This window comes from Bombus flavifrons, chromosome 6, assembly GCF_040668555.2.
Source record: "Bombus flavifrons isolate JBK064 chromosome 6, iyBomFlav1_principal, whole genome shotgun sequence".
Lineage (NCBI taxonomy): Eukaryota > Metazoa > Arthropoda > Insecta > Hymenoptera > Apidae > Bombus > Bombus flavifrons.
In genome coordinates, this window is record NC_138447.1 from 3,778,899 (window position 1) to 4,067,256 (window position 288,358).

At 30.9% G+C, this 288,358-nt stretch overlaps 27 protein-coding genes and 4 long non-coding RNA genes across 59 annotated transcripts; 18 read left to right on the forward strand and 13 right to left on the reverse strand.

The window, feature by feature from the left end:
• Window positions 1–268: 268 nt before the first annotated feature.
• LOC138180621 (RNA-binding protein 25) lies at window positions 269–9,681 on the reverse strand. 3 transcript variants are annotated; one of them, XM_069114666.1, is made up of 12 exons: window positions 9,490–9,681; window positions 8,828–8,970; window positions 7,663–7,987; window positions 7,387–7,581; window positions 7,191–7,306; window positions 3,095–3,306; window positions 2,385–3,003; window positions 1,830–2,247; window positions 1,535–1,756; window positions 884–1,059; window positions 671–817; window positions 269–591 (listed from the first exon to the last, which is right to left on the reverse strand). In XM_069114666.1, exons 2-12 carry the CDS (start codon window positions 8,933–8,935, stop codon window positions 499–501), a joined length of 2,631 nt encoding a protein of 876 aa, XP_068970767.1. In that variant the 5' UTR covers window positions 8,936–8,970; window positions 9,490–9,681; the 3' UTR covers window positions 269–498. The 3 variants fall into 3 exon arrangements, with proteins under 3 accessions (XP_068970767.1, XP_068970766.1, XP_068970765.1); XM_069114665.1 differs by having other exon boundaries at window positions 7,387–7,578; window positions 7,663–8,017; XM_069114664.1 differs by having other exon boundaries at window positions 7,663–8,017.
• A 966-nt stretch (window positions 9,682–10,647) lies between these two features.
• LOC138180733 (serine/threonine-protein kinase VRK1) lies at window positions 10,648–14,523 on the forward strand. The gene is made up of 10 exons (XM_069114847.1): window positions 10,648–10,847; window positions 11,901–12,071; window positions 12,230–12,355; window positions 12,427–12,623; window positions 12,701–12,944; window positions 13,029–13,229; window positions 13,414–13,637; window positions 13,709–13,959; window positions 14,017–14,150; window positions 14,248–14,523. The coding sequence occupies exons 2-10, from the start codon at window positions 11,906–11,908 to the stop codon at window positions 14,313–14,315; spliced, it is 1,611 nt and encodes a 536-aa protein (XP_068970948.1). The 5' UTR covers window positions 10,648–10,847; window positions 11,901–11,905; the 3' UTR covers window positions 14,316–14,523.
• A 2,045-nt stretch (window positions 14,524–16,568) lies between these two features.
• On the forward strand, window positions 16,569–19,392 carry LOC138180818 (putative inactive tyrosine-protein kinase Wsck). 2 transcript variants are annotated; one of them, XM_069115046.1, is made up of 4 exons: window positions 16,569–16,867; window positions 17,216–17,362; window positions 17,434–19,172; window positions 19,261–19,392. In XM_069115046.1, the coding sequence occupies exons 2-4, from the start codon at window positions 17,221–17,223 to the stop codon at window positions 19,327–19,329; spliced, it is 1,950 nt and encodes a 649-aa protein (XP_068971147.1). In that variant the 5' UTR covers window positions 16,569–16,867; window positions 17,216–17,220; the 3' UTR covers window positions 19,330–19,392. The 2 variants fall into 2 exon arrangements, with proteins under 2 accessions (XP_068971147.1, XP_068971146.1); XM_069115045.1 differs by having other exon boundaries at window positions 16,570–17,105; window positions 17,208–17,362.
• Window positions 19,393–20,498: 1,106 nt separating this feature from the next.
• On the forward strand, window positions 20,499–38,441 carry LOC138181177 (small ribosomal subunit protein uS9m-like). Of its 8 annotated transcripts, none has more exons than XM_069115828.1 (11): window positions 20,501–20,824; window positions 20,948–21,074; window positions 21,158–21,261; window positions 21,492–21,665; window positions 21,747–21,832; window positions 21,927–22,002; window positions 22,075–22,200; window positions 22,276–22,318; window positions 22,469–22,584; window positions 36,952–37,114; window positions 37,942–38,126. In XM_069115828.1, exons 1-11 carry the CDS (start codon window positions 20,723–20,725, stop codon window positions 37,986–37,988), a joined length of 1,164 nt encoding a protein of 387 aa, XP_068971929.1. In that variant the 5' UTR covers window positions 20,501–20,722; the 3' UTR covers window positions 37,989–38,126. The 8 variants fall into 8 exon arrangements, with proteins under 8 accessions (XP_068971930.1, XP_068971929.1, XP_068971928.1 ...); XM_069115827.1 differs by lacking the exon at window positions 37,942–38,126 and adding an exon at window positions 38,185–38,441 and having other exon boundaries at window positions 20,505–20,824; XM_069115829.1 differs by lacking the exons at window positions 36,952–37,114; window positions 37,942–38,126 and adding an exon at window positions 25,747–25,910 and having other exon boundaries at window positions 20,499–20,824.
• Window positions 24,665–25,706, reverse strand: LOC138181182 (uncharacterized). Its single transcript, XR_011173463.1, has 3 exons — window positions 25,588–25,706; window positions 25,137–25,192; window positions 24,665–24,793 (listed from the first exon to the last, which is right to left on the reverse strand). It is a non-coding gene; the product is annotated as an uncharacterized LOC138181182 (long non-coding RNA).
• Window positions 38,442–38,494: 53 nt separating the features above from the next.
• ArgRS-m (arginyl-tRNA synthetase, mitochondrial) lies at window positions 38,495–41,223 on the reverse strand. The gene is made up of 5 exons (XM_069115832.1): window positions 40,717–41,223; window positions 39,356–40,511; window positions 39,144–39,271; window positions 38,825–39,048; window positions 38,495–38,725 (listed from the first exon to the last, which is right to left on the reverse strand). Exons 1-5 carry the CDS (start codon window positions 40,750–40,752, stop codon window positions 38,575–38,577), a joined length of 1,695 nt encoding a protein of 564 aa, XP_068971933.1. The 5' UTR covers window positions 40,753–41,223; the 3' UTR covers window positions 38,495–38,574.
• LOC138181181 (DNA-binding protein RFXANK) lies at window positions 40,664–42,696 on the forward strand. The gene is made up of 6 exons (XM_069115834.1): window positions 40,664–40,695; window positions 41,411–41,692; window positions 41,781–41,913; window positions 41,985–42,205; window positions 42,281–42,428; window positions 42,509–42,696. Exons 2-6 carry the CDS (start codon window positions 41,417–41,419, stop codon window positions 42,574–42,576), a joined length of 846 nt encoding a protein of 281 aa, XP_068971935.1. The 5' UTR covers window positions 40,664–40,695; window positions 41,411–41,416; the 3' UTR covers window positions 42,577–42,696.
• A 523-nt stretch (window positions 42,697–43,219) lies between these two features.
• On the reverse strand, window positions 43,220–46,394 carry deltaCOP (coatomer subunit delta). Its single transcript, XM_069115833.1, has 8 exons — window positions 46,243–46,394; window positions 46,022–46,061; window positions 45,329–45,552; window positions 44,820–45,208; window positions 44,571–44,741; window positions 44,179–44,492; window positions 43,761–44,077; window positions 43,220–43,655 (listed from the first exon to the last, which is right to left on the reverse strand). The coding sequence occupies exons 1-8, from the start codon at window positions 46,243–46,245 to the stop codon at window positions 43,566–43,568; spliced, it is 1,548 nt and encodes a 515-aa protein (XP_068971934.1). The 5' UTR covers window positions 46,246–46,394; the 3' UTR covers window positions 43,220–43,565.
• Window positions 46,395–46,831: 437 nt separating this feature from the next.
• On the forward strand, window positions 46,832–49,762 carry mh (DNA-dependent metalloprotease SPRTN). The gene is made up of 5 exons (XM_069115831.1): window positions 46,832–47,427; window positions 47,525–47,685; window positions 47,768–47,876; window positions 47,963–48,082; window positions 48,156–49,762. Exons 1-5 carry the CDS (start codon window positions 47,326–47,328, stop codon window positions 49,626–49,628), a joined length of 1,965 nt encoding a protein of 654 aa, XP_068971932.1. The 5' UTR covers window positions 46,832–47,325; the 3' UTR covers window positions 49,629–49,762.
• Window positions 49,763–50,032: 270 nt separating this feature from the next.
• On the reverse strand, window positions 50,033–56,666 carry LOC138180766 (vitellogenin-3). 2 transcript variants are annotated; one of them, XM_069114907.1, is made up of 22 exons: window positions 56,465–56,663; window positions 55,941–56,176; window positions 55,550–55,795; window positions 55,327–55,485; window positions 55,102–55,244; window positions 54,868–55,015; window positions 54,613–54,797; window positions 54,206–54,525; window positions 53,946–54,121; window positions 53,658–53,875; window positions 53,356–53,572; window positions 53,074–53,275; window positions 52,768–52,984; window positions 52,540–52,697; window positions 52,328–52,470; window positions 52,120–52,253; window positions 51,898–52,024; window positions 51,641–51,823; window positions 51,242–51,571; window positions 50,899–51,154; window positions 50,506–50,785; window positions 50,033–50,395 (listed from the first exon to the last, which is right to left on the reverse strand). In XM_069114907.1, the coding sequence occupies exons 1-22, from the start codon at window positions 56,475–56,477 to the stop codon at window positions 50,224–50,226; spliced, it is 4,263 nt and encodes a 1,420-aa protein (XP_068971008.1). In that variant the 5' UTR covers window positions 56,478–56,663; the 3' UTR covers window positions 50,033–50,223. The 2 variants fall into 2 exon arrangements, with proteins under 2 accessions (XP_068971008.1, XP_068971010.1); XM_069114909.1 differs by lacking the exon at window positions 50,033–50,395 and having other exon boundaries at window positions 50,645–50,818; window positions 56,465–56,666.
• Window positions 56,667–57,177: 511 nt separating this feature from the next.
• On the reverse strand, window positions 57,178–63,497 carry LOC138181104 (PAX3- and PAX7-binding protein 1). 3 transcript variants are annotated; one of them, XM_069115675.1, is made up of 17 exons: window positions 63,356–63,497; window positions 62,841–63,044; window positions 62,367–62,545; window positions 61,654–61,813; window positions 61,434–61,533; window positions 61,161–61,318; window positions 61,004–61,086; window positions 60,733–60,932; window positions 60,400–60,589; window positions 59,327–59,450; window positions 59,030–59,218; window positions 58,687–58,886; window positions 58,439–58,589; window positions 58,165–58,360; window positions 57,882–58,080; window positions 57,656–57,774; window positions 57,178–57,427 (listed from the first exon to the last, which is right to left on the reverse strand). In XM_069115675.1, exons 2-17 carry the CDS (start codon window positions 63,025–63,027, stop codon window positions 57,376–57,378), a joined length of 2,487 nt encoding a protein of 828 aa, XP_068971776.1. In that variant the 5' UTR covers window positions 63,028–63,044; window positions 63,356–63,497; the 3' UTR covers window positions 57,178–57,375. The 3 variants fall into 3 exon arrangements, with proteins under 3 accessions (XP_068971776.1, XP_068971775.1, XP_068971773.1); XM_069115674.1 differs by lacking the exon at window positions 63,356–63,497 and adding an exon at window positions 63,227–63,304; XM_069115672.1 differs by lacking the exon at window positions 63,356–63,497 and having other exon boundaries at window positions 62,841–63,220.
• Window positions 63,498–63,506: 9 nt separating this feature from the next.
• Window positions 63,507–65,583, forward strand: LOC138181106 (GPN-loop GTPase 2). 2 transcript variants are annotated; one of them, XM_069115678.1, is made up of 8 exons: window positions 63,507–63,647; window positions 63,729–63,807; window positions 63,933–64,040; window positions 64,117–64,409; window positions 64,494–64,699; window positions 64,773–64,887; window positions 64,967–65,162; window positions 65,250–65,583. In XM_069115678.1, exons 4-8 carry the CDS (start codon window positions 64,289–64,291, stop codon window positions 65,485–65,487), a joined length of 876 nt encoding a protein of 291 aa, XP_068971779.1. In that variant the 5' UTR covers window positions 63,507–63,647; window positions 63,729–63,807; window positions 63,933–64,040; window positions 64,117–64,288; the 3' UTR covers window positions 65,488–65,583. The 2 variants fall into 2 exon arrangements, with proteins under 2 accessions (XP_068971779.1, XP_068971780.1); XM_069115679.1 differs by having other exon boundaries at window positions 63,933–64,024.
• On the forward strand, window positions 63,743–64,279 carry LOC138181248 (proteasome assembly chaperone 3-like). Its single transcript, XM_069115960.1, has 3 exons — window positions 63,743–63,807; window positions 63,933–64,040; window positions 64,117–64,279. Exons 1-3 carry the CDS (start codon window positions 63,743–63,745, stop codon window positions 64,277–64,279), a joined length of 336 nt encoding a protein of 111 aa, XP_068972061.1.
• LOC138181105 (trafficking protein particle complex subunit 13) lies at window positions 65,478–68,883 on the reverse strand. 2 transcript variants are annotated; one of them, XM_069115676.1, is made up of 10 exons: window positions 68,435–68,883; window positions 68,119–68,287; window positions 67,835–67,919; window positions 67,605–67,732; window positions 67,413–67,536; window positions 67,241–67,337; window positions 66,942–67,168; window positions 66,779–66,879; window positions 66,530–66,677; window positions 65,478–65,721 (listed from the first exon to the last, which is right to left on the reverse strand). In XM_069115676.1, the coding sequence occupies exons 1-10, from the start codon at window positions 68,475–68,477 to the stop codon at window positions 65,629–65,631; spliced, it is 1,215 nt and encodes a 404-aa protein (XP_068971777.1). In that variant the 5' UTR covers window positions 68,478–68,883; the 3' UTR covers window positions 65,478–65,628. The 2 variants fall into 2 exon arrangements, with proteins under 2 accessions (XP_068971777.1, XP_068971778.1); XM_069115677.1 differs by having other exon boundaries at window positions 65,478–66,444.
• Window positions 68,884–69,054: 171 nt separating this feature from the next.
• Window positions 69,055–72,853, forward strand: LOC138181249 (tectonic-1). Its single transcript, XM_069115961.1, has 8 exons — window positions 69,055–69,465; window positions 69,542–69,802; window positions 69,879–70,051; window positions 70,142–70,495; window positions 70,586–70,819; window positions 70,897–71,056; window positions 71,149–71,345; window positions 71,427–72,853. The coding sequence occupies exons 1-8, from the start codon at window positions 69,378–69,380 to the stop codon at window positions 72,510–72,512; spliced, it is 2,553 nt and encodes an 850-aa protein (XP_068972062.1). The 5' UTR covers window positions 69,055–69,377; the 3' UTR covers window positions 72,513–72,853.
• A 5,880-nt stretch (window positions 72,854–78,733) lies between these two features.
• On the forward strand, window positions 78,734–108,398 carry RhoGEF2 (Rho guanine nucleotide exchange factor 2). 5 transcript variants are annotated; one of them, XM_069115667.1, is made up of 26 exons: window positions 78,734–78,905; window positions 80,056–80,105; window positions 80,328–80,385; window positions 84,826–85,064; window positions 85,175–85,396; window positions 86,024–86,272; window positions 86,941–87,222; window positions 87,296–87,385; window positions 87,482–87,595; window positions 87,684–87,782; window positions 87,862–87,954; window positions 88,027–88,220; window positions 88,310–88,599; window positions 88,714–88,890; window positions 89,060–89,113; window positions 95,540–95,675; window positions 96,090–96,171; window positions 96,397–96,449; window positions 104,168–104,439; window positions 104,816–106,111; window positions 106,232–106,342; window positions 106,451–106,627; window positions 106,764–106,984; window positions 107,275–107,425; window positions 107,682–107,728; window positions 107,825–108,398. In XM_069115667.1, exons 1-26 carry the CDS (start codon window positions 78,734–78,736, stop codon window positions 107,921–107,923), a joined length of 5,028 nt encoding a protein of 1,675 aa, XP_068971768.1. In that variant the 3' UTR covers window positions 107,924–108,398. The 5 variants fall into 5 exon arrangements, with proteins under 5 accessions (XP_068971768.1, XP_068971769.1, XP_068971770.1 ...); XM_069115668.1 differs by having other exon boundaries at window positions 104,180–104,439; XM_069115669.1 differs by lacking the exon at window positions 107,682–107,728.
• LOC138181107 (uncharacterized) lies at window positions 78,755–83,795 on the reverse strand. Its single transcript, XR_011173442.1, has 3 exons — window positions 83,733–83,795; window positions 83,355–83,655; window positions 78,755–78,893 (listed from the first exon to the last, which is right to left on the reverse strand). It is a non-coding gene; the product is annotated as an uncharacterized LOC138181107 (long non-coding RNA).
• A 3,290-nt stretch (window positions 108,399–111,688) lies between the features above and the next one.
• mRpL13 (mitochondrial ribosomal protein L13) lies at window positions 111,689–112,850 on the forward strand. The gene is made up of 4 exons (XM_069115290.1): window positions 111,689–111,852; window positions 112,027–112,150; window positions 112,241–112,395; window positions 112,486–112,850. Exons 1-4 carry the CDS (start codon window positions 111,829–111,831, stop codon window positions 112,717–112,719), a joined length of 537 nt encoding a protein of 178 aa, XP_068971391.1. The 5' UTR covers window positions 111,689–111,828; the 3' UTR covers window positions 112,720–112,850.
• Window positions 112,838–113,723, reverse strand: mRpL52 (mitochondrial ribosomal protein L52). The gene is made up of 4 exons (XM_069115292.1): window positions 113,570–113,723; window positions 113,332–113,401; window positions 113,118–113,250; window positions 112,838–113,042 (listed from the first exon to the last, which is right to left on the reverse strand). Exons 1-4 carry the CDS (start codon window positions 113,616–113,618, stop codon window positions 112,899–112,901), a joined length of 396 nt encoding a protein of 131 aa, XP_068971393.1. The 5' UTR covers window positions 113,619–113,723; the 3' UTR covers window positions 112,838–112,898.
• Window positions 113,724–114,241: 518 nt separating this feature from the next.
• LOC138180932 (ankyrin repeat domain-containing protein 54) lies at window positions 114,242–116,905 on the forward strand. The gene is made up of 4 exons (XM_069115294.1): window positions 114,242–115,026; window positions 115,324–115,423; window positions 115,606–115,825; window positions 115,908–116,905. Exons 1-4 carry the CDS (start codon window positions 114,748–114,750, stop codon window positions 116,338–116,340), a joined length of 1,032 nt encoding a protein of 343 aa, XP_068971395.1. The 5' UTR covers window positions 114,242–114,747; the 3' UTR covers window positions 116,341–116,905.
• Window positions 116,906–118,902: 1,997 nt separating this feature from the next.
• Sk2 (Sphingosine kinase 2) lies at window positions 118,903–142,431 on the reverse strand. 2 transcript variants are annotated; one of them, XM_069115288.1, is made up of 7 exons: window positions 141,340–142,431; window positions 129,070–129,421; window positions 125,137–125,505; window positions 124,041–124,291; window positions 123,667–123,759; window positions 122,907–123,046; window positions 118,903–122,124 (listed from the first exon to the last, which is right to left on the reverse strand). In XM_069115288.1, the coding sequence occupies exons 1-7, from the start codon at window positions 141,893–141,895 to the stop codon at window positions 121,936–121,938; spliced, it is 1,950 nt and encodes a 649-aa protein (XP_068971389.1). In that variant the 5' UTR covers window positions 141,896–142,431; the 3' UTR covers window positions 118,903–121,935. The 2 variants fall into 2 exon arrangements, with proteins under 2 accessions (XP_068971389.1, XP_068971390.1); XM_069115289.1 differs by lacking the exon at window positions 125,137–125,505.
• Window positions 142,432–144,019: 1,588 nt separating this feature from the next.
• On the forward strand, window positions 144,020–145,415 carry RpL18 (ribosomal protein L18). The gene is made up of 3 exons (XM_069115291.1): window positions 144,020–144,167; window positions 144,691–144,897; window positions 145,011–145,415. The coding sequence occupies exons 2-3, from the start codon at window positions 144,757–144,759 to the stop codon at window positions 145,278–145,280; spliced, it is 411 nt and encodes a 136-aa protein (XP_068971392.1). The 5' UTR covers window positions 144,020–144,167; window positions 144,691–144,756; the 3' UTR covers window positions 145,281–145,415.
• LOC138180931 (uncharacterized) lies at window positions 145,093–150,753 on the reverse strand. Its single transcript, XM_069115293.1, has 13 exons — window positions 150,511–150,753; window positions 149,999–150,398; window positions 148,037–148,275; window positions 147,763–147,875; window positions 147,574–147,679; window positions 147,434–147,505; window positions 147,274–147,374; window positions 147,077–147,180; window positions 146,579–146,820; window positions 146,332–146,507; window positions 146,065–146,203; window positions 145,802–146,001; window positions 145,093–145,739 (listed from the first exon to the last, which is right to left on the reverse strand). Exons 3-13 carry the CDS (start codon window positions 148,052–148,054, stop codon window positions 145,517–145,519), a joined length of 1,494 nt encoding a protein of 497 aa, XP_068971394.1. The 5' UTR covers window positions 148,055–148,275; window positions 149,999–150,398; window positions 150,511–150,753; the 3' UTR covers window positions 145,093–145,516.
• A 26-nt stretch (window positions 150,754–150,779) lies between these two features.
• Window positions 150,780–159,960, forward strand: LOC138180925 (microtubule-associated protein futsch). Of its 2 annotated transcripts, none has more exons than XM_069115286.1 (11): window positions 150,780–151,117; window positions 152,189–152,340; window positions 152,408–152,566; window positions 153,139–153,551; window positions 153,631–154,108; window positions 154,195–154,535; window positions 154,601–154,809; window positions 154,895–155,180; window positions 155,261–155,400; window positions 155,520–155,669; window positions 156,799–159,960. In XM_069115286.1, exons 2-11 carry the CDS (start codon window positions 152,218–152,220, stop codon window positions 159,912–159,914), a joined length of 5,415 nt encoding a protein of 1,804 aa, XP_068971387.1. In that variant the 5' UTR covers window positions 150,780–151,117; window positions 152,189–152,217; the 3' UTR covers window positions 159,915–159,960. The 2 variants fall into 2 exon arrangements, with proteins under 2 accessions (XP_068971387.1, XP_068971388.1); XM_069115287.1 differs by having other exon boundaries at window positions 154,604–154,809.
• A 27,862-nt stretch (window positions 159,961–187,822) lies between these two features.
• ort (glycine receptor ora transientless) lies at window positions 187,823–196,591 on the forward strand. 2 transcript variants are annotated; one of them, XM_069115951.1, is made up of 9 exons: window positions 187,823–188,242; window positions 189,579–189,723; window positions 190,004–190,086; window positions 190,240–190,383; window positions 190,562–190,644; window positions 191,225–191,359; window positions 191,616–191,716; window positions 192,030–192,344; window positions 193,312–196,591. In XM_069115951.1, the coding sequence occupies exons 1-9, from the start codon at window positions 188,148–188,150 to the stop codon at window positions 193,495–193,497; spliced, it is 1,287 nt and encodes a 428-aa protein (XP_068972052.1). In that variant the 5' UTR covers window positions 187,823–188,147; the 3' UTR covers window positions 193,498–196,591. The 2 variants fall into 2 exon arrangements, with proteins under 2 accessions (XP_068972052.1, XP_068972053.1); XM_069115952.1 differs by having other exon boundaries at window positions 193,345–196,591.
• A 1,677-nt stretch (window positions 196,592–198,268) lies between these two features.
• On the forward strand, window positions 198,269–199,439 carry LOC138181242 (uncharacterized). Its single transcript, XM_069115953.1, has 3 exons — window positions 198,269–198,446; window positions 198,807–199,040; window positions 199,115–199,439. The coding sequence occupies exons 1-3, from the start codon at window positions 198,288–198,290 to the stop codon at window positions 199,289–199,291; spliced, it is 570 nt and encodes a 189-aa protein (XP_068972054.1). The 5' UTR covers window positions 198,269–198,287; the 3' UTR covers window positions 199,292–199,439.
• Window positions 199,042–199,866, reverse strand: LOC138181245 (uncharacterized). Its single transcript, XR_011173474.1, has 2 exons — window positions 199,648–199,866; window positions 199,042–199,081 (listed from the first exon to the last, which is right to left on the reverse strand). It is a non-coding gene; the product is annotated as an uncharacterized LOC138181245 (long non-coding RNA).
• A 188-nt stretch (window positions 199,867–200,054) lies between these two features.
• LanB1 (laminin subunit beta-1) lies at window positions 200,055–213,873 on the forward strand. Of its 3 annotated transcripts, XM_069115948.1 has the most exons (15): window positions 200,055–200,281; window positions 200,379–200,629; window positions 201,173–201,497; window positions 203,029–203,155; window positions 204,417–204,464; window positions 204,804–204,890; window positions 205,471–205,696; window positions 205,889–206,188; window positions 207,154–207,716; window positions 207,903–208,082; window positions 208,229–208,554; window positions 208,681–209,734; window positions 210,748–211,255; window positions 211,356–212,439; window positions 212,540–213,873. In XM_069115948.1, the coding sequence occupies exons 4-15, from the start codon at window positions 203,092–203,094 to the stop codon at window positions 213,509–213,511; spliced, it is 5,412 nt and encodes a 1,803-aa protein (XP_068972049.1). In that variant the 5' UTR covers window positions 200,055–200,281; window positions 200,379–200,629; window positions 201,173–201,497; window positions 203,029–203,091; the 3' UTR covers window positions 213,512–213,873. The 3 variants fall into 3 exon arrangements, with proteins under 3 accessions (XP_068972049.1, XP_068972050.1, XP_068972051.1); XM_069115949.1 differs by lacking the exon at window positions 204,804–204,890 and having other exon boundaries at window positions 200,262–200,629; XM_069115950.1 differs by lacking the exons at window positions 200,055–200,281; window positions 200,379–200,629; window positions 201,173–201,497; ... (3 more) ...; window positions 205,471–205,696; window positions 205,889–206,188 and adding an exon at window positions 206,907–207,049.
• Window positions 213,874–214,246: 373 nt separating this feature from the next.
• On the reverse strand, window positions 214,247–219,706 carry LOC138181243 (uncharacterized). Of its 5 annotated transcripts, XR_011173470.1 has the most exons (5): window positions 219,568–219,677; window positions 217,009–217,222; window positions 215,770–215,963; window positions 215,473–215,692; window positions 214,247–215,257 (listed from the first exon to the last, which is right to left on the reverse strand). It is a non-coding gene; the product is annotated as an uncharacterized LOC138181243 (long non-coding RNA). The 5 variants fall into 5 exon arrangements; XR_011173471.1 differs by lacking the exon at window positions 217,009–217,222 and having other exon boundaries at window positions 219,568–219,706; XR_011173472.1 differs by lacking the exons at window positions 217,009–217,222; window positions 219,568–219,677 and adding an exon at window positions 218,527–218,643.
• A 4,601-nt stretch (window positions 219,707–224,307) lies between these two features.
• On the forward strand, window positions 224,308–228,083 carry Tre1 (Trapped in endoderm 1). The gene is made up of 4 exons (XM_069114910.1): window positions 224,308–224,431; window positions 224,585–224,790; window positions 225,552–225,798; window positions 226,567–228,083. Exons 2-4 carry the CDS (start codon window positions 224,658–224,660, stop codon window positions 227,213–227,215), a joined length of 1,029 nt encoding a protein of 342 aa, XP_068971011.1. The 5' UTR covers window positions 224,308–224,431; window positions 224,585–224,657; the 3' UTR covers window positions 227,216–228,083.
• Window positions 228,084–230,906: 2,823 nt separating this feature from the next.
• On the forward strand, window positions 230,907–233,248 carry LOC138181250 (odorant receptor 13a). The gene is made up of 6 exons (XM_069115962.1): window positions 230,907–231,203; window positions 231,504–231,910; window positions 232,220–232,319; window positions 232,390–232,491; window positions 232,559–232,717; window positions 232,782–233,248. Exons 1-6 carry the CDS (start codon window positions 230,907–230,909, stop codon window positions 232,848–232,850), a joined length of 1,134 nt encoding a protein of 377 aa, XP_068972063.1. The 3' UTR covers window positions 232,851–233,248.
• Window positions 233,249–288,358: the final 55,110 nt, after the last annotated feature.

Here is a 288,358-nt window from a genome sequence, read left to right on the forward strand (position 1 = left end):
ATGATGATGATGATAATAATAATAATAGTAATAATAATAATATATAATAATATATATTATATATGTACACATATGATAACATCAGTTGTTTTTACTGTATCTATGTACAAATTTTGAAAAAATTATTTGTAAATGATGAAATTATATAATCATTAAAATTAAATCCGTTAAGCTTCTTGAAAAATGTAAAAAATCTATCATTTATAAACATGTTAGAACTCTCTTTAAAACTACGAATAAACAAATTTGGAAAGACACAACTCAAATATTATAAATCGTAATTACAATTTGTATTTAACATTTCAATTGCTACACATTTAGTTTACCTATCAATCGAGCAACATTGTGTTTTTCGTCTAGTGAAAGATCCTACAAATTATATATAAGTAATCATGTATTAAGGTACATAACCTAAATAGTACAATTTTTAACCAAAGGAATTTGATGTGTAGTATAAATTTTTAAGTCGATTAGTACTTTTTTGAATTGGTATTTCATTTATTTAACTAAGCCCATTTTTTTAGCTTCCACTTCGTAAATTAATAACCTCCACATTTTGACTACAAAAACTTCTGCTTCTTCATCCAATACCTACAACGTATGATATTATAAAATCAATAACAGAAATATTATATAAATAATAAACAATAATAAAATAACAATTATTTACCATCTGTACATCATCAAGTATGCCCTGAGGCGAGCTGCCGGCCATTACTTTGCTACAAATAAAATCTACCAATGTAGGTTCAGGCTCTCCAATGTATTCAATAATCTTTTTATTAATCCACGGCCTTATCCTCTTTTCCATTAATGTCTATAAAAATAACAAAAATTGATGAAAAATTAATTCATAAATATTCATTCATAATATATATCTTACATTATCTATTACTGCCCAATCAAGTTGATAGCCAAACAAAGCATTTTTATCTGTAGGTATTTTGTCAATAAGGGATTTTATGTGCTTTCTTTTCTCTTCTTGACTTTTTGTACTTTCTTCTTTTCCAGCTTTAGGAGCTTCTTCATTAGATTTTTTCTTTTTCTCCTCACCATAGTCTAGAATAGAATTCATATAAAAATCGTATATTATTGTAATATCGCGGACGAGAAGCCTAAGAGATATCTGGCGAACCATAAACAATGTCGCGAGAAAGCCTAAGTGCCGACAGGCCAATGTATCGTCGGTCCTTCAATCGAACAGTTACGCGGAAAAGGCCTGCGTGACCCTAGCCACGAGCTGTCAGTGTTAGTTGAGAAGTCATAGAATGTGAATCGAGAAGTCAGAGAGTGCAAATTGCGTTGTCGAGAGAATGTGGTCCGCGTGAGAGAGAGCGTTGGAACCGTGGTGACGACGAGAGTTACAAATTAACTATTTAGTTGTCTTAATTATAGCACGTTATTGTATTTAGTTCACGTTAAACAACCATCGTTTCCTGTTTAACCAACACCTGTTTAATCCATTTTAAATAAACTAATTGTAGTAAGATCCTACATTATCTAAACGAAAAATATATTTATACTTTTTAATTACCTAAAGGAACTAGTTTACGCTTCTTTGCGTTATTAGCACCATCGTCATCATCGTCATTATTAAATACGTCTTTAACATCGATCCGACCTTTCTTTTTATTCTGATTCGTTTGTTGCGTACTAACATTAATAGCCGTGCTTGGACTAGCAGGAGTTTTATTACCGATACCATGATCACCTCCACGATTGCCTCCGCTTCCCATGGCGAATGGCACAAAGTTACCTGTAATAAAAGTAAAATGTGGCACACAAATAGAGTGTTTGTATAAGTTAAATAAATCACATCGTTTACTCACTACTACCAGTTTTTTCTGGTTCGCTAACGAGAGACATACGAGAATCTTCATCTAATGTGGGTGGAATGGACTGGACTGGTGTTGTTACTGTTTGATTAGAAGGTGACGATCTTGTACCCTTTACACTTTCTCTATCTGTTTCTATAACTTCTTCAGTTTCTTCGCCATCACGATGATGATTCTGATGATGACGATGATGTCTTCGATGATGGTGGTGATGCCGCGGTGGTGTTCTAGATGGTGCCTCTGACTGAGAAACATCATCAAATTGCACACATTCGTCACTATCACTTTCAATTGGTTCAGTTTCTATGGGCGGCATAACTTCTTTTTCCTTTTTCACCACTTTTTCATCCTCTTCATCTATTATCGTGATAACTGGTTTAGGCTTATACTGTTCCTCCCGTTCAGCTTTTAACTGAAATAAGCAATATCTTCATGTAGAAGGAATAGTCTACATACAACGAAAGATAAATACATATTACATATCTTAATAAAAATCAATATTGTAATTAGTCACAAACCAAAATATCACATTATTTAGGAACATTTTACCCTTTCAAACTCAGCCGCTGGATCTGGATGAGAAGCGTCAGCATAAAGTTTATCGCGAAGGCGTTGAAGCTCTTGACGCTCGGCACAACGATCCCGCGAATCAGCTTCTGCTTCCAGTGCTCTCTCTTCTAGACGACGTGAAAGTTCTTTACCTTTGTAATATTTAGCGTCGTCTCTTTCATCATCATAGTCTTCGAGAAATTCTTTCAAGCGTTTTGCTTCCCTTTCTCTCGCTTCCCGTTTTGCTCTGCGTTTCTCCGCTTCTTTCTCATATTCCTTTTGTTTGCGACGTTCCCGCGTCTCCCATGCTCTCAAACGCTCTTGATAAGCTGCTTCTTTTTCTCTCGCTCTTCTTTCGTTCTTTTTCCTCTCCTTCGCCTCTTCCTCTTCCTCCCTTTCACGCATAATTTCTCTTTCAGTTTTCCTTGCTTCTTCTCTTTCACGTTCTCTTTCTCGTTCCCTGTCCCTTTCCCTTTCTCTATCTCTTTCACGTTCTCTTTCACGCTCTCTTTCGCGGTCACGGTCTCTTTCTCTTTCTCTTTCTCTATCTCTTTCTCGATCTCTATCTCTATCACGATCTCTGTCGCTTCTCTGACGATCCCTCTCTCGTTCCTTAGATCTTAAGAAAAATAGAAAATACTTACAATAAATTTTATATTGTAAATTAATGAATTTTTAAACACTTTCGGGAAATTGTTAAATGTTAATACCTAGATTTAGACCGCCTTTTGTCTCTTCTACTACTTCCGGTACTACTACTGCGACCTTTATGAGACGTGGGACTACCAAGATCGCCGTCTTGATCGTCTTTAGTGTTACTGCCATCACGCCTGTCTCGTCGCTCTTTTTCACGTTTCTCCCGTTCTTCTTTCTCAACAGCTTCTTTCTTCCGTTTAACTTGAGCCTTCTCCTCCTCCTGCTTCTATAAAAAACAAAAATAAAAAAATAGGTGAGACCAAATACTCAAAGCAAACTTATCAGGCTGTGATAATAAAACGCAAAAACTAGCAATCGTATATCCTCCTCAGTTATAAAAATTAAAGGGTAGAAAAAGGTTACTGTAAGTGTAAAGTTAGTTAATGAATATAAAAGTGGTAAAATATCACTACACTATAACAGTGCAGTATTATCATTTCTTTTTTTGAATTCAAAATATAGATGCCCTGATACATACAAAATATTTGCACAAACAATCGATATTATTTAAAAAGTAATATTATACGAATCTTTGTATCAACAAAATGATTACTTGAAATAAATACTTCAAAAAGAAGTCTTAATTCGTTATGAAAATTCTTTTAAAAAATATTTTTAACATTTTGTATATTTTTTAAACATTTACATTTTGTATACAAATTTTACTTTAATTTTAGTATCTCTAACATTACAAAGATTGCAATGTTGAACGATTACTAGTTGTACAAAAATTAATCACATATCAAGTATCATAATTCTGTTCATCTCAATATAGTATACTCACTCCTCTGGAGTATGCTCGCTCAGCAGCATCTTACACGAAATCTTGTTTACATATCAATTACCTAAGTGCAGGTATAAATTTTGGAAACAAGCATAAGAAATTTCTTAAGCTCTACTTAAATTAAGAATACCTTAATGCTAACAGACGCATTGTAGAGGCCACCCAATGTACTTACAACATTGCAAATGTGCCTGTAAATCAATAGTGTCTAAAGCTATATAAGTCTAAGAGTCGAAAGGGGTGATATTTAGATTTCTTGTCAATATTCAATAATTATTAGAAAGTATTATACCAATCAGAAGCGGAGTCATCACGAAGAAGGGAATCCACCAAAACACCTTTCATTTTTGCCAAGAAACTGTCACACGTCTGTCAACTTTGTTTTCTTCTGGCTATGCAGTTGATGCAGCAAACTGTTGGATATCAAATGCACAATAGTTTGCCCACCCTTATCGTCCCGTATTATCAACGTAACGTCTTAGAAATAAATTAATATGGTTCATCCTTACTTGATATAATAATAACAATAATGGGTTACTGCTTGGAGAGTCCTAAATCATAGACTCTAATGAATATTACTTTCTAGTGACAAAAAATTATGAAACCTAACACTGCTTATTCCTTCCTGCTTATGACATTGTTAATAAACCCTATATAAAGCTATCAGTGGACTATGCTATATAAGAAAAAACATATTCAAAATTATGAACTGCTTTCTCTTAGTTTTCAAAATTAAATATCCATACAATAACCCATAGTATTTTAATCTAATAAGGATAGAGTAACTGAGTGCATAAAAGTAGATGCACATATGAGGAAAAAAACAGACTGTTGAAACATGAAATATCAGTGGTCATAGGTATTCAGATGGGCAGTTCACTAACAAAACTACAAGAACCGAATGGTTGTGTTGGCTCATGGTTGTGGAGTTTACTCACGGTGTGAAGTTGACTTGGTCAGTCAGTGTGGTGGTACCGGAGAATGGAGGACGCACCTAGGTACTACATGTCTGATCGAGACGCTGACAGAAGCTGTTTACACAAAATAAAGACAACAACTGAACAGTCGCCATTGTGAAGACAAAATCATTTCATTGTGTGTAGGATTCAGAAAGTCTCGATCCTATTAATAATCTATCTAAGAATATATTATAAAATATGTCAGCGTCAAATTTCTTTGTTCAATGTATAACATTTTTTACCGATCCTAAACAATGTGTAAAAACAAATGGAATGGCACTTTGCTGATCTTCTATATATCTGTACTAAACTGCTAGACATTAATACAAATATAAAAATAAATTGTAATTATCTTTCATAAAAAACAAATAATACAACAATCTTAATTAATTTTATAGTCTCACTCAATGAAAAATTGAATAATCAAATTTTTTAGGAATATAGTAATCTATAATTATTAATTTAGTATTATTTTTTAAACTTATTCATGTCAACCTCATATAAAGTAATTCTTTTGCTAATTGACTCAAAGAATATATAATCCTCATAGTGATTGACAGCACTTCCATTGAATCAATTAATGAGAAAATCATCTGTGTTATAGAAAACCTTTTTATTACAATTTCAACTATATAATAATAATGTTGCATTTACTTTAAAATATTATTACTAAAGCCTTCCAACTCTTTATCCTTTATTATCTTGCATTCTATGATACCATTACACAAGTTCTTCATTTTTTAGAACTATAAGAATTGATTTTGTAATGTCATTTCTTTAAAACTAAACATCATATTATATAAAAATACATTGCATTTTTATAACAATATTGGTGTCAGCAGTTTAGCACAATAACTATAGAAACAGGTAAAGAAATTTGATTATATGGAATAACTTGTATTCAAAATACAATAGCATTAATGCTATTAATATAATGCAGAATTATATGCGATGAATTAAGAAAATGGAGTTTCAATAGAAACAGATTTATTGGCTACATGATGTCAGCATGTTGTAGAGTTACGAGATTCTCCCGTCTTAATATTGCACATTTCTTGTTTTTTCATGTTTTGTTGGTTGGATATACTCTGACTTACCGACGAGGCTGCAGCTGCCTGCGAAAATACGAGGGATGTGCTGTGATTGACTCCCTTCAGAGCCAATGAGTGAGTGAAAGAGTGGTCCCCACACACAGCATTCCTAGGCGTGTGCGTTTGCTGTGTGCGACGCACGCTGCCTGTTATTATAATTATAGCAACGAGTCACGGCTCCAATTTTTTAGAGCTAACATAGCACACACGCACTTTATCACAATATACTTAAAAGCTAAAGTTTACAACTATACACTTGTAATCCTCTTTTGCCTGCCCAAATGCATTTAATTTTCTATATAAATATGTTGCGAGTTCGATCAATAGTTGTCTAACATGAAACATAGATATAATCAAATGCATAAAACGTGTATAAACGTTTATAATACATATTTACAATGCATTTCATTATAGTATTTAAAGCATAAAAACATCTAAATATTTGTCACATACAAATTGTAACTTAGTAACAATACAACCATTTAAAAATGAATTAAACACAATTCATGAATTGACTAGTCATTGATATAATCAAAAAGTATTATAAACTTGTTAAACTTAGTACAAACTCTTCACAACTATAATTTAAAAACACATTTTTTTTTATTAAATATATAGTTTTTAAAGAAGTTAGTATATTTCATTTTTTCCTATTTGTAAAGTGATTCATTTTATTTTTTTATTTGAAAAACGAAAAAGAATATTCATATTTTTTAAAGATAATAGAATAAACACTACAAAGTATTACAAACATATTCTTAATCATTTGCACAAAACAGAAACAGATAAATATTATCTTTATAACACTTACATATTAAATGCAGAAAAAAATAAAAGCTCTATAGTAATATAATATATTGCAGTTAAAATTTTACTTTAAACATATGATTCTTTCTAGCAAAAAATTTAAGAAATTAAATATGCTGCCTATCAGATACAGAGAAGAATGTGTAACAAACACTATTGTCCATTAAAATAATTTAAATTAGTTAATATAGTCTTTCGCATAAAATAATTCTTTTTAGAGAAGATTACAATATATTATAGAATAATGTTTATAATGCTTCGTAAAAAATTCACATAATCGACACTAACAATTTTACAATAATTGTTAGCATTCTTATACCTAAACTTTTGCAAAGTTTTTACCCAATCCTATTAGACCACAATTCATAATACCTTCTAATATCTTGGTATATCATATCCGACCAAAAAGAAGAGCAGAAAAGTAGGAATGACATAACAAGATTTCTAAAATAATTATGAAAATAATTACCTTCATAACCTCCCTGAATTTTCCAATTTCTCGTGTAATCAAGTCTCTTTTACTTTCTTCTATTTCTGCATCATCCAGGTTCAAAGATTTAGCAACCATTTTTATTTGATGTTCTTCTATAACATATAATTAAAGAATATTTGTTAGTTCTCCAATTTAATTCAATACATTACTATGAATAGAATTAGTACACTACCAGGAGCAGCTTGAGCCATTTCTAAATCAGCGGCATGTTCAGCTATAATTTGATTAATACGTGCTAGTGCATCTGCATCCACTACTCTCATACCCTCATCCATGTAATCTTCACCTTCTTCTCCTTCTGCTCCTTCAATTGATGTTTCATCTTGTAGAGGCGATTGGCCTCCTCTTAATTTTTTCCTTCTTTCTGCTATTATACACAAAGAAGTAACAAATCAAAATAAATGATTAATATGTATGTATGTAAATACTGCAAGTATTTTAAATTTACCTTTGAACTGATCCAAAACAACTTTAGCTTTTGCATCAACTTTGACAACAAGCTTCTTTGTACCTATTTCCATGTCATGAAGTAATCTAACTGCTCTAAGACCTGCATCAGGACCTGCATATTCGCAAAATCCAAATGCTTGAACTCTCTTCCATGAAAGCACATGACCACATGCACCCAAAATATGTCGAATCATCACATCAGGTGCTCTTTCCATAATGTTACCAATAAATACGGTAACTGGCGGACCAGATTCTCTTTCACGACGACGATTATTGTCATGACGATTTTGGTTACGTGCATACCGAACAGCTGGAGCTGAGGTCTGCATCGCAGATACGGGTGTTGGAATCATCTATGTTTTATAAATGGTAGTATTCTTAATAATGCACATCTCTACTCATGCAGTCCAGAATCTCCCCTCCCCCTAATAGTATGTTAACCTTTTTCCTTGTATTATATTTTATTATAAAGGTAAGACATGCATATATCAAATAAAAAGAACTTAAGATGAAAATTTGTGCCAGAAAACATAACTTTTAGAAGACGTCTCATACAATAATCCTATAGCATAAATAGTTAAGTAATATGCATTCCATTCATAGTGTAATTTAAATACAGGATGTTAATACATTATACAAAACAACTGCATTAACATATAGAAAAATGTTTAATTATGATATAATTAGTGATGTTTAAATTAATAAAGTCAAACATTACATGCTTTTGATTTTTCTTTTACAATAACTAAAGATGCTTATTATTTTTCTTTTAACATTTCTGGCACTTGAATATATTACTTTTTATCTTTTATTTAAAAAACAAATAGGTCATATAAAGTAATTACATTATTACAAATTAAATAATATATCAATTTTTAATTATTATTTTAATTATTTAATATATAATCGTTATCATTTAAAATAAATAAGAAAAATGACACATTAAAATATTAGGAGATTAATCTAACAAAGAAATTATATTAAGTTACATTACTTTGTATTAGAGTTTTAGTTAATAAAATAATTAGTTTCTTTATTGAAACCATTGAAAATTTTATTGACAGCAAGTGCAAACGACTGGTAACAGGAGATCATAAATTTAACAACAGCATACAAAACAAACATGCCCAAATTTTAGAATATTTAATTTTATATTTACTTACATGTGCCATAGGCATTACACCACCAATAATTGGTGGAGGTGCACCAACCATGTAAGGCATTGGTGGCATGCCTGGTATTCCCATTGGGGGCTGACCAGGGTAAGACATTTCTTATTTTAAATAATACTATGGCAGTGTTCTCACTAAAATATGTAATACAGTTATTTAGTGGAAGTAATATATAAAAGATATAGTTTTATTTCAACATAGAACTTTTATTAATACTGATATATATATATATTATTATAATCCATACTTACAATTATTAGATTTTAAAAATAAAAATTTAATGATTGCAAATAAATAAAATCTAATGTCTATAAATTGTATTATGTAGTTACAAAAACATATTTTAATCATATTGTACTTGAAATATTTAAAAAATTGACATTAAATAACCTTTGATACATAACAATCTTCTTAAGCACACTTTCTTGAGATATAATAAAATATAAGTATGAATTTAATACTCTAGTAATCAATATTACAAAACAAATATTTGAACTATGCATAGACATATAAACATTACTCAACATGTAAGTTTGCTGTGTGAAAACATGTTTTTCATAGTAACAGTTATAGATATCAGAGAAGACTCTAATGGATGCTTTGGTATTCTAACCATTAAAATGATCTTAACAAAGAACCAATACTGTACTTACATAATATATTTGAAAATAGAAATAAAGCATCAACCATCATTTAACAAATATTTACGTCATTTTAATAGGACTCTAAAGCTAAAGGAATATTACAATAAACACACGAACTGAAACTTCCACTTTCACAATCCGTCAGCTAGTAATTACTTCTTTTCGTCCATTACGGCTTCATGCGCTGATTGCTTCTAGAAGGCTATGGTTGATGTTACATTTCCCATGGGTTCGAAGACTCATCGTAAAAGAACCAAGCTACATATGCAGCAACTTACGACTTCTACTCTGTAATTTATTGAATTTTTGATAGAACATATTAAAACAAAATAAATTAATATTAAATATTTTAAATTGTATACAATTATATCATTTCCTCAGTAGAGCAGCATTTAGTTTTAATTTTAATTTCAATTTTCATTTTCATTATCATATTTTGTTGTACGAGAGACACCATTAAAATGGTATGAAACAAATCTATGTTTAAATAAATTAATGCCAGAAAAACCGGTTTGCTTACACATTAAATTGTATTATAATTATATAATTTTTACATATAATTCTTTACAATATTGTTTTACAGATTTATAAAATATTTAGAATTGTGTTGTAATTCTTTTTTTTTATCGTACTTTTCATTATTTACTTAATAACCTTTATACTAAAAATGTAAAAAATAATTACGAAAACATTGAACAGCATTACTAGATATTTAAATAAACATTTTTATACAAAATTAATTAAGGAAATTAATTAAAATACATTTGACATTTTTCATTTATATAGATAAAATTTATATAAATTTGTAATATTCAATGGTCATCTAAGCTTGTAGATGCTACCAGATGCTACCAATGATAATATTATTACATTAGAAGAAAATACATTTAAAAATATATGTATGTAAGAAAATTCATTAATTCTCTTTTCTCTAGGCATTACATTTTTAAAAGTGAACTATCTATAACATAGTAAATCAATTATTAAAACGGATGCTATTAATAAAAATGAATATATTATGTAACAATCATAACTCATCATGTTAGATTAAAATATTGGAAATATAATAGACAATGTAGTGGACAGTAAAATAATATAGCGGGTTTTTTATTGTCAACATTAGCGTTATTTAAATGCTTAGTCAAGAAGATATAAATTTAAGGACGCCCTCTTCAGTTGATCGGTTTCCGTTAAACTCCTTAGTTCATGGAATGGCAGTGTGGTGTATTCTTACGCTAGGTGAAATCTTTTTGGAGGATAGTCAGAGTTTCAAAACACAAAAAAGAAATACTTTAAATTATTAAAGATTCCGATGTGCCAAACAATTAAAGAGATTTTGTGCGATGTCCTTTAATCCGTCTTCTAAGGTATACAAGCTAAAATGAAAGAGTATTTCATGCTTTTTATTAGTTAATTATTTTAGTTGACAGTTGAACATGGAATCCTTAAAATTATATTTTCTTGTTTAATTTACACAAATAGGAAGTAGTATTTTGAAAACCAAGGTAGCGAGTTATATATGAACTCTTGGGAAAGTACTAGAAAAAGCGAAGACAATTTTTATGATAATATTTACGTAATTTGTATTTATTAGAAACCTTATTAGGTAGTATTTAAATAATGCATTTTCTACTGCATCAGTGACGACTGTTGTACAAAAATATAGAAAACACATTTCTACTTTTTTCATCACTCCTATTGTACTGTAGTATTGAATTATAAAATTAATTATTATATAGTAATGCATATCTATCTATCAAATTATTATTTCATTTAATTAAAGGAATAAATAAGATAAATTTAATTACATTTATAATACAAAATGGAATTGTTTACAGTATAGGTTATACATATTCAAATATTAATTTGAATAAAATGTATTATTATTTTGGTGTAAAAGTTTAAAGATTTTCATGTTGTAATTTCATAACATATATTAAAATCTTCTATCCAGTTTAAATATATATAAAAATAATATTTTTATATGTTTCTGTACATAAATATATAACTTTTCTTTTGTATAGTTAACAATGTGTATACATAATCAAAAAATAATCAAAAGGATTATGTATTTATATATAAACTCATTGAATTCAACCAGATTATACTTATTCTTTATATCTTATTTATATTGAACATTTCTACTAGTGTATTCATAGCACATAATATAAAATTTAAATATAGGTTAAAATATAATTTATTTTATATAATGTTTTAATTCATATAAAAAGCAATTATTTGCAGCTATATGATCATTTTATAATTTTATGTATAGAAGAATTTTCTTGTGAAATTATATAGAATTTATAATAAACTATAATATTGTCCAATCTTTTATTCTTAATAAATAGTTAATATTTCCATCATAGTATAGTGTACAAGTTAATAGAATGTTGAATTTTATATAAATAACTATATAGCGATAATGGCACCAAGACGAGGTGAAGAAATATCTGTTAAAAGAGTAGCAGCATTAGGTTGCAAATTACCTGATCAATTGCCAGCTGGGGAGATATTAACAGATATTACTCAAAACAAATGGAAACTAGGACATGCAATAGGATACGGTGGATTTGGTGATATATACTTAGGTAGTATTCCTTACTCAAATACCGTTTGATTGAAATAAAATTAGTGCCAACCGCGATCAAACAAACAGAAACATATTTTAATAAATTATTTAAATGTTGTATTCACTATTTCATTATCTGTTGCTATTAATATTAAATTTAAAAATTTTGCATTACAGCATCAAATGACATTAATGCTCCAATTGGACAAGATGCAAAGTATGTGATAAAAATTGAACCACATAATAACGGTCCACTATTTGTTGAAATGAATTTTTATATAAGAGCAGCTCGTAAACATATGAGTAAGTAACTTAGTTGTATATAACATATATAATCTATGTTTCATATATATCTCCATTATTATGAATTTTAGTTGATACCTGGTGCAAATCACAAGGAAAAAGACGAATAGGTGTTCCAACATATGAGGGATCTGGTTCTCACATATATCGAGGGCAAAAGTATAGATTTTTAGTAATTCCAAGATATGGCATTGATATTGGAAAATTGTTTATATCAAATGGGAGAAAATTACCAATTAAACTTGTTAACAGGCTAGCTGTTCAAATGGTACTTTACTATAAAAATAGAAAATTTAGAAATTAGTTAATAATTTTGTAATTTTATTATTTTTCACATTTTTATAGTTAGATGCACTTGAATATATTCACAGTCAAGGATATGCTCATGCAGATGTTAAAGGATCAAATATTTTGTTGTCTTTAAGTGCAGAAGATATAACAACAAAAAAATTTCAAGCTTATTTGGTTGATTATGGTTTGGCTTATCGTTTCCGTACAAGCGCAGGTGTACATAAGCCATTTGTTCATGATGAAAGAAGAGCTCATGAAGGAACATTAGAATTCACATCAAGAGATGCACATCATGGAAGTGAGTTTTATAAATTTGTTATGTGTATTTCATTTTTTACAACATAATTACACTTTAGTTTATTACAAATTGATATTACTGTAGCACACTCAAGAAGAGGAGATTTAGAAACATTAGGGTACAATATACTACAATGGTTGTGTGGTAAATTACCTTGGGAAAAGGAAGATAATAGTGTAACATCAGCAATGGATCCAGAAGAAGTCCATGCACAAAAAGAAATTTTACTTTCAAATTTATCATTATTTATGCATAAATGTTTTCCTTATAAAAAAGAACCACCTGGTAAGTTATTGTATTTTGTATATCAATATTTCAAATATTTTTAAATTTAATTTTACTCAAATATGAAAAATAATGTAAACCCATTCTACTTTGATTAGAGAAATTGCTACTTTAAAAATATTCATGACTGATATATTTAACAGATTTTTAAAATTAAATATTAATAATTAATATTTTTTACCAGCTGCCATTATGGAGTATATGAAATATATTACTGAATTGGGATTTGAAACTAAACCTAACTATTCCTATCTACGTAGTTTATTTCAGTCTGGTTCTAGGCAAAAAAATGATGTTCCTACATGTTTGCACCCTTTAAGAGAATCTAATGAAAATATTTCTTATCCCATGTCTTTCAAACGACCGTACTTACGAGAAAGGAAACCTTGTAGACCTGTAAATGGCGAGGTATACTTTTACATTCTTTATTAGTATTAAATCTTATTTCATAATAAAACAATATGCATTATTATTTTTAGATACGCATAACTCGAAATACACAACCTAAATATCCAGTTGAACGAAAAGAATTTTGTTGGGAAGCAGTGCTAGCGCTTCATCCTGATAAGCTCGCAAAAATTAGTCTACAAACTCCACCTTCGCCACTTACACCACCTCCATCTCCACCTCCTCCATCCTTACCTACATATGCCATGTTAAGCGTAATTCAGAGAATGAAAGAGAAACAATCAGGCGCATTTCGACATAAATCTTTACCAAAAACATTAGAGTGAGTATATTTAAATTATATACAATAACAGTGTAAAATAATTCTTTTTTTAAACAGAGATCTTAAAACAAAGTGGATGACACCAGCTATGGAACAAATAGTTCAATTAAAAAAGAAAAATTCCTTGACAACACTTTCTTTAGCGAAGGTTTCGCCACGTGTGACACGGTCCCGAGGGGCTCAATTAAAACGTAAGATATTTCTCAAATTTTTCTTATTTATATAACTCTACTTTTATCTATATTTTATATATCTACGTTTTTTAATTCATTATATATGATCTATTAGGACTTGGAAATAAAAAATCTTACAAACAAATACAAAGCAGCAAAAGAAAAAAAGGTCCCTCAACATGAGTATGACAAACTTTGCTAAATATTATACGTTTTCATTCCTTGAACAATGGAATCACAAACGAGTTATCTAAATAATGAATGAATTAAGTATTATTTCCTATTAATTCATTTAGATTTTGTAAGAATATACTCTTGATTAAACTCCTGTTTAAAGGACAAAATTTCATTTATTAGGAATGTCTCAGGTGTATTTAGAGCACCAACTTTTGTAAGACTGCTTATATATCATGATTTATTGTTTAACAAACTGTATATTAATATAAGATTTTTTTTTTTAGTAACTGTATCTCGAACAAATGATTATAAATAATTCAGTGGACACTTAAAAAAGATTACATTGCTTCCTTTAAGAACATAATTTCAATACAATTCAAAGAAGACTTGAAAACAGGCACAATAATAAGAAATCGTTACTTTTGCATATAAAAAATATGCAATTTAATGTCATAATAAACAAGTGATCTGAATGTTGCATCGAAAACACGTTTCATCAACTTTTAAGAATTATTTGTTTATTTTATAAAATGAGTCAATAGCATGATATGCTGAATAGATAATGTCAATATTTCATTAAGTTGCTTAAAATAAAGTATAGTTTTAGTGTTTAAATTATATTTAATCTTTTTTTCTTTTTTATTACTATAATTATTTTGTAAGTTATAAGTGACTGTGAGTAAACTATTTTATTATATTCGGACATTGCTAAAGTAATCTAATACTTTGATTTTGTGAGCCAGTCCTAAATGAATTACTCCTAATTCTCATAAAAATATAGAGGTTAATTTATTAGCAAAAATTACGTAAAAGATTTCTTCGAAGTATCACGATATATATTCAAGCATAGAGTCCCTAAATATTGTCTATAATATAAACGAAGTTGTAGTATACTTTGAAATAATACAATTGAAAGTAGTGAAATGTAGGTAAAAATAATACAACTGTAAACTGTTATTAATTCTCAGTATTAAGCCATTAAATGCTTACATATGATTAAAATATAACAGTTTATATTTGTTATTATAGTTATACAATATATCAACAGGAATGCGTGTGTAGTATAAATAATACAATTAATATTTTTATTTGGTTCTAGATTTTATATATGTACAACATGTAACTAGAAAATACACAGTTATGCTTCTAATATGTTGCAATATCTCATGTAATATTATTTTATGTCATTTTTTAGTAGAACTTAATCAAACTTGTATTGATTCAGATCTAATATTTACATAACATTGTTACATGAAATACAATTGATACTTGTATATATTTATATCATAAGAGCCATGTATAGATGGAACCGTCGATTTATTTACAGTAAATTTGTGATAACTAATTTGTATTTTTTTAAGTTACATGTACCTGTGCCAGAAAAGCAGTGTTGTTAAAGACTTAAAAATGTATTGTAATTAAATAAATACATGTGCATTTGTAATCTTTTTTATAATGCTAGTATTTCATCATATTCTGATTTATTATATTTCACTAATGTAAGATACCTGACATGAGCTTTTTTATTTTCATGAATATTATTCTAATTTAATTATAGAATATGTGATTAAACATTTACTATATTAAGCAAACATTACATATATATTTATTAACAGCACTGCACAAGATTCTTAAAGTATTGTCAACAAGATTATTATAAAAAGAATATAATAAAGTTTACTTGCTAATTTGTATTGCATTCTAATCAGGACGATTACTAATAGTATGAATGAATAATAAATAAATAGCAAAAATAATGCATATAAACCAGGTATAGAATTTAATTATATGTGTATGTTATCATACATTTTATATATTATTGTATATTGTATTTGAAAAAATATAAAATGTAGTATATAAAATATATTGTTTAAATAAATTTATTTAATTATCTTTTATTTATAGTTACATATTTATTAGTTAATGATTAATATTATTATTAGTAAGATAAGATATTAAAATTATTTTTTGATGTGATATGATTACATTAAATGGAAGGAAATTTATTGTACTTTGTTACTATATAAAATTTATGAATATTTTAATGAAATTATACTCAACTTTTTACTTCAAAAGATCAAAGTATAAAATTATTATAAGTATCGAAATGAAATAAAGAAAAGGTGTCCAAAGATTTTGTGAAGAATAAATATTAAATACAAAAATGACACGATATTTAAAACTAATATCTAATATGTATGCTATTACAATATCATTTTAAATTTTAAATATTACCAGCGCCACAAGTGAATGAACATTAATCATAATTATAGTAATGGGTATAGGTAGTAAATAAGTGTACGTACTTAGATGCTACCACACCCGTGAAATATTTTGTGACTTTTAATATCTTACTCAGTATAAAGATTCTTAAAAGTTGTCACTAATAATAAAAATGATAAAAAGCCAAAGACTATATTATTTTATCTTAATAATTACGAAGAATAAAGATCAGTGCACAGTTAACCTTATTTCTTCGTTTTAAATATAATGTCACCATTCGTTTAGTGATTCAGATTTAAACTATTCTGAAAGAACGTCACACTAATATCTGCAATGTACTTGCAATTAGTATTATAAATAAAAATTGAATTATAGGAATTGTATTTATAGAACATTACAATATATAATGATAATATTATTTCTACTTTTCTATTTCTGTGATCATATACTTAGCCAAAAATATGAGGGTTGTTTTCGAAGTTCCGCGTTGGATCCTGATTTACCAACCTTAATATTAAATCATGCTAATGCACCTACAGAATGTATCAAAGAATGTCGTTCACGTTATTATATGTAAGTTATTGTTGTAATATTACTATAACGTTTGTTACAAATGTTATAATATTCAATATTTTTAAAGTAAAATTTAATATTAATTCACATTAAAATTAATAGGTTTGCAGGATTAATGAATGGTCAACAATGCTTTTGTGGTAGTAGGTACGGTAGGAAAGGTATATCTACTTCTTGTACTTTTCTTTGTATTGCTGATCAGAACAATTATTGTGGTAGTCAAGATGCAATGAGTATTTATTCAACTGGACAAACAGGTATATTTTTTAAAAATACTATGTACTTTCATTCTATTTTGATATTTATAAACTTAAAAACATATATTGAGGTCCTAGTCCACCAAGAAGTGCACAAATAATTCACAGTGGATTTAATAATTTGCAAATTACATGGGAACCGCCTAATATCAGAAATGGAAATATTACATCTTATACTTTAAAGGCAGTGGTTGTTGAAACATTTGCTTCAAATTTAGTACCAGCCGTAGAAAGTCAGATTCAAGGAGGAGCTTCAAATAGTACCATTTTACAAGGCTTACAACCAGGCACAAAGTATAATGTATCAATCACTGCTGCAAACACCCAAACAGATAGTGAACCTACATATATTTTGGGATGGACTTTAATAGGACCACCTAATAAGCCAATAATGCCAAAAGTAATAGAACAAACAAGTACCACAATAACTGTTTTATTATCAGAGGGAAGTAGTGAATATGGTCCTGTTAGTACCTACCAAGTATTTGTTTGTCAACCTGGTACAATACCTCCATCAGGTCCTAATGTAACTTATTACAATTATGAAACATCAATACAGCAAAGTCTAGGATATTATACTACTGGAGAATTTGAATCTTCAGAATTTTACAAATATACAAAATTTATAGTAGGAGATGGAAAAATGATTGGCGCATATTATAATGCACCATTAAATACTCAAGTAATGCCACAAATAGGCTTAACAGTAGTTTCTAAATTTCAAAGACAAGTGCAGTATGCTTATTCAGATCTAATTAACAAGCTGACAAATTATAATGAAAGTGGAAATAACAGTGTAAATTTGACAACTATCATACTATGTGTTGCAATTGCTCTTTTGGGAACGTTACTTATAGCTTCAATAATACTTTATTTAATATTGCAAGAACGCCATGAAAAGTTTCGGATAAGGAAACTTCCAGAACAACAAGAACTTACATTGCAAGGTCCATTGTATGAAGTTGACAATTTAGCATATATTCCAGAGGATGTACCTGAAAGGGTAAATCATTATCAAGAACTGAAAAAGAAGGTATGGATTATACCACAAAACTTATTGACAATTAATGACACTACGATACGTAGAGGGCGATTTGGGACAGTACATACAGGTGTTATTCAAAAAAATGACAAATCTTGTAGTGTAGCTGTGCATAGTATAGCTGACAAATTATTGAAAGTATCTGACAAAAGACATATGTTACGAGAACTAGATGTTTGTATTAAAGCATCTCCTATGAAATATCTTGCAGATCTTATAGGAACATGTGAAACTCATGATACATTACACGTTGTACTTGAATTACCACCTCAGACATTAAAAAATTGTCTATTAGCTGCCAGATCTGGGAACACATTTCCTGTTGAACATATTCTACCTATAGGATCTATGATAGCATCTGCTTTGCAACATCTTGAAAATTATAAAATTATACATGAATATCTTTGTGCACGTAGTGTAGGTCTCTCAAATGAATGGATACCTAAACTAATGGGACATGGAATATCCAAATATGCTTTAGAAGATATAAAATATACTCGATGGATGTCTGTTGAGTGCCTTGGTAATAGAAAAAAACATCAACCAGCAGTAGTCTGGGCTTTTGGTGTACTTTTGTGGGAAATGCTTAGTATGGGTGGTACACCATATTCTAATTTTTCACTTGATAGTGAAGTGGAAGAAGCAATTGAGCGAGGAGTTAGATTACCACAACTACCAGATACTCCTGATCCACTTCACGAAGTTATGTTATCTTGCTGGAATATGGAAAGTCAGGAAAGACCAACATTTGCAGAATTAATAAGATTGGTAGGAATTATGTTTCATTTTATTTTAAATGCATAGAAATAAAATATTTTCTATTTCTTGGTCTGACTATCCCATTTTGCATTTTCAGGAAACCTTAAGCATTTGTCCAGTCACTGCAATTACTGAACCATATATCCCAGAATTAGAATTAAATTAATATCATTAATAAATAAGTGTTCATATTCATGCATTTACGTGACATTATGTATTGTATATAACACTTTTGTTAAATATCTTTAAAAATCTATTTTTACGTATTCTAAAGTTACCGTTGCATGTAATTTGTGTATACTAGATTTTATATTTTTTTTATAACTTTTTTATACTATAGATTTTTATTTTATACTTCCGTATTTTTTTCTTATAAAACAAAGTATTATAGAAGTATTATTAATACCTTTCCGTCCACTGAAGTGAAATCGAAAAAACTTACGATTTTCATAAAATATAAATTTCTTCTTAAAATATAATATAACACAAAGTATTCCTACTTTAAACTTTAAACACTCATAGGTAATGATGATTCGTTTTATGTTAAATTTCATAATAATTGAAAAAAAACTTCTTAGCATAATACTTTAAATTTTATATTATTGTAAAACACTCGTAGTTTTATTGAAGAAAAAATTTTCATATTTTCAATTGTAAAAACCTTTCTTATATATATATTGATAATTGATAATTTTCTCGCTGAATACAAATTTTACACATTAATAATTTGATTTACCTATATCTAAAAAATTATAAAATATCTATAAATAATAAAACACTGATCCTAACTTTTATACCTGTAAACAATGTACTTACTATTAATGTTCATTGTAAGACTTTATTAGTAGACATTAACTTAAATAAGCATAAACTCTATTGCTTTGTATTTAAATATAAGAACATATGTATATTTTAAATTGTGTAATGTCTCAATTTTTATTTAATGTCACAGAGAAACTGTTACAGTTAATGTTAAAATTAAAACTTTTTAAATTACTTTTTAATCCAAAATATTTTTATAAATGATTTTATAATTATTTGTTTCATTATATATTATCTTTCACGAGTATATTTGATAAATAATGTTAACATAATTTTTTACAATGTATTATTAATATATTATAATTTCTCTATTCCTCCATTGAATTACAATAATAAAAATAAAAATTTATAATATTTTACTATTTCTTCTTTAAAATACATTTTTTAATAAAAATATATATGTTACAATTATAAACTTTTATCCTTAAACTAAAAAGTTATTTGGGGAAAGATATAATTTTAAACATGATGTGTGTGAAATATACATATACATATATATGTGTTGCATCAGGTGGTATTGATACATATTTAGTTACTAATATTTACTTTTAATATCGGCCTGATATCACCAAAAATACAGAACGTTTATTCAGCAAGAGTGTATGGCAAAATCGTACATGATAATACATAAAATGTAAAATAAAAAGACATACGATATTATCATTAGATTCATATCTTCCTGGAGCACATGATAATTATTTATTTCCGAAATCCATTTTGGTTATTAATCGATAAAAATGGCTATGTTGATGTTTACACGTTTCATAAATTTGCGAAACGTAATAAATATTAATAATTTTGGTGCTATTGGAAGTATATTAAATATTACACAATGCTCGGTAAATTAAAAATATTAAAGTGTTAATTAATTCTTTCAATAAGTATTCTTTAATTACCAAATAATTTTTATAACCTTAAAAGTAATAGTAAACTAGACAGTAATACAGATTTTATGATTTTAGGATGTTATCTCTAAACCATATTGTATAAACATTAATGATGAGATTATTCCCCATAAATCTGCAAAATTAACTGGAAAAAAAATTAGTAGTGCTATGAAAGCATACTTAAAACGATCTGAAGATTATAGTAAGTTATAAACATATCATGGTACAAGTAATTCGGAAATTTTAAAACAAATCTATTAAATGATAATTATTTATTGCTTTTAGAGAAATTTATGGAAAAAGAAATAGCTGAGTATGATATTGGAAAACGATATTTAGCTAATATAATGGGCGAAGACCCTGAGAACTTTACAGAAAAAGATATTAATGTAAATTATATTTCTTATTATTATAGTTAATACTCTCTTGATTAATTATTAATATTATTAAAATTCAGTATTTATATATCTTCAACTAATAAGAATCTAATATATTAGATTCTATTACATTATATATTGCAAATAACAAAAGAATAATACAAGGAATTGATATCTTTTTAAATTTAATTACTTTTATATGCTAAAATTTGAATTTGTATAAGAATTATTACTTTTAACAGAGTGCAATAAAGTACTTATTTCCATCTGGTTTATATGAGCCAGAAGCTCGACCTATGATGCTTCACCCTACAGATATGTATGGGAATAGGAAGGAAGCAGAATTTGATGAAACTGGTAGACCACATCATTTTCTGTTTTACACTACTAAACCTAATTATTATGAAGTACTTCATGTAAGCTTTTTTTAAATCTCCTTCTCTGTACATTTTATATGAACACATTATTCTTTATTAAACAAATATCTTTACATGCAGAACATTGCAAAATCAATGATTCATTTAAACAAAATAGAGGACCAGATATTGGAAAGAAATATCCAACCAGCACCAGAGAATAAAATGTAAATGTGCAATTACTTGGTCTATATTTATATTTCTAACTCATTCTAAATTGTAGATAAAGTAATATTTTTTTTTTTATTACTATTGTTTCAGAGATGTGAGTGATTCAGAATGGCTACAGAAGAAGAACTTAGAAAAGATATTGCTTGAAAAACTTTTAGACAAAGAAGTAATAAATGATATATAAGTCTATAGCTTTATTTTTTAAACGTAATACCTTAAATTCATTAATTTGTTTTAGTATGATTACTTTATAAAAAGTATGCAGAGATTAGCTGATCATCCTGTATCAAAGCATGCAGAATCTTTTATCATGGAATATAGAAGTAAATTACCAAGTAATACTCAGAATATAGAAATTCCACAAGTATGTATATTTTTTGTTGTATCAACTATCTTTCTTTTCTCATTAAAAATGAACATACATTTTATTTTTTTATAGTTTGAATATGATAGTGATAACAGGCCTTTTGTACTTGTCGACAGTAAGTATAAAATAAACTATCAATATTATTCCCATAATATTGTAATTGTATGGTTTAGGAACATTAAAATATTATTTTCGGAATTCGAAAAATTATTTGCAAGGAAATTGTTTATTAATATCAAAATTCAAAATCATGACTTTTTTATAGGATGTGCAAGAAAAAATGCAAAAGGTGAGGTTAAAGTGATAGGCAATGGATCTGGAAAAATTACCATTAATGGAAAGGATCTCACGTACTTTGATGATATGCAATGTCGTGAACAGGTACGTATGAAAACAGTTTGAATAATTTCATTTTGCAAAATGTGATAATAGTTCGCTGTTAAAATAATTTAAGTAACTATTTATAGTATTCGTATGTGTTCTACATATGAATAATTACGACTTCATTGAAAAGTCATTTTACGATACACAAAAAACAAATATTGATAAGAAAATTACAATACACAAGAAACGAATATTGATAAAAAAATTACAATACATATTTTTTATATGAAAATAGGTAAGTATTCTAAATAATTAATATAAGTTGATACTGTTATACAACATAATTGAGGTAAGTACATATTATGTTGCAGAGTATTAGTCAAACTTACTAATTTCAATTTATTACATATCAATTTCTAATGCACATGTAAACAATTTTGTCTAAAATAATTATAATTATGCATAGTAGTTCATACTATTTTATACTGTACATATAGAGATATATAAAAGTTAGTTATATTAAAATTAGTTTGTTTGATCTCAAAGTTATATTAAAAGTTATACTAAAACTTATAATATATAAATGAAGAATGTGTGTGTGGTTCATACAATGGAATTTGATCAAACAGTTATTTCAAGGACAAATAACTTTCCAATAATGATGTTGAAACAATATATGTTTCTCCTATTTGTTTTTAAGATTTTAACTAAATTTGGGCTAAAAAAGTTATTAATGATAATTATCGTTTATTTGAGATTTCTTAATTTACTTCTTAATCTTCATATTTGATTCCTTTCATTATAAAGAACAATTTAAAAGACTTACTGAAAAATAAGAAAAGATAAGCAGAATTCTCTTTTTTAATCTTCTTGCTGAGATTAGAAAAGAGAAGTACATTTTACATGTAAAAAGATCTAAGAATATATATAACGTACCTACAGATAAACTTAAAATTAACATTTCAAATTTTCAATTTCCCGCAATGTTAAGTGTCTTTTCCTTTTCTTCAATCGCAACGAAAAAGATATGTGCAAGGTATCGCGAAAACTAGTAAATATAAATACCAGTCGATCAAGTTTTATGGTATATTCATTATTAAAATTTATGAATACAGGATAAACATAAGATACAAAGATGGGAAAGTCCCCATAAATGGAAACGAAACCAAGCCTCGCGAATTGCTATTTCTGATGTATGCGATTTATCGTGGTCTCCGCGATCTCAGAACAGACAATGCGTCTAAGAAGCTCGATTCGAGTTCAGTATCAATCGAGTCGTCAGATAGAACGACAGGCTTATGATGTTGTAACAATAACACCGTCACATTGAGTAGTACGGTCGTTCGTTCGATGAAATTGATCGTATTCACACATGAATACGATCGAGAAGTGAAGAACGGAGAGAAGAACAGTGATCGATTTTCTTTTCGATATTATTAAGCTATCGGTAAAGAGACAAAATTGTTAAAAGTTTGCACCATGCATCGAATATCGAAACGCGTTTGTGATGGAAAGTCAGTGAAAACTCTTTTTTCGAATTTAAAGAGCCATCCTATGAATTTTGAAATAATTGTATCTGATAATACGAAAAAGGACTTTAAATATTATCTGTTAAAAATATACAAATTCAATCTCGAACGATGAAAGTTGATAATGAAAAGTGTAAATGTTTAAAGCTTGTGTATGTATAAGCAGAATTTGATTTTGGACATATAATAAATGTAATGTGACGAAATAAAGTTACATCCGGTTATTGCAATTTTGTTTTTAATAACATTTTTCAAGTGTTTTCTGTTTTTGTGATATTGAATCATCAACGTGTTTCAGAGTAACAAAAAAAATATCGTTGAGTTAAAAGAAATGTTTAACTATGACTCGAAAATTTTAGTTCAACTTAATTTAGAATACTTTACGAAAATTAATATTTTCAGGAAACTTGCAGAATTTTTATTAGCAGAAACTTTTGATAAAATTAACTTATATTTTAATTAGTTACGTATCACTTAATATTTAAAAAATGAGTTTTCTTTGTTCGCTATCGTTAGATGTATTTAATTTACGTAATTCGTACATTCCTTCTTCGTTGCGTAGTTCCGTTAAATGTATATATTTTCTACTTTAGTTAAAAGCTTACATCCTGGATTCTAATCATTTAAGAACGCGAAATACATATGTGTAAACGTCATTCCGTATAGTTTTGTCATGCTTTGAAAATTGAATCGGTATGTCGAGAATGTTTTTGTCTTCGATACTTGAAGGACTCGATCTGTAAATAAATAATATCAGTTTAAAGGTAACGGCACAGCACTTCGCAGTCATCAGTCTATGTGCCCGATTTTCCAATTGTCATTCGCGCCTCGCGTGATACACAGTCGGACGTCATCAAAAAGATCATCTTATACTTTATTGATGGTAAAATTGAAATAAAACTTTGAAAAATGTTTAAAAACTAAGTAAATTTCACCACGATGATTGTGATCAATTGTAAAATTAATGATTTTTCCACTTAGTTTGTTTGCATTTGTAAGATTTTTGAGCGACTTTAAATGCTATAAGTGTCTTAATAACATAATTGAAACAAATTGTATTCGAAATCATGATATTATTACCTTTTAACTTTTGCTGCATAACACCATAGTTACTAAATTGAGTCCACAATGCATATCTAGGAATATTATTAAATACATTTTTATAGGATAATAAGATAGAGATTTATAGAATTTGTAGAATAATAAAATATAGATCGCAAAAATTTATATAATGTTATTCGCGGGGGGTACAGAAATTTATTATAAACAAAATAGAACGATTTCTTTTTACTTTAAATTGAAAAATACTTTAATAAAATGCTGACTATTAGTAAAATCAAAGGATGACTCTTAAACAATAATAAGAAACTGTCAAACTGTCTATGAAAAGTATAGAGTTTAATAATAATTTTAACGATAAAAAAACGTATCACGAACGCTCCAATCGAAGTTCACATTTATTAAAAAAATCTAGCTTTTGTTAAAGGATCCTTGGACGATCCGAAGTATAAATGATAATTTTTCAACATACAAATGCGTCTGATGAATAAGATTCAACAGGATCGATCGATTAAGCAAAGCGACGTCACATAATTTTCTACTCAATGCACGTTCACGAATCCCCATCGACTTCATTCATGAATTAATACCTCGCGAGCCCTTTTACTACTCATGACAATGCTCTTTGTAGATCGATGATGTAATCGCGTAAAGCGCTAACCGAGAAGGATGGAGATGAACCATTCGCAGGCCTTGAACTCGCCACCGGCGAAAAAGAAAGTACAAATGGAGAGGATCATCGATATGGAGGACGTAACGGTATCGATTCCGAATAGTTCAAAGCGTACGACCATGACTTCTCTGCTCTTAACACGATGGTTGGCGTCGAAGAGCCCGCATCATACAGAAGTAGAGACAAATTGGTCTTCCGATGACCAAAGTTTGGAATACGGAACTCCGCCTCCTATCGAAGAGCCACATTGTTATTCTATGTGTGCCAGTGAGAGCTCTTGTACAGAGGAAATAAATTGCACCTTGCAGGTAAACAAAGATATAATCAAGAATCTATTAGTGGAGCATATGAGGCACATCGGTGGTCGATTGCAACTCCTTGACGATCTGGAGGAGAATAAAATGGATCTAAAGAATCCTGAGCATTTCGTAAAATACTATAAACAACAAGAAGTAAACGCTTTGCTACTTCACGCCAGTTTCCTTGGTCGGATAGACGCGATTGCTGGATTGCACAAGTGCGGAGCGGATTTAAACCACTCGGAACAAGGACAAGGACTAACTCCGTTACACTTATCCGCGTTCAGTAACTCTTTAGAGAGTGTACAATATTTGCTCACTAACGGTGCCAACATTCATCTGGGACGAACTCATACACCCTTTCATTACGCTGCTTTTGGAAATGCTTTTAAAGTAGCTCAATATTTTCTTCATCTAGGCGTCAGTCAGGAATCTCCTTGCGGAGAGGAGACCGTGTTACACACTGCGGCCAGATCAAACGCTTATAACGTATTAAAGCTACTGGCATCTAATAATCATACCTTGAATAATTTAGACTGTAATGGGTACGCTGCTATACATCACGTAGCGGACAGAGGAGATCCAGCTGGCTTGTTGGTACTACTAGACGCAGGTTGCGAGCTAGATCTGATGACTAAAAAGGGTGACACTGCTCTACATCTCGCAGCGGAGTCTAGTTGTGTGGAAAATGTCGATCTGTTGGTAGAAAAAGGTGCAAATGTTCACTTGAAGAATCATAGAGATCAGACAGCTTTACATATAGCTTCTCGATCTCATTCCTTGGAATGCGTGGAAATATTGCTAAAGAAAGGTGGCTGTGATCCTAATATCGAAGATAACGACGGAAGAACGCCTTTACATCTCGCATTAGGTAGATCGTTGCTGGCTTATGACGTGACGGAATTGTTAATAATGTGGAAGGCAAATATCAATAAAACCGATAAATACGGTTATACACCGCTTCATATCGCTGCTCTGAACGAATTGTCTCAGTGTGTGGATATCCTGATACAGCATGGAGCGGATCTTAGCGCTAGAACGAAAGGCGGGACTAGCGCATTATCCATTATCTTACGTAAAACGCCGACTTCTTTGAACGTCTTTAAACAAAGATTAGATGCCTCGATAACGCTTCATCAGCATGGTTCAGCCACCGGAGAGGCGGAGCTTCGTCTCGACTTTCATCCTCTGCTGATGCACCAGCAACAAGGCGAAATAAGATATCTCGGGACATTCGTGAAAGAAGGATACAAAGAGATTCTAGAACATCCGCTCTGTCAGGCGTTTCTCCATTTAAAATGGCAAAAGATCCGAAAGTATTACGTGGGCAGGCTAGTCTTCTATCTATTTTACGTTCTCATACTTACAGGATGGGTAATGACTGCTTTAGCGCATAACTGTTACAATGAGTCGCACGGTCAATTAGACAACACTCAGCCACCATTATGTGCAAATACGACTGGTATCAACGGGTTTCTTTACAGGCACCCAGCTTTACTCGAAATGGAATGGTATGCATTAATGGTGCTCACGATTCTCGAAGCATTTCGCAAATTGACCAGCATTCCAACGTATCCCTCCGTCCGCCAGTTCTTCACGCAGGCCGAAAACATGGTCGAATGGTGCGTGATCCTGAGCGTATTTGCCACTTCTTTTATCTATACGGGCAGAACGTATGCGTGGCAAAGCCACGTAGGTGCATTCGCCGTGCTTTGCGGCTGGAGCAATCTTATGCTAATGATAGGACAATTGCCAATATTCGGAGCGTACGTCGCGATGTTTACCAGTGTTCAAGCACAAGTATTCAAGCTTTTGTTAGCGTATGCTTGTCTCTTAGTAGGCTTCACCGCAAGCTTCTGCGTGATTTTTCCACGCTCGAAATCGTTTAGCAGCCCTCACATTGGTCTGATCAAAGTTTTGGTCATGATGACCGGAGAGTTAAATTTCGAGGACCTGTTCTTTCCTCGGGAAGAAGATGGGAAATCGATCGATTCAGGCGGTACCTCTTGGATTCTACTCCAAGTTTCCGCACAGTTGTCATTCGTATTGTTTCTTCTGTTCGTTACTATCGTGTTGATGAATCTACTGGTAGGCATCGCAGTTCACGATATAAAAGGACTACAGAAAACGGCGGGACTTGCAAAACTCGTTCGCCAGACGAAGCTTATTTGCGACGTCGAAACGGCGCTTTTTCTCGGACTGATACCAAAACGACTAACGAAACTTTTACGATGGACAGCTCTGCTGCTACCTTCACCCTTGAGAGCAGTTTTAACCGTTCGTCCCCTGAACCCGAGAGAGAGTAGATTGCCTCGTGATTTGTTATCTGCTGCGCACAAGGTCGTGAAGGATAGGAAAAATATGTCTGGAACATTGTGCAGCAGGAAGAGCAACGCTACTGCATATACGTATTTAAAAAGCGAGCCATATTCGACATTTCGTCGACGTTCTCCGGAAGAAGACGTATCCGTCGATGATTACTCGGTCAAGGGAGATTTGGCAGAATTGAAAAAGATCTGCGATAAAAACCACCAACTTCTTCAGGATGTCGTGATGGCATTAATGAATGACAAGCGCATCGTTAACAAAGAAAAGGATGAGAATAATTAAGTTTTTACTCTGAGAATTCTTAGAATCTGAATAGCAAAGATATATCGTGTGAATAATCTGAGGAAGCTTAAATCACCCAGTCGACCTTAGAAATGCAGGAATTGCGCATACGTACGTTTAAAATTTTAAGAGTAATCCTCAGGCCATTTTATAATACCATGTTTTTCACAATTTTGAAAATTCGCTTATAGAAGATGACAATTACGTGCTTTTAATATTCGGATCAATGTGTATCGACTATCGAGTCCTCTCTAAAATTTTATAAAACGCAACATAATCTTCTGGCAATGAGAGAGAATATAAAGTGGAAAATACAAATGATTAAAACGAACGTGTGTAATCAACATTGAGGATCGTTGATTAAACATATGTTTTGCATATTTTTAAAGCAAAATTCATAAAGAGTCATATATGGAGTGGAAACATTATAATTTAACTACTAAATTTGTTCCCTTCCTTTCTTTTCTGAATTTTTATAATTCTCATGGTTGGTGATTTTAAATCCTTTGCGTGTCAAGAATGTCACGAATTTGTGATAAAAGTTGAAAAAGAAGCTTGAGATGAAATATTTAAATAATAATATAACGATTATATTTTGATGTATGGGTTTGTACCCAATATTTGTAAAATATTGTATTACAACGCATTAAAGTCCGTCCATATTATGAACAAAACTATAAAAATACCTAGAAATCAGATAGAGAACTAACAGAATAAGCTGAACACAACAAAGTATTTTAATACTATTTAATTTTATACTTATAAAAATATCTTAATTGTATAAAAAGTTGTGTAAATAAGACTATATAATATATATTTTAGCTTTTTTTTTTAAATCTTAATTTATTACTTATTATACGAAAACATGCAAATAAAGTGATTCTGAAATATATACCTTTTTTAAACAGAAAAATATTTTTTTGACAACAATATTAAGAAAATAGAGTTTCATCAAAGTAATTAGTGCGATAGGTGTTTGGAAATTACTCATGTCTAGATATATAAGAAAGAAAATATAAATATTTATATAATGAAATCTTTCAAAAGGTACAATTTATGCAACGACACAAGCATCGAAGCTTCAAAAACTTATTATATCGTATCTTTTGTAAAATCTTTTAAAGTTAATTGTACGTCGAGTTTAGAGTAGCTTCATTTAAATATCACCTTCGATATTTGAAAGACTTCGCTAACAATATTAACTTTAATTTTTTTTCATATATATAATAATAATCACAGTGTAATGATTGTATAAACATTATGACAACGATAATTATAATTGTAAGTTGAAGTTTAGTTTTTTCGGTATATGAATCATACTGTTCTGTATGTATGTATTCGACCTATATATGTACCTGTTTACAACTTTAACCGTAAATATAATTACATGACAGTGATTGGAATTCGCGATAGCATTCATTCGTGGTAATGATTCATTATCCTAGAAAGTAACAATTAATTATTGAACACTGCAATTTTTAGCTTTATTCAATCTATGTGTATGTATTTAATAAGTGTTTTAAACATATCTTTATTATGCCAAAAAATATTTATACTATATTTCATAAAATATAATTATTACATATCATAAAATATTATATTATATCTTCTCCTAAAAATAAATAAATAAATATTTTCGTCCTTGAAGACAAAATATTATGATCCAGTTTTGTCCACTCTGCAATTTCAAGAAACGCGTTATTGCCCAACACACTTGCGGATACGTTAGAGAAACGATATTCCTATACGCTTAAATACGTTTCGAAAGGTGTGTAAGCATCAGACATCAAGAAACATTTTCAAACGGAAAATACAAATCGATATATTAATTAACGTGCATTTACAGTTTGCATCATGTATTCTATAAGAAGACGATTTTTGTGATCCTTTAATCGTGTCATACTTCGCATAATGACTTTTTTTAAATGGAATTTTTTATCTAGTAAACATTCGCCATGCTTTCTAATATATTCTACCGATGTTTCTTAAAATATCGATGTTTTCAACGTAACAGTGACAGTCAATTCAGGTTCTCATATTAAGTGTTTTAATTTACCTGACAATATCACTGGAAACAATACCTCTATCCTAACAGTGACTTTCAACTTGTAGTTTCCATGTCGAAACAAAAAAAGAAAACATTATATTGTAACAAAAAACGGTGTTCGTTTAACCAATAGTCCGAAAGAAGTGCTTTTCTGAAATGACCATTAACATCTTCACCTATAAAAACATTTAACCGTTTCTAGGAATCTGACTGGTAATTAATCTTTCAGCGATTCAATTGTTACTTCTTACAAAGCTTTTTTAATTGTTTCTCTCGATATCTATCCCTTTGATCTGATATAATCCCTAATAAATTTTAAATGTGATCTAGAATTTTCACACCAATTAAAGAAAGAATCTATTTCTATAGCACGAAGCACGATTCTGAAGTACCCCCATTTATCGCTAATTGAATCGATATGTTTCAATACGGCAAAATTTACATATAAAAGTATATAGTAACGCAAAAAAGTTACCTAACTGGTACCGACTGCTCTAACAGCTTTAGTTATTCGAGTTTCATTGGTTTTCCACTTGATCGATTGATTTGTAACGAGAGAGCAGCAAGTTCCATTATGCCTTTCGTTCTTCCCACAAGATAATTCACGTATTAAATTATATATACTTTTCTTTTTAAATCGCCGCAGGTTATAAATCTACTTTGACTTGTCTTTTTTTGGACGCATTCAAATTTAGTCATTGGTATTCACGGGATATTCAAGAACTACTTGGAGGAACCGGTTCCAATTCGTAGAAAATCAGAATCTGAACAACTGGTATACATATATACAGCCTATATAATGATAGAATATAATTACTGACCACGGTGGAATTGAACAAGGACACTAAGTTTCACGTCCACGAGTGTATCTAGATTTTACGGGAACATCTTAAAGAGCGGCGAATTTGTGAAAAGACTCACATGCGCGCGATCTCTTGCAGCGTCTGGTGTTTCGGCTTTAGAGAGCGGTACCCAATGTTGCGTGACACTGGCTTTCTCCACATTAATTGCCAAAGTATTCAAATAAATCATCGGTGAATTTTAATTTTTTGCTGATCGTAAATGAAATCGTAGAGTTATCGTCTAATAAATTATTGTCACAGAGTGTTACAGTGAATTTTTTTGTATATGATCTTGTATAGCAAATGCAAATGGAAAAACTGAAAGTTGTAAAATTGGATGAAAAAGCATCGAAGTTTGAAAATTTTGTAAAATAGACAGTGAGATAACAGAGGATTTATAATAGGAAATATAAGTGATTTTTTGTTTGATCGTTGCGTGTTAATGTTGAATTCTTATGTTGAAATAAAGACAACAATGGAGAGAAGAAAAAACCATAAAAAGTATTCGAATAGTACGAGGAATATACTCAAACAGAGTCATGAAAAAAGATACAAAATTAAACCCAATGATTTTCATAATTGAAGTGCAAAGAAGGATTAAAATAATATTTTCTTTTTTTAAATTTCCTGCAAATTTGTTGAGATATACGTTGCATTAAATTTAAAAAAATAATTGATAAAACCAGGAAATATCAAATTAGCACTAACATATTTCAACGAAACATTTTTTCATAATACTTGAACTTTAAAACACATTTTCTTGTTATCATTGCCACTTGTTCTATTGCGAGATGATAGCCTTAATACAATGTAAATACAGACTTCATCGTTAAAACGTCGAAAAAAATTAATCAGCATATGACGCAAATAATGGTCATCGTTGTTACATAAGTTTCATCCTTTGTTTTTATGTAAAAACGATGATTATAAATTCTAAATTTAAAACTACGATAAATAATTATCATAATGAAATAAAATAAAATTCTAATATGCATATGTAAACATTACTTGGGCTTTAAATGAAGAAGAAGAATTTTCTCGAAGAAATTTTTATTCTACCAAGGATTATAGAGTGATTAACTTACAGTATGAAGAAGAAATCAGAAGAATTCACGTGTACGATAAATAAATAAGAAAAGAATATTTACTAAAAATTGTTTACCGCAACGTTAGTTTAAGTTGATGTGACCTCTATCTCGTTTAGTTTTTAAGTTCAAGGTCCCTATTCGAAGGAGTACTGGCTCCTCCAACGGAAGCGTATCTTTTCCTTTGAACTTATATATAGAATGAATCCATACGAGTCGACTAATATAAGTCACTCGGGCGAGTGACTCCGGTAGTCGCGTGTGCTGCAATGACGAGAGCATTCTCTTAAAGTGATCTAAATGACTTTGGGACGTGACGTGATAAACGAAGAAAAGAGTGAGGCCGAGGTATGACGATTGGAACGTTCTTTCGAGGTGATCCACGATAGTAGAGTGTGCCTTGTGTTACGTCGCAGTTTCTTCATCATCCTGGTTAGAGACGAAAAAAAATTCCTTTCCGACGGATAATGGACGATAAACAGATGTACGAGAACTCCAGCGACATACCGAAGATTAACGTGCAGCGTGCAACGATTAAGGTTAGCGAGGAAAGGCTGCGGCGATACTCGTTAACCAGTTTAAAAGATTGTCGTCTCTCGGTTGACGAAAACGATTACTGGAGAACGGTAGAAGGAGACGCTGGAGCACACGAAAATGTTGAAAAAACGAGTCAGTCAAAAATGAAGCCGCTGGCTAATCACAAAAAGAGGACCAGGCATTATTCTTTGACCAGATTAAGAAATCGCCGTTCTTGTCTCAATTTCGATGATGACAAAAACATCTTGACAAAGACAGGTGTTAACGAGACTGCTAAAGACAAAACGACACAAACTTTGAGGCTACCATTACCTGGTGAAGGAAAAACGATACATTGTTCTTTGTCGAATTTGAACGATCCATCAAACGATCTCCTATCCACTAGATTGGCTTCCTTTAGATCCGTCAGATATCGACAGTCGAGTAGCTCGGAGAAAATCGTGATCGATGATATTCCTTTGATCGAAACCACGAACGATCACGTGGAAATTGATGCCGGTACACCTCCGCCAGTTGACGAATCTCTCTTCTACGATAATCTCGACGTATTTAAACAAGCGCAGATCAACAGTAACGATCTTAGATCGATCATGTGGTCGATCTTTACGACTGCAGAAATGAAGATACTGCTCGAGCTAGAAAAATGCAATACTTTGCCGGCGATGCCGCCGGGAGAACGAATGAGGAATATAGCGTACATGTGGTCTTGTTACCGTGGTTTAGTGCATCTGTTACCGAAATTGGAACAATCAGGCGCGAGACTCGATTACGTGGAGCCTTGTACGGGCATGAACGCCATCCTAGCTGCTTCGTTAAGCGGTAACGTAGCTTGCATCGAGCATTTGATAAAAAGGGGCGTTGATATCAATTACAGGAATCCAATCAATCATTATACGCCTCTTCACTTCTCTGTCCTCGGAAATTCGCCGGATGTAGCGCGAATACTTCTTGATAACGGCGCAAAACCGAGCACGTATCTTTATCAGGAGACGGTCGAACCAGTTTTACATTGCGCTATCAGAGCAGGAGCTGTAAAAATAGTGAAGTTATTGTTGGAACAAGGAGCAAGCGTTGTCGAAAAGAATCACATGGGCGAGACACCGCTTCATGTAGCTTGTTTCATTCAGTCGATAAAATGCGTTGAATTACTTCTAGATTCGCCAGGTACCAACATCAACGCGGTTGACCGAGCTCATAGAACTCCTCTACATTTCGCTGTGATGACTACTTATTCTTCTGCGAAGCTCGTAGAACTTCTATTAAAACACGGTGCCCTAGTAAATGCCGCAGACAAAACTGGCTTCACTCCTCTTCATGTGGCGGCCCTGAACGAACAATCTCACTGTGTCGATGTACTGATTTGGGCCGGTGCAGACGTTAGTGCGACCACCAGTGCCGGACTTTCCGCCTTGAACATTATACTTAGGAAGATACCAGAATCTCTTCAGGTGTTCCGACAGAGATTAGATGCCTCGATAACACTCAGAAGACCCGTTCCTCATAACAGAGAGTTCGAAATGAGGCTGCACTTCGATCTACTCTTCCCCAGTGGCAATCAATGCGAGACCAGCTTCATAAACACGTTTGTCCAGGAACGTCGTAAAGATTTACTATCGCACCCATTGGTAATGGCTTTCTTGCATCTAAAATGGGAAAAGATAAGAAAATTTTATTTACTCAGGATCCTAGTTTACGCCATGACCGTGATCTGTATGACGACTTACGTGCTCACGGCGCTAGCTTACAAATGTTACAACTACGACGAGGCAAATAGCTCTAAGATTTGCAGCAGCAAACGTATTTCTGGATTTCTGTTCAGACGACCAGTGATTGAGATTCAATGGTATCTCTTATTAATCTTCACTTGCATCTCCATTCCTAGGAAGATATTCGGTTTCATGGTGTACACGTCCGCGAAACAGTACTTTTCCAATATTGACAACGTGCTAGATGGCATCGTTATAATTAGCGTTTTTGTTACGTCATTCGTGTACACAGGACGTACATACGATTGGCAAAATTACGTCGGAGCATTCGCGATACTGTGCGCCTGGACAAACTTAATGTTGATGGTTGGCCAACTTCCAGCCTTTGGCACGTATGTAGCGATGTTTACCCACATACAGTTCGAATTTGCCAAGCTGTTGCTCGCTTACTCTGGATTACTGATAGGGTTCACTATTAGCTTTTGCGTAATTTTCGTCGGTGAACCATCTTTTGGCAACCCTTTCACAGGACTCATTAAAGTGCTGGCGATGATGGCCGGAGAGTTGGACTTCGAGGGACTGATCACGCAAATCGATGAAGGTTTAGAAGGAAGCTCCGAGGGACCTTTCGTTATTTACCATCCATTGTCGGTATGCTCTCAGATCCTCTTCACGCTATTCATCGTATTTGTCACAGTGATCTTAATGAACTTGTTGGTTGGGATCGCTGTTCACGATATTCAAGGATTAAGGAATCATGCTGGTCTCACGAAGCTTGTACGCCAGACAAAATTGATCCTGTTTACGGAGATGGTGTTACATAATAGTTCGATTCCATATGCTTTTCGAAAGTGGATGTCCGATCACAAGATTAACGTGGAAAACAGAAAAAGGGTTTTGGTAGTGAAACCGTTGAATCCTTTGGAGAAAAGGCTTCCGAAGGACATTCTAAAGGCTGCTTATGAAATCGCACAGAAAAACATACCGTTTATGAACGATGATAACATTAATCTGAGCGACCATGTAATGAGGATGAGACAGCAGAGCGAGGACTGCTTTGACTCAAATTTACAACTTGTTATCGAGAATCTGGCCAACAAACTACAGTCCTACGAGGACACGATCATGTTGCTAAAGGAGCAATTATTAGATACTAATAAAATGCTGGAGAGTGTTGTGAAAAATCTGACAAAGGAAAAGAATAATTGAGATCAGCTAGGTACTGATTGAATTGAAATTACCAAAATGTAGTTTGATCTTTGGGAACCGTGGACACACCTTAACTGTAGTTAGTTAGTAATGTGCATGTGAACGATTGCAAATGATCAAAAACATATTTTGATGTTTAATGCGTCGATCGAAATCCGACAAAATCGATCGACTTAACTTTCTTTGTAAATATCATAAGTTTAAGTATTATAACGAGTGACATATGGGGGCACAGAACCGAAAGTGAAAGTGAAAGTAGAAAGAGAAATATATTTAATAACAATGAGACATTAAGATTAATGGTATTAACTTCTATTCTTCTTTTTGTACCTTTTAGATAAACTCTTTTATATTCCATATTTATAATACTTATCAAATATAGACATTAAACTTACAGCAATAGTAATTATAAAAATATAGATAAGTATTTGATAATGAGAAAATGTAGCAACGTTATTCAAAGTACGTTATTCAAAGTACGGTGTTTGTTAAACGTATAAAGTACATTACGTTCGCAACATTTTAAAGGGAGAGGAAACTTGCCAAGAATCAATAACTTTTGCTAACGGACACATTTCACTGTAAGAAATTTTGAATTGACTAGGTAATTGAATTGACTAGTGCATTTTTTAATGTCCAAAACTTTTACAAAACAGAAATTTTTTATGTAGGTATAAAAAATCTTCAATTTATGCACGTTATATAGTAAAGTAACCACGATACGCCCTGAGGTACATAAATTTTAATGATTCTCAAACGAACGCTTAAGTTTTGCTAATTTTAGAAACAATAGAAATTATTCTTAACTGAACCTATTTTGAATTACAGATCATATTTCCATTAATTTTTACGGAAATGATTGACAAAGTTGATATTGAAGCAACTATTTCTGGAGGGGGTCCTAGTGGACAAGCTGGCGCTGTTCGACTTGGTATTGCAAGGGGGCTTCAAAGCTTTGTCGATAGTCAAATGAAAGAAAGAATGAGACTTGGTAAGGAGAACCCAATTTTCTAACTACTTATTTATCACGGTAATTGTTCAATTTCTAGATATAAATTATATTATATAGGAATAGTACTAATTGATTTCATGGAAAATGTGAATTTTTTAAGCTTTCTGAATGTATTTTAATAGTGCATATATTCAATAATGCATTGATTTTCTAAAATATGTATGAAAATATTTCAGAAAAATTGGATTATAAAAAATTTAATTAATATTGATTGATTTTCTAATTGCAAATTAAATTACTTATATTCTTTCTGATAGCATAAAATTTTATTTGAAAACACCCTGAAATTAAACTATTAAAAAGGAATTAAAGCGAGTCACTTAGCAAGAATTAATTTTCAGCTTGAACCTAATTATTTTAAGCTATTGAAAAGAAAAAAAATTGTAATTTATTTTTCAGAAATATAAGTTGTACTTTACAATGAAAAATCTTACTACTGTGCAATTAACTGCACGTCCTCTATTAGAACAATGATTTTTACATACAATTTATAATTATAATGAAGTCAGTCACTAAATTCATTCAGCTATGATTATTTAATCGAATCCAAAAATATATAGTCAAATTATCGTTTTGTAAAATTCCTAGATAGTTATGTGCTATAATGAAATGTAATATTTATTATAATTGAAAAATTTCTTCTGTACTATTGTACATTTCAAGAAGCATATCAGACAACCCTTAGAATTACAATGTTATAAAGCACACTAACAAAATTTTATATACCTATTACAATATACGCTTTTTATATCCTCTATAAATGACACGTAATAAAATATTCTTGAATTAAAATTAGATTTTTGCAGATAATACACTCACTACAATTTACTGTGTACTCAAAGGATATAACTGAAAATTAATCGAATTTATAACTTGAATTTTTTGTTATTTGATGTTTCGATAATAATGGAATCGATTAATAAGTGAAATGTCATTTGAATTTATCCTCAAGACTTTTAATTGTTTCAAAGTTTAATAAAATTTTGTTTAGTTTTACAAATTATCAATTTATTTATACAAGAGAATTATTAAAAAATTACTTCTGTTAGCTGGCCTTCTAACATATGACTGGAGGAGGCGTGAAAGGAAGAAGTGGGGTCAGGAAGGAGCTCGCAGAAAATTTACGTGGAAAAAGCGTTAATTTTCCTTTTAATTTTCCGCACATTGAAATTTATGTATTAAATTTAAATGAATTTTTATAAAATACCCATTAAACATTTCGAGATAAAATGCATGTTAATATAAAGTGGATGTTCTGTAGAAAGTGGGACAAAAAATAATTCATCAATAAAATTATTAAGTAAAATTCTTTTAAAGATGTTATCCTTAACCTTTGAAAAACATTATATAATACACATGCATGACCATGACGTTTAAATTTATTAAATTAATTGTATTATATAACATTTTCATTTTGTATAAAAGTTTTATTTTTCCATTTACATTTTTTCAAGAGGTGTTAAGCCGAGTAATTTCATACCTTGGGCAAGAGTAATTCTTGCTATATGAAATAATAATAATCTTTGGTTTCCTAAGTCATTTGATTGGTGTTTTACACTCAATTTGCGCCAAGCTATATTGATAGCTTTACTAGAGAAGAAAAATATAAAAAATAAATGTATAGAAAAGACTATATAAAATTAATGTATTAAAATTTTTAATATACCTATTTCATATATTTATACTAACCATAAATGGAAAAGATAAATTGTTAATACACATGGTTCTAATTCTTCATAAGATTTAAGTACAACTTCATCAAATTGACTAATTAGTAAAATTAATTGATCAACTTCTGCTTCTTTTAAAAGACTTGAATCACACTCTATTACTAATGTAGCACCAGATAACTCTTCCAAACTGCATAAACGGCAATGAGCATATTGCAATTTTATTCCAGAATTACCTTTCATCTGATATTAAAATATATATTTCACTAAACAACAATATATCACTAAATAGCTTTGAAATATTCTTTAAAAGATTTTAACTTATCTAAATAACTTACATCAAGCATTAAATTCCAATCAAACTTATAACTGTTCATTCTACTTTGTTTTAAATCTTGAATAATTACACCAGAAACACCCAAAATATCAGAAGTCTCATCTATTTTATCCAACGGAATTTTAGTTGCTAAAATAATTGAATAATATGGATATATTTCATTACCACTCCTCAATTATATTTTATGTATGACTATAGATAATATAAACTTACTCTTTGCATCCAATTGTTTTTGTTTCATAATTTCCTTTGCTTTGTTCAAAATGTCTTCTAAAAATACCACTGTACCTTGTCGTGTGCTCATACCATGTACTCTTCCAAACTTAACATGTTTTAATCTATCTACCCAAGGTAAATTCATTTTATTTAAAATTTGGATTAAATTAGTAAAATGGTCAGTTTGACCATTTTCTACGATGTAATACATAGCATCAAATTTGTTTCTCTCAAATCTATCAATAGCAGCAGCAATATCTCTACTTATATATAAACTTGTACCATCACTTTTTATAATAGGAACACTTTTTTCTTCGCTCAAAGGCATTACTTTCCTATTTTCATTATCTAATTTTAACAGCTGCATTTCTCCCATCTTATCAATTATCTTATTTATTTTTTTAGCTGTATACATAGATTCCCAATCATATTGATCAAATGTTACACCTATTCTTTTGTATGTTCTTTCCAATTCTAAGACAGTAAACTGTTTGATTGATTCCCAATTTTTATAAACTTCATTATCTTCTAATTCTAATTGTCTAAATATTTCCTTAGCACTCTCATTTATACTTGGATCATCTTTAGCTAATTTATTAGCATTAACATAAGCTGTGTACAATGTTTTAATGGGATCTGTTTGCATTTCTATATTATCAATGTTTGCCATTTTCATTCCTATATAAACATAACCAAACTGTGTACCCCAATCACCTAAATAATTTATCTTTGTAACTTGATTTTGGCAGAAACTATATAAATTAGCAATGCAGTTTCCTATAATTGTAGAACGTAGATGTCCTATGTGAAAGGGTTTGGCAATGTTCGGTGAACTAAATTCTACTATAATGTTTTTATTAATATCCACAAGTGGTGGTCTAACACCAGAAAGATTGCTTTCTAAAAGTTGCTTTATATACTTATCTCTTAGCACATTGAAGTGTATAGTATTATCTTGGACTGTAATATTATCAAAATCACCCTTTAAATCATTATCTGTAATATCTTTCACTTTATTTGTTAAATTATAATCTTTTGATTTTAAAGGAAGTACAAAGGTATATGTATCAATTTCCTTATTAAATGTGATATGCAAATTAGACATAATCTTATATTGACATGCATTGTCTATATTTTGTAGTTGTTTTATGATCTAAAAGAAAATCAGTTTATATAATTACACATAATTTAATAATTTATTGTATTATAGATATGTAGGAAATTTTTAAATATGATCTTTACGATATAAAAGTTTATAATGTGTAAATATAATGTTAATGCTAGTTATGTTTAATTCTTAAAATAAACTTCTTAAAATATTAAACACCATAACCAAGGTAATAACATTAAAATGATACCTTTTTAAATATTACACTCCTTATGAAGTTGCTCATGCTGCAATAATAAAAATTATTCTAAAATAAATCTCTTAATTCGTAAGGCATAAAATCCATTAAGATTAATACAAATATAAGTTTTGAAAACTCCTTTACAGTATCCTATGGAAAACCTTGTCCGTATCGTCATTACGACATATGTACATTTCTACTTATTCTATTTTTTTTTCACAAAAATATTTATGTATCGTTTAATTAAATTCAAATTTTTGCAAAGTATTTACATTCATGACATACAATATATTATAAGAATTATAAAAATAATGGTATATGTCAAACAACAATGAAATTATAACCTCTCGAAGTCTGTTATGAATCCTCTAAAAATTTTCTAAATTCATTTTCATGAATGCTTATAGACATTCAATTACGATAATCAGCTAAATATATAAATCATTTGTGTATATTTTTTAAATACAAAAGATTCGGAAGGTAAACTTTTCATTTTTAATATGACATATGATATGTGTATTTAATTTTTGTGATTTAAATAAATCATTTATATAGATAGTGCACTAAATCAAATTTTGTAAACATAATGTATTTGTATTAAAGTATTTTCTAATTTACAACAGTGTACTGTTTTATTATTTACATTTATTTATTATTTAATATAACTCTGTGTGGAATATATGTAAATATATGTATGGAATAGAAAAGTATGGAAAATCAAATTCACTCTGAACTAATTGTAAAAGAAGAGGAAGAAGAAGACGATGAAGAAGAGAAAGAACAAAAATGTGATACTCCTACTAATGAAACTAAAAGTATTGTGCGTGATGGAGAATCAACAATTGGTATCAGACCAAGACCATTAATTTGTAAGCCAGAAAATGTAAATATTGGGTGCAAGTCTGAACCTATAGAAACTAAATGGCATTGGGCTCCAGGAGCATGGCAAGATGCTACAAGAACCAGTGCCTTCCAACCATATAAGGTATATATAATATCTATATATATCTTATTTCAAATGTTTAAATAAAAGGCATATTATAAATATTTCCCTAACCTAATATTTTTTCCAGCCTCCTACATTACTTACTAATTTACAAAGAGGTAATACACAAACAGAAATATCTCAACTTTATGGTGGTAGCGATATTACATTCCATACATTAGCTGGCCAAGGTGAACTTACACCTGAACACATACATCCAAGTATGTTATTTTTTTACAAACAAATGGTAATACATATTGTTGTTAATATTTGTTAATAAATTGTTATAAAGGTACTGTTGATACACCTGATGAAAAGGGTTTAACTGGTCTTATGTGGGCTGCGAGATATGGACAATTAGGCAGTGCAAGGCAATTACTTAAAGCTGGTGCAAACAAAAACTACCGTGGTCTCAATGGAGAGACTCCTTTGCATTTAGCAGCTGCTTATGGACATCATGATCTTGTAAAATTGTTGTTAAACCATGGTGCAGATTCCAATGCAAGCGATGAGGTACATGTTACATATAGTAATTTTTCTTACCAAATAAAAATTTTAAATGTTGATTTTTTGTTTTTAATAATAAAGGAAGGAAATACACCTTTAATATATGGAGCAAATGGAGATCATCCACATGTATGCTACGAATTATTATCTAGAGGCGCGGATATAACGCGTCGTAATATGTATAATATAAGTGCTTATCACGCAGCAGTATTAAATAATTCACTAACTGGTAAGCAAAAATCATACAATTAATATTTGGATACACTATATGAAATATTTAAAAAATTGCTTGATTTAATTGTCTTTTAGCTAAAGCAGTAATTGAAAATTATTTAATACAACAAGTGGTAAACATATCACCAAATATATTGCAATAAAGTAATGCAATATAAATAACGTAAATATAATCTTAAAATGTGTATAGGTTTTAAAAAATTGTACAAATTACATAGTGATATTTACACTTGAATATTTTAATAAATATTTTTTATTTTTAATTCTATATAATTATTTATAGTAAATGTCTCCTGAAAAAAAGCGTATGAATGAAATTTATATTCTCCTACAAACAAATATTCTTTTACGGACAATTTGTTGATTATTTATACATATTTAATAAGTAAATTAAATGGTAAATAAGTTTTTTCTTATTTATAAAAGTCTAATTTAAATAAAATTCTTTTAAAACTATTTACATGCAGTTATTGACTACATTAATTCCCTTCTTTTTTTTATCTACAAAAATCTGCCATTTTTTATTAAAAAGTTAGCAAGAAAGTATATAAAAGTACTAGACCTGAAAATAAAAAAATATTTTTGCATTTTCAAGAATGAAGGATATCAAAATATTAAATGCTCTTAATAATAATATTAAAAGAAAATAACAAGAATAAGTGAATGCAAATATAAGAGTAAATTAATGTTTTGTTAAAAACCTACCAATTATGTTCGTATTATTTCTTTGTAGTTAATTATAATGTTCATGTATCTGTGCATGTATGTGTATATATGTATACGAAAATTAAATAAAATTATTTAATATAACATAACTCTTGTACATTGATATAAGTGTAATTCATAAAACTTCTCGTATTCTGTATTTACCAATTACAAAACATCTGTATACACTTTTCTGTAATAGTTCAACGTTAGACATGTACTAAATTGAACAAATCGTTTCAGAAGTATGTGTAAATTGCTGGAAATACATTCAAGCATCCATTGATAAAAATAAAGTTTATGTGACAATAAAATTGTAACCTGAATATAAATAAGCTGAAAATCTTTATCTTCAAAATTCCAATGGATAGTGTCCTGTATTTTTGTACATAGCACAAGCAATTATCTTACTCTTTAATAGATACTTTTATACCACTTCGTAGTTATCAGTAAAGAAAACTGTTTCCACTGAATATTTAACCGGACTTTCATCTTCTACAAGTAAAACTTCGGTTACCTACGAAAAATATAAAATTATTTAGTTTTTTATGAACATATGAATGTTGAAATTTTATTCCTTGTTGTATATTTATATACGTAATATGAATACAAGAGAGCGTACTTTTATATTGACATATGATGTCTTGGATGAGAATGAAACAAGAAGGGGGAAGAAATCTGCAGGAGTAGATGACGGTGCTGAGAATTCCATTGAACCTGATTTTGTTGTTGCATCAACCACTGGTAAAGACCATACAAGCATATTTCTTCGTGCTTCGTATGTATATTGACCATCACATTCGTGTACTATGGGATTGCATCCCATAGGTAACGGAATGTTTATCTGAACATCATTTAATTCGAGATTAACTTGTTCTAATTCATATTCTATGTTCACGTCACATCCACCTTCTCCGTTCTCAGATGGCCAACAATTAACTGTTTTAAGTAACAAAGAAGATTATTTCTTTATTATACAATAATGGATAAAGAATATATCCAAAGCTATATATAATTTGTATTTAGCAAATTATTCCTACTTGAAATAGGTAGTGCTGTTTCATCTTGAGCTTGCAATCGCCATTTTAATACTCCAACATCAGTATTCAATGGAAACGGTTTTGTAGGAATTTTTAAACCTATTTGACCACGTGTCCTGAATAATTCTTTATCTACATTTGGATGTGTTTGTAATTGAATTCCTCTTGAATCTCTGTTTTCTAATTGTACGCGAATTCGACCCCATTTCTCATCCGAAATATGTAATGTTACTAAACCATGCAATTCAAAGTGTTGTAAGCCACCGTCTCGACCAATTCTTACATTAAGACGTTCTTCTTGCCGCAGGTGGACTCTTAACATAAAAAAGCAATTGTTTAAAATTTATTGATAGTACACATACGTATATAAATTAAACTAATTAATATCTTACGGTTCAGTATTTATTATCTGTGGTGTAAGTGATGTTGATTTTGCTCCTGTTGTAGGTAAAGGTGTTGTTACAACATTCTCTCCTTCTTCTTTTAACTGATCTACAAAAGAATCAACATCACGAGATTTCCCTCCTAATTTCATTGCTCCTGGTCCAGTATTAACAGGCTTTCTGCATATACATAAAATAAAGATATGTTGTAGAATATAGTTTTTAATAAAATTACATTTACATTACATTATTTCTTACTGTGTTGGTGTATATGAAGGTCTAACTGGTTCTGGTACAAAATTGGTAGTATCTCTCACACTAAGTGATGATGTAAAGTTACCGCTGCTTCCATAAGAATTACCAAATCCAGGATTTTTAAGACCACTTTTTTTAACTGCTTCCATTCTTTGCCTTTGCAATTCCTTTGCTTTTTCACGCATTTTATTTCTAGCCTCTCTTTCCTGAGTCATTCTTACAGCTTGATAAACTTTTTCTTCGTGTGAATCCATTTCTACAAATGTTCTAATCTGTGCTAAATTAACACTTTCTCTATATCCTAATGCAACTATTTCATCAAATGCAAATATCAAATTGAATGCATTTTCAGCTATTTCAAGCTCATCCATTGAATTGCAATACTCAGGAATCTGTAAATTTATTATGTAGACTTATTAACCAAATTATTAAACATTAGTTAGGAATCAATTAAATATACAAAATTGAAGTAATAGATACTTGTATTAATTTTAAATTTATAATATACTTACAACTCTTGCAAAAAGCCTCAATGTTTCTAAATCTTCTAATATATTACTAGCTTTTGTTGTAATTAATAGCATATATACTTTTTCCAAAGGTTGATAAACATATCTCACAGATTCTGTTTCTACAAATGTATGTTGTTTACCAGAACTCATTAACTTTGGAAATGCAGCAAGCAAACCTTCTATTCTGGCCTTTGTCATTTCAACAAATTGGCGAGAGATAATAGCTAAAATTCATAAAGATTATTAGTTTTTTCATTAATTACAAGTAATATTTAAAAATGCATTCGTATAGAAGAAGCATATCGTATAGCACATACTTTATCATCATAAGATATCAATATTTTAAGCATACTTACTATAAATTGTTATTTAATAAGTATTTAAAAATTTATATAAAATAATTAAACATAAATTATTAAATTTACATTATTTAAAAATATCTGTTTATTCATTTATATAATATATAACAATAATATTAAATAACTAATTCAATACTAAATTTATAAATGTTACAATTAAAAAATTAAAAAAGTAACTGTATATATAAAACAAAATAAACAGCTGAATGTATTAAACAAATAAGATCAAGATTGCCCGACAATTAAGACGGTAATAAAGTTTGATATCAACACATCTACAGAACACACATATATGCATAAACAGGTGTGGTCAGAGGAAATAAGTATTACTTACTTTTGCCTGCTTTTGTGCAGACTGCTGCAGCAATAAGTACCTAAAATAATACAAAATAATGTAATGTTGAAATACATTTTAATTTTATATGTGTTTAGTTTAGAACCACGAGCAGTGATTGACATCTGTGGCAACTTGTACCGAACGGCCTTGTCATAAATATTTTTTACAATTTACGTACATTGTCAACGATTCTAAATTAATGATAGACGAATGCTTACCATTTTGCTGAATTATTTAGTTATATGCTGTACGATTAACCCAATACAATTTTTACATAGGCCAATCTTCCATATACAATAAATATGAGATTACAAACAGAGGGCGCAGTATTCTGACGCGTGGCATGATGAAAGATATGAAATGAATGTACCATGAATTAGGCGATATTATAGAATCGGTATCGTTTTGAAATTTTCTGGTATGTCACAGTATGTTTATCATATAAGTAAATAACATGATGTATATATTGGTATCTAAATTTGATATATACAGGGTGGTTGGTAACTGGTGGTACAAGCGGAAAGGGGGTGATTCTACGCGAAAAAAGAAGTCGAAAATGTAGAATAAAAATTTTTCGTTTGAGGCTTTGTTTTCGAGAAAATCGACTTTGAATTTACGCTCGGTACGCGTGCAGTACGTTATAACGGATCTCATTGTAGATTGTTGTCTTAATGGAAAAATTAAAAAAAAAAAATTTTTATTCTATATTTTCGACTTCTTTTTTCGCGTAAAATCACCTCCTTTCTGCTTGTACCATCAGTTACCAACCACCCTGTATATATATATATATATATATTATATGCTTCAGTTACATTATATGCTGTCTTTTAAATCACAAATAAATTATATAGATGTTGATTACAATTTCTGCACCAATAATTTATCATATTGCAATATTGAGCCAAAATTTAAGCTTGTATTATCCCAAACCTATTCCAAACAATAGAAATACGATATATGGTATTAAAAATACGGTATATATGCATATATGAAATCTGCACAGAACGTTGATTTTGACATGTATCAATGTCATTGTAATCGGCAACCGTTTTGTAAATAAGTATTCAGAGAGAACCAGAATTATTCGCTTATCTCTTGTGTGAATGTAGAACGCTGCAATGACATTGTTTATTATATTAATAAAGTAAAATGAGAAACTACTTAATACTGCACGTATACGTAACTAATGAAGGATACTGTTGATATGAATTAAGATTAATAAATGAAATTTTCCAGCTTGTGTATATGTAGCGAAATATTTTAAGTTAATACTGTATTATCTTTATTAACATTTGTAAATTATGATACAATCACAAAAATCTCGCGACCTTGAATTGGCATATAAATTACATCAACAAGATAATTGTTTTGGATTAACAGAAAATGCAGTCTTACCAAAAAATGTAAGTGTATTTTGCTATTATATTATCATTTAACGTTAATAATTGATATATACTTTGTACATAACACTTTATATTATAATGATTTTGTAAAATTTAGAAAGATAAGGAAGATTATAAACCAAGAACATTAATTGATCAAACCTTGGAATTAATTGATCCGACACCTAATATTCATACATTGTTTGTACAATTTAATGAGCGTTTTTTCTGGAATGTTTTGCTTCCTGTGGAAGTTAAATGGAGTCCTAAAATGACAAGGTAATTTATTTCATTCAAGGAATACTAAATAAGATAAAGTGTTTATTATACCATATATTATATTTATTCTTATACATTACAGTTGTGCTGGTATATGTACTTTTCATCCTCGAAATCGACAGTGTATAATTTCACTTAGTGCACCATTATTAAAGCTTAGACCAAGGAAAGATCTAGTTGAGACCTTATTAGTAAGATTTTTGTAGTATAATTATCTTTGATTAATTATTAAAGAATCTAACCAATCTTATTAGCTTTCCTTGAATATATATTACAGCATGAAATGATTCATGGGTACTTGTTCCTCACAAACAATAATCGTGACAGAGATGGACATGGTCCAGAGTTTTGTAAACATATGAATAGAATAAATAAAGCAGCTGGTACAAAAATAACTGTATGTATCTGTAATAAAATAAATATAATAATTTATTATATAATTTTAGCAATTTTTTCATTTTTTTATGTAGATACATCACAATTTTCATGATGAAGTTAGATTATATCAACAACATTGGTGGAGATGTAATGGTCCTTGTCAAAAGAAAGCTCCATACTTTGGAACAGTACGCAGAGCTATGAATCGTGCTCCAGGTCCAATTGATTTTTGGTGGAAAGAACATCAACAAACTTGTGGTGGCCAATTCATTAAAATTAAAGAACCAGAGAATTTTAAAACAAAATCTTCAAAGAGTAAAGAGAAAACAAAGTCTTCTCCTAAAAATTATAATCAACCAAGTACTATGTTCAATTGGCTTATGAAAACTACTTCACCTATCACAGAATCAAAAGTTGTATCCATTCCAAAAAGTATCAAATCAGTTGTAAATAATCAAAATTCTTTAAATGGATTTAAAAGACTTGGAAATGGTACAAACAATGTTCATGGTTGGGGTACAGGAGGTCCAAACTGTTCAAGTAATTCACAAAAATATGGTAGTCCTAGCAGTATTACTAAAATTTCTAGTACATCTAAATTTTCATCTTCTGGAGTTGTTGGTGGCTCTAATATAGGCCAAAGTAATTTATTGAACAAATTATATAATGTTAATTATAAGCAGGCTTTAAATAAAAATACTACACCAAGGAAAACAATAAATTCATTAATTAATGCTGTAGAAATGGAGAAACCAATTGCTAAAAATAGTAAATTATTAAATGAAGTACAAACAAAACTTGTGAAATGTCCAATATGCAATAATTTTGTGTCAAATAATGAGATGAATAAACACATGGATTTTTGTTTAAGTTCAAGAAATGAAAAAGTAGACAAAAGTAAAGAGCAAATTACAATAAAAAATTCTAATAATGATAATTTTGCAAATTTAGAAATAAAAGCAAATAATTCACCATCTGCTAAAAAAAGAAAAAATGAATCAAGTACTTTTTCAAGCAAACAGCTAAAATTAGATCAGTTACAAAATTCTAGGAAAGTAAATTGTCCTATTTGTAGTAATAGTTTTAATCTTATAGATATAAATGAGCATATTGATAAGTGCCTTCTAGAAACAGATGATAATTTAGTTATTAAATTAGATGATACAGATGATAATAATATAAGTCTAAACGAAAGTATAATTTCTATTAGTAGTGCGTCTAGTGACGATTCATTCAGTTTTTCAGTTACCGAAAATTCGAAAAATGCTATTCAGAATACAAAAGTTAAAAAAAATAATGTAATGAATACTGTTTCACATAATTGTTTAGTATGTAATGAATTCATTCCTTTTGGAGTCTCGTTAAATGATCATTTAGAAGATTGTATTGGGAATGTTTTTAACGACGACATATCTTCATCAATTCATTGTAATAACAGCGAAATGTTGAATGCAGTTCCTGAAGTATCAATTGAACAGAATAAATGTCCTTGTCCTGTTTGTATGAAATTAATAATAGAATCTCAAATGAATCAGCATTTAGATGTATGTCTCACAAATACGTGAATACAATAAATCTATAACATTTCAGTATGATTTGCATTAACTAATAAGTGTATGGAAGTAGAGTGATATGAATGTTATTTTATAATATGTATCTAAATCCTAAAATGTTGTATACTCTATCGTTTTGTATTATTTAATAAACATTTTTTCTATAAATCTTACTGTTTCGTATTTAAAAATAGTAATTAAATTATTTTATTTGATAAATATGCAATAAAAGCCGAAAAATATATTCCTTTTAATTTAAGTACATTACAGTAAATAGGACGTAATAATTAATAAGTTGATAGATTACGTTTTGATGTTAAATTTTCTTATATATTAGAAAAATAAATTACAATGAAAGTAACTATAGATTAATATATAAAGGAAGTATATTTGTAAATAACAATATTAAATTTTTGTACAATTTTTACAATACATTTTCTTATCTTATAATCATATATTAATTAGAAACAACAATTTCTAATCATGTTTAAAATGTCTTGTATGTTGATGCACGAACATAAATTACAAAGTAAATATTAAATCACGTTGAATAGTTTTTTACATTAAATCAATTTTTTATAAATAAGATATTAATTTTTCATAAAAATTATAGTTTCTCATATAAATTATTACTATCAAGAGTGCCTAATGCACATATACCACAGGTAAATTCTAACAGATATGTTGGAAAGAACAGAAGAATTTGTTCTTGTGTCCAATGCATATATAAATAGAGATTAGGAATTATAATATCAATAGTATTGCTGTCCAATCTTACTCTGAAATATAATAAAAACTTATTAAATATAATATAAATATGTGTTTATTGTAGTATTTAATATAGTATAAAATGTTATAACTGTTTTTTTAGTATAGTTCTTTTAATTACCTTTTTGAACCTAATGAATGAAACATGAAGCTTTGTGGCAATGGAATATATATTGTATTATTGTATAATGTTCCTCCAGTTTGATTAGGTATAATTCGTACTGTATCTATTTCGTCATATATATTGATATTAATACCATATAAATCATTTCGTGCCGTCAATGCATATTTTGGATTTTCACTATAACACTGGCCAAGCAACAAAACTTCACCTTTATTGTGAAAAGGATAAGTGATGTTGTGAATTGATTTTATATAGTCTGGTGTCACAACACACGTGCCTAAATTTGGAAGTGATTAAGACAGGTAAGGTACTGTAATCAAATAGAATGAATTCTGCAATGAACTATCTTTCTAAACAATTGTGAATCATGAAAGAAGAAGAATAGCTTACCAAAAAAAGTCTTCAATATTGACAGATCCATGTATTTATGAATTCTAGTTCGAGTTAAAAAATAATCTATAAGATTATAATTATATTCAATTGCTACTTTGTCATTATTAAGCGATAATTCACCAATATCTGATCCTTTCGGAAATGTTGCTGTCACAATAAATTTTTTGGAATTAGGATCTGAACTACTGTTCCCACCAATTAGGTCATAAAAAGCTCGAAATTTCCAAGCTAATCTCATTAAATTTTGTGGTATCTGATTATAATTACATAATTAAGATTAATTTAAAACAATATTTTGAATTATAGATTATTAAAATTGCATTTAAATTATTAAAATTACATTTTCATGTTGTGCAACAACTTGATATTTTCTCAAGGTTGATAATTCTCTTGAAGCTTCATAGCAAGCATCAGAAAATGGAGTAAAACGTTTCCTTTTAGATTGTTCTCGACATTCTTCATAAGGCCATTGTGATTCTTTAGCAATTTGTAGCTGCTTTTCACTAATTTCGCCAAGTAGATCTAATGTAATTGAAGATCCATCACATTTGCCTTTTGCTGTATCAGAATATCCCCAAACAGCATTTAATGCAATTCTAGCAGGATCACTTGGCTTAGTGCTTAGGAAATCCCATTCCCAAGGTATTGCTTTTTCTGCTTCTAAACAAAACTAAATAGTAAAAAATGTTGTTATCTTGTTTTATATTTCCCTTTAATTATAATGTTGCATATAAACTACCTTCAAAATCTTTTGACCTGGTATAACTTTAGTCGCTTTAATTTTAATCGTATCGGATATCCAGCTGGTAATCTCGTAAAGTGCGGCTACATTCCACTGTTGAAGAATTTGTGACGATTCTATATTGTGATGTGTTAAAGACAACATATGATGATTTGAACCTTTAATATATTCAAATTTTACCTAATAAAACATGTTCAATGTAAAATTTATTATTTTGTTCGCAATTAAAATATAAAAAATTTTAATATACTAACTTGAGTACGCTGCGCATCAATTGTACTAATATATGCAGCTAAACCACAGCTACCTTTTGGTGGTACATATGTGTAATAATCTAAGAAATGAAGGGCCGTTAAAGCAAACTCCAAAAATGGCCATATACTAAAACAATCCAGAATAAACATACAATAAATGATATTTATTGCCTAATAATGTTTATACCAAAGAATATACAGATATATTAATATTTAACTCACGGATAATTGGCGCGATGTGAAGAAAACACATCTTGAATTAGTTTCTCTCGTGATATTACATTTTCACAGTCAAAAAGTTTTACATATACTTGACCTCCTAACTCTGATAATTCAAATTGAAATAGATCTATTGTCTGTAAGAGAGGATTAATTAATATTTGAATGAATAATATTTTTATAGAAAATAAAACTTTTAATTAGTATCTACCTTTGGTTTATATGTTGGTGATTTTGTAATTATATATAATTGAGGACAAGTAGGACAAATTTGACGTAATTTTGATTTAATATTTAATCCTTTTATATTAGTGGATGTTCTAACATGAGCTGTAATTCCCATTTTAAGATGTTCTAAAAAGGTATAATATAAATAATAAAATTCTTAATAAATTATATATCTGAATATTATTACTATCATACCTCCAGGAGTATTATATGAAATGAATGGACGATCTTTAAATCCAAGTGTAATATTGATTGGAAGATATCCATGAATAGAATGTGCCCTTTCTGCACTATGCCATGTATCAATTAAAGGATTATAATTTTCTATTATTTCTGATTTATGAATAGATGTTCTGAAAATATCAATTGTATAATGTAAAACATTGCAGCAAACAAGTGAAATTATAAATTATTCTATTATACCGTAGTATAACATGATTATTACGACCAACTGAAACATGTGTAAAATTCCCTCTCATAGAGAATAACGATGTTGCAATAACTGCAAGTCTAGCATTTGCTCCCAGATCTGTAACTTGCACTGATTCCATTGTTAATGGGATATTAATACGTTGTTGATTAACATGAAACTCCATGTTTTGATATATATGATATATATTATCAGGTAAAGAAGACAAATCTAAAAAAATACATAAAAATATAAATATAAAAAGCAATAAATATTTAATTATGTTCGAAATTTTCGGGACAGATAATTTATAAACTTACATTTAAATCCTTTAATAATATTTGTTTCATTGAGATGAAGGCATAAAACTGTTTTTTCCTGAATACGTGCAATTACTTCTAAATGTACAGGTCCATTTTGCTTTTCATCTAACTTAAATTGTTTTAATATATCCTTCACTTGTGTTGGACCATCTAGATGTGCTGATAATGAATGTAGAAGACCTTCAGCTTTAATATATAACTATATATACATAATGTTTAAAATATTAAAACATGTCACCTTACAGTAATTAATTAAATAATTTTAAATCAAATACTTACAGATACATGATTGATACTAACTCCACTACCATAGGTATTTACAGTTACATATAAAACCTCAGGTATGTTTGTTAAAGGATTGGCAATAACAATACCATGTATCATAGCACCAAATTTTCTATATGTATCTTGATAGTCAAATAAATAGTTACCAGTAATTAAATATGAATTTGTAGTTGCACGAAGTACTCGTGTAAATTGTGCAGCAATCACACCTCTACACATTAGAATCATATATGAAAAAGATATTTCAGAATTTTATTATTCCAAAAAGGAATTGCATGAATTACGGTCTTACATACATATGAATATAACAAGGATGGGTGGTACGTTCCATAGATTTCAAAATAGTATAAAAATAATTATATAAATGTTGACTGGGTTCACTTTGCATATACCAATATAATGATATTAATCTGCTTGGTGTAGGACTAGAAACAATAAGTAGTGTCAATGCCGCTACCCTCATTTCTAAATGCTCAGTTCTATTTATTAAAATTGGCCAATAGACAGGATATATCTGTGATATAAAATAAAATAGAAAAGTAATATTTAATAGTTTTTTTACATTATTACCAGAAATTACTTACAACATCGGGTCTTAAAGGAGCAGTTGAAAGCGATGCCCACGCAGCAAGAACACGAAAATGACGTGATTCTGCATTGCTACCACTTGCAATAGGTTCTAAGAATTCAACTACTCTTCCTAATTGTATATTTGCTAATCCTTCTAGCCAAATCATTTTTTTTTCGTATTCCTTTGTCTCTATGAATTATTGTTTTATTATAATACTAGAATAATAATTAAAACAGATATGCGAAATTTATTTAATATATATTTATCACGTACCTGTAAATTTATCAAGATATAAACGTACGTAATCATCTAACATCTCATATGGGCAGTACAATAAACAGGTCTTGTAAATCAATGTGCCATATGTAAGAATAGCAGTATTTTGGACCTCAACAGAAATTTTTTCTGGCAAATTTAGAAACGTTTGTAAATTTACTAACAATTGAACGTCAGGTTTTCGTATATGAAATGGTAACTGAGTGAGAAGTTGAATTGCAGACATATCCGAAACTTTTCTATCTTGGATTAATTCTAATATAAACAATGCAGCTTCTTTAGTGCCAACTTGTGGAAGTGCTTCAAGGAACATATTTCTATAATAACATGAAAAAAATAACAATATATTTTATATGTTATATAAATTACTAAAACTTTAAAGAATTATTAAAAATTTTGAACACCGTATTGTTTCTTCTTTATAACTTGTTCCTGAGATTTTTGTGTATGCATTACGTAAATCAGCAACATCCAGCATTTGAAGATAATAAAGCAATACAGTTATCGTCGTATTATGCAAATTATCAGCCTCTGTATCTAAACCAGGATTTTCAAGTCTCAGACTTAATCGATCTAATAAAGTCCCTATCTATAAAATATGTAATAGCATTATTAGATATCAGTTATAAACGAAGAATTTTTTTTAATCAACAACTTACAGATTTAAAAACAGTATTCTTGTCAAGAGTACCTCTACTTTGAGTGAGATCAACTGCTGGAAGTTCATGTTGTAGAACTTTAAAATATAAGTCTTTAATGGGTATCTTATCTACTGTATCTTTCACCGAAATTAATTTAAAGATCTGTCTGTGTATATCAAGAAATTAATATGAAAGTTTTGTTTATTATAACAAGTTTCTTAGAATAAAATAATTTTTATTTCTTAAACATACCTTGTAAAATGAAAATGTGCTTCTCCAAAACTTTGAAAAGATTGAACATATATACCTCCAGAAGCATTAACAAACAAAATCTCATTTAAAGATCCATTCATCTTAATTTTGTATAATCTCTCACTGGACTTCAATATTGGATTCTACACATATATGAAATTTATTGTGTTATAGTAGAAAATAATAAAATATTTGGTAAAATAAATAAAGGTACATATAACATACTTGATCTCCATTGGGACACAACATGTTAGGAACATTTGACCACGTATAATGAGGATGTCCAATACAAGCTCGTGGATCAAAAAATTTTCTTACTATCCATTCATTTTCTTCTTCAGGATTGGCAACATATTCAATATTGCACTGACCATAATGATTTTTCTATAATATAATATATTAGTATACTATATTAGTGTAAAAATCCTTATTATATGTAATGACTTACTTCAGTAGAATGAAATGCTGTTTCCTTCTCTAAGTTAGACAGATCTAATTGTAAAATTCCTGCTATACTCCTTTTTATATTTACAGACCATGGTGATATTGCTTCTGTACTAAAATTTTCAATAAGACCATTTCTGTATATAATTTGAAATGGTTTTAGAAGATCAGTCACATCTTCTGAAACAGCTTGATCTTCTCCTTGATCTTGAATTTTACCATTCCAAATAGTCATCTTCAATGATTCTAACTGTATATAAATATCACATATAAAAGATTTTAATAAAATTAATTATTAATTTTACTGTTATATTGTTGCAGATAATATTATAAAAGCAAAGAGAAATATGAAATCAATTTCTCAAATTTTGCTATTTATCAGTTATAAAATTTACCTGCATTGTAGCAACATTTTGTTCTGCTTGAATTTTAAGTTTTCCATTAAAACCCCATGAAGATGATGCGCCAGATGGTAACAAAACACCAGAACTTGAAAGTGCATTGTACGAATATATATACTCTTTTCCTGGTTGAAATATACCATTTGTAACATGATTGTTACAGAAAAGAAAAAATAAAAATATAATATCTTTTAATTTGTGCATTAGTATTTGTAACACATAATTAATATCTGTAAGTAAATATTTTAGATTAATAATGGCTGAAACATCTTTGCTCCACGTAATTTAATTTCATTATTCTATATTCAACTATATTAAATTATTTTCAATGTTTAAATAAATTCAACGAATTACATTATTTATAATACGTTATAATTATGAAGATTATATAAATTTAATTATATGTGTACTTAAGTAAAAGGTACTTATTTATAAAATGACAACAATGAATATTTTGTAATATGGCTTATGCACTATTTAATTTGAGTTATATATAACTAAAAATGTTTATTCTGTACCTGTGAATCTCATGGTGTGCAACAGTAGCTTAACAAAAATGAACTGAGTTCATAGAAGTCAAGAGATGACCCTTGTTGTCCCTATCTCTGTGACCCATGAACACTTCTTCACTATCTATGTGAATAAAACTTATCTCCTGTCTAAATTATCTTCAATCGTATAAATCAACCTACTACATTTTCTCTGTATACTTTTATGTGATGTGCAAATCATATATCATAATTTTTCTTAATCATATAAATAATCACTTCAAACAATAACTTAAAATAAAATAATGTTTAAATTTCACATTTCCTCAATAGATTTTAATTATAGTATAATCTTACTCATAATAACAAATGTTACAAAAGCACGATACAACATACATTACTTATATGAATGGGCACACCAGTTTTATATAATAAATGATTTGTATTTATATAATAAAAGAATCAAAATTTATTTTTTCTACAAAATAAGTTATGTTAAAAGGATTATACATTAGAAACTTTGTTGAAAACAAAAATATTTAGATAACTATGGACTGTCACTATTATACAAAAATATATATTAGCTTATGTACTATACAGTACAATAAATAAAATGAGAAATTTATAAGAATATTTTCTTTAGTTATAATAGGAAAACTATAATAGGTACAATCTAATATTTACATATTTATTTTGATATATTTCTACTTTCATTATTTACAAATTACTATTGGAAAGTATATTATATAATCAGAATCTTATTTAATTTATTTCTATACAAAAAATTACACTTTTATATATTATACATCTAATTGTACTGCAATTTTTCATATACAAGACCTTTTCAATACGAGTATAAAATTATAGATAGGCATTATTAATGAATATCATAAAATAAAAATACCATAAAATATGATTAAGAAATGCATATAATTAATACATTATAAAGGTTTAATTATTTTTAAGATGGACTTCGAATATTCCCAGGCTTCGCTGTAAAAGTGAATAATTAATTTAAAATACGCGAAAATTTAAGTTTGTAGTTTGCTGATAAAATTGATACATTCTATATACAAAAATAATCTATTCTCAATATACAAAATCTAAAATATCAGATATAGTATCTATGATTACTTATTTAATCATTTATAGCAATTATATATTATAAAAAATAAACTACTACGACTCTGACATAAAAAAGCTTATAAAATTTATACTTACTTATGCGCTGGATTTGCTTGATCTAATTGTTCACTGAGTTGCTGGATAAGTGTAGCAAACATTTTGAGATGCTCTATCGTTTCACCCTGCAACCACGCACGAGGGAGTGTACTCATTACCTATTATATAAAAACATAGTATTATAAAAAGATATTTTCTGAGTAACGTTTACTTAAAAGTTTAAAGAGTTATATGAAATATGTTGAAATGAGCAGTATGAACATACCATATTTGCTTTAAATAATGCATCAGTTGGAACAGATACTCTTAAACCCGCTAAAAGATATCTATTTAATAATGAACCAAGAGCTAAATTTTTTAATTGTGTGTCTCCAAGAAGACCTTGCCAGCTCAATAAATTTCTTAAAAGTTTCACAGCCATTGCAAACTGCCTTTGAAAAAATTGATGTTTAGTATCTAAGACTCTAAAATATAAAATTAAAAATTATCAGCATTATTACAAAAATATTATTAATAGCTTTAAATAAAGATGAATATTATATACTAACTGTTTTGGAAAAATTGGTATAAAAACATCATTTTCAACTGCTGATTTAATTTTTTCCAATATGGCATTAAATAATGTTTCTAATGGCTTGCTTGTATCATTTAAATTTGGATATTCCCTAATAAGACGATTTACTGTGCCTACAAGTCGTAACGTTTGTGATGTAGACATTGGATCCCATATTCTTTCAACTATAGCTATAAATAAAAAGTTTTTGTAAATTATTGCAAACTTCTTAACTGGCATTTTAATTATACTAAATAAAATAATCTTACATGTTAACTTAGGTATAACAATTTTTTCTATTGTAAATGGTACTAATCTGACATCTGGATCTCTTTTAAGTGACTCTTCTGTTTCTTTATTATTTAATGCATATAAAAGTAAAGTGTTATACCATTTTGTTCTCTCTATATCTGCACTTTCCTAAAAGAAGAAAAATTTTGATTTAGAGTTAGTATTTTATTCCGTTATTATTACATTCGTAACTAAAATATATGAAAGTTTAATATAATGCACGTACCATAATAGGATTCCATGTCAATAATAGTAATCTAATAATCGGAGAAATAATTTTAGGTATACATAAAGATACATAAGCTTCCATATAAGCATCTCTATCAGTTTCTCTCCAAGACTCCAATTTTGAAAGTATTCCTCTTATTGTGCAATATTCATCCATGACGTCAGAAAATATTTCTTTACTGTCACTATCAATTTCATCTGAAAATAAATATAGAAAGAAGACATTTTATAAAAGATAAGAATTAGAACATAGTGTTAATCCATACTTGATAGACAATAGTAAACATTATAAATTCTACTTCTTCGTAAACTAAATTTAATTAAACTTGTTAAAGTACAACCTTTTGTTTGTTTAAACGCGAGATTTTGCTGCTCAGTAACTTCGTCATCGCTAGACATTCCATCAATATGTTTTGGTAATGTAGGAGCTAATTCTCTAGCTCTTCTTCGACGAGCTCTTCTTCCTTCTCTCTCTGTAGCTCGACGGATACGAGCTTCAACTTCTGGCCCTCTTCGTATAGGTTGTCCTCCTGTAATTTAAAAAATAATTCATATCTAAATTATATTGATCAAAATATACTTTTCATTATATTTTTTATCAGTCACAGATAATTATATATAATACTGAAATAACTGACTTGCAGCTGTTGTAATCTCTTCTGCTTGATCTCTTGTATCTTGTCGTCTTCTTTCCATTAGTTCTATTGCACGTTCATTATAAAGGTTTAACCAGCGCTGCTCCAATCCAATGACCAGCGGCAACTAACAAAAAAGTTACATGTTAACATTGACACAGTAAATTAACTCAATGACATTGAGAATTGTGTTTGTTCCAGAAAATATTCATATCAAAGTAGTAATATTTTAATAAATATGTTTTAATATTTATTTTAAATAATTTATAAAAGGTGAAACAATATATGTTTTTAACATTTGCTGGAACTTAATCTGTAATTCCACAATCATTGGATATCTCTTGCTTAAAAAATTGGAAATTAATATCACAATTTACTTACCACACATATTATTATATCTTTTCAATTCTTATAAATACTTAAAAATATTTTTACTACACAGTAAATAATTTCTTTATACAGAGAAGATACAGACCCCCGGCAATGCAAATATACATTACATAAATGCTATACTTTTTTCTAGCAAATTCCATTCTTTAGTTTAATATGCATTTTTCTTCTTTTCTGAATCTTATGATATATATAAAAATATCAAAATAAAACAAAATAATACATTTAATAATAATTAAATATCAAAATAATACAAAAAATACGTAATAATAGAGAGACAAATTCTAATTCATTAATAGATACATAAAATATCCTTTAACTTTTATTTTGTAACACATATTTTTAATATTTTATGATTTATTTAAATATATATATAAACTAAAATAATATTTTACATCTTTTAGTATTTGAATATAGTGCTTTTTAATTAATTATATACTCAGCAACAATTATCATAATTTTAGCCAATGAATACATAACAGAAGTGTTAGCAATATAAAATATTTAAAAACAAAAATTCTAATATTCTAAAGGAAAACTATATTACACATTTTTCATCAAGAAATTTACTTAATAAGAAAAATGCATTATATATATATTTCTAATATGGCTGAGTAATTATACAGCCAAAAATTGCATGGAAAACCCCAGTGCACATAAAAAAACGTGACAGCGTATAAACCCACCTTCTCATCAAGACACTCTACCAAGTCAGTGACATACCCACGCAACTCTTGGTAATATCTGAAGCGCTGCGCAAGCTGCGGTGCACGAATTTCAGCATCATCCAGTTCTTTCACAGTTTGTCCTAACTCTTGCTCTAAACGATCCTGATCTAATTGATGACGTCGATGTACTTCTTTTAAACTGTCCAATCTACGAATTATATTTTTCATTCTGATTTTATAGGAATAAAAACTATATCTACTAACTAAAATTTATAAAAACTATATATATTTTATAAATTTTAAAAGTTTCAAAACTGTATTAGATCAAAATTTTAATTTAGTTATTGTTACCTTGCACGCATTTTATTCACAACTTCTTGAGGAGTGATTGGTACTATTTTTGTAGGATCTGGGGGTTGAATCACTGGAGGAGGTGGTGGAGCTGGCATCATTACCATTTCCAGAGATATTCCACTTCCCATCATTGAATTTACGTTCATACTCATTGAATATTGTTGTTGCATCATGGAGTCTTGTTGCGCTGCTGCAATCTAAACATTTTTATTTATATTATAAATGTAATAGTGCATGCTGTACTATTTTTTCATACAAATCCTGTTACCTGTGCACCAGTCACTCCTTTCCTAATTTGTTGAGCTTCCCACTCTTCTTCTTCGTTTTCGTGTTCACTTTCATCATCAGAAACTAAAAAATGCATACAATGCATTCACTTATCTATTTAAGAAAAAATCGTAAATAATAAATAACCAAAACCTAACGTTTTAATGGTACTTGTGAAGCAAGGAAGGCTTCTCTCCTTTTCTCTTTATCACGCGCTTCAGTGTTAACAGTCATATCAATTCGGTCTTGTGAATCATCATCATCACTTCTATCATGATCTTCTTCCCTAATAAGTCTTGATTTACCTTTATCATCACTGAAAAAATTAACATAGTTATCAAATGTTTTGCAAAATAAATCCAACATTTAATAGCAGTTAATCAAATTGTATAGGGGCTATACCATGTTAATTATGCTACAAAACATATTACCTTTGTTCTTCTATAGGAATATAATCAGTTCCTAACTCTCTTGCTTTTTGTCTGCATTTCCTAGCTGCATGAATCATTGCAGCATCTGGTATGCAACCACCTTATAGATACAAAATAATATTCGTAAACAATGTTGTTAGAATATTTAAAAAAATAAATATAAAAGATACAAAATAATGAAAGTTTTGAACATTATAGATACAATAAAAATATTACATACTTTCAAGAAGAATTTTCATTGTGTCAGCTTTATCTGTATTTCTTCTAAATTTATGACTACGTGGTTCATCTTCCTCTTCATCAGATGTATAATCATCCTTTCCAGCTGCCAATGCAGCTCGCCCATTCAGAATTAAAGGTCCTGCATTTTTTATTTTCACCTAGTAATAAAAAATTTTAACTTAATAGAAGTTTTAACTTAAATAATAATTTAATCAATTAATTGATTAATAGTTATTATTGAACAGACATAGATAATAATATATTATATTGTGAAAGATTAGAAAGTATTTTTGTATTTTAGAAAAGTAAAAAATTATTAAACATTGTTAAAATGTAATATTAATATCTTCCTTCTAAAAAGATTTAACTAATTGTACACATTCATATTTTAATAATTATATGTACATACATACTTAATATATTTAGAACTTATTTAGAACTTATTGCATTATATGAATGTATATTTATTATGTTAATAGAATCACATTTCACATAAAATATGTTAAAACATTTTCACATTTCAAAAATAACACAGCTTATAAAAAGTAAATTCTAACAAAGTTATATTTGCACATATTGACAATCTTTGTTATACTTTCAGTGAATACTAAATATGAAGTATTATAAAGAAGTAAATTTTGATTTAAGAATAACAAAATGTTTTACGTCTGGGAAATTCTAATAATAATAAACATCATAGAAATAGCTTACTACTAGATCATCTGTCTTTATTTCTAATTCTTTTTCCACTTTAACGGACATGTGTGGTTGCTCAGAGTCCATTTGCATTTTCTCTTCACCTTTCTTTTTTCTCCTTTCGTGATCTAGCTGTTTCATCAATTTTTTGCTCCTAGATGATTTCTTCACTTTAAAGACTTCTCCATCATCCGCTGTAAGATAACAGATTATTAGATTTTTATTATATGTAATATTTGGAACCTCTCCAAAGAATTTTATAATGACTGAATAAAATATGATTAATTGAAATGTTTTTAAAATTGCATTAATTTTTTCCATTTTATTATGATCTCAACATTAAATATAACGAAATTCGTAATTTTAATATCGTATGCAACTTGTTTTAGCTGAAATTATTATAAACATAAGATCCCGAAACACATTTTCATTTTATGATAAATGCATCTGTACATATGTACGTGCATGTACAATCTTCAAACAAATTACCTTCTTCCAGCTCCTCTCCAAAACTGAGGAGCGTCTGCTTTGGTTTATCCTTCTTCTTTGTTTTCGATTTTACAGGCTGGGTGTCCTCCACTTCCATCCTATTTTCATTATCTTCATCATCGTCGTTGAAAGGTCGACGGCGGATGTTTCTCTTCGGTTTATTAAATAATGACATTGTCCTTAACATCAACCAGTCTGTTTAAACTATTCACACATATATAATATCCTTAGGTTAACTTCTTAAATTACTAATGTTAAAAAAATAATTTAGAATTTCATATCATGTAAGCTAATATAACAAAAAATTTTGTAAAATGTGCATTTACGACTTCATATAACGTATTTTAAATTCATAAATACGCAACATTAATAAAAAAACGGGACACCTTTGTGAAATCGTAATATGGATTATCCGTTGAATAAGAATCGTTGTAGAATCAGCTCGAAGTAAAGCTTCTAAACTTTGTACACATGAATTTAATGCATTTCTCTGTTTGAGTTACTGATTGGCTTACCTCTGCTTATTTTCATGTGCATTTAATTTTTAGATTAAATTTTCATTTCTCTCGCTAATTACTTCTGCAATTTTATGATTTCTAATTCTTTTTATATCAAGCTTATTATTTCATATTAGGCTTTTGTTATCATAACATTATAATATAACTTGAAGAAAATTACTATAATATTACCAGTGTAGACAATACTTACTATAATTTTAAAATGTACTAGAGACATATAGTGTAAATTGAGCGATTATTTTGTATGAAATTAATAGAAATTATTTAACATGTTTTTAATATAATATAGGTATGTTTTATTCGTTAAATTATGTTTATATCAGTACTATAAATTTTATAAATTTTTCGATACTTGTAATTTAAATTACAGATAACCTAGCAAATATGAAAAATCATTCTTGTGTAGTTACTCATGGTCATCATACCGATATTGCTTTGAAGATTTATAGGTAATAGAATAAAGAATATATTCATTTTTGTTTTCATAATTTGTATTTGTTTTAGATAAAAATTATAGATTTAAACTGCTTAAGAATACTTTTTTAAATCGATAACTATTTATATTTGTTTTTAGTAACCGCATATTATTAATCATAACACATTTTAAAAAATTTGGATCACTGATAGCCATAAGCCGTGGATCTTCATTCAATCAGTATAATAATAGTATATATTCTACCAAGTAAATAATATTATCATTATGTAATGTATCTATAGTTACAAATTATTTTAACAGTAAATGATAACATTGATTTTAGAGTATTGTTTGGGAAAGATGATGTTGAACTTGTGGCAGCTGCCCGATATATAGCAGAGCAAATTAATGTAGATAAACCATTATTAATTTCAATATCTTTAAAGGATTATGAACCAGATACTTTAAAACCTATAGTTGCAGCTATAAATGATATGAAAGTGTGAGAACCAAATATGAGTTTAATATTTGGTCAATTAGTTATTGGTCCACCTGGGAGTGGAAAAACTACATATTGTTATGCTATGACCAAATTTTTGGAGAAGCTTGGAAGAAAAGTGGCTGTTATTAATATTGGTAAAAGCTAATAGTATTTTAATGATTAATAGTAATTGAAACCTTACATTTGTGTATTTAAACAAACATACTATTATGTTACAGATCCTGCAAATGAAAACATGCAATATATACCAACAGTAGATATATCTGAATTAATTAAACATGAGGAAGTAATGTCACACTATGGACTTGGTCCAAACGGAGCACTGGTGTACTGTATGGAATTTTTAGAAGCTAATATAAAATGGTTAATTACAAAAGTTTTAAATTTGAAAGATCATTATCTTATATTTGATTGCCCAGGGCAGGTTTGTGTTTATATACATACATAAATATTGCACTATTAAGATAATTACATGTTATATTCATGTTTATTAATAGGTTGAGTTATATACACATCACAATTCAGTTAGTGTAATTGCCGAAAAATTAGGACAAAATTTAGTAAGATTATGCAGTGTACACCTTGTTGATTCTCATCATTGCAGCGATGCTGGTACTTTCTATATATAGTACACCATAATTTGACAGATTTGTAATTAAAAAAGATATTATATAACTTTTTTTTATTATAGGTAAATACTTATCTTCTTTAATTCTTTGCACAACAACTATGTTAAAATTAGGTTTACCTCATGTTAATGTGATGACCAAATTTGATGAAATGAAAAAATTTAGTCACTGCCTAGATTTTAATATAGATTTTTATACAGAAGTGTTGGATTTGAACTATTTGCTAGATAAATTGGATGAAGGCCCTTTTACATCAAAGTAAGATTTTCTATTGAATTTTATTATTTTTAATAAATTTCCATGAATCAATCCAAGTATAAAATTTAAAATATTTTATATTTATAGATACAAAAAATTAAATGCAGCATTTGTATCACTCATAGAAGATTATAGTCTTGTTAGCTTTATACCATTAGATATTTCTAATCAAACATTGTTATTACAAGTGAAAAATGCAGTGGATAAGGCTAACGGTTATATTTTTGGCGGTAACGAACCTCAAGATGTTCAAACTTTACTTGCTTGTGCTGTAGGAGCAATGAGTGAAACTGAAAAAATGTCTACAATAGATGCTTATTTTTAAAGAATTTATTTTATAAAAATCATTGTCCTTATTTTTTTCCTTTCCATATTGGTATTCCTCAATATATTAATAAACGTCTATTTATTTAGTAAAATATATTAGGTTAATGAACGTAATTTTACTAACTACTTAACCTTTTGACTAGTCTATTTGGCTAACAAATATTTGTGCCAAGTCATCATAATCATATACCCTCTTCAAAAATGTATCCGTTAATTTTAATCCCGAAATTGTCTAAAGTATATATAATAATATTAAATAATATGCTGAAATATTTATAGACATGCGTTACGAAAAGTAGTACGTTCCATTTGTCTTACAAAGACAATTTTCTTTGGATTCTGTGACCACGAAAAGCAGCGCGTTTCAATTGTAAATCGAAAGATAACATGTTCTTATTTATAGCGACAAAGAATAACTCGTATTGTTTTTCCGCTATAAAAATTACCACGTTTCAGTAGTTGTCGTGAAAAACAACATGTTCCACTTGTAGCTGTTAAAAATATTATATTAAATTGGTTGTCTAACATTCCACTATAAGAATAAAAAGGTAAACAGCTCTTTTAAGTGAAATAAATGTCTTTAGTAAAATAAGTAGAACTTAATCAAATATAAACAAACTAATTTATTTAATTAATAATATTACTATAACATTGAATACATTCCCTTAGGATAAGACCTTTTAAGCACTAATGCTGATAGATTTTTAATAATTGAATTTTAGTATTTTATACATTTTATAATCTATATTCTATAATATCCTACTTTGAGATGTACCGTTTTAAAATTTTCATTTACGTACCTTTTTCATTTGAATCTTCGTAGGACAAATAAAACTTGCCACTCTTCGCCGCAATGTTCGAAATATGATATTGCTCGTGGTGTACTGTGAATCGTGCTCCTTATCGTGATTAATGTTATTGCTAGTTATTGATGGAAATGATGAAACGTGCTAGTCTTCATAAGACAAACGAAATGTACTACTTTCCGTAACGCACATTGTAACGTAACATCATTATAATGTTTATACAAAAATACTTACTATTATACCACTATGTAAGGGAATTAAACATAAAGGAATATCTATCGAAACACCAGGTTTCAATGTTCCTATCATTGTATTAGATATTCCACACCATGCTATAGAGTTACTTGATTCCAAACTTAACATTAAATCCATGCTTCTTTCACTAATGGTAATGATATAAATATTTTAATCAGTACAGCGATTAAAATTTAGAACTATTTTTCTTATCTGTATCATATATATGTACATGATATAAATACTTACGACGTATTTATTATATGACAATTGAAATTCACTGATTGTTCAAGGTAAACTGTGAGAGGAATATTTTTCATTGTAACTCGTATATCACCAAATTCAGGTGCCTAAAATTAGGTAAAGAATTACAAATATGATATAATTATGAATGAAATGATAAACTACAAACCATTCTTTGTAATTGACTTGTTTGTAATCTTCCTCTTTCCCCCAAGTTACTTCTCCAAACAATATCTAACTTTCCAATGTTTGTTGCATTATGCATCATTTTTGGATCTTTCAATAAACTCAATTGTGGTTTTAAACAATATAAATATTGTCTACTACAATCGGTATCTAATATATTAACTAATCCATAAATAGATTCTCCCTTTTCATTTGTATTTAATGTTGATACTAGAAATATAATAATTAACATACAAATTCAGGTTCATAATTATCTAAACCAATCATTTTAAGCGAACTCACCACTAAATAAATGAGATGATTCAAGCGAAACCTTTTCTAAACAAATTGGGCCAGCTGTGAGATTCTGTATTTGTGCTTCCAGATATACTTCATCTGACTTCAAAATGATTATACATATCATTTTAATCAATTAAATATTGCTATTATAAAAAAATTATTACCATAATATTACCTCTGCATTGTAAAATTTTGTTTTAACATCTAATGGTTTTACCACTTGGAATTTAAAATACTTTCTAAATGATTGTGCAGTGCTACTTAAATTTCCTGGGGTATAAGTTACTTCACATACTAATCTGGAAAAGTATACATTGATTAATTATTTACTCAACACATATTACAATTTTAATGGCTGGCCTCTTACATATGTGTGCCTATTTCTTTTACTTCGTGGTGTATGACTTCATCAACTGTACTGTCAGGTGCTAAATCTTTCATTTCTCCACTATTACCACAAAGAGATATATTCTGTGTGCTTGTTTGTAAATCTGCCTACAATATGAAATATATTATCGTTTATAAGTTTTATATGACACATAGCATACATACAGTTATTATATCTTATTGACTAATTTATTTGTACAATTAACTTACTTTAACAGTAACATTCTTTACGATCTGATTGCTGCCGTTATGTACACAAAGATAACTTGAAAATATTTCACCTAAATAAATGTTACTGAAAGAATATACATACATAAAATTTCAACATAAATTATTTTTTGTGAAATTATATTTAAGTAAAATAATCATATACATATATTATTACATTGTATAATTATCATTGTTCATATATGAAGTATGGATAATTAATTACAAATTATGTAGCTCAGAAGCTCAAAATAAATTTTAATTATGATATATAGTCATGTACATACCCAAAACTTTGCGGTAATACCATAAACTGTCCTACTGCAAGGGTTTCCATTCCTTGTAATGCAGTACAATCATTCTTAAGCTCATTATTTAAAGTATTACCAGGAAGATCTGTTGAATCACAAGTAATAACTACTGGACTTGCAAGCATAGGTCGTGTTAACCTCATTACTAAAAATGGTAAAAAATAAAGATACAATTATTAGTGCTATATGTAGTATACGTAGTACTATACGATAGTCTTAGTCAATATATCAAAATAAACAATATGTTTTGTTTTCTTTTAATTTAAAATGACATCAAAATCGTTTTTATTACCTTTCAATTCTAGTAGATGTTCACTTTTTGGTTTAGTTTCCATTTAGATTGTGAAAGATAAATAGCAGAGATATTTACAAAAATAAATCTTTATTAATGTCAAATGAGAATAGAGCTATCACTAAATGTCACTTAGAAAATACATATAACCTACACTTGTGATACATAATACACATAACATTCAATTCGATTCGATTTATCAAATCGATAGTTTAACAAAAAGCATTAGATTATCTTTAAAAATAGTATTTTAGAAGCATTCTGCTAATTTTCTTGATTTTCGTTTTTTAAATTCAAAAATAGTTATAAGTATTATAATTGTAGAAATCTGGGAGAAACATGAAAGAAAACGATACAATACTTTCGATTTTACAGAATGTTTATGATAAAAGATATCTGTAATAAAAATGAATGCAATCTATAATATTCGATAAAATGTTTAAATATTAAATATACTACATTTAACATTATAGGATGTTACAGCATGTATAACATTGAAAAAAATAAAATTGAAAATTTTATAATGCACTATATAATTAAAACTTGACAAGAGGGCGTACTTATATGATGCACCGCACACCGCACCCTGAATGTGTCAACAAATGTATCATAATACATTTGTAATTCAAAGATTGAATGATCATTGATTTATTTTCAGTTGTTTGAAATAAGATATTGTATGTATAATAGTATCACATATATTTCTTTAATTTGTTATTTAAACTAGTATTTTCAACTTCTTATTCGTAATCCTTATGTTCTGGAGATAAAGAAAAGAATGTATTGATCAGAAATACGATAACGAACAATGATTACATACTAACAAAACTTTTGTTACAAAATATGTGTACTACATCATACAAGCGTGGTATGTTTAAAGCCACATATGACACCAATTTATTAATTCATTACAATATGTAATAAAATGAAATGATCTTATGGAATGGCTGAATTGCATATAATTGGTCGAATTTCGTCCGCAAAAGATTTCACACAAACACGACTTTTATGCAAGTGGAGTTTTCACGCCGGTAATGGAATCATTATCATATAAAACGTTTATTATTATTTATTATCATATACTTGATAATTTTATTTTTTTCATAGGTAGTGGATGGAAAATTTTAGATGGTTGTGAAGAGGGACAAACTCAAGAAAGTTGTGATCTATATACAAATAAGCCAGTTTGGGACCATCCCATAGATGTACACTATACAACACAAACTCTTCAAAATTCACCAAAACTTTTGTTACAAATATTTCATAGAGATACACACGGAAGAGTATTATTTGGGTCATATGGTGTTTGTAATATCCCTTTATCTCCTGGATTGCATTCAATAAAGTGTCATACGTGGAAACCAATTGGTAGGTTGAATGCTTTTTAATGAAATTTTATTAACACTTTGTTATATTTCTTGTTTATTTTATTCCTGATATATAGGTAATTGGAAAGATAGACTAAGAGATAAGTTTTTGGGGATAACTTTACAATTGAAATCACCAAGTGTTTTAGTTAATTCCTTGGATAGATTTGAGTTACTTACAGAAAGTATGGGTACAGTTAAAATTGAATTGCATATAATTGCACGAAATTTTGAAAAATATGGATGTCATGTATGAATGTACATTATTTCAATATATCGTATAGTTAAAGAACATGGAATAGGAATTTATTTGTCAATAAATATATCCTAAATTATAAAGCATATAGAAACAAAAGTCAACATGTTTACAACAAAATTTATGTTAATGGTTTTATACCTTATATTAAATGAATCAATATATGCAAAGAAACTTGAAGAAATATTTACATGTATAAATGAAACAGAATGTGATGAACTAATAGAAAAGGACATTTTAGAAGAAACTTCAACTACTGCTGAAAATATTTATAACACAACTAATAACATTATCAGTAGTTCTATGTATCCAACGCAAAGTCCAAAAATTCAAACAATACCAATAACAGAGATGCCTCGTAAAATACAGTTCAATAATGAATTCAGAAACCAAAGTGTATATAAAATGCATTCTGATATATGCGAATGTGATTTAACAGTAAATTTTTGTTTCTTAATACCTTATACAATTTTGGATTAAACACGTAATTTTTTTAAGTTAATTTAAAATTTTTTGTTTATATAATAGATATCATCTTGTGATATTAATTGCTGTTGTGACAAAGATTGTAACAGCTTCCATTTTACTGTGTTTTCGTACTGTGAAAGTCATCAACCAGAATTATTTGATAAACGTTATTGTTATAATAGAAATTTTATACAACGAAATAATACTCCATTTATACTTGAAAAATTGGCAAACAATCTCTTTTGTATTTTATATGATAATCTTCCACCTACTTATGATATTAACAATAAATTGGTAAGATTAGTATGTGCACATGTCAAATTATATTTTACTATAAAATTATAATTTTTATTTTACTTTATTTTATATAGGATATAAAAACCGAAAAAGATTTGAGGAAAGCAATAAATTCAAATAGACCGACGTGGAAATGGGAAGACCAATTACATGTACCTGGATATATTACTTTTAGTCATTATCAAGATGATGGTGTTATATGGATAGTATATAATAATTATATTCAACCTTTTGGTATATACTATATATAACGTTATTTTTATTAGTATATTAAAATCTTATTAAATTAATATTTCTTTATCAATATCTCTGTTTTATAAATTTAGAAATACTACAATCTGGATTTACTCCATTGTGTTCTTTTAAGAAAACTTTAAAATATCTTCATGGTTGGAAAGATCAGTGTTTGCAAACTGAATTAATTAACACAAATAAGTTTTTATTTCCTATGGCATTTAATAATTTTACAGTTATAGTATCTCCTCATTTATTAAATGAAACATATATTCAAGTATTGGATCAGGTATATAAAAGATAGTAACTATCTTTAAAAAGTTATATATCCAATAAAAAAGTTAATAACATTTAAATTTATAATTTCCAGGTTTGCCCCCAAAATGTATGTTTATCTTTAACTAGTTATTATTGTAAACGTTATTGGAAAACTTGTAGCAATAATACTGTATTAGGATCATGTTCCAATGGAAAGTGTTATAACATTGTAACAGGTGTAAAGTACTTGGTTGTTCACAATGGCTCTATGGGAATTAATAATGTTGACGTATATTTTAACATAGGTAATGTTTCTCGACATTTTTATCAACAATTTGAAGTAACTTATGAATGGGCAGAATTGGATAAAGAGAAAAGCTTCTTTCTGAGTGGTAATCCTGGTTATATTATTGGAAGACCGTTAATTATTGGCACCTTAAAAATAAATAAGACTAATAAGGTGGAAACTAGATACATCAATTTTAATAAAACTAGTAGTTTTTTGACATTACCTATAGCTACAAAAGGTGGCGAATGTAATAAAATCGACAGGTATACTGTTACCTTTGGAGAAGATATTAAGCTAAAGTGCTCTGTATTTATACACACTAATAATTTTAATACAATGTCTTGTATAAAGTTACAAAATCTTACTATGCATTTTTTAATGAAAGATTCTCTATTTAATGTTACACAAACAGACCAGTACAATATTTATGTTGCAAAGACAGGCAATTTTTCCAGCAATGATATCACTGATTGGACACAAATTTTACTGGATAGGATACCACAAAATGTTACAGTAGCACAGGTTGTTAATGGTCGTTTATATTGTTCAGGACTAATAACATCTGTACATTTAAACATTTTATATTCTGCTTTAAAAAAATCCGAAACATTAAATAATTACATTATAGTAGGGATTGGTATTAAATTTTCTGCAGAATTCAATATGTCTTGGTCTAAGTGTTTATATGAAAATTGTTCAGATATACTTAAAACAGACATTGTTAGTTATGTTACATTTCATGATATATCGAAGCCATCAAAGTATTACTTTGCAGGAGGACCTAACTTAGATATTACTTTGCCATATGATTTTTTTTACCCTTTTTTGAGTAGTTCAACCCATATTAAGTCAAGTATCCTTTTAATCAGTATAATATCGATTGTAGCTTTGCACAATTTATCTTATTGATCTTAATCATTAAAGTATATATTTCATTTTTGTACTTAAGCTACATATTTATTTACTATAATATTAAAAGTGTGATTTTGCACAATTTATCTTATTGATTTCGAAATCTCAATGATTACACCAATTTGTTATCAAATGTTATCAATGTATGTTTTATTAAAGTGCATAAGACACATATTACAATTTAAATTATGCACATGGGATAGAATAAAAGTAATTTTACATTTGTAAATAAAAGAAGGAGAAATCGTATAAAACACTAAAACTGTTATTTTATGATACATTTAATTTATTTTACTCATGAAACAATGTGTGTTTAAAATAAATAAATGGAAAGTGCTTTGTAATAGCTCGTTTCTTTCCCCTAGTAATAAAAAATATACATATATTTATATTTTTTAATTTTTAATATTATGTTATCGCTGATGTAATTAAAAAATTTTTTCTGAATCTATTGTTCGTGAATCAAAATCTTTTCTGTTTTGTATTCAAATGTATGACGTCGTTAACTAAGTCCTGCGAATCACTCGTAGATGCCGATAGGCTGTAGCAGTTTATATTTCGCGCCGATTTTGTTCCGTTTTTCGAAAATTAGCCATTTCCGTTTTTCAAAAAGAAAAGTTTTTGAGTTGCATTATCACATGAGACAAAAAGTGGATACATTGTTACAAACGAAGTTATTTGTACGCAAATATACTTCATATATTCCAAGACACAACATCCACGATCACAAAATAGTTTCCTGTGTACTGTAGAATGGAAAAAGTGTAATTTATTATGAATATTTGATGCTTGGTAAAACATTCAAAGCTGCACTTTGCAGTCACCAATTGACGAAAAGAAAATGAAAGAAGAAACGTTTTTCTATTGTTACTGGTGTCAAAGCGGTCAGAAGTAATCTTGCAGCCTGATAATGCTGGATTGCACGTTATTAAAACCACCTTTGAAACTATATCAAAGTCGGGATGAGTTCTTTCTCACTTTGCTTACTCCTCAGTTAGTGTACCTTTGGACAACTACCTGTTTCAATTAATGCAACGATTTGAAAGTGTAGCTCTTCAAAAATGACCATGAAGTGAAGAATTGAATTGATAATTTTTTCACATCCAAGGAATAAGCATTTTTCTATTGTGGAAATAAGAAAAGGTAATAAAAGCTAGAGATCATTATTTCAATTGAGAAAAAATATTTTAACAAATATTTTCCGGTAAGAAATCTGCAAAGTTTAGTCAACGATTTAATAACATTTATCTTTATCTATGTGCATATTATTACAGATACATTATCCAATGATTCAGTAATATTTTAGAATAATATTAAATGATTGGTTAAAAACTGCATCAAACGCATTTCAAAAGAATAATCATAATACGAAAGAAAATTCACTAATGTAACGTTAACCAATGAGAGTCGTCCGTTTAAATCGTTCGCCAATCAAACTTGGTTTGTCTCTTCTCTAAAATCGTGCCACTATAAACTTGGTACGAGCTATATGTCTATGGTACGAGCTCCTGCAGCTGTCGTGTTGCACTATGGGACGTTGGGTTGTGCTTCGCTCCAATACAAGATGGCTGACACTTGTTAGTAGTGTATTTTCGTTTTATCGAATGTGTATTTTATAAAAAAATCAGTGCCTTCGTATTCACGTATGGTGCGTGCATGTTTGTACAACTAGTACAGAAGTGCTCTTTCTTTTTTTACCAAATAGTTCCCTTATCATGTATTATCAAGAGATATCAAAATGTGCCGTGAAAGTGCTAGAGGCAGAATAATTACCCGTCACCAGCCATATTCATATGTGTTCTTTTGTTATGACAATTGTGATATAATTCTTGTGGAATATAGTGCCAAGGTGAAGTGATATCTCGCTTTGTTGCGCTTCTATTCCGTCACTAGTGTTTTGTACAAGATTCGTTCCACTACAAAATAGATTAAATGAAAGGTATGTATGTATTTGCTCTATCTTCGGTACGCCTATTCACGAGATATTCTTGAAACCGTAGTATATTCGTGTATTTTCTCTTTTTTCGATTGTCTTTTTCTATAGCTCCTTGTGCTTACAAAGTATAAGAACCGACTGACCTATTAACCTGTTATATCGATTAACATGATGTCATATATGGTTTCTTAGCTTTTCTTTGACATATTCTTTCAATTTTAGTTGCTGTCATTGTTTTATAATTTCTTAGAATCGTATAATTACCAATTGGCGGCCCTTTAACGATCGCCAATGACTGTTGCGATGTATTATTGAAATAAACCCTCGATTTTTAACATTGCTTTAATATAATTCTTATCCGCGTAATTCTATTGTTTACGATACCTCAACATAAAAAGTCTTACAGTTCAGGGACGAGAATAAGCAAACTAAATATGGCAGTAACATTAGTAATGAAATTTAATCATAGTGCGTTGTTAGAAGAAAAATATTTCGGTTTAATTTGATGTCTTATGGAACTTTGTTTATTTTATCCTCAACATGATTTTTGGCAGGAATAAATATATAGAAAATTTTGGAATCAGCATTTTCTGTTTATTCTACTTAAATTAAATATAATGATCTATATACTAACTTTAATATTGCATTTTATGCAAATGTTTTCACTTTTTGAGGAGTAATATTTCGTTTATAATATATAGACGACATTTAAGAAAGAAATATTTTATATTAAATTTTTATAAGTACCAAAAAAACAACAAAATTTATCACAAATTAAATATTTACTATAATCGTTCGTTACGAAAAAGTGATTTAATAAGTTGGTGATCTTGATAGTAACAATGGTTAACAAGAAAAAAAAGTTGTTCAGAATGTCATTACTGCGTACGATTCGTTCAAAATTCGTCGTAAGAGGATTCGGCTCATGTTTTGCACAAAACATGTGTGTAAATTACCTATATGATATCGAAGTTACTACTAAACCGACCTTACGATAAATTAATGTGATGTATCACCAAGTTTAAATAAAAAATTGAAAATTTTCGATGACTATATTTGCTATTTATAACGAATACTTTTAAGATGTACTACGATATAATATAATTTAATAAGTAATTTATAAGATTTTTATTCCTCGGTTTTTATCTTTCATGGTAATTTTAATTATATGATGATTTTATGGTAATTTCCTATGCAACTATTACAAAAAGTAATTTTCGTTTCTCGCATTACGACAAGTATAACTCATTGTAATTATTTTGAAACATTATTTTTAAAATCTATATAATATTCTATATTATATTCTAAGTTCTTGTTTTATTATCATAGCTTATTATTTATTAACATAATATTTGATTTTTTAAAATTTAAATTATGGTGTATAATATCACATAATTTACGACTAACTCAATTAAATTACGAGTTGTAATAATTGCAGTTACTTTCTTTAATGAGGTATAAAATTATTTACAGATTACCATAAGTTCCATTAGATATTTAGAAGAATTTGTGGGCAAAAGAATAAAATCGCGTTGAAATATTCTCGTCCTTAATTTAAACTAGGCATCGAGTGCATTAACTACTTTGAACACTATGTTATATTACGGTATATCACTTATAAAGAATTAATTATCATTTAATTTTCAGTAATGTTATACCGTTTCATACTTAGGCATTTATAGAAAACCTTTTTTCTTTTTAGTGGGATGTGCTTTAAACATTTTTTTATTATCTTACATAATGATCGATATCGTGGAACAAAAACAAAAAATAAAAAGCTTTTTTCTGAAAATGTAACGAGAAAATTCACGAAATTAAATATAAAATAATTTTCATGCTAATGAAATCAATTTGCTTACTTTTAGCATGATAATAATATTTGCCGGAGCAATAAAGAAATTATTTGTACAAAAAATCTACTTCGTTAGTAAAGAAGCAATTATTATTCTATTGTTTACGTTCTATTAAACTAGCTTCAGTAGCTATAATAATCGAACTATAAAGGAGCATAATATGAAAATTTATGCTCAACCATCTTATTAATGAGAACTGACAAATCATTAAATTTTCAAAACTGTATTTATGGTACCATTGAGTTATTTGCTTATTAGAAGTTAATTAATTACACGCATTTTTTGTCAAAAGAAACGATACAATTCCCGCGTATATAAACTGAAATGTCGTATACAGTTTTATTTTATTTGTCTTCATTGGACAAATTTCAGTGGGACGTGTTCTTAAAATATTTCAGTCGGATAAGGGTTAAATATGCATCTAGTAGGCCAGTCTTGTGCTATTTTAAGAATAACAAGTATATAATAACATCGAATATGTCCTGATGTGATTATCGATCTTCTATAGGAAAACAATTTTTTATTGAAAAAGAAAAAATGGATAAAGTATTGGATTCTAGAGATTTATCTGTAAGAATACAAACGTAATAAACATTTCGATATAAAAGTTCTCTTTTAAAGAATTACGATGTGCACAAAGCGAATCGTTAACTCTTTCTAATCGTGCTTCACCAATGATTCGATAAGTTTTTATAGTCATAACTATATAATTATCATAGTTATTAGAATCTTCTAGAATTATTATTTATATGGGACAGTTAATAATAAATCTGAATAGATTGTCTTTACTGCTGAAAGTATGAATAAATCTTGTAAAAGTTAAGTACTTCTTAGAAGACACGTCTTCTATATACGATACTTTTATATGTAATAAATATTATGTAGAAATTTAATTCTTTGATTGTTTTTTTTTTAAATAAGATAAACAGAAAAGGTATTTTTTTAATAAGATTTTATTGAGCGCGTTAGTTATTTCTAAAAAGCATCTTATATTACTAAAGAATTAAATAATGATTCATTTTTTCAATTTTACATTGTTCCATTAACAAGATTTCTTAAGAAGTTTCATTACTTTAGGTTTTATTATATGACAATTAATTGAAAATCGTAAAACACATAAATTCGGGATATTGATGGATGACGCAGTAATAATAATAATTAAACAGGGACGTAAAATATATATGATTATAAGCTCGTGAAAGTACACAGCAACGATAGACATAATCCCGTTGATAAGGGGACATGATTATTTATTAGCTTCGTACGCCGTAAATGATCAAATATCCTGCATTCGTTAAGGAGCAATTACTCTTCAAAATATAACAGTTGTTTTAATTCAGATACATACCCTCATTTTAAATCATGATCTGTTAATTAAATCAAAATATTTTGTATTCGACAAATTTAATTGTCACTGTATTTTAGATGATTTTACAGATTTTATTCAATTTGTTTGTAAATCAGTAGAATAAATTTATAGAATTTTATATATTAGATAATTTCCATATTTTATCGATTTTGCATTGAGGTAATGTTGCAAGTGAAAAAGATTACGATCCAATGATTACGTAACTTCCATAGAAAGAATTAAGTTCAAAGAGCAGATTTTCGGACTTAAAAAAATTCTGGTGGAAAGAAAATTTTGTTACATGTTAAATTATTAAACACTGGAAGTTTCCTTATGTTTCCTTTTATTGTTTTCTCCAAAAAATCTTAATTTTCAAATAGTCTACTATCTACAATATTTATTAATCTTATGTGATAGTAAATCTTATTATTTGTTATTTTAATTTCGTCCATCTAATATTTAAGGGTAGAATATTAATTATCACTATAACATATACAACATTCTCTTTATCATTCTTCTAAAGCCAATATCAACATTAATAGTTTTATTCACTTAAAATCCATCTCTGTAATATTACATTTGTCGTGACTTAACATTCTATTTCTGTAATATTACGTATGTAACTGGATTGCATATATATACAATCTCTTATTATTAATACAAAACTATCATTTTTCCAGAAAATCTTCTTTATTACATTTCTATAAACATTTATATAACAAACTAAAAAAAATATTGTCGCATCTTGCTAAAATGAAGTGAACTCTTAAGGGGTTAAAAACACGATAAAACTCGTATTCCTACCTCTGCTGTTTAAAAGGGTCTACGAAATCGATGTTTCCCATCAACTGTATTTTCTCCCTACTTTCCTGCTCTTCGCGCAGAAGCTTTATTTTTCTCGTAGTAATTGTTCGAGTCGCAGAAAGAAAGAGAATAATTGAAAAAAAGCAATAGTTTGTTGAATGACGATTATTCGACTTTCGGAAAGTTGTTAATATTATTTCATTTTGGTTGCAGGTCATAAAGTCGTGCTGCAGCTGGGGCAGAGGTGAGGGGAGGCCAGGCGGAGATCGAAGAAGGGATGAATGGAACGGCGGCGTTGCGACGCAGCGTCGGGGGTGGCGGAGGCGCCGCCGGGGGTGGAACCGTCGAACCAGCACCCGTTGCCACCCTCGTCGTCTACAAGGACGAAGCCGGTTACGGGATGAAAGTCTCCGGTGATAACCCTGTCTATGTTCAATCTGTGAAGGAAGGTGTGTTGTTGGAGTTTTAACATTCGCATATAGTCAGTTTTTCGTTTTTAAAAAAGAACAGTTTAGAAATATGTTTGTACATTGGATAATAATAATCATGACAGAATCGATTTCGCTGGTGGCTTTAACAAAAGGGTTTAGGGATATGATATTACATATGTTGATCGAAATAGATGGTGGAAATTATACTGGCAGAATATATTGAGTATTTTTAGTGAATATTTTAAATAATGATGTGCAAGATATGAACCAGTGGAGCTATTATTATAATATACTGAATTTATATTATTTATTATATTTTGTTTAGAAAATTTTAATAAATTATGCAAGTTTAATTTGGTTTAAATATTAGAGCGAATTTAGTGTCCTTAATTTTGTTATTATGTTTCAGGTATTTTGTTGAATCTTATAATTTACATATTCAATGTATATGTTACTGTTTTTGGTAACACATTATGTATTTCTTAACGCATTTTGTATACATTAATAACTAAACTGTTTAAAAAAGTAGTCGTTCTTATTGTTCAGAACAACGTATTATCATCTTCTTTTAATTACATTTAATTTATTAATTGTATTTATTTAATTGTAACAGTAAGTTCACACAATACTGATGTTACAAGTTAGAGTGTATTAATAATACAAGTGCTACTACTACTTAGTATGATACTAATTGTCCTGAGTAATATAAAGTGATGACATTTCATCGAGTTATATTCAGATACTTAACACATTTACCACTAAAATTAATTTATTTAATTAATGGGATGTAAAACAATTTAGGCTACGTTTAAACCAACATTGTAATGTATGTTTTCACGATAAAAATGTTATCTTTTAAGAAATACTATCAATTTATTTACAAATAACATAATATACAATCTGTGCCAATTTTTATATAAAGAATTTTTTTTCAATGCACAAAATTTATAATGGTTCACATACAAAATTATTTTTGCATCATGTCTGTATTTGTATTAGAAAATTATTCAATCTTTATTCCAAATATTGTCTGCACATTTTAAAAAATGATAAAAGTTAAGGTGTAATTTTGGTTAAGGAAATGGTTATTAAGTTGTTCGCAAATTTTTCTAATACTTAAATGTCTCGATAAAGAAAAGAGTTAAAAGCAAACAATGATATATTGTAGGCGGTGCAGCCGCGAGAGCTGGCCTTCACGCGGGCGACAAAATCATCAAGGTGAGCCTATTTCGAATTTACGTTATCGCAAAGTAACACTAACTAAGATATTTCCAGTGAAATTATCGAGCGAATGTAAATTATGAATCAAAATATTTATTTTTGAAAATTTAAACGATCAATAAACGCGCACCATGTGTGAATTTAAATTACTTGCGTCTATAAAATGTGTATTTGCTGCGATATATTTTCACTATTTATAACCATGATTGGTATTTCCAGGTTAACGGCGTGAATGTAATGCAGTCCACGCATACGGATGTTGTACAGCTCATAAAGTGTAAGTTTACATACTTTCTTTCTTTTCTACGACCTCTTTTTTGTTCTTTCTCTTTTATTTCCAAGACGTGGGTACGTTATTTGGCAGCGAAACGGAATAAATGTTTCTTTGTGAAGAGGCCGACATATTATAGAATCGGACACTATCTAAATGTTAAAACGTTTCAAAGTACTTTTCATTATCAATAGCGGAAAGTATTAATTTCGTTATAGAGAGATTATAGAAAGATCTCGGTTTTGTACCAAATGATATTCATTATCTTTTATTGTTTAATATAATCAAAATTTGATCGCTTAATATTTTATTAATAACAATATTATTTCCTATTCTAGTTTTCCTTTATGTACTCACGAATACAAAGAGGAAGAACATTTTTTCTCCATGATAGGATTTTCCCGTCGATTGAGCATTTTTACGTAGTCAGTCTAGTAAACTTGTAATATAAACACACATGGGGTAGTTCATACTTTCTAAGGTATTCTTATGTGTCGTTGATCATCACAAGGGGTGCGTATAATTCAATCTAGCTTAGTATAGGCCAGGCCATTGACCTGTATTTTATAAAAGTAGATAAAGTACTTAGGTATTATGTTTTAAAAGAATTATCTTCAAAGTAACAAAGATAGAAGAGTAAAATGGTTAATTATTTTTAAATAATAAAAGCATCTTGTATTTAGAATATTAATTAGATATTAAAAGAAAGAAATGTAAATTGAATAGATCGTTGTATATCTAATAGAACTACAATTGATATCTTATTGATATAAATGATTCTCTGAACAAGATTAAACTGCAATTTAATTTTATTGAATTACATTACGATTCATTTATTCTAGCTCTCACAAAACTCTGTTCAATTAAGCGAAATCGAGTAAAAGTAGAGTCAAACCTCATATTGCTTTTCAATGTTTTTTGTTTTTCCATACTCAAACTGGTGCTTGATCAAAACCTGTCGGGGTATATTCTATGCCTGCAAAGCTTTTATCGAAATTGATCCGTAAAGCTCATCGATTTGAGCGGGCAATGCAATTTAATTTGAAGCTGTATAACAGACATTGCGTAAAAAAAGAAGGAAGTGCGGAGGCTTGCGAAAGGAAGTTCATTCTACGTGTAGTTAGGATAATCAACGTTTGAGTATGCGAAACTCCATCGAGCAATCTGTCTCCGTCTTTTCTATAAATTAAAGCAAGTATCTAGAGAGATATGTCAAGTGCAGTGACGCATGACCAACGTTTATATATTACAAAAAATCGAAAAAAAGAATTAAGTTTGTTTGTTGTATTTGAGAAAAGAGACATTTATAAAGATCACGAATGATTGTCGGTGATTTTATCTTGGATATACCGACGTCAACGAAGCTTCTGTGGCGACGTTTCCAGTGATGTAAGCATGCGAGTTTATAGCGGTGACGGTTGGTTCATAGAGTCTATCTTCCTCCTCCTAACAATTCAGGTACAACACAATGACTATAAACGTGTCTTTTCCATCGTAGTTTTAACTGTGCTGTAATTCCACAAAATTCTATTACGTTTCAGGCATAACGCGTGAACAAAATGAAACGAGAGTTGTTTCAGGTTGCGTTATCCCCTCTTATTTTATCACGTTGCGATTAGTTCCTTGAGATACTGAAGTAAAATAAATTTCTTTGTGTAGAAAGCAAATAGTTTTCCTTTTATGTCGTGTTCATTTGTATATTTGTATTCACTCTGTAATCATTATTGCTAGCTAATAATTCAAAAGTAAAATAAATAATTAGAGAGTTGTAAAAGTGTTTGTAACATGTAAAAGATTTCGAAACCGGATGCAATATGTCGCGTAATCTAACACTTTTTGAATGTGAGATGGTGTTGTGTATCCAAATCTAATAACTTTCCAAAGTACGCTAACTGTCCTACTTAATCATTTCATAAGGCAGCAACTCTTACACGTATTCAGATTTCGCTAGACTCATGAATATTTAAAATCGATCCAATACAAACATTTTTTAACAAATACAATAAAAATCTCATCTGCATACCAAGTCATAACAGTATATCAAAATTGGCGAAGTTTTTCCGTGTAATAAACGCACTTCTAAAGATGTATCGGTAAAATAATTTGGATTTGGAAATTAGAAAACTTGCAGATGTTCAGCGTGAGAATTACCGAGAACAAACAGGGTATAGACTAGTATGAGTATTTTAACGGGAATTAACCGTGTTAGAACGTTTTACTGGTTGAAGTAACTTTTGTCTTGTGAAAATAAATAAAGATAGTTTTATGAGGAATGACGTTCATGTGTAGAATACGAGAAGATCCTTAACTGACCGTTAAATCACTGCCATTTACAGCTGAGTCAATCTTTCCTTCGGGATTTTCCAAATCATTATGCTAATTTGTATGGCGTTTCAAATACTCAATCATACAAAAAAATGGAAAGAAAAGTCATCTTAATTTTACCAGATATAAAGTTTATATAAAATTTCAGGAAAATTCTAATCTTTTAAGAAGAAAATCCAATCCTGTATCATAAACTTTTTTTTATTTTATAAATTAAAGTTCTTAGGTTAAGAAATTTAATTATTAGGTGTAAAAGGAAATTATGTACTTCCTTATCGTAAACAAAACGTATCTTTATTCATAAAAATTGAAATGTTTTCTATAAAAAATTGTCTAGAAAAATAATTGAAACTAAAAATAACTACAGCAATTACCTTGTAATAAAAGACAAAAAGTAAACTTTGCTGAAAAACAAAACACACACGTAGGAGATTTCCATCGTTACGATAGGAAAACATCCGTAGATCTATTTCCTAGTAATTTCCAGTTATCCAGATTTTTACGTTGCAAAAACGAATTATAGTATTAAAGTGGGTTTACCGAGGTGTTATAGCATATAGTCAAATGACGAGATCTGGTCATATATCGAGGATTAGTCGTATACGCGCGTGTAAACATAAGAATCTCGTCATTCATATTAATACACGTACCTGGGGCCAAGTTTCTCGGTACGAATGTCTTTACTGCTCCACGTATCGCCTCGGTCATCGCCAATCGTTTTACGCAGTTTTGCAGACGACACGGCTCTCGATGCGCGTGATATCTCTCCGTGAAACTGTACATCCTCGAATCGCTGATACCAAAATTTCATTGAAAGATCGATTTACCGGTTCGAACGTGTTTGTTCTCGTCGACGTTGTGTATCTATATGAAGACGCGAACCACGTATGACCTCAGGCAAGCTTGGAAGAAAGCTCGTGCGAAAGCGTACTCTGGTATTTTCAGCTTCTTCTGAAACGTTTACGTTCATGTTCGCAATTATGTAATTTTACCGTTAGGACACGGATTATTGTTCTTTGGAATTTTACTTATTTCTCGTACGATCATTTGTGATTCCTTCGTATCAGAGAAACACGAAATTGCATCCGTTACAAACTGTGTGAAGTTGCAGGTTCCTCGAGTAATATATATATTCTCTGAATCCATAAAAATGCAAATATTTGGCAAGTTGTGCATATTTTCGGAGTGCTTGTTTAGGCAACAACTTTGAGGAAGAGATACCACGATACACTCGCGTTTTCGAAATCCAAGCTGTCGTTGCGGATTTGTATATCGGATTTGAGATTTTGATGTCGGTTTTGTTAATTCATTTTCTGATACGGATATGCATTTCCAGAATTAGAAAAATATAATGACGTCATACGTCTCAGCTGAGCGTAGGAATGAGTCATTGACGGCGTAAGCAGAGACTAGATTTGTAGTTAGTTCTATATAAACATTTTATTCATGATAAATGTATTCTGTTTACATTTTTATTCACTATTACGATTTTTTTTTGTCTGATAAGAGATCTGGGAATTCTTTTATACTCTGTTTGGATAAGTAGTTTTAGGTCTATCGAAAATTTGTCATCGATAAATTTTAACATTTTAATCCTTTACAAAGTATATATATACTCATTGAAGAATATTTTAATTATAGCCACGACCAAGATTACTTTCAATTCTTTGCTTACAAGTTTGCTATATGACTTTACGATTTCTTAATGAACATCTGGTTGTCGCAATATTGTATACAAGACCTGTACTTTTCAGATTACTTATCAGATATTGCGTATCAACGATCGCATGATCGTTTATTAAATACATACAAATAATTAAAAAACAAAACACGCAATTTACATTAAACATAAAGGCATGCCAAAACCTTAAAATCAGTACAGTACAATATTACTGATGATTTCAATTGACAAATTTTCATAATTACGTAGTATTTAGTGTACACAGATTATCCATAGAAAACATTTAGTAGTCGAGAGGAATCTAAATTCTTGTGAAAGAAAATACAAGTACTGACTGTTCGAGCAACTCTTAAAAGAAAGGTGGAGGGTCAAACGCGGGGGAAGGACCGGCGGAGGTATGCGAAAGGTGACTAATCATCGTCCTTGAACCCTTGTTGCAGCTTCGACGCAGGTGGTACTGACGGTACAGCAGAAGCCAGTTGCAACGAATAGCGCGACAACGACGGCCACAGGGCTGCAAGTTGGTTTGGCGGGTGGACACCAGCGACCAGTTAGTTTATCAGCCGGTACCACGATGGTATCACCCTCGCAACCGGCAACTTCCTTACTCAGGGCGTCAACTGCTCCAGCGACCGGTGCACCGTGTAACGCACGTATTACAGGACCTCAACCCGTTGATGTAAGTCGATATTTTTTGCTTTATTTACGAAGGGATTTATAAATTGGATTCAATAGCTTTTTAATATAATAAAAGTATAATATAATACAAATCCTTTTCTTATATTTTAGCATGAGAAAAAACGGCAATTGGAAACTCAGCGCGTTCATACATTCCAGCTTATGTTGGAGAAAGAACAAAGTTACGTTGATAAGCTTCGCAGCGAACTCGCGAAAGCTAGTACTGGTAGTAGTAATGTTAATGTTGTAGCACGACAAACAGAACTAGCGGGCGCCGAAAGGAGGGTACGCACTCTGCAGGACCAGCTAGCTGCTATTACAACCAATGAACAGGTATGGTTTTTTAATCTTATGGTATGCTTTAATAATATGTTCAAGTTACTTTGAAAATTTCTAATTATTGCATTAATATCCTGCATTAATTTTATACCAGTAAACTATAATTGTTCATTGTTCATACATATATTACATCATAAATATTATGTTATTATTCATAATCTTATTAATAAAGACGTGAATTCGTTTTAACGCTTACATTCATTAACATTTCTTATGTCCCTATATATTTTATTGTGTCTTGCTTTTATGTCAGTGTTTGACAGTTCCAGTTTATGTTATTCAGTGTATTAAATAGTTGCTCGGCATGATATTATTGAGATGTTTATTTTTATGAATGGAAAGCATAATGATGAGAGTATGAATATAAGTTTAATCATTGATTATTATAGTAGTTCGGTAATCTTTGATATATTTATTAATAGCTTACAGTATATTATGGTAAACAACAAGAAATAACAAAGCCTATGTTCTGCTTTTATACGTATATTTTTTGAGCTGTATAGATACAACATTTATACAATGTGTGCTTGTATTACAATTGAAATTTTCAAATGCAGCCATATAGGGATGTATTTAAGCTTTTGCTAACTTTATCTAACCAGCTTTTGTTGTGTCTTACAGCTTTGCTCGTTGGTAACAAACACCTCGTGTTCCCCGGGTTATTATTCACCCTTAAGTAGTAGCAGTGGTGATGTACCACCGCCTCTACCATCTCGTAAATCCTTGTCCATGCAAAGCCTGTCTCCGCCACCATTGCCTCCCAGACCTCCGCCTACTACAAATACGCACCACGTAGCCCAGTTGGAGCTGGAGCGTCATCTGTTGACTCATTTAACGCCCTCAACCACCAGTCATGGCATACCTAACTCTGTAAGTAGTTTAATTGCTAAGTCATGAAATAAATAATTTATATCAATGTATGCATGGTAAAAGAGAAGTACCACAGAATCACAATGTGAATACCTTTAACAGATATTTATATATTGGATAATTTATACTTTTATATTTTAAATTATATTTTATAAATATCATTCCTATTAAATTTCATATCATTTAATACATCTATCAAAATTATGTTAAGTAATAATCAAGTACCTATGTTATAATAATACTTTGTTTTGCTTCTTTTGCAAATACCTTATGTGTAGTTCCATCAAAAACTTATGACAAATATTACATTTCAGAAACTGTGCTTGTTCATTGAAGCGTTGCTTGAGTAATATATTTTATTAAGTAATGTATTTTAAGTATGTTTGTGATATGTACTGAAATATACTTTATATGATCTAAGAAAAATTTTTGGTTATGCAGTATGTACCTTTAAACATTGTCTGTTAAGTATATGTTTTATTTCATTTACTGTGATTGCAGTGTTTAGCAATTCTTATGGTGTGTGGTATGAAATGCATATAGTACAATTTTATAGTATTTCTGCATAATGAATCACTCAATATTCTAGTTTATTCTTGTATTTAATTTACTGATATAATGCTCTGATTATCTATTATTTAATAAATAAGTATTTAATTTCCTTATAGCTTTCACAGGGTGCAAATTTGGGTTCCTCAAATTCACTTAATAAACATCAACGAACGAAATCCAGTCCAGAACAATTGGGAACAACAACTATTTCTCCATCAGAAGCTAGTAGACGTTTAATAGCATCAGAGTCAATGAATGATCTTTCTCCTCCAAGGCATGTAAGGCATAGTGACATTGATATAGATGAATTACCTCATATCACTCCTCCAGGAACTCCACCTCCACCATATCCAGTTGCTAGTCCAGGAAATGATACCTCCAGTTCTACTATTAATGATGTAAGTTTTTAATCAAAAAGTTGAGTTCCTTAAATAATCTGTGATACTTACCAATGTATTTTTCCTTCTTTAGACAATATTAAATGAAGGCATACCTGGACTGCCAATATTACAGCAGCCAATTATGTCAATGGAAGACGATGATATGAGTGATCAAGAAGTTGTGAGTTTTATAAATTTTATATATAGTTCTTTGTTTTTAATTTTAAATGAAATCATTCATATGGGTTCATAATTGCTATGTTAATTGTCGTTGTAGGGACAGTTAGAAGACCATGGACCATTCAAATCTTTGTCTCGATTATGGGGACATCATGCACACCTTGCTGTATTTATTAATTATGTTTTGTCAAACAGTGATCCCTCCAGTCTGGTAAGTATTACGTGATATATAGTGGTGATGTCTTCGAATATTGAATTTTATTACCCAAAGTCATTTTAAATTATTTATATTATTTTAGTTGTTCTACTTAGTAACGGATCTGTACAAAGAAGGCAATGCAAAAGAAATGAGAAAGTGGGCATATGAAATTCATTCTAGTTTTTTAGTACCTGGTGCAGTAAGTAATTTGAAAAAGATATCTTTTTTCTCTTGAATATATGGGGATCGTATTTAACTCAAAACCGTTTTATATATAGCCTCTCCGTCTGCATAATGTAGACGAAAATGTAGCACATGAAATAGACGACGTTCTTTTAAAGGAATCTGATAAGGAAGAGATTCTACGAAAAGTATGTGTTATGCAAAAGTATATACGCATCGTTTGCTAGATATGATTATATAAAATATTGTATTCTTGGCAGATATTTTGGAAAGCTCGTACACGTGCAAAAGAAGAGCTAAACGAGCAACTTGCAGACTTTCAACAAAAGAGAACTGCTGGATTAGGTACGTTATTTGGTCCAAGCGACGCTCAATTGGATGAAAGTGCATCTGATAAGGCGCGAGAAACAAAAATCATAGAAACATACCTCTTACCCAAAATGGAGCCTTATTTGTAAGTTCATTAACAAAAAATATACATAGTTTTAATTCTTAACATATCATGGCATATAGCGTTACATTATTATTTATATAATGTTTCAGAGAAGATATTGAAAAAGAACACGTAGATTTGCGACAATTCACAACAGCAGCTGGTTTGGCAACAATATTAACAAAAATTTTTCAAGTTCGACCAGTATCGCTTGACCGAGTACCTACTTTTGTCGCAAAAGATAAGTCAAATCTCAAAGCCCGCCTGCTTACAGGAAAAACAAGAAAAATGACAATCAGAGGTCATCATTTTGTAGCTCATCAATACTTTACTATTACTTATTGTAATCATTGTCAACTTATCATTGGTGGAATTGGACCTCAAGGATATTTATGTAGTGGTGTGTGAATTTATATAGATATTACTAAATTAAAAATTAGAAAATATAAATTTGAGATCACTTGTGAATATCGACACAATTAAAAATTGAAGCAACTTTTCCATTTTGTTACAGATTGTTCTCTAAGTGTTCATCGTCAATGTGTTCGAGTAGTAGAAGAAAATTGTCCTGGACCATTGGTTAGAAAGGAAAGAGGCAATGATCGTATAAGCAAATTGATGGAGCGTATCAGGCCTGAAAGGAAACCACCATCATCACACCATCATCATCCTCAAAATCACATGCTTCATGGTAAATAATTCGAATCTAACATTACACTCTATGACTTAGAAATATTTGTTGTACTGCTTCCCTTCTATGTACACGTATATCGTAAATAAAATGTACAAATGTGAATTCTGTAGGCTTCTTTGTCTTTTAATAGTTTATTTTTATAATATAAGATATTTTATTGTTACAGACAAGATTAAAAGGAATGAAGAAGATACTGGTACATTGACTGATGGTGAAAATGGTAAGTTTGCTACTTGTATTAAACTATTAAATGAAATAATATTAGAAAAATATACTTTTAACTGCAGTAATCGTATAAGACAATGGGATTTGTAACTACATACGCCGTTGCGTTAACGTTATGATTTATTGTTTAATCATTTATTGTTTGTTGTCTACAAAGTTTTATAGCTATATTTTGTTCCAATCAAAGGAAATAAATTTTGATATTTTATATCTCGTAGTATACAATAACATATTTATTGCTTTATTTTTAAATATATGATAATATACTAAAATTTTTTAAATCTTTTGATAGTCAAATATATTAATTCATGGAAAATTGACAATAAATCTTTTTTTTCATATTATATATAAAATAAGAATACGTCTATATTAATTAGTTCATTCGTTACATAGCGTGATAACTTACCAAATGCTATTAATTTTAGTTTATTTCTCAGAACAAATCTATATTTTGCACCGCACACGATGCACTATAAATAATTTTGTGCTGCCAAATACAAGTATACGTACTTTGTTCAGAGTGACAAAGTACAAATAAATTCAACTTTTCGTTAAACATACATTTTCCATGACGATAATATCTATATCAATTCGCAATGTTTTGTTGTACATTATACTGTCGTTGCAACTTACAATTACGTATGCTTGTTTAACTATGTAAGTGTGATGCCTATATATTTTTCTTCCTTTTTGTTAATGTTATCCGTTATCTCGTAGTTTACTGTCTTCATTTCGAATGAGACGTTCCTTGACGAACGCGTCAGCCATTGTTAGGATTGTTTGTCTCGTCGGAAGCACTTAACATTTATTGTAAACTAATGATAACTCTCATTCTCTTTCATTAAAAAATAATTTAAAGCATATTGCCAATGGTGAAAGAAGTGTAATGAAGTTAGTTGTGCAAAAATTCCCACTTGAAAAATTCGTTGAAAATTGTTTGTTACGACCCTCGATGGTTCTTTATCGACATCCTCTCCTCAGCCTTTTAAATTGATAGTGTGTTGGCTTGATAAAACGTTTTCGTGAATATATGCAAGTTTTGTAAAAATACATCGATTCGCTACACAAATATTAAGGATTATTCCACGTTTCTAGTGACGATTCTATCGAAAGTAGTAATTATTTTATGTAATGTTATGCGTATTAATAACAATATTTTCGAGTTCTTTAATATTTGTACAATCGTTTAAAACAAAAAATTAAAGAGAAGAGTGTCAATGTTGAAGTACATAATCGATATTTCATATGTTTGAGACGGAGTGTAGGTTTTTATCAAGTTTCGTTGTTATAATAATCGCGTTGTCCGATAAGGAAGTTTCGCAAAACGAATTGTGTTGGTTGTGCACTGCGCTCTTTTCTACTGAATTTATAAAAGAGAAGAGGAAGAAAGGAAGAACAGAGAAGAGAGGAAACCGCGGAAAGAGGACTAGAATCACAACCACATAGATTTGTATTTATATACGGGGTGTATAAGCAATTTGCTGTTTGCTTAAAGATAATACGTATAACTATCTTACAAAAACTTTCTGTTGTAAGTTTTCTGAGTTGCACACATAAATTAAACGACTTACACTTGTAACAGTTCAATTATCATTTTGTTAACTTGTTCACTTATTATTTTTTTACTGCTTATATTAATTTTCAAGAATTTTATAATATTTAGAGAACCTTATACATGTTATCACAATCTATTCTCTGTTAAATACGAATCCGCAAATTTCTCAAAAGTATCCATTCATAAAACCAACGACTACGTATACAAAATTAACGAAAAAGGGTCTCAACAAGCCACAAAAAATTCCACAGCGATCACTTTTCTCATTAACGTTTCTACGCTCGTAACAAACAACGTAAACAAATAAAACAAAGCTGAGGTCTGGCAAGTAGTATCTCTCGGCGCTGTAAGAGGTAACAGAAGAAAAGTTGAGCAAGAGAGAGCTACCCTTTAAGAGAGACTTTAAGTACATCAATATCTTGAACGTGAAGATCGTCCTTGATGTTCCCCGAGGGTTAGGTCGGAGGGATTTGAAAATCAGAATCACACGCACACCCTGTACATTCGTGAATACACTTACGCGTGAACGTAGTTGTAAAACGAGCGGGGGGCGGCCTGGTGGGGTCTAACCGGAAACCAACGGCAGTCTCCGAGGAAAAGAAGCGAGAGCGGCTTCAAGGGAAATTAGTGTCAGCTCGGTTGTTGCCGCGAGAAGTAGAGAAACCACCCCGATTATTATTTTCTCGGTGGTGAAACATCGAGGTGTGCACATGGTCGAGGTGCAACAGTTGCGTGATCCCTTGCAGGGGGAACCGGACTGCAACCCTTACCCAACGACCACCAACCCCTCGCCCCTGATCGCTGGCTTTGCTAGCTTCAGGCTTTCCTCGGGAAGATGCAGGAACAGATTCAATCGGAAGCTGAAGGGTGACGGTAAAGATGGCGTGAATATCTAATAATTCATTTGGATCGAAGAGCCTCCTCTAGGCGGCGCGTTTTATTGTATTTTTTCTTCTTTTTGATAATTACGTGATGCTAGTGACTAAACATTCTGGTTTTCATTATCGTCGTTTCGATATCATTATCGGAACGTTCATGGGGAAATACGAAGATTACTGAAACAGTAAAGTTTGTGCTGATATGTATTTTTACGTGAATACTATCGTTAAAGATTGTAGCGATAAATTAATTTAGGAAAAGAAACTAATTATACCAATGTGAATAGAATTTATCAATATAGAAGTTCACTATTTAATATTTGATTATGAGAAGTTGTAGCTTGTAACTTTTTAGCGTATGTTATGTTTCACATTATGATTCATAAACTATTGCAAGAAATCACAGTTCTCAGAATCAGTTTTTGAAATAATTAATTAAATAATAACGTACCTACTAAACACGAATGGAGATTCTTCGAATTTCAAATGGATTCTATAATGAATGTTTGGATTCGCGAGAAACGTTAGAAAAATATATCAATCGGAATAGGTTCGATAGTGGTGCGCGAAAAAGTAAGCAAAGACAAAGTTGCAAAGAAAACGAAGCTGAAAACGATCAAGCAGAGAACCGTGGTGCCACACATGAGCAAAGGCTCATTTGCCGGTAAAGTTTGGGAGACTTTTGCCGCTGTGAGAAAGACACGCGAGCCGAGCAAAATTATAGAAACAGCTTTGATCGTTGGTTTGGATCGTCTAAATGTATCAACGTGTTGTGAAAACGTGAACGATAGTGTATTCTACGATGGGACTGATTCTTCGAGCAAGCCTGACGACACCGGTTTGAAGGAAATTACTGGTGTAGAGAAAGAGACAGGTTTGTTTCAACAGTTCTCGTTTTGTCTTTCGCGTCTGCCAAATAAATGTATCGGATGAATGTGAAAAACGAAAAATCAGAAATCAACCAAGAAGATTAATATAAAATCGAAAATCAAATTTGAAGTATTTCTTCGAGTCTTGTAACTACTTCTATATGATTCGCGATATTTTTGAAGGGATTCAATTTGTTTGGTTACTTATCGATCTTTGCAAATTTTCATAAAATTGGATCTAAAATTGGTTCTAAAAGTTCTGATCTGTACGGCAATGGTAAACTCTGATTGATCAAATTTTTATTAGTAACATTGAAAGTTGTGAACTTTCGGAAGGAAATGTTTCTCTGGCGCGTAGGAACGTTTCACTGGAGTCGTAGAAGTTAAAAACAGGAATTGCGAAGCTTTAACAAGCCACTCAGTAGAAATTCTTGCCGCGTGTTGCTCGTCAGATACGTTCATAAATTTTCACTGCGTCTATAAAGCCAATATTGAAGATGATATGGGTGGCTATTTTGTCGTCATCTTTGGCTTTTCTCCGGCAGATATCTCATGAACGGGGAACCTTGCGGCTATACAAATACTACGTGTCTAGACAAAATTAGACCAGAATGTACTGGAAATCGCACGCAGTCATGTAGACGGATTGTTTATTTTTTGCATCTATACATGCTTCTTCGTGATTTCATTGAAGAAAAACATGGATTTCTTCCTCGTAAAGAAACATTTCAACCTTTGAATTCACTCTTTCATTAATATAAATTTCATCGTTCTGTATTGAATATATACGGGCATAATTATAATGATAATACTGTGATGCAAATTATAAGTATTCACGTAGTTAAGGATGAACTTTGGAATATTACAGAAAAGTATTTTAAGCTTATATGAAGATACGAGTATTTTGGTCCTGTATTAAATATAATACATTGATAATTTTTATGATGAAATATCTAAAATAGTTCGAAACAACTATCAAGGTGTAACCGTGACTTGTATATAAAATGCAGAGTACAGAACAGAGGTCATATATTTAAGTATTGTTTTTACAAAACTGGTTAATTCTGTATGGTAAAGACATTTTCTTTCTTTTCTTTATCTCAAGTTCAAATGGCAACATATGATATATTATTAATATAATAATTAAATAATTTGCATGAAAAAACAGATTTTAAAGATTTCTAAGGTATGAAAAATTGTTTCGTATGAAAAAGATTTTCCGATAGTTGGATCGCCAGTTTTCATTTCTGACTGAGTGACTTTATTTGAATGATGATTGTCATTTGCTGTAACTATGTGGCAAGTATGCGTTGAAACGAGAGGAAAGAAAATAAGATAGATCTTGTGCGGCACGAACGCAGACGGCAACGACAACAACGAAGAAGAAAACGGGAAGGAGGGGCCCACAAAACGATTTCCGGCCTCTGCGACACGCGCCTACATCGCCCTATCTAAAAATACTCGAGACTTAAGCTTTTCCTTCGTTGCATCCCCTCAGCATACCTACCCCTGCTGATCTATAACTATCTGTCTGCTTACGGGGTTCAAGAACACCAACTTTTTTACGATGCTATTTTTAGGCGGTACCGACTTCATTGGATATTTATTTAGCCATTTAACTTTTTTCCAGTCAGCGAAATGTTGACATCGGTGGTCTTTGATGATATTACGATTTCACTCGGATTATTTGACCTCCTTCCTCGATCTTCAAACTTCACGGGGTTAGCGATGCTTAATCATCGTCCACTTGATCTTTCAGATAATTTAGGAAAGGGATTGTGACAAACGTTAGTTAAATTCATATTGTTGGATATTAATCTAGTGGGTGACAGCCTTCTAGACCTCACGGCTGTAACAAAATAATTTTACTTATTATCGAATAATTGCTTAGTTTTCTTTGAACGGAACGAATGCGAAATTTTCTACGAAGAATCTTAAATCGGCGATCATAGACGGATATAATACTATACACTCGTGTATTCAGTCAGCTCAAAAATACCTATTTAATGTAGCTGATTGTATGTTGTCTACAGTTAGAGAATTACGTTAGAATTATGTTCCTTTGATCGATTTACGGTATTTTATTGACGTGATAAATCGATTTTGGTCTGTGTATTTGCTTAGCTAGAGATTAAATGTAACCACCCTCTCCGCACACGTTCTCATGATCTGCTTTTACCCTGAACCGCATTCCTTACCTGATAAGCCTCCACATACGACTGGATAGTTGGAGAAATGCCAGACATCATGGACCGTGTTAATTTGATGCTTGCTGGCATCAAATAGACGAGTTAAATCGAAATATTCGTTTCATTTCCATTAACGCTGCGATAGGAAGATTCTTTCGTATTATTATGTGGAATTTCTGGACAAAATTAGTCATATCTTTATATTCGACATACTCTAATTTGTGGAAAAAAATCGAAGAACAGCGATCTTGTCTAATTATCATTATTGCCTCTAATCGATTCTTCAAGTAATATGCACGTTAAATTCAATTACGTTTCTTTTTTTCAATTTATACTTAGTACTTTTATTACAATAAATTTGTGTGAATTTTACAAGTCGGAGAAATTTCTATAATAACAATGAGTATTTAGAGATCCATTTGTATTTTTAAAACACTGTTTATAAATTTAATGCATTTTAAAAGAACAGTATATCCGAGAAGGAAAAGTAAGCGTACAGAAGTATAGTATCGAAAATCGATAGGTTCGCTTGTAACACACCTGCGATGGCCTTTTTTATGGTGCATTCATGCGAATCAAAATAATTTAACTATACTGTGTTACCGATTCTGTTACACTACGATTTCTTTATCCTATTAAATTCTTTCATTTCTTAACAAAAACAGAAGATAAAATAAACGCGTATTGAAAACTACAATCGATTCTTCTAACGCTATATTCAAATTATACTGAAAAGTCTAGAAGAGTCTTTGATATCCTATAAACATTATGTATAGGAAAAGTAATCTATATAATATAAAACAAAGTTGATTGAATATAAGTAAATTAAAATTGAGAATATATTTATCGGCGATTAGCCAAATTAGTGTATTAGACTAGTACAGATATTGAAATAATTAATGAATACATTCGTTTATTTCATGTTTTTAGGAGAACATCGCGGGGGCGTTATAGCCGGAAACACGCGTAGTAGTAGCGAAAGAGGACGCATTTCCGCTTACAGCGGAGCCTCCGATCACGCCGATAGTATGGACAATCCTTCTTCGCGGGAAGATATTTCTGAAATGTATGCACTTCATACTTGCATGAGATTGCTAAAAAGAACATTTTCTTTGAATTGCTTCAACCTTGTTCTATTGATCCCTATAATAAAAAGACATGTGCAACTTATAGGAATTCTTGTAACAAATCCTTGCGTTTCTTTTATTCATATTTCTTCATAACAATTTTTTAAATCGTTCAACGATACAAGCATCTTATAGAAATTTGTTTTCAAATTGTTTTCATCCCGTAGTTATCGCATCAATTTCATAACTTTGTATTTATAAGATTCGCATTACTTTTTCTAACATGTGATTTTCGAAGTGCTTTGATTTAGTATCATAGTTTCATCAATATGTTTTCATTTTATTCATCGCAGTCCTTCAGCTGATTTTTGTTATAGACATTAATTTATGCTTTATTAATTACGATTACTTAGGGTGCAGCAAAATATTTCCAGTAAGCCAAAGACGTCAAACATAAACAGGTCTGAAAGTTACAAGGAGCGGATACATCACAAGGTAAGAATTTCAACAACTTTTATTTCGAAATTTTTCTAGCGTGTAACGTATAAACAGATGATTCGTCGAACGAATTAAAATTTCAAGACCGGAAACATCGCTTGAGTTTCGCGAAATTGATTTTTACATAAGCTTCGATGAAACGAGATTTAATTTCGGACGAATTAATTTAGTATTTATCGTTGGTATATATGTCTGAGTATCATGTGACTATTTTCGTTATAGCGACAGTTACGAGAAAAGAGGAAGACCAGCGATCCAAATCTCTCCAAAACAAAGTGAGTAGACAATGTATTTAATATACGCATGATAATTGATAATACGAGTGAAAACTCTAATTTCCTAACTATAAAAATTTGAGTTTACTCGTAGAATTTCGATAGTTTATTAGATTTAATATTTCACAGATTTTCTATAAATTTTATTTTAACGAAATACTCACGCTCTTGTCGATGCGAAACAATAAACTATTTCTCAAATTGTTTCTACTGCTCCGTCAAACTGTCACTGCTGTTTTATTACGCAATTGTATAATTGCCAAAATAGAAACGTTACGAAGTTCGGCACTATTTCTAAACGAATTTGGATTTCACATTGATAGCTTGCGTTCCCCGATGTACATATAAGAAGCCTTTACTGAAAAATATGGGTCTACTCTACACGATTTCATTTTATTGAGACTGTTTATAAATTTATGAAGCAACAATATTAATTGATCGAATAACATTTAAGGAACTTCCATCATTTTACTTTGATTATTCTAATTTTTATATTTTTCCTACTTTCTCGTGCAATTTATCTGTGAAAGCTGAAATATACAAGTTCGCTCAATTTCTTAGTGAAAATATTTAATAGCGATAAAATTGCATATATAAAGATTGTATTGCTTGATGATATTCCTTCAGGCATCGTCATTTGTCGTCTTGTATTTCACGTGCTTACCTGGAACCTAATAAATATAGGGTATAATTGTAAAATCTTAAAGTTGAGTAAGTAAGGAAACTACCTAAGAGGCAACGTATTTACGTTTCCCATATTTTATTCGAATATTTCATTGATGACATGTTGACCACAGACGGACAGAATAATTTATGCCAAAATAATAAATTTTAAATGTAAGGAGTAATGGGAAAAGACATCATAAAGATTTGTTTACCTCTGTATTTTACTATCTTTGAGTATTTCATTTTTATGTAATATTATAACTGACTGACTTACCAAAACTAAAACCTACATTTCATTTGTCAGATACATTCCTTTACATCATCTCCTTCATCATATCTTCATTACATAAAAAGCCATTCGATTATCTTATTTTAACAGTATAGTTTCGAAGACTATACATATATCCACAATTTCAACATATCCTAATCCATTAAATATCTAATAAAGTCCTTAATATCTCCCTTTATTTCCTGACGAATTCATCTACTCCTTTTGTTCGCCCATAATATCAGACGCATGTTTGATCCGTAGTTCAAAGATCAGCTGGAAAGTCTATTCCCGGCTTTTCACTCGGGCCTGGAATTTTGCAGACACACCGTGTATAGATTTTTGGCAGAGTCCTCCGGTTCTTAACCGGCGACTTCTCGTTTCTTGACGCTCTAGATCCACGTCCACGTGCAAACAGCGCAGACTCGACTCGTTGCTTTTCCTCTGGCAAAGGTGTATATGCATGCCAGTCAGAAGACCTTCAGTCTGACGTTAAACGTTCAATTCCGCGGGTAGCTATTGCGTCGCTTCGACAGTACGAAACACCCACGCGTTCACCCGTTCCGTTTTCCCGAAACGCATCGAACATCGATTGTTGTTCCACGGTTTCGTTTCGCGATTTTCTTCTTGACTATGTTGACTTGACTTCTACTTGATCGTTTCTAACGATCGCTCGTGTTGTCCGCGAATCGAGATTAAACTCATTGGGGTGTCTATCGATCGATTTGTTCTTCGTGTAAATTGATCGAACGATCGCATTTTTTGTGCCAGACAAATTTTTAACTTCGTACATTAGATTATATAATTGTTCGAGGCTGTGATGCATATTATGATTGATCCAGTTGGAATTTTAGCCAATAGTACCGACGGCTGAAATTGGACTTTTGGAGGGAACGAGAGTAGGTTTTCATTAATTTGAAAATAAACAGACGATGATTGTGAAACGTTGGCATTATTTAAATATACAGTAATCAGAGTTAAAACGTTGTAGTGGACGAAGTTAGTTTTTACGTTTTTTAATGTTCGAATAAGATCAGGGGATCAATCGATTTCATTTGACGATTAACTTTTGTTATAAATTACGCTTTAAGTCGTTCAGATACTGCAAAATATTTTAGTAAAGAACCTTTCTTAATTTTTTGGACAGATGATTTTAACGATATCATAACAATTTCGAGTCTCTGTTTGGTGACTTCAATGCCTTTTCTTCAGACAATGTATATTGAAATTTTTCACACAGAATTGTTATGTAAAGACATCCTATAATATAGTAATGTCGTACAAGTCTATACTTCTATTAGAATTTACGTCCTAATAAAGTAAAAATTGAATTGAAAAATGTAATTTGCTTCGAAGTTCAAATCCAAATTTGCTGTGAAATTTAAAGGATGGAGTAGAATAACTATAATTGTACAAAGCATTAGCGCCATGAGATAAAAGTATTTAAATTAGTAAAATTAAAGGAAGTGGAAATTATTCCTAAACTACGCATATGGATGTCACTCGTTTTAATCACACACAACATTGTCACTTACACACTACACATGGTGTTATAAATTGTTTAATCGTAAATTTCGGGACTTCTTTATTAAAACGTTTAAATTAAAGGAAAATAGATATCTTGTTATAATAAGTACAATATTATAATAAAATGAAAAAAAAACAAACGAATCAATTGACCATACCGACATTTCACAATTATTTATGGTTCCAGTTACAATTTCTTTCGTTGTCCAAAATTTCCAAGTTATTAGTATTTTATCGAACTCACCTATTTTATCCTATTAAAACTAACTAACTAACTCGTTTATTCAGAATCCTAACCTTTTCATTCCATTTTTTAGAAACATATCTGAACAGTTAAATTGTATTTCGCGAGTTGTTCATCCATTATCAGTCTATGAAGAACAATAGGTGCATACGAACGATGCGATGTCATTACGATCTCGTATTAGTGACGCTGCGTCAATGAACATGATAACGCACTTTGGAGTACTTACAATTAATTGTATTTTAGTTACTTCATAGCATGAATAAAATTGAACATTTACATTAAACAACAAAGAATCATTGTTTACTATTTACCTAATTTTTTAAAATTGGATTGAAAAATTTATTGAAGCTTACATTTCCTTTATTACGAAACTAGATCCATCCTTTCATCAGTATTCATCTTTAGGAGCAAATTTCTTCGATAAAAAATTCAAAGAGTGTTCAATACTTAAATTCTGCATACCGATAATGTCCGCAATTTTTTATTATTTTACAATTCTACAATTGTGACGTGCGTTACAGTAGTTTTAGATCTACAGCATCTGCAGCATCGTTCCAATTTTTTATTAGTCACTTACAGCAGTATACATTCGTATCGCATTATTGGAAATGTAGGTCGAATCACATCAGCTTGACATGGTAGTGACATCGCATCCCTCGTATGCAGTAATGCTCCAGAGCTTAAGTCGATGTCAATTCTCAATGAGGAAACGGAAGAATAATTATTGCTTCGCGTTTAAAATCCAATGAATCGATGATTAATCTCGCAATGAATTGTACTCGCGGATCGTTAATGTTCTTGAGGATTTTACAATCCTTGGTGCATTTTTACTTCCTTCTTTCCCGTCTTTCTTTCTTTCTTCTTCCTTTTTCTTTTTTTTTTTTTTATTGTCTCCTTTCTCTTTCTTTTTCTTTGAAAAACTACACAAGATTATTGACCTCACGGAACAACTGTGAAGTTTACTTTTACTTGATGAAGCATGAAGCTACATTGCGGCTCTTTGAGCCCGTGGTTCGATAAATAAATAACTCGTATCGGTATCTTCGTCATTGTCGTGCGTTTATTTTTGGAAAAACGTGAACGATAATAATTTCGTGATATCATTAATAAAAATCAAGCCACGGCGCGCGCATTCGTTGTCTCTAGTAAAAATACACGTGTAGCAAGGTTTGCGGCTAATGCGTTGGTGATTTAATGATTCGAGCATGAGAAACGTAAAACGCCTTGCAAGCACGCGTCGGGAGTAGGAATGTTATAAATCCTCTGTCATGAGAGAGATGAAAGTCTCTTTATTTTTTTTCCCATAATTTTTAAAAGAGAGAGAGTGCTTGCAAAGAATTTCACTGTATCTCGACTTTATTTTCGTTTGGACCGCCGTCAGTGTCGTCTGTGTTTAAACGTCATTCAATAAATATTGAAACCTGGTTGGATTGTTGTGAGTATAGAAATTACTGTAAATATCTCGTGGATGAATGGGCATTAGTAAAAGTTTTTTTATTATTCTTATTAGAGTTTTAAATGAAGGAAAAATGTTCAATCTGTCGGTAAAATAATATTTAAAGATAATTAGTAAAAGTAAATATCGTTTAAATCCTGAATTAGAAATAGGCGTACCTTTTATGACTGTTCGATAGAACATGCAGACGAGCACGTTAGATCCTAATTTCAGCGAGGTACATTATGGTTAATTACTCTTTTATAGCTTTCTCTTCCGCCAACAACGGTACGATACCTTTTGTTTTTTTTTTTTATCGCACCCTAGTCTTTCTCTTTGTTCGTCGACTTATTGAAACATTTGATTACGTCCATCAAACATGGAGAAAAAAAATTCTCAACGATTCAGTGCTTAGCTTAGTGATGCAAAGAATCGATTTGGGGGCAATTAGTTCATTGAAAATTATTAACTTTGTATGAACGCGTTTCGCATAATGGAGGGATAGGTTTCTGGGAATAACTGTCCGACATATGGGTCACGTTCATCACAATTAAAATCAATAGACAACAATTAGAAAATGTTCATGGCATTGGCAAATTTCCTTATCTCTCAGAATCATTCTTCTTCTTTCTTTTAAAACAATCATGGGCTTGAATTAAATACAAACACTATAATGTCAATGATATTTCCTGAAACTTCTAATATAATTTTATATCTCTTTTCTCATTTTTAATTTAAGTAAATAAATAGAAGAAGAAACGAAAAGCTTAATGCTTCCAAAGGGTTATAGATAAATGCAGTGCAATAGAGAATTTATTTCCTCTATCTCACGTATACATTTTTAGTCATTAATATCTCATGGCTGTTAGTACGATTCGCATGAATTAGCCGGCTAATGCATCTGGTTTTAAAAAGATCGATGCGCATAAATGGGGAGGAAAAAGAAAGTGATCCGTTTTGTATCGATCCGGCCGTAATACGTGTACACGGCTGTAAACGAGAACCAAAACGATATCAGGCTACGGATAGATGTCTTGTCCTTTATTTTTGAGGCAATCGATACTTTCGAATCAATACATCGGCCGTACGCTTAGCTTCTTTTGCAGCCTCTTTATCGTTGGCCCATTCTGCACACGCGTCAATTTTTTCGTAATCGAAATCGTCACCGATAATTCATCGTTGTTGGATGTCTCAATTTAATTTTGAAACTATGCCAGCTACAATTAACTGGTATCTTCAAATTGAAAGAAACTATTCGAATTATTGATAAACATCGATCGATGATTTCGCCCAGTAAAAAAATTATATATTTTAATTCCTAGCTAAGAAATCGTTAATTTGGTAAAATTTGTCGAGTCGATAAAAAAGCTCGATTTTTTGCAAAAGATGCAAAACGTGATTGCAAAAGATTTCATAACAAATTCCAAACGTTTGTTAAAGGAGGCATCAACGCTAAACAAAGAACTATATATGTCAATTTTGTACACTTGGGAAGAATAGTCGTACCATTGATGAGTACGTACAACTGTATGCATAAGGTAGTGCATCAGCCACAAGTCGATGTCGTTTCTATATCTACGGGGTTGATTAAAGTGATGAAGGAGCGGCTTCGATAAGCCTTAGCTTGATCGATGTCGATTAAATTCTCGTTTTTACTTGATACATCTTATCGACCACACTATTCGATTATTTCAAATAAATAAAAAACCTCTCAAAATCCGGTGAAAATCGTTCAGTCAATTCATCATCAATCAATTATTTAGCAACTGAGATCTGAATTGTTTTATTTTTAAAATATGAAAATAATTATTTTTCCTGATGAAATTTATATTTTCGTATATCGATCGTAACTAAATATGTCATAATTTTAAATTACCGAAGCATTAAAGGGGTAGTATTTTCCTTAAGATCTCCTCGCTTTTTGGTAGTTGTCTTGGAACTCGGTGGAAAGGGTATGCAAGTAAAGGTACAATAAATGCGACGATCTAGCCAAAATGCCAATGTACTGTCAACCGACTTTTGTCGTAGAAAGAACGCGTAACCTTTAAGCTGGTGAAATCTTCTAACATAACAATTTGCTTCTACCAATCCACTTACAAAATTTATTTGTCAGTAAAGTTATGGGTTATTTCAAACGTTTGGTATTTATTGCTATAATACGGAAAGTATCTACAAATTAAAAAGGTATCTTAACGAACTGAACAGTCTCATCTTCATGCATCACCAAATTTCATCCAATCTAATTGCCACTTACAATTAACTCTAAATTACCGACCTCTCATACGCTACAATAAATATCCTACATATAGATGAATAGAATTAAATTAGTAGAATGAAAATAAAAAAATATATAGATTTATACAAAAAGTCTCATTTAGATAATTCTAGTCTTAAATAATACAAATTCTAATCTCTCGTTTAAAATCTTAAATCGTACACGTTGTTGAATAAAGGAAAAAAAAGGAAAACGGAAGAAAAGAATCAGTGGAATTATTCGTGGATGTAACGTAATATTCCTCTATTGGGGAAGTCCCGCACAAAAATGTCCATACGTAACATCATCGCGTTTACAGCAGAGGCAGCACATGCCTGCCAGCTTTACCCCATCAAGGAAGCCCTTTAGGGCTAAGGAGATATAAAAGATGAGACAACGTGGTTCTCGACGTGTCCGTCCTCGACCTAATTCTCGCGGCAACGAAAATTTAACTAGTCCGATATCCTCTACGGAACCGTCATCTCCCTTTGATCAGTCAAACGACATTTCACCGGGCTGCTCGAACATCGAAGAACGGCTACAAGAACTTCCTAACGACGCCCCTAATCACGAGAGACGCGGTGTTAATGAACGTCGTACAAGGTCCGAGAGGTATAATTCTTTATCTAACGCTTTGTTACTTGTTTGACACCCTTGTTGTTTGATTGACTTGTTTGATTGATTTGTATCTACAAGTTTGCAACTTTTATATTATTGCTTGAAAAATGAATATATTCTTATAAAAAATTAGCGGAGATTAGACAATGTAGGTAATTGGGGACTGAAATTTGAAAGAAATTAAAGTCAAAGATTAATAAAAGGGGAAATTAATACGTACAATTTTGATGTTGTATAAATTTGCTTTTGATAAGCAGTGAAGTTTGACGCTTGGGCAATTCATCAGAATTAGTGAAAATTTAGTGAAACTGTGAGAAAAGTTCATTGATCAACATTTGTGATTTATAGAAAATTTGATCGCAAAGTACCTTATCATACCTATAAGTATACAAAATCGATAAAAGCGTATTTCTTGCTTTCATTATATTGACTTAGTTATCGTGTCAGATACAATTAACAAATATTCAATTTAAGAAAAAGAAAGATTACAAAGAAAAGAAAATATTATAGTAGAAATAGATATAGCACTATTTGTTATAAAATATATTTAACGATAGTCTAATTTCCGAGGAAATCCGAGGAAGCATAATTGGCAGTGACATCAGCGAATTTGCGTATAGGTATTGAAAAGGTTTCAAATGGCTGTGGTAGCGGTACAGTTTAAACGTAGTAGAATGCTTCATTCGCTAACGATTGACTATAGGGCTGGTTTCAGTGACTGCGAGCAAGCTGGGACATTTCCTGGGAATTCAGCAGGCAGTTCGTCGAACAGTAGCCTGTCGACGAGAAGTTTGGACAGTCCCAGCACCAGCCTGGAACAGGTACACCCAGCAACCTCTGCAACCAACACATCGACCTCGTGGGACAGCGATGTTGATGTTGAACCGGATCCACCAGATTGGAGTCAAGGCGTTGCCGAGGATGTACTTGCGCGACTCAGTAACGCGGAGAAAAAACGACAAGAAGTTATCAATGGTTTGTTTCTCCTTCTATTTCATTGTGACATACATAGACGACCCTTTGTCCATTTTTTTTATTTAACCCTTGTAATAGCACTATTTTTCCCTACAACTCTTAAATTATTCCTGATGTGATACTGTATTTAATTCGTAATTATTAATAATTAATAATTAATGAAGTTGTTAGCATACGTAAAAGTAGGAAAAATAAGTGTGAAACAGTAGGATTAGTAAGACGAATTAGTTTTATTAAAAAATTATTTTGTACTTTGCTATAAAGGCTTTATTTTAGAAATTAAACATTATTCTATATTTCTTGTGAAACAAGGAATAATTAAAAAAGTTAAGTAAAAGTTCTCTGTAAAACGTAATTTCTGTGTATTGTTTTTCAGAACTCTTTCACACGGAGCGATCACACGTGCGGGCGCTTAGAGTGTTGTCACACGTCTTCCACAAGCCGCTCCTTGAATCTCAAGTACTTCCCTTAGACCAAATACAGTTACTATTTTCCAATTTAGACGAAATGTTAACGATTCATTCGCGCTTCAACCAAACGATGAAACGCAAGAAGAAGGAAAACCCGTGTGTTGGTGATGTCGGAGATCTTCTCCTAGAGATGTTCGACGGCGAGAACGGAGAGGCGTTTGAGAGAGCCGCATCCACTTACTGTGCGAAACAGCAAGTAGCCTTGGATGCCTTGCGAGACCGTCGTCGCAAGGATCCAAAATTGAATTCCTTTCTGAACGAGATCGAGGCTAATCCTCTTTGTCGAAGGCTACAGCTCAAAGATCATATCCTGACGGGAATGCTTCGACTGACCAAATACCCTTTGCTCTTTGAGAATTTGGCGAAATTCACACCGGAGAGTAACGAAAAGGAACGAGCCGCGGTTTTGCGAAGTCTCGATCGAAGCAAGGAAATTCTCAGTTGTGTTAACCAAGCCGTACGCGAGGCTGAAGATTATCAAAGGTTGGCAGAAATCCAACGTACAATTGATAGATCTGCATTCGATAAATTCGATCATCCGACCGTTCAGGAATTCAAGAATCTAGACATTACGAAACGTAAATTGATATACGAAGGTCCGTTGCAGTGGCGCAGAACTGAACAAAATCGAGCGAAACCGGTCGATCTGCACGTGGTGTTACTCGACGATACGATACTCCTGTTGCATCGACAGGACGAAAAGTACCTGCTAAAATTCATCAACCCAAACCAAGCGAACTCTGTATTGAGTCCTATCGTAAAGGTATCCACTGTTCTCGTCAGGAATAACGCCGTGGACAAAAATTCTCTCTATCTGGTCAACACATCGCAAAACGGTGCGCAAATCCATGATTTAGTCGCAGCTTCGCCTGCGGAACAAAAGCAATGGTTTAAGCACATCTCCGAGGCAGCTGAAGCGTACAAGGCTCGTGATAAGCAAGGCAGAAGACCTACTCCGCCTACTACACTGCCAGAAGAACCTGGACCTACAATTGAAGATCCTTCTTCAATGGAACATGACAATATTCCTAATAAAACGGATCAGGAACGGGAGCATGAACTAGAAACAAAGGAATCTACGCAAGATACTAACGTGGAGCAAGAAGGAGAGCTGCCTAATACTTCTGGGCCTGAGATTTCAAGGACTGATCAAACGAAACAGCAACAGCCACACCAACACTCGTCTGAACCTTCGACAACAGGTTTTGTGTCTTATTATGATCTAGTATATTGTTCTGTTGTTTTCTGAAGTAGAATTTTAAAGATTATCTTGTGTAGAATATTTGTTACATAATGTGTGATATTTTTTTAATTTGGTACAGGAGAACCATTACGATTAGTTACTTGTACACAAGCATCGTTAATTGACCCGCTTGAAGTTCACGTAGAAGTACCGCCTGTACATGTTGCAGAACCGGTGCTTACACCAATAGGTATGTTATTTATTTGTTTATTATATGATATGTATCTCTTTTGTTAGTTTAACGGTTGATATAACAGATATTTCACAAGCGACGTGATTATTTTCTCTAAATTTTCAGAATGTCTTAGAAGAAAAGACGAGATTATTAAACAAGCTTTAATCGAAAAACAATTATTGGTAGCAGATATATTAAATATTCCGAAAGAAGATTTCGAACATGTAGCAGACATGGCGTCCGAGCCATCGAGTATGGAAAAAGAACCTTCTGAGCTTATACTCGCTGCTATTAGTCAAGGTATTTTTATTAATAAATAATGTTTGTTTTATCATCATATATAAATTATCTCTCAAAAATTTCTCGAATAAATTGTTAGTCTATTAATCTTATCAATATTTCTAGAGATATGTAATATTTTATTTTATTTTCGCAGCGAATCAATTAGTAGGAATGTTAAATTCAGCGTTGAATGTAAGTGAAACGGAAACTGTTCTTGCATCGCGTGGGGTATCGGCATTAGCAACACCACCAAGTTGCGAAGCGACTGGCTGTCCATCACCACGATTGCACCTTCATCCTCAGCAACCAGCGATATCAATTGCGAGTTTACAACCAGTGTGTCACTCTTTGACCTCTCAATTGTCACAATTACTGGTAATACTCCACTTTTGACAATGTACCTGTGTATTAGATTGTCCCAAAAATTTCTTTCGTTTTATAAAGAAGTAATAAATTATAATTAGAAGTAATAAAAGAACAACATTTTATGTTTTGTTCTATAACCAAATGGACCATATATAATTAAGTAAAATAAAATAAAACAAAAAATTTTGTGCATCTATTACTTCCTTATAAAACGAAAAAAGCTTTTGGGACAACCTAATACTTAAAGTTGAAAAAAAACAATGCTTTTTCAATAAAATGTATTTTCTTATATATTCTAGGAAATTATAAAAGAAAGGGAAGAGGAACGTGAAACGTTGAGAAAAGAGTTACGCAGAAGTAGAGAACGTCTTCATGCCCTTGATGCAGATATACAACGTCGTGAATTTTCAGAAACATGCACTGTGTCAAGTCAAACACAAACGAAATCCAGTTAGTTCATTACTTTTTCAATTTTTCAGAATGTGGGTTGATAATATTCTTTGATCTACAATGACGACCATATACTTACGTACGGTTGGCAAAATTAAATTTTACTTGTTTTAATTACAAAAACTGCAACGTACATAAGTAGGTTGTCCGCTATAAAGTCAATAGCTTGAATCATAATACTTACAAAGCACCTCATTTCTTGGAATAAAGATATTCTCGGAATATTAATTTCTTTCTTTTTTGGGGGGGTTTTTAGGTGAAGTTTTAAATGCAGATAGCAGTATTGACGATCCCACTCGTGATGTAAGGATCTTAATTTAACGTGCTAGTAAATTAATCCCGTTTCTAACTTCTCCTTAGACTATTTATGTCATAAATTTAATATTACTCTGTTCACAGGAATTTGTGGATGCACGTGGTGAATCTGAGACAAATGAAGAATCAGAACACATAGAACATGAAACAGAAACAATAGTAATGGGGGATAGTGTTGGTTGAAACATGCATGATTATTGTATCAAAATAATGTCGACCAGGTGCATTTTACGAGCAAAATCGTTTCCGAATGCTCATACTGGAAGAAATCAAAATTATGTAAAAAATGACAAATGGCGAGTAGCTGTTTATGGAATACAATAATATTAGATACATATTTACAGAGTCATGGGTCAATGATTAATCATACCTTTGCCAAAGATTTTATGTAACTGGATCTACATGACGTAGTAGCATGGCGCGCATACGTCATATTATATCAATGACTGGAAATTACATAAATTTTTTATTACCAATAGTATAACGACGGAATTTCTGAAATAATATGGTGAAGGAAATCTGTTCAAAAAGAGAATCCCATATAGATTGCTATAACTCAAGTTTAATCTCTCTCTCTCTCTCTCTCTCTCTCTCTCTCTCTCTCTCTCTCTCGCTCTCTCTCGCTCTCTCTCGCTCTCTCTCTCTCTCTCTCTCTCTCTCTCTCTCTCTCTCATATACTATACACACACAAATACATAGATTAATAATTTAAGTAGGAGCTTTATATGATTATTGAAGAATTCTTTTACTGTGAATTATTTTAAAATCTACACTGTTATAGTACTCTAATAATACTTATTGTATAAAAGTTGTTACATCATGTCTTGAATGATATCGATTTCTATAACATATTGTTTTATATACATCGATTTGTATACTGAAAATCTTTCCTTAAGATGCTTTTTAGAAAACAAGTCAACTCTTTCGAAGTTACTTTGAAATACTTATTACTAGTGCATTTTATACAGAAACATTTACGTAAATGTGTTGTATACGTTTAGCGCAACTTAGTCGTTCGTTTCAAGAAACTACCTTTTGTGATCTGCTACGGCATATTTGGAACCAACTGTGTTACTATAATAATTCAATAGTCATGAAATATAATTTGCATTTATATAAAGATATATGATCAGAAGATGCATCGATATTTCAAAGTATATAAAAAAATGCAAAGCATATATTAATGGAAAATAACGATTTTCAACTAGTTATCATTGAATAACACGCTTTTACATACTTTCCTTATATTTCGTGACCAAATGTTCAGGATATTCGATCCAGAGGCGGAAATGCTGATTGATTTCTAAATTGTATCAATTAAACGAAAAGCACCTAATGGTAATTATTAACATAATATATCATATTATTTCTGTTATGATACAAAACATAAGGCAAATGTGTTTGCATCCTAATGTTTATTATTATTATTATCATGACTATGATTATTATTATTAAAATTATTACAACCTTGAATTATTATTATTTTTATAATTTATAGTAATTTTACAACAATTACAATAACTTAAACCAATGTAAAGTCAATTCAAAAAGTTACTAAAGTTAGTAAAACGAAAAGGAAATAGCTGAATTTCATATAATGCTAAGAATAATTCTATTCTATATTCTTACTAATAGTTTACAATAACAATATGTTGAAAATAATTAAATTTTGACCAACAAATTTATTAAAAACTTTGTTCTTAATATATAGTTAAATGTATTTAACTTTTAAAAGATAGAAAAACAATTAAGTTATTAAAATTTATAAATCACATTAATACAGTGTATTAGTTCATAGTTTCATTTCAATTCTTTTGTCAATACTTTATTTAATTATTTAACCCTTGTTTTTTCTGATCTTTTTACCTTCTTCTTAATAACTTGAAAAGCACAAACATTTAATTCAACATAAAATCTAACATAAAGAATCATAAAAGTGTGTTTACAAAAATTATTTAAGAATTTTTAAATACATGTTACTAATAACGAACTTGTAATAAAATTCAAAGAATTGTTTACAACCAAATCATTCTAAGTAATAATTCATGAAGTATAATTAAAATGTACCTATTTGTAATGCATTAAGCATCATAAATCACACGTTCTGAATCTTTTATAAGAGAGAAAAATTAAATCCTTTTGCTTTCTTTACAATAAGACTTCCTTTTAGTAAAGATTAATTTATAAAATAGTATTTACTTATTATAGAAAAATCACGAAATTGAAAAATTAATATCCATATCATTTATACAATCACTATGCATATATGTATATATAATGATGCTTTTCATTATTATGTAAAACTGCATAAACATGAGAACAAAGTTATGAATTTGTATCTATCCTGTTGACTTTTCCATATTATTTACTAACAACATTTGCTTTGGAAAACAATATTTACCTCTTGGTGCTATACTTGCCTAAATGAACAATCAAGTTCCTCTTTTGATTATAATGGAATTTAGAAATAGAAATAAGAAAGTAAACAAAGATTTGTATACTATTTGTAGACTCCTGAACATGATTGGTAACTTCAAAATTATCAATATTCATAGATAAGAAAAAACTATAGCTAATGTAAAACACTTTCTCAAATGAATTTATAATAAATAAATATATAGAATCATGCATAAGTGAAATATTATAAAAAATATTTTACTGCTGTTTAATTAATACTAATATTGGTTTATCAATGATACTTTCAAATTAGAAAACACAGTTGGAATGACAAAATGTACTTCTTTTTGTAACAAAGGACTGATCGTGCGAAAAAGACTTACCTGTTTACATAAAATCTTTGCTACTATTAAATACTAATAATTCCTTAATGATAAAATGCGAATAATTATAAATACATTACTATGTATATGTATAAAGTATTTAATAACATTATTAGTTGATATTATTGATTATTATTATTATATTATTATTGCATTAAAATACTTATAAATTGTAAATTATCTTGTAATTCTTTTACATTCTTTTACCTGCACAAACAAATCCCAGCATTCTTTATTTTCCTACAATTTAAAATTTTTGTCATGCATTACTCTATACATTTTAAACTTACATCATAAGGTATTGATAAAAGCATCAGAAAGTCAGGATCTAAATAAATTTAATTTGTTATTATTGCTTTAACTTTTTTATACTTGAATATTATATGAAGATTAGTTTTAATAATTTATATATTATATTTTGTCTGTGTTAATAGACAAATTCAACACATTTGAAATACAGTTTCATTATTGTTACCAAAAAACTCCTCTTCAAGTTTATTTTAATAACTTTTGTAATTTGGTTCTAAAATGATATTTGAAATATGTAAATAAATGTAAAACTTATCTATCTGATAATGTTGCGCAAGAACAAAAATATTTCGTGTATTATTAAGTAGTATATAGAGTGTTAATTTTAAATTGAACATTTAAATTATTTCCAACATTATTAAGGCAAAGACTAAAAGAGGACTTAAATGTTTTCGAGGTGTGCATTTGGTTGTGATGAAAAAAAAAGGCCTATGAAGGTCATCTTGATAGTGTTTCAAACGTTTCATTAAAATTTGTTTGTGTCAACATATATTTTGCGTAATGCGATATTGTAGTATACGTAAAAATAAGTTTAGCAACTTAATTACAATGACCTTGAAGTGATACCTTGCAAACGAAAGAATAATTTTAAATTGGAAGGATATAAATCACATGATTTTATTACACGTTTTATCGACAGGAAGTAAAATTAAAAATTCTTGGTTGGACAATTTTTTAAACTTGCTTGCAACTAGTCTTGCTTAATTGATCCCTTAGATTCTGAACTTTCATTTCAGCCCTCAAAAGTTAAAAAATTCTGCCCAGCAGCTGAAAAATTTGGATTTTCTGATTTTGCCACCTCGATTAGTTCCATCTATTCACCGTTAGATGGTAATAGTATTTTATAGTTCAAGTATTGCCAACGTTAGGAAAATTTTAGTTAGAAGATCGTACACTTGATATAAGAATTTAACCCTAAAAATACGATGTTTAACACAATCTAAAAATATATATTATTATTCGTACATTCAAAACTAAATTTTGAATACAAACTGCAGAATGTCTCTTCTGCGCAAAGGACAGGTTAGCTTTTTTATTTACTTCATTTCATTATTTATGTTTTCTTAAATTTTGTAGGTTAATGAATTTAAAAACGAACTTTAAAAATTTTTTCATTAAATGCACCTTAAATGTCTGTCACTACATTTTGATATTACACTAATTAATTAATTTATCATCTATTCATTTCACTTCTAGCATTGGGGTACTTTTGCATGTGTTTGGCACATTTTTGATGCAGCTTGGCAAAACCCATATAGAAGTGCACATTTGATAAAAAAATACCTTATGGGATTATACAAACCTATATATCATCCTATAAGTAAGTCAGATGAAATACATACATATGCATATAATAGCACAGATTGCAAGATTGGCATAAATGATATTCTAAATGTTAATTTTTATATAGACCTGTGTGGTGACCACGTAATAGTAATAAATAGCAAAGAAATTGCATTGCGTGGAGATGAGTGGCAAAAGCGAGTATATTTTCATCATACTGGATTCCATGGTGGAGCTACTTGGACTCTTGCATGGGAATTACATAGTAAAGATCCTACTATGGTAGTTGACAGATTTTCATAAACTACTAATATATTAAAAAATTTGATTGTATTATTACACTATATATATTTTTTTATTTATAACATATAGATTGTTAAGAAAGCAGTTTATAAAGCAATGGATGGAACTCTGCAAAGAAGATATACCATGCAGAGGTTACACATTTTTCCTGATGATAATGTACCAAAAGAAATGTTAGATAATGTTACCAATCAGATTAAACAATTAAGATCTGTTCCAGTTAAACTGTATGATATTCCACAAGAGGAAAGAGATAAAATTCCACGACTTATAAAATATCCTAGTGATTACCAGCTCAAATAAAGTTGTATATATAGATTTAAAATAAATTATCGTACTATTTTAAAAAATTTGTTTGCTTCATTTTGATAAATTGTCACATAAAAGTAATGGAAAGATATTGAAAAATAAAGCAGTAAAATTTATATAGCATATTTTACTTTTTATACTTATTTACAAATTGTGAAATGAATTAAACAATATTATTCATTGACAATTGACAACACACCTTTAGGTTTCAATTGACTATCCAAAATTTTCTGTTCTTGTTCTTCCTTTTCTTTCAATAATCTACTATGTCGTTCAACTGCAAAATCAATTTCTCCAACTAGTTTAATAATTTTTCTCTGTAAATTAAGCATTTTATTTATTACACCATTTTACTGAAAATTTTATTAAGAAAATAATGTTTTAAATAATACCATATATTCTTGATGCTTTTGTATACGCTTCAACTGTCTTGAAGCATATGGGACAGGTTTATTATCTTTAAAAGAATAGTCAGACAAAGTAACCAATGGACCAGTGGTATTTGGATTTTTTGTCAAATTTCTTCTGTAATTATTAAATCATATGACATTTCACAACTAATATATATAGATATAAGTTTATATTTTACATAAAATTTATCCTTACGCCGCCCTCCATCTCTGATCCAAATATATTGGGAAAGATGTATGAAATTTATTGATAGCAACAGTAAAATCTAAAAGACAAAAATAAAGTTGATATCTGAACAAATTTTTTGGTTATTCTATAAAAATAGTAAAAGAAGTTTAACAATTGTGATGGAATATATATGGTTTTGGTAGAGTAATTATTTCATCATATTGTAATTATTTTAAATAACTATTTTAAATAATTTCACACTAACGCGTCGAGTAGCTTGTTCGAAGTATTGTTTTTGCCGTAGATAATGACATTTTATTTCGACAATATTTTTAAGGAATATTTATAATACAGTTCATTTAAGTGATACCTCTGGTGATACTAGGTACATAAACCATAGAATATGTATTAATGAGGTAGACTACATTTAATGTTTATATTTTACATAATAAAGTGAATACATAAAGATATAATTTATTAATATTTTTTATATAACTGTACCTATTTTATATGTATATTAACAATAAAGTCTTTTATACATAACTTTTTATTGTTGTCAACTGGTGGCTCCCTTTAGTGTGAATATTTTGTGTGATATAGGGCAAATTCTAATGTCGCGAATTTAACTATACAGCGGCGTAGCTAATACAACGAACAAAAGTTATTTAACAAATTTATCGATAAAATTTTAAAATTATTTATCAGTAATAACTGTGATTACTCTCAAATTTCGTATGTATTTTCCTTACCATGGGACAGAACATTGTCAACAAAGCATAAATCGCTCGCTTTCTAATATTGTAAATTCCAATCAAAATAATGTGTACTAGCATTAATTAGTAAGAATGTGTCTTATTGGATAACAAATTAATCGTAGATTCTCATGTAAATCCAAGCGAATAAATGTGATCCAAAACTCATTTGGGTCACTCTGTGACCCAAAAAATAGAGAAACGTTAGAATCGTTAGATCGTTAGGACCATTACGCTGAACTCAGTGTCTAAATAAATTTCATTGAAGCGCAAATCTTGTTAAAGTAGTCAATCTATTATATATACTTAGTTTTAAATATAATTAGTTTAAAAAAAATTATTGTTCGAGTTAATCTTTATTGTTATGTATTTCTTCATTTAAACGTCGAATTGTTTGAAGTTGCAACACGAGCAGAGTGCTTTAGCACTTCACGGGCTGCAACCGTGCCAAATTCCCCAACTGTTGGGAAAGCCACGCAACACTATCAAAGAATCTTCTGATTTCACTTTGTGGTAGACTAAAACGAATTATAAAGTTGGCAATATGATGTAAACCTAAGTGACTAATTCCAGAACTGTTATTATTGTCTTACCGACACAGTCCTGAGTCCTTGTGCCCTGGTATGAAAATATATACGTAGTATAATTTGGGTTTAGAAAGAGAAGTGTTTTGTATCTAATACGTTGGTGAATGTTTAAATGCAAAATGACATCTGTGGATTCAGGAATCGAAACAAGTAACAATTCAGACGATAGTTCGATTGCTCAAAGTGAAGATATGACAGTGGAAGAAATTAGTAATGCCAGTTCAACTCCTGCAATAATAACCTGCAATAATAATCAGAATGAAATACAAGAAATTAAACCCGGCATTGTTCACACTAAATTTAATCCAAATTCGTCTGTTTGCTTATCAAATATACACGATGGTGTTCAAAATTCTACCCTAGCAAGTAGTTCAAGACCATGTGTATCCTCTAATGTAAGTATTGTTTTTTTATATAAAATATTTTTACATACTTCTATATTTTGGTGATCACCTTTGATCGTTGCTCCTCTTATTAATATGAACGCGTTTAATACTTTTTCGTTATTTATAATGTAATTATTGTTAGTATGTGAAATTATTAATTTATGCTATAATAAATTATAGCGAGCAATTAGATTACTTATAATAATATAGAGTTGATTAATATAACTACTTATTTTTCTTATTAAGAAAATATCATACAAATTTTGAGAAATAATCACAATATAACATATAAAGTATGTCATCAAAAATAATTTGTTGCAGGTTTTAGAGGTTAAGTTTCCTTATAAGTGTAATTCTGTTGGTTCACCAACAGCTAGAACATTTTTAGTAGACCGTAAGTTACTGTGTAAATCCTTTTTAATTATGGTACCTTCAATTCAAATTACAGAAATCCAGATTTTTGTGCAATAATAATTAACAAAATATATATAACAAGAAAATATTAATGATTACCTTATACATATTTCAACAACATAATTATCTTTTTCTAATAATGTTCTGCATTCTTCTTTTTAGAACATGTTTATTGTAGCAAAATAAAATTGGTTAAAGAAAAACGCAAAAACCGTCACCTTGTTTCTCTGGCTGATGATTACACTCATCTTGTTCAACATAGAATGAGAATTGCAGCAGCTACAAACAACACCATGGTGATGAAAATTCTTTTAGATTCTAATGTTTCACCTAACACAAGTGATAAACAAGGACGAACTCCTCTTCATCTTGCCTCTTGCAGGTATATTTTACCCGCATAACCAACACTAAATTACCAATTTTTAATAAATATTTCATAGTAGTAATATTATATACTATTACAGGGGTTATACAGACATGGTTCGTTTGTTATTGGAATATGGCGCAGATCCCAATCTTCGTGATTCTGTAGGTAATACACCATTACATTTAGCAGCCGTGACAAGCAAAATATCTGTAGTTACACTCCTTTTAAATGCCGGAACGGATCCCTTATGCTTAGATCAATATGGTTATAATCCATTACACTTAGCACAAACAAAATTAAAGTTATTGCAAGACTGTAAAGGGAAGGATATGCTGAAGATCAAAGATGAAGTGCAAAGCATAATTAGTATGTTGTTGGCATATTTACAAAAGTATAAAGATACTCACAAAGATATGGAAACCTTGAGTAGTTTGTGTTCACGTTTATCTTTATCAAACACGTCGAATCAAGTTCAGGATGATGTGAAAGATTTGTTGGCTAATTTAAATGCTCTATCTATAACAAAGTAATCACTTATTCACTTTACCAAACTAATAGTTTTATAAATAAATTGATGTAAAACAAAAAAAGTGATTAACAGTATGCATTAAATTTAGTTTGCTCGTAATGAGTTCATTTTAATCAATTAATTTACAAACTGAAATTTTTTTTTAATTTATATAAGTGCGCAATATAACGGTAAAGTTTTGATATACAGTAGAACAGAGTAGAGCTATAATTTGGAAAGTTGTGCGAATGTTAATAAAGTAAGGTATTCAACTTTGACTCATTGACGATAAAAAGAAATATTTACATTTTCTTAAAGTCAAACTATATTTCGCTTGCTTATTATTCTGACTTGATTCTGTATGTTTCTATGGGCTACAAAACAAATCAAGTTTCAATAATTAGCTATAAGTATTTTATGAAACGCATTTTATAAATTTCATTTTGGCCTCGGAGTGTTATATTTTTGTGTGCTATATTTTCATGTTCTTTTAAATTACTATTGTTTTGGATTTATTGTATTTACAAAACTTAATGCAGATTCCATACAGTACAAAAAAATAATTCGTAGGATATCACATCATTAAATCAAGTATGTATTTGATACAAACCATAATCCTCATAAATTTCATATTTATCATAAATTTCAATTCATTATTATATATTATATATTAACTATACACTAATATGAAAGTTTGTATTTTCCTTTTCTTCACTCAACTAGTTGGTTTAAATAATAATCGCTAAATAACCATAGGATTATTAATTTAAGAAATTATTATGATTTGATTTTGATAAGTTGTTATGCATATAATGTGCAAATAGTTTTTCTTCAAGACGATTAAAAAATGATGTGCTACATAAACTTTTTTAAGTTTAAAAAGCTGCAAATAGAGTGCAAAAATAAAAGCTGAAATTTATACAATTTATATAGATATTGATAGAGCAAGATTGCTTATGTAAATTTATCTCTATAAATTTTGAAAAAAGGATTTTGCTTTATTTTTTATATATTTATTTTACATAATATACATATTTACATGCATATTATTTTGTTTTTCAATAATTTCTTTTTATATTAATATTTTCTATACATATCTTCTGAGTTATTAAATATCTCATTGATATTGAACTTTATGTCCCCCTTTTTAGGTTTTCAAACAATGCAAAACAATAAAGATATAAAAGTAGGCTGCAAGATATATTGTAGCATATACATACTTCGTACTTTCATTACTATTTTAGGATATATGACATTTTTTAAATTTTAGATAAATACATAAGCTAACAAATGAAGTATGGTTGTAAACATATATCCTCATTCATTTTCATAAAAAATTCCAAATAGAAAGAATCTTAAAGTGCATTCCTAATAAACATCTTCAAAATATTTCGATTCTTATATGAAATATTGTGTGCTACAACAGTGTATCAATTTTGTTAAATATTGTAGTTGTCGCATTGTTGTATATATTCTTTCACTCTGTTTGCAGCCTCAACACTAACTATGGAAATTATATAAATGTGTGAACATATGAACAAATTATGTCGAATTCAAGTTGTTAGCATTTACCTTGTAAATATATATCTTTTACATTGATATTCCCAACTAAAAAAAGAGTGAAATATTTTATCTTTAACATTGAACATAATTAAGGTTTTGTATAACTTCTTAATTATTCATTTACATAACATTGAATGATAGTAACAAAATGAAATTCTGTTTGAATCTTACAGTACTTTTTATTCTTATACAATATTAAGATGATAGTGAAAATTGGTGTAATTTTTCAAGTATGATGTGTGATGCCTGAATTAGAGTGATAATTTATGGTCGCGATACTTTTGTAAGACTAGAATTGACAATCGTGAAAGATCGTGTTTTGTGTTCTCTATCCATATATAAACTTATAAGCAACTTATGTGTAACTACTTTATATATGAACTGTAAATAAGTGATTTCCCTGTTAGCAGTACTTATGGCAGATCTATAAATAAAAAAAGAAGTACCTTGTTTCATACGAATTTATGTATACAGGGAAACTCTAATTTTCCCTGTGTATAAGCTGCTTCAATCAAGTGTATTAAAGAAAACTGTGAGTTTTTCTTATATTCTGATATATATCAGTTCCTTTTCGTTTATTTTTTCTGGTTATGTCGTAGCTGTATGCAAATAAACATTGGAAAAATTATAGTTGTATCAGATTGAAAGAAGCTTGGTTTGATTAATCAGATTGAAAGAAATTTTATGGTGATTTTCCTTGTATCAATATCGAAATAAATAAGTGATAAACTAGAGTTTCTTTTTTATGTACATAATTTTATAAGTGTGTTAATGTTTTTGTAAATTACAAATAATTTGTAATTAATTTTTGTGCTATCATCGTAAAATATAGATAGTAATGTCTTTTTATAACTTGCAACTTCCGTAATACTCATTAAATTATAAATATGATTCAAGATGACTCACATTTATATTGGTATACTCTAATATGTTACACACTGGCAACTATAAATATGCAATTTTTAGGCACAGAAATAATATTCATTAACTACAATAGTTTTAAGCAAACCACGGGATGATAGAGGTTTTATGTAAAGAAATTTATTATCATATATATTTGCTATCATACTAAATAACTTTCATTATTCTCAAAAACATTAACGATCGTTCCGCAAAAAAAATAGCGGAATAACAAAAATCAATATACATTACAATATTGATCTCATCGATGACAAATTTTTTTCCTTTGAGCGGTAATGTAGCGTTTTTCTAAGAATATGCAAAAATTTAGCGCTTCTTTATTTTTTTATAACGAGATGACTATTTGTCCTATTTTTAATGTTATAATATATATTAAAGGGAACTAATAAAAATGAAAAAAACTTAGAAAAAGATCATGTGTAACACAATTACATTTGTTGAAAATTTTGGGACAAATGTCGAACAAAAATGTCATTTACAGCCTTATGCTATAAGTTAAAACCCTTATTAGTCACATTTCTACAAAAAACATTTTTATAAAATAATTGTTTAATCATTATAGTTAACCTCAAAATTTTGATTATCGATCCTTAGAGATTCTAAGCATTCTTCAATATTTACAATAGTTTCTTAGCTCATTACTATATTGGTACATACATTTGAAAAAATGTGTCTTAATTGAAGTAAATTCATTTCTTGGAAAAATTGTATATATACTTAAATTGATACCAAAATGATAACATTCAGGAGCATACAAATGTGTTATGTGACTAGAAAGGATCAACTAGATCTCTTCCTAGCAATCGTAAACATATCTGCAATTATAAAGGATCATTAATTTTCTATTACAAATGTGCCATTGAAATCTTATCCATACTGAATTTGCAATATATTTTGTACATAATTTATAAAATGATAATTTTGATTTCTTCTTGTTGACTGTGCTATAAAATGAAATTGATTATCTGAAGATAGTACAAATGGAACTATGTCAATATTATTTACTGTTCTTTTGTTTTGTGTCTTTTGTCAATAAAATTCTTGTGTTCCTTTGATTTTTGGAAAAACATTAACAATTTACAAACCCTATTATACTGCACAGCATGTAACAATAAATAAAATAATAAATATATATAATTGGTTTCTTTGTTTTGTGAAAAGTTTTAACCCTTGTTAGTTAAGTTAGTTAAGTTAAGATCCTTGGCATTTATGACACAATCACAAACACAAGATTTGGCACGAAACTAAAGATAGAATAATAAAACCTTAAAAGAAATAATATAGAGAAAAAGAAAATCATCTATATACTTCTTAATTATCTTTACGCATTTCTTGGCACAAATTTACACGTATAAAATAATACAATTTATACAAATTATAATCATCGCAATATTTGTTAAACGTTATATCGATTATCTCTATAAAAATGCTTTTAGCAACTAAGAGAACATCGATGAAATTTTTCTATAATAAATGAAAGTTCTTCGTTTCGATATTAAAGCGCAACTATATAACAGTATCAAACACCTCTCTAGTGTCCCCTCGATATTAGTTCTTCTTTTCTTTTTAAATTGTGCACTCTTATGAATCAGATATTAGATCTTTAACGTGCCGCATATTATCTGTTAATTATTATGATATGTTCTTATGTCGTTCTTATAGCGGCTAATGATGTCTCGAAAAAATATTTCGTAAGCGTAAGATCAAAAGACGGTATCTGTGCGTTGTATCGAAAGATTGACATGTTCTTTCTTTAATCTAAAATGCGCCTAAATGTACAAAATTTGAGAACTATCGCGATTAAATCAATACTGTATGCCAGCATTTAGACCGCGTGATAATAACAACCTGGTCGATAAAATGCATACAAGCTTAAAAAATTAGAATCTTTACAAATTCGATCGAGAAGATCGAAATTAATTATTTTATGCTTACAATGGAACGTATTATATGCTATACAATCGTTTAAGAAATACAATACATGTACTTATCTACATCACTGAAAGAACAACCAGAAGGTATTGAACGGAGGAAATTATCGTTAATCCTTGATGAATTTTAATAATACCCTTTGGTAAATAACGAGGAGGAAGATACATCTAATCATCGAATTACTCAACTTATTATATTGTTATAATATTGATTTCGATTTATATCTAACTTTCATGACCAATTCGTTGTGTAAATCGAGGATTAGGAAAACTAGCATAAAATCCATGAAATATTTTGAAGTTATACTATTATACGTCGCATAGGAAACAGTCCAAAAAGTTAGGATTTAGGCTAATTAATAAAATTACAGATAACTAGTTAGTAAGCACTATTGAACGGTGTTATATGGTATGGTTCATCAACCGCTTCCGAAAATTTTCAGACGTTTTATACATTTTAAACAATTAAAAAACTTACGTGTTTAAGATACTTATAATATTTATAAATTGAAAGGTTCTAAAGTGAATTAAGCTATACAATTTTTATAGTTATACAAAGGAATGTTAAATAGCCGTTAATCTTTAAATGACTTTTTTTGGAAACTGAATGCGTTGTAGGAGAGAAATTACATGAATTTTTGAAATTTTTATCTCCTTTGAATCCAAATTCAATCGAGTTTTATTTATGAGATGCAATTAGGAATGTATTTAAAAATGCATGGGGAATACTTTAATTTTTATTACCGTTAAAACTACTGATATAAAATTATCTCGAGATAAAAAAATTAATTAAAATAAAAAAGGTTTTAATCTAATTAGTATTTTCAATGTATTTAATTTTGATGCGTAAAACACGTCTGTAAAGTTTCAAATAACAGCATCGGATTATGTCGTACAAACGATAAACCTCTAGGAAATAACAAGTTCACCCTATACAAATTATGGCTACATTAATATCGCTAATTTATACATATGTACTCGTATACATCTGATGAAACGAATTAATATCATAGTTTAGGACGTACATCTATCGCAATTCTTTGAGCTAAATTGTATTTACGTATTGCGAACTGGAATATATTAATACAGTATTGTCACCAGGCCATGCTACCATAACACATATCTTATTGAACTTAAGATTTTAGGATTGTACAATTTGATTTCCATTGCTAACTCTGTACGAAGTGTAATGCTAATTTGTATCAAGGAGACATTACCGACGCTAAAGATGGGAATATCTCGGCTTGCAAAGGTCCATAATCTACTTTTTCTCCATCCACCGTAATGTAACCGTTCGCTCCTTCTTCTGGTTCTATTCGAAACGCCTTTACCGGTATCATGTCGACGCCAGACCGTGTTACATGGGTACCATTATTTAATCCCAACAGGAACTAACAGACATAGTAAATAATTCTTAATGTGTTGATATCGTATTTATAATATGTTGAATCTGCTTCTAACTTCATTTTAATTCCATCATAATTACATCATAATACCTTATTAAAAAAGTTGCATTTTCTTACTTATATTAGAATGGTTAAAATTTTTCATATGTTAATTTAGATTTCTTATAGTAACATTGACTAGTTCTTTGTGATCAAAGTTTTGGCAATGTACGAATTGTTTCAAGATGTGTTTCAATAAAGTTGTTTAGATTTGTTGGTTAATAATAACTTGATAAATTGCTAAAACAGTCTAAGCACGTGTTTGATACGCAAGCATAATCTTGTTTACTTTTCATTTACCTATCAAGCTCGTATATTTTTAAAGCCTGTTTTGAATCACAGTTGAGCTATGTCACCGAAAAATTCGTAAATCTATTTGAATCACGGAAGCATTCTCATTCCTGAGCCAGCCGCCATTGAACTATGTGTATAAATTGTGAAATTCAGATGATGGAATTCAGATGTGCAGATCTTTTGGCAACATAGCTCAGATATGTTTTTATGATAATGTTCTTTATAATTTATATATATGGGTATATACCCAAGATAAATCGAGAAATGGAAGTTCATTGTATTACTTAAAACAACGAATAGATCACAAAGGGTTAAATTACTTTATCAATAAATAAGGACCTAATAAGCGTTCCGCTTTTAAAAACATTTCACTTGTTTGGCAATGAATTAGAATTAGATAAGCCAAAGATATTGTTTTTAGTCGAACTATTTACCTGGAGTAAATTAGCTCGAGTAATTCCGGCTTTTATTATCATAAGCCAAATAACGCCGTCCGCCAATTTGGCACGAGGTGCAAAGAAATAATCCTGGCCCAAATGAGACTGATATGCCGCGTGAACCATAACGAACTCTCCTGAAATTTCAAGCACACAAATAAATTCATTAAATAATATATTCATTGATTTATATTGAAAATATCATTCAAATTAAAGTATCCTATTATAACATCATTTAAATTAGGCACTCAAGTCTAGGATACTATTGTGTAAATGGGATAATAACGTTGGTACATTTGTTTGCACATTTTCTTAGTATATTCCAGTTCTGTTTATATTGTACGCATTTTCATAGCTTTACTCACAAGCTAGCTGTGTACACTATGTACAAGTATGGGTTATGGTTAGTAATACTATTTGAAGCAATGTTTGTCCTTGCGATGCTGTTCTCGATGCCGTTTTTCAACGGGAAGCAAGTGTACCAGCATTATCAAGTTTAGCATCGTGGCAGATAAAGCTGCGAATTACATAATGTGTAAAGAAACGCAACGTAAGATGCATGCAGACTATTAAGGGCTAAACTAGCATATAGTTGCCTTGTATAAATTGTAACTTATCATCTGATTTCATATGCATTAGGTAATAGACTTTAAATATTACTCTCTATTTTAACGGTACTTTTTATTACCTTAGAAGATAATTATTAAAAATAATAAAAATTATTATTTGTTATTTTAGAAACTATTAAAGATATTACCTTCAATTTGCGTCCAAGAATTTGATACTTCTGAAGTTAGAGCGGGCAGCCTTGAGGATGGACCATACATAACTTGACTACTGTTCTCTGGATCTTAATTATAGACATATTATTATTTTAGGAAGAGGTACAGAGTACAGAAAGTTTAAATTAATTCAAATTCTTGTAATGTACTAAATTAATCAAGAAATTAGACCAATTTTTTTATCTACTCTTAGTTTCTAAGAACATAATATGTAATAATACATAAAACGTTTACAAGCGAGCATCTTAAAGTAGATAAAGTAAAAATATGATATGCGAGTAACAGCACACAATAAGAAAAACGTTTTGTCGAGATATGAAAATTATTAATGTATGAATTAAAAGCTTACCAATATCTTCATTATTGGGATCATCGATGCTATGGTAACTAGAAATTGATCCCGTGCTAAAATAAGTTGACTTTGCGGATGTCGCAGAGTAGAAGCTGTCTAGCCTCTGTCTTCTCTCAGCTTCTGTTTCCAGAGTGATATTATCGCTTATTATTTCGTTATCATCACAGCTATCAAACGATCCATCAAAAATAGTAGGATCTCCATCGATTGCATCATGGAAGCTTTTCGATTCACTGATTTTGCTGTATCTAAACATATGATAGAATAGTATTTTAAAAAAACTCATATTTTATTACTTTTTTTAAAGCATTTTTTAAGAATATACGTTTCAAACGTCAATTTACAAAATACTGCAATTTGAGAATTGAATTTGTATGTTGATAAATGCAAACCACAAATAAAATTTTTATGAGTTCCTGATGTTGGGACTTTAAACGATTGTTTTCGGTGTTATTTTTATCTGATTTATTAAGAATAAATTCACAAAGCAGATGAAACTGAATGAATTATATCATATGTCATTTTAAATTCAGATAGAATCTCTCCAATATTCCAGATACTGAATACAAAAATATCTCTCGTTTGACATTTTGCGTTATTTTACGGACATTCTTTTTCTACATTCTTTTACGGACGTAAGTCTTTTTTCGTCATAATAAGATTCTTATTTCATAGTTAATAGAAAATTAATAGGGACCGTATCTCGTATGATAACTACAATTCATATGTATGTATGTATTCAGAATATTACGTAAACTCGAGACATCCATATGCAAAGTATCATTTCAGTTTCTATAAACTTACGTAAACTTGATAAGTGTATTTACATATTTCTTACGACTTTTATAATACATTAATCGATATAATACTTTGCGAGAAAGTAAGATGTTTACACAAGAGTATCAAAGAACAGATAATTGAAGTTTGTATTCGTACTGGTCTGTTATCTATTAAGCGAAAATTTTCACTCCATCTTTCCCATTTGACCTCAGAATTCTGTCAAAGGATTATCTTGTCGAATATGATGCTTGTTTCATTTGGCATTTTTCATGCGCAAATAATAGAGGTAATGCGTGATAAGACAACAACGTACCGATCTAAATCATCGCCACAGCTCCTTGAATGCGATATCTGCGTTTCCTGTGCGTACTCATTGTAGGCCTTGCCATTACCCAAATTCTCCACGGACGGTACTTTATCGCAAGCTAAATAAGATACTTTTCCTTTGTATGTCCTCAAACCTATCAGCCGGGCGATAGTCCATATGGTGAATCTCTGACCGCCTATTGCACGGAGACGTTCACTCTCAATGTCAATGTCGGCGAGTAAACCCCAGCCGACCGATAAAAACGAAAATAGAATCTGATTCCTTGTTTCAACGCGTACCAGGTCCATCTGCGCCTTTTTAAACTTCACCACGGATAGTGCACTGACGAGAAGAGGATTATAATCGTACGGCTCCCTGAAATAGAATCCGTTACTATTGGTAAATGCGCATGATTATTATTTTTAAAGCAGATTACGATTTTTCTCAAATAAAATAATTGTAATTATTTAATTATAGCATGATTTTCATTAACCCTGCTATTCTCCTCACTTCTTCTATACGTTTGTATCGTTACAAATGTTTTCTTTTTTAGGTCACTTTATCTCATAAAAAGCGTAGAGTACACAAAAGCTAGTAAAATTATATTGAATATAAACACCAAATATTTCTTCTGTTTTAGTAATATTTATTGAAAGATATAACATCTATTTCGGGTGATATATTTAAACGCTAAAGAGAACGATAGGGTTAATTTTATTATTATTAATATAATTATTCGGTTTTTTAATTTTCTGTGTACGAAAATGAAATGAGAAATGTGAAACTGTTTGTGTTTTGTAACTAAGAATCGATAATATTACGGATGACCACAAGAGAATAATGATCGACTATCTAGTTTATTTAATGCTGCATCAAGAAAATTGAATCTTTCTTCCGTCCTTATATCATAATTACTATAATTTTGTAACAATGAAATTTCCTTTACAGTTTTTCTCTTTTCGCTAAACGCGTATTAAATAACTACTTTTTGTCGTTATCGTCGCGTTTCATCCAATTGCCTTTATTTCTCAATGTAAAATCGATACTAAGCTATGTGCTTAAAACAGGAAACGCAGAATAATCTCAATTGGAGCTCTGTAATATTTAATTTTCGTTTATGTACATTTTACAAGTTCTACATATGTCTGTGTGTGTATGTGTGTGCATGGGGACCATTTATAGTAAAAGAAATGTCCAATAATTAAACCGCAAAGTCTATAATTTTTCTAGATAATCGACACAAATTTTACGAAACGAATAGTAGTTTCAAATGACTCATAGAATAGCGTATGTTTTATAAAACGAAGTGTTGTGAGAAACCAAAAACGTGTTCGTAAAGACCGATATCGAATGAAATGAAACAAGGTCATTTACAACGCATTACCTCTCGTTACGATTTAAGAATAAAGTTTGAACAAAAATTGAAGACTCACGTACCACGTATCGACTTGTGCACAACCTTATCAACAAGCTACATATGTAGTTCGAAAGATATTCTACGTTAAATATTTCTTCGATCGTGCAAATTTCTTTCATTATCTGTATTAGGTACCATGAATATTGTTGTTGGTATTTTTCATCTCGGTTGTTGCTTGATATGATCATAATTACAATATGGAAAGTATACTTCAAGGATGGTGAAACACATTGAAACGTTAAAACACATTAGTATTAAACGTGCAGGAGTAAAAAACGCTTTAGTTTTACATCGATATGATAGTGTTCTCTTGAGTTACATAAGATACGTAACGTCACCCGATGAGAATCCCGATGACATTACAATGATAAGTTAATGTAAATAATTTTTATCTTATAATGTGCAACTAATTTTTTTTTAAATATTCATGAAATTAAAGTATTGGTTTCTTAATTACAAAAATACTGGTGAAAATATAATGAACAAACGATCGTTTTTAAATTATTAGAACAATAATGCTTTCAAACATGAAGATTCAATATACCTACTATAGCGTAGAATGTTACTGATTATGTAATACCTTTTTTTTTTACTTTTTATTGCACAGATATTCAACAAGTGGCTTACGCATCGTTAATAACAGTAACGATAATGATAAACGATAACAACATAAAAGTATATGAATATTTTTTTCTAAAACATATTTATATCTCATTATCGTATATATTGTCTGGTTGTACAACATTTTAACGAATTTTTTACGACTATTGAAGGTAACAGGTGAGCAGTTAACAAGCGGAAAAATCCGCGTGATTCTTTAAGTAGGTATGAAACCCACGGATATCAAGAAATGTGCAAATTTCTTGTTAGCTTGATGCTGATTAATCTAATATACTTCTGCTATTTCATAAGAAATAATAGCATACTTATTTCGATACTATCTACTCGATAATACTTCAAAGAACAAGTATATATGCAATCGTTATATTACAATGTTATTACATTATAAATTTACTTAAAGGAAATTAAAAATAAATAGGAGTTTAAAATTATTGCAGTTTTATAATTTGTCGCAATTTTTTATCTAATAAATATTTTCAATAAATTTTTAACGTCGGTAAAACGATGATAATATCATAATTGTTTTATAGTTTCATGATTCATTTTATGAATATGATATAGGAAAGGTATTAGAAATTTGTTATGACGTAGGAAATATGAACGAGAGGAAAAGCTAAATGAAAGATAATGAAAGCAATTGAATTTGACGAAAAATGCAGGGGCACGTGTAGTCCTCGACGCTTTAATGGCTAAACGAAAATTAGGTCGATTTATCGTTAGTTTACGGTGCTCATCCGAGTTATCGTCCGACCCTTGAAAACACGAAATTTTATCACGTGTATATCGTTGTAGAGTAGTCATAGCTGCTGAAAAATTACAAATTCATTGATCAGAAAATTTGCAATGCGCCGAGTTAATCATCGTATCATAAATCTAAGCCAGTGGACCTTGAATATTTCATCTTATGTATGTATTAATGAAAGGATAAATAGATCATTGCATATAAATTTTCGTTTCGGATATTTATAAAAATTAGTTTGATTCGATTTAAATCTTTTTTATCCTGTTTATCTATCCTAAAATTCTGTTTAAAAGCCAAAGAAAATTAAAATAAATGATGCAGACTATATGCTTGTAACAATGCCTATGTTCAAAGATTGCAACTTGCCTGTCGCGAAATTCATACTAATTCACAGAATAAATTGATAACAGTGGTGCCTGTTAAGCGATGTTATGTCGCTCACATGTGTATAATTAACCCTTTGCTCTGCAACAATATTCGATACAATGAACCAATATGGTGCAGATTGATGCACTCGCTTACTAATATCTTTTTTAAATGGCGCCTGTATCTGTTTTCTCTATGCGATCTTCCATATTTTATAACAATTTATTTATCAAATCATTCAATCTTTATTTTAAGTGCTTTTTAAAATAATTTCATTCTTGTAACATACATATAACTATCATTCTAATGTCCAACAACATGTTTGAAGCACGATAACGGTATAAGATTATAAAATTTTTCCACAGAAAATTAAAAGAATGAGGCGAGAATAGTGTACAATTACAGTACGTTATATAGTACAAAAGGATGGCTACAAAATATAGTGGTTACAAAAAGAATATTCTTATTTGCCAATAAAACATCTTTTTATCAGGTTCTATATTTCATATTCATGATACTAAATTTAATATATTTGAACTTAATTAAACAGTACATAAATTCTATAATACATAAATACAAGGTATACATGAGTGAGAAGAATTTTCTCGAAGATTTTAGTAAAATCATTATTAAAACAAATCCATTGTCTGCCGAAATTGCAGAAACGCCTTTCTACGAGCATACATATAAATTGAACGAGGCGGTTGCAGGCGGAAATAACGACTTCCTCGGAACGACCGAGCTAGACACATAAAATAAATCACGAACCCGGATGATCCTAAAAGAGACTTACTGTTTAGCGTACGCGATGGATTTCGCCAGACCATTACCAGAACCACAGGGTATCACACCAAGGGATAATTCCTTCAGAGCTTTCTCCCAATCGGGCCTTTGAAAAAGCCCATTTACTACTTCGAACACGATACCGTCGCCTCCGACCATCAGCAGCCCGCTCCATTGATAGATGTCCCTCGTACGCACGAACTCGCGTGCGTAATTGGGACACTTGGTGATGTGAACATCATAAGGCCTCTCAGCTTCCGATAGAATCGGATGGATCCTTTTCTGGAACGTTTCTCGACCTCTTCCTGGTCCCGACTTTGGATTCAGCAACACCAGAATTTTTCGTTGCTCACCTGGACACGCTGCAATCAATTCAAAGGAGTTTTTGCTTCCTTCTTCCTGTTCTTTTTCCATTTGTACGCTGCAATGTCATATGGCGGGTTGAAGATCATAATAATGTAAGCGATGATTTTGAAAATTAGGATTTAGTTGTGTTTCAACTATTAAAACTATCATTTAACTTTAGTTTCATAATTAATTAAGTTATAACTTTATTCTTAACCGTGGTACGTTTTCATGACTTGAAAAAACTAAAATGATTTTTTTTAATGAAAAATGAATGAATCTAATGAAAGTGGAGACTGCTACTTGAGGAGAAACAGTTCTTTATATATTAAGGAAATTTTCTTTCGTTAAAAAGTTCGATAGATTATTATTTTCCAAGTTTATATTATGTCATATATTTTGTATTGATTTTTCTAAAAATAGTTCTTCAGTATTTGATTTGTTTAGTTGGTAATGTATCAAGATACAATCACGTTTACTCGTGTTATGCGTACAATTTATGGGTGATTTCTTATGAAACCGTGGGCACATTATGCACGTCATTGCAATTCCTAAGTGCTGCAATACTGACCGTTTTCTTGACAATCATTTCAGTTTCCAAGTCACACGAGTAATTCATGCTATACTTGAAATTGGCTTTACTTTCTTTTTGGTTCTTTGTGGTCTTAGTGTTTATGTTTACTGAAACTTTTCCGTTAATTTTAAAATCTAAAATATTTTTTCTCAATCTTACAGTAGAAGACTAGAATCTATATATGTTTCAGACCCGAGTTTGATTGTATTTTGTTAATCTTGAGGTCCAGAATATCTTTGAAAATTTTATGAGAAATCTTTGGCTATATAATCTCGTACAATAAGGAGAAGATAATCGAGGGTAAAGAAAATTTCTACGAAGCAAGAAACCCCTGGATGATTACGTGACGTGTAACGCAACGAGCGTGTTTTAATCTTTGGAAGACGCCCCTGCAGACGCCACCGCAGCAAACCCCTTTGCAGAGATTTCTCTGCAGTTCAGTCGTGTTCGATTATCTCGAGTAATTTCTTACAAATGTATTTTAATGTATACCTAGTTTTTATTTTATCATGAAGCATGCTGTTTATTTTTGCGTAAAATATTTGCGATACAATTTTTTGTTAATTATATACGATTATTGGTTAATTCGCTTATAATTTATGCATTTTTATAAAATTATATTTCCTATTTAATAATTCTGAATTGCATGAAGGATTTCTTTGCTCGCAATTAGTTGAGATTGAAATACGATAAAAAAAGAACAAGGGAATTGATTACTGCGATAATAATTGAGCATTTCTTAATTAATCGAGATGTATGGACTATCATTGGAATAAGCTTACTACTAAATATTTATATAAATGTGAGTAACTGATTTTATGAAAGTACATAGTAAGAAATTTTTAAAAATTATGTGTTGTATAGTCAAATAAATATTTTGTACGACTTTGCAAAACAGATTTTATACCGATGGTTGCGTTTATTTATATAAAACCTGACAACGTAAAAAATCTGTGTTCGATCGAATTTATAGAACAAGAAAGTCCATCTTCTGAAAAAAAGGGTTGCCTACATTTCCGAGAGAAAAATGGAGGAAATAGGTTATCAAACTTACGAACGTTACTATTTTCTCTCTGAGCAGTAATTTAAACAGGCTCTGCTTGTATTTACGTAAACCTAGGAGTTATGGATCGTTAAACGCAACTAGTGAAAGTACAGATAAAGTAACACCAACTATAAAAGGTCTGAGAGTCGAAAGAAAACTTTTGGAGTGAATTAATCGTATATCATATTATATCATTCCTTGTAGCTTCATTTATATAATTTGACAAAAATTGTATTCAACATAGCGGATAAAAAAGGTATAATAACATAATCGTCGTGCATGACTCTGTTACTTAATCTCTTTACCATTTTATGCTAAACTTTGCAAAATTATCTTGCGAAAAATATGACATGCGCGATTTAGTTTCCAAAGTGTATTTAAGGCTAATTTGACTTGTTTAAGATTTTTAATCGGAAGATAAGAATTTATTAAAACCATTTGCGACAATTTTTACTAGAAATTGAAAACAGTTTTCAATCAAAGTCAAAGTCAACAAATTATAGTATCGCATTATAAAAATCGCTTTTTCTGCAAATTGGAATTCAAGGTCGACGACAATAAAATACATGTGTATTTTGCACAGATTATTCTCGTACCACCAGCCATCTTTCGCATACTGATCTACGCCATATGCTATACCTATACGTACAATATACGTATATATACATGCATAGATACATAAGTGCAAAAAAATATATTATCAAAGATAACAGATATTGTGAAACGATTCCTGACCAAAAATGCAAATGAATTTCGCCCTTATCCAATTTCATCACAGAATCGGCTCCGATTCGAGGAGCAACAAAGCGAAAAGCTTTGGTTCGGACAACTGAACCAATATTCGATAACCGCAAACAACGAACAACGATCGATCCCTGTAACGAGATGCAATCAGCAATTTTATGTAGGTCATTTTGAATTAATTTGGCTGGTAGCCACATGGTCCATTGCTTGAGAAAAATGTCGAAACACTTCTGGCGACGCGAAGACGCGACATATACACGACCCAATTGTTCTTTTGTCTTGCGTCTTATGTACGCACGGTTTGCCACATTTGTTTCACGTCGATATCACTAATAAGCTCATAAATAAAGCATTTATCCATATGGCCGAATGTTATATAACGGATGACCACGTAAATAATACGTGGTCATTCAAACGCGCACTGTAAACAAACTTGTCAAGAGAACAATTTGAGAATTGACGGAATCAGCCAGTCGCTATGAAACTTTTAGCGTATCCCGATCACCAACTATTCAAAACGGTGATCAGGTTTAAGCTATGAATGTATTATTTCCGATTCCTAATGCTATTCATATTTTCGCGTCATATCTTGAATAGATGGAGAAAGAAGGGATTGTTCATCATCGTTGTTACGTGTTTGGACCTACGGACTTCGACTATTTACCGGTTTATGTTTTATTTTTTACTGCTCTTTTTATTGTTGGCATTTCAAATAACACATTGTTTTACAAGAGTATTTGAATACTTATAGAAACATGATAGACTATACTATATATGTTTACTGTATCTACTTATGGAAGCTATCAACATATTATAAAAAAACAGTTTGAAATTTCATTACTACTGTAAAACACGGCTCGTAATTACATGGGTAGAATTTGAAACGAATCTTACGATCCTATTGATAAAAAGTTTCTATACTAAGTATTCTAATACTTTTGTAAGATATAAGTATCATCCGCATTTTAAATATGCTAACTCACAACCGCATTTTAATTAAAGTTATTACTTTAAAGCACCTCCAGGACTTGAAAATCTGTAGTTCGCGTGAAATCGACATCGCTTTAAAGCCTTCTAAAAAAGCTGAAAATCACACACGAATAAATATTCTAGCTCCACTCTGGTAATTATTTGTGTTCCAACGTTGCAACGACGCACGAGAGAATATTTGACGAGGAAAGCATGCCTCTGTTGCATTTAGAAATTAGAACCCTGTGAATGCACGGACCACCACAATACTCAAGCTATATGCGAGTGTGTAATATATTTATATATTTGTGAGGATGAGCATTTTTAGGGTTGAACGGTACGTGGCGAGTGTAAGTTTCCAAAGAAATTTTAGAAAGCATTATCAAGCGAAGCGTATCCTTAGCGAATTCAAAACGGTATGTATTGTGCAGTGAATAATATTGTGTAATATATTACTAAATATTACTCAATAACAAAATAAATAATATTAGATATGTAATAGCAGAACTCGGTATAAATTTTGCCAACATATTTTATAATATTATATCATATGGACAAAAGTTTTTAAAAGCATTATAAAAGCCACAACAAAAATATGGAACGTGAAAAAATGGTAATGATTTTACTCTTAATATATTACTTATTACAAGATAAATAATTCATGTAAACATTATACGTTAAAACAAGCTAGACATACTGAATTAATGTTACGCTTGTGGAATATGCTCAACAGTATGTTGATGTTAGGGATTAGTATGTATCGATACAGGTGAATAGCACACTTTGGAATGTGAAATAACATGTGGTCAGCGTGTAGCATCGACCAATTTATTATTTAATATATCTAATCCACTAAACCAATATAAAATAAACACACGATTCATCCACTCGCCATATATTACTGAATTATATAAACGATACTTTATCAAACATAAAAGTTCTCTAAGTATACTAATATGAAACTTGAAATAAATTAAAAAATATGTACAATATGTAGGTACCTACATATTAGCCACTGTGATCTGTATATTCGAGACTATCTTCAAAAATTAGTGTGAATTATTGAACTACATCGATCTGAAAGGACTGTGTCAAAAGAGGAGCAGAGTAGATGGACGGTTATTTTCGTCAATGCACAATAAATCAAGGAGTGACGTAAACGGAATGCACAGCAATAGTTCAATGTATTTAGTACGAGGCCTTGTGTTCTATTGAACAACAGACTGATAAAAAAGCGGAGAAATTAATCCTTGCAACTGTATCCTTTTGAAGAAAAAACAAAGAGAAGAAGAAAATAAGATCAAAACTTGAGAAAAAAACGTTTTTCATAATATGTATTTCCTCTCGTTTAGTCTTCTTTTCTATTCTCAAAGCTCCATTAAAGTTACCCCCTTTCGAGAGTTTCAAGCATGTCCCATGGTAAAACATTATTCTAACGGAAACGCACGTTGGAACTAATGGTTAAACATTATCATGCAGGATAAATCTCTTCCTCTTAACCAATATCGATTGCCTTTGCGCCAACAATAAAATATAAATTAACCTGCAGTTTGATATAAAGTGAAACTGTTTGTATGAAAACAGGATGTTCCGGAAAACATGATATTTGAAATATTGCCTCAATTATTGATTTCGTGAGAGATGAAAAAAATGTGTATATTTGTTTTATTATTTTTCGAATGCAATTCGATTTTATTAAATTATCAAATTAAACCATATTAAATTTGGTCATTCTGTATGAAACAGCCATTCAAAAATATGTGAAAATTTCATCACTGAAGATAAATAGCGATGAAAACTCGGAGATACGTCATTGTGTACTATCGACAAATAGCTTCCATGCCAAAAAATTTATAACAATTTTACTGATATGAATAAAAAACTATAATGGTATAACATTGTATTATGCATAATATTATACTATCAACGAGTAGACTTTAACAGATATTGTAATGAAAAAATTTCATTAGTGCAGATAGTAATGCTATATACATTATAGTATTAATACACTGCACCATTGACGAGCAGAGATTTTGTATTGATTATAACTTGATATGTACATACTTTGTAACACGCAACATCAAACAATATACAAATATATACACATATGTATGTATGTAGTATGTAGTACTTACATAAGTAGCATTAAATGTTTTTGTTTATAAATTAACCGCTGGCAGATTATTCAATAAGATATTAACATGAAAATTCACGCTATCAAATATCAAATAAATACATTGGTATTATTTGAGAAAAGAGACGGAAAAACACGAAATGAATAGGCTGCAATGAAAATTAACCTTTTTCACTCATTCGGTTAGAATCTACACGTCGGTGAATTGTTTCATTATTGTGCGTCGTACAAGTATCATAATTCATCTATTAAAAAGATATGCTGGTTTTTTGGTTGTTTACTTTATGCGAATTAGTTTAGTCTTTTTACTATATTACACTATTTATTATTGCATTTTATTTATTCTATATATTTTACACTATTATACATTTTATAATATTAAATATGGATATGCATAGATTCAAACATCAATACATCAAACATGTGCATATGTTTACAAACATTAACAAATAAAAAATATTCAATCTGAGGAAGAATAAGCTATCGGTAGATCATTCCAAATATCGAACTTCGACCGAGTCCGACTGCCGCGATAATTTTCTTGCCTTGGACATAAATGCGATAAATTTTTAGCAACCATGGCATAACGGCGTTCTAATACTTATGCATCTAATCGTAATGAGCAGCAAGACCGACGTAAATATTTTTTATGCAATAAAATTAGTTTTTCTTTTTGCTTCGCAAATATTAGTTTAAAAAATTCACGATTCGAAAATACTAATTATTTCATAATCATAATAAAAGAAAGGAAAAAGATTCTGGTTATTATAAATTTTTGTAAACATAATAACGATAAAATAAAATATTACTAACACACAATAACGTTTTGATTACTGCAAAAGTCTGTTTTCTCTAGATTTGCTAATTTGTTTTTTAACTAAAATGTATATCGATGCGAATAAATTTCCATAGTTTATTAAAACTCTTCCTCTATTGATAATATCAGTGTCAAATAGATAACATTTTTATCGTATTAAAGTTTAGTGCGTCATGTAGCGATCAAATTAGCATTGCTATTATGTACTGTTTTTGCGCAAAGTGACGTAAAAAGGATGTTATAAAACGATTTGTAATTTTGCTATAAAAAAGGAAGACTTTTTTTTTATGAACTTTGTTAATGTTAAGATATATGTTGATCTATGCTTATATCAGTGATTAAAAATATCAATTAAATCTTATTTTTAATTCTATATAATTTGACTTGAAAATTGAATAACCATAGGTCTATAAATAAACAGTTTTACACTATCATTAAAATATTAGATCTTTTCATAATTATAATAGTATTATTATTGACATTAACCAACTTTTCTTAGTAATAATTGTATTCCTAGATGTCAAATTAAGGAATTATAATCAATAGTAAGTAAATACAGGACTTTAAATAAATAAAAAATCTTTACAATGAGGAATCATATAATGCAATAGAAAAGTATGTCATATCACAAATTGTAATACTGATACAGACAATTGCAAATAAAAAAATCTATACATGTATCTATTATAAATAATATTTGATCAAACTATTGATAGTATTGGAATATTAATAGCATTGAGACTAACACCACTGATAGTACTATTCACAGCAATATTAGTACTAAAATTATTTATATAGTTGGCAATTTACAATATTGTATGTAATTTAATTACTATTTGCTATTATTGTTGTTCAAAATCGAAAAGATTAATAGCAAGTATTTATTTCTAATCCTTTTTCCTATCGTTTCTAATTTTCTTATAGTATACAATTTGTCTACGTGAATTCAAAATAAACAGAATATAAATCAAAAATATTGCTGCTATTAATGTATTAAACCATCTTTATTTTAATTAAACTAATTCCTTACTAAAATAACTTTTTTATCGAGTAGGATAAAGATACAAAAATATTATCATCAAATATTTTTGACGATTAAGAAACCGATTCATTAGCCACACAATTCTCACTATTCCACAGGTTGTTGGTGTTATTAAAGAGACAAAGTCTTGGCATTGATGCAGCAAAATCTTGGAATCAGTTACCTTTGAAAGTCCAAATAGTAATAATCTCATAATGGGTTAATAAATTTCTATTTTGTATCTAAATTTGTTATGTATAATTTCATACCACATTACATATATTTCTTTGAAATAATATTAAATAATAAACAAAATTTAAATAATTATTACATTTGAATTTTTCCATGGAAACTCAGTTCTTCCTCGAGTTCATAAAAATGTATCCTTATTACAGAATTGCATCATACCAGACACAATTACACGATCTTTTTATTGCGTTATACAATTGAAAACTAACATTTCATGCATCAGGGCACAACGCAATGCTTGTAATAACGAACCAATAACGAACAATAGCAACAGTACTGCAATTATCAGTAAATACTAATTATTATTTAAAATAACATTTCATAAAACATCGAAATACTAGATACTATTGACTATTACTATTCTGAATTTTCATTATTTACTATCATCGTGTATTTTATCATTACAAAGTATAACTTATTCGAAACTTTTGTTAAAAAGGTGGACTGCATACATATGTGGTGAAAAGATTACTCTCTTGTGTTCCATACTTTATACTGAACCGCTTTAATTTGTGCAACTAAATTTCAAAGCGGATTGTGCTATAAAAAAGGTGTACAGTTGTACGTCTTTTTCTTCTCAAGTGGAAACATATGCGTTGTATACACACAGTGAAGTGAAAATTCAAAGTAAATCGCATTTGATTACGGTAAATTAAAATATTTCACGAAACCTTGCCGAGTTATCAAGCAAGGGAATCTGATATCAATTTTCAATGAATAAAATATTTACGAACGTGAAAGTTCTTTTTATCTTTTACCGAATAACATTTCAACAACGTATTGTGTATTTATGTATTGATTTTCAATTAGTAGTAAAATTAGTAATAAAATAATATTGAAAAAGGATGAAGACAAAAGATTAAAACTTTTTCGAAAATAAATTATGATTACGAATTTTATTGACTTTTTAAAAATTTAACAAACACATGAATTTTTCATTTCTCGCATTTCTTTCACATTTGGAATTTTCAACACTTAATGGATAATCATAAAACGATCATATTCTGTTTACAAGATAAGTAGTAACATTATTTTGAATATTGACTATCAGAAACGTATTACATTATCTATGACATAAGCGATCTCATAAGCATTATTATAGGAATATTTTGTTGATATATAAGATTTAATTATGTAATGTTGTTAGTTATTAATTTACAATGACGTATGCCAGACCACTGCAATTTTGATAAAATGATGTTTTATTAATATATCATTCTCGGTATTATGATATATCATTCTCCACAAAGAAACTAAAGTTATAATTTAGCTTACTGCAAAACTAAACACATGATATTTTCAGCAGTTGAAAAACATGATTAATTCAAATTCTCAGAATTCTGACTTACAGTACTGACGTAAGAACAAAATCGATTGAAAAGCAAAAAGAGAATTTAAGCAAGTAATACTAATTCTAAAAATGTGTATCTATAATTGAGTTATCGTTACTGTATAATAATATACAAAAAGGATAATGTATTCAATACATACATAGAATTATGTAGAAACACACAGCAAAGATGAATTAAACGAGGAAAAATGCGAAGCTGAACTTCGTTTAGTTTTTAAACTAAGATAGTTCAGTTTCGGGGAAGTCATAATGACTTTATTCAATATTACTTCGTTTAAAGTTCTGTTCCTGAAAAACATCATTCACGCTTATTATTACCATGTTGTTATACCGTCTTGCAAATAAATGCAATGACTAGCAATGTTCTTGAATGACAAGCATGTATATACGGGAAGTGTAATAATCACAGCATACGAATAATTAGTAAATCAACAAGTCCTATTATTATCATATCATTATTTTTAGTCTATACCAAAAATATGGGAAATCATAATTTTAAAATTACTTTTTAAATAAGACATAAAAAGAATATGGTATAAAAAGAGCATTGGGACGATAAATATAAATTTTTGCTTTTAAGAAATACGATAATGCTTAATTTTCCTATTTCGAAATTTTAATAATAAATTCCCAATATAGACGCGATTTATTGCCTTTAATTTATAAATGGGCATAATCAGATTCGATTAGAAGTTACATAATTCCGAGATTTACGCATTTTAGCGACACGCATATATAACGCGATGTTAATCTGTGTAGCTTTTAAATTAACATAACATTATTGACATTTTGAACCAGAGAAATATTTCAGTCAAAATAAATATTATTTAAGAATAAAATGCGGAAATATAATCCTCGCTCTGTCGATTCTTAACGTCCAGAAAACTTTTAATAACCGGAGGTAAGCATGACGCATTAAAGGAGATTGAAAAACTTTTGATGGAAATATGTTGGCAGACATTTCGAAAATACAGAAGGGTAACAATATTCGAAAAGTTTGAAGTAGAACGAGAAGAAACATAAATTCTGCAAGAATTATGATTACGATTCAAAGACGGTGAATAATGATTTTTTTGCTCAATTGCAGATGTTCTATTGTGTAAAATAAGGTTAAGGAGAAAAAATGGAAGAGATATGTAAGAAGGTGAAACTTTGTTTTACGATATTTCGGAAATTCAAAAACGTGCATGGTACATATTCCGAAGGTTTGAAGCAGAAAGTGGAGAAACACGAAATCTGTAAAAATTTTCAATTGTTAGTGTTCTAACACTAATAAGACAAGACATATTTATTCTAATAATATGTAAATACAACTTTAAAGATGACTATATGATAGTCATTGCAACTTTAAATAAAATATTTAAAAAACTTTAAAGTATATTGCTCAAAGTAACTAGAACATTTTATTTCCACGAAATAACACAATATCTTTTCTAAGCATTGGATCTGTATTGAATTTTACAGTACATAAATGTTTCTTTCAAGATACTGATTTAAAACTTTGCAGTTTACACATCTAAATTGTTTTAAATCCAATTAAAGCAAAAAAATCGTCTTTGACGCAAACACTTTTTTAGTAATGTATTTAATAGTTCTAACGCATCTTTTATGTTTCCGGAGAAAATGTAAGTACAAGAAATATTAGAACGAACATACATAATACATAAATGAAAGAAAACATTGAAAAATATGTGAGCGTATGAATCTCTGATTTCCACATCGTTGCAATATTTATAAATGTGGTGAGTAAATGCATTTTAAATGAATGAAGTAATTAAAGGCGATATGAATCTAATTTAATTTTTTAATTAATTTTTTTTTTAATTTTATGTTTAGTTTTTTAATTTTATGAATAAATTTTAAATGAATAAATTTTTTCAAATTTAAAAATTAAATAAGTTGCAATGGTTATGAATCAAGATATAGAAAATTATTGTATCGTTTATCTGAAATAAATGTACGTGGAAATTCGTTCGTATGATATTGCAAATGACTGATAGCGTGCGTATTAAAAAATTTTTTCGAAATACAAATAAAAGATCTTAATCTTTGCATGAATCAACGTAAGAAACTTGTAAATTGTTTTGTGTGTGTGTGTATGTAATTTAATATTCCTTTAGATATAATTAAGGAGATTGTGCGCAGAATGACGTGCGTATAATCTAACTCCGTATCTGGGATTCTTTTGTTCATACAATCATATTTGTTGAATTTCAGATATATTAATCATTGTAAAAATGTACTCATATAACGACAACATACAACTTCCTCCGTTTGGATATTGCCTTACTGGAACATTAAGTAGAATTCTACGTAATCGATTATTAAAAAATTTAACTATCATTATTCAAACGAATATATTTCTATAAACAATAAACAATAATGTATTTAAAAAGGAAAAAAATAAATGTTAAAAATGATGTGCAGAAGAAAAAGCATTTGCTGCAAATGAAAGTACAGTTATTCTTAATACACATTATCTAGAATCTAGACCTACTCAAGAAAAGAAACATTGGCGTTTGGCCTGCATATATTAGATATTATAATAGAAAGCATTTCACATAATAGAAAGCATTTGAGATGACTATATATATATAACAATGTACCTACTATAATTTAAACTATATTTGCGAAATAGTTGATTATATTTACAAATGTTAATTACCATTAATAAACAATATTTTATATTAAATTACCTTTCATCCCATGTTACAATGTCATTCCTGATTTCTTAACTATTCTCATCTCAATAAGATACAATCATGTTATTGAAATTAACATTCAATCATTAATACCTAGATTCATCCATAATGTGTAAGTTCATTAGCGTAAATATGTAGAAGGAATTTTAATGAAGTTTCTTCACGTTTTATTATTTCGTAATTTCTAGCATTGATTACCTAACATGATCCTACCTTAAACGTTTTCGTTAGAAGGGTGGGAAAAGAAACATAATTTATCGAATTATCGCTATGTGAATGACTTAGTACGATGAAGAAGAAAAAGAGAACGAAAAAGAGATTGAACTCACCGCTAATCAACGATTCCAGATTCTCGTGACTGGGGCTCATAAAACTTTTAGGCACAGGCAAGCCAACAATGAGACATTTTATAGCTAATCGCCACCTGCTGGCCTCTCGTAGATTATCTTCATATTTGTCAAAGCTGCGGAATCGTAGCGTGATCGTGGTCCTTTCTCGTCTCTTGATACCTTTCATACGTGCCTTCTTCAGCGTGTACGCATAAATATAAAGATAGGCCGAAGTGTCAAACTCGTCGTAGGATTGATATGCTTCCACAGACTCGACCAGCTTAAATTGAGATCTCGAGGTACCTGGTCCACAAACACAGCTTCCCGCGCTTTTGCGTTTCGAACGCATACATCTGCACCCTATTATGTCGTTTAGAACGATCGTTTCAACCTTCGTCGCACCATTATTGTCTTTCTCTAAGCTGAGACCCTTTTCTGTTAGTCTCACCTTGTAGTAAGTGTTTTTCTTCGACGTAACATAAAATGTTTCCTCAAGAAGAGTGTTAGAATGCACTTGACCACCGTCCTCCATGACACACTGATGATTGTCTGTCATTCAGTAAGATACGCCAATCACATTGATAATCATACCATAAGAAGATCATTATTGTGGTAATTAAGGCACATGATAAACAGACATCTCTTTCCTATTTTGATAAAGTTTCCTTTATTGCCACGGTAAAGAATTGTTGCTTTGTACCATTCCATTTAAGAAAGAGTTTCCAATTCACTTAACGAGTTAATTTCTCTTGCTAGATTCTTTCATTCTCTCAGACATTTTTTCATCATCTAATTACTTGAACTGTTGTGTTGTGAATTTAATGACGCACGTGCAGTTTCCCAAGTAATACACTCATAACATTATCTCTTATTAAAGAATCCATTTTACGGGAGGACGGTATTTAAATCGCGACCACGAAACATAGTCAAGATTTTTTCCGAACCATGTACGATTAATCAAAAGAATGTACTACTCTATATTTCGATTAAAAGAAATTATCTCACCATTATCTCGGCTTCTTCTGCACTTGCGCGCATTCGAACATCAAACTGCTTCGAACACACCGAAGTCACGGCATATACTGTTTATGTGAAACTTGAGACTTGACGGACCGATTGATGGAGCACCCCAGCGCTACCTTGTGTTGGTAAATTGCAATTCACCAACATGTTTCTTGTGCAAGGAAACTACATATGTATATTTAGTATGACGGTGAGATTTTGTACAGTTGGTAAAAACGAGTTGACGAAGTCATAAAAATAATCGCCAACTCTACTAAACGTTAAATTTACATGTTCCGACAATCAAAACAGGAATTTAAAACCTATTGGGGTAGATAAGGAACCAGGGCCCTGTTCAGGACCGTACAATGTAAGAATTGTTTCTTGTTTTGTAGTATATTTAAAAAAAAGTTTATATAATAATTCATTTTAGATATACATAACCTGGTATTCTTTACAGAATATATATATATATATATATATATATATATATATATTCAATCAAAAAGTTTTATGTAATACATATATATATTACATAAAATTTCCAAATACCGGCTCTGAGTAGGGCTATATCAATCGATTGTTGACATTTAGTATTTTAATTTATGACTTTACTATATGGGTTCTACAAACTATACTTATGATTTTTTAGTAAAGCTTCAAAAAATAGTTCGTTTTCTTTATAAATTGTCTTTATAAATTATAGATTTATCTCATCTGTAGAATTAAGACTGTTTTTATATACATATTTTCTCCATTTTTGTTATTCTACACGTGCAATATAATCATGTTTTTCTTTGATAATACTAAGTAAATATTCCAGTCTTAATTTCAGTTTATTTTCTTCTCCGACGTATATTGAATATATATATTGTACTATATGTAAAAAAATTGTTCCAGTTGTACATATATATATGTATTTATAGTTAATCAAATTGAAAATGTATAGAACATGTTTCTATCTTATTCACTGCTTTTACCAAATGAAACAAATACATTTCCTTTTAGAAATTAATTTATTTCTACGTAAATAATATCGAGTGAAAATTATAAATTAATTTCTTCAAAAAATAAATTAAGAAAAATAGAAATCTAATTTACATTAATTTAAACCGTATCCAAACATATGTATGTATAATATACTAAGCACATTACTGAATATTGTACGTAGCTTAAATTAAATATTTAAAAAATGATTGTTTTATTTCTTCATGTAAAAGTGCATGTATTAAAAAAAGTTATATATATTTTTTTAACAGTTGTATATAGTAATTTCTAAAATTTATACTAAATAATTTTTTTTCTTTATCTTGGCAATTCTGATTTAGTGATACGTTTATATACGCATCAAAATTACTAATCTAGATTTATGTAAAGAATGAATAAATTTGTTTATTGTTAAGTTTATTTCCACTTTCATTTGGATGAAAAATTAACATAGATTTATACATTAAATTGTTCACTCCATAGTTTTTACGTAGTTAGTATTCATCGTGTCAATTTTCCATTCTCTAACAGCGCCCCCTTGGACATCCGTTTACACGGGTCCCTATCTGATCTGTCTCTAAGCTCGTCCGTTTCTTTTCCGGTGTATCAAAATGGTAGGGTGGTGCAGTGGCATTGTTATATTTATAAAATCAATAGAGTTTTGATTTATCTGTGTTAATCGATATAAATAAAGTTCTTTGTTAAATTTGAAAAATGTTAAAGAAAGTTAACAGAAATTATTTTCTTTACAGGGTATCGATATAAACCATAAACACGATCGGAAGGTTCGGCGCACAGAACCTAAGTCGCAAGATGTCTACTTGCGACTTCTCGTCAAAGTAAGTGTTTTATATGCATTTCTAAATATATATATTTTTTATTACCTTTAATTTTGTACCATTTGTATTCTGTATTTTATTTACAAACTAACGCCACTCTTGTAACATGTGTTGAAAATTAATTGTGTATTACGACTGATCTAATACTATATTGTTGTCATAAACACGTGAGTTTTGAAACAGATGAATTTCTTTTGCGAACCGCACTCTGTGTCAGTACTATTATAGTCTGATCCAATTTGAACGTTCGCTAGAAAAATTTAGTCAACTTTCCTATTCCGTCTTTTTTCTTTATATAAAGGCGATTATATTAGCTGACACAATGCTACTCAGAAAGTTTATAAAGTTCATATTTCTTATTAAGAAACTGTATATTATTGCGTTTTAATGCAAAGTTTGTATTGTTTTTTTTTTTTTTTTATAATTTCGTAATGAAACTGGTAAAACATTATCGTGATTTTTTATCAAAGTATCTTTTTATACAATAAAAATATAGAAGTATATGGTTTTATTTTTGTTATAGCTCTACCGTTTTCTGGCAAGACGTACGAATTCTAAGTTTAATAAGATTGTTCTTAAGAGACTTTTTATGAGTAAAATACATCGTCCTCCCATATCTCTTGCACGTATTGTCAGATTTATGAAGAAACCAGGACGGGAAAATGCTATTGCAGTAATTGTTGGTACAGTGACAGATGATGCTAGAATTTTTGAAATTCCTAAACTTACAGTAAGCAATAGAAACAATTATCAGAATTTAATTTTGAGTTTGTATAAATAAAATATGTTATTTTGTATTTGCTTGAAAAAATTATTAATGTATAATTTCATAATTTTTTATAGGTTTGTGCTCTACGTGTTACTGAAAGAGCCAGAGCACGTATATTAAAAGCTGGAGGGGAATTGATCACTTTTGATCAATTGGCATTACGTACACCTGTTGGAGAACGAACAGTTTTAATGCAAGGTCGTCGTAAAGCTCGTGAAGCAGTGAAACACTTTGGACCTGCACCTGGCGTACCACATTCTCATACAAAACCATTAGTACGCTCAAAGGGTCGAAAGTTTGAAAGAGCAAGGGGACGTAGGCGTAGCTGTGGTTATAAAAAATAAATTTTGTTTATTTGCCATCATTTATTGTACCATAAGCTTACATTGACTTGCAATATTTAGACAGTTTGTCTATTTCTATATTCTTTTATATGGCAAGTTTAGGTAGCTGGAAAATAAATGTTGGCTTCATAACAACATTTTTATACATTATTAATTCCTTCACTTTTTATGAAACCTACAAATGAAATTATAATTTCAAATAAGATGCAAATTTAGATACACCTGTAAGTAGTATTTCATGTTCCATTCTTGTTTTCTTCCGCATTTTCTATTAACTCTTCCGGTTTTTCTTCGTCGTCTGATTGTGTTTCTTCGGAAGCAGTAACATCTGGGAAGTATTGTTTTGATTCCTCTATGCCCTTTTCCAGATTTTCACTTACATGATAAGGTCCAATACCTGCAAATCCTAAAAACGCTTCACATTCTACTTTTTTTACAACACATACAAATATCTCGTATCTGAAAATCGACATTACATTTTTATTTTTAATTATAAATTTCAAATTTTCCTTAATATTTACCCTGTTCTTTCTCTTGTATTCAATTCAAATTCCGTAATATTCTTTGCTATAAGTTTTGCTTCTAGTGGCTTATCAGATTCAAAAATGCCAAAGTTAACTACTTCGTCTTCAAATTCTTGTAAAACCATTTTCAGCTCATTCTTTCTCATGTAGTCATATTTGAATACTACTATAGGTACCTTCGTAGTTTTATCTTCATACTTTAAAATTATAATATGTGACATATAATATTTATTTTAGATATATTAAAATTTAAAACTTACGTGATATGTAGTATTGGTATATGTTGGAAAAATAGTGCGAAAAACAATTGCCTTATTTCGACAATTTGGTGGTGTCCATACGATTGGAAAAATTTCATTTTCGCTTGTTATATACGCAGGGCGATGTCGACCAGCGTAACTAAAGAAAAGAAGGAAGTTGCTTAAATTTGGATTAATGTGAAAGTTAATTTTAGAATTGTCCTACCACAAATTGTGTTATGAAAAATATATAATTTTAAATATTATATGTTTTATGTATTTACGTACCATTCTTCATTAAGAATTGTTTCCGTATTGGGTAATTTCGGTTCTCCAAATAAAAGATTTAACAAGTATTTATGAATATCAATTTCTGGCTTTGTTTCGCTAACTTTTAATCGCATAAACATACATTTCCCATCTAGAAGTAGTTGTTTAGCATTTGGTGATAATACGTAATGAGACTGTAAAATTGTTTAATTTGGAAAGTCTGCTTTTGAATAATTTTTGTTAGTGACATATTAAATATTATTACTTCATTAAACATCGTAGATAGAATATCTTCATCGAGTCGTTTTCGTATTTCTTGTTCGACGGTGTAATTTCCTATTAGTATTTCTTCAACCAATTCTATGTACGGAGGGCTAGATTTTTTATCTCTTTTATGATATTCTTCATCCTTAAAAACCCACGGAAAAAGTAAAAGGCAAGTTTCTTTGCTTAGTGAAGTAGTCAGATACAACATTTCGGCTTCATACCGTGCTATAGCTTCCGCTTCTATATTAAATAGAAATTACACGAAAATTTATTATTACAAATAATGAAAATTAGACATTTCATTGTAGCGTTACATTTATATATATCTAATAACCAATTAAAAAATAAAGCGTGCATTATGTGACTCCAGGACAATAGAGTTTTCTTTATATAAAATTGAAAATAAATAAAGAAATAATGATCTGTTTGTGTGTGGGTGCAGGGTAATCGTTATAGTAATATATCTGTATCTTTTTTATGAGAGATCTTGCGAAACCTTTCCGAGCCTTCTTTGCCGTTTCTTTAGCTATTCTAGTTTCTTCAATAATTTTTAATCGTTTTATTTCTTCTGGACTTCTTTCCGATACATCTAAAGAAAACCTACACGTGTACGTTTATTTTAATAACTTCTATTTCAACAATGCTAATTTTTAATGGCTACTTGTTTTACTAAAAATTATGTATTTTACATACTCGTGTTCCTCGTTATTTTGTACTCGTTGCAATTCCATTGTTAATACTTTTAATAATTGTGGGCAGTCAGCACCAAATATAAGATTTACCATCCGACCATTCTAGTAGGATTGCATTTATTGTAGCTTTAAAATTTATCTTAATTATATATTAAACTTACGTGTATGAACATCCATGTTGGTTCACTTTTCCCTTGAAAACGTTCTAAGTTCGTGATATAATCGCACATTGCCTATATTTATAGTAATACACAGTAATTATTTACTTAACATCTATAATTATTTACAATTATAAAATTACCATGGCGTAACTCAACGTATCTCCTCCAATTTCCATTTTGATTTTTTTAAGGGTGCTTACCATTCCTGTGCAGGGTCCACTCCATTCTGAATATATGTCGACCACTGAAAAATTATTAAAAACTTTACACGTAACATTTTTTAAATTTCTATTCAAGCTCAGTTTTAAATAGGTAACTTATACATTCCTATTAACCCTGGTTTTGTAAGAAGCTTCTCCCATTCCTCGTTATTAGAAATTTCAGTTTGTAATGCCGCCGGTGTTGTCTTTTTAGCCATCTTTCGCGCAGTCTTTAAACCACCCTATAAAAAATTAATCATTTTTGAGTTCTCAAACTCTAATAGTAATCTATTTAATGATCGAAGATTTTAAATCATTTCACTAAAGTACACGAACGGAATGGAGTTTAAAAATTAATTATAATTTGCAATGATCGGAAGAACGCGGGTAAAGAGCAAAGTACCCTTTTTCGTCGCATCATGTTCGAAGTATATTAAACTTTTTTTAAAATCAAGATATTTTGTTTTTTAATAACACTGGATTTAAGTTACTATTCCTTTGATCTGTCTCGAACGAAGTGCAGGGAGGAACTGTAGTAACAGAATATCTCGTAGGAGGAGGACCATTCCCTTCCGATTTATTGCACGGGGACATCGGTGACATGGAGAACACGCAAACTCTACCGATTAAGTTGGCTTCTCGCTGCACAAATACACGCACAGATAATTACAGTACACTAGTAGCCTAAGGATAATACGATAAGAATTTCCTACGTTTTCCTGCCGACATGAAATATTAATGTTGCTCTAAATTCTGCAATTATAACTGCGTGTATCGGTACTATGGTTCATAAGGTAGCACGATTTATCGAGCTGCATGAATAGTTGCACGATAATCCTACTACATTATGAAACTCCTGTCAAAAGATATAAATTTAATCATTGTACATATTAAATCGATTATGAGACAGCAGGAAAGCTATTTTTTTTCTTTTCTATTTGAATGATGGATAGCGAGACCGCTATATTAATAGCTATATATATTACCGCTATAATATATTACTTCCGTATTCCGAGAAAAATCTTTCTCTATTTGACTTTATATTTTATTTTAAGAAATGTATATTTTAATTCCGGTTATTGCATTCTTTTTGGTTAAAAATACTACTGAAAACAAAACTTTAAATTACTAGAAACAATTTTCGTTCATGTTTTCGTTACATATATTTACTTAATAAATCAAGAATCAAAGTAAATAAATTAAAACTTTGCTGATATTTGAGCGGCGTTGGAATGTGCGTTTCTTGATCGCCACCTATCCTTGTGATGTCACGAGTATGCCTTTCTGCCTGATCGCATACGTACCCAACCATGCTCTGGTGTGTACGCGCGCCAGTGCGGTGTTGTATAGCGAATTAAGAAAGAGAGTTGTGTAGCGCCGTCGCACTCTTGTGACGTCACGATGTTCTTCGGGTATATTCGGGACATGATCCGAAACATTCGGATTGTTTAATTTTTAATTGCTTATAATTTTTACGTTTAATAATTTTTGAAAAAAGAGAATACGTATCTGAAATTTTTGCTTCCTAAATTCATCTACATAATCAGTGAAAAATGAAATATGTTCCATTAAAAATTGTATACATTTATATCTTTCTCCCTCTTAAATTTATGTTTTGTCACATAATTATATAGCATGTAAAATGTTCGTGTCTATAAGTTTTACTTCTGTTTGCTAGATAACGGCATAATTATGAAGTAACACGCAATATAGACATGCTAAAATTGCTCATGTTGAAGTTGTCTGATAGAGGAACGAGTGGATGAATTTATAATAGAAAATATATTGAAATAAGTATAATTATAAGTACAGGTATAGTGTATGCTGATCCAGATCCTCACTTTTACAGTGTTACAATACAATAGAAGAAGCTATGATATCATATTTATAGCAAAAAGGACATTACCAAAAAGTTAACCTTGTAGCTCTAGCTGAAGACTACAAGAAACAGCAACAGAAATCTACTTATAGCTCTTCTGTTTCTAGATCTTGTAAGCCAAAACAAAATTTATATTCAAGGGCACAACAATATAGACCTCTCCTTATTTCGAATTTTTTGTTTCACTAAATTCTATTCTCTTCATAACAGCGATCTCCAGGTCACGGATATACAAAAGAAGAGGTGTAGAGTTTTTCTTGATGTAATTACTTCAACAGTTCAGTTAAAATTAGTGATATCTCTTAAGAATACAATAATATAAAATAAATACAATAATATGGAATAAAATAAAATGTATACAAAAAAATATTTTTATTCATTTTTTGAAAATTATAGGCTTGATTAAATATGAAGTTTAAATTTGTTATTGTAACTCCTTAAATAAAAACTGTTATGAATTATTATGTATGTATATTGTGGACATACCGATTCAATTTAAATAGTATTGTACTCCTAGGTGGCGTTAGCATCAAGTGGTAGACTTTTATAAAAACACCGCTCTTGTAAAGTAATTTCTATGATAAAACACTGATGAATGCATCAGTCTCCGCGTAGAAAATAATGCATCGATTGGTATAATATACATACATATGTATATATTCATAATTTCTTTCAATGGTAGCTTATGTTACACAAAATATATAACTTTATATTATATTTCTCACTAACATCATGACATCTTGTTGTGTTATATTAAATATTTAATCAGCACTTTAAAACATAATAATAAAACGTGATAAAGATGATAATTTCATTTTATAATATTCAGATATTTTAGCAGCATAACATTTCAGGTTGTACAATACAAACTTGTGCAGTGCTACCACTATAATAATAAATAAAATTATTTACGTTTTACATTAATGTATATTTAATTTATTTATTAGAATAGTCCTTCTAATTTTTTCAACATTCTTAAGTTAATCTTCATAACTTACATTTTTTCTTGCATTCTAGGATTGAGAAAGATGTTATGAAAAATTCTGTTGTTTATAATCAATGTAGAGCTATGTAGTTTTAGTTTAAATAGTTCTTCCATTAAAACAAAAGATATGATTAACACGCAATTATCCATTCACATATTTTGCATACACATTTGCCGTTAATAATACAGATGAAATGAAATTTGAACATCGATTACGCCATCTAGATGTATTTTAGATACGAGTATTAGAGTTCGCTTTTCTCTTATTCTCCCCTCCTTTCCTACCATTTCCTTATCTGAATCAGCTGATTATTGTTTTCGTATTTTCAACGAATCTGACCGTTACAGTAGTTATGATACGTGATACTTTCTAACGAACGACTTTCCGGGAGAACCTCGTCGGCGCGTCAAAACGGAGAGCGGATCTGACGATCTCTTACAATAAGGAACACCATCGACGCGCTTGAATATTTCGAACAAAAAGATTAACGTTTCGCGGGCGGGGTGACATCACTATCGTTTTCTGGTTGTGTTGTGTCAGTCACTTACAGAATGACGCAGTAGAAGGTCGTCTCAGAGATGGCGAGCTTCCCAGTATGAAAATACAATTTTATGGCGAGGTAAATCGGAGATTCTATTTGCTGTTAATCCAAAAACGATCGAAACGGACAAAATTTGCTTGTGAGACAAATAATAACGGCGATCGGGAAAGGAGAGATAGCTTTGTTGTGAGAAACTGCCTTCTACCCCTTTGTTCGACGAAATGTCAGGGTCGTTATTTTAATGTCAGTGTTCATTTATTTTATTCAAATTTAATATATTCGTATTATTGCAACAGAGATCATGAAAGTTTTCGTTTCATCGTCTTTTGACATTTGTGTTTCTTTTTTACTAATCGTCCCTGAGTGTACACGACGAACAGCTGTAGTTGGATTGTGTAATATTCTTTAATAAGTAAAATAGATTCTCCCACTACTTTTCTGTTACTCATTTTTATATTATCAAATATACGGATATAATATTTCGTAAATTTCCTTATACAAATAATAACAATATCTTTGATAAATTATTTATTTCGTCGTTTCGCTTAATTTTTATCTGTTATATCTCATATTATTATTAATAGAAATGTGTGTTGCATATATTTAATATTTATGCAAATAAATTATGAATATGTAATGTATACAGATTCTTAATCTATATTTTTTGTACATTACTATACTTTTTAATTTAAATACCTGTCTTAGGTTTATATAATGTGATATTTTGGTCTTTAAATTAACAAGTTTTTCTGTTTTATATTAACACAATGTACGTAATGTATCATAAATTTAAATTATGTTTCTTCAGAGATATTTATAATTGAAATATGACCTTGTTATATAGTGATTTTTGTTAACTTTAAATAAATTTTTAACGAGAAGATTTAACAACACAAAATATCGAGTTTATTGAGATTACAGTTCATTTATTGTTTGTGGAAATTATTAAAAATTGTTTGATCATTATATTTTTATAATAATAAATAAAATAAAAATAAATGTACAATGTTGTTTCCATATATTCATCCATAATGATATTAATATAATTTTCTTTTCTTCATGACTTATTAAATATTATAAATGATTATGTAATTATTCTTTGATGCAGTAATATGTAGTTGATATTACTTTATATGTATTTATTGTTAGGTAAAAATATTCAGTTTGGGAAAGAAAAAATGTCTGCAGACTCTCCAAGGCGTGGTGTGCATAAAGGAGTACAAGTTGTATCACCTCAGCCAATAGTTGATCGTTCAATTATAGATAGTGTTGCAGGAATAATTAATGATATTGTTCCACAGGTTGGTACATTAAAATATTCTGTTGATGATCTTTTATTAAGATATATATTACGTTGTTTAAATATAGGCTTATACTGGCACACCAAATCCTGAGAACAAAGAGTCTATATCATGGGCAAGGTTTGAGTATGCAGACATTAATGATCCTACCCTGTATCCAGACTACAATGAAGGCTCTAATACACCACCTTTATTATTGGTACTTGGCTATACAACTGGAGTTCAGGTTTGATCTTGTTCACTTGTCCTTTGAGTATTTACATTACTTGTGCAAAAGATTGTGTGTTAAAATAATTTTTTGCAATGTCTTTGGTGTTTTTTAAAAGTTATATGCAATTTAGACAGTCTTAAAGTAGGAAATATTCTTTAAAGAACATATATGAATATGTATCAATTGAAATATGATTTAAGTTAAGTGTACATATTAGATACTGAGCATGAGGGGTCTTTATAGATTTATCAAGTTTCTAATTATAGAACACTGTTCTTGTGTAGTAGCTTTAAAACTGTGTCTGTGTTTATGAATGACTTGAATCTTATTTTATCTAGGAGGCATAATATGTAAACAAGCACATTCATTATCAAAATAACAAGGTACATGTAGTTTGCAGAGATAATAATATGATATTTGAAGTTTGATCATATAAAAGAATTCATATATTTAAGTTGAGCATTTATGCTTTAAACTTTGTTTAGAAGACTCATAATTATTATAGAATATAATGTTGTTTCTTATATTATAATTTTGTTCTAAAAGTGATATTGTAAAGTCAAAGTAACAAATATTATTTAATATAGGTATGGTTGATAGCAGCAACCGGAGAAGGAACTGAAGTGTTATCATGGCGACAAGGTGTTGTTCGTACTCTGAGAATTTTACCAAATCCAAAGACTGATGATGAACATGTTGATTTGTTTGAATTGAAACGGCCAATGGTAGCAATATGTGATTCAGCTGGACCTGGACCACAATTTTGCAACATTAGTTTCATTTCATTAAAAACTGGGGAACAAGCTAAAAGCATAAAATTTAAAAATCCTGTTTGTGACATTTTGGTAAATAAACGATCCATAGTAGTAACATTTTTAGAAAAGATCGCGGTGTTCGATGCTCGAACATTGGAAGATGTATTAACAGTTACTACTTGCTATGCCAGTCCTGGTCCAAATCCAAATCCTGTTACTTTAGGCACAAGATGGCTTGCTTACAGGTAAAAATCCCCACAATTATAAAATCTTAGCAGTTATTTAAAGTAAATTACGTTTCGTTATAATAGAAAATATTTTTAGCGAAAAAAAGTTACTACCAGCAAAAAGAAGTAGCGGTGGTTGCGAAAGTGAAGGAGTTCAAAGTTATACAGCAACTGTTCTATACGCGGCAAAATCTTTAGGAAAAGGATTGCGTGGTTTGGGGGAAACAGTTGCATCCAGTTTAACTGGCAATTCAGTATCACCAGTAGTCATTAATAATACCAGCAGTGATGTAACTCAACCAGGAGTGATTACGATATTAGATCTCCAAGCAGCAAAAGAGGAGAAAGAATTAGACGATGCGAATATAGAGACTGTCGTTGCTCATTTTACTGCCCATAGTGATGCAATCGTTGCTATGACTTTTGATTTAAGTGGTGCATTGCTAATGACCGCTGACAAAAGGGGGCATGATTTTCATGTATTTAGAATTCAGCCACATCCAGGTGGTCCCACTTTGGCAGCAGTACATCATTTGTATATTCTACATCGTGGAGATACGACTGCGAAAGTGCAGGTACATTAAAATCCTTTAAATCAAATTTTAATGTCTGTGCTTTTAAGACTTTATGTATTTTAAAGATTCGTGTTTTATTATAATAGGATATGGCTTTTTCGAGTGATACTCGATGGGCTGCGATATCAACTGTGCGGGGCACTACTCATGTGTTTCCTGTTGCACCATATGGTGGACCAGTAGGAATACGAACTCATTCCACACCTCATGTTGTAAATAGACTTTCAAGATTTCATAGAAGTGCAGGTTTAATGGACGACGGCACCAGATCTCATTCTCCCGTATCTCATACAGAGCTGCCTTTATCAGTGTATCCATATTCTAATCCAAGGCTCCCTCCGTACCCTCATCCAACTGTACTACATCCTCTGGCACAAATACGACAACCATCTTCATTGAATCACATAAACAGTCAAGTTCAACAAAGGTAATTATTAATTATCTACGGAATTTACTATTATTGGGTAAATTTATTTGTCGTATATTATATAGCAGGCCACAGCAACGACAACGATTGCACTCGGACGATAGTGGAACATTACCATTAAAAATATGTGCTTGTTTTGCACCTCCAAGAGCTTGGATGTATGCGCAAAGGGAATCTACTGCAAAAGTTATGAAGAGAGCAGTTGATTCTTTGTTTATTATGGCGTGTCACGGAAATATGATACAATATGATTTAGAACCCAAACCAGCTGCAGGTGAATAAAATATTAATTTAAGTCAGGATTGATGTCAATATATATTTATTATAATATATAAGTACTATTTAATGACACATTTTAGGTATACCAAAAGAAAAAGTATGTGACGATACGATGATAGAATTAGAGGTCGAAGCCAAAGGTCAATGGCCTCTTCTAAGATCTCCGAATTCTTTAGAGATTGTACCACCTTTGCCAACGTCTAGCCCTTTACTAAATGTCAATATTATACCGAAAGACATTCAAGATGGCGATTTAGCGGAGGATCGTTGGTTAAGTCAAGTAGAAATTGTAACACACGCTGGTCCACATAGGCGACTTTGGATGGGACCTCAGTTTGTTTTTAAAACCTATAATGCAACTAGTGGGTTAGTTTTCTAGAGATATAACATATGTAACATTGTTTTTAAGATTGTAACATCATTACAATAAAATTTTATTAATGTAGAGCTACTGTGAATCTTGTCGAAGCAGAGGCTGTTGAAATTGGAGTAACCGGTGGATCTCGTCCTGCGAGATCAAATCCAGTCAATATGCCGCATGCTGCATCCAGATCATTGGTACCTGTGGTCATTGATGGATCAGGAAGTAAGTTTATATTATTTATTAATTTTGTTTATATTTATTTTTGTTGTTAAGATTAAATTTGTATTCAATTCATTTAATATTTGTACTGCACGTTTATGTGGATTCCTTTTATTGTTTAGGCAGTTATGAGCAGTCTCCAAGATTTATGGAAGCGTATGGTGATCCCTTAGATAGTGAAAATGCTGGTGTTGGCGGTGGTGAAAATCAATTGAGAGAAGATTTGGCCGAAGCTATGCTAGAAACGTCGATCGCACCACACCGTGCTCCAGGTAAGTAATCATTACATGGAACTTGTGATGCTTTGCTTTGAAGTAGAAGATCACGAATCCTGATATATCCCAATTGCCGATATTTCGTAAAATTTCTATACATTGTTGTGATTAGTAAGAACGAAAGCATTTTATATGATTTGGATATTTGGAAACTTATATTTCTGAGTGCCTCAAATACGCGATTTTAATAGATTCTTGAATTTACGGTTCTTACAATCGTGAAGATCTTCCTGCTAAATGCAGTAAAGTTAATTCCAACGTGACTAAATTAATTTTATCTGTTTAAACGATCATCACTGATTTCAATTACGTCTTGATGGGAAAAATTGTAAAACGCAAAATATAGATCACGTTTTACTTTATTCTAGAAACTTGTAATTTGAATTTGTGGGAGTGTTTGATAATTTTTCCAAGCTCGTACTTTTAAATACCGATACGATACTTGTGCTTTCTGCATTTGGTGACGGATGATTGTTAGATTGTAAGTTTGTGTGGATACAGAACTGGCCAGAGGCAGGTATCTCCGTTTCCCCCCCCCCCCTCCCCTTTATCGATACTACATCTAATCACTAACAACGATACATTTTATCAACGTCTACCCTTTAAGTCGAGGTAAATAGTTGCGAATAGCTGCGGGCAGTCGCAGTTACTAATCCTATAAGAATCTTTTTCTTTTTGAAGTACCAATGAACACGAAAAAAATTACATAGGTTGAAAGCAACTGTTCTAACTTGTTCTCTTTGTAATGTATCATTCGATCTCGACACGTATATTGTGACGTGAAGTTTGTGTTTTTGTGGTGTGCAGTGTGACGACTCGGATCGAGTATATATATCAGCTTTACATTAGAAGTCAAGATTAATTACTCTTTTATTTTCTCTCTTTCTCTCTTTATCTTTCACGTACCCCATTCTCGTAACTCTGTATTTCCTCATGATGCAACATTTGAATTAGTATTCGATAATGTCACTTAAAATCTCTCTCCATTGCCGAGCCGTATCGAGAACAGTAATACCTCATTATACCTCAGGCGATGCATCTCATAAAAAAGGCCAAACAGAAAAACAAACAAGGGAGATATTGTGACTCGATATTGATACCTGCCAACGGCTTTTTCTGTTACTAGGGAGGCGATCGGTATTTGAGAGGGTGGGTCAACCGGTAACTAAAGTCGTCAACCCTCTGGGCACCGTGATTACTGTATCGGCCGATGAGGAGGACATTAACTCCAGTCAGGAGTTCGATTTCGCGGAGGAGAGCCACGTGCCGGAACCACCTAGGAGCGTGTGCGCCGAAGAAGGTCCGGCTTCTCTCGGCGATTTCGAGCCGGAGAGTCAAACTCTGCGCGATCTCACCGAGATCTGTGCGGAAATGCGCTCAGCTGGCGAGCCTGCGATCGACAGCGTGCCGGATGAGAACATCTGTGAGGTGAAGGAGAGAAAAGCGTTGTGCGTCGAGATTGCTTCTATTACGAACCCTGGGAACTCTACTATTGACTTCGAGAAAGAAGAAGCCTTCCGCGATGTACCGACCAGCTTGAGTCTGTGCGTAGAACAGGGTGAAATCCCCAGCAGTCCTATGACCCAGGCAAAGGAAGCTGCTTGGTGCAGGAAAGTTGATAAAAGGGAAGACAGAGGGGCTCACGAGAGGAACGTATCCGAGGCACAATACGTAGTCAACTATGATGAGGATAATGTAGTTTTGATGGAAAATAAGGTAGCTCATGAAAAAAAGAATACGTCGGTGCATTGTAAAACTGAGAGTAAAAAAACATGCGAGTTTGAAAAGGTTGCGAAGAAGTCGGAGAAGATCGGGTCCTCTGTATGTTCTAGTAAACGAACCGAGACTAAGAAGTATATTCTAAAAGAACACGGAGATAGTATCATTATTGAAGACATTGCTTGCGACGATCCTAGGAATGATTGCATCCAGAAGGAAGGATGCGGAAAAAGCGTGATCGAAGATACGGATAGTAAAAATTCTGAAAGTAAAAGCAGAGAGTATTTGAAAGAAACTGTAATTGGGAAATGTAAAAACAAATCAAAGTCTTCCACGGCTCAGAATTACAAAGAAAAAGTTGAATTTCTTGTGGAAAGCAAAAGTTCGTTGAAGCAGGTAGAACCGATCATAGAAATGGATGTTGTAATCGAAGAAACCGATAAGAAGGAAGATTTCAAGCCGACTGAAAGTGCGGATGTATTGACTAAAGAAACCGATAAATATAAATCATCAACATCGGACTCGAACGACGATTTCAGTTCCAGTGAATATCACATCGTAGATACATCTTGTTGCAACATTGGTACTTCGATTCAGTCCGACGAAGACATTGAACATATCCAAAGCTCCGAGATCACTCAATTACAGCAGGCTGAATGCATCGACAGCGATAAATGCGTGGACGTGATAAGTTGCGCAGGTTCTTCACCTATTATGCAGAGGAAGAACAGCAAGAATACGATATCTGATGACGATATAGAGTACATACATGCTTCTGAACTAGTAGAAACATCTGACAAAATTTGCAAAGAAGATTCGAAATTTGAAATTGGTAAAGCTAGCGATAGTGAATCGACCACGACAAGGATTAAATCTTCATCGTCTGACGACGATATGGAACACATACACCATTCGGACGTCTATGATGTACCATCTGAAAGACCTAAGGATGCGTGTGAAAGAAGCACGAGGAGATCTCAGGAGATTACAGCAGAATCAGCGTTGGCATCTAAGAATGCTAAGAAGACAAAGGATATCGTAGTGATCGAAAGCGACACATCGGATGCTGATGTGACTGTAATCTTTAAACCGGTTGATAGTTGGAAGAATAAGAGTACAGAGAGAAAAGAGGAATTGGAAGAATCTGATAACACAAAAGATATCCTGGCTACTGAAAATGTTAGTCCACTAAGAAAAACTAAGGTTCGTTCAGCTAAAACATCTCCTTCAAATGTCGCATCCAAACGATCGCAAGCAGGAATCGAGATAATCGACATCGACGCGATGCAGAAAGCTGAGATGAAAGTACTAATCGATACTACATCCGTTTCTGAATGTAAGATCCTCGCTGGACCCGAGGTCTGTGGGACTCGTGCGAAGAAGTATCGGAAAAGTAAGAAAACCACCAACGAAAGTAACGTACAAATTTCCGAAGCTTCCATCGAGCCTGTAAAACCTGTTGAAGATGTTTCAAAGGAATTAAGCTCGCAAGAGCCGTTGCCTGAATTTTCCTGGAGCGCTGTAGTAAAGAAGAAAAATGGTTCTCCCGTGGCTGAGTCAGAAACGCGAAGAGAAGATAAAGTCGAGGATGATAAGCTGAAAACCGGATCGTTCAATCCTATCGAAGTCTCGTCGTGCACGCCTATCTTGGAGAAAATAGAGTCTTTGAAGAAGAAGATACACGAGTCTTCGTTGAGAAAGAATTTAGACAAAAAGAGTTCGAGTTCTCAGATGGTAGACAAAGTTCGAGAGGGTAACTTGGAATTATATCCCGAAGAGGAAATTTCCTGGAGCTCTATCGTCAAAAAGAAAAACACTTTCTCTGCAGAGAATGAGACAAAGAAGGAATCTGATCTCGATCTAATAGCGGAAGACGCGAACAATGAAGAAAGGAAAATTTGTCGAAAAGAGGAATCTTCGACTGATCCATCCTCGACGATGGTGAATCAATTGAAAGAAGCTGTTAAGGAAACAACCGTGGAAGAATCATTTGTACATGCGACAGAAGGATTTGGGAGTTCGATCGTTAAAAAAAAACCTGTTTCCACCACAGAAAGCGAGTCTACGAGAAAGAAAATTGGTGAACAGAAAATTCACAAAAAGCTGGATCTACCGACCAATTTGTCGGAAATTAAAAATGAGCACGAGACAAACTCATCTGCAAGTGAAAGCATCTCATCCGAGAAAGTTTCCAAATTAGAAGCTGTAAGCGAGATCGATGAGAAAGTTCCAAACGATTCAAACAAGTGGAATGTCGGTGGACCGTTGGTAGGTGCAACGTTTGCGAAAGAAGATTCCTCGGAACCTGAAAGAGATACCGAGCCAGAGAAGAGGAGCGATTCAGAGCAGGAGATCGTGCCTGAACGTTCGACTTCTTCGGACGAGTTGAACCCAAACGTGGTGCTCACGAACGTCGAAGGAGAGTATTCGGGTCGTGAGACAGCTGAAAGGAGCGCGACGAATAGCTTAGCTTGCGCCACGTCCAAGAAAGGCAATAGGTCGAAGAAAAAAAAACGCAGATGAGTAGAGGATTGCATGGATGTACCTAGGGCCAGCCTTGCCCTTTACATACTCCTGATGCAAGTAACTGGAGCTGATTAGCAGGAGTATAAACCGGGAACAATTCGCGTTTCCGATTTTCATTCTAATCAAGTTAGCATGCTCGTTTTATCGGAGAACAATTATCTTAGGAAGCACGTGTTATATAATCACTTTTCACGAGTGGAGCAAGCTGTAGCTCCGTTTTCATGGAACGACAAGTGTCTGGCATCTTGTCAGATTTGATATTTTTGAAAATATTTTCTAAAAAAAAAAAGAGGAATTATCGAACAAAATAGAAATAGCAGTAGTACATATATGTTGATTTAGTAACCGCGTTAGAAAAGAATCAACATGAAAGAACGTTCTAGAGGCACTCGATGAAATTTCCTATGATAATAACAAGGGCAAGGCTGTAATCATTGGATTTACGTCCGCTAATATTCGAGTTGAATTTGTGGAACAAATAAACAATTGGAAATAACACACACACACGCGCGCGCGCGCGCGCGAACATGAACACACACACACACACTTAACACTCAGCCAACCGCGCGCGCCGCAGCGAGCTATACGTTTCCATCGCGCTCGGATAAGCCAATCTATGCGCTGTCCACCGCGCATTTTTCCAAGTATCGAAGATTAATATTCACTATTTAAAAAACACAGAAGTCTAAAAGTTATTTAAATGGTTAATTATATTTCGCGGTGAAGATTTATTTAAAAATTATTTATTTCACATATTGTTTATATAAAATATCAAATTAAAAGTATATATTAAAAGTATAAAAAAATATAGGTAAAATTAAAAACATTAAAGATAACACGACTTGAACGTGAAACTAAAAATTCATAATGCATTTTAATATTTTTTTACAATGTGGTATCGTTAGATTATATCATTATTTAGTCATGATTGATAGTGTAACTTGTTAATTAATTTTAAATTAAATTTTAATTTAAAATACACCACTAAATTGGTGTATTTTATTATATACCGTACTTTATAAAAGTAGAAAAAGTGGCGCAATTAATTGGGAACAATTCCAGGTAAACAAGAACTGATAATAACAAAAAAAAAAAAAAGAAAACACGTTGCTAAAGTCAGAAAGGGAGATTTCTCCGTTCGGTCACGCAACGATGTTCTTCACAGAGGGAAGATTTCCCTATTCGGTTGGCTGTAAGTGTTAAAATAAGAAAAGAAACTTCTATATACAAAGTATATCATATTGGACCTACTTCAAGAGTGGACAGAAGGCATAAAAACAATGAGAAAGGTTCATATCAACATATGTTTTATCTGACCTTGTTCCAAATTTATAGCCATTTTTCGTTTTAAATCCATAACTGCCTATTTCATAGAAGATGGTCCATACTCAATGGCCATTCTCGATCTGTATTATTCAACATACACGTGGAATTTTTGAAAAATTGCGAAATTCTTTGACACGACGAAAGTAGTCGTTTCATTGAACAGTTGCGGGTTATTGAAATGTTAAAGTGGCTATAAATTCGAAAGAAAGCCAGATCGGACTCATGTCCATATGTGAACTTTTTTCATTGTTTTTGTGCCCCCTGTTCACTCCTGCAGTCGGTTCCACATATTGTGATGCACCCTGTATATGTAAATATATATATACGTACACATAGATATCTAAAGTAAAATCAAAACGAGAAAAAAAGAGAAAAAAAAATGAAACACATATAGCGATTTCTGTTCCGACTGCCTTACATCGACGTCGAGTCGAACGAGAATGCGTTGTACGTTGTCCGTGTAGTGCATACGAGAAGTGTTCTAGCTTTTTATTACGATCGATGAAATTCAGATGAAACGGACGAATCGATTCGTAGCCATTCACCGATAATTTAAGCACTTTAAATACTTCTTTAATACGGCGACTGCCTTGTGTTTCGATTAGTACTATTAAAGGATTTTCACGTTATTAGTTCCAAGAATCTTTATTTATAAATGATATGAAACTTTCTGGAGAAAGAGAATAGAAAAGATCAAAATTTTACTACCTTTTATTGGCAATATAATGAACAAATTTCTTTAATCTGACATGGTTTTTACGTAATAAGTATGTGCAGCCCTAACACAAAGAATGTACAGTAGTATTTTTATGAATATATTATATGCGATATACGAAACTTTTTAAAATTTCACTATCATTGTAGTGACACCAGTATCGTGATTGCATTTGTAAAATTTGAAAACCAAATCAATCCAAAGCTATATATAAAAGTAACAAGACATTTCTTACAAACATAACACTTAGTTATAACAGCATGAATCATGGTTTTAAACATACAGTTAGTACTAAAGATAGTTTCACTAATTATTGCGTCTTGTTAATAACCGCAATAATCGTGTCTCGTTACAATGTTAATAAAATTTCAAAATGTTTTTTTATAAAACATACAATATATCCACAAAAAGTTTCCATAAGTGTTCAAATATTATTGTGAGCTACTGTAGTTACAAGGGCGGAAAAGTGGAAATTCTCATTTTAAAGTTGAATTTTAAAATTGAATTTAATTGCATTCATATGATAATGAATATAAATTCGTTATCATCAGTGTATTGCGTATAAAAATTGGTTAAACGTTGTCATTCCCCATTTTGCTATAAAAAATCTATTATTTAGGAAAAATAAAGAGGAAAAGAGGAAAAGAAAAAAAAAAGATATTGAGAACTAATAGCACGAGCAAGTTGTATACATATGAGGGGTTCAGAAGAAGCCGCATTGATCAACTCTGTAAGTTGAAAAATATAGAAAAGTGATGTTATAAACACTGTTTCTTAGATTTGCCTTAAAGTTTACTATTATTTGTGTCATCTTCTTGTGATAAATGAATTTAAGAATTGAACATTAATCATGAATTTATGTAGTGAAATTATATAAATTAACAAAAAGTGGAATTCGATCAGTGTGGCTTTTCACAGATTTATTATAATACACGTTTCGGTTTAGCACAAAGCTACTCGCATCCTCCTCCATACAAAAATGTGTCCGATCGAGATCGTCGCGCTCGTCTCTATTTTTTATATCCGCCGTAGAGACATGCTTTCCATGAAAGCTATCCGTAATATATTTTCACGGATCCAGAGGAAATTTGTTGGAACCGATTAATCGCGTTTAACGAATGAAAACTTCCCTCTGGCTGTTCCGAGTTCTCCGGGAATTTTAACGATTTGTTTATGCAACAGCCCTGTATATTGCGAAGTGAGATATCTATTTCTAATATAGTAAAAGATCGAGTTTCGCTAAGTGGTGTTGAGACTTGGATAAAATTAGCTGAAAAATCGTTGTTCTTCGTTTTCGTCGATTATTATATCGACCGTCGTATATCCGAACGAGGAAATGGTCTTTGGTTGATATTCGTGGAAACTTTTTTTTCTGAATGAAAGAAATTCGTTGATAACGATTAGTTTAGAAACGGTATCGGTAGAATGAAACGTATAAAATAAGTGTTATATAAAGTATACCTAAATTGTATTACATTGCGTTATACATATATGCGTATCTACGTATAAAAATTCGACTATTTTGCAAAAAAATTTGCTTTTGAATCCAAAGGATTTTAGTTGATTTGTGATACAAATCGTGCGAAACAAGCGAACATTCACTGCATATTTTATTGTGAAGATCATCGATGGTATAAATCCATAATTCATATAATGATTGGATGTTTGTCGTGTAATATCGATGTGCGTAAAGTACGAGCGTAATAATTCTTGCATCGTATACGAACAAGAGTTTGTCGTGTAATATCGATGTGCGTAAAGTACGAGAGTAATAATTCTTGCATTGTATACCAGCAAGGGTTTGTCATGTAATATCGATGTGCGTAAAGTGCAAGCGTAATAATTCTTGCATTGTATACGAGCAAGAGTTTGAAAAGGGAAACGGGATTCTGTATGTATGTCATATCGATCCAGAATTTCGGTTCCAGTATGCTAGATAATCTTTTCATTTGTCGTACCTGGTTACGTACGCACGTTCTTGGTTCTTTTCAAAAGCTTTCGAATTTATAATATTTAATATCTTAATAGTTTCCATTCACTAAGGACGCAACAGATAAATTCATCCCATTGATTCAATTCTCGAGATTACTACGTTTATCGTGTGGTAGATGTCAGTGGTTTCAGAAACTTCTCGAAATTGTAAATACTCGAGGTTCTTGCTACAATCTCTTACCTCGATATCTTTTCGATACAATTTCTGCGTAGGTGTTAAATCATACGAACGACAAAATAGCATATATATATTTTTGACACGTTTCATCACAGATAACTACCCTCTTTAAACCCGTAACCGCGAATTAGGTGTTGCTAGGTAACCTTGGAAACAAAAGGCGAAAGAATTCCTGAAGAGCCAAAGATGGGTTGTAATCGATTAGTTGCATAAGCGGAAACGTTAGTAGTGTGGGGACTATAGTTTTATTTTCAGCACTTTAATAATCCAAATGACATGTAATTTCGTGAATAATACCTTATGCCGCAGAATTGTTCGTTTAGTTTCACGGAGAAGTTGTTAGTATCGCGGATCCTTAGTGAAAATAGGTATCTTAGAACAATTTTAACAAATACACAATAGCACTGTACAGTTGTATTACGCGAATCGAGGAATATCGTTATTATTTCTATGTTCTATTTAATACTTTCACGGAGAAGAGGTTCTCATTTCATATAAGATATTTTGTAGTTGGTGGCATAATCGGTAAAGGGTTGATTCTACATGAAGAAGGGACTTTGTTTCCGAGAAAATTGACTTAAAATATTTGCCTGGTATATCTGAGTTAATCTTCGCTTGATTTTTATCTATGGAGCAATATTAAATTCATTATGTATTCCGAAGAAATTAAAAGTATCATACAATCAAAATATATGATTGTTTTAGAGTTCGAGCAAAATTTTAGTCTATCTTGTTGGCTTATTTTTCATGCAGAATTACCGCTTTCTGATTGTACCAACGATCAAAGAAAATCGAGAAGTCTTTGACCAAGATCTTCGACTCTATTGCTTAGTCCAATTCTTTTCTGTACGTTTCCCTGTTTTTTTTTTCTACAAGTAATCATGTTCTATTTATATGTTTTCTTTCAGAGGATTTGGCCAAAATCTCTGATATCTCTTCTTTCTTCCTTCCTTTTATGTTTTTTTGCCTTTTGTTGAACATTTTGATCACCGATCGGTTGAAATCACTCTCGTGTTTAATAGAGAATCATGTGTCGAGCAACAAATCGATTGTTCGTTTATATAGATATAAATATATATATATATATAACTTCTAACTCGTTAGAGTTTGTTGCTAGTACAAATGAAAAACGATGAGATCTTTTCGGTGGAACGAACAAGGTCTCTTTTCGAGGATTTAGCCGTGAGATTTAGTACAAAGCTTCTAATCATCACTTTCGTCCTCGTAAATGCTGTGATTATGTTTCGTGATTCACTGTATTTATTCGCTGCTACGTCGAGGGAAACGATATTTCATGATATTTTCCCCCTTTCTTTTTTTCCATGAAAAAACAACGAACAAAAATGTCGAAAAGTAGGTGCAATGTTTTTAAGGATGATATCGTTCTTCAAGCTTATTTTTATTAGAATTTCAACGACGATTTCTTTAATTCCTTTACCGATGGAAGATTTCTTTACGAGTGTAGTATGTAAAAATGATGGAATGTATTTATTAATTCGAGTTGGGGCAATCATTAGCAGTAACTTACTTATAGTAACTTTTTGTCACGTGTACGCTATTCTTGATGCGGTGAGTTGTCTTTGTTAACATTTTCCTTGCTTCGTTCTTTTTTTATATTTTTTCGAATTCATGTGGTTTTGAAGGAAAGCAAGAATCGAAGGAGTAAATAAAATTTTGTACGATGAGATTGACCAGTAGTTGGTTTTGCAGAAATATCTGCTATGATGCTGTTTATTTTTTTTTTTTTTTTTAGCTTTAAATTAATCGTATTCTTTATTATTACATATTGTCGAGGTTATAAATATAAGTACATTACAATTTTAATAATTACATTACAATTGAAGGTGATAGAGAGCACGTTGATACATTTACAAAATTTACAAAAAGATTAACCTTGGTGTGTAACTCTAACTGAAAGTTACCAAAGACAGCAATAAAAATCTGTTTATAGCTCTTTATTTCTGGACCCTATAACTCAAACAACATTTACATTTAAGGGCACAATAATATTGGCCTTCCTTTTTATTTTTTTCTTTTTGCTTCACTAAATTCTATTTCAATATTTCTATTAATTCTATTTTAATTCTATTTTATAATAATTCTATTTTATACAAAAGAAAGATGTAGAGTTTTTCTAGAAGTGAGAATTACTTTAACATATATTTCTTTTTACTGTCTGTTTTTTATTCATTTATGTTACTAAATGCAGTAATTATAGTCGTATAATAAAATCGTGAGTTTTTTTTAAATTTATGATCTTCACTTACAAAATCATAACGTTGACTGCCAATAACAAACATGGTATTCAAAAAAATAAAAATTAGTTTTTAATAAGCGATTTGTACTAATCAGCATTGATACATCATACTATTCTTTGTTTCTTCACTCATATTTATATATTAATTTAAAAGTCAATCATGCTTATCATGAAAGTGCTAATGTTTTGTTACATGTATAGCGTTTGAGGTCTTTTTTAAAGTACAATTTTTTGAGTGTTATATTTTGTTATTACATCAATATTTAATAAAGTAATAATGTTGTTTGAATATAGAGATATAGTCATACAAATTTTGATATTTCTTGATGTGAGCAGGTTTCCTTCATTTAATTTATGTGATGTTTTTTTGTTACATTTTTAACTTTTTATGCTAACAATCATTTTTGTGGATCGATCTTGTGGATATGTGCATTCTAGTATTTTCTTCATAATCAATATATTTATAAAATTATCGCGATTCTATAAAAATATAATGTATAAAAAAATACTAATCTTATAATGAAGTATTAAATATCAGAATATAAATATTACATCTGTCTCAAGTGAAAATCTGTAAAGTTTAGGGTAACTTATAAATCGTCTTTTTATCAAGATATAATAATAATATGATGATTTCTGCCATAGGTATATATAATTATAAAAAATTAATTTTAATAAGATCATTCTATTATTCTGTGAATAATATAAAAATAAATAATCTTGGCTGATATTAGGAAGAATTTTGTCTTTAGACGCGTTTTATGTGTTCAATATAAATTATTCAGTGAATATATAATATAATTTACTAACTTGGTGATAGATTTTTTAGTGTATATCGAAAGTAGAATATTTTTCGTTTTATTTGTTTTCATGTTTATCGAAGAAGATATCTGTAGTTTGAATGTTTCGTTTTGCATTTCTTTATAGTGACTAATACAGTAAACATAACTGGTTGCTAGTTATGAAATAACTAATATTAAAATTTATTTTTTAATCAAAAGTCAACCTAATATCTATTAGGAATATTTTAGTAATATATAAATTCATGCGACGCACGTGATAATATTTCAAAAGTTGTTTTATTATTAATTTAAATTTCTAGGTACGTAGTTCGTAGTTGAACCTTTTAAAATAATCAAAGGCGAGCCATAAATGTCATTGTTCTCATAAAACGAGAACAATGATTCTGTATTATGAAGTATTAGATGGATTTACTGTTCCATAACTAAAAGAGTTTGTGCTTCTCTCGACGTAGCAAATGCAGTGTCATCGAGGGCATTCGTTGGTATTAAAAAACGCAGAGATTTCAATGTTGGTGCATACCACCAGAATACTTTTATTTTGTATTATAGAGGTTTCGTTAGAATGCAAAGTTACACGTATAATTCAAGCGAAAGCATATTCGTCCCTTTATCGAATAAACTTAGGTACCAATTGTCTGCAAATCCTTGAATCCTCTATCCCTCCTACGATTTTCGCAAAAATCGTTCGTAACGGACGAAAAAATACGAAACTATTTGGGTGAATGCCTCGAATTTATTATAAATACTCACAACTTGATGCGAAAACGAAAAAACCGACGAATTATACACATAGTATCTAACAAAATACGGAACGTTGTATTTCTTGGTAAAACGTGTGACTTTTTTTTTGCATAAAGTGTATAGCAGACACACGACTCTGCTTCGAGCAAAAGAATTAATTTTTCGAGAGAAAAAAAAGATCACAAGTTAACACCAAATTGTGAAATTTTTTTGTAACTTCCTTTTCTTCATATTATAGTATAATACACGTATCTCTCTCTTTCTCTCTCTCTCTCTCTCTCTCTCTCTCTCTCTCTTCTTTATTTTCGCTACCTCAGCCACTCACTTTTATCCCATATTTCTTCCAACGAAGAAAAATGATAGTAGTGTATTTATTTCGGCGATTTAATCCTCTAAACGCCGGTGAGAGTCGCGTGGACCGTAGATAGCTTCGAGGATTGTGTATTTTATACGTTATATAGGTCTATACGTGATCAACACGTTGACTGCTACGAAGGTCTATAGTTGTCACTGACCTTATAATCATCATTGATTGTTATTGGCCATGTTGGAATTAATTGAAGCGTTTAGATGAAATAAACAGTCATATTGGGAAAACCTTCGATAATTATTCAATGGTACAATATAAAGCACAACCGTCCCTTAATTTACGCGAGTCTTTCTTTTTACGCGAAAGATTATAGCGCAATTTACGCGGTAGTTTTTATGCGCGATCTCAATTTACGCCTCCAGAAAATATATTTTCCTAGAAGTTTGAAAAGTAATAAGTGTAACTTATTCTGTTGAAACGCGTTAGTGCTGTATGAGATAAGAATAAAAGTACATTACGTTGTGCTAGTCATCATAAGTGTATATATTTTTTCTTTTGTGCTGATAGACTTTATTTACGCGATTTTGAATTTACGTGAAAATGAATGCACATTGAACGGATACTCCGCGTAAATTAAGGGACGGTTGTATTAAACGAATCGTGAACAGATTAAAGAATCTTAGTTTTTAATAAAGCGAAAACGTACAAAATGTAGCTATTCGGCAGTCAATGCGTTGATAATAACATTTACCAATTACTTAGAGTAATAATTGACGATTTATAAATATATAACAATATAACGAAAAAATATAATTATTTAGCAATTGTTTTAGCAAAATGCGTTTTACGCGTAGCTTTCTTTATCATACGAACAATGAAGAATGTAATTATTATACTCGATGTATGTGTACGTATGGATTGTAATATCGTGTTTGTGTTAATGTGCTATCGATTTTCGTCATTGTTTTACCGATTCTATGGGTTAAAAACAGAAAGTTATATCAGGTGATACTCTGCAACAACTGCCAATCAGAGAACAAATCAGAAACAAATGGTACTATTAATTTATCATTTTAAGAGGTCCCAAACACGACACGTCGTAATTATTCTCCGGTCGTTAGAAGATTAAGCAGCTTCGACGAAGTACTTAGTTTAATAACCTTTCGCGAGAAAAGCGAGCATCCGCGTAGATACTGTGTGGTTCTTGCATTACGATCACGTGTGATGAATCTTTAGATAATTACTGGATTACATGTATTCGAATATTATTTCCGTTATAACTTGCGAATTAGAATTATCAAGCGAGTTTTATGTGATTGAGAAACCTGTGTTTTGCGAATGACAAACGACTAACGATAAGAGATTTGAACGTTGTGTGATAATTTAAAGTTAATGCCCAATGTTCGTAGAAAATTTGTAAATTTCTGTCACGAATGTATTTACTTTGTTGATAGAGGAATCGTAAAGAAAAGAGGAAAATTTTTCTGCGACATAGGACAGGACATTGATCACTGCGCAAATATTTATGAAAATTTAAGATAATAAAATAAGACGCGAAACATGCTAGAAAGTAGTATGCATTAAGTCACATGTAAATCTGTTCTCCCTCATAAAATTATATCCCATTTCAATAGATTGCTATATTACAAAGCACAATAAACGATAGAGATCAATACCAGAATTACCTAAGACTAAAATATAAAATTTGTGTCAAAGAGAAAAGAAAGAGGCACGCTAATGAATTTACAAAATTTCTATAAAAAGAATACGAATTGCTAATTTTGATCATTCTGGTAGTTTTGGAATTAATCATGATAACAGTGATTAATGTTTCAACCTGTTCTAAATATCCTACGATCCATTAGACGATCAATAGCGATTTAGACAAATTTTCACGCTAAAGAGAAATTATATGATTGAATTGTATCTATTGCGTATTCAATGCGTCTAGCGATTTTATTGTATATTTTTACCTAACTGAATCTAACGGTCAGTTTCATCGTACGTGAATACACGGATCGTATGTGGGAATGTAAAAAAAAAGGAATAAGGAAAAAACGAAAAATGCGACGCTATCGTTTTCATTTGTTGTTGACAGCCGAATAGTTGAGGTTGAGATTCGAATGCCCGGGGGAAAGATTTATTGTAATGTAAAGTGCACGATACACATGCATATATGTATGTATGTAATTGTTTTTAACGATAATTGTGAACAAAAAGAGAAGTATAACAAAGATAAACTGATACGCAGAATCTTTATTTACGAAAAGGAGTAATTCGATATTACTAGATTTATAATAGGGGAGAGCACAGAAGAATACGACAGAAATAAAAATATTAGCGTCACACCCAGGCTTAGTCTGCTTCATTTTGGGAAGCTATCCGCTTTTCAGCATACAACAATTTTGTCTTTCCTGATTTTTGTGTCACCACTGGTAAGAAGAAATTCGAGAATCCGTAATTCAATTTTGAATGTAAACACACTGTGTGTGTGTGTGTGCCGATTAGTTATCTAAAGCAAGTATGTACAAAATACACGTTAATCGTGATATTACTTGAGATAAAATTTGAATTCTAGTAAGTAAAAATCCACTAACGAATAAACGATAGAACTACGATTACGAAAATAGATCTCAGAAAATTGATTTTAATAAAATGATAATTATAAATTTTCTTATTGTTTCCTGTTTAACAAATTGAGATCTTCCATTATGTACGAAATACAACTCCAACATTCTTTAACACGTTGATTACTACGGTAGTCGCCGGTGATCGGTGTTTCTAAATATTTTAGAATGATAAAAATGAATAATGTTTAGGCGAAACATATAAATCAGCAAATGTATGGCCGTAAAATCAATCGATACGAAGACGTGAAAAAGAAAAATTGGTTTTATCTGTTGCAGGTGGTAGCCAATCGGTTGCCAGTTACGAGGACCTAAGCTCGAGTAGCTTTAGTTCGGCAAGCAGAGCTTCCCTGGATGCAAGGGGTTCGCCAACACCTTCCTATGGTGCTGAAAACATGATGGTCTTTCCTGGTGATAGTAGCGGATCCATTTGAGATTATTTGAGATGCGCAGCCCTGTTACCGAAATGGTTGCGCTGTCTCAGATAAATCGTACGAGAATCGTTACTGGCTCTGTGCCACTGCAAGTAATTCCGATTTTCTGCTCAAACAAGCCGGGGACTTGCGGAGATAAAAAGGAAAAGGATAACTAAAGAAACAACAAAAGGAAGTATACCGCTGTGCCATTTCTGTGAGCTTTCTCCTCCCTCTCCCAAAAAATCTGCACGCGACACTCGCGCGGTAACCAAATTTCTTTTTACCTCGAACTTTCTTAGAGGGACTATAGAGAAAACGCGAGTCGACCGAGGCGTTCGCTTGGAAAGAAGAAACTTCGAGGATAATTTTTAACACTTAGATAAGATGCAACTAGGGTTTAGAATTTTACTTATTTATATACGTTGATCGCTTTCTCATTAAAATTGGGTTTTTCGTATCTTTCTATCTTCTTAATGGATTAATTCGTCGACTGGTACCGTTAGATTCGAACAGAAGTACTCATCTATGATCAACGATACCAGGAAAGGTTCAAGCGATTATCGTGAAAATATTCCACGGAGTTTTATAAATATATGTATTATATAGCTATGTATCTTGTACGAATTTTTGACTGATCTGATAGATCTGTTAATTCGATCGATCCTTTAGCGATTGGAATGGAATTGAATATATAATTTCTTATCACGTTTATTGATAAAGAATAGACCATGATAATTAAAAAAATGTATCCATTAATTCATGAGTATGCTTTCTGTTTCGATGAAGAACGATATTTCCTTCAGGTTAATTTTATTTTATATAATAAATAATTGATGACTGTTATAGTATCGAGTGGGTTAAAGAAAAAGATGAGCACTATGCGAAAGACTTACAACGGGCTTTCCGAAACTGTCTCGAGTTATTATTCTTCTTTATAATAATTCAAATATCTGCGATCCTTCGTTACATTCGTATAAAAAGGCATTCTAAGATCACTTCATTTATTTATAAAAAAAACTCAGTGTTACAGCCATATAAAACTCAGAGTAATACTGAAATAAATAAATGCTGAAAATTGTGATGACAAAATTTCCTATGAAAATAACTTCGGTGGTGAACAATTTTCTGTAAAAATATTCTGCAACCGTGCTGGAAATTATGACAGTTTGAGAATCCCAGGTGTAGAAGAAAAAAGTCTGCTTACACGAGACACGATATCAATTTTACAACGCGTGAAGTATTCTATTTTCGTACGATATTAGATACGCGTAGAAGCCGAAAGGAAAGTGATAAACGGAGTCGAATAAATTTGTTTCTTCTTTCCGGCCATGAAACGCTTCGGTCAGTGCATCGTATAAGATTGTACAAAATTCAGTGGCATAGGAGCAAACAGCGTTATTTTTGTTCGTTCTTGAATGGCACATGCTGTTCTAGAACACTAAGAGAAAAAAAAAAGAAAAAGCAAAAAAAAAAAAAAATATGCGAGGTGATATAAAATCGCTGAATCTTTCTTTTCTTTCCTTTTTTGAAAGTTTTATATCATAAGGGTAATTACGCATGATAACCGACCGTTTTTAATCGTATCTTCGTATATTACGTAGCTTTTGGTAACCACCGAATGACGAATGTAAGCTAAAAAAGAAAAAATATTCTACTTCCAGTGGTAAAGCAAACAAAAAAAGGATATAATTGCATTTTATACTCTTTAAGCGTAAGCGCGAGATTCGATTGTTATCACTATACATATATAACGAGATTTGCTGCTTATTACGGAGCTTGAAAAATGTTCTTCGATCTTTTAATCAATGCATTTCTTCTTTTATTGATAACAATTTTAGCCTTTGTACGCGCCAAATGTGAGGGTATTGGGACGTGTTACGGTTATCGTTCAAATCTTTTAGTTTCATGCCACTATACGAGTTGCAGTCATGGCGCATTTTTTCCTATTACAAAGAGGTTCCTCTCGTTTCTTTCTCTGATCATTTTGAGGATTGATAGTAACCTCATGAATGTTTATACAAATTTTTCTCTTGCTTTAACTTTCAATTGCTTTTCAATTTTTTTCGATTTTTCTTGTTACATTTGAGGATTTTGCATCCAAGAGAAGATCCAATGACTGCCTCTCGTATCGTTCGATGACCAATTTTTAGTACGAATATTTAAAAGAGGAAGTAAGAAAAAAAAGCAAAGGAAACCGCGACATTTTATAAAAAAGGAAAAAAGAAAAGAAAAAACACCGAGAAAAATTGTTGAACAGTGGGAAAAAATGAAAAAAAAGCAAAAAAGATAAGAAACGAAGAAAACAGAGTGTAGTCACACATTTGTACAAACGAGATCAGTTTATACACTAATGATGGAGTTGCTTTTATGCGAAAGAATGCGGAGAATACTGTATCGTGCGAACGGCCAGAAACGAAAGAGCCGTGTATCTGTATCTGTCGATTTCCTTCGATTCTTTTGAAACCATTCCCTTTTTTTACATCGATCCACCTGTAAAAGTCGTGTAAAAGTCCAAATCGGGAGCGCGTTTGTAAATGTGTAGCACGTCTGAAAGATAGAGAAAAAACAGCCGAATAAAAAGAAGAAACGGCAAAAAAAAAAAGACGAGAAAAACGGAAAGAATCACTGCATAATGTTTTCAGAATTCGTTCTGACAGAACACAAGGGTTTAACAGAGTTTCCTTGGTTCTGAAAGAACAAGAAGAGTGTGCTAGCGAAAGCGAATCTCTCGTCCTCTTTCGGTGTTTCGGTCGATTATTCGACAACGAAACGATTCTGTGGCCGCTTCTTTTTAGGTTCGTACAAAAAAGAAACGATATAACAGTAAAGGAAGAAATTATTCAGGAATCGTGCTCGCGATCTGCATCTTCCGGACTCGAGAAAGCAATGTAGCAGGAAGTTGATCAGCCACGATGACCCTTCGAGTGTTGCTTTTACTGAAAGCGTGACGTTTAACGAAAAGATTCAAATTTTGGAATGGTTCGAAAGGTAGAGAGAAAAGGACCAAGGAGAAGTTTTGCGAAGAAGCAACAGTGGAAGGAGTTTATTTAATAAGCGAGGTTTTTTATTCGAATGTGTCGTAGTCGCGTAGAATGAAAGTGGTGCTCTGTCTGTTGGGAAGAGTTTATTACCGTGTTGCAGCGCGATGGACCCCGTACTCTTCGTTTTGATTCTTCTCATTGGTTATAGAAAAGTGTAATCTAGAAAAAGAATAGTTTCATTTCTTGCATTAATATCTGGATTATCGTAGGCAAATTATACGATCTTGCTGTAAATTGTATCCTTTTGGTAAATAACTTTTATCGTTGATGCGGTTAGTTGAATCGAAAGTTGCAGATTTTCGTTTCCGTTTGCTGTCTACTGTGTAATAATAAGCGATAACATATCTTATACTAGAATAATCTATCAGTACTGGTGTCTTATCCCAGGATACTGTGCCAAGATCAATGCATCTTATACCACTTTATACTTCCAAATTCGACAAACTAAGGAGCAATTTTGGCAAAATTATATACCAAAAGGGCACAATTTCTATTTAGCAATCTACAGATATTTTTATCATACACGAATAATAATCCACTTCTATCTGCCGCTTTTCTTATATTTATGTGGTTTCAGTATAAATTAGCATCGTTTAAAGAATAAAGTATAATCGAAGAATGTTCGATCGCTAGTGTTAGTGTAAACTGTAAAGTACAAATAGAAAATAGAATCTCCGGAAGCGGTGTATAAGCGAAAGGGGTCCATCGATATTTCAGAGCCAGTATAACGCGAAAGAGCGTCGTGTGAAACGTTGAAAACTCGACGGATTGAAAGATGTGATGAGAAAAACACGATAAGAGAACGTAGAAAGCTTCGTAGAGACTGTTAAAAAATTCGCATTCCCCTTTTACCGTAAGTTTCTACAAAGCTCAGCGTGTATCCGCGGTGGGTGAACAAAGTGTCAGAGGTGAAAAATAGAAGAATACAGAGGACGCAGAATGAAAGCTTTCCAAGGACACATCTGCTCGCGGCACGAGATTACAGAGAAACGGGTAAAGCGGCGTATGCAATATATTTTTCTACCTTTTACTTTCTAAAACGTCGTCTCATGTCGTTGAGAGATTCATTTTTATAGGGATCATAAGCGAGTTCGCAAGCTCCGATACGCGATGCACATTAGCAAGTCACACAATAATGACGGTCATTGAATTATATTGTCTAATATCGTATATGCAGAACGACGCGTTGCATATTAATCCGGGTCACATGAACGTTCTGTCAAGAGATCGGCCGATCGAAATCTATAGCTAATAGCTAACGATTAGGCCGCGGATCTTTATGCAGATTCATGTCTTTACAGATACAGACAAACAATTTCAACTCGAATGAAATAATGTTCTATTTTTTAAATGCAACAATATGCATCATACTTTTGATTTTTTTAGAATTTGCATTTGTTCTTGTACATTTTTGCATCATTCATATTTCTGATAAATGCATAAATATCCGCAGTTTACTAGCGATTAACACGTTCATAATTCGTTAACGATAAGTCACGATATACGCCATATACAAGGATGTATGAAATTTCAAATAATATATGAATCTGAGAAACCAAGTTAATTAATTAACTTTATTTTATGTTACTTTCTCAATATCGTTACATAAGTACGCGCTTAATATTTAATTCCCGAGAAACAAATGATGCATATTCGTAATAGCATCACTTTTCGATTTATGGAATTGACCAACCTGTCTTCTGAACGACCCATATTTCTGACGCAAGGACTAGTTTCGATCAAGTTAAATCTCGGATACTGAACGTGTTAATCTAATAGAGAGCTTTAAGAGAGTTATATAAGTAAGTGTAGCCGTTTCTCATATAAATTCCCATTCATAGGCTTTCTGCGACTGACCTATTACGCGAGATTCTCAGATCCTGTAGCTTTCGAGTCGATATTATTCTTTTTGCTTCTTTAATTGGACGCATCGAGCAGAAATTCCGGGAGATCTTCGCTAATTAGACACGAGAAATTAAAACTTACGAGGACAATAATTATTTTTATAAAACTTTTACGTGAGATCGCGAGGATTTTTGCGACTTGTGTTAACGAACGAAGGTTTTAAGCATTGACGTTTTAGCGAAACAAAACGGAATGTGTTTGAATATTCCACGCATTCTGTTCAACGTTTTTGTTCTAACTTATCCGTTTGTTCGAATATTGTCGGACTTTTCTTAGTGGCATATAAGCGCATGAAGAAACGAGCTTGAAATTCTCGAATGCTTCTCGACTTCGCTTGCAGCGTGGCTTTTATCCGATAAAGAGAATGATGAACAGCTATTTTGCCGTAGCATGTCCACCAATGATTTCTTCGAAATTTAATACATGTTCCGTTCACCTTTCTTTTTTAGAGATTTTCACATTTAATTTTTATTGGCGGATTGCATTTCGAGAGGTTACAAAGAAAATGGTATGCGTTTCTTGGCCTGATTCCATTCCGCATTTCTTTAATATTACCTCTAAAAAGTGCCAACGATCGAAAAATGTTTTGTGTTTAGCAGAAATTTATTGAAAGTTTCAGAAAAGCTATACAGAATGGACTGAGAAACGGCAATAGAGTCCAAAGGATAAAATTGTGTCTCTCGTGAAAAACAAAAGAAAATCTTCCTGTCGATAATAGTACTGTTTACAGAATTGATTTTTAAACTTTGAAATTTAACAAAAATTCAACTTAGCTTACGATTTTGGGAGATAATTTTCCTCAAATATTACCATATTCAATAGATTTGATCAAAAACATTCCTTCTTTCTTATTGCATTATACATTCGGTCCATACTGTATATCACGAGGTAATCGATATTTCTGTGTTTCCACAAACGTAATGCTAACGATCATTTATAACGCTGCGCCGTGATAAAGTAAGTTTATTAAGCAAATACTTCGATTCAGTGTGTCGTAAGTCACAGGGATTAAATCTCAAGCAGATATGTGTATGTATGAAATTCAATAGATTCACTGTATGCTTTTATTTTTCGTACTACCAATCGACGAATTGCCTCCCCTTGTAAATCAACGTCTTTAAATACTTGAAGCAAAAATTAAGATTTTGAGTCGTTTAAAATCAACGTGCATTTCCATGTCTTTTGGTGGTACGAATGTCGATGTTTGGAGGAAGCGTTCAATACACACGAGTTACCAAATTAATAATAGTAATACGCTTGCAGAGTACAAAGATAAAGTCAAGAAGAAAACGGGGATCTTCACTTGGATGGTCAATTTTTTGGTTTTACACATTTAAGAATACAATATACGCATTTCTTTGTATGATAATATAAATGTTTGTTAGCACCGTCGCTGCAAGTTATAATTTGTTTATCGATTCTTCCAGACATGAATCTTCACCTGAGATTTGTTCAGTAGATCGGACCATCAGACTATCATACGTATAGTAACCTATTGTACTGTTATCTTTTTGTTTGCTTTTCAGTATAAATTTCATACTGAGTCCATTATACGCAAGGAGAATTTCATTTATCTAACTATTAGAGGGCAAATGTTTATATAATACACGAACGTAACTAAAGAAATGGAAAGTAATATCATAAAAAAGTTATTATATCATAACGAATACCTTACTTTGAATATTTTATACATTTTTGTATATTATGTGTATTTTTTCATCTTTAAATTTCCTATAAATATATAAACACTCGCAATTATGCTGGAATTTTTGAACGATATTCCCTCGATCATCGTATCGATGTTGATCAGGTTTTTCAAATCTGGAAGGGTCACGTACACTTTTTTAATGGTACAATTGCGTAAGACACAATCACACTCGATGTTCGTGGAAATATTTATCTTTCGGTATAACGAATTGAGATAGTTCGTTGCAATGAGACAGAAATAGTGGAAGAAGAATTGATGTCACGGACAAACATTCGTAATTTCGTTTCAGAGAGGAGTAGGCTGTTTAATCAAACACGTGAGACTATTTGTACGAGGAAAATTTTTACGAATTCATCAATCTTTTTTCTAATTGTACAAGCACATTCGGAAGATCGAATCTGAATCTAATCGGTTAAAAATGGTTAAAAATGAAGACAGAAAAGAAGGAAGTGTGGATTCTTTTTATTTCTGTTATTTTTTCTAGATGTTAATATTATCGAAATTTCACGATAAATTTGTCGGATGAACCGATTGTATTGCGCGCAAATTGTGTTTTATAAAACCTTAAGGCTGAACAGGGTTGTCGTGTGCTTGGACTTTTATTGTCTGTTTATTTCGTGTCACTATTTCCAGGTCTTTACACTAAGTGCTCTCTTTCAATTTCAGATACGAATACTTTATTTAAGATAAGTATGTATTAAAGCATTTACTATCATCAAGCATTTCTTTTTTCTTTATCGAACTTACGATAAGCACGAACTTTCCATTTTTGAAACACGTCTTTTCAGGAAGCTTATATCGCGAAGACACCCGAGAACATAGTTACAGGTAATAAAAAATGATTAAAAAAATTTAACGCGTGATCTCGATTGTTATCATTTTTATCGTTTTGCATGATTGATAGGACATTTACTATTTCATTCTGAAATATAAATTTGACAAAAATATATTTCGATATGCTTAAACCGAAAATAAAATAAATGAAAAATAGTAGCATAACCAACAAACTTGAAAGATTTAAGCACAGGCAGATTATGATAGAAAAAGTTGAATCACTATTACGAGATTGTTTCTGTTGATTATGTAAGCTCGTAAGCATAAGTACTTAAAAAAATGTCAAATGTTTGACGCACCGAAATAATTAATTCAAGTAGCCGAGTATGCCATTTTCCGTGGGATAAACGGAGAGTGCATCCTCATCCCTGGGTTTCTGGGACGAGGACGTGATCGACCTCGAAATCTCGAGAAAACGGGGTGATCTTGCGCGTCATCGGCCATCGCCGATTATTAATTCGATCGTCGATCAATTATTGCTTTTCTCCGAAATGTTTTCCTTTAAGTAGTTCCGATAATTGGTATGCCATAATTCTCTAATAAATTACCACGATCAGTCTTGTATTTCCGTGTCAACAATTACTTATAGTACCTTAATTTTGGCAAAGAAAGCATGTTCTGTATAAAGATTGAGATATAGTCGCAAAGCAGTCCATAGGGAACAAATCAACAGAATATTCAACATATTACACATAGAACGAAACAAAGCGATTACGATACTTTGTATCAACCATGCAATCTCATAACGTTATCTCTATCACACGCCTAATAATTGTACCCGTACACCATCATCGAAAGACCTATTCTCGTAAAAATGCAGTAGCTACAAAAAGTATTTACATATACGTTTCTTTCGTGAAGCATTATTTTTTATCGAGTTCTGTATACTTTCGTAATGCATAAATTTGTGTAGTCATAAGAGTACTATCGATACGAAATTTGGTAGACGGTTTAATCAATTAGTATGTAAATGCTAAAATATATAAAAAATATAATGGTGAAAAGGTACTTTTTATAGCCACTGTATATAGATCTATCTCTTCTAAAATCTACTTCAGGTATGTCACTGAATGAAATCAAAGAGAGAGAGAGAGAGAGAGAGAGCGGGAGAAGGAGAGAGAGGGAGAGAGAGAGAGAAGGAAAGAAGATAGAAGATTGAGCGACGAAAAGCGAAAATTGGAGGATCGAGTGGCAACGATAGTTCCAGGGGTCCTGTTACCTTTCTCCGGTGAACCAGAATTCTCCAGCAGGAGCAGCTACGTCGGCAGTTGCACGACAATTGGCAATCGGTCGAAAATAATAGACAGGCGGTCGGTGGAGTAGAGTTTCGGCTCAGCGGGGTGAGGGAGGGGGATGAAAAACGGCGTGAGGTCAGAAGAAAGAGGAACGGGCGTGCTTATCGTGCATCGTCTCCAGCTGCCTCGAAACGCTTCTCCAACGGCAAGCTAAGCCCTACCGGTGTCCCTCCACATCCGACCGTACTTCTCAATGTGCCTTGGCCAAGAGTACCTCAGCTGACATCGCAAAAACACTACCGATGGCACGACGTGTGTCATCGTGTACTTACACTCGACCGCAGGATCTTCCAACCCATTCTCCCTAATCTTCTTTGACCATGCTGTGTGTCAACGTTCATCGATAATATTTGCTTCGTTAAATATCGTAACATCGATCGATCGTCGTTACATCAATGATCGCCTTTTTGATCGTCGTTGTGTCAATCGTTATTTCAATGATCGTTCAATTTTCATACTCGAGGCTTAATTTCGGTATGAGTTGCGTCCGTAGTATTGTTGTTAGATCTAACGGAACACGAACGAGGCACTGCTACGGGTGTTTACCTTCTGATGATTTGTCCATTTATCTATAAATATTCATCTGGATTATTGTTCACCAATTCGATCAAACTTTAATTGATTAAAAGGAGAAAGCTCTTTCTGATATAATTATGGTCATTGTTTCGTTCATCGGCATCGTGTAATCTCTAAACATTTGGCAGATTTTGAGATATTACCTTTGATATAAAGGTGAAATGAAGTTACATAAATATACTACGAAAACGTACGTCCTACACGAAGAAATATATACATATTCATTTTATGCTGTCGACTGACAGAAGCGATTTCGCGTTCGTGGGACGTTAGGATATGAATTCATTACTTTCCTCAAGATCGAATTTCGACGTAGAATGAGAAGATCATGCCTTAATATTTCAGGGAAATATTACGAAATTGACCCTTGTTAATTCAAAGAGTGACAATTAAAGAGACCCCAATGATACTTGATTTATTAATTACAACGCAGTTGATATACTTAAGCAGTGCATAATTAAAAGAGAAAAATGGTACGATCGTGAAAACAGAATGAATTACATAAGAGATCTATTGATCGGATAGCTGAAAACACGATGCTTAATCCACTAAGTACCAGTTGTCTATTTATAGGTGAAGACAAACTTTATCTTTTCGGAGATAGCAGATATTATGGTATTCTCGTTCTATAAGTCTTTTTCTTATAATTAGAGGTACGCCTCAGTTACAATGTCTTATGAACTTTGTCTATTGATTTTAATAATCGATAGATATCATTGGTTTTACAAACACTTTTTTCATGCGATTACTTTGTAAGAACCTGTCATTCTACGTTTAGAAGACAGATAATGTCTAATTTATAAAATTTTAGAGAAAATATATATCTATAAGGAGATGTAAGGTATAACTTTCAATATAAATGAAAATAGGAAAACTGTGGTAGAATGAAATTTATGTTTACTTTGGTAAGTATTGTTATTTGCCACTATAAAATGAAAAATTTCTAATTGTGAAAATAATTAGGGCACTTATACTTTTAATCATCATTCGAGGGAATAGAGTACGTGTAATCTTAAAATTTGTTCTACATCTTGATATTTGGAAGATATTATTCAACGTTCCCTTGATGCGAAATTCTTCGTAGCTTTGTAGTAAGATTGAAAACGACCAATATAAAAGGGCAGCTCTATGTTTTCTCTGTAAAGGAAAGGTTTACGCAAAACATTTCAATTCCGATCTTTCTTTTCTTTGAAGACAAATGACTTTTATTTGCAGAAGAAAAATATATTAAATATTTAACGTTTTTAGCTGACAATCTAGCTCATTGGGTGACGTCATACAGTCTTTGACGTAAATGCTTCGCCGTTGGTGATCGAAGAGAAGCTGGCTACGCCTCTGCCACTTGAAACGAGTTCGATTTTTTAAACGTTCATCCCCGCGTTCATCCTCGAGCGAGTCAAATATAGATCTTTAAATTCGATAATAGGAGGATCTTGTTCCGATAATCGCTTCCTCTTATCGGGAAACCTTCACCAAAAGAAAAAGTGTTTAACAGCATGCGGAAGAAACGATAAAGTTGCTATCTTTGACGTATTAAAATAGATTTTTAGTTTCATTATATAAATACACGATTAATATTCAATTCTCAGAAGGCTTTCAACCGTAGAAATATGACTTTTTTATACTTTCCAGTTAACGAAATTGATCAATGTTGCTTCTTAATAGCTCATATATGAGAATGAGCTTGAAAGTTTGAGATAATCTTTGTTGAGGTTGTCTGATAGAGGAACGAGTGGATGAATTTATAATAGAAATATATTGAAATAAGTATAGGTATAAGTACAGGTATAGTGTATGCTGATCCAGATCCTCACTCTTACAGTGTTACAATACAATAGAAGAAGCTATGATATCATATTTATAGCAAAAAGGACATTACCAAAAAGTTAACCTTGTAGCTCTAGCTGAAGACTACAAGAAACAGCAACAGAAATCTACTTATAGCTCTTCTGTTTCTAGATCTTGTAAGCCAAAACAAAATTTATATTCAAGGGCACAACAATATAGACCTCTCCTTATTTCGAATTTTTTGTTTCACTAAATTCTATTCTCTTCATAACAGCGATCTCCAGGTCACGGATATACAAAAGAAGAGGTGTAGAGTTTTTCTTGATGTAATTACTTCAACAATAGTTCCAATAATACTTCTAGCTAAGAGAATTCAGATTTCAAGAATAATTTGCGTCAGATAACATTTCTCTTTTCCATGGTAAGAAATTTTCCCGAAAATCAGAACCAAGATTACACCCACTCTTAAAATTTTATCATACTCATAAACTGAAATTTAAGGATAATACTTTACAAACTATTCCATTGTATTTTTCAATGACACAAAATCACCTACCGAAGAAAGCTGTATCGTGCTTCTGAAACGTTACACATATCCTGTAATCAATCATCCAAGCTGCCTTATTCATGTATCATCGAGTATCGTGCAAGATTTTCAATTCATGTCGACTTGTCGACTCAATTTGTTAGAAGTGGTGAGCGAGTTACACGAATGGAATGGTCTCGAAGGAATAGAAAAAATGAATTCGAAAGTGGTGGCAATAGACGGCGAGACACTTTTTACTGGTGGAAATGCCGCAGACATGATCCTGCTGTCGGGGGACGGAGAGGGGCGGTTCGTGGTAACGAACCATCGAGAGCAGCTTCTTTTTACCTCGACAATCAGGTCATTGGGCCTGCAACACCACTGGGAATAGCCGAATGCCGTGAACCACTCGAATCGCTCCTTCAGCAATCCATTTCTCGGCTCTTTCCTTTCTAACGACAGCCAGCTGCAGTATCGACGTCAGTACTACGAAAAATGACGTCACCAGACGCATCGAAATATATATCTGATTTTGGCATGTGTCATGTATGTTTGTCATCGTATTGCCGTGAACCTAAGAATATCGATCAATATCGGTTTTATTCTAGCGAAATAAGGGAGTTTTTCAAGATATACAAAAAGGAAGTATCTCTTTGGGAATACATGTACATCTGGTTGCTATTCAGTTGATTGTTTATATTCTTTAACACATTAATTAGGATGTCTATACATTTATGGGGAATTCGAAAGTGCGGTGTATTTTATTGCTCTTTACGAATCATATATAAATCATACTTATCAATACCATAGATTGAAAAGTAAAAAAAAAGCGATGATGTTATTAACATTATTCTGTGAAATGTACTTTAGAATTTACTACTTGTACATTGTACAACCACCTTTTTATCATAAATGAGATGATTGAAAAAGATTACAAATAAAACCTTGTTTTAACGTTGGCCCTCAATGTTAAATGTTAAAGAAACACTACCACGCAACCGGAAACAAAGCAAAATATTTCCAACAAATAAAATTTATTTTTTTGAGATTACTAACCCTAATGGCCGAATATGTTTTAAGTTTCGAATGTAATATAAAAGACACAACTAAAGCAAATCCTATAATCAATATCATGTAATCAAATGATAATCAAATCAATTTCAGTGTTTCTCTTTGGAGGAAGAATGCAAACTCATCTTTAAAGACAAAGGTACCAATTTCAAGAGATATTTATCGTACTATCCGGATGTAGAAGCAACATTGAATTTTTTATTTTTCTTGATAATTTTCATTCTCAAAGGAATTCAGACGTAGCAACGGCTGCGCCAATGTGTTGCCATATCGCATACAGCACTCAACAATTAGAAAGGCATTGTGGAAACGCGTCTTTCAAAGAGGCTGGTCGATACTACGACTTAGAATCAGTGAAGGGAAAAGGAATTCGTTCTTATCATTTTCAAGGTAATGTCACGAGGTCAAGGTAGAAGTAAATATACTCGCCCTGACTAAGTATTATTCATTAATTATACGACGATACTGAATTTCTACTTTCCTTTGCGATTTCATGTTTTGTACACATTCTTTGTTCAAATTTCTCTTAAAGTGTTTAATTTTGGATGTTCACAATTTGTTTGTAATCTTTTAATTAATAATTTTAATAAACTGTGGGAACCCTGGCATTTATAAAAAGATCAATGATCTTATGATTTGCAGCTCTTCATAAAACTTCTTTCTCCCTTTATCTTTTTAGCTATTTCGTGTTCCTAAAATGAAAGAAAAGTTTTATACATAAAGAAATACGAAAAATTCTTCGTACATTGTTGAAAACACGTATAACACTTTATTATACCAAAATTAAATAATTAATTTTTGAAGATGGACGTTACACATTACCCTATTAGATGTACGTATACGTAAATCAACAAAATTCGATCGGGAGGAATTTTCATAAACATTATCGTAACGTGAATTACGATTCCACGTAGACGAAGAGTATCAAGATTTCTGAGGAAACTCATGTCGTAAATTGTGGTGGTATATACTAATGAGAGCGAACATAGCTTCTCCCTCACGTGTCACGTGGTAAAGAAGTGTCATTTTAAGATAGAACATTGATCTTGATTATCCTCCACTGTTAATGATAATATCAGTATCATTCGTTTAATGAGAATAGTTATATGTAATGATTATTTGACTATAAGCTGAAAAATAAGAACGATTTAATACTTCGAATGAAAAACATTTCCGGAAATACGGAGATGTATCGCTGATGAATAAGTGTATTTTACATCGGTGGTTCCAATTGCTTCTAATATGCATATTAAATTCTCTACTCTAAGTAACAGTCTTTCGATAGAAATAATATCTCCCTCCTCCCTTATTTTAAAACTATCATATTTCAAACGTTTCATATAAAATACAGAATAGATGCACTTTTTGAATGTTATGTAGGAAAAATAACGACCTTGTTCTTAAAAAGGTGAACATAAAGTGATGACTTCGGGATAAGGATAACAATGCAAAGTTTCTGGGAATCATTGATAACGATCGGAGCCACTTTTAATGTCGTGCCACCCCTGCAGAGAAGTGCATTTCTATAGTGAGATATACCGCAGGTGGCTCTATCTCCTCGAGTTTCGACACCTATCTCTTTCTCGTCACTTAATATTTCCCGCTTCCTATTTTATCTTTTACATAAGAGGATTCTAAAAGGTAATACTCTATTGTTAATACTTCAGGCTTCCAATAAATTTCGAAATCCCATTGTTAACGACCAATAGAGACATCGTTATGAAAATATATTTCACAGCAAGTGTCGAAAAGACCACGCACTTATATATATGATAGTGTCCGTAATACTTTTTAGGAAGTTGATTATTTAACTTCCTTCTAAAATTGAATTTTAGGATTTTCTTGAATTACGGATTTCCTCAGTTGTATTACTTTTCTTCTGAATCCCTCGATTATTAAATGACGTTGAAACTCATTAAGCCTGTGTATTATAGGAAAAACGAAAATATATTATACATCGAATATTCTATAAGTCTGACTTAGGGAAGTTTATATTTAAAGTTCGTAAGTGTCCGGTGACTATAGACGGGATTGTATACATAATTTCGGGAAAGTGAGTGAACATGTGTACGTGTGCGCGCGCGAGAGTGCTCATGCGTGTCTATATATCTTCTCGAAGAGCGACCACTTCACGATGCACGAGCGACGCGAACACGTAGCATTCTATTCGCGGCACAATTTTCGAGGATCGATATATCGAGCGGCATGTCCCGTTGGTCGACGACAATGTCTTCAAATAGCACGGTAGTTAACGTCTCTGAGAGTCACCCTTAAGGAGGGTGGCGAGAGCGAGAGGAGAGATTGCAGGATCCATTCCTTTCCTTTCCACCTCGATTCTTCTGCTTTCTCTTCCTCTCGTCAACGATGACGTGCTTCCTCTCCACTCTTCTCTTCTTCTTCCTGCCCGTGTTTTCATCGTAATTTCGATTGGTCTTTCAATTTTTCATTGGGTTCGTTCTGTCGATTATCAGATCTTTGATTTTTGATGATCGCGTAGCAGTTGTTTTGGAGAGTTTGAAGTATCAATTATGGAAATCTGTCTTTTTCTAATTATTTTGCGATTAAGAATGCATGTATGCATCAAGCAAAATTCACGATCTTGGCCTTTGAACGAAGTCTGTAATTACTTTTTTATTTTAAAGAAAAATATGTGTCGTAGTTAAATCTTCTTTGCAATTCGAAGATTGAGTGTTTCAATGCTTTTATAATATTTCTGATATATTTGGCTCGTTTTGGTGATATTTTGTATATGAAATTTCAAGATATCAAATAAAAATTATTTGTCGTTAATTACATTAAACGTTTTCTTCCTGACCCTTCTTCTTCTTAGAGATCTTATCAGAAAACGTAAGAAAATGAAAGGTGGTTTTGACTTGTACACGTCCTTAGGTTGCAACCACATCAAAGAAAGCTGTGCCTTGATATTCTGTTCTTCACCACTCGTTACGCGCTTCTCCGTGGTGTATTCTAAACCTAACGAATAGACACGTTTTCATCGTGCGGAATGAATTCTGCTAATGAATCTCCGGCAATGAAAAACAATTTAACTGTTCCACTGACACCTCTGTCGTGTTGCTTTTAAATATGATGTTCTTGTGAACAGAGAATAGAATAGAAAGTGAGTATGAGAAATTAATTTGTGCTATTCTATCAACGGTTTAATAATTTCTGTAAACAGCATTAAATCCCAAGTGCGCTTTAAAATTCCAGGAAACAAGTCTACTGAGAAGAAAAATAGGTAATGACATCATGATGTAACGACGCGATGAGGGCGAACGAAACACGTGCGAATTCCGATATGGTCCCTTATTCATCGGTGCGTTATTCTTACCTCGTAGTATTTATCTTGGCAATTAGCATGCGGTGGTGGAGTGTGTTGCGAGTTGTGCGCGATTACGGCACCTATTTAAAGCGGAGGATGTCACGGACATGCCGCATTGGAGTAAATTCGTGTCGTCGGAACCATCTCGTAACGCTTTAGGGACCCACCGGGGATTACCACCACTTCTTTCAACACGTCGGTCCTCGCGCGGTACTCTCTCTTTCTCGACCCTTTCCAACCCCTGTCTTCGTTTTCTGTACACGTCACCAAGCTCGCGAGAGAGAGTTACCCCTTCTTTCCCCTTTCTTCATCCCTCTGTATCGAGTTAAGAGGAAGAAACGGCGGGGTGGCGGCGAGGTATATTGGGATGTACCTCCGGTGGTACTTGCTGGTCCACCACCTCCATCGCTACCACCACCGCGCTACCATCGAGCATCCACCTCCACCTCTGCCTCTCTACGAAGCAACGATGAGGATTCTGCAGCTTCGGCAAAGTCGTTTGAAGAAGTCAGTCGACGGTTGTACGTCCTCGCGATTCGGGGAATAGCGGTCGGGGGAAGAGAGAAGAAAGAAGCAAAGGAATCGCAGTCACTGTCACCAACTGAGAACCGCCTTGTCTTCTAGCCAGGGGCTGCCGCAAACAACGTTCTTTTCTCCTTTCTCTTCCGTCTCGCCTTCTTCCTCGTAGTTCGTCCGTCGTCTTCCCTGTCCGGAACCCTTTTTCGCTGTTCTCCGCTTCGCTGTTGGTTCGTTCCGCTTCTGCCACAAGGAAGATGCGCTGAGAGCTGATCGACGAAGAATGTCGATGGACGAGACGCATGGAGGCAGCATGGTTTCCGCAATCCTTTCCTCGATCGTGCTTCTTCTCCTGCTCGGACGCACCGCAGACGCTCAGTAAGATTCTTCTCCGTAGATGGCCTCTTCCTCTTCCGCTTTTACAATCGACATTGCCGGCCATCTTAAGCTCTTCCGCAAGGCTAGATCCTCTCCTTCGGTTTATATCTTTGTAGCAACATTGTCGGAAATTCCAACATCTTAACGACATATCTCGTTGAAGGGACGTAATTGTAGAATTTTCTTGTTTTACGAGTAATTTGTTCGTAGGAAATAATTGTTGGTAAGAAATATTCTCCACGAATGTAGGATTCTCTGATGCAAAGATGCAATAACTATACCGAATACCGTTGTTTTTGCAGTTATATTTTTTCCATGTCTTAGAGTTTGTTGGTATATTAAGTGGAAATTTTTGATATTTCCTTGAGTAAAATTTTAGTTCTAAGAAGGTTCTTTTCGATAGACAATCTGGAACAAAATTGTAATGCTTTTTGTTTACTAGTAAAATATCAATTTTTTCATATTTAGAATAATATTCAGGAAATTGTAACATGTAGATATTTTTTGATTACTCCTAATGAATTTTCCTTTAGTTATATCATGTTCTCAATTATTCATTTTCCAATGAAAAGATAGCAATAATACGTACGTAAAAATTATTAATGTAGGCATCTAAACGTTTTCTCAAATTTAAATAAAATATTATATTTAGTCGGTATATGAAATCTTCAGAACACCGCAAGCAGAGGATTCCAAACCCGATGAAATCACCATGAAGAATTTAAGATACTTTCGAAGAAATTCGGAAGTAAAAGTTTAAAGTATTAAACAAAATTGCAGTGAAGTCGATAAAGCGCAGTGTGTGTATCGTGTAATAAAACTGTTGTTCATGTCAAAATAATTTGATAATACCTACGATAATTCCAAGTAGTTGTGCAAATATGTGTATGATATTAAAGTGTCGCAAAGCAACGTGTTAAAAACGGTAAAAAGATAATCAACGATGCATAATAAACGAACGCGAGAGAGTGTGGAGAAGCAGTTCTGAGCTTTTATGAATTTTAGTTGTAATTTTTCGCTTCGTGTGTTTCGTACACAGTGTGTTAAGAAACATTGAAACATACAGTGAAATCTCATTTTTCTTTCGCGACGCTAGAAAACTGCAAGTTAGAAAATAGTGAAGCGCTTGTGAAACAAATTTCTGGACGTGAATCCGAGAAAAATCACTTAAGATTTTGTTTCGTTATAAAATTTTGGTGCTAACAAGATATGAGGATAATTCTGATTTATGGATTACTATTAACACAAAATATTTATGTGGAAATTTATACATAGATTATATGATTCGATTAACAAAATGTTTGAACTTTTTTGAAATTGCGACCCGAAATTTCAGGAGGAGTTTGGAGTTCTTCGATCTGCTGCCGGAAGATCCTAAACTGTACGATAAAATGCGACCGCCAAAGAAAGATGGACAGGCGACTATCGTTTATTTCCATGTTACTGTTATGGGTCTTGATTCCATAGATGAGAATTCAATGGTAAGGTGCAATTTTTAAATTAAAAGGCTTTTTTAAGTTCACTAACCATTATATCGTTCTTAAACTGTTTATGGCCTTAACATGGATATGATCTCAAGTTCAAAGAGATTCTCGTAGCTTCCGTGGCTGTTAATTTTTACATCGCTGAAATGATGTCAAAATGTTTACTTTAATCGTAAATGCTATATTCTGTTTCACAAAAGAAATTAGAGTACTTAAACTTTAATGGGTAATTGATATTAAATTTTGATATGTCGATTTTCGTGATTTACTTTTGCAGACCTATGCAGCTGATATATTCTTCGCTCAAACTTGGAAAGATAACAGACTACGGTTGCCAGAAAATATGACATCTGAATACAGGTATGTGGAATTATCATGATTTAATTTAAAAAATATTGTTTTCTTAGTCGAAAATTCCAGTTAAAGGAAAATATTTTTAGGCATAGTGTTCTTTATACTATTTTTTTTTGCTTTATAAATATACGTGGAAAATGATCAAATGTATCGTTCAAGATTGCTGGAAGTCGATTGGTTGAAGAATATGTGGCGGCCGGATTCGTTCTTCAAGAATGCCAAATCGGTGACTTTTCAAACGATGACTATACCGAATCATTACTTATGGTTGTACAAAGACAAAACTATTTTATACATGGTCAAGTAAGAAAAGAAAGCTCCAAGATTCTCAATACTATTGTCGATCATTTTTATTCTACTCTTACAGTGGTAGTAATAGTAGTATAGTTTGTGTTAGCTCTTGATTAGAAAGCTTTTATTTCTCACTTCTGTCTCTTCTTTTTCTTCATTAAAGAAACAAAATTTTTGTACGATGTTTCAGATTAACGCTGAAGTTATCCTGTGCCATGAACTTCCTGATCTATCCTCACGACACGCAAGAGTGTAAATTACAAATGGAAAGCTGTGAGTGACACTTTCCCTCTATATCAACTTCTAAATCCTTCACTTTATATTTTATCTGTAGTAAAATAGAATGATAGCGCAACTTCCTCTTATATCTTCCATCGTTACCATACACTTTATTTTATCCTCACTTCATAACGATTCATCTTCATCATCTGTGCTCTAATCTTACCATTTAATTCATTACAGTTTCTTCCATACACAATTTTCAGGAATTTTTACGATTTCCTTCTATTATTATCACACAGTCTACTTTATCTCCACTTTTCGATAATACATTTTTATCTACGTTCCAATTTTCCATCCAATTCGCCACGATTCCTTAAAACATAGTCACGTCTTTGAAGCATCAAAGATGGAAAATGATCGATAGATATCGATAGAAAATGCGGTGTCGCTGATATAGTGTAAAAAAGTCCTCGAAAGACGTCTAATATTAGCGACAATCGAGTTGAGTCAAAGGAGATCGGACAATCGTGTTTCATTTCGGAACGGTACCGTAGACCTGCATGAATATTCCTTTAATTTTACGGAGTGAATGCCGTGCCATTTCACAAGGACAAAACAACTCGGTCAACAGTATCGCACACGACGGATGAAATGATCTTCCAATGGGATCCTGACGTGCCACTCGTCGTCGATGAAAACATTGAGCTGCCACAGCTGCAACTGGTTAAGAATTACACGGCCGACTGCACGCAAGTCTACTCTACTGGTAAGTGACGCTCCGTGTCGATGTCGTTTTTAGCCATGGAAGAAAGAACGCTCTTTTTCTTCCTAATTAACTGTTTTAAATCGAAATCGAAGAGGAACGTCAACCAAGAATCAGTTTCGCTTGAAAGTGACTTTCGTGTGAATGGTGTTGTTCGTGGATAAATGTTGATGTTTGGCGTGTCTTCGCGTCAGTAAGAAAGGTTCAGAGTCGAGCGTAGATGAATTAATAGAATTAATTGAATCTTTGTAATGTTCAGGTAACTTCACTTGCCTCGAGGTAGTGTTCGTCTTGAAACGTAGACTTGGCTATTACTTGTTTCATACTTACGTTCCTACCTGTCTAATCGTTATCATGTCGGTAAGTCCGAAGTTGAAATACGGATAATAAAAGATGTCTTGTTTTTCTGTTATCATAGAACACACTATGCTTTTGAAATTATTAACATCTTACTTTGTCGTATTTAAATATAGACTAATCGATCTGTTTCTTAGAGATATAATCTCTTTCTTCATATTTCAAACTTTTGATCCGATCTTAATCATACTTCATTTAACTTCTAACTCTTATGAAGACAATTTATCAGTCATTTATTTTAATACTTTTCCTATTAATTTTGTAACATTTATAACGTTACCTTTATTTCGAAATCAGTTACTTATATCTTGCGTAGTGGGTTTCCTTTTGGATAAAACCGGAAGCGGCGCCAGCCAGGGTAACGCTAGGTGTAACTTCCTTGCTGACCCTTTCGACGCAACACGCGAAGAGTCAAGCTTCTTTGCCTCCTGTTTCGTACCTAAAGGCCGTGGATGCGTTCATGTCGGTTTGCACGGTCTTCGTGTTCATGGCGTTGATGGAGTATTGTTTGGTCAACATCGTCCTCGGCGACTCGGATACGCCTCCGAAACCAGCGTCTCCGCCTCAGCCGCCATCTTCCAGCGGCACCGATGCCGCAAAGCTCGATAAAATTTTCGACATCGCTACTAAGGTAACGCCTGGATGAACATCTAAATGACTCAGACAGCTTCTGTGCCTCGGAGAAAGAGGATAAAAGTTCGTTCTATCGTTTGCGTTTCTGAAAATTGCGTAGGAAATATAATTGGCTTAAAGAAAGTTGATTTATCCAAATTTATAACGTTTTACGTCCATCGCATCATCTTTTACAACAAATGTCGATACCTTTTTATCGTGTCTTAAATAACATCCCAGACAGATAGTCGCCGGATATTTTTAAAGATAATTCTAACGTAAGTAGTTTTTATAATTATTTGAAGAAGCTTGTTACTTTGCAAAAACTTTGAAATTAAATAAACTTTGATTCGAATCGATAGCTAAAACACAGTCATCTTCTTTAAGAATCATAAAATGTAGACGCAATGATATTTTTTACTTCATTGTGCTTTTACGAAAGAGATATTAGAGCAATTTTATGTCAACATCTGCAACTTTGAAAAAAAAGTATGTAAGATCGTTAATCACGTGGTAATTCAGGTGATCGATTCTGAAGTCTGAAAATCAAGAATCGATTTTCAACGTCCTGAGCTACCGATCTTTCTCCATCAATCTTCAATGTTTTAAATAATTACTCTTTCTTCTATGGTTTTGTCTATCTCTGATATTGCTCTCCGACCGTCTGTTTGGGAAATGAGCGTCTCTCAAAATGGCTGTTCGTAAAACAAAGAAAGTCGTGCTGACCCTGAAACAGAGAAAGTCCCTATCACTCTTGAACTCTAGGGAGTTTTCAAGTATATTGAAGTTAACTTAGCCCAAAATTTATTGGCGCGGTGAAAAAGAGAAAGAAGAGAAAGAAGAGAAAGAAATTAGAAGGCTCCTCTATAGAAGGTACGAAAATTATTTCACCGCGTTGTCGACCACGCGTTCATCTCTCCGCGGCTCCGAGGCACAGAAGCGTTGTCTGCACAGCGGCAGTTCAAGTTGCGATCGTTATCACGCAGGAGAACACAATATTGTTATCCGGCCGATCGCAGAAATCGACAACCGGTCCACCGCCAGGCCCTACACCTGCCCAAAGGGCGCGAATGCGTGCCCTCAACATCGATCGAGTCTCGCGTGTCTTCTTCCCTTTCTTATTCGCCGTATTAAATGTAACTTACTGGATAATGTTCGCCGAGTACATTTAAGCTATCGTGGAAACCGATTGCAACGAGCTCGAACAAATAGAAACGGAAACGTCGATGTCGAAAAACGAGATATCAGACGAAAAGGAAGAGACGACGCTGGAAGAAGATACTGAAACGAATTCTGATCGTAGCTATATTCTTCAAGGATACGGTCGAATACGATGTTCTGATTGAGAAAGTGTTACAGATCGAAAGTCGATTCTGAAAGTGAATTTTCATTGATATGCTTGTTTTTGTTCAGGTCGTTGCCCTAATTGATAGAACAGTGGTAGAGATCGAGGGTTTCAAGTTGCATAGAGTAGATGGAAGAATCTTGGTACAATGAAGAAGAACGTGTAGAAGCAATAAACAAGAGCGTTCTCTTCTTATAAAAAAGGAACGTTGCTCAAAGTATTTTGAAAAATCTAAAAATCGGAAAAATTGTTGAGGTCTTGTATCTATAATTTTATAGAGTTTATGTTTGAATGGAAGTAAAAGGTATCAAACTTAACTCTTTCTTTGTGGACAAAAATTGACTTTCTTCTCCATTGCACCGTTATTTTCAACCCACTCTACTTAATGAATACACGTGATATATACTTCGTATAATAAAATCCATTGATTACAAATATAAACTGTGCGTTCATTTATCGAATCGTAACTCAAAGGAAAATGAGAACAAAATAACGGCAGAGAAGTGATACGAGAAAATAAGCGATCGTTAATTGTATTCTTTTAAAGGCATCGATTAATACGCTGTTTTATCCTTTTCATTACGAGCGAACGAAAGGAGAAGAAAAAAAAGCGAAAAAAGATACGTGAAACAGTAGTTAACGGTGATCGATGCGTCTGAGTGAATATTAAAAGCTGTATGACTGTATTGAAGAATTTGCATATATATTCGTTCATGATAAGTGGAATATGAAACTGTTTGAATGCACCGTTTGACCTGTTCAATAATTTCACAATCGTTTCACGTTAGATTACAAAAAGTGAAATATTGAGAAAGCATATTAAAATATTCGAGAATCTACTATTAAATTGTTTTAAATTTACAACTATACTATTGTTAAAAGATAATACGTGTTTTGTTGTAAGAACTTAATCATTGGTGATAAATGTCGCTGAATTAATTGTTAATAATTGATAACTGTACAATTGTTAACGTAAATCTAATTAAACTAACTAGTAAATTAACAGTGGACAGGTGTTGTAACAAGATCGTTACATTCTGCTCGCTGTCTTTCCGTTTATTAACAATGATTATCAAATACGAGAAGATATTACTCAAGATTATTCTCATATCTTTACAACTAAAACGTTTCTGTAATGAATATCCTTGTTCCGAGAAAGCTTGATCATCTCGTTGTAATTTTTGAAATTTTTGCTTCCGAGATTATTTGTAACATGTTTACCGCGTACGTCACAGTGCTACGATATCAAAGTAATTGCAAAATACGGAATTTAAGTGAAATACATGTCGTTCCAGAAACTTCGATGAAAAAATATCAAAATTGTTATAGAATAAAATTCTAAACTCTAAATCTTTCTTAGCGAAATTTTATCACGACGGCACGAATGAATAAAAAATGTAGACTATATATATATAGTCTACATTTATAGATACATATCTATATACATAAATAATCTAGATATACAATATAATATATATATATATATATTTATATTTATATTTATATATAATATAAATATAAATTACAATAATTAATATAAATTATTATTTATATTTATATATAATATAAATGTAAATATATATAATATATATATATATATATATATGTATAATGTAGTCATGATATTAAACAGAAGAAGGAGAAAGAGAAGAGAATGCAGTACTAAAAACGTTCACAAAAATACGGGAAACATTGAATGAAACGTAACGTAAAATGGACTTAAATTAAACGATTCGAATCAGTTATGCATAAATGTCGAAAAATTGTAGAATTATGGATTTCTAGTACGTTATTTAACCTAATTCAAATCTCCAGTATTTACGGATTTTTACATAACTCTGGTTCGAAGACTTTTAATTAATGTTATGCGTTGAACGCACTTGTACAGCAAATAGACGTAGCAGAACACTACTTTCGTTTGAGAAAACTGATACAATACTATATTTACGAATCCGGCCGAAATATGATGACGTTTACTCGTAAATGTGTCATACTGATTTTCTCTTTTTGGTCTTTCGTACAAGGGGTGCCCAAATTTATTTCTGACTGTCATAAACTTTATGCAGCTCTATATTTGAATTTTTACTGTTTATCTATACTATGGATCATAAGTTTTATTTCCGATTACCACCTTTACCTATTGTCATAAAAGTTTTTATATTTTCTAAAGTGTATATTATATTTCTTAATATTTCAGACATTTCATGGTTTTTCTTAAAGTTCTTGTTTTAGTTGTACACACACGCAAATAGTAGATCATAAATATAAAATCAACTTTTTTTTTACGCGGGGAAATCCTCATGCACCGCGTGGTAATGTCGTACTTATCGACTAAAACCCCACCATGGTCGTACCAAGCGCGTTGCGGAGGGGGTCTTGGAAAATATAAAATTAACCTAAATATAAGTTAATTATACATATTGGTAATTTAGAATTAACACTATCTTTTTCAGTATTACAATTTGAAGGATAGTAAGTAAACAGCTATATTTACAAATCACAAGTAATTATCATTTACCTGCATGCAGTATATATATGCAGTATAGTTTGATTCGATTTAATTATTATTTTGAGCAATGAGACACATAATAATAATGCACTAGAATTCAAAGACAGGTACGTTTGAAGTGCATGTAGATTAGGAATTACACAGTTAAAAGTGGTCGTTTTAATAGAAGTAGGAACAATTTTTCTTCTTTAAGTAACAGATAGATCTGCGCGTAAATTGTTAAAATTTCTGTAAACTAATTCCTTAAAAGGTGGTATCGAACTTATGATTGATAGTATGTGTAATACTGTTAAAACCAATAGGTTGAGAAACATTCAAGATGCATTCATTTATTTAAACTTATAACGCGTAACAAATTCGGAAAAATGTAAACATAAAAATAAAAAATCTCATAATTCGAATTACGAAAAAATTTACGAATCAATTTTTATTTAAATATATTTGTTTTATTAATTTTTCAATTTCTTTGCGATTATCGGATTGCCGTTACTATATTTGAACTCGAACAAGAGTTCATTATTTATTCTACGTTTAAAATACGTTGAGGGATGTCCTAAATATTAAAAATTGCGTTGCTGTTGAGGATCAGTCTTCTATGTTTTCAAGGATTTTGAGAATGCATTTTTTCCGCTCTTTTATCTCTCACTAAAACGACCACCTCAAAGAGGTAAAAGGTGACGCGCAAATAGACATTCCTGTTCTATATTTAAGAAAAAACAATATACGCTGTAGTAATTTCTACCATTTTTAATTTAATATTACTACTATTTCATTTCATTAAAAAACTGATTGATAAAAACGATATATGATATCGTTTTGAATACTCCCCACGATCGATTAAAATCGATGTTTTAGTTTTCTCGATACGATATTTATTTTAACGATAACATACTTTCGACAAAAGATTAAGGACGTTAATACGATTGTTTTCGCACTTTGAATGAAATAAAATTTTAACCAAAACTTCAAACAATCTATTGTAGAATATGGAGATCTAATCAATCTATATATATTATGCTATTAATTATTTGCTGGTTTTTTAAAGGTACGAAAAAAATAAAAAAGTTTTAAACTAATACCCATAATACATATAATTATTGAATTTAAAAGGAGTTCGTCCGCTGATTTAAGCGGAAAGAAAGAAACAATGAGGTCTATTAGCAAACGTAAAAGATTGCTTTAACATTACGTTCCCTTTAGAGCAAAATCATTTTCAAGCACATCATTGTATATTACATAATATTTAATATAAGAATAACGTCGCCTATAACATATTAAATTGATAATGATAACTGTATCAATTTTGTGGTTGTTAAATTCTTTACTTTTCTATTTTCTTTTACTATTTTGCTTTTACCTTAATTTGGTATGTGTTTGATTTTGTTAATTAGTTCATTTAGTTTAGTTTATTCCATTTACAGCGATGCGATTCATTTATTCTATTTCGGATTAAATGTTTAGAAGTCAGAAGGAGAAGGTTAATACGTTGATTACAAACTCCCACTCAAATTTTTAAATTTTCGAACTTAAATTCATATTTTATCTCGTCTTGATTCAAATCTTCAAATTGTTTAGCTAAGTTTATGTTGGTAGAGAGATATTGGTTAGGTTTTAATCATAGACGATGTACTGCACAGATCTAGCATCTCGTATAATTTGATATCATGGAAACCAAAACACCGACCATGTAACAAATTTACATTTAATAAATTATATATATATATTATTTATATTATATATATAATTATATTTATATAGATAATCATATATATGAATATATATCCTACCACTGAAATTGGTAAAATGAATAAATATCGTTTTATGTCATTTATATAAAAAAATATATCTTTTCTGTGATAAATTAAACTTACTCCGCGTTATATCGGTAATGTTGGAAGTGATATGAAAATGGTAACAGTTTGAATCATGTGACGCAATGTACGTGTTGAGCTGTTAAATGATAGATCTATCTTATGCTTCGTCTATGGTAGTTTAAGTATCGAGTACAAAAGTAGTATACAAAAGCAGTATTCGTGAGTGATTTATATCAAAATACAATAATTATTATTATAAATCATTATATAAATCATTATTATAAATCATTAACAATGCGTAATGTCGAAATAAAAGCAAAAATTGATGATCCAGACCTTAAGATTTTTCGAGTTATACAATTAACAAAGCAGAACAGTATCGTGAAAGTCATGAAACAACATGATACTTTTTTTAAAGTCAGGGAAGGAAGATTAAAATTACGAAAATTCCAAGTAAGAAATTAATTACGTTTTTACATAGGATTGTTACTTTCTTATTTTTATATATATATATATATATAAATATACATATATATATATATATACATATAAATAACAGTGTTTATTATACAAGGTTTTAGAGAATAAATAGTTATACATTTTTTAATTCCTGTTTCTATTTCCTCCCCTCTTCATATAACAGTAATTATCAATTCGACAGAAATATATATTAGAACCAGACGCAAAAGATAAAACAGGTCAAAAAGCAATGATGATGCTTTAGTGACACAGTAAAATATGAGAGAATAGCTATTACTATTGATCTTAACAATCACCTAATTATGTAATAAGATAAATATTTTTCTCACATAGGATGATTCAGGAGAATTAATTTACTACAAAAGATCTACTAAGTTTGGTCCAAAGCTTTGCGATTATGAAAAAGTAACCCTAAACAAATCTGCTTGTAGTCGTGTCGCAAATATTTTAAGTGCATCAAATGGTTGTCTAGGCATTGTAAAAAAGACTAGAAAATTGTATATGATTGGTCAAACTCGTGTACATATTGATGATGTTGAAGGTTTAGGAACTTTTTTGGAATTAGAGGTTCGTAGAACCACAAGGAATGAATCATTACACATTTGCACCTGTAAAATAATATAGTAGTGTCATTATTTTAGGTAGTCTTGACTGATGAACAGGATATAGAAACTGGTGAGAAGATTGCTCAGGACTTAATGTCTAAATTAGGTATAAAACATGAAGATTTGATAGCAAATGCCTATATAGACCTACTACTTAATGAATCTATTAATGAATCTCCTAATGAATCTACTAATGAATTCAAACAGTTGTAATAAAATTATATTTTTTTACACATTAATGTTATTGTTATATTTTGTATGATTATTAAAAAACTGTATAACACAAACAAAATTTAATTTTCATTTTACAAAATAAAGATGTTACGTTTGTTTTAGTGGCAATTAAAATAATAATTTTATTTAAGAATGTCATTTGTACGTTTGAACAGTTTTCAAAGAATTGTTATATCAATTATAAATATTTCAAAGAATTCTTTTAAAAATTAATTATCGAATGTATGGGTGGTTTATTAGTCGTTGATTCTGTGTCGGTGTGTTAGTCAAAAAAAAAAAAAAAAATAGCGAAGACATGTAAAAGAGAAATGGCAAGAATGAGGAGACAATCGTACGTTACTATCATAACCGGGATACGTTATAGTGATAAAACAGCCCACACTACTCTTCCTTCCTTTTCGATGATCACATTCGTTTGTCACATTTCGCGTGTACGAGTTCTACTTCATTACTGCACTTCTGTTATAAAGGTCATTGTACTCTTGTTCCATTTTGAACTTAAAACAAAATTAGTCGATATTTCAAAATATGGCAGATTAAAAAGATACAATTTCAAACAATTTTAAATTACAAGATTATATAACCTTGGACAGCAGATACCAAAGATTTATCAATACTATTTGCATAATATTTTAATTAATTTTAATATGTTATAAGAATCGTAGATATTTGCAATTCTATCTAAATTCAAAAGGAGGAGGGGACTTTCTCAAACGATTGCACTAAGTCGTTTTTGTAGAAAAGACCTCCGATTATAGCCAACAACCGAGATACTGGTCAGTCAGTCAGTTTCAACAGTTTGGTGTGCCAGATATAAACCGAAGCGAAAAGAAATAAAGGAAACCGAATACAAGTGTGCTGCACATGTGAACTGTAGCCAACTGGTTGATGTAATGGACACCGCAGCGCGACACTACGCCTTGTGAATATCACAGGACAGCAATCTTTTATGTATTATGTACCTTTTATGTATGTACATATACTACTATATCAGCAATAATTTTGCATTGTTACACGATAACTTTTTACGTATTACTAATGCCCGAATATAATATTTGTTACACAGAGACAATCTAGTTTTTCAGTTTTAAAATAACAATAACTTATCTCCTCCTCTTAACATACATACATATATGTATGTATGTATATATAAAAAAACCTTGACGCTTGGAGCGATCGTCTAACTTTTGTCACCCTCGATTTTAAGAAGAAAAAGAGAAGACATTTGAGGGTGCCATAAATTAAGCTGTTTCTCTTAGTGCATGATGGGCTAAACGGAACACGATGATTTACCAAAAGCTTGCTCAATATACATATGTATGTAGTCTGAAATTAATAATTTACAGTAATTATGGTATTTTAAAGATTATATTGCTTTATTGTTAAAGATTCTATTAATTTTAATACTTTCAAGATACAATATAAAATAAATATACATATAAAACATCTAAAATATACACAAATGTAAGTATATAAATTCTTAAAGAATTTTTAAATACCTTTCACAAAACAATTTCTCAAACCTCTAATCAATTCAATTATCAATAATACATCAATTCCCACGAATGGAATCCTCGAAACTAATAAATACACAAGTTTTCTGACTTATCATTAAGTCTAAGCCAACTATAATAACCGGTGAATCACTTCGTCCATCTTTCTCAATTCAACCTTTCGTTTAATCTCGTTTAGGATCCTTTAATCTATCAAATAAACAAAGAGAAACAAAACGAGTCTCCTTGTTTGCAGATAAAATTATTGCAAGCGGCTAATCCCTAAGTAAACCTTTCCTTGATAGACGCCCCCGCATTCGTTTCCCTACTCCGGTATCGTTCTAAGAAACTTCGCTTTGCCCCTCAGCCTGTGTCAGCACCCTCGTCACGAGCCGGCAAAGAAGGGACCTCATTCTACGTACGGCACTGGCCACTGTCGGAGGCTCTCCTTAACCGAGAAACACCGTGAGAGAGACGCGTCACCAGAGGCGTTCACAACTACTTTGTCTCTCGTCCATTCCTCATCTCATTGATCGGAACGGTGTATCGCGCGGATCGAGTGCACTCTGGATCATTGGCTTCTCAATCAGTTTACTTGTGTCGTTCGATTCTCGTCGTGGATCTATCGAGGCGTCTGCCAGGTCACAACACGAGACACTCTCTCAAGGGAGATACACGATACACCGAGTTAGGTAAGACGTTTCTCGCAGTTTGTTCTTGCTATTCTCATTTCCTCATTCGACGCTGCTTCGCTCTCGACCGTATCAGAGTCGTTTACTTGTCTGTAAGCCTCATCACTTTAGAAATAACGGCTTACTGCTTTTTTTTTGTCGAGTAATGATGTATTAAAAATCTGACCGATACGAAAGAAAGCTTATGTGCATATATGTATGTGAATGCGTATGTGTGATTTTAATTAGACGCGGTTTATAAATTGTGCAAATATTAGTTGTTGATATTGTCCTTCTGGATAATTGCATGGAAGAATTTGACGTTTAACAATAGGTACCATTTCGGAATAGAAATATCGAATGACCAAAAATTGTTGGTGTGTAAAGTGTAAATTGATTTAGAAGTCAGCTTCAAATTTTAGAATTGCAAATTGAGAGTTTTGTAATTTTAAATTTAAGATATAGGTTTGATAAGAAGCAATTATTTATATGGAAATGTGTAAAACTTTTCGGAATAAGGAAGTTGGAATAAAATAAAGTGTAGTAATATTTGAGTGTAGTCTAGTAGAGGTAGTATATTTTGAATATAATATAACAGACAATATTTGTGATATACAATATTTGTGATTATTACATTCAATATAAAGTTGTCTTGAATATAGGATACTTTTTTATATGGGAGATAATATATGTATTTTTTAATATATTGCTAAAATAATGAATTAGGACGATCTTAATTTCATTACTTAAAATATTCGAATCTGAAACATTAGAAAAAAACATATTCGTTGAACGTGAACATTTAACAACTTATCAGACGTTCCAGATCTACGAAAGCGTTTGGTCATTGAACTATGCGCGATAAACATTTACAAAACTGGAGTGCATTAGTAGTGATTCTTTTTATACGCCAATATTATATAATCGAAAGACTAAAAAGTTTTATATATATTATCGTTTATAAAAATGTAGTAATAGCTAATGTGGTTCTTTGTATAGAAAGCGCCTCATTGATGTATGTATGGCAAACATCGTGATTCTTAATACATTGTAGATAAATCCTACACTTATTTATTGCTCAGATTGTTTAATATACGAGCATTATATTTGTTTACTAGGTTTATAAATTTATGTGAAAGCAACTAATATTATTGATATAAAACTGACGAAATTTGAATTCTAGTTTTTTGGGAAGCTCTTATAACATAAAATACACATTGAAAATAAAATTTTATTAGGTATCTACAACCGCGGTGATTCATTACCTCTTCAAAAAAAACAAATAGTAAATATCAGATACTGGAAAGACTTATGACTGACAGAAACACATTGTAAAATCTACAGCGTTCAAAGGAAATTTTCTCTATAGAATTCGAAGAAAATAAGAATTCCAAGATTTCAAATCTTTCTGGAATACCTTGAGATAAGTTTGGTTATTCATCGAACTTCAAAGAAAAATTTCAGCTATGATCGCTTTTAGTATCATTTTGCCATTGTTGTTCAAAGACGAAATAAATTTTATTTGTAAAAAGCAAATGTTTTTTGTTTCCAGAATATAATGCCGATGGCTTAAATTCTGTTCAAGAAATTTAAACGATAGGGGGGAGGAGCAAAAATGGCTCGAGCATTTTCTCAGGCAATTTTTGCAATACTATTATTTGCAATAATTATTGTGTCGGGTAAGTATTATTTATTAATACGTTTAATTCAACAGATGTTTGCCGCAGTTATCATTAATTTTTTCGCATTTATGCTTATCGAGTATTATATCATTTGTATACATGACTTTAATAAAATTTTGTAAGATAGAATAAGATTATAAGATAATAATTATTTCGAAAAAATTGAAATAAAAATTTCCCGGTGTCAACTTAATATATTTGTAAAATTACGAAGTTTTCTTTCATAAAGATTGATGAAAGAAAATTGAAGCTTCCTAAAATTTACTTTGAATATTTCATTTGTCGATATGTGCTTCTGGTTGAACAAGAAGAAATAAAAATTAGGTTAAAACAGTATAGTTGAGATTCGTCTTGATTTTAACGTGCTATCCAGTTATTATTCTTAATGTGGCCTGGAAGACACTTTATCCACACGATTAGATAGCGATTCGACCCCTCGACCTGCCTTTCTTCTGAATTTCTCAAGCTTATTTCAGTCTCCAAAATCTAAGCGTTCTAGAAATCTCAAGTAATAAGATCAAAAGGCGTTTAGCATCAATAGATCATTAAAAAATGTTCTTGTAAAGCATTTGCTCGTTTAAATCTTCCATTTTATCCCAACATTTACAATTTAAATATTTTAAGAAAATATGGGAAGATATCTAGTAGCATTTTATTTTCTTTAAAATTATAACTGTTATAGAACAAAATAATTTTATGGTGAAATATTCTATACAAATTATATTGAAATATTTATATATAATAACGTAAGAATTTAGAAAAAGTTAGAATTCTTATTAGTGAATAACATAATATAATAGTTATCAGAAATTTAAAATCAATAAAACGTAATTTTTTATGAGTTTTAGAGAATTTTCATTCATTTTTAACGGTCTCTAGAGAAGCTACATCATAAACATCCGGTTGTTACTTGCGATAGCTTCAACCGGTAGTAGAACTCTACGTGATAACTGAATAATTCTATCTTTGTTTAAACTTTTCTCCGAAAACTCGTAGCTATTAATTTTCATCCTATATTTATTATTCATGTCCAGCGTCTCCAAAAAATGAACAGTATTCTTTAGATTTGTAGATTAAAAAAAAAAAGTGTTAAAAGATTTCCCATATTTTCGAGGAAATTTTTAGTAAAAGGAATTCATGTTGATTATTTTATGTAAGATAGTCTGTGTTTATCGTTTTAAACGACGAATGATAAAACATGTACAGAGATATTAAAGTCTACAAAATAGTTTTTTAACCAGATCATTTCCGCTTTCAGATATCGCAGAGCCTCAATATGGCAGGGAAAGGGTTATTCCAGTCAGAGGTGAGTTTCAATATCATTTCGATTACTTTAAAATAATAAAAAAACAATAAAAGAATCGGCAAACCCTGAATGCAAGTCAGTGATCAATATTTCATTTCAATTTGAGAACATTAGCATTTCTGATATAAATTACAATACATATATAGTTTTTATATACACATATACAGGGCATAATACATAGGAAATATTTTGGATCTCCAAAATATACATTAAAATAAAAGTTTCATTTTAAAGAATTTATATCAAAATAAAGTTTGGAACAACCGTTAAGAAATTTTTTGTAAGAATATGTAGAATTAGATAGCAGTGAGCATTGGAGATAAAAGCGGGGTGTTATAGGATCAATCCAGAGAGGAGATATGTCACCTACGGAGGTGAGCGAAGATCGCCATTATTGGCCAAGGCAGATCATTCACAGTCCAAGAGGTAGTCCGTTCTCGCTGGTTTCAAAAACTCACGTTACTCATTGTTTACAGACAATTAAAACCAGCATGACAGAGCTGCTCTATTATCGTTATAATGATAACGTTGCTTAATCTATTGTCTACATGGAATGACATGTTCTATGATTAAACTGTCACAGGTGTACATGATTAATATCGACAGTACTTCTTGTTGATTAAAATAATTTTTGCTACATCGTTCGAACGATCTAACATAGATCTTTCCTGTCTTATGCAAGTCGATGACTTACATTCACGTTTCATCTTTCGAAGCAGAAGGTCAAAAAGATCAGCGAGTAATCCTACATTTCTTTCCTCGTATCTTTTTAATTTGGTTGAGGCAATTATATCTGGACACTATATTCTTGATCACTAACTTTTGGTATCTGGGAATTTCGTTAACCCAGTGTAAATAACAAACAGTCGATTAACGTAATTACCAATTGACGATGTAAGGATACTTGAACTGGCTGAAGGGGATGGAGATAAATTACTAAAATAATAGCTAACTCGATTCTTCTTTCGTGAAGAAATTTGTTGAAATTCGATTATGTTCTCTTTAGGCGCACAAATAAAGAGGAAGCATCCCTGCGAGCAGAGCTCATGTTACCCCTCTACAGGAAATTTATTAATCGGTCGAAAAAATCGATTGGCCGCATCATCTACTTGCGGTCTTACAAAACCTGAAAGGTACTGCATCGTTTCGCATTTAAAGGAGCGGAAGAAGTGCTTTTTTTGCGACGCATCGTCGCCCAACAAGCAACATAACATCGAAAATGTAGTTACCGAGTAAGTAATCCATTAAATTATACGTTTATGTTTTTCAATTTTCCCTTTTTTTTTTACAAAAATATCTCTTATCACTTCTATTCAAACACTTATCTTGAATAAGAAAAATAAAATTTCTACTTTGGTGCTATTAATTATATTTATATCATTCTTACATAATGGCGTCGTAATTTTATTCGTTTAATCCAACAGTAAAAATTGGTGGCAAGCGGAAAATGGCGTGGAGAACGTAACGATACGCTTCGATCTGGAAGCGGAGTTCCATTTCACCCACAGCATCATCCGTTTCAAAACGTTTAGACCGGCGAAGATGTTGATTGAACGATCGTCCGATTTTGGTAAAACGTGGCAAGTGTATCGATACTTTGCGCACAATTGCGAAAAGTACTTCCCTGGAGTGTCTACGGAACAACCTCAGAGACTGACGGATGTTATCTGCGAGACGAGGTATTCCGCCGTGGCGCCATCGTCTGGAGGTGATGTTATCTTTAGGTATGTAAATAACGATAACCAGGGATCATTTAACTTCAATAGCACAACGCTGCGTTTAGATACGCTGCATGTAACTGACATTTCTAATAATTACATCTTTTAGTGATTAATTTACAGAGTACGTGTCTTGTAATTCGAGATATGATTTTATGTATATGATTATTTTGATGGAAAATAATTAAGAATCGTTGTTGTATAAAGAAAGTGTGACAGATGAAAATGATTTTATGTTTACATTTTTTAAATTATGATAAATAATTTGGTTCTCAGTGGATTAACACTTAGCCAACTGAATAGGGAGATCTCCCCTCTGTAAAATACATCGCTGCGTGACCGAACGGGGAGATCTACTTTTTTGACTTTTGCAACGCCTTTTCTTCTTTTTTGTTATTATCAGTTATTGTTTACCTGGAATTGTTTCCAATTAATTGCGCCACTTTTTCTGCTTTTATAAAGTACAGTATATGATAAAATACGCCAATTTAGTGGTGTTAAAATTAATTAAAAAGTTACATTATCAATCATGACTAAATAATGATATAATCTAACGATACCACATTGTAAAAAAATATTAAAATGCATTATGAATTTTTAGTTTCACGTTCAAGTCGTGTTATTTATCTTTAATCATCTTTACTGTTTTTAATTTTACCTATATTTTTTATACTTTTAATACATACTTTTGATTTCATGTTTTGTATAAACAATATGTGAAATCTTTAAATAAGATTATTACCACAAAATATAATTGACCACTTAAATAATTTTTAGACTTCTTTGTTTTTTAAGTGGTGAACATTAGTCCTCGATACTTGGAAAAATGCGCGGTGGACAGCGTATAGGTTGGCTTGTCCGAGCGCGGTGAGTAACGTATAGCTCGCTGTGGCGCGCGCGGTTGGCTAAGTGTTAAACACAATTACTTTATTATCCGAATAACAATTGAATAAATTTTTCATTGTTTCCAGAGTATTGCCTCAGAATTTGGAGATAGACAATCCCTACTCCAAGGAAGTGCAGAACCAACTAAAAATAACGAACCTTCGCATAAACATGACTAGGCTGCACACTCTAGGAGACGATCTTCTCGACGACCGCGCAGAAATTCGAGAGAAATATTACTATGCCATTCAAAACATAGTGATTCGCGGATCTTGTTCCTGTTACGGTCACGCGTCTAGATGCCTTCCGCTTCCTGGAGTCCCTGATGAGGAAAATATGGTGCACGGCAGATGCGAGTGTACTCATAATACTACGGGATTGAATTGTGAAAAATGTCAAGACTTCTACAATGATCTTCCGTGGAAACCAGCTGTTGGAAAGCAGACGAACGCTTGTAGACCTTGTATTTGTAACAATCACACGAACTCTTGCCATTTCGACGAAGCCGTTTATGAAAATTCTGGAAGAGTATCTGGCGGTGTTTGCGATGACTGTCAACACAATACTATGGGAAAGAACTGCGAACTCTGCAAACCATTCTTCTATCACGACGTGACCAAAGATATTACTCATCCTGAAGCATGTCTGCGTAAGTTGCTTATCTATTACTACTATCAATCACATCTTTGGTAGATTCTGTTTCATTGGAAGACTTCGAATAATAGATGTATGAAAATACATCTATGGGAAATTTAAAGATACTCCAAATTTCTCTTCATAGTGTACTTCATGATAAGTGGAATTTTATACTTTCTTTTTTCTTATTTGTTCGTAGCTTGTGACTGCGACCTAGGTGGTTCCTTGGACGACGGTATATGCGATTCGATAACCAATCCTCTCACCGGAGGCGAATCTGGCCGCTGTAACTGTAAAGCAAATGTCGAAGGTCGTCGTTGCGATCGTTGTAAAAATGGTTTCTGGAACTTCGATCCTGAAAATCCCGAGGGATGTCAAGGTATTAATTCGTAAACGGTTCAGCACGAATTTTTCTTTCACAATTTAGGATACGTCTGGTTAAATTTTTCTCCAGATTTTTCAAGCAGCAGATGATATAAATTTCCAAAATTAAAGAAAGAAGTGAAAATAGATTGTTCTGTTTAGCTTGCACCTGCAACATCCTGGGTACCATCGACAATCGTGGATGTAACATGGTGACTGGCGAATGTACTTGCAAGCGTTACGTTACTGCTCGCGATTGTAACCAATGTCTCCCAGAATATTGGGGACTTTCGGAAGATCCAGATGGTTGCAAGCCTTGCGATTGCGATCCTGGTGGTTCCTACGAGAATTCTTGCGACGTAGTCACTGGCCAGTGCCGCTGTAGACCTCACGTCAGCGGCAGAACTTGTAACCAACCTGAACAAAGCTACTACACTGGATCGTTAGACTTTCTCATTTACGAGGGTGAATTATCCAGAGCCAGCGATGTAACTATTCAATTTTTTTTTGGTTAAAAATAATTAAAAAGTCAACTTATACATTGCAGAAATATAAAACACAATTTTTTCTTGCAAATATTTCTATAACTTTGTTTGTAATACAATCTATTTTAGAATTGCCAAGTGGTGATAAGAGAGCCCTATCGCGATGGAAGGAATAGTACGTGGACCGGAACTGGCTTTATGAAAGCGCTCGAAGGCTCAGTGTTGAATTTCACGATCGACGATATACGTAAAAGTTTGTGGTACGATATTATCGTACGATATGAACCAATTCAGGCTGGATCTTGGGAGAATGTTCAAATAATCATCGAGAGAGAAAGTCCAGTGGATCCGAATGGTCCTTGTGCCGAATGGAGACCCGAGTACGATCAACTATACGCGCAACTTCCTTTAAGATCGAGAAGCGTCGTTGTGCAACCATCCGTTTGTTTGGAAGCAGGGAAACGATACAATATTCTGTTACAATTCCGTAAATTCAATAATCACATGGACACACCGTCCGCGTCTATTTTGGTCGACTCTATCGTTCTGAGACCGAAAATAGACTCCATTCCTTTCTTTAAAACGCCGGTAGTTGGCGAACTTCGTCGGCAGGAATACGAAATATATCATTGTAGTGATTTTTATAACGATTTTAACGCCATAACGAATAATATCCCGGAAGTTTGCAAGAAGTACCAAAATAGTATCGGTTACTACGTTTATGACGGAGCACATTCTTGCGAGTGTAATCCGACTGGATCGCATAGTTTGCTGTGTGAAAATTACGGAGGCACGTGTCCTTGTAAACAAAACGTTGTTGGCAGGCGTTGCGATCGTTGCGCGCCTGGTACTTACGGATTTAGTCCGGAGGGTTGCATTCCCTGTGATTGCGATGGTGTAGGGGCGCTGGATAATTTTTGCGACATTGAAACAGGTCGATGCAAGTGTCGACCAAATACTTATGGTAGAACTTGCGGCCAATGCGAGCCTGGCTTCTGGAATTTCCCTCATTGTCAACGGTGCGAGTGTAATGGTCATGCTGAAAGTTGTGATTCCAAGACTGGCGCCTGTATAAATTGTCGGGACTACACGACCGGACATAATTGCGATAGATGTATTGAGACGTATTACGGTGATCCTAGGATTGGTGTGGATATTCCATGTAGAGCGTGCCCTTGTCCGGGTAAGTTGGATTAGATTAGTAATGAAATATATATATATATGTCGGAGATGAAAGGAAAGCCGAAGCTTTTCCTTGGAAATTTTGGGAACATCCTCTAGTACCTTAGCCTAGATTTTATTATAGTTGTAATTGCTTAAGATTTGTAATAAGCGAGATTGGGTTCGAGGTGACAATCGGTCGCTGAACGTAGCCACGGTCACGGGATGGATGTTTTATCTAACGGAGGTCTGGAGTGGTTGTATGTGTTTTCCGAGAAATGTGGTTGTGGCGGCATGTGGCCTCGAGAGCGGGCCTAGCCACGTGTGATGTTGCCTCGGAGGTGCCGATGCAATGGGACATACATTGTATTAGTAACCAAAACTCCAGGCAGAAACTGCCTAGCAACGGCGTTTGGAACTTTCTCGATGCTTCTAACGAGTGTGCCTAGCAACGGCGTTTGGAACCTTCTCGATGCTTCCAAGCGGGTATAGAAAACAAAATGCAATCGTGCAGGGAGAAGGGTCTCCACGAGGCTGGCATTCTTGCGGTTGCCTTGGAGAGTGACACATCGAGCATTTTCGACGATCGCATGTGCGTCTAAGTTAGTTTCGCTTAGTAAGGAATTATCCCGGTGACCGTGGATTCGTTTGAACTCAAACATTGCTAATAGTATTATTTAATTTAATTATTCGTAGATCGTATTATTCATTAGGCTTAGTGTTTGTTAGACTTATTATTAGTTGTACTTATTATTTGTTAAGCTTAGTGATAGACCTGTATATACGTGTAAATAAAATCTCGGCTTTGTGAAACGATGGCTAGTCCGCATGAAGAGTCGTCGCGCGCCCAAAATTCGAATCGTGATCCGACATATATATGTATACTATATACTTATATCTATATATACTATATATATACTATATATAGATATAAAATTTCCATGGTATCTTGTCGGCTTTTTTGTATAGATCCCACATGCATAATTTTTATTTACTAAAGTGTTATTCATTCGCTAATTTTTTACAAATTTACAGGAACTATAGACTCTGGACATTCGTACGCCGAGAGTTGCTCCCTAGACCCGGTGACTCACGACGTGATTTGCGAATGTTTCGATGGATACACCGGTCCGCGTTGTGAAAGCTGCGCTGAGAACTATTTCGGTAATCCTGAAATTCCCGGTGGTAGCTGTGAGTCGTGTAATTGCAACAATAACACGGACTTACGTCGACCCGGAAATTGCGATCCTGGAACTGGACGCTGTCTTCAATGTCTCTACAACACTGATGGAGCCAACTGTCAGATTTGCAAGGCAGGATTTTACGGAAATGCTCTAGAACAGGATTGCGAGGACTGCATGTGCGACGTTTTGGGTACAGATAGAAACGCTGGTCCTTGTGACCACCGAACTGGACAGTGTTCCTGCTTGCCTCACGTTATCGGTTTACTCTGCGATTCTTGTGAAGAGAATCATTGGAGAATCGCCAGTGGCCAAGGTTGCGATCCTTGCGAGTGTGACGCGGTTGGGAGCGTTTCCGACAGGTCCGTATGCCAATTTTTATTAAATATTTAAATATTTTCAAACAAATTTGCCTAAAAATATCGATTTTTAAAATGTACTTTCTACTATTTTTGTCGATAGATGTAACCCGTACGACGGTACTTGCGAGTGCAGACCAGGTTTCGGAGGAAGACGTTGTAACGAGTGCCAAACCAACTACTGGGGAAACCCTAATGTCGAATGTTATCCGTGTGATTGTGATTTAACCGGTTCTGCTAGTCAGCAGTGCGACAGAGAAACAGGAATGTGCGTCTGTCACAAGGGAATCGGTGGCGAAAAATGTGATCAGTGCGATCGTGGCTACTATGGAAATGCGCCTCAATGCAATCCTTGCGGAGAGTGTTTCGACAATTGGGACTTGACGCTGACTGGTTTGAGAAACAAGACGAATCTTGTGATCGAGGAGGCATCGAGAATTCAAAAGGTTGGAACGACCGGTGTCTATAGCCAAGAATTCGACGACATGGTCGAATCTCTGGATCAAGTCCAAGCACTGATCAGTAACGCTTCCATTAGAAGTCAAGATTTGGACGAATTAAATGACTTGGCTATAGATTTGAATAATAAGAAATTAGAATCCACCAAGAAATTAGAAGAAGTGAACAATCTTTTGGAGAATGTCAGTCAAAGAGTAAATCTAGGGGATGCTGCTCTTAAAAATTTAAAGAATAGAACGAACAACTTACACCAAGCTGCTGCTGATCTCAAAGAAAATGCGACTAGATTGCAGGAAGAGAATGTCCTAGGCGCTCTCAACGTTACCCAGCAAATGGCGGAACAGTCTAGACAAGCGGAAAAAATGGCCAACGACACTAGCAACGTTCTGGCCGACGCTGAAAGATTCCGCAAACATACTGAGAGCTTGTTAGCTAAGAATCGTGCTTTCGTGATAGAGGCACAGGAGAGAAACCAGGAGTCATTGAATAAAATAAATGAGGAATTGAAGAACTTTGATGGAATTATGCCAGGATTAAATCTCGAAATGTGTGGAGATAACGTGACGGATTGCAGCAGCGTCTGTGGTGGCGCTGGCTGTGGTTTCTGTGGTGGACTGTCTTGCGACGCGGGTGCTGTGACCAAGGCTAATCAAGCTCTGGACGTAGCTAAGAAGCAGGCTGCTGAGATCAAGAACCACAAGGACGAGGCTGAACAATTACTTCGTAATGTAAGTTCTGACATATTTTTTCAATTTCGTTTCATAAATTTGCTAAAACGAACCTTTTATTTCGAAGTTTCCTATGTTGATCCAAATTTTGTTTGTCCAGATGGTTGAAGTAAAACGCGATGCAACGACAGCCAGGTCGAATGCTCAAGATGCCTTCAACCACGCGTTAAGAGCTCGTAATCTAACCGATACCTTGAGTAAAGATCTCGCTGACATAAACAAACGAGTGCGTAACATTTTGGAGGAGGACCAACCCACACCAGCTATGGTCAGAGACTTGGCCAATGAAGTATTGGCTAAAAACATCAAACTAAAGCCTGACGAGATCAAAATATTAGCCGATCGTATTAAGAGTATCGTCGGTTCCTTGACCGATTCCGAGAAAATCCTCGCGGATACTAGGGACGACCTTCAGTTGGCCGAAAAGTTAAAGAACGATGCTGACAGAGCAAAAGAGGAAGCGATCGCGAAACAAAATCTAGCTAACAAAGTGGTAATTTTATTGAGTGATGCTCAGAGGGCTCAAGATCGAGCTCAAGCAGCTATCGATCAAGCTGAACGCGATGTCAGGAGATTCGAAAATGACTTGGAAGAGATAGCCGAGGTGACCAGGGGAGCTCGGATGCAGGCAAACAGCACCACTCAGACGGTCGACTCTTTGGACGCTCGCTTGAAACAATTACAAACGCAATCGGTCAGAAACGATTTTGTTTTGAATGAAGAAATCAAGGTCGAGGCGCGGAAAGTAGCTGATGAAGCGCAAAAGGTAGACGCTAAGACGAAGGAACTCGCTATGGAATACAGAAAAGCGGACGAAGCGTTGAATTCGAGGGCAAACAAGAGCAAAGGGAATATATTGAGGGCGAAGAAGCTCTTACAAAAAGCCTCCGAGTTGACAGCCGATACATCGACGAAATTGAAGGACTTGGACGGTATGGAGAGTGTTTACAGAGATAACGAAAGAATGCTATCCGATTTGATGGCGGAGGTTGATTCTTTAAATGGAGAGATGGAGAAATATTTAGCGGAAATCGAACAAAAAGCCCAACGGTACAAGCACTGTACTCCTTGAGTGACTGTAATTAAAACGTAAAGAAGTAACATACATTACTATGACCGAATCAATGTGAATATAAAGAAATAATATACAGAATATAGGTCACTTTAAAGACAGGATCGTGAAATCTTAAACCGAGACTTATTTTTCCTAAGAATTATTCGGATTTTATAATAAAGTATATTGATTCTAAAGAAACGAAGGAAATAATTTTTCCAGTGCCATAGTGGTAAACGAAGGGGCCATTTATTTGTTGACATATTACGTATTTTATACACGTATTCGTACGTAACTTTTCGAAAATCTAATAATGGAGAATTTTTTAAATCGTTTTTCAACTAACCGTAAAAAGTGCCAATAAACGAAAATTGAATTTTCTCATTGCATTTATTATCATGGACCAAACATTTTAAAATGAACCGAATACCGCATAAACCGTCTACTATTCGAGAATGATTGAGCTAGTTAATATATAATAGAAATTAAAGTATCAATATCGATTCCTGATTCACAATAAATGTTATTGTTCTATACATCTCAAGATAAGATTTGTACTTATATAAAATATGTTGCATTTATTACCTACATTGCATTTATAATAAGACACTGGTGCAATAGATAGATACAATTTTTATCAATAGTATGTAAATATATTATCATGCCTTTTCGCAAAACTGCATTTTTTCATTGATTACATATTTTTAATGAATATAATAGAATTTCGATAAATTATTGTAGAATATTGTTGTATAAATGTGTTATGTTATGGAAGCCATGAGATTTGAAATGTACGAATAATACGTGTCGAGGAAGTTATTAAAAATACCAAAAAGAGAATTCCTCGATAAAAAAGCATTATAGTTATTTATAAATCTATGTTTTAGAGTAACAACCGAACTATTGATATTGTGAGTAACGGCTATTATTGCATATCTGTTCTTGTTCGGGTGAGAAATGAAACAAAGCTTTAAACGAACCAAACGATTTTTAATTGTATTTAATGAACAGCTACGTTTGTACAACGAGAGAGAGAGAAATACAGGTTAAAAAAATAAATAATATTGAAAAAAACACAATTTTTAATTTCATTTATTAAAAAGTTATATTTAACGTTATTTTGAATTTGTAAGAAAAAACACAAAGAAAATCTTATTCGATGATAGCACGATAACACGAAACATCGTGGATTTCGACGTGATAACAATATTTCCTTAACGTATGGCTGTGTCGCTGTTAAAAGACGGAAGGACTTGCCGGAAACGTGGAACCGCGGTGATAAAATATTTTCGTTGTTAGGATTTTATTTTAAATAAAGATCCCGTGTTAAAATATCTGTGTACCTGATATGTTCTGTATTATTTGAATTTACTCTATGTCGTAAGCATATTGTTAATCACGCAGTATATTAAAGCGAAGCATTACTAGCATGAAAAATTATTTGATATATATCATAAGTGAACAAAAAATTCCTATTTGAAATATTTTTCATAAAATGGATTTAGCAACTTTGAATTTTTTTGTACTTATTGCTAGTTCTTCCTATAAGAGAAAATTAGGATAGGTTGTCAGGAAAGTTCCCAGCATATTTCAGTTCGGTTGATACATGTGTAACGACTCCTTTATAAAAATAGTATTTGTAGTTTATTATCACGGAGTCTGGTTTCGATCTACACGTGCACCCCGCTGTTTCGTGCCCCTGTCAAAAATCTTGACATCGTGTCCCGTCTGTCTGCATTTGAACTTCCTCAATTCACGTCGAATCTAACAGAGGTTCTCATTTAATCAATTTCCACATAATTTTGCTATTCTTCTTATTTTTTAGAAGCTTAGAACCAATTAAATAAACGAATTAAGAATTATAAACATATATCTGAAATTATTGCCATTTCGTCAGAAACCAAATGTAAAGAACGCACGCGTCTAAATAAAATGTTTATGACAATGAAAAAATTAGTTATGTTTTAAAAAGCACTTACATATCTACCGTCGAAGACTTCTCTTCTTACAAATGGACCTTTTTCATTTATTATTTCGACGCACCTATTCGTACTTAAGCCTTTTGGCTTTTAGAATCGACTTCAGACGCTGTAGTATTTCGTGAATAGACAGCACTGTTGAATTGAAATGGTGTATGGGCTCGTGGTACTATGCATAATGAGTTCATTCAGAACGCTCACCAGTGGTTGTCCGACATTACTATTAGAAACAGAATTTTGAAATTCTAAACAACTTCAAGTAAGTACATATATTTAAAAAAATGATCATTTACGTACGCATGTGAAAATTGTTTAGTGGAAATTGATGAAAATGCGTAAGCTTGATTCGTGATATAGAGGAAAGTATCTCAGTCTAATGGTGATTCATCATTAACAAAGAGTTTTTCAATGCAGAATTCACGACCTTTATCATTGATGCCTCGTGAAATTTATAAAACCTATTACTTTTATTGGACGAAGATTATGATTATCTGCAAATGCATATATATTAGTAAGCATTACGTACGGTCAGATTCTTAGTCTTTCCGGTCAGGATGTAAAGTATAATGTTACAATCGGTTGCCGTAAAGAAATCGTTAATTATACTTCGTAGGCAGTAAAATAACTTTCTTATAAGTATATGTGGAAACCATTGTAAATATTAACGTGGCCATTTTCGCTGTTGGTTATTTTATTCTGTTTCGTCCTAATATTTTTATCGTATTTATGTTATCGATATTTATATCTATATTTTATCGAATAATTGAAAAGTGCTAAATGGACACGGAAATTATAAAAATATTGGAACTGTACCGGTTTAACACGAGTTATAGACGAAATTTATCATTTTTTCAAATAATTGTTTATTAAATTTACTCGTAGTGTATGAATCGAATATTGTTATAATACACTATTATAGTATGTATTCAAGTAAAATAGTAAAATTTCTATATTAAAGCTTAAAAGCACCACTGTTCATTGAGTAGAAAAAATTTAATCAGTGTGAAAGTGTGAATGCATATAAGACGAGCCTGGTTTTGGATGCTTTATCGTAGATAGCTTATCGGTAATAAATATAGACGACGGAATTCCGGCGTTTTTAGACTAGCATTATCTATACATTTGCCTCAAATATTTGGAACACAAGTAAAAGATTGATAAGAAATAAATAATAAATTGATAAAAATCGATAATAAATGCAATTGAAAAATTTTTAATGGTTCAGACACATATTTACGATATATAATTTATCCTAGAGATATTTTCAGCGAAAAAGCCCTTTCGAATTAGTTACACAATTTCAATTCTATTCCCAAGAATATTTGCCAATGATGTAAAACCTAGCTAGTTTATAGACGCAAAAGCCTTCCTGTAATCATAAAACAACATGCTATGTAAATTGAAAATTATTTCCGAAAGGACGAAAGCGAAAATAACGAGATGAATTCGTTTTCTTCTCAAAGATAAAATATTGTCGTAACGATAGCGAAGGTTTAGGTAAAATGTCCATTGTATACACAGTCTGATTACACGAACCTTTCGCCCTAAGTTTAAAAGTTTAGTCTTCGTTGTCCTGAAAACGGCTATAAGAATACTGTTCTTCTCACGGTGCATTCCTTTACTAGCCAGGTTACGTGAACCGGTCCAATCGGGGTTGGTTATGCAAAACAGCTTCGGTTTGGAAGGTGAGGCGATTTTCTGGTATTTTCGTGTTACTTTGGAGAAAAGAACGAATTCGTATGGAATTTTCCTGACAAAGGAACGAAAGAAAAGCATTGCATTAAAATGTATAGATGTTTAGGAAGACGAAAGAAATAAAAAGAAGAATTAGTGGAATTAGTAGAATATTCTATAACAAAAAGGTATGGGACACGTGTCTAGCTTTAAGGTTTGGAAATAAATTCTATAGAATTTAATGTTAACGATTTATATTATACTTTCTTCAAGCTTTTATACTTTAAATGCGACAAGCCAAATCTTCCGTTTGTTATGGAAGAGCAATTTTAAAATTTGATACGCTGTTAATCAGTCCTAATATTATTTTTTACATCGTTTTGAGATTAAATTGTATTTTTGCTACACATTGGTTTAATTAAATTTTCTATGTAGATTAACAAATGTAGAAATAGAAAAAAGGTAATAATAAAAATTGGGATAAAAAGAACAAATATGTATTTCTCTTAGTTTTTGCGAATTAATGATTCTCGGATTTAGGATCGACAGGCCAACGAGAATTTTCCAAGTTCACTTTTAATCACAGGGTAGAGGACCAGGTGAAACTTATCGAGGGGATGAAAGGGACGCGGAGGGTAAGTTTTGTTTGTTGGACCGTTCCTTTCGATTGTTAAGCTCTGGCTTTGTGCCGAGTCCGCCAACAGCTGGCCTCCGGGGTGGTAAGTCGTCTTTATAGCTATCTTTTAACATCAATGGGGAGTTAAGTTGCATTGAAATTTTTCATGAGAAAGTCGACGCATAATTACGTTTACTACGCTTGATGGAACTCATGCTGTGGATAAAAAAGTACGATAAAATAATGATATAGTAATACTGCATTGTCCTAATTCTAGTAAAAATTATACGATTATTTCTTATCGTAGTATATAAAGTATAATCATAATAATCAAATATGAAATAATATTTTAATGTTATTAATGTTATTTTAATGTTACTTTAATGTTATTAAAATATTATTTCATATTTCATCTGTATATGGGTGTAGTTCATGCTCCATATATATTAATTGAATCCTAACAACTGATTACTGTTTAAAGGCTCAAATAAAATGATCGAGTAGTGCAACAATATATTAATTGAATATCTAAAATAATTCTCGATTGAGAACAAGCTTGAAAGAGTTTAAACAAATTGAAGTAATTTAATTTTCCGACTATTGAGTATCCAATGAAGAATCAATTAATTAATCTCCATCGAAAGTTCAATGATTTTTATACGATTCGTTCTTCAAATATCAAGTATATTACATACTTGTTTTCCAATTGAATTATTACATTTTCATCGGATAATCGGCTGATAACAATATAAATAAGTTATTACTCGACACTTTGCGCCAATAATGTCCAATCGATACACTAAATTAATGGAAGAATTAATGGCCCGTGCAGGAGGAAAAATGTGCAAACGTTGCCATTCATCGCCACCCTCTGGCAGCCGGTTGACCGCGTTAATTCCAGCGCGTGCTAATCGTGACACGACCACCGATCCTTCGACTATTTTCACCATCAGTCCGATCTCACTATAAGGAACAACCGTCAGTATGTGAAACGCGTGCCGCGAGGAACGAACCAACCGTAAAGCTTGGAACTTTAGAGATCGTGTTTTCAAACGAGTCGTTTACAGGGTGAAACTTTCAACGCATTAATAACAGTTAAAAAGCAAGACTTTAATAATTCAAGGAAATAATTCCCTTCCGATTTTTGTCACTGCATTTATGTTACATGTTTCTTCCTTTACGTTGAAGTAAATTGATTTATGGAAAAAGAGAAATGTGAATGTGACGTGACTCGTAGTTCTATGTGAAAAAGAATGCAATTGTGCTTCGATTAATTAAAGTAGGATTTAAAGTAGTAACTAATTATTATTTAATTATTCAATTACGGTAGTATTAGATATAGCAGAAGGATCTTAATTTCGAAAAATTAAACGTGGACTTTCGTTTTGTGGTTATCGAAGGACGGATTGTAATCGAGAAAAATGCTACTGAAGAATTGGTGATTCTGATTTGAGGTAAATGCCGAAGACTTATAAATATGTTGTCCCAATATTTGTTATGTTGAGACTCGTAATTTACGTAATCTTTTTCTTTAGACTATTTGTAAAAGGAAGTATATTCGTCAATAACATAAAAAAATATTTCTATCAAGGAAAATAGTTACTATTCAATACATACAATTTTTAATTTACATTTATATAGCAATTTTTCATTTGAGAGACGTAAAACATTTCTTAAATTTAAATAATTTTTTATCATTTATTTGTATAAACGAATAGGAAACAATTTATTTAAATATTGTTTGATCTGAATGTACGTTGTAGATGCTGGAAATAATTTTTATGTCTCATTTTTTCGCAGTTTACCTTTTCTAAACTGGATTTCTTACCTCCTCGCCGAAAAGATAGCCCAGATGTTATCTTTAATTTCTCAATGACGCATGTAAAGTTTTTCGTCTGTAACGTATAATATCAAAACATTATGAGCTTAGAATATACGGCTTGCTGGAAATAAGTCACAATGTCGTAGATGTTTGTATACAAGAAAGAAAAACTGTTCTATACTAAGATCGAAATGATAGCAATTTCTTTAAAAATGTTGAAGATTATGGCAAAAAGAAGAGTACTGGTCGACCGTCATCGTTATCCGATCGTGATAAGCGAGCAATTGTGGGTGTAGCTTTCAACTCGCAGTTAACAATGAAACAAATAATGGAAATATCTAGTGTTAGTGCTAGTGTTTCAGGTGTTCGTCAAGTTCTATTATCCTGCAAAAATATTAAGAGGGTAAAATTGAAAAAGAAACCTTCGTTAACAATTAAACACAAAGTAGAACGTTTACGCTTTGCAAAAGAAAGAGTGCATTGGAAAAAGAAATAGAGAAGGGTACTATTTCCAGACAAAAAAAGATTCAACTTAGATGGTCCTGATGGGTTCCAATATTATTTTCATGACATAAGAAAGGAGACAATATCAGCAATTCGACGACAAATGGGAGCAGGCAGCGTGATCGTTTGGACCGGCATCCGTTATTTCGGCAAAACAAGTATCAAGTTCATCATTGGGAGAATGAATAGTGTCCGATACATAAATTTAATCAAAGAACAAATAAATAATTATGCAGAACGCATTTCTGGGCCTGATTACATTTTGTAACAAGATAATGCATCTGTATACACATCAAGATTGGTTCAATCATATTTTAATGAAAATAATATATCTATTTTGCCGTGGCTTGCACGCTCCCCCGACCTTAATATTATTGAAAATTGCTAGGCAGAACTTATTCACGGCGTATACGCGAATGGAAAGCAGTATCAACACGTACAAGAATTAAAAAATGCAATTGTACGCAAATGGGGTACGTTAAGTCAAAATTATATCCAGAAACTATATAAATCGATACCAAATCGTACAATAGAAGTAATAGGAAATAAAGGGGAATGTACCCATTATTAAATAAGTATATATGTTTGATAAGTAATTATTGTTAGTTACAATTTATGTTGATTATTATTTTCTTATTGTACATGTGCTATTATTTCGTTCTTAAAATAAAACAATTTTTTTTGTTACACACTAAATCTCATAATATTTTTAATTATTTTCAATGAATCGCATATTCTGAGCTCATAATGTTTTGATATTGTACGTTACAGACGAAAAACTTTACACGCGTCATTAAGAAATTAAAGATAGTACACCTGGGCTATCTTTTTGGCGAAGAGTGTATATGTGTTGAGTGTTCAGAGTTTTGCTGCTATTCAAAGCGGAAGTACTGCAAAGTAAAGGAAGATGTGGTTTAAATCATATATGAAATTTCAATTATGAGGTGTAAATAATACTAAAGAAGATGAATGTAAAACGGATAGCAGAGCAAAATTAAAGAAATTGACTTCACCAGCATATATATTCATCAAGTAGAAGAGAGAAATTCATATCGCTATTATCTACCCTCGTGACGTTAAAGTTCTTTTTTTATAAAAAACTTCTCTAAATTTATGAATATCATTCCCTGTTTAGTTATTTACGTATTATCTTTTTACGTAATGTTCGTACGTAGTATTGATTTTTAAAAAAAGATCCACATTTATTTTATACAACTAAAACATTCTTGTTTTCCTTTAACACGAACAATCGAAATATTTAAATGATTCACTTTGTAATTTTACATTATTTTTTTATTTTCTTACATTATTTTTCTATTACACAATAATGTAGTCATCGTGTCATGTTCGTGAATCGGCGATGGCAACAGGAAAGAAATAAATTGAAACATTAAGTTTTACTATGACGTTTGAGGTACTACTTTTCTCATTATATATTTATAGCCATCTATACACAAAAAAAATTCTTGTAAAACAAAAATTTTATGGAAAGGAAGAATATCTGAAATTTCGTATTGATCATATCATATTAAATAAATAGGATCTTAAGAATGTCTTAAATTCTATACAAATTTGATTTCGAAGTTATTATTTTCTATCAGACAATATGCTAATTTTAGCAGACTATTAAGCGTACGCAATCTACGCAGACTTCTAAGGAAGCAATTTTAGCAGATTAGATAGAACACGTGAAATGTCTACTCGTAGGTAGTAATTTTTCCACCTCTGCATAATATAGTATGTCCATTCACAATTTTTACCTTTACATTGTATATGTTGAAGATCAAATTGAATGCGTTGTTTCATTAGCATAGAAATAACAGTGTTTATTATAGCTAATGAGAAAATTGAAAAGTTCCTGTATTTTATAATTTAAATACTCATTCTTTATATTAAATTTAGTTCTGACCCATTATAAACATATCTTTAAATTTCACATATAATCCCCTCCCCCCCCCCCAAAAAAGAAAAAAGTAAACGGAGAGAATGAATAATAAATAGATAGCGGACTTTTATGCATCTATGGAGAATTCGTAGATGCTGAGACGCATAGAATGTACATAATACACAGAAATATATAAAATATTCGATATAACACTCGTTATAATATTTAGTAGGTGAAACAAATCTGTACCTAGGTTCTAGCTTTTAGATGTGTTTATGAGAATATGAATTTGCATACGGATTTGCTGTCTAATAATAAAGTATGCGAAGCTTTACCATCGAAATAAAAAATAATAGAATGTGGAATATGCAAATCGGAAGAATTCCATTGCTATGAAAGAGAAATCGTTTGAAAGGTGCAGAATAAGGATCCGAGAATTCTCACGACACGACGCGACGGCCGGCATAGCTCGAGGAGTAGTATCATTTCGTTCGATTGTACTTGAACGATGCTTGTACTTAACAATGATCACCAAAGAGAGATTAATTAATTATGATTCCTTGGCGGCAGTGGTGCTCGAGTGAAAGAGGCAAGGGTTCGGAGAATGGAATACGAAACAGCCGAAAAAAGGCAGCGGCGGAGGAAGCGAGAGAGTTAAATGAAAGAAGTGGTAGATAAGGAGACCTCGTGTATTCCTCGTGTAAAAGGGGAGTAATACGTCGACCAAGTTGGTCAGTCGACGAATGTTCGTTGTGCCAGCTAGACTACAAGACTCAACAAGTGTTCTTGTCTCGAAGAATTGCCGGAAAATTGCAGTAAATTATAATTGTACAAGGTTCTTTTTATGGACAAAGTGTGCTTTAGAATTTCATAAGATAATATCAATACTATATATGACAAATAGTTTCCTTTTTTGTTAATTCTAAACGACAGTTGTTTTTACTTAGATATTTTTGTGAACAATTAATGAAGATGATATAAATAGTCGAGTTACGATTGGTTGAGCAAATGAAGGTTATAGAATTAGGATAACATGTTATCGCGTACGTCGAAGCTGTTTTGGTAGTGAAGGATGGAATAGTGAAATAGTGTGCTACTGAACAACAGGCATTTGAACTGAATGCGACCCTTTGTGAAGCGTTATCGATAGTGATTTGATATAAAAAGGGAAGGAAGGAGTGAGAAATTCAAACTACATAGATGGCTGAAAATATTCTAAAATAGCTATCTTCGAGCGATTATCTTTTCAATCACGATTGGATTTGCTTAATCAAGCTAGAATCGTGAAAGCGATGATGCCGAACGAAGGAATTGACAGGTCGCTATTACGATATTAATTCATTTAAAAATACTTAATTCTGAATTTGTAAGACTATTAGGACAAATTAAAAATTAAGAACGATTCAAGATTTTCAATACGTTCACCGACTGCTTTTCAAGATTACGAAAGTGTTTCTCAAGACCAAGAAGAAAGTGATTATCGACGAATACGAACGTATCGTATCAGAGGAAACGCGTCGACAGTATTTCCGAGAAAGCGGCGAAAATCAATTATTTTCAATAAGACAAGGTCGAAGTTCATCGGACTTTGATAGTTCAGAGTAGAAGGCGGCTGTCGCAACAAGTTGAAATCCCGCCTGAGAGACGAAAGGGCTATAAGAGGAAATTCTTTCCTCGAGGTCAACGTCTAAAGGATTCTCTCGTCCCGTTTTTTTGACGTCGCCACAGAGATGGCAAGAAAATCGACGAACGATACGAATAGAACGAGTTAACGAAGCTGCTAACTAACGAGCAAAAAGAAGACGAAACGCGCAGAGAGAATCATATTTGAATGGTTTGCCTCGGATAAGGAACCCTCGTGCGTTTTATCGTTCCAGACACTGTCGAGGGTCGTCGGAGCAACGACTGTATCGTCGAATGCATATGCAAATCGAGAGTGGCACTTGTGTGTCGTTCGAATAATAAGAGATGTTGTGGCTAATCGGGTCGTTGGATTTTCAGATTTCGTTTTTCGTTTCCGAATTGCTGGATAAAGGGATCTTATCCGTGGAAACGTAACGCTAGTATGTTTTAAATCAATGAAACTAATTTGTTTTCTGATACCGTATGGATCTTTTTAATTCGTGTGTAAAGATAAGGAAAGGATTGATGTTGTAACGAAGGAATGTTTTGGAGTTATGAAAAGTGCTATTCGCTGGAAAATGATTCGATCAAAAATTTATTGTTATTGATCTTGATTAATAAATGGAGATTTTCTATTAATTATGGATAATAAATTTAATCATAGTACGTCGTTGCTTCTGTTTTAGAGGTACTTTTTATGGAGTCAATGGAAACCATTGGAAAATTCTTGACAAAAATTTCGAAGTACATAATTGGATTATGAATTTTAAAGAGAAGAGAATCGAGACCTTGTGATTTTACGTGAAGATACGATGACTAATATCGATACCGACACGTAAGTACGATACATACTTAACTCAAATCTAAAAAATTACTTAGAATTTTATATATTCGTATACGTTGTATAAAACGGTCAGAGTATATTGTAAATATCTTGCCATTATTAAGCTCAAGTGTTCTTTAATGACATCATTTCCTTTTTTTAAAGCGTGTTCGTTCCGTCTTGCATTTCACTTATTGAAAACATGTCACAACGAAGGAGCATATGAACGCGATACAAAATGGACGATTCTCTAACAAACGGCACAATTTTTGATCTCGTATCCGGAGATGAGAGCCTCAAGCATTTTCCACGATCAGTTACTATCGCAGCTGCGATTTGTGCGATAATTTTTAGCATCGTCGGAGTTGCGGGTAAAATCCAGTTTCTTCAACTTTACGCTTGTAATATGTATGATTATGAATGAGATTCTTTAAAAATTACCTTATCGTAATTGCGTACACATTACTCTTTGTCACAAACTATAAATAGAAAAGCTGCAACAAAATTACAAAATTAATTAATCAAATATGGAAGATACAGAAAATTAAGTCATTCATAAGTTTATGAAATACGACTTAGAGCAAAGATTAAATTTGATCATAACGCTGGTAAAAATTTGAAAAATTTATTTTAAAGATTCTATTGTTGGAAGAAGTTCCAGAAATATTTGTTATAGTATACGAAGAAAATAGCCTACAGATGTAAGTTCATAATGGATAAACCCTTAATTGGACGTTTAAATTCTATGGTTAAGTTCTCGTTGACCCATGGGTGGCATTTCTCGGTTTATGACTTATTAACGCCCCTAATTTATGCCAGAGAGTGTCAAGAATTAGACCGATTAATATCTCCTTTTTCAATTGTTCACTTGCTTCTGCACTCTCTGTATGGTGGCAATGTTTCAGTTGCAATCACGAGAATTATTTTGAAGAAATACTTTCAGAAATTCGTTGTTAAATTTCTCTGTATATCCTTTTAAACACAATACTATTCACATGTTTGAGAATGACAGAGCGTTGAACTAAAATTCGAATAATTAATCATTTATCTATGAATGAAATTCTTAAAAATGAATACTTATATCTTCCACTTTACCCTTTTTACATTTCTTAAACATTTTCTTACATTTCAGGTAATTTGGTAACGGTGATAGCACTGTTAAAATATACAAGGCTGAGACGGCATGCTACGACCGCATTTGTGATAAGTCTTAGTATTTCAGACTTGATTTTCTCTGCCGTAAATTTACCATTAACTGCGAGCAGATATTTGAACGAGGCGTGGGTACTGGGTGAAACCCTATGCAAAATATTTCCCCTCTTCTTTTATGGGAATGTAGCAGTGTCTCTGCTCAGTATGGTGGCGATTACGATCAATCGGTTTGTATAAAATAGCTTTAATCATATTCGTTATAGACTTAGAGCATATTAAGAATTATTCTATTATTTCTAATACTTTGGCGTATAACGAGACACCTGGTCTCGACAAAGTGTTTGGTTCAGTTTATTTTGAGATATGCTGACGAATTACACTATTGATTTTACAAAGTCAGCATACTTCTATGGAACTTAATCGTTTATTGCTCATCTGAATAGGATCAAATGTACGCATGATAAATCCAATACCAACAGCTGCTCCTGATATTGTATTAAATTATCGGCCTCATTGAATTTGCATCGATACCTTTATTAAAAAATTACAACTATTCGTTGAAAAAATGTTTTAAAGATTAACAAGTCTGTCTACTGATATTTTTTTCAAAATAATGTTTCGCATCTACTATAATATAAAATTCATCATATTTCTTCTAAACCATGGAAACGTATCGTAGTAGAGAATAAAGTTCTAAATTCGTAAGTAATTATGAAACTAAAGGAACGATACTATTAAGAATTGAGATGAAAAGTGAAATGAAAATCAAAATGTTCACTTACATCACTGTGATTTTTAGTCCGCCAAATTATGAACAGATATTAACTGCATTAACATCGATATTTTTTTTCTATAAATATAAGGGACTTTAGTATATTGCCAAAGTGTTAGAATAAATCTGCTTCTAATAACAATTACAATAGCTCAAATAAATAAACAATAAATTATTCGGAAAGGAACTCTAAATGTAAAACTGATTAATCGATATATTTCAGGTATATACTGATCTCGAGATCAGAGATATACGCTCAATTATACACCACGCAACGGATTATTTTAATGCTGATCGCCATTTGGACGCTGAGTTTCTCCCTACTTTTGCCGCCATTACTCGGTTTTTGGGGGACACTCGGCTTAGAACCATCTACATTTTCCTGTACGATTCTAAAGAAGAATGGTGCGAGTCCAAAGAAATTCTTGTTCGTTCTAGGATTTGTCGTGCCTTGCGTGGTAATAAGCGTATCTTATCTTTGCATTTATTGGCGTGTAAGAAAGAGCAGAAAGAATCTGGAGGCTCATACTGGAGCCTCCAGGAGGAAAACTGGAGGATTTCAACGAAGAGAGGATTCCAGAGTGACCAAATTGATGTTGACCATATTTTTGTGTTTCCTTTTGTGTTTCATGCCATTGATGCTGGTCAACGTGATCGATGACAAAATAAAAGTCCCGGTTTTTCATGTGATAGGTTCTGTACTTGCGTGGGCCTCCTCTGTAATTAATCCTTTCATCTATGCTGGCACTAACAAGCTGTACAGAGAAGCCTATAAGCAAGTTTTGTGTCCAGTTTCTAGCAAACTACCGACTACTGGACCGAAACCGACGCATTCGCATTCGAGTAAAGTATCGTCACCTCAAGCCACTTAAAATTCAATAACTTTATATTCCAATCGACGGTTTATTGTTGTTTGAAAGACCTTTTTTTATCTACTTGGGTACTAATAAATATCACGACATAGGTATATTGAAAATTATTCGAAATTTGCGTAATAAAAATATTCTAAAGGTATTTTCGTGACATCTAAATTATCTAAAATGGTTAATGATAGAAGCGAAACAAGTGGAAGATGTTTAAAAATTTTAGAGTAGATAGTAAGAGTAGTAGAATAAGTACTTTGACCAAAGTTGTATATTTTATTAAAAAAGAAGTTTATGTATTAATTATCTATAGTGAAACTTCTCTCGATTAATTTATAATCTTTTGAGGAATGCGGATAAACAAATCCTTGCGAGGAGCAATAAGTGTACGTAATTATTACAAATAATTCAGCTTAGTTTTAGTTCATTGGGCATTTATTAGGATAAATTTAAATAATGATTTTTGTAACTTCACTTCATATTGCAAACAATTGAAACTGTACATTAATATTAATATTGCTTCTTTATGCTTATATTAATAACAAAAGTAACACATAAAGATTGAAAAACATAATACAAGTATTATACTTGCTAGATTAATTGTTGCGAAACTAATTAGCTTAGTAACGTTAAATTATAGTTTTTTCATTTACAAGATTTCTGTGTACGCGATACTGAATAGCACATGTACAAAGCATAAAATCTCACACTAATATTATGTGTAAATATATTATAGGAAATAAGTTATGATAAATAATAATACTACTTAGAATGAAATACGTTACGTGTCGTATTTTCTAGTTATAACAATTTCTGTAAAGTCTGATCTATGAAATAAAGCAAAAACCAATAAATTTTATATATACATATTAAGTAATGTAGAAATTACAATATTATAATACTTTCTCTGCTTCTTGTTCGATTTTAAAGTTTAATAATAAAACTTTGTATAATTCCAGTTTATCTCATTTTATCAATCGATAATGATTTATTATTTTTAGATGATGTCTACACGAAAAACTAGATATACCATAGGTGTATTACCTAATAAATCTTATTATCCTACTCTACTATTTTCTGTCATTTCCAACATTACCGATTGAGCGCAGAATGAGATTCAACCATCGACAGAGTACAGAACCTTAGATGTTCAAGTCCATTTCTGGTGATTAGAATTAAAGTTGAATAAAAACAAAAGTTGAAATTAAAGTTGAAAAAAAAAAGTTGAATAAAGTTAAAAAAAAAATCGCGCTCGCAACCAATCAGATCGTATCATTTGCTATATAATTTAAAATTGCATCACCTGTAACGAAAATAGTAATTAAATATCAAATAATATCGATTGCACAGGTCTCACCACGTGGAGGTTGCTGCGTATAGAGACCCACTTTAACCACATTTTACCCATATGCTTTTCGCGTACGAGAATTTACCCACCTAAGATATAAATTTGTAAATAAATTCTCAATTATAAGCAACTTTTAATATCACACTCTCAGTTCAAAACTCAATAACCGATCCTTATACAGGTTGTGTAGAAATGAAATGTAAAAACCATCGTAGCGTAATTCTATACCTCTGGATTGATAGAAATTGGTAAAAAAAGTTCGTGTAAAATTGACTTTGAGCATGATTTTCAAGGTCAGCATTTTTTTATTGCAGTGTATTCTATTTATCAGGGAAAAGAATGTTAAAGTTTTAATAATTTTTAAATGACTTTATTCACAATGTGTTTACATTCTGCAGTCAGAACGTAGATTTATTTGCATGTAGATATTATCGCCCTAGATCCGCCATGTGAGGAACAGGTTTGCGTCTTATCCACACATTTTGTTTAAAAATTGTCGTACCGATCGGCTATAGTGAGATGAAGTCGTGTACCAGAGTGCATACAATGGATGAAATGTCAACTCTGGCGTGGTATAATTTCGCATAATTCAGTTAAAAGGTATGAGTGTAAAAGTCACAAATATATTGCACTTGTAATTGATGTAAGTAAAAAGATACAGCCAATAATATAATATCCAATAATTCCTGCCCATACGTTTATGGCGAATCGTTCGTGGTTAAATCCATCAAACATTGCATATAAATTTCTTTAAGTTCAAATCCAAGCAGTTCGTAAACTTTCATCCGTAAATAATACGCGTTAATAATAATAATACGTTATAAAAAGTGCAGAATCCATTGCAACTTATGTAGCACTCAATAGCAAAATCTTCGTCGAATGCATAGTTATTTGTATACAATACTAATTCCTGATCACCTAGTTGTTAACTTAGCCGCTGAAAATCGTATTGTCACGGAATATCTTGTGAACGCAAAGATCTCCCATTATTCCCATATTCTGATATTCTTGATTTCATGAATCTATGATTTCTTGTTGCTTTGTAAATAGCATGCTACTTTCTTATTAAATGTGAATATAAATGTAAATACATTGTGAATAAAGCCAGTTTGAAAATTATTAAAACTGTAACATTTTCTTCCAGAAAACGAAGTCATTTATGACCTATGGTTGGTTTAATACTTTTGTTCTTTGTGATGAGTAGAATACGTTGCAATGAAACGATTTTCACTTTTCAGTTAGTGATACTATATGCTTTGTCTTCCGCTCGGCACGACGCAACCGCTTTATACGTATGCGATTGTTAGTCGCCAGCATTAAGTATCACTGTCGCCGTCGCCGCATATTTTGCCAAACTATTTGGCTTTAATATTAGAAACAAAACATGATTGCACTTTCTAATATCATTTGGAACACAAATTTTTCTAATGTATACCATTTTATTCGGGAAAGTCCACAAAATGTTTTCGTTTCAATAGCAATTGAATAGGAGCTACAGTAAAAGCACAAAACATTTTCAAACTTGAAAATTTGCAATTTGGAAAAATCTGTATTCAACTCACAAATATTTAGAAGCATCGTGTATCAAAGGTTACAAAATCGGAAAAAAAATTCAAATTTGTTTATCAGTGTTATTTGAATCTATAATAATCATAGACTTTTCGGGATCTTTTTACAATCTATATCCAAGCAAAGTCCTACCAAAATGTAAGTCTACAAGATATTAAACTCTTTCATTACTACTAGCTATCGTTACATATCTATCCCTTAACTCATATAGTTTGCAGTACACTGCAGAACACTTTCCATGCATACTTGTCTGTAGCTTCTCTTTGATAACTGAAAATAGGCATCGTCTAAGAAACAGTTATTATTTCGTTGATTCTACGTATTCGAAGTACACGTTGTATTTTTACGAAGCAGTAAAATAATTACACTCATCGACGAATCTTGATTACATGGTATACAAGCTGCGCGTTATTTATCGCGCATTATTAATGTCCCGTTTGATGGAATACGAAGAAAAGTACGGTACCATTCTAAACTGATAGTAACATTGAACATCATCAACCGATAATACTTTATATTTTGCAAGTATCGATCGAAATCATATTCGATCATTAATCAAAGTATTAAAAAATACAGCAAGCTTTTATGGTACAAGTACCTATTTGTGCATGTGTGTATGTACTTTGATTGCAAAGTACCGTTCGCATTACATTCTTACCCTTCGTGAATTACTGGTCTCCACCTGAAAAATAATAGAATACTTAGACGATAAAGCTAGAATAGAACACCTAGTGTACCGTACTAACGTCTTTTTAATATACACGTAGTCGACGTAAAAACAAGATGGGAAAACGAGTTGCACAGTTAGAGAGAGCGATTTTCTTCACGAAACTCAGCGTCGCTTTGACGTGTTCCTGGCCGCCTTCTCCTTTGATAACTAAAAATCGACTTCTGTTATTTAATGCATTATGGTGCACGGCGTTTGCTAGTTCTGTGGCGTTATTCTTACCATTGTTGGCCGCGATTTACAAGTACTACAAAAGTCCTATTATTCTTGGAAAAACAGTGAGTCTTGCCTCGGCTGTTGCTCAAGTGGTAATCAAAATGATAATATGCCGTTTGCAGCAGAGACGTTTTCAAGTAAGTCGATTATTCTTTTTCGGATAAAGCACAAATAAAATTTTTTATTTTCCGTAGCTGCTTGAGTATGACATTCCTGTGTATTTATATTCTTTGAATTTTATTTTACTCACGTATCGCCATATCATTCTATTTTATTATCTATTCGTAGCAGTTATTGCTTTCCAACTTTCAAATCAAAGTAAGAGAAATGTAATCATGTAATCGTAATTCTTAATAATATACAATGATATATAATAATAATAAATAGAGGACCGATTAAAATATTTTAATTAAGCGTTGTCGGTAAAATAATTTCAGATGTTGTACTTCGATATGGAAAATTTCTGCAAGCACGCCACAAAAACGGAAAGAATGGTCCTGGAGCGATACGTGGATAAATATAAATATTTCCATTGCATTTACATACTATGGTCTTTCATAACCACGGCTTTCGTCATATGTGGCCCATTATACTCGTCTCAAACGTTTCCCACGCATGCGATATATCCGTTTTCAACGAAGCACCAACCATATAATAGTCTAATTTTCTTCCATCAATCGTTGGTTGGTTTCCAAGCATCGTCAGGTATGGGCATCGATACTCAAGTTGCTCTTCTTTTACGATACGCAACTGCCAGGTTCGAGCTTTTAGGAATCCAATTACGCAACGCGAAGACCAACAGTGAGCTCAATGTCTGCATACAGAAACATATTGAACTTTTAAGGTATAATATTACAAACTATTTTACGTTGAAATGACTGTCAAATATAATACTATACGATGCGTCTGTTACGCGTTAGAATAATCATTCAACTATATCTATAAAGCCCCGTTTAGATTAGTCAAGTTACTCGAATTTGAGCAAGTAACTTGATCTTCAATTCGAGTTACTTGATTTTCATGTACTTTGTAATTATTAAGACCAAGTTATTTGACCAGTATTTACTTTTTGTCAGTAGCACAGTTTTTGTGTTAATTAAAAATATTGTGTGTAATAATACATAATTTGCACAACTTCGATGTACATATTTAGGTATACGAAAGAAATCCGCCTATCTATCAAGTATCTAGTTCTAGCGACAATCGCAACAACTACTATCGCCGTGATTTTTGGTAGCTTAAACTTAATCGCAGTAAGTAAACGTTTCTTACTTTAAGTACGAAAGTTGAATATATAAATGATGGCTTCGAAATTTTATATAGAACCAACCGTTAATTTTGAAAACTCTATACGCTATCGTAGTGTTCAGTGCCAGCGTGGAACTTTTCATGTACGCTTGGCCAGCCGATGGAATGATGCGTATGGTAATGAAATAATCATAGTGCATATTTCAATTAACAGCGTGAAACGATGAATTTCATTTTATCGTAGAGTGCGAGAGCTGCTACAAGCGTTTACGACACGGCTTGGTATAAGAGAGATATCAGCGTGCAAAGGAAAGTATTCCGCATTATTTTGAGGTCTCAAAAACTTGAAACTATCGGGATCAGCGGTGTTGTACCGCAACTTTCGCTGTCTCATTACGCGAAGGTAGTATGTTTGTTGTATTCTTGCATTCATGATTAGGTACTAATTATTTTCTTATCTTTTCTAGTATCTATATACATCTTTATCGTACTTTAACGCACTGCGTATTATGGTCGGAGATCCATCTTCACTTTAAGCTCTATGGAGGAAAATATATTACGAAAGATATCCATAGAAGTAATCGCAAATTGTATCTATGAGAATCTTCATGAAAATTTGTTTTTCATGTAAACAATATACATATATGAAGAAGTTATGTGACGTACAAAGATTCAGATGGCCAATTTACTGCAGCAATGGAGTTTCCTTCTTTTATTTTCTACAAACATGATTATGTTACTGTTGAGAAACGTTAAGTTGGTATGATCCTACAAGCTAAGTTGGTACGACTCCTAACGACGCTCTTTTGTCTTAGGAGTCGACCACGTGTTAATTATCTAAATGCATCCGGTGTGTTCAGACGTTTTGTACGAGGTGGTGAAATATAGAAAGTAAAATTCGATCTGAGTGAATCCATTAAATATTAACCCCAGACCTATATTTAATAACAGTTACCACGATGTTCGGGCTCGTTGTCTTTTGGAATTAAGCTTTCTTGTAGATTCAATTCTCTGTAGAGTCGATACTCAATGCTCGAATTCAACAAATATATATAATGTGCCGTAACTAGGCATTTATAGAATAATTTCAAACATGTATCTTAAATGTGTGTGTAATATTTCATTTGCATTATGATAATGGTGTGTTTAGTCTTAGACTTTTAGATATTAGACCAACCGGGCGAATGTTCACTATTCTGCAACTCTAGAAAAATTTGATAAAATGAAAGTGCGGTCGTTTAAACGAAACGGCTGTAACCGAAACTGTCATTTAAACATAATCAAACATGTGTACCAGGTATGTAAATATGAAACCGGAATTTTTGTATAGAAAATACACGTTTATTGTATGAGAATGATTAAAAATATTTTATTCGAAGTATTGCCCATCGCTAGCTGTACATTTTTCCCACCTGTCTGGCAATTGGTGGATGCCACGCCAAAAAAACTGTCGCTCTTTTGAGGCAAACCAGTCATCGAGCCATTTTCGTACATTTTCGTAAGAAGTGAAGTGCTAGTCAGAAAGTGCGTGTCCCATCGATGCAAATAAATAGTAATCGGATGGAGCCAAGTCTGGTGAGTAAGCCGCGTGCGAAAATATTTCCCAACTGAACGCTTCAATCGTTTCCTTGACCGGTTTTGCTGTATGTGATGGTGCATTATCATGAAGCAAAATTGCTGTGTTGCCTTTTTTGATATTCTGGTCGTTTTTCACGCAAAGCTTGATTCAAATCGATCATTTGTTGTCGGTAGCGCTCAGTATTAACGTTTTCGCCAGGTTTTAACAGCTCGGTGGTCTTTTTCGGTGGTCTTTCACGTTCTTCGTTCCTCACGTCAAAATTGCCACTTCTGAATTTTTTAAACCACTCAGAGCACTGTGATTTACCAAGAGTATGCTCACCGTAAGTTTCGACAAGCATTCGATGCGATTTTGCAGCAGTTTTCTTAGTAACAGAAAATCAATGCTGTCCGCAAATCGTAGTTTTCAGGCACAAAATTTGACATGTTCAACGCTATTATAAACTATGCTGTTGTATGAAACTTGTATTGTTCTGAGTCGAAAATGTTTATGAGATGTCAACAAAGACTTTTGGCATCAATGACGCAGTTTAGTGATAACTACATTATCAGCTAGGACCATCTATAGGCAAATTCCGGTTTCATATTTACATACCTGGTAAGGTGCAAGAATGTACCATGAAATAATTCGCTTATTTTTTCGTCGAACGCCGCACGAATGCCCGTTTGCACTATCGTTTTCTAATTTTACTGGAATTTTAATAGTGAGGGTCTAAACGCATAAAACACAAAACCATGTGGTCTAAACCACACACAGGGTGTCCGACTACAGGTGCCAGGAAATTTAAGGGGTGATTCTTGAATCTGAAATAAGACGAAAATCAAAAATAAAAAAATTGCCTTTTCGGCTTTGTCTTTTAGTTATTGACAATTCAAAGAAAATACCCTTGCAAGACGTAAACTGCAATTGTCCCACCCGCGAGTGTCTTCAGTAAAATTACACACGCAGCGCGATTATCGCGGCAACGAGTGTCCACAAAAAGTACAACAAAATACAATAGATATTCGATATGTCCTCCGTTGTCTTGTAAACAGAGCCTGACTCTTCTTTTAAAATTTTGTCGTATTGTATCTTCATGTGTCCCCAGAAGTAAAAGTCGAAGGGATTTAAATCTGGGGACCGAGCAGGCCAAAGCACAGATTTTTTTCGACCGATCCACCTGTTTTGAAAACAGCAAGGTCAAGTGTTCTTGCACTGCGTTAGTAGAATGTGGTGGTGCACAATCCTGCATGGACCTTCTCTTAATGCGTGTGGATTTTACGTGCCCAGAAATGTTCGTTACGTATATTTGTTATTACACATTTATTAAATATTGCCTTATCAGTAAATAATATCCTCGGGAGGAAATTGATAAATGTTCTAGGCAATCATATTAACATTTGGTTTTTTGTTTTACTTATCGGTTTTTTTTGTTGTGAGTGCCCTGTTGTATGAGACCTCGAAGAGGTAGCTTCATGCATATATGTAATCTCACATTTTCAAGGGTCTTGCTACACGAATATTGAGCGTAATAACCTTCCTTTTACCATCGAGCCAATTAGCATCGAGAGAAATACTTTCTAGGAAGTCTCTCTGCCACCTGTTATTTCTACGTATTATGCGCATCATTTATTGATTAACACCTGCGTATAGGAAAATTTTACAACAGCAAAACTGTGATTAGGTAATTACGTTCAAAAGAAAGTAATAATTTCCTGGCTCCCAAGAACCTGGACGTTTCTTCCTATTATGCGAATCACAATGTGTTTAGTTCGATTCACAAGGCGTAGAGATTTGTTGAAATTATGCCGAAACAAATAACACCGAAGAGAGTAATCCAGTTTGTTCAGTTCAGCCTAGTTTTAAGTTTTTGTTGGCCGCTTCCTGACAGTAGCAACAGATGACAGGACTACTCTTTGGTTTAAGGATCTACAAATCAGTGCTGTTATCAGCACTTGCATGCTTCTTGCGCCTTCTTTATATTCCATTTCCTTATACTTAGATGATATAACTTCCCTGTTTAGATGTATCTATCACAAGATATATAGCGCTGAAGTTGTTGTTCAGACTTTCATATGTTGGAAGAAGACCGATTCTTTGCAAGTAAATACGATCTTGCGTTTTCTCAATATTTGCTTCGTATAAAATGAATTAATATTAAAAATATGTTACAACGTATAGATGGAGAAATGGTGAAAGGCATTAATGAAGCGCAGCAATTCGAAAGAGACATTTTCAGCGCATATATCGCGAAATGCAATAGCTTCTACTGTGGTTATGTATTGTCTTTATATACAAGTTCGATGTTCTTTATGATTGGACCTTTAGTTTTGCCGATTACAGATACAACGAATGTAGAATATTCATGTCAAGTTAACCATGCGCCAATAAATATTATCATCTACTTTCATACGTGTATTGCTGCTACACATTTACTGGACATATATACATGTGCGTCTTTGCTGCCATCTTAATGTGATTTTCTGCCACAAGGTTCGAATGTTTTGCTGTGGAAATCGAGAAAATTATTGATATGTATGTTGATCTATTGTGTTAAAAAACAATTATATTTAAAGAGGGTGATACGCTTTATGGCATTTTATTTTTTATTATTAGCAACATTTTTTGTGACAGGATTGGGAGTTATATTGATTATGGTTTTTATAAATTATATCAAGTATAACGTATTTTATTAAGTATAACGGTGTTCTGCCGACAGTGCGTAATGAATCGATGATGCAATTTGTGAACAGGATACCCCAGCAGTTACGAAGATAGAGTTCGTGTGTCACAGTTCATTCTCTCTCATGCACATTCACATGTATACGTGGCTAGCTGATTTAATGTAGGATGTAATGAGTCGTGTTTATGCGTAATCGTTTACATAGGTAAAGTTATGTTAAGTATAATTGATTACGTATGTTTAATACTGTATAATTCCTAAAGCGAAAATGTTTCAAGAAGTGCGTATGATATTAATTTGTATGAACAGTCTTTAGAAACGCGAAAGTACATACTGAACGTATTGGTTTATCAGAAGCTAGTAACACTTTCTGTCTCTGGTTTAATGCCAGAATTTACTTTGCATTTTTTTGTCCGGTAAGACATTTCTTCTGACTTCTGCTTACTTTTGCATTCGTGTACTTGGTATCAGTATATGAACGTCGGTGATCTAATAACGAATGAATTAATCTCACCTCATGTTGATCTTTTAATGAGTAACTTCTATGTTCACGAAATTTTAGGTTAACACAAGAAAATCATTTTGGTCGACTTAGTTAGTGTTGGCAATTCGCTTTTAACACAAATAAAATGATTCGTAAGAATATAGAGAGCTTTTAAGTGAAAAAACTGCTATCTTCAAGTTGTCAATTCTGTCCGAGCAGCCGAGCTAAACGGACGTGTAAAACAGTGCTTCAGAGAAAGTGCGGCAAGTGGGGAAAAGCAAGTTACGAACGAGAACGTCCATAGCCAAATGGTGGAAATCCGTGTCTTTTACTAAGAAGATTATTATTAAATCTAAAATGCAACAACACATCCCACCGATAAAAATAATAAGTAAAGATGAAACATACTACATAAACAAAGCTACAAACATATCAAAACCAAGCCAATCACTAAACGAAGAACAGGAGTGCTCAGCTACAAACGAAATTGAAATGGAAACAATACCAAACAATGAAGAGAATAAAACCAATAACGAACTAACCCAACAGGATGAAAGCTGGAAGGTGGCAAGTTATAACAAGAAACAAAAAATAACAGGAAATCCAGATACAGAAAATGGCTGCAAGAATTACCATTAAGTAACTCCTTCAGCTTACTAACGGAAGAAATAGACGACGACCCAACAACCAAAACCACAACTCAATCAACACACACTACAAAATCACCACCAATATTTGTCGAGGCCCAGATAATAGACCCGCTTATTGATCGACTAAACAATATAGTTGGGAAGGAAAACTACACAATAAAACAAACAAAATTAGAACAAGTAAAAATTCAAACAAACACCCCAGAAAATTATAGGAAAGTGATAAAAGAATTAAAGGAAAAAAACGCTATATACCACACGTACCAGCTCAAAACGGAAAGGAGCTACAAAATAGTTATAAGAGGATTACACCCAAAAACAAATACAAATAACATATGCGAGGAATCAGCTAAAATCGGACATCAGGTAAGAGCAATAAACAACATAACCAGGTACGATACTAAACAACCATTACCGCTATTCCTAATAGAACTCGAACCTAAAAATAATAACAAAGTAATTTTTGAAATTAAAAAGGTTCTAAACACAATAGTAACAGTGGAGCCACCTAGACATAAAAAAGACATACCGCAATACATACGGTGTCAGCAATATGGACACACAAAAAATTACTGTAACAGAAACCCGGCGGGTGTCAAATGCGCAGAAAAGCACCTAACAATAAATTATCTATACATAGGAAAAATAAATGAAGTAAAATGCTACAACTGCAATGAAAACCACCCAGCTAGCTACAAAGGCTGTGTAGTCAGCAAACAACTGCAACGTAAACTGTTTCCGCCGCTTCGAAACAGAACACACAATAACTTTCATGCACAACAGGATAGCACAGAAACTGAGACAACACCAAATCTACAGCACATAATGAACAATAACCACAGTAACACCAACACCGTTGGTAGCCGAAGCTACGCGCAAGTAATCAACCAATCGCCACCCTTAGACAACCAAAATCTAAACAATAACAGTGTAACTTCGCCCAGAAGCCAGGAATCCGCCGACCTCAGAATATGCATATAACACCTGGTCATGCGATAGCGGTGAGAATAGACAGTAGCTAGATTCCCACTCGTGAGATATGTGAATCATAGTGAGGAGGTAACGATCCCAGTCCTTTAGTCAGTAAGTCAGTCTGTATTTTGCCATTGAAGTGTAACTTCGCCTTGTGAATAAAGTATACGAACGGGCTATTGTCCGTTCGCCTTTTTTTATATATATTACCTCGTTATTTATTACGTGACAACAGCAACGACAAACTTGAAACGACGACTTGCAAAATTAGAGAAAAAAGAAAAGCAAAAGCAAAATCGCAAAAACATAGAACACGAGAAAACAAAAAAAAACCTAAACAAACTTACTAAGCACAACAATAACGAATTCACAAAATTCATAGAGTCATTCTCTGCACACGAGAACTCTAACCACTGCCTATGGAAAGCCACGGAAAAAATAAAGAAGCCAACAAAACTAGTCCCAGCAATCAGAAAAGCAGACAACACATGGCCAAGAAGCGAGTTGAAGAATTTTCCAACCACCTTTACAACACATTTACACCACATAATATCAACAACAGCAACCATAATAGTCATACGAACGAGGATGTGCTACCGACTAATACATCAACTGACAAACACTACACCATACCTAAAACAACAGCGCAAGAAATTAGAAACATAGTCGAGAAAACAAAAAATAATAAAGCACCAGGAATTGACTTAATCAATGGCAAAACCTTGAAAAACCTTCCGCCAAAAGCAATAAGACCAATAACAATAATATTTAACGCAATACTAAGAATTCAATACTTTCCTAAAATATAGAAACTGGCACAGATCATAATGTCACCTAAACTAGGCAAAGTCCCACATCGAACTACATCATACAGACCAAATATCATTACTTCCTGTGTTCTCTAAAATACTACAGAAAGTAATTTACGACCGCATAAAACCAATAATAGAGAAGGAAAAATTAATACGTTATAACGATACACCATATAACGTATTACGTTATGACGTATTACGTTATATTATGTATACCATACAGCGTAATACGTTAAACCATTTAACGTATTACGTTATAACGTTATACCATATAACGTAATACGTTATAACGTTATAGGATTTAACGTATTACGTTATAACGTTATACTACATAACTTAATACGTTATGACGTTATACCATATTACGTTATACTATATAACATAATACGTTATAACGTTATACTACATAACGTAATACGTTATAACGTTATACCATATAACGTATTACGTTATGACGTTATACCATACAACGTAATACGTTATGACGTTATACCATATAACGAATTACGTTATAACGTTATGCCATATAACGTAATACGTTATAACGTTATACTATATAACGTAATACGCCATAACGATATACTATATAACGTAATACGCTATAACGTTGTACCATATAACGTAATACGATATAACGTTATACCATATAACGTATTACGTTATAACGTTATACCATATAACGTATTACGTTATAACATTATACCATATTACGTTACACTACATAACGTAATACATTATAACGTTATACTATATAACGTAATTCGTTATACTGTTATACTGTTACGTACTCGTTTAAAGTCAAATTCAAACTTTTGATTTTAATTTGATTTATTTTCTGTTTGGTTGAAATTTAATTTGAAGGGAAAAATTTAAATGATTTGATTGTATATGAAATATTGCTTACACGGTAGTTGCTGCCACCAGAAACAGTCTGAGGACTGTTTCGAATAGAGAAATTTCTTTATACTTATTTTCGAAATAATTTATTGATAAGTTAATTACTTATGGGTAGCGTTGACTAGTGTTAGGCTACTGATAGATAATTTCCACGTTTTCGGCTAACCTGCTATGTGCAGGGATACTGGCACGGGAGAGGATTAAAGTTGGATAAAATAAATATTCGATTTCGTCGCACGGAATTTATTTAAACTTGAGTATGGAATTATTTAAATTGTTATATGTATGTATATATATAGCGTTTTAGGGACAGTAGAACAAGAATTTTCGCGTTAATGGATTGGTTAGGATTTTGAATTTTCTTTGTTTGATACAAATTTTATCCCTACGTTTCCTTCTTCTCCTCTCTTAATTTCGCCAGTGAATCTATTGTTGAACTGGACCTTAGTTCATTTGTTAGGGTGATTTTTACCGTTTCGATTTTCTTGCCTTTCGAATTTAGTGATCACAAGAAAATGATTTCAATGATCCTCTCCGTGTGGGGTTCGTGTGATTTCGCAAGCCTTGCCCAAAGACGGGCAATGTTTTGCCAACAATGGGAGGAGGAATGCGAAGATCAATGAGTGTTTCAGTAGTTGAAAACACCGTTTACGCAAGCCTACGCAGCGAATAACCCTTTGTTTAGTTTCAAAATCGATGGTTTATCTTGAAAATGTTTACAAAATTGAAACGAAATTGGATATGTTAATTCATGATAAGTAAATTGGGTTCGGCTCCCGGATGTAACGAAATTATTAGAGAAGAAGAAAATTTTATAAAATCAAGTTTCTTACCTTTATTTTGCTAATTTGTCGTATATAATCCTTCTTATTCTTGATTTATTTGATCGGGCCGCGTCTAGTTTAGTTTATTAATCGATTTTATTTATTTTATTTTATACTCATTGTTATTGGTTAGATTTTCAAATCCTACTGCGACATTTCCATCAGTTTATTAATCGATTTTATTTATTTTATACTGATTGTTATTGGTTAGATTTTTGAGTCATAGTTTATTCTTCGTCGAGTTGTCGAATCATAGGTTATTCTTGCTTAATTGTAGTATTACATTATATGATATTGAACCATAGGTTTCAAATCGCGAGTCGGTTATTGGTAGGCTTATTTAATGTTATTTACATATATTTTGTTTATTGGTTGATTTATATGATATTGAGCCATAGATTTTCAAATCGCGAGTCGGCTATTGGTAGTAGCGCGTGTTCATTTGTGTATTCGAATCCTTACTCGCGCGATTTGCATATAGTAGTTTTCGTTTCTTCGTTACGGCACGCGCGGAGCGCGGGACGTGACACCCCCGCCCTTGGAGTTCAAATTTCCAAAGGAAATTTGACTGATAATGTCCCTGAGTTCGCTCAGGGCGGATGTAGATGCTGTTGGTTGTTGAGTAACTGTTGGTGTTATTAATATTCCTTGAGGTTGTGCCGTTTGATCGTCGACATTTCGTCCTCTTTTGAAGTACAATAGCAGGTGGGTGACTGTGCCGCATATTGCTCCTAGTAGGGCGATTCCACATCCGTAAGTCTCGCTTAACTGTTATCCGTGTATAGCTATATCTACTATCTTGATTAGTTTAAATGTTAAAATTTTCCAAATATTGCTGCACTGACCGTTCCAAATTCCATAGGACCAGTCCATAATTTCGATGAGGTGCGATTTCCTTGCCAAACCGGTAGTTCCGAATAACATTCCGTTGTATGTCGTTCTTTTATTTGTACTGGAATGCATTTGACTATATGGACTACTCCTCCTGCGATCAAAGCCATGTGTCCTGGGGTTTTGGTTATTGTATATATGCGAATTCGTCGGGCAGTAGAGTTGCTAAACTTAAAGCGTTTTCTATTAATTCCTTTTCGGTAGTGCATCTTCGTGTCAGTACATCGTGGTATAGTGCCGTTTGTTTCATAAAATTTTATATATATATGTTATCAGTGGAAATAAGTATTATAAATGCTGCTTGGTTTACAAATATATATATATATATATATATATGTGTGTGTATATATCGGTAGGTATTATAAATGAGATTTGTTTTATAATTATATATATGTATATATATTGATAGAAATAAATGTTATAAATGTTGCTCATTTTACGAATATATATATATATATATATATATATATATGTGCATGTGTCGATAAATATAAACGGACTTTATTTTAGAAGCCTTATGCATTATCGATGAGAGTGTGTGTTATAAATGTTATCTGTCTTACAAACATGCATGTGTATGTATCGATAAATATAAATAAAAATTATATGCATTGCTATAAATGTTGGTCGTTTTACAAGCGGATAGCATAAATATTTATTTTGTGCGTATACTCAGTTAATAGTAAATGCTGTATCCGTGTGTATACTATATTATATATTTATTATAAAGTTATAATAACTAATTATTGTTTATTAGTTTTCTCTAGTTCCATAATAACGAAAGTTAGAATAATATATAGTAATAATTATTATTATTTATTAGTTTCTTTAGTTCGATAAAGGTTATAATAATATATTGCATTGTATTAATTACTATTTATTATTTTTCCTTAGTTTATTGAAATAGTTAGTAGTTTAATAGTCGTAGCGTTGTTCCTTATGGCTGATTTCCATAAATTCCTAATATTCCTGTTATAATGCTGTATTATATTGCATTAGCTATTATTCATTTCTTGTTATAATGTTCCCTTTGTTTTATTACCATCTTATTAATTATTTATTTCTTCGTTGAAAATACAATTTATTTTGTAACGCATGCACGTGTTGATTATCCAAAATGGTCGCTTGCCTATATCTTCAGTAGGAATATGGTGTTAATTTAATGTCAACAGTAACGTGTCGTCGAAATAACTAATTGTTCGTTAATCATTGTGATTTTATTTACCGGATGCCGAATTGAAGGGGAATAATATTGTTTTGTGTTTATAATAAGGTGCGCCTCGTAGCACATGCGCGAACGATGCTTTGTGTTCGGGGGGAATTTTCAAATGGCTGTTCGTGTGTATCTTTAGCGAAGGTAACGTGTTATGCAGCGTTTTACCAAAATAATTATTTACTTGTGTTAGATTTTATTTAATGAGGTGTGAATAATATTGTTTTATGTTCGTTGTAATGTGTGTATATGTACTGTGTGTTGTTTTAATGTAATAGCGTGGATTATATTATTATCGAATTTATTAATTGCTAATAGAGTCGTTTCACTGTTTGATTATACGTGGTTTGTATTTATATTAGTTTCGTTTAATTTGGTTAATTCAATGTGTGCATTGTGTATTGTGTCACCAGTCACTTTTGTGTAGCATAACCTTATTTCTTTATACCAAGTTTGGTATAGCTCAATTCAATATAATATTTTCTAATTCTAATCATGTTTTGTTGTAAATACTCAATTAATCTATCTTGATTAATTTTTAACCTGTTTTTGTGTTTATTGACTGTTCTTATTTCTTTCCTATTAATTTGTCGTTGCTTTGTACTTGTTATTTGTTGTTATTTCATGTATAGTATGAATTTTAAGTTAATCCACGTATTGATGATTAAAATTTATTTATTGAATTACTATGGTCTGTAATTCTTCAGATTCTATTCTTCCGATGCTGCGTTGCTTACCTGGAACATTCCTACAGCATTATCCGGTTCTTCGTTACACCTTAAATACTTATTGCAGGTGCCTTCAATCATCCTACATCTGTGAGCATAAAGGTATCATTTAATTCATTTAATTTAATATGTGTGTAATGCATTGCCTGAGCGACCGCTATTGTGCATTACAAAATCTGTTTCTATATGTTAGATATAATAATATAACAGTATTACGTAGGTTAGTACAGTATAGTATCTTTCTATCCTGGTTATATTTATTATTAACTTTCAATTAACCTGTCTTATTTATTATTTCCTAACCACTTTCTGTACTTATCAGCTATTTTATTTCTTCTTATTAATTGTTTATTACTTCATAACTATGTAATATAGTCGAAGCTAATCCATATCTTATAGGTTAGAACTTATTTACTATATTATTACTGTTTATGGCTATTTTGTCCTTTTCTCCAGGTCTACATGCTGCGTCGCTCATGCAAGATACCTACACAGTACGCACTTGGCGTCACTGAGTTCTTCAATACGTTTTCGACACTCATTACGAGTGCTTTCATTTATTCTGCATTTGTAAGTACTAAGAACGCTATTTAATTAATTTAAATCAATAGGTATTGTATGGTATCAGCGAGCGCTGTTGTGTATTATAGAATTTATTTCAAAGTACAATAATTTAACAATATTATATAAGTTAACATAGTATAATACCTTCTTATTATAGTCATATTTAGTATTGACATTCGGTTAACCTATTCTAATTATTTTACAACCTCTTTTCACGCTTATTAACTGATTTTTGTCTCTTTCCATTGAGACCGCTGCGTTGATGTTGAGTCACTAGTTTCCTTGATTTTTCAGTTTATTTTTCCGTTGGTCAACTGTAAGTTTGTTGTCGAGCATCAATTATTGATTATTATTGTGTTTCTTTTAGTAAAATTTTTAATAATATTATTTTCTTTTGTATATATCAAGGTGGTTGGGGATGGCCTATCCATTTGTTCTGACTGCCAGTCGTATACTATATTCTACGGAGTGGATGCGTAATTTGTTCCTGCGAAATTCATACATGTACACTTCCTTGTATGGTGATTGATTGTTCGCAAGGTAACTTTCACTTTCACTGTTTTGATTATTTATTGAATTAACACGTTTTATATTCAAACAATAATTAGAGCACACATAATAATTTTCTTTTCTTTCCTTTTTTAGGTTTCCGCTATCTGTATTATTGGACGAACAGTGTCACACTTCCCTTTGATTTAACCACAACATCTAGTAATATTGTATTCTGCATTAAAACAATTGAAGTTAATTCATTCATTTATTTCAGCTGGCTGTCGTACATTGTGTTTCGCAAACAGGGGTCCATAACCTATATTTGTACATACTCTTTCTTGTATGACGATTACTTGTTTACAAGGTAAATTTCACTTTCACTATTTTAATTATTCATTGAATTAACACGTTTTATATTCAGACAATAATCGGAGCACACGTAATTTTCTTTTTCCTTTTTAGGTTTCCACTATCTGTATTATTCGACGAACAGTGTCACACTTCCTTCTGATTTAACCACAATATTGTTATAACATTTAGTAATATTGTATTTTGCATTGAAACAATTGAAGTTAATTCATTCATTTATTTCAGCTGGCTGTCGTACATTGTATTCCGCAAACAGGGATCCATAACCTATATTTGCACATATACTTTCTTGTATGAGGATTACTTGTTCACAAGGTAACTTTCACTTTCACTATTTTAATTATTCATTGAATTAACACGTTTTATATTCAAACAATAATTGGAGCACACGTAATAATTTTCCCTTTTTTCTCTTTTTAGGTTTCCGCTATCTGTATTATTCGACGAACAGTGTCACACTTCCTTCTGATTTAACCACAATATTGTTATAACATTTAGTAATATTGTATTTTGCATTGAAACAATTGAAGTTAATTCATTCATTTATTTCAGCTGGCTGTCGTACATTGTATTCCGCAAACAGGGATCCATAACCTATATTTGCACATATACTTCCTTGTATGAGGATTACTTGTTCACAAGGTAACTTTCACTTTCACTATTTTAATTATTCATTGAATTAACACGTTTTATATTCAAACAATAATCGGAGCACACGTAATAATTTTCCCTTTTTTTTCTTTTTAGGTTTCCGCTATCTGTATTATTCGACGAACAGTGTCACACTTCCTTTTCTTCATTTTAGTTTTTATTTTGCGCCAAGACGTAAGTTTACTGACACTGATCCAATTATCCAATTGCTTGCCAATAGCATTCAAAATACAAATTTTTGAAAATGCCGTAGCTATATTAACCCAAAAATATTTTAGATATAGTATAGTGTGATACCATCTATATTTTCCAAGAGGAATCATAAGATTAGCACTCATGTTATCTATGTCAAATGCTAGATGTAACAACCAATGAAGTATTTTTAATCCAATTATAATCCAATGGCTAGCGTACTTATTCGAGTTTTTATATATATCTTCGACTGGTGATTCCCTATTTTCTCCCTTTTTATTTCTTTGAGCACGTTGAACTTGCGTTTTTTCGGCTTGAAAATGTTTAGAATCCTTTTCCTTAGTTATCCATTCTTCTTTATTTACTTTATTCACAACACGTTGATTTTTCTCTACCTTTTCAGGATGAATAGTTTCACTGGAAGTGCTTATTATAATTAAATTATTATTTATTTGTACGGAACGTTTAGAAATATTTTCGGTAGATTTAGAATTATTCTTTGAATTTTTATTACATACCTTTCTGCTTATAGATTCTGTTTCGGATATAGGGGTAGGTATACTTTTATTCTCTGTAGCCTGATCTTCCTTGCAATTTAATGACTTGGCTTTGAGTCCGATTAAGTTATTTTCTGATGGTTTTATAAAAGTTTTTGAGTGAGATACACTCACTATCTCGTTTCCTATTATGTTTGAAACATTCACGAAATTCAAATGATCGTCATCCCTCTTTTGATTTAGATCTCTATCGAGGTATTTACTTATGCATTTTTCTTTCTAGATTATTGCTCTTGCTCCTTTCCTGGCATCTTCCTCTATTCCTGGATTGTTTAGATATTTCCGCGACGGCGGTGCAAATCTCCAGTCCTGGTGGTTGTTTCCGATGTAGTTACTATTGTATGGGGAATGAGCGTTGTTTCGGTTATAATTATTCGGAGGTGTCGGACGCTGGTATCGTATTCTATTGTTTGCTTGTTTTAATTCTCGTGTTGCTTTCACTGCTTGGCGGTACGCGTCATCCAAGGATTGGTATCCTGCTATCTTTACTCGCAAATACACCTCGTTTGGGAGCCCCTTAACGAAAGCTTCCCTCGTGTCTCGATCTATCGTATCTTGAAATACGGTGCCGTACTCGTATCTTTCCCCGTTCATTATCGCCAGTCCAAGATCTCTGACGCGATCTATGTAGTCCAAAATATCTTCTCTCGGTCGTTGGAATACTGTAGCTAATTCCCCTTTATATTCATTAACCGTTTTACCCGAACCGAACATATCTTTTAATTTATTCCCGAAATGGTTTAAACTTATCAGTTCTGTGTCTTCTACGGTGAGAAATGCGTGTCCGCGAAGCTTATTCATTAATAATTTTACTAGCTGAGGTTCTTGATGCCTAGGAAGCATATTTCGTGCGCGCTCACATGCTCTTAAAAATCGAAATACTGAGGGTCGATGTCCATCGAATATTGGTACTGTCTTGATTGCATCTTTTAACTTAATTGGTTGGGGATTATCTTCTGTCGGTATTGTCGCTTGGGGAGTTATCGGCGGTGATACGGGTGACTCGGGTTCCTTTTTTTGTTTTGAGTTCGTACATGCCGTTTTGTAATTCAACGAGTTTCGTACTCATGTCGCGAAAATTCGCATCCCATGCTTTAAGTTTTTCCGATAACGTCAAGACCATGTCCTTGTCCAATGATTCTAATTTGGTCGCCATTATTTCTTAGGTATATATTTTATCGATAACCGTAACAACTTTAATACTCTGTGGAGCGTATCCCACCGTTTAAACCAACTTTAATCCTCCGTGGAGCGGATCCCACCGCTTAAATCAACTTTAATCCTCCGTGGAGCGCATCCCACCGCTGCCACCAAAAAAAATTTATTTACAGATCTGTTACGTACTCGTTTAAAGTCAAATTCAAACTTTTGATTTTAATTTGATTTATTTTATGTTTGATTTAAATTTAACCTGAATGGAAAGATTTAAATGATTTGATTGTATATGAAATATTGCTTACACGGTAGTTGCTGCCACCAGAAACAGTCTGAGGACTGTTTCGAATAGAGAAATTTCTTTATACTTATTTTCGAAATAATTTATTTGTAAGTTAATTACTTATGGGTAGCGTTGACTAGTGTTAGGCTACTGATAGATAATTTCCACGTTTTCGGCTAACCTGCTATGTGCAGGGATACTGGCACGGGAGAGGATTAAAGTTGGATAAAATAAATATTCGATTTCGTCGCACGGAATTTATTTAAACTTGAGTATGGAATTATTTAAATTGTTATATGTATGTATATATATAGCGTTTTAGGGACAGTAGAACAAGAATTTTCGCGTTAATGGATTGGTTAGGATTTTGAATTTTCTTTGTTTGATACAAATTTTATCCCTACGTTTCCTTCTTCTCCTCTCTTAATTTCGCCAGTGAATCTATTGTTGAACTGGACCTTAGTTCATTTGTTAGGGTGATTTTTACCGTTTCGATTTTCTTGCCTTTCGAATTTAGTGATCACAAGAAAATGATTTCAATGATCCTCTCCGTGTGGGGTTCGTGTGATTTCGCAAGCCTTGCCCAAAGACGGACAGTATTTTGCCAACAGAGGGACGAGGAATGCGAAGATCAATAGATGTTTCGATAATCGAAAACAACGTTATCCACAACCCAACACAGCAAATGATCCTTCGGTTAAAATTCAGAAGGAAATTATTCTATTTTATAATCGTATGCACTGATAGCAAGATTGAAAATATCGGTTAATTATTTCCAATGATGAATTTGATACTCCTCTCTGCGTAAGACTTGTGTGATTTCGCAAGCCTTGCCCAAAGACGGGCAATGTTTTGCCAACAATGGGAGGAGGAATGCGAAGATCAGTGAGTGTTTCAGTAATTGAAGACACCGTTTACCTAAGCCTACGCAGCGAATAACCCTTTGCTTAGTTTCAAAATCGATGGTTCATCTTGAAAATGTTTACAAAATTGAAACCAAATTGGATATGTTAATTCATGATAAGTAAATTGGGTTCGGTTCCCGGATGTAGCGAAATTATTAGAGAAGAAGAAAATTTTATAAAATCAAGTTATACCATATAACGTAGTAGGTTATAACGTTATATCATATAACGTAATACGTTATAACGTCATACCTTATAACGTTGTACTAGATAACGTAATACGTTATAACGTTATACCATATAACGTAATACGTTATAACGTTATACCTTATAACGTTGTACTAGATAACGTAATACGTTATAACGTTATACCATATAACGTAATACGTTATAACGTTATAGCATATAACGTAATACGTTATAACGTTATAGCATATAACGTAATACGTTATAACGTTATACCATATAATGTAATACGTTATAACGTTATACCATATATCGTAATATGTTATAACGTTATACCATATAACGTTATGCTGTATAACGTAATACGTTATAACGTTATACCATATAACGTTATACCATATAACGTAATACGTTATAATGTTATACCTTATAACGTAGTACTACATAACTTAATACGTTAGAACGTTATACCATATAACGTAGTACGTTATAACGTTATTCCTTATAACGTTGTACTACATAACGTAATACGGTATAACGTCATACCATATATCGTAATATGTTATAACGTTATACCATATAACGATATACTATATAACGTAATACGTTATAACGTTATACCATATAACGTTATACCATATAACGTAATACGTTATAACGTTATACCATATAACGTAATACGTTATAATGTTATACCATATAACGTAATACCATATAACGTAATACGTTATAACGTTATACCATATAACGTAATACGTTATAACGTTATAGCATATAACGTTATACCATATAACGTTATACCATATAAAGTAATACGTTGTAACGTTATACCATATAACGTAATGCGTTATAACGATATAGCATATAACGTAATACGTTATAACGTTATACCATATAATGTAATACGTTATAACGTTATACCATATAACGTAATACGTTATTATGTTATACCATATAACGTTATACCATATAACGTTATACTATATAACGTAATACGTTATAACGTTATACCATATAACGTAATACGTTATAACGTTATAGCATATAACGTAATACGTTATAACGTTATACCATATAACGTTATACCATATAACGTTATACCATATAACGTAATACGTTATAACGTTATACCTTATAACGTTGTACTAGATAACGTAATACGTTATAACGTTATACCATATAACGTAATACGTTATAACGTTATAGCATATAACGTAATACGTTATAACGTAATACGTTATTATGTTATACCATATAACGTTATACCATATAACCTTATACTATATAACGTAATACTTTATAACGTTATACCATATAATGTAATACGTTATAACGTTATACCATATATCGTAATACGTTATTACGTTATACCATATATCGTAATATGTTATAACGTTATACCATATAACGTTATACTGTATAACGTAATACGTTATAACGTTATACCATATAACGTAATACGTTATAACGTTATATCCTATAACGTTGTACTAGATAACGTAATACGTTATAACGTTGTACTACATAACGTAATACTTTATAACGTTATACCATATAACGTAATACGTTATAACGTTATACGATATAACGTTATACTATATAACGTAATACGTTATAACGTTATACTATATAACGTAATACGTTATTATGTTATACCATATAACGCTATACCATATAACGTTATACTATATAACGTAATACGTTATAACGTTATACCATATAACGTAATACGTTATAACGTTATACCATATAACGTTGTACTACATAACGTAATACTTTATAACGTTATACCATATAACGTAATACTATAATACGTATTACGTTATAACGTTATACCACATAACGTAATACGTTATAACGTTATACCATATAAAGATATATCATATAACGTAATACGTTATAACGTTGTACCATATAACGTAATGCGTTATAACGTTATACCTTATATCGTAATACGTTATAACGTTATACCATATAAAATTATACCATATAACGTACTACGTTATAACGTTATACCACATAACGTAATACGTTATAACGTTATACCATATAAAGATATATCATATAACGTAATACGTTATAACGTTGTACCATATAACGTAATGCGTTATAACGTTATACCTTATATCGTAATACGTTATAACGTTATACCATATAAAATTATACCATATAACGTACTACGTTATAACGTTATACCATATAACGTTATACTATATAACGTTATACCATATAACGCCATATCATATACCGTATTACGTTATAACGTTATACCATATAACGTACTACGTTATAACGTTATACCATATATCGTTATACTATATAACGTATTACGTTATAACTTTATACCATATAACGTTATACCATATAACGTAATACGTTCTAACGTTATACCATATAAAATTATACCATATAACGTACTACGTTATAACGTTATACCATATAACGTAATACGTTATAACGTTATACTATATAACGTAATACCTTATAACGTTATACCATATAACGTAATACGTTTTAACGTTATAACTTATAACGTTGTACTACATAACGTATTACGTTATAACGTTATACCATATAACGTAATACTTTATAACGTTATAACGTTATACCATATAACGTTGTACCATATAACGTAATACGTTATAACGTTATACCATATAACGTAATACGTTATAACGTTTTACCATATAACGTATTACGTTGTAACGTTATACCATATAACGTTATACTATATAACGTATTACGTTATAACGTTATACCATATAACGTAATACTTTATAACGTTATAACGTTGTACCATATAACGTAATACGTTATAACGTTATACCATATAACGTAATACGTTATAACGTTTTACCATATAACGTATTACGTTGTAACGTTGTACCATATAACGTAATACGTTATAACGTTATACCATATAACGTAATACGTTATAACGTTTTACCATATAACGTATTACGTTGTAACGTTATACCATATAACGTTATACTATATAACGTATTACGTTATAACGTTATACCATATAACGTAATACTTTATAACGTTATAACGTTATGCCATATAACGTAATACGTTATAACGTTATGCCATATATCGTTATACTGTATAACGTATTACGTTATAACGTTATACCATATAACGTATTACGATATAACGCTATACGATATAACGTTATACCATATAACTTAATACGTTATAACGTTGTACCATATAACGTAATACGTTATAACGTATTACGTTATAACGCTACACGATATAACGTTATACCATATAACGTAATACGTTATAACGTTATACCATATAACGTTATACTATATAACGTATTACGTTATAACGTTATACCATATAACGTAATACGTTATAACGTTATAGCATATAACGTAATACGTTATAACGTAATACGTTATTATGTTATACCATATAACGTTATACCATGTAACCTTATACTATATAACGTAATACTTTATAACGTTATACCATATAATGTAATACGTTATAACGTTATACCATATATCGTAATACGTTATTACGTTATACCATATATCGTAATATGTTATAACGTTATACCATATAACGTTATACTGTATAACGTAATACGTTATAACGTTATACCATATAACGTAATACGTTATAACGTTATATCCTATAACGTTGTACTAGATAACGTAATACGTTATAACGTTGTACTACATAACGTAATACTTTATAACGTTATACCATATAACGTAATACGTTATAACGTTATACGATATAACGTTATACTATATAACGTAATACGTTATAACGTTATACTATATAACGTAATACGTTATTATGTTATACCATATAACGCTATACCATATAACGTTATACTATATAACGTAATACGTTATAACGTTATACCATATAACGTAATACGTTATAACGTTATACCATATAACGTTGTACTACATAACGTAATACTTTATAACGTTATACCATATAACGTAATACTATAATACGTATTACGTTATAACGTTATACTACATAACGTAATACGTTATAACGTTATACCATATAAAGATAGATCATATAACGTAATACGTTATAACGTTGTACCATATAACGTAATGCGTTATAACGTTATACCTTATATCGTAATACGTTATAACGTTATACCATATAACGTAATACGTTATAACGTTATAGCATATAACGTAATACGTTATAACGTTATACCATATAACGTTATACCATATAACGTTATACCATATAACGTAATACGTTATAACGTTATACCTTATAACGTTGTACTAGATAACGTAATACGTTATAACGTTATACCATATAACGTAATACGTTATAACGTTATAGCATATAACGTATTACGTTATAACGTAATACGTTATTATGTTATACCATATAACGTTATACCATATAACCTTATACTATATAACGTAATACTTTATAACGTTATACCATATATTGTAATACGTTATAACGTTATACCATATATCGTAATACGTTATTACGTTATACCATATATCGTAATATGTTATAACGTTATACCATATAACGTTATACTGTATAACGTAATACGTTATAACGTTATACCATATAACGTAATACGTTATAACGTTATATCCTATAACGTTGTACTAGATAACGTAATACGTTATAACGTTGTACTACATAACGTAATACTTTATAACGTTATACCATATAACGTAATACGTTATAACGTTATACGATATAACGTTATACTATATAACGTAATACGTTATAACGTTATACTATATAACGTAATACGTTATTATGTTATACCATATAACGCTATACCATATAACGTTATACTATATAACGTAATACGTTATAACGTTATACCATATAACGTAATACGTTATAACGTTATACCATATAACGTTGTACTACATAACGTAATACTTTATAACGTTATACCATATAACGTAATACTTTATAACGTTATAACGTTATACCATATAACGTTGTACCATATAACGTAATACGTTATAACGTTATACCATATAACGTTATACTATATAACGTATTACGTTATAACGTTATACCATATAACGTAATACTTTATAACGTTATATCGTTGTACCATATAACGTAATACGTTATAACGTTATACCATATAACGTAATACGTTATAACGTTTTACCATATAACGTATTACGTTGTAACGTTGTACCATATAACGTAATACGTTATAACGTTATACCATATAACGTAATACGTTATAACGTTTTACCATATAACGTATTACGTTGTAACGTTATACCATATAACGTTATACTATATAACGTATTACGTTATAACGTTATACCATATAACGTAATACTTTATAACGTTATAACGTTATGCCATATAACGTAATACGTTATAACGTTATGCCATATATCGTTATACTGTATAACGTATTACGTTATAACGTTATACCATATAACATATTACGATATAACGCTATACGATATAACGTTATACCATATAACTTAATACGTTATAACGTTGTACCATATAACGTAATACGTTATAACGTATTACGTTATAACGCTACACGATATAACGTTATACCATATAACGTAATACGTTATAACGTTATACCATATAACGTTATACTATATAACGTATTACGTTATAACGTTATACCATATAACGTAATACGTTATAACGTTATAGCATATAACGTAATACGTTATAACGTAATACGTTATTATGTTATACCATATAACGTTATACCATATAACCTTATACTATATAACGTAATACTTTATAACGTTATACCATATAATGTAATACGTTATAACGTTATACCATATATCGTAATACGTTATTACGTTATACCATATATCGTAATATGTTATAACGTTATACCATATAACGTTATACTGTATAACGTAATACGTTATAACGTTATACCATATAACGTAATACGTTATAACGTTATATCCTATAACGTTGTACTAGATAACGTAATACGTTATAACGTTGTACTACATAACGTAATACTTTATAACGTTATACCATATAACGTAATACGTTATAACGTTATACGATATAACGTTATACTATATAACGTAATACGTTATAACGTTATACTATATAACGTAATACGTTATTATGTTATACCATATAACGCTATACCATATAACGTTATACTATATAACGTAATACGTTATAACGTTATACCATATAACGTAATACGTTATAACGTTATACCATATAACGTTGTACTACATAACGTAATACTTTATAACGTTATACCATATAACGTAATACTATAATACGTATTACGTTATAACGTTATACTACATAACGTAATACGTTATAACGTTATACCATATAAAGATAGATCATATAACGTAATACGTTATAACGTTGTACCATATAACGTAATGCGTTATAACGTTATACCTTATATCGTAATACGTTATAACGTTATACCATATAACGTAATACGTTATAACGTTATAGCATATAACGTAATACGTTATAACGTTATACCATCTAACGTTATACCATATAACGTTATACCATATAACGTAATACGTTATAACGTTATACCTTATAACGTTGTACTAGATAACGTAATACGTTATAACGTTATACCATATAACGTAATACGTTATAACGTTATAGCATATAACGTAATACGTTATAACGTAATACGTTATTATGTTATACCATATAACGTTATACCATATAACCTTATACTATATAACGTAATACTTTATAACGTTATACCATATAATGTAATACGTTATAACGTTATACCATATATCGTAATACGTTATTACGTTATACCATATATCGTAATATGTTATAACGTTATACCTTATAACGTTATACTGTATAACGTAATACGTTATAACGTTATACCATATAACGTTATACCATATAACGTAATACGTTATAACGTTATACCTTATAACGTTGTACCAGATAACGTAATACGTTATAACGTTTTACCATATAACGTATTACGTTGTAACGTTGTACCATATAACGTAATACGTTATAACGTTATACCATATAACGTAATACGTTATAACGTTATACCATATAACGTAATACGTTATAACGTTATACCATATAACGTAATACGTTATAATGTTATACCATATAACGTAATACCATATAACGTAATACGTTATAACGTTATACCATATAACGTAATACGTTATAACGTTATAGCATATAACGTAATACGTTATAACGTTATACCTTATAACGTTGTACTAGATAACGTAATACGTTGTAACGTTATACCATATAACGTAATGCGTTATAACGATATAGCATATAACGTAATACGTTATAACGTTATACCATATAATGTAATACGTTATAACGTTATACCATATAACGTAATACGTTATTATGTTATACCATATAACGTTATACCATATAACGTTATACTATATAACGTAATACGTTATAACGTTATACCATATAACGTAATACGTTATAACGTTATAGCATATAACGTAATACGTTATAACGTTATACCATATAACGTTATACCATATAACGTTATACCATATAACGTAATACGTTATAACGTTATACCTTATAACGTTGTACTAGATAACGTAATACGTTATAACGTTATACCATATAACGTAATACGTTATAACGTTATAGCATATAACGTAATACGTTATAACGTAATACGTTATTATGTTATACCATATAACGTTATACCATATAACCTTATACTATATAACGTAATACTTTGTAACGTTATACCATATAATGTAATACGTTATAACGTTATACCATATATCGTAATACGTTATTACGTTATACCATATATCGTAATATGTTATAACGTTATACCATATAACGTTATACTGTATAACGTAATACGTTATAACGTTATACCATATAACGTAATACGTTATAACGTTATATCCTATAACGTTGTACTAGATAACGTAATACGTTATAACGTTGTACTACATAACGTAATACTTTATAACGTTATACCATATAACGTAATACGTTATAACGTTATACGATATAACGTTATACTATATAACGTAATACGTTATAACGTTATACTATATAACGTAATACGTTATTATGTTATACCATATAACGCTATACCATATAACGTTATACTATATAACGTAATACGTTATAACGTTATACCATATAACGTAATACGTTATAACGTTATACCATATAACGTTGTACTACATAACGTAATACTTTATAACGTTATACCATATAACGTAATACTATAATACGTATTACGTTATAACGTTATACCACATAACGTAATACGTTATAACGTTATACCATATAAAGATATATCATATAACGTAATACGTTATAACGTTGTACCATATAACGTAATGCGTTATAACGTTATACCTTATATCGTAATACGTTATAACGTTATACCATATAACGTTATACTATATAACGTATTACGTTATAACGTTATACCATATAACGTTATACTATATAACGTTATACCATATAACGCCATATCATATACCGTATTACGTTATAACGTTATACCATATAACGTACTACGTTATAACGTTATACCATATATCGTTATACTATATAACGTATTACGTTATAACTTTATACCATATAACGTTATACCATATAACGTAATACGTTCTAACGTTATACCATATAAAATTATACCATATAACGTACTACGTTATAACGTTATACCATATAACGTAATACGTTATAACGTTATACTATATAACGTAATACCTTATAACGTTATACCATATAACGTAATACGTTTTAACGTTATACCTTATAACGTTGTACTACATAACGTATTACGTTATAACGTTATACCATATAACGTAATACTTTATAACGTTATAACGTTATACCATATAACGTTGTACCATATAACGTAATACGTTATAACGTTATACCATATAACGTAATACGTTATAACGTTTTACCATATAACGTATTACGTTGTAACGTTATACCATATAACGTTATACTATATAACGTATTACGTTATAACGTTATACCATATAACGTAATACTTTATAACGTTATAACGTTGTACCATATAACGTAATACGTTATAACGTTATACCATATAACGTAATACGTTATAACGTTTTACCATATAACGTATTACGTTGTAACGTTGTACCATATAACGTAATACGTTATAACGTTATACCATATAACGTAATACGTTATAACGTTTTACCATATAACGTATTACGTTGTAACGTTATACCATATAACGTTATACTATATAACGTATTACGTTATAACGTTATACCATATAACGTAATACTTTATAACGTTATAACGTTATGCCATATAACGTAATACGTTATAACGTTATGCCATATATCGTTATACTGTATAACGTATTACGTTATAACGTTATACCATATAACGTATTACGATATAACGCTATACGATATAACGTTATACCATATAACTTAATACGTTATAACGTTGTACCATATAACGTAATACGTTATAACGTATTACGTTATAACGCTACACGATATAACGTTATACCATATAACGTAATACGTTATAACGTTATACCATATAACGTTATACTATATAACGTATTACGTTATAACGTTATACCATATAACGTAATACGTTATAACGTTATAGCATATAACGTAATACGTTATAACGTAATACGTTATTATGTTATACCATATAACGTTATACCATATAACCTTATACTATATAACGTAATACTTTATAACGTTATACCATATAATGTAATACGTTATAACGTTATACCATATATCGTAATACGTTATTACGTTATACCATATATCGTAATATGTTATAACGTTATACCATATAACGTTATACTGTATAACGTAATACGTTATAACGTTATACCATATAACGTAATACGTTATAACGTTATATCCTATAACGTTGTACTAGATAACGTAATACGTTATAACGTTGTACTACATAACGTAATACTTTATAACGTTATACCATATAACGTAATACGTTATAACGTTATACGATATAACGTTATACTATATAACGTAATACGTTATAACGTTATACTATATAACGTAATACGTTATTATGTTATACCATATAACGCTATACCATATAACGTTATACTATATAACGTAATACGTTATAACGTTATACCATATAACGTAATACGTTATAACGTTATACCATATAACGTTGTACTACATAACGTAATACTTTATAACGTTATACCATATAACGTAATACTATAATACGTATTACGTTATAACGTTATACTACATAACGTAATACGTTATAACGTTATACCATATAAAGATAGATCATATAACGTAATACGTTATAACGTTGTACCATATAACGTAATGCGTTATAACGTTATACCTTATATCGTAATACGTTATAACGTTATACCATATAACGTAATACGTTATAACGTTATAGCATATAACGTAATACGTTATAACGTTATACCATATAACGTTATACCATATAACGTTATACCATATAACGTAATACGTTATAACGTTATACCTTATAACGTTGTACTAGATAACGTAACACGTTATAACGTTATACCATATAACGTAATACGTTATAACGTTATAGCATATAACGTAATACGTTATAACGTAATACGTTATTATGTTATACCATATAACGTTATACCATATAACCTTATACTATATAACGTAATACTTTATAACGTTATACCATATAATGTAATACGTTATAACGTTATACCATATATCGTAATACGTTATTACGTTATACCATATATCGTAATATGTTATAACGTTATACCATATAACGTTATACTGTATAACGTAATACGTTATAACGTTATACCATATAACGTAATACGTTATAACGTTATATCCTATAACGTTGTACTAGATAACGTAATACGTTATAACGTTGTACTACATAACGTAATACTTTATAACGTTATACCATATAACGTAATACGTTATAACGTTATACGATGTAACGTTATACTATATAACGTAATACGTTATAACGTTATACTATATAACGTAATACGTTATTATGTTATACCATATAACGCTATACCATATAACGTTATACTATATAACGTAATACGTTATAACGTTATACCATATAACGTAATACGTTATAACGTTATACCATATAACGTTGTACTACATAACGTAATACTTTATAACGTTATACCATATAACGTAATACTTTATAACGTTATAACGTTATACCATATAACGTTGTACCATATAACGTAATACGTTATAACGTTATACCATATAACGTTATACTATATAACGTATTACGTTATAACGTTATACCATATAACGTAATACTTTATAACGTTATAACGTTGTACCATATAACGTAATACGTTATAACGTTATACCATATAACGTAATACGTTATAACGTTTTACCATATAACGTATTACGTTGTAACGTTGTACCATATAACGTAATACGTTATAACGTTATACCATATAACGTAATACGTTATAACGTTTTACCATATAACGTATTACGTTGTAACGTTATACCATATAACGTTATACTATATAACGTATTACGTTATAACGTTATACCATATAACGTAATACTTTATAACGTTATAACGTTATGCCATATAACGTAATACGTTATAACGTTATGCCATATATCGTTATACTGTATAACGTATTACGTTATAACGTTATACCATATAACATATTACGATATAACGCTATACGATATAACGTTATACCATATAACTTAATACGTTATAACGTTGTACCATATAACGTAATACGTTATAACGTATTACGTTATAACGCTACACGATATAACGTTATACCATATAACGTAATACGTTATAACGTTATACCATATAACGTTATACTATATAACGTATTACGTTATAACGTTATACCATATAACGTTATACTATATAACGTTATACCATATAATGCCATATCATATACCGTATTACGTTATAACGTTATACCATATAACGTACTACGTTATAACGTTATACCATATATCGTTATACTATATAACGTATTACGTTATAACTTTATACCATATAACGTTGTACCATATAACGTTATACTATATAACGTAATACGTTATAACGTTATACCATATAACGTAATACGTTATAACGTTATAGCATATAACGTAATACGTTATAACGTTATACCATATAACGTTATACCATATAACGTTATACCATATAACGTAATACGTTATAACGTTATACCTTATAACGTTGTACTAGATAACGTAATACGTTATAACGTTATACCATATAACGTAATACGTTATAACGTTATAGCATATAACGTAATACGTTATAACGTAATACGTTATTATGTTATACCATATAACGTTATACCATATAACCTTATACTATATAACGTAATACATTATAACGTTATACCATATAATGTAATACGTTATAACGTTATACCATATATCGTAATACGTTATTACGTTATACCATATATCGTAATATGTTATAACGTTATACCATATAACGTTATACTGTATAACGTAATACGTTATAACGTTATACCATATAACGTAATACGTTATAACGTTATATCCTATAACGTTGTACTAGATAACGTAATACGTTATAACGTTGTACTACATAACGTAATACTTTATAACGTTATACCATATAACGTAATACGTTATAACGTTATACGATATAACGTTATACTATATAACGTAATACGTTATAACGTTATACTATATAACGTAATACGTTATTATGTTATACCATATAACGCTATACCATATAACGTTATACTATATAACGTAATACGTTATAACGTTATACCATATAACGTAATACGTTATAACGTTATACCATATAACGTTGTACTACATAACGTAATACTTTATAACGTTATACCATATAACGTAATACTATAATACGTATTACGTTATAACGTTATACTACATAACGTAATACGTTATAACGTTATACCATATAAAGATATATCATATAACGTAATACGTTATAACGTTGTACCATATAACGTAATGCGTTATAACGTTATACCTTATATCGTAATACGTTATAACGTTATACCATATAACGTAATACGTTATAACGTTATAGCATATAACGTAATACGTTATAACGTTATACCATATAACGTTATACCATATAACGTTATACCATATAACGTAATACGTTATAACGTAATACGTTATTATGTTATACCATATAACGTTATACCATATAACCTTATACTATATAACGTAATACTTTATAACGTTATACCATATAATGTAATACGTTATAACGTTATACCTTATATCGTAATACGTTATTACGTTATACCATATATCGTAATATGTTATAACGTTATACCATATAACGTTATACTGTATAACGTAATACGTTATAACGTTATACCATATAACGTAATACGTTATAACGTTATATCCTATAACGTTGTACTAGATAACGTAATACGTTATAACGTTGTACTACATAACGTAATACTTTATAACGTTATACCATATAACGTAATACGTTATAACGTTATACGATATAACGTTATCCTATATAACGTAATACGTTATAACGTTATACTATATAACGTAATACGTTATTATGTTATACCATATAACGCTATACCATATAACGTTATACTATATAACGTAATACGTTATAACGTTATACCATATAACGTAATACGTTATAACGTTATACCATATAACGTTGTACTACATAACGTAATACTTTATAACGTTATACCATATAACGTAATACTATAATACGTATTACGTTATAACGTTATACCACATAACGTAATACGTTATAACGTTATACCATATAAAGATATATCATATAACGTAATACGTTATAACGTTGTACCATATAACGTAATGCGTTATAACGTTATACCTTATATCGTAATACGTCATAACGTTATACCATATAACGTTATACTATATAACGTATTACGTTATAACGTTATACCATATAACGTTATACTATATAACGTTATACCATATAACGCCATATCATATACCGTATTACGTTATAACGTAATACCATATAACGTACTACGTTATAACGTTATACCATATATCGTTATACTATATAACGTATTACGTTATAACTTTATACCGTATAACGTTATACCATATAACGTAATACGTTCTAACGTTATACCATATAAAATTATACCATATAACGTACTACGTTATAACGTTATACCATATAACGTAATACGTTATAACGTTATACTATATAACGTAATACCTTATAACGTTATACCATATAACGTAATACGTTTTAACGTTATGCCTTATAAAGTTGTACTACATAACGTATTACGTTATAACGTTATACCATATAACGTAATACTTTATAACGTTATAACGTTATACCATATAACGTAATACGTTATAACGTTATGCCATATATCGTTATACTGTATAACGTATTACGTTATAACGTTATACCATATAACGTTGTACCATATAACGTAATACGTTATAACGTTATACCATATAACGTAATACGTTATAACGTTTTACCATATAACGTATTACGTTGTAACGTTATACCATATAACGTTATACTATATAACGTATTACGTTATAACGTTATACCATATAACGTAATACTTTATAACGTTATAACGTTGTACCATATAACGTAATACGTTATAACGTTATACCATATAACGTAATACGTTATAACGTTTTACCATATAACGTTTTACGTTGTAACGTTGTACCATATAACGTAATACGTTATAACGTTATACCATATAACGTAATACGTTATAACGTTTTACCATATAACGTATTACGTTGTAACGTTATACCATATAACGTTATACTATATAACGTATTACGTTATAACGTTATACCATATAACGTAATACTTTATAACGTTATAACGTTATGCCATATAACGTAATACGTTATAACGTTATGCCATATATCGTTATACTGTATAACGTATTACGTTATAACGTTATACCATATAACGTATTACGTTATAACGTTTTACCATATAACGTTATACTATATAACGTATTACGTTATAACGTTATACCATATAACGTTATACTATATAACGTTATACCATATAATGCCATATCATATACCGTATTACGTTATAACGTTATACCATATAACGTACTACGTTATAACGTTATACCATATATCGTTATACTATATAACGTATTACGTTATAACTTTATACCATATAACGTTGTACCATATAACGTTATACTATATAACGTAATACGTTATAACGTTATACCATATAACGTAATACGTTATAACGTTATAGCATATAACGTAATACGTTATAACGTTATACCATATAACGTTATACCATATAACGTTATACCATATAACGTAATACGTTATAACGTTATACCTTATAACGTTGTACTAGATAACGTAATACGTTATAACGTTATACCATATAACGTAATACGTTATAACGTTATAGCATATAACGTAATACGTTATAACGTAATACGTTATTATGTTATACCATATAACGTTATACCATATAACCTTATACTATATAACGTAATACTTTATAACGTTATACCATATAATGTAATACGTTATAACGTTATACCATATATCGTAATACGTTATTACGTTATACCATATATCGTAATATGTTATAACGTTATACCATATAACGTTATACTGTATAACGTAATACGTTATAACGTTATACCATATAACGTAATACGTTATAACGTTATATCCTATAACGTTGTACTAGATAACGTAATACGTTATAACGTTGTACTACATAACGTAATACTTTATAACGTTATACCATATAACGTAATACGTTATAACGTTATACGATATAACGTTATACTATATAACGTAATACGTTATAACGTTATACTATATAACGTAATACGTTATTATGTTATACCATATAACGCTATACCATATAACGTTATACTATATAACGTAATACGTTATAACGTTATTCCATATAACGTAATACGTTATAACGTTATACCATATAACGTTGTACTACATAACGTAATACTTTATAACGTTATACCATATAACGTAATACTATAATACGTATTACGTTATAACGTTATACTACATAACGTAATACGTTATAACGTTATACCATATAAAGATATATCATATAACGTAATACGTTATAACGTTGTACCATATAACGTAATGCGTTATAACGTTATACCTTATATCGTAATACGTTATAACGTTATACCATATAACGTAATACGTTATAACGTTATAGCATATAACGTATTACGTTATAACGTTATACCATATAACGTTATACCATATAACGTTATACCATATAACGTAATACGTTATAACGTTATACCTTATAACGTTGTACTAGATAACGTAATACGTTATAACGTTATACCATATAACGTAATACGTTATAACGTTATAGCATATAACGTAATACGTTATAACGTAATACGTTATTATGTTATACCATATAACGTTATACCATATAACCTTATACTATATAACGTAATACTTTATAACGTTATACCATATAATGTAATACGTTATAACGTTATACCATATATCGTAATACGTTATTACGTTATACCATATATCGTAATATGTTATAACGTTATACCATATAACGTTATACTGTATAACGTAATACGTTATAACGTTATACCATATAACGTAATACGTTATAACGTTATATCCTATAACGTTGTACTAGATAACGTAATACGTTATAACGTTGTACTACATAACGTAATACTTTATAACGTTATACCATATAACGTAATACGTTATAACGTTATACGATATAACGTTATACTATATAACGTAATACGTTATAACGTTATACTATATAACGTAATACGTTATTATGTTATACCATATAACGCTATACCATATAACGTTATACTATATAACGTAATACGTTATAACGTTATACCATATAACGTAATACGTTATAACGTTATACAATATAACGTTGTACTACATAACGTAATACTTTATAACGTTATACCATATAACGTAATACTATAATACGTATTACGTTATAACGTTATACCACATAACGTAATACGTTATAACGTTATACCATATAAAGATATATCATATAACGTAATACGTTATAACGTTGTACCATATAACGTAATGCGTTATAACGTTATACCTTATATCGTAATACGTTATAACGTTATACCATATAACGTTATACTATATAACGTATTACGTTATAACGTTATACCATATAACGTTATACTATATAACGTTATACCATATAACGCCATATCATATACCGTATTACGTTATAACGTTATACCATATAACGTACTACGTTATAACGTTATACCATATATCGTTATACTATATAACGTATTACGTTATAACTTTATACCATATAACGTTATACCATATAACGTAATACGTTCTAACGTTATACCATATAAAATTATACCATATAACGTACTACGTTATAACGTTATACCATATAACGTAATACGTTATAACGTTATACTATATAACGTAATACCTTATAACGTTATACCATATAACGTAATACGTTTTAACGTTATACCTTATAACGTTGTACTACATAACGTATTACGTTATAACGTTATACCATATAACGTAATACTTTATAACGTTATAACGTTATACCATATAACGTAATACGTTATAACGTTATGCCATATATCGTTATACTGTATAACGTATTACGTTATAACGTTATACCATATAACGTTGTACCATATAACGTAATACGTTATAACGTTATACCATATAACGTAATACGTTATAACGTTTTACCATATAACGTATTACGTTGTAACGTTATACCATATAACGTTATACTATATAACGTATTACGTTATAACGTTATACCATATAACGTAATACTTTATAACGTTATAACGTTGTACCATATAACGTAATACGTTATAACGTTATACCATATAACGTAATACGTTATAACGTTTTACCATATAAGGTATTACGTTGTAACGTTGTACCATATAACGTAATACGTTATAACGTTATACCATATAACGTAATACGTTATAACGTTTTACCATATAACGTATTACGTTGTAACGTTATACCATATAACGTTATACTATATAACGTATTACGTTATAACGTTATACCATATAACGTAATACTTTATAACGTTATAACGTTATGCCATATAACGTAATACGTTATAACATTATGCCATATATCGTTATACTGTATAACGTATTACGTTATAACGTTATACCATATAACGTATTACGATATAACGCTATACGATATAACGTTATACCATATAACGTAATACGTTATAACGTTGTACCATATAACGTAATACGTTATAACGTATTACGTTATAACGCTACACGATATAACGTTATACCATATAACGTAATACGTTATAACGTTATACCATATAACGTTATACTATATAACGTATTACGTTATAACGTTATACTATATAACGTAATACGTTATTATGTTATACCATATATCGTTATACTATATAACGTATTACGTTATAACTTTATACCATATAACGTTATACCATATAACGTAATACGTTCTAACGTTATACCATATAAAATTATACCATATAACGTACTACGTTATAACGTTATACCATATAACGTAATACGTTATAACGTTATACTATATAACGTAATACCTTATAACGTTGTACCATATAACGTAATACGTTATAACGTTATACCATATAACGTAATACGTTATAACGTTTTACCATATAACGTATTACGTTGTAACGTTGTACCATATAACGTAATACGTTATAACGTTATACCATATAACGTAATACGTTATAACGTTTTACCATATAACGTATTACGTTGTAACGTTATACCATATAACGTTATACTATATAACGTATTACGTTATAACGTTATACCATATAACGTAATACTTTATAACGTTATAACGTTATGCCATATAACGTAATACGTTATAACGTTATGCCATATATCGTTATACTGTATAACGTATTACGTTATAACGTTATACCATATAACGTATTACGATATAACGCTATACGATATAACGTTATACCATATAACTTAATACGTTATAACGTTGTACCATATAACGTAATACGTTATAACGTATTACGTTATAACGCTACACGATATAACGTTATACCATATAACGTAATACGTTATAACGTTATACCATATAACGTTATACTATATAACGTATTACGTTATAACGTTATACCATATAACGTAATACGTTATAACGTTATAGCATATAACGTAATACGTTATAACGTAATACGTTATTATGTTATACCATATAACGTTATACCATATAACCTTATACTATATAACGTAATACTTTATAACGTTATACCATATAATGTAATACGTTATAACGTTATACCATATATCGTAATACGTTATTACGTTATACCATATATCGTAATATGTTATAACGTTATACCATATAACGTTATACTGTATAACGTAATACGTTATAACGTTATACCATATAACGTAATACGTTATAACGTTATATCCTATAACGTTGTACTAGATAACGTAATACGTTATAACGTTGTACTACATAACGTAATACTTTATAACGTTATACCATATAACGTAATACGTTATAACGTTATACGATATAACGTTATACTATATAACGTAATACGTTATAACGTTATACTATATAACGTAATACGTTATTATGTTATACCATATAACGCTATACCATATAACGTTATACTATATAACGTAATACGTTATAACGTTATACCATATAACGTAATACGTTATAACGTTATACCATATAACGTTGTACTACATAACGTAATACTTTATAACGTTATACCATATAACGTAATACTATAATACGTATTACGTTATAACGTTATACTACATAACGTAATACGTTATAACGTTATACCATATAAAGATAGATCATATAACGTAATACGTTATAACGTTGTACCATGTAACGTAATGCGTTATAACGTTATACCTTATATCGTAATACGTTATAACGTTATACCATATAACGTAATACGTTATAACGTTATAGCATATAACGTAATACGTTATAACGTTATACCATATAACGTTATACCATATAACGTTATACCATATAACGTAATACGTTATAACGTTATACCTTATAACGTTTTACTAGATAACGTAATACGTTATAACGTTATACCATATAACGTAATACGTTATAACGTTATAGCATATAACGTAATACGTTATAACGTAATACGTTATTATGTTATACCATATAACGTTATACCATATAACCTTATACTATATAACGTAATACTTTATAACGTTATACCATATAATGTAATACGTTATAACGTTATACCATATATCGTAATACGTTATTACGTTATACCATATATCGTAATATGTTATAACGTTATACCATATAACGTTATACCATATAACGTAATACGTTATAACGTTATACCTTATAACGTTGTACTAGATAACGTAATACGTTATAACGTTTTACCATATAACGTATTACGTTGTAACGTTGTACCATATAACGTAATACGTTATAACGTTATACCATATAACGTAATACGTTATAACGTTATACCATATAACGTAATACGTTATAACGTTATACCATATAACGTAATACGTTATAACGTTATAGCATATAACGTTATACCATATAACGTTATACCATATAAAGTAATACGTTATAACGTTATACCATATAACGCTATACCATATAACGTAATACGTTATAACGTTATACCATATAACGTAATACGTTATAATGTTATACCATATAACGTAATACGTTATAACGTTATAGCATATAACGTAATACGTTATAACGTAATACGTTATTATGTTATACCATATAACGTTATACCATATAACCTTATACTATATAACGTAATACTTTATAACGTTATACCATATAATGTAATACGTTATAACGTTATACCATATAACGTTATACTATATAACGTATTACGTTATAACGTTATACCATATAACGTAATACTTTATAACGTTATAACGTTATGCCATATAACGTAATACGTTATAACGTTATGCCATATATCGTTATACTGTATAACGTATTACGTTATAACGTTATACCATATAACGTAATACTTTATAACGTTATAACGTTATGCCATATAACGTAATACGTTATAACGTTATGCCATATATCGTTATACTGTATAACGTATTACGTTATAACGTTATACCATATAACGTATTACGATATAACGCTATACGATATAACGTTATACCATATAACGTAATACGTTATAACGTTATACCTTATAACGTTGTACTAGATAACGTAACACGTTATAACGTTATACCATATAACGTAATACGTTATAACGTTATAGCATATAACGTAATACGTTATAACGTAATACGTTATTATGTTATACCATATAACGTTATACCATATAACCTTATACTATATAACGTAATACTTTATAACGTTATACCATATAATGTAATACGTTATAACGTTATACCATATATCGTAATACGTTATTACGTTATACCATATATCGTAATATGTTATAACGTTATACCATATAACGTTATACTGTATAACGTAATACGTTATAACGTTATACCATATAACGTAATACGTTATAACGTTATATCCTATAACGTTGTACTAGATAACGTAATACGTTATAACGTTGTACTACATAACGTAATACTTTATAACGTTATACCATATAACGTAATACGTTATAACGTTATACGATATAACGTTATACTATATAACGTAATACGTTATAACGTTATACTATATAACGTAATACGTTATTATGTTATACCATATAACGCTATACCATATAACGTTATACTATATAACGTAATACGTTATAACGTTATACCATATAACGTAATACGTTATAACGTTATACCATATAACGTTGTACTACATAACGTAATACTTTATAACGTTATACCATATAACGTAATACTTTATAACGTTATAACGTTATACCATATAACGTTGTACCATATAACGTAATACGTTATAACGTTATACCATATAACGTTATACTATATAACGTATTACGTTATAACGTTATACCATATAACGTAATACTTTATAACGTTATAACGTTGTACCATATAACGTAATACGTTATAACGTTATACCATATAACGTAATACGTTATAACGTTTTACCATATAACGTATTACGTTGTAACGTTGTACCATATAACGTAATACGTTATAACGTTATACCATATAACGTAATACGTTATAACGTTTTACCATATAACGTATTACGTTGTAACGTTATACCATATAACGTTATACTATATAACGTATTACGTTATAACGTTATACCATATAACGTAATACTTTATAACGTTATAACGTTATGCCATATAACGTAATACGTTATAACGTTATGCCATATATCGTTATACTGTATAACGTATTACGTTATAACGTTATACCATATAACATATTACGATATAACGCTATACGATATAACGTTATACCATATAACTTAATACGTTATAACGTTGTACCATATAACGTAATACGTTATAACGTATTACGTTATAACGCTACACGATATAACGTTATACCATATAACGTAATACGTTATAACGTTATACCATATAACGTTATACTATATAACGTATTACGTTATAACGTTATACCATATAACGTTATACTATATAACGTTATACCATATAATGCCATATCATATACCGTATTACGTTATAACGTTGTACCATATAACGTACTACGTTATAACGTTATACCATATATCGTTATACTATATAACGTATTACGTTATAACTTTATACCATATAACGTTGTACCATATAACGTTATACTATATAACGTAATACGTTATAACGTTATACCATATAACGTAATACGTTATAACGTTATAGCATATAACGTAATACGTTATAACGTTATACCATATAACGTTATACCATATAACGTTATACCATATAACGTAATACGTTATAACGTTATACCTTATAACGTTGTACTAGATAACGTAATACGTTATAACGTTATACCATATAACGTAATACGTTATAACGTTATAGCATATAACGTAATACGTTATAACGTAATACGTTATTATGTTATACCATATAACGTTATACCATATAACCTTATACTATATAACGTAATACATTATAACGTTATACCATATAATGTAATACGTTATAACGTTATACCATATATCGTAATACGTTATTACGTTATACCATATATCGTAATATGTTATAACGTTATACCATATAACGTTATACTGTATAACGTAATACGTTATAACGTTATACCATATAACGTAATACGTTATAACGTTATATCCTATAACGTTGTACTAGATAACGTAATACGTTATAACGTTGTACTACATAACGTAATACTTTATAACGTTATACCATATAACGTAATACGTTATAACGTTATACGATATAACGTTATACTATATAACGTAATACGTTATAACGTTATACTATATAACGTAATACGTTATTATGTTATACCATATAACGCTATACCATATAACGTTATACTATATAACGTAATACGTTATAACGTTATACCATATAACGTAATACGTTATAACGTTATACCATATAACGTTGTACTACATAACGTAATACTTTATAACGTTATACCATATAACGTAATACTATAATACGTATTACGTTATAACGTTATACTACATAACGTAATACGTTATAACGTTATACCATATAAAGATATATCATATAACGTAATACGTTATAACGTTGTACCATATAACGTAATGCGTTAGAACGTTATACCTTATATCGTAATACGTTATAACGTTATACCATATAACGTAATACGTTATAACGTTATAGCATATAACGTAATACGTTATAACGTTATACCATATAACGTTATACCATATAACGTTATACCATATAACGTAATACGTTATAACGTTATACCTTATAACGTTGTACTAGATAACGTAATACGTTATAACGTTATACCATATAACGTAATACGTTATAACGTTATAGCATATAACGTAATACGTTATAACGTAATACGTTATTATGTTATACCATATAACGTTATACCATATAACCTTATACTATATAACGTAATACTTTATAACGTTATACCATATAATGTAATACGTTATAACGTTATACCATATATCGTAATACGTTATTACGTTATACCATATATCGTAATATGTTATAACGTTATACCATATAACGTTATACTGTATAACGTAATACGTTATAACGTTATACCATATAACGTAATACGTTATAACGTTATATCCTATAACGTTGTACTAGATAACGTAATACGTTATAACGTTGTACTACATAACGTAATACTTTATAACGTTATACCATATAACGTAATACGTTATAACGTTATACGATATAACGTTATACTATATAACGTAATACGTTATAACGTTATACTATATAACGTAATACGTTATTATGTTATACCATATAACGCTATACCATATAACGTTATACTATATAACGTAATACGTTATAACGTTATACCATATAACGTAATACGTTATAACGTTATACCATATAACGTTGTACTACATAACGTAATACTTTATAACGTTATACCATATAACGTAATACTATAATACGTATTACGTTATAACGTTATACCACATAACGTAATACGTTATAACGTTATACCATATAAAGATATATCATATAACGTAATACGTTATAACGTTGTACCATATAACGTAATGCGTTATAACGTTATACCTTATATCGTAATACGTCATAACGTTATACCATATAACGTTATACTATATAACGTATTACGTTATAACGTTATACCATATAACGTTATACTATATAACGTTATACCATATAACGCCATATCATATACCGTATTACGTTATAACGTTATACCATATAACGTACTACGTTATAACGTTATACCATATATCGTTATACTATATAACGTATTACGTTATAACTTTATACCGTATAACGTTATACCATATAACGTAATACGTTCTAACGTTATACCATATAAAATTATACCATATAACGTACTACGTTATAACGTTATACCATATAACGTAATACGTTATAACGTTATACTATATAACGTAATACCTTATAACGTTATACCATATAACGTAATACGTTTTAACGTTATACCTTATAACGTTGTACTACATAACGTATTACGTTATAACGTTATACCATATAACGTAATACTTTATAACGTTATAACGTTATACCATATAACGTAATACGTTATAACGTTATGCCATATATCGTTATACTGTATAACGTATTACGTTATAACGTTATACCATATAACGTTGTACCATATAACGTAATACGTTATAACGTTATACCATATAACGTAATACGTTATAACGTTTTACCATATAACGTATTACGTTGTAACGTTATACCATATAACGTTATACTATATAACGTATTACGTTATAACGTTATACCATATAACGTAATACTTTATAACGTTATAACGTTGTACCATATAACGTAATACGTTATAACGTTATACCATATAACGTAATACGTTATAACGTTTTACCATATAACGTATTACGTTGTAACGTTGTACCATATAACGTAATACGTTATAACGTTATACCATATAACGTAATACGTTATAACGTTTTACCATATAACGTATTACGTTGTAACGTTATACCATATAACGTTATACTATATAACGTATTACGTTATAACGTTATACCATATAACGTAATACTTTATAACGTTATAACGTTATGCCATATAACGTAATACGTTATAACGTTATGCCATATATCGTTATACTGTATAACGTATTACGTTATAACGTTATACCATATAACGTATTACGATATAACGCTATACGATATAACGTTATACCATATAACGTAATACGTTATAACGTTGTACCATATAACGTAATACGTTATAACGTATTACGTTATAACGCTACACGATATAACGTTATACCATATAACGTAATACGTTATAACGTTTTACCATATAACGTTATACTATATAACGTATTACGTTATAACGTTATACCATATAACGTTATACTATATAACGTTATACCATATAATGCCATATCATATACCGTATTACGTTATAACGTTATGCCATATAACGTACTACGTTATAACGTTATACCATATATCGTTATACTATATAACGTATTACGTTATAACTTTATACCATATAACGTTGTACCATATAACGTTATACTATATAACGTAATACGTTATAACGTTATACCATATAACGTAATACGTTATAACGTTATAGCATATAACGTAATACGTTATAACGTTATACCATATAACGTTATACCATATAACGTTATACCATATAACGTAATACGTTATAACGTTATACCTTATAACGTTGTACTAGATAACGTAATACGTTATAACGTTATACCATATAACGTAATACGTTATAACGTTATAGCATATAACGTAATACGTTATAACGTAATACGTTATTATGTTATACCATATAACGTTATACCATATAACCTTATACTATATAACGTAATACTTTATAACGTTATACCATATAATGTAATACGTTATAACGTTATACCATATATCGTAATACGTTATTACGTTATACCATATATCGTAATATGTTATAACGTTATACCATATAACGTTATACTGTATAACGTAATACGTTATAACGTTATACCATATAACGTAATACGTTATAACGTTATATCCTATAACGTTGTACTAGATAACGTAATACGTTATAACGTTGTACTACATAACGTAATACTTTATAACGTTATACCATATAACGTAATACGTTATAACGTTATACGATATAACGTTATACTATATAACGTAATACGTTATAACGTTATACTATATAACGTAATACGTTATTATGTTATACCATATAACGCTATACCATATAACGTTATACTATATAACGTAATACGTTATAACGTTATACCATATAACGTAATACGTTATAACGTTATACCATATAACGTTGTACTACATAACGTAATACTTTATAACGTTATACCATATAACGTAATACTATAATACGTATTACGTTATAACGTTATACTACATAACGTAATACGTTATAACGTTATACCATATAAAGATATATCATATAACGTAATACGTTATAACGTTGTACCATATAACGTAATGCGTTATAACGTTATACCTTATATCGTAATACGTTATAACGTTATACCATATAACGTAATACGTTATAACGTTATAGCATATAACGTAATACGTTATAACGTTATACCATATAACGTTATACCATATAACGTTATACCATATAACGTAATACGTTATAACGTTATACCTTATAACGTTGTACTAGATAACGTAATACGTTATAACGTTATACCATATAACGTAATACGTTATAACGTTATAGCATATAACGTAATACGTTATAACGTAATACGTTATTATGTTATACCATATAACGTTATACCATATAACCTTATACTATATAACGTAATACTTTATAACGTTATACCATATAATGTAATACGTTATAACGTTATACCATATATCGTAATACGTTATTACGTTATACCATATATCGTAATATGTTATAACGTTATACCATATAACGTTATACTGTATAACGTAATACGTTATAACGTTATACCATATAACGTAATACGTTATAACGTTATATCCTATAACGTTGTACTAGATAACGTAATACGTTATAACGTTGTACTACATAACGTAATACTTTATAACGTTATACCATATAACGTAATACGTTATAACGTTATACGATATAACGTTATACTATATAACGTAATACGTTATAACGTTATACTATATAACGTAATACGTTATTATGTTATACCATATAACGCTATACCATATAACGTTATACTATATAACGTAATACGTTATAACGTTATACCATATAACGTAATACGTTATAACGTTATACCATATAACGTTGTACTACATAACGTAATACTTTATTACGTTATACCATATAACGTAATACTATAATACGTATTACGTTATAACGTTATACCACATAACGTAATACGTTATAACGTTATACCATATAAAGATATATCATATAACGTAATACGTTATAACGTTGTACCATATAACGTAATGCGTTATAACGTTATACCTTATATCGTAATACGTTATAACGTTATACCATATAACGTTATACTATATAACGTATTACGTTATAACGTTATACCATATAACGTTATACTATATAACGTTATACCATATAACGCCATATCATATACCGTATTACGTTATAACGTTATACCATATAACGTACTACGTTATAACGTTATACCATATATCGTTATACTATATAACGTATTACGTTATAACTTTATACCATATAACGTTATACCATATAACGTAATACGTTCTAACGTTATACCATATAAAATTATACCATATAACGTACTACGTTATAACGTTATACCATATAACGTAATACGTTATAACGTTATACTATATAACGTAATACCTTATAACGTTATACCATATAACGTAATACGTTTTAACGTTATACCTTATAACGTTGTACTACATAACGTATTACGTTATAACGTTATACCATATAACGTAATACTTTATAACGTTATAACGTTATACCATATAACGTAATACGTTATAACGTTATGCCATATATCGTTATACTGTATAACGTATTACGTTATAACGTTATACCATATAACGTTGTACCATATAACGTAATACGTTATAACGTTATACCATATAACGTAATACGTTATAACGTTTTACCATATAACGTATTACGTTGTAACGTTATACCATATAACGTTATACTATATAACGTATTACGTTATAACGTTATACCATATAACGTAATACTTTATAACGTTATAACGTTGTACCATATAACGTAATACGTTATAACGTTATACCATATAACGTAATACGTTATAACGTTTTACCATATAAGGTATTACGTTGTAACGTTGTACCATATAACGTAATACGTTATAACGTTATACCATATAACGTAATACGTTATAACGTTTTACCATATAACGTATTACGTTGTAACGTTATACCATATAACGTTATACTATATAACGTATTACGTTATAACGTTATACCATATAACGTAATACTTTATAACGTTATAACGTTATGCCATATAACGTAATACGTTATAACATTATGCCATATATCGTTATACTGTATAACGTATTACGTTATAACGTTATACCATATAACGTATTACGATATAACGCTATACGATATAACGTTATACCATATAACGTAATACGTTATAACGTTGTACCATATAACGTAATACGTTATAACGTATTACGTTATAACGCTACACGATATAACGTTATACCATATAACGTAATACGTTATAACGTTATACCATATAACGTTATACTATATAACGTATTACGTTATAACGTTATACCATATAACGTTATACTATATAACGTTATACCATATAATGCCATATCATATACCGTATTACGTTATAACGTTATACCATATAACGTACTACGTTATAACGTTATACCATATATCGTTATACTATATAACGTATTACGTTATAACTTTATACCATATCACGTTGTACCATATAACGTAATACGTTATAACGTTATACCATATAACGTTATACGTTATAACGTTATACCATTTAACGTTATAGTATATAACGTATTACGTTATAACGTTGTACCATATAACGTTATACTATATAACGTATTACGTTATAACGTTATACCATATAACGTTATACCATATAACGTAATACGTTATAGCGTTGTATCATATAACGTAATACGTTATAACGTTGTACCATATAACGTAATACGTTATAACGTTGTACCGTATAACGTAATACGTTATAACGTTGTACCATATAACGTATTACGTTATAACGTTCTACCATATAACGTTATACTATATAACGTATTACGTTATAACGTTATACCATATAACGTTATACCATATAACGTAATACGTTATAACGTTGTATCATATAACGTAATACGTTATAACGTTGTACCATATAACGTAATACGTTATAACGTTGTACCGTATAACGTAATACGTTATAACGTTGTACCATATAACGTATTACGTTATAACGTTCTACCATATAACGTTATACTATATAACGTATTACGTTATAACGTTAAACCATATAACGTTATACCATATAACGTAATACGTTATAACGTTATACCATATAACGTTATACGTTATAACGTTATACCATTTAACGTTATAGTATATAACGCTATACGTTATAACGTTATACCATTTAACGTTATAGTATATAACGTATTACGTTATAACGTTATACCATGTAACGTAATACGTTATAACGTTATACCTTATAACGTTGTACTACATAAATTAATACGTTATAACGTTATACCATATAACGTAATACGTTATAACGTTATACCATATAACGGTATACCATATAACGTAATACGTTATAACGTTGTACCATATAACGTAATACGTTATAACGTTATACCATATAACGTAATACGTCATAACGTTATACCATATAACGTAATACGTTATAACGTTATACCATATAACGTAATACGTCATAACGTTATACCATATAACGTTATAGTATATAACGTATTACGTTATAACGTTGTACCATATAACGTTATACTATATAACGTATTACGTTATAGCGTTATACCATATAACGTAATACGTTATAACGTTGTACCATATAACGTATTACGTTATGACGTTATACCTTATAACGTTGTACCACATAACGTAATACGTGATAACGTTATACCTTATAACGTTGTACTACATAACGTAATACGTTATAACGTTATACCATATAACATAATACGTTATAACGTTAAACCTTATAACGTTGTACTACATAAAGTAATACGTTATAACGTTATACCATATAACGTAATACGTTATAACGTTATACCATATAACGTAATACGTCATACCGTTATATCATATAACGTAATACGTTATAACGTCATACCTTATAACGTTGTACTAGATAACGTAATACGTTATAACGTTATACCATATAACGTAATACGTTATAACGTTATACCTTATAACGTTGTACTAGATAACGTAATACGTTATAACGTTATACCATATAACGTAATACGTTATAACGTTATAGCATATAACGTAATACGTTATAACGTTATAGCATATAACGTAATACGTTATAACGTTATACCATATAATGTAATACGTTATAACGTTATACCATATATCGTAATATGTTATAACGTTATACCATATAACGTTATGCTGTATAACGTAATACGTTATAACGTTATACCATATAACGTAATACGTTATAACGTTATATCCTATAACGTTGTACTAGATAACGTTATACGATATAACGTTATACTATATAACGTAATACGTTATAACGTTATACTATATAACGTAATACGTTATTATGTTATACCATATAACGCTATACCATATAACGTTATACTATATAACGTATTACGTTATAACGTTATACCATATAACGTAATACGTTATGACGTTATACCATATAACGTTATACTATATAACGTTATACCATATAATGCCATATCATATACCGTATTACGTTATAACGTTATACCATATAACGTACTACGTTATAACGTTATACCATATATCGTTATACTATATAACGTATTACGTTATAACTTTATACCATATAACGTTGTACCATATAACGTAATACGTTATAACGTTATACCATATAACGTAATACGTTATAACGTTTTACCATATAACGTATTACGTTGTAACGTTATACCATATAACGTTATACTATATAACGTATTACGTTATAACGTTATACCATATAACGTAATACTTTATAACGTTATAACGTTGTACCATATAACGTAATACGTTATAACGTTATACCATATAACGTAATACGTTATAACGTTTTACCATATAACGTATTACGTTATAACGTTATACCATATAACGTAATACTTTATAACGTTATAACGTTGTACCATATAACGTAATACGTTATAACGTTATACCATATAACGTAATACGTTATAACGTTTTACCATATAACGTATTACGTTGTAACGTTGTACCATATAACGTAATACGTTATAACGTTATACCATATAACGTAATACGTTATAACGTTTTACCATATAACGTATTACGTTGTAACGTTATACCATATAACGTTATACTATATAACGTATTACGTTATAACGTTATACCATATAACGTAATACTTTATAACGTTATAACGTTATACCATATAACGTAATACGTTATAACGTTATGCCATATATCGTTATACTGTATAACGTATTACGTTATAACGTTATACCATATAACGTTGTACCATATAACGTAATACGTTATAACGTTATACCATATAACGTAATACGTTATAACGTTTTACCATATAACGTATTACGTTGTAACGTTATACCATATAACGTTATACTATATAACGTATTACGTTATAACGTTATACCATATAACGTAATACTTTATAACGTTATAACGTTGTACCATATAACGTAATACGTTATAACGTTATACCATATAACGTAATACGTTATAACGTTTTACCATATAACGTATTACGTTGTAACGTTGTACCATATAACGTAATACGTTATAACGTTATACCATATAACGTAATACGTTATAACGTTTTACCATATAACGTATTACGTTGTAACGTTATACCATATAACGTTATACTATATAACGTATTACGTTATAACGTTATACCATATAACGTAATACTTTATAACGTTATAACGTTATGCCATATAACGTAATACGTTATAACGTTATGCCATATATCGTTATACTGTATAACGTATTACGTTATAACGTTATACCATATAACGTTATACTATATAACGTTATACCATATAATGCCATATCATATACCGTATTACGTTATAACGTTATACCATATAACGTACTACGTTATAACGTTATACCATATATCGTTATACTATATAACGTATTACGTTATAACTTTATACCATATAACGTTGTACCATATAACGTAATACGTTATAACGTTATACCATATAACGTTATACGTTATAACGTTATACCATTTAACGTTATAGTATATAACGTATTACGTTATAACGTTGTACCATATAACGTTATACTATATAACGTATTACGTTATAACGTTATACCATATAACGTTATACCATATATCGTAATACGTTATAGCGTTGTATCATATAACGTAATACGTTATAACGTTGTACCATATAACGTAATACGTTATAACGTTGTACCGTATAACGTAATACGTTATAACGTTGTACCATATAACGTATTACGTTATAACGTTCTACCATATAACGTTATACTATATAACGTATTACGTTATAACGTTATACCATATAACGTTATACCATATAACGTAATACGTTATAACGTTGTATCATATAACGTAATACGTTATAACGTTGTACCATATAACGTAATACGTTATAACGTTGTACCGTATAACGTAATACGTTATAACGTTGTACCATATAACGTATTACGTTATAACGTTCTACCATATAACGTTATACTATATAACGTATTACGTTATAACGTTAAACCATATAACGTTATACCATATAACGTAATACGTTATAACGTTATACCATATAACGTTATACGTTATAACATTATACCATTTAACGTTATAGTATATAACGCTATACGTTATAACGTTATACCATTTAACGTTATAGTATATAACGTATTACGTTATAACGTTATACCATGTAACGTAATACGTTATAACGTTATACCTTATAACGTTGTACTACATAAATTAATACGTTATAACGTTATACCATATAACGTAATACGTTATAACGTTATACCATATAACGGTATACCATATAACGTAATACGTTATAACGTTGTACCATATAACGTAATACGTTATAACGTTATACCATATAACGTAATACGTCATAACGTTATACCATATAACGTAATACGTTATAACGTTATACCATATAACGTAATACGTCATAACGTTATACCATATAACGTTATAGTATATAACGTATTACGTTATAACGTTGTACCATATAACGTTATACTATATAACGTATTACGTTATAGCGTTATACCATATAACGTAATACGTTATAACGTTGTACCATATAACGTATTACGTTATGACGTTATACCTTATAACGTTGTACCACATAACGTAATACGTGATAACGTTATACCTTATAACGTTGTACTACATAACGTAATACGTTATAACGTTATACCATATAACATAATACGTTATAACGTTAAACCTTATAACGTTGTACTACATAAAGTAATACGTTATAACGTTATACCATATAACGTAATACGTTATAACGTTATACCATATAACGTAATACGTCATACCGTTATATCATATAACGTAATACGTTATAACGTCATACCTTATAACGTTGTACTAGATAACGTAATACGTTATAACGTTATACCATATAACGTAATACGTTATAACGTTATACCTTATAACGTTGTACTAGATAACGTAATACGTTATAACGTTATACCATATAACGTAATACGTTATAACGTTATAGCATATAACGTAATACGTTATAACGTTATAGCATATAACGTAATACGTTATAACGTTATACCATATAATGTAATACGTTATAACGTTATACCATATATCGTAATATGTTATAACGTTATACCATATAACGTTATGCTGTATAACGTAATACGTTATAACGTTATACCATATAACGTAATACGTTATAACGTTATATCCTATAACGTTGTACTAGATAACGTTATACGATATAACGTTATACTATATAACGTAATACGTTATAACGTTATACTATATAACGTAATACGTTATTATGTTATACCATATAACGCTATACCATATAACGTTATACTATATAACGTATTACGTTATAACGTTATACCATATAACGTAATACGTTATGACGTTATACCATATAACGTTGTACTACATAACGTAATACTTTATAACGTTATACCATATAACGTAATGCGTTATAACGTTATACCTTATATCGTAATACGTTATAACGTTATACCATATAACGTTATACTATATAACGTATTACGTTATAACGTTATACCATATAACGTTATACTATATAACGTTATACCATATAACGCCATATCATATACCGTATTACGTTATAACGTTATACCATATATCGTAATACGTTATTACGTTATACCATATATCGTAATATGTTATAACGTTATACCATATAACGTTATACTGTATAACGTAATACGTTATAACGTTATACCATATAACGTAATACGTTATAACGTTATATCCTATAACGTTGTACTAGATAACGTAATACGTTATAACGTTGTACTACATAACGTAATACTTTATAACGTTATACCATATAACGTAATACGTTATAACGTTATACGATATAACGTTATACTATATAACGTAATACGTTATAACGTTATACTATATAACGTAATACGTTATTATGTTATACCATATAACGCTATACCATATAACGTTATACTATATAACGTAATACGTTATAACGTTATACCATATAACGTAATACGTTATGACGTTATACCATATAACGTTGTACTACATAACGTAATACTTTATAACGTTATACCATATAACGTAATACTATATAACGTATTACGTTATAACGTTATACCATATAACGTACTACGTTATAACGTTATATCATATATCGTTATACTATATAACGTATTACGTTATAACTTTATACCATATAACGTTATACCATATAACGTAATACGTTCTAACGTTATACCATATAAAAATATACCATATAACGTACTACGTTATAACGTTATACCATATAACGTAATACGTTATAACGTTATACTATATAACGTAATACCTTATAACGTTATACCATATAACGTAATACGTTTTAACGTTATACCTTATAACGTTGTACTACATAACGTATTACGTTATAACGTTATACCATATAACGTAATACTTTATAACGTTATAACGTTATACCATATAACGTAATACGTTATAACGTTATGCCATATATCGTTATACTGTATAACGTATTACGTTATAACGTTATACCATATAACGTTGTACCATATAACGTAATACGTTATAACGTTATACCATATAACGTAATACTTTATAACGTTATAACGTTATACCATATAACGTAATACGTTATAACGTTGTACCATATAACGTATTACGTTATGACGTTATACCTTATAACGTTGTACCACATAACGTAATACGTGATAACGTTATACCTTATAACGTTGTACTACATAACGTAATACGTTATAACGTTATACCATATAACATAATACGTTATAACGTTAAACCTTATAACGTTGTACTACATAAAGTAATACGTTATAACGTTATACCATATAACGTAATACGTTATAACGTTATACCATATAACGTAATACGTCATACCGTTATATCATATAACGTAATACGTTATAACGTCATACCTTATAACGTTGTACTAGATAACGTAATACGTTATAACGTTATACCATATAACGTAATACGTTATAACGTTATACCTTATAACGTTGTACTAGATAACGTAATACGTTATAACGTTATACCATATAACGTAATACGTTATAACGTTATAGCATATAACGTAATACGTTATAACGTTATAGCATATAACGTAATACGTTATAACGTTATACCATATAATGTAATACGTTATAACGTTATACCATATATCGTAATATGTTATAACGTTATACCATATAACGTTATGCTGTATAACGTAATACGTTATAACGTTATACCATATAACGTAATACGTTATAACGTTATATCCTATAACGTTGTACTAGATAACGTTATACGATATAACGTTATACTATATAACGTAATACGTTATAACGTTATACTATATAACGTAATACGTTATTATGTTATACCATATAACGCTATACCATATAACGTTATACTATATAACGTATTACGTTATAACGTTATACCATATAACGTAATACGTTATGACGTTATACCATATAACGTTGTACTACATAACGTAATACTTTATAACGTTATACCATATAACGTAATGCGTTATAACGTTATACCTTATATCGTAATACGTTATAACGTTATACCATATAACGTTATACTATATAACGTATTACGTTATAACGTTATACCATATAACGTTATACTATATAACGTTATACCATATAACGCCATATCATATACCGTATTACGTTATAACGTTATACCATATATCGTAATACGTTATTACGTTATACCATATATCGTAATATGTTATAACGTTATACCATATAACGTTATACTGTATAACGTAATACGTTATAACGTTATACCATATAACGTAATACGTTATAACGTTATATCCTATAACGTTGTACTAGATAACGTAATACGTTATAACGTTGTACTACATAACGTAATACTTTATAACGTTATACCATATAACGTAATACGTTATAACGTTATACGATATAACGTTATACTATATAACGTAATACGTTATAACGTTATACTACATAACGTAATACGTTATTATGTTATACCATATAACGCTATACCATATAACGTTATACTATATAACGTAATACGTTATAACGTTATACCATATAACGTAATACGTTATGACGTTATACCATATAACGTTGTACTACATAACGTAATACTTTATAACGTTATACCATATAACGTAATACTATATAACGTATTACGTTATAACGTTATACCATATAACGTACTACGTTATAACGTTATATCATATATCGTTATACTATATAACGTATTACGTTATAACTTTATACCATATAACGTTATACCATATAACGTAATACGTTCTAACGTTATACCATATAAAAATATACCATATAACGTACTACGTTATAACGTTATACCATATAACGTAATACGTTATAACGTTATACTATATAACGTAATACCTTATAACGTTATACCATATAACGTAATACGTTTTAACGTTATACCTTATAACGTTGTACTACATAACGTATTACGTTATAACGTTATACCATATAACGTAATACTTTATAACGTTATAACGTTATACCATATAACGTAATACGTTATAACGTTATGCCATATATCGTTATACTGTATAACGTATTACGTTATAACGTTATACCATATAACGTTGTACCATATAACGTAATACGTTATAACGTTATACCATATAACGTAATACGTTATGACGTTATACCATATAACGTTGTACTACATAACGTAATACTTTATAACGTTATACCATATAACGTAATACTATATAACGTATTACGTTATAACGTTATACCATATAACGTACTACGTTATAACGTTATATCATATATCGTTATACTATATAACGTATTACGTTATAACTTTATACCATATAACGTTATACCATATAACGTAATACGTTCTAACGTTATACCATATAAAAATATACCATATAACGTACTACGTTATAACGTTATACCATATAACGTAATACGTTATAACGTTATACTATATAACGTAATACCTTATAACGTTATACCATATAACGTAATACGTTTTAACGTTATACCTTATAACGTTGTACTACATAACGTATTACGTTATAACGTTATACCATATAACGTAATACTTTATAACGTTATAACGTTATACCATATAACGTAATACGTTATAACGTTATGCCATATATCGTTATACTGTATAACGTATTACGTTATAACGTTATACCATATAACGTTGTACCATATAACGTAATACGTTATAACGTTATACCATATAACGTAATACTTTATAACGTTATAACGTTATACCATATAACGTAATACGTTATAACGTTGTACCATATAACGTATTACGTTATGACGTTATACCTTATAACGTTGTACCACATAACGTAATACGTGATAACGTTA

Excerpts from the sequence above, each read along its gene's own strand:
- LOC138180621 (XM_069114664.1), bottom strand. The coding sequence starts at position 8,935 with ATGTCTTACCCTGGTCAGCCCCCAATGGGAATACCAGGCATGCCACCA. Across the intron at positions 8,018-8,827 it reads GTGTAATGCCTATGGCACAT|ATGATTCCAACACCCGTATC; the intron begins GTAAGTAAATAT and ends TATAAAACATAG. Across the intron at positions 7,582-7,662 it reads TGTTTTGGATCAGTTCAAAG|CAGAAAGAAGGAAAAAATTA; the intron begins GTAAATTTAAAA and ends TGTGTATAATAG.
- LOC138180733 (XM_069114847.1), top strand. The coding sequence starts at position 11,906 with ATGGCACCAAGACGAGGTGAAGAAATATCTGTTAAAAGAGTAGCAGCA. Across the intron at positions 12,072-12,229 it reads ATTTGGTGATATATACTTAG|CATCAAATGACATTAATGCT; the intron begins GTAGTATTCCTT and ends TTTGCATTACAG. Across the intron at positions 13,638-13,708 it reads GTAGACCTGTAAATGGCGAG|ATACGCATAACTCGAAATAC; the intron begins GTATACTTTTAC and ends TATTATTTTTAG.
- LOC138180818 (XM_069115045.1), top strand. The coding sequence starts at position 16,939 with ATGATAATATTATTTCTACTTTTCTATTTCTGTGATCATATACTTAGC. Across the intron at positions 17,106-17,207 it reads TGTCGTTCACGTTATTATAT|GTTTGCAGGATTAATGAATG; the intron begins GTAAGTTATTGT and ends TAAAATTAATAG. Across the intron at positions 17,363-17,433 it reads TTATTCAACTGGACAAACAG|GTCCTAGTCCACCAAGAAGT; the intron begins GTATATTTTTTA and ends ACATATATTGAG.
- LOC138181177 (XM_069115822.1), top strand. The coding sequence starts at position 33,139 with ATGGACGATAAACAGATGTACGAGAACTCCAGCGACATACCGAAGATT.
- ArgRS-m (XM_069115832.1), bottom strand. The coding sequence starts at position 40,752 with ATGAGCAACTTCATAAGGAGTGTAATATTTAAAAAG. Across the intron at positions 40,512-40,716 it reads GGAGTGTAATATTTAAAAAG|ATCATAAAACAACTACAAAA; the intron begins GTATCATTTTAA and ends ATTTTCTTTTAG. Across the intron at positions 39,049-39,143 it reads ATTGGAATTTAATGCTTGAT|ATGAAAGGTAATTCTGGAAT; the intron begins GTAAGTTATTTA and ends TTTTAATATCAG.
- LOC138181181 (XM_069115834.1), top strand. The coding sequence starts at position 41,417 with ATGGAAAATCAAATTCACTCTGAACTAATTGTAAAAGAAGAGGAAGAA. Across the intron at positions 41,914-41,984 it reads ACCTGAACACATACATCCAA|GTACTGTTGATACACCTGAT; the intron begins GTATGTTATTTT and ends ATTGTTATAAAG. Across the intron at positions 42,429-42,508 it reads ATTAAATAATTCACTAACTG|CTAAAGCAGTAATTGAAAAT; the intron begins GTAAGCAAAAAT and ends ATTGTCTTTTAG.
- deltaCOP (XM_069115833.1), bottom strand. Across the intron at positions 45,553-46,021 it reads CTGCACAAAAGCAGGCAAAA|CTATTATCTCTCGCCAATTT; the intron begins GTAAGTAATACT and ends TATGAATTTTAG. Across the intron at positions 45,209-45,328 it reads TGAGGCTTTTTGCAAGAGTT|ATTCCTGAGTATTGCAATTC; the intron begins GTAAGTATATTA and ends ATAAATTTACAG.
- mh (XM_069115831.1), top strand. The coding sequence starts at position 47,326 with ATGATACAATCACAAAAATCTCGCGACCTTGAATTGGCATATAAATTA. Across the intron at positions 47,428-47,524 it reads ATGCAGTCTTACCAAAAAAT|AAAGATAAGGAAGATTATAA; the intron begins GTAAGTGTATTT and ends TGTAAAATTTAG. Across the intron at positions 48,083-48,155 it reads CAGCTGGTACAAAAATAACT|ATACATCACAATTTTCATGA; the intron begins GTATGTATCTGT and ends TTTTTTATGTAG.
- LOC138180766 (XM_069114907.1), bottom strand. Across the intron at positions 52,025-52,119 it reads TCACATCGCGCCAATTATCC|TATATGGCCATTTTTGGAGT; the intron begins GTGAGTTAAATA and ends GGATTGTTTTAG. Across the intron at positions 51,572-51,640 it reads CAGGTCAAAAGATTTTGAAG|TTTTGTTTAGAAGCAGAAAA; the intron begins GTAGTTTATATG and ends TTTACTATTTAG.
- LOC138181104 (XM_069115675.1), bottom strand. The coding sequence starts at position 63,027 with ATGTTAAGGACAATGTCATTATTTAATAAACCGAAGAGAAACATCCGC. Across the intron at positions 60,933-61,003 it reads AAGGAGTGACTGGTGCACAG|ATTGCAGCAGCGCAACAAGA; the intron begins GTAACAGGATTT and ends AAAAATGTTTAG. Across the intron at positions 60,590-60,732 it reads GTGAATAAAATGCGTGCAAG|ATTGGACAGTTTAAAAGAAG; the intron begins GTAACAATAACT and ends TATAATTCGTAG.
- LOC138181248 (XM_069115960.1), top strand. The coding sequence starts at position 63,743 with ATGAAAAATCATTCTTGTGTAGTTACTCATGGTCATCATACCGATATT. Across the intron at positions 63,808-63,932 it reads ATTGCTTTGAAGATTTATAG|TAACCGCATATTATTAATCA; the intron begins GTAATAGAATAA and ends ATTTGTTTTTAG. Across the intron at positions 64,041-64,116 it reads AATAGTATATATTCTACCAA|AGTATTGTTTGGGAAAGATG; the intron begins GTAAATAATATT and ends CATTGATTTTAG.
- LOC138181106 (XM_069115678.1), top strand. The coding sequence starts at position 64,289 with ATGAGTTTAATATTTGGTCAATTAGTTATTGGTCCACCTGGGAGTGGA. Across the intron at positions 64,410-64,493 it reads AGTGGCTGTTATTAATATTG|ATCCTGCAAATGAAAACATG; the intron begins GTAAAAGCTAAT and ends ATTATGTTACAG. Across the intron at positions 64,700-64,772 it reads TATTTGATTGCCCAGGGCAG|GTTGAGTTATATACACATCA; the intron begins GTTTGTGTTTAT and ends GTTTATTAATAG.
- LOC138181105 (XM_069115676.1), bottom strand. The coding sequence starts at position 68,477 with ATGGAAACTAAACCAAAAAGTGAACATCTACTAGAATTGAAAG. Across the intron at positions 67,169-67,240 it reads ATCATCTCATTTATTTAGTG|TATCAACATTAAATACAAAT; the intron begins GTGAGTTCGCTT and ends TTATATTTCTAG. Across the intron at positions 66,678-66,778 it reads TGTCATATAATAAATACGTC|TGAAAGAAGCATGGATTTAA; the intron begins GTAAGTATTTAT and ends CATTACCATTAG.
- LOC138181249 (XM_069115961.1), top strand. The coding sequence starts at position 69,378 with ATGGCTGAATTGCATATAATTGGTCGAATTTCGTCCGCAAAAGATTTC. Across the intron at positions 71,057-71,148 it reads TAATTATATTCAACCTTTTG|AAATACTACAATCTGGATTT; the intron begins GTATATACTATA and ends TTATAAATTTAG. Across the intron at positions 71,346-71,426 it reads ATATTCAAGTATTGGATCAG|GTTTGCCCCCAAAATGTATG; the intron begins GTATATAAAAGA and ends TATAATTTCCAG.
- RhoGEF2 (XM_069115667.1), top strand. The coding sequence starts at position 78,734 with ATGAATGGAACGGCGGCGTTGCGACGCAGCGTCGGGGGTGGCGGAGGC. Across the intron at positions 88,891-89,059 it reads TCAAAATCACATGCTTCATG|ACAAGATTAAAAGGAATGAA; the intron begins GTAAATAATTCG and ends TTATTGTTACAG. Across the intron at positions 96,450-104,167 it reads CCAAATCTCTCCAAAACAAA|GGCTGGTTTCAGTGACTGCG; the intron begins GTGAGTAGACAA and ends GATTGACTATAG.
- mRpL13 (XM_069115290.1), top strand. The coding sequence starts at position 111,829 with ATGTCTCTTCTGCGCAAAGGACAG. Across the intron at positions 112,151-112,240 it reads ACCTATATATCATCCTATAA|ACCTGTGTGGTGACCACGTA; the intron begins GTAAGTCAGATG and ends ATTTTTATATAG. Across the intron at positions 112,396-112,485 it reads ATAGTAAAGATCCTACTATG|ATTGTTAAGAAAGCAGTTTA; the intron begins GTAGTTGACAGA and ends TATAACATATAG.
- mRpL52 (XM_069115292.1), bottom strand. The coding sequence starts at position 113,618 with ATGTCATTATCTACGGCAAAAACAATACTTCGAACAAGCTACTCGACG. Across the intron at positions 113,251-113,331 it reads GATCAGAGATGGAGGGCGGC|AAGAAATTTGACAAAAAATC; the intron begins GTAAGGATAAAT and ends TAATAATTACAG. Across the intron at positions 113,043-113,117 it reads AAAAGCATCAAGAATATATG|AGAAAAATTATTAAACTAGT; the intron begins GTATTATTTAAA and ends CTTAATTTACAG.
- LOC138180932 (XM_069115294.1), top strand. The coding sequence starts at position 114,748 with ATGTTTAAATGCAAAATGACATCTGTGGATTCAGGAATCGAAACAAGT. Across the intron at positions 115,424-115,605 it reads TAGAACATTTTTAGTAGACC|AACATGTTTATTGTAGCAAA; the intron begins GTAAGTTACTGT and ends TCTTCTTTTTAG. Across the intron at positions 115,826-115,907 it reads CTTCATCTTGCCTCTTGCAG|GGGTTATACAGACATGGTTC; the intron begins GTATATTTTACC and ends ATACTATTACAG.
- Sk2 (XM_069115288.1), bottom strand. The coding sequence starts at position 141,895 with ATGACAGACAATCATCAGTGTGTCATGGAGGACGGTGGTCAAGTGCAT. Across the intron at positions 124,292-125,136 it reads TGTGGCGATGATTTAGATCG|ATACAGCAAAATCAGTGAAT; the intron begins GTACGTTGTTGT and ends TCATATGTTTAG. Across the intron at positions 123,760-124,040 it reads TCCCAATAATGAAGATATTG|ATCCAGAGAACAGTAGTCAA; the intron begins GTAAGCTTTTAA and ends TCTATAATTAAG.
- RpL18 (XM_069115291.1), top strand. The coding sequence starts at position 144,757 with ATGAGTAAAATACATCGTCCTCCCATATCTCTTGCACGTATTGTCAGA. Across the intron at positions 144,898-145,010 it reads TTGAAATTCCTAAACTTACA|GTTTGTGCTCTACGTGTTAC; the intron begins GTAAGCAATAGA and ends AATTTTTTATAG.
- LOC138180931 (XM_069115293.1), bottom strand. Across the intron at positions 146,821-147,076 it reads GGCAAAGAAGGCTCGGAAAG|AAGCGGAAGCTATAGCACGG; the intron begins GTTTCGCAAGAT and ends TATTTAATATAG. Across the intron at positions 145,740-145,801 it reads AATACAAGAGAAAGAACAGG|ATACGAGATATTTGTATGTG; the intron begins GTAAATATTAAG and ends GTCGATTTTCAG.
- LOC138180925 (XM_069115286.1), top strand. The coding sequence starts at position 152,218 with ATGTCTGCAGACTCTCCAAGGCGTGGTGTGCATAAAGGAGTACAAGTT. Across the intron at positions 155,401-155,519 it reads GGTCATTGATGGATCAGGAA|GCAGTTATGAGCAGTCTCCA; the intron begins GTAAGTTTATAT and ends TTTATTGTTTAG. Across the intron at positions 155,670-156,798 it reads CGCACCACACCGTGCTCCAG|GGAGGCGATCGGTATTTGAG; the intron begins GTAAGTAATCAT and ends TTCTGTTACTAG.
- ort (XM_069115951.1), top strand. The coding sequence starts at position 188,148 with ATGTCGATGGACGAGACGCATGGAGGCAGCATGGTTTCCGCAATCCTT. Across the intron at positions 189,724-190,003 it reads CCATAGATGAGAATTCAATG|ACCTATGCAGCTGATATATT; the intron begins GTAAGGTGCAAT and ends TTACTTTTGCAG. Across the intron at positions 190,087-190,239 it reads AATATGACATCTGAATACAG|ATTGCTGGAAGTCGATTGGT; the intron begins GTATGTGGAATT and ends GTATCGTTCAAG.
- LOC138181242 (XM_069115953.1), top strand. The coding sequence starts at position 198,288 with ATGCGTAATGTCGAAATAAAAGCAAAAATTGATGATCCAGACCTTAAG. Across the intron at positions 198,447-198,806 it reads TAAAATTACGAAAATTCCAA|GATGATTCAGGAGAATTAAT; the intron begins GTAAGAAATTAA and ends TTTCTCACATAG. Across the intron at positions 199,041-199,114 it reads GAACTTTTTTGGAATTAGAG|GTAGTCTTGACTGATGAACA; the intron begins GTTCGTAGAACC and ends TCATTATTTTAG.
- LanB1 (XM_069115948.1), top strand. The coding sequence starts at position 203,092 with ATGGCTCGAGCATTTTCTCAGGCAATTTTTGCAATACTATTATTTGCA. Across the intron at positions 204,465-204,803 it reads AAGGGTTATTCCAGTCAGAG|GATCAATCCAGAGAGGAGAT; the intron begins GTGAGTTTCAAT and ends GGGGTGTTATAG. Across the intron at positions 208,555-208,680 it reads AATTATCCAGAGCCAGCGAT|AATTGCCAAGTGGTGATAAG; the intron begins GTAACTATTCAA and ends AATCTATTTTAG.
- Tre1 (XM_069114910.1), top strand. The coding sequence starts at position 224,658 with ATGGACGATTCTCTAACAAACGGCACAATTTTTGATCTCGTATCCGGA. Across the intron at positions 224,791-225,551 it reads TAGCATCGTCGGAGTTGCGG|GTAATTTGGTAACGGTGATA; the intron begins GTAAAATCCAGT and ends CTTACATTTCAG. Across the intron at positions 225,799-226,566 it reads GTGGCGATTACGATCAATCG|GTATATACTGATCTCGAGAT; the intron begins GTTTGTATAAAA and ends GATATATTTCAG.
- LOC138181250 (XM_069115962.1), top strand. The coding sequence starts at position 230,907 with ATGGGAAAACGAGTTGCACAGTTAGAGAGAGCGATTTTCTTCACGAAA. Across the intron at positions 231,911-232,219 it reads AAACATATTGAACTTTTAAG|GTATACGAAAGAAATCCGCC; the intron begins GTATAATATTAC and ends GTACATATTTAG. Across the intron at positions 232,492-232,558 it reads CCGATGGAATGATGCGTATG|AGTGCGAGAGCTGCTACAAG; the intron begins GTAATGAAATAA and ends ATTTTATCGTAG.